Genomic DNA, 235,405 nt, shown 5'->3' with positions numbered 1-235,405 from the left:
CCTTTGTTTTCGGTTTGCAACCGTTTAAATATGTGCTTTTTAAACGCTCATACAAACGTAAACGTATTCAATACTTAGGGATGAGACAAATTAAAATTTCGGCGAGTCCGTGTAATGAGAAACGGTCAAATCCGATTGCCCCGCCAGTGACGTCACAGTTGCAACAAATATGCTCCAGGCCTACCTCCAACTTTAAAATAACACTAAACAACAAATATGCTCCAGGCCTACCTCCAACTTTAAAATAACACTAAACAATTTAATAACACGAAACAACAAATATGCTCCAGGCCTACTTCCAACTTTAAAATAACACTAAACAATTTAATAACACTAAACAACAAATATGCTCCAGGCCTACTTCCAACTTTAAAATAACACTAAACAACAAATATGCTCCAGGCCTACTTCCAACTTTAAAATAACACTAAACAACAAATATGCTCCAGGCCTACCTCCAACTTTAAAATAACACTAAACAATTTAATAACACTAAACAACAAATATTCTCCAGGCCTACTTCCAACTTTAAAATAACACTAAACAATTTAATAACACTAAACAACAAATATGCTCCAGGCCTACCTCCAACTTTAAAATAACACTAAACAATTTAATAACACGAAACAACAAATATGCTCCAGGCCTACCTCAAACTTTTAAATAACACTAAACAACAAATATGCTCCAGGCCTACTTCCAACTTTAAAATAACACTAAACAACAAATATGCTCCAGGCCTACTTCCAACTTTAAAATAACACAAAACAACAAATATGCTCCAGGCCTACCTCCAACTTTAAAATAACACTAAACAATTTAATAACACTAAACAACAAATATGCTCCAGGCCTACTTCCAACTTTAAAATAAACAACAAATATGCTCCAGGCCTACCTCCAACTTTAAAATAACACTAAACAATTTAATAACACGAAACAACAAATATGCTCCAGGCCTACCTCAAACTTTTAAATAACACTAAACAACAAATATGCTCCAGGCCTACTTCCAACTTTAAAATAACACTAAACAACAAATATGCTCCAGGCCTACTTCCAACTTTAAAATAACACTAAACAACAAATATGCTCCAGGCCTACCTCCAACTTTAAAATAACACTAAACAATTTAATAACACTAAACAACAAATATGCTCCAGGCCTACTTCCAACTTTAAAATAACACTAAACAACAAATATGCTCCAGGCCTACCTCAAACTTTTAAATAACACTAAACAACAAATATGCTCCAGGCCTACTTCCAACTTTAAAATAACACTAAACAACAAATATGCTCCAGGCCTACTTCCAACTTTAAAATAACACTAAACAACAAATATGCTCCAGGCCTACCTCCAACTTTAAAATAACACTAAACAATTTAATAACACTAAACAACAAATATGCTCCAGGCCTACTTCCAACTTTAAAATAACACTAAACAACAAATATGCTCCAGGCCTACCTCAAACTTTTAAATAACACCAAACAGTTAAATAAAATTGTGCAATAACATCGACACGCTCGACGACCTCATAGAAATATCTAACTACGTCATACTAAGGGGATTTTCGGAAAGCTTCCAGCCTGAGCGTTAAAGCATTAACCCTAAGTAATACCTAAAATATGAAACATTATTTTCTTTAAAAAAGTGCGGGGATAGATGTTAAATATAAAAAAGTATGATCATAACTTGAATCATATAAATATTATATTTTTGATTTTTTTTGCGAAAATATAACTTTCGCATACATCTATGTAGGTCACTAGCATGTTATCCCCATCGAAAAAAAAATTAATTTCAACTTTTTTTTATAACTGAATATTAATATTCGTCATAGAAACATATTTATAGAATTTTCTCCCGATCCAGCTTCGAATATGTTATAGCCCTACGTAATACCTAAAAAAATGAAACATCATTTTCTTCAAAAAAGTGCGGGGAAGGGTTCAGAATACAAACAAGTATGAGGGTCATAACCCGAATCATACAAGTATTAAATTTTAAAATATTTCGACGAAAATATAACTTACGCATACATCTATGTAGGTCACTCACATGTTATCCCCATCGAAAAAAAAAATAATTTCAACTTTTTTTTATAACTGAATATTAATATTCGTCATAAAAACATATTTGTAGGATTTTCTCCCGATCCAGCTTCGAATATGTTATAGCCCTACGTAATACCTAAAAAATGAAACATCATTTTCTTCAAAAAAGTGCGGGGAAGGGTTCAGAATACAAACAAGTATGAGGGTAATAACCCGAATCATACAAGTATTAATTTTTAAAATATTTCGGCGAAAATATAACTTACGCATACATCTATGTAGGTCACTCACATGTTATCCCCATCGAAAAAAAAAATTAATTTCAACTTTTTTTTATAACTGAATATTAATATTCGTCATAAAAATATATTTATGGAAATTTCTCCCGATCCAGCTTTGAATATGTTATAGCGCTACGGAATACCTAAAAAATGAAACATCATTTTCTTCAAAAAAGTAGGGGGATGGATGTTAAATATTGTGGAGAGTATTAATTACTCGAATTTCGTGTTTATATATTTTATTTGCACGAACGCAAAAATAGTAAATGTTTTTATAACAAAATTATAACAGTAAATATAAGAATATTGATATACCTAGTGAGGCTAAAAGTATCGGCGTTAAATGGTTTTGTATCAATTGCTCTGACTAATTTGTTTACTACCTATGATAACTATGTGTTTTCAGTTATAATCTACAGGAATCCGACGATGATCAACGAACAGACAACGAGGAGATCGCTAAATGTTTGGTCACTATTCCTCACTTTTTACTCTTCTATTAATTCTGCATCGTATTAGTTTGCAGAATAGTGGAAGAGTAAAGTGTTTAGATTACAACTGCACAAAACTCCTCTCTGGTGGACCTTGCCAACAACGTTAAAACTCTATAAATGCCAAAGATGAACACAATCGCAAATTAAATAACGGAGGTGCAAAGATTATCATAAAATGGGCGAAAGCGACCTTGCACCTCTACTTCAGGTGTTTCTATAACAAACAGGTTTATCTTCCTTTCCTTTAGACATTCATTATTGTCTGCGACAAGTCGATCGAGCCTATCAATTAATCTTAGAGGCTTCAAGAACAAACAATCTTTTGTATTAATTGAAACAAATAAATTAAAATTCTTGATATATTTCCAGGTACGTAAGTACGGACAGGATAACCGTAAATAACCCAAAATTCGAGTAATTAATACTTTCCACAATATTTAACATCCATCCCCGCACTTTTTTGAAGAAAACGATATTTCATTTTTTAGGTATTTCGTGGCGCTATAACATATTCAAAGCTGGATCGGAAGAAAATTCCATAAATATATTTTTATGACGAATATTAATATTCAAATTTGAAAAAAAAAAAAAATTAATTATTTTTTCGATGGGGATAACATGCTTGTGACCTACATAGATGTATGCGTAATGTATATTTTCGCGAAAAAAATCGAAAATTTATTATTTATATGATTCAAGTTATGACCATACTTGTTTGTATTCTGAACCCATCCCCGCACTTTTTTGAAGAAAATGATGTTTCATTTTTTAGGTATTACGTAGCGCTATAACATATTCGAAGCTGGATCGGGAGAAAATTCTATAAATATATTTTTATGACAAATATTAATATTCAGTTATAAAAAAAAGTTAAAATTAATTTTTTTTCGATGGGGATAACATGTGAGTGACCTACATAGATGTATGCGTAAGTTATATTTTCGTCGAAATATTTTAAAATTTAATACTTGTATGATTCGGGTTATGACCCTCATACTTGTTTGTATTCTGAACCCTTCCCCGCACTTTTTTGAAGAAGATGATGTTTCATTTTTTAGGTATTACGTAGGGCTATAACATATTCGAAGCTGAATCGGGAGAAAATTCTATAAATATGTTTTTATGACGAATATTAATATTCAGTTATAAAGAAAAGTTGAAATTAATTTTTTTTTCGATGGGGATAACATGCTAGTGACCTACATAGATGTATGCGAAAGTTATATTTTCGCAAAAAAAACAAAAATATAATATTTATATGATTCAAGTTATGATTATACTTTTTTATATTTAACATCCATCCCCGCACTTTTTTAAAGAAAATAATGTTTCATATTTTAGGTATCACTTAGCGCTATAACATATTCGAAGCTGGATCGGGAGAAAATTCTATAAATATGTTTTTATGACGAATATTAATATTCATAATTAATATTTTTTCGAATTTTAAATTTTTCATTTTAGAATCGGTACCGCTGGGGTCTAGTTAGTACAGTGTCCAAATTTTAGGTTAGTGGTACCAGTAGAAAGTATCGAAAATGGCCGCTAGAATATCTGTATTCCAGGATCACCTTGGTAAAATGTATATAGTTTACTATTTTTGCGCCCTCTGCCCGCATGTAGTTAGACCTTCATTGTCTTATGCTTTCTTAATTCTCTGGTATCTTACAAAAATGTTGGTTGCTATGTAACCACTATACAAGCATAGCAGCAGGTTAAAACCATAGCTTATGGTTTTAATCTCTTTGGCTTATGTATATATATAATATATAAGCGTATAGTTAAAACCAGAGTCCGTATATAAACGGACTCTGGTTAAAACCAAAGAGATTAAAACCATGGGAATAACATGCTAGTGACCTACATAGATGTATGCGTAAGTTATATTTTCGCCGAAATATTTTGAAATTTAATACTTGTATGATTCGGGTTATGACCCTCATACTTGTTTGTATTCTGAACCCTTCCCCGCACTTTTTTGAAGAAAATGATGTTTCATTTTTTAGGTATTACGTAGCGCTATAACATTTTCGAAGCTGGATCGGGAGAAAAATTCTATAAATATGTTTTTATGACGAATATTAATATTCAGTTATAAAAAAAAATTGAAATTAATTTTTTTGTTCGATGGGGATAACATGCTAGTGACCTACATAGATGTATGCGTAAGTTATATTTTCGCAAAAAAATCTAAAATATAATATTTATATGAATCAAGTTATGATCATACTTTTTTATATTTAACATCTATCCCCGCACTTTTTTAAAGAAAATAATGTTTCATTTTTTAGGTATTACCAATGTATATATAACTACATTGGTTTTACGTAGCGCTATAACATTTTCGAATCTTGATCGGGAGAAAATTCTATAAATATGTTTTTATGACGAATATTAATATTCATAATTAATATTTTTTCGAATTTTTTCTTTTTTCTTTTAGAATCGGTACCGCTGGGGTGTATTCAGTACAGTGTCCAAATTTTAGGTTAGTGGTGCCGGTGTCGCAAAAAAATCGTTCCCCGAAATATTCGTTCTTATTTTACAAACTGCGCATGCGCATGAAGTGGTGGTCACGTGATTACCATTTTCCACAACATCGATGAAATATTTATTCCGCTTGCAAGATACACTTCATTTCATATGTGCAAAATGTTGTCAGGAATACCTATATTTATATTTTTTCGTTGTTAACGTATTGAGTGTCATGGTATTCTCCCACTGCGGTATAGATGTGAGATTTAGTTGGAGGTATAGGCACAGATTTTACCAGTTGCCTTTCTCATATGTGGTATAAGTCTGTAAGCTTTTTACCGCTTTGGTGTTATTAGACCAACCGAAAATCCAATCCAGGTACAACCAAACCAATAAACAAACTACTGAACCAACCGTTAACAAATTGAAAAGAAAAATGATGACTAATTGACAGTATTTACAGTCATATAAATAAATGCTGCCAAATTTTACTTTGGTAATATAAACGTCACAATGATAATTCCAACTAACGCAACAAAGGTTTTTGTGTTGTCATCAATTTTATTAAAATATTAAGCACATTTTACATGTACAGTCAGTCCCGTAGTTTATATACAATATGTTTCATAAGAGATAAAAGTATAATTGAAATAAAGATGCAAAAAATTCAATATAGCTGTATATGCAACGGCGTATTTAGTTGTTGAAGTGGAACTGTTTTCACGAATGTCGTCATCGAGGGTCAAAGGTCAATGGGAACGATTTTTGCGGGGGAACGATTTTTTCTGACACCGGGAGAAGGTATCGAAAATGGCCGCTAGAATATCTGTATTCTAGGATCACCTTGGTGGTGTTTGCTCGGGATATTAAACAAACGTACTAAATGCATCAAATTTCACCACAGACCAACACTTATATGGGTATACCAAACAAATGTGACTTGTTTTACATTTTTTATATACAATTCGCAACAAATATTTTCAGGGCATTTCCCGCAAATTAAAACTTTTAGTTTCGCCCAACTAACAAGAGAGCTGAACTCTAAAGAATGTGCACGTTTAATTATAAAATGATTCATACCGTAAGTCTATTTATGAATGAATGTAACCTGCTTTATCCTCACGTGGCGGGTAAACGACAGTCGTTACAACACAAGTGTTTTGTTTTATCCACCTCGTGCCAGTTTACGAGTTACCACGAATGTAACTGTTTGCGGGATTGTTTTGCGAGATATCTTTTATTAGTTGTTGAGCATGTTAGTGGTCATATAGATCCTTTTTTTTCATATAGATCCTTTTATAGATCCTTTTTTTAACATCATATGATTAATATTAATTTTTAACATTACCTAATTACTGCGTGATTACGGTTGGTAAAAATTCATGTAAACAAAGGTTTTTAAGCGACGACAACGTCTAACTAGTGTAAGTTTACAATAAACACATGGTACAGGAGTTGTACAAAGCGTATTTACACATATTCTTTACCAATCACTCAATCCTCATACGTCATAAGTTTCATTAGTTATAATACATGTATAAACACATTCTGCCTACTGCTCCACATAGTCACCAATGGCGAATAGAACCCGTTTTGTTGGTTACTTCAGATTTGTTTTTGGTCGAGCCCAGTCGACCGTTGTAATAAAAGGATTAATTAATATAGCAGAATGGGGGAAAATTGGGACACCTTTTTATTTTGTTTTCTCTTTTCATTTGGTAGTAAACAAAGAACATTCAATGAATTATAAAACCGTATCTTCACGACTTTCACAGACCGTTGTTAATTGTTTAAAACACGATCAGGCTATTTGGATATTATGTGTTAAAGGTGTCCCATCTTCCCCGACTCTACTATCTTATGCTAATTAGTTTAAAACGTGCTTATTCATTAGATCTGTGATCTCTTGTTTTAATGTATGTGTATTAATCTATGTATATTAATATAATGCACTTGTTTCATTTTTTTGTAATTGTTCCCTTCAAACAGTTTATTATAAAGTTTGGTAAAATTGCTTTTGGGGTGTTTGTTTTTCCATTCTCCAATATCTAGTTAAAATACGAAGATTCCTACTAAATTTCACTTTTTAATGTTTATATATCATTTTGTTTCGGCAAACATATAATGCAAAAAAAAACTCAATGTGCTAATTATTTATCTATATTGTATTTAAATTCATTTACCAAAGTAAAAATGAGAATAGATTTAGTTCAAAAGCACATAATAGGCAATCACAGTGACGTGTTACTCTCTTATATTTTGCTTACTGCTTCTTTTTTGCCAAGAAATAACAACCTAAAAAATACAAACATTAATAAAGCCTGGATAAAATTGAAAATGTATACGTAACATGTAAATTATATACCTGAACTAGTAGCGTAAGAAGGGAACTCACGAAAATAAAACCGCCACTGATATATAATGCTGTACTTGGCTTGTTTGTGCTGTTTACAGCGAGTCCTGTGGTTTATTATTATGTCAAATGTAAAACATAAATGCATAAGCAAAGGTTATAGTGGAGTGGGGGAAGATGGGACACCTTTAGCACAAAATATAAAAATATCCTGATCGTGTTTTAAACAATTAACAGCGGTCTATGAAAGTCGTGAGGACAAGGTTTTATAATTCTTTGAATGTTTTGTGTTTACTACCAAAATGTACGAGAAAATATAATGAAAAGGTGTCCCATCTTCCCCTATCCTACTATATGATGTTTACAAACACAGTCAACCCCGCTTAATTCGATCACATCTGTACCAAGTCTGACTGGTCCGATTAAGCTGGATTGACTGTATTGTTTTATTAATGAAGCATATGGCACGCGGGTACTGGTTATCTCCAAATCACGTAATTTCTTTCTATAATTTTTAATTCCGTATAAACCTTAAGAAAATGCAGGTTATATGGGTTTTAATACTACACTGATCCAAGCGTGCTGCAAACTTTGGGTTAAACTTACCAACTAAAGGAGGCGAAAGAAGAGTCCCGACCCCATTCAAAATTATACCGATGCCAATCGCTGTTCCATAATTTGCTAAGCCCACAATGTCGGCTAAAATCACGTAGAACAGTCCGCTTAGACCACCCTAAAATACAAGTTTAGAATGCTAAAACATTTAAAACTGTTTTTACAGATTTACCAAAAATACTCCCAAAAGAGCGGCGACTATTGCAAGTCCGGTAAATGAAGTTGTGAAAGTAAAAAGGAAGCTACACATTGCAATTCCCATGAGGTCGAATCCATACGTAATAATGCAATTAACTCTGAAATAGAACAACTCATTAGTTAACAATGCAGTTCTTTATACTGAAATGAAAATAAACGCAGATATCTTGGCATGGCGGGAACACTAATTTTAAACACCTAGTGCTAGAACTGGAATAAAACGATACTGTTTAGATGTCTTGCCCATAAGGACGTAGTTTTTTAATATAAATAAAAGGTATTTAGTAAATGAGCGTGCTTAAATAAGTAATTCATTTAAAGCTTTACATACCCTTTTAAATCGCCAATTAGTCCGAAAATGATTCGTGATGGTATGTCAACAGCAGCAGTAATTGAAAACAAGATTGACGCTTTTATAGGATCAATATTCACCTGTCAATAACAGGCACTTTAAATATAATCGGCAATGCTTAATTTCCAATAACTACCATACAAACCTGTAACTCGGCATACGGTGCAATGTATAACTGGAAAGTAGAATATCCTGTCATCAAAATTATTTGCGACAGAACCAGTACGAGAAAGGGTTTGTTTTTAATCAGCTGTTTAAACGAACTCTCGGTTTTTTTAATGGTAGCTTTTACTTCGACGTCGGAGGAATGGTTTATATTTAAATCAACTGACTCAGTTTCGTGAGCTTTTGAATCGTCTTCGCTCTCAATCTGAGGACATCGCTTGGCCAAACGTAACGATAGTTCGATAGGTCTCATTAGAGCACCGACAATGCACAGATTGAAATATACGCCTCCCATTATTAAATAATATCCATGAATTCCATATTGGTTCACAAGCCATTTGTTCATGGGGCAAATTATGAACGAACCCAATGGTGAACCTAAACATTTTGCGAGAAGCATTGTAAAAGAAAGTCAAGAAACATTTAAATAAAGAGAATCAAATAATATTTTGTACTTAAACAACCTTTTTTTGATGGGGTAACGATAATGATATATAGTATAGGGTGGGGAGAGGTGGGATACCTTTTTGTTTAATTTTCTTGTCCCATTTGGTAGTAAACAAAGAACATTTAAAGATTTATCAAACCATATCGTTACAACTCCCGTATACCGTTGTTAATTGTTAAAAACAAGATCAGGATATTTGGATTTTATTTGCTGAAAGTGTCCCACATCACCCAACCCTACTATAGATAATTAAAATATGTGACTCCTTGAGATAACGATTCATAATTATTAATAAACCTTGACCACTGCCTAAGTTTACCCACCCCTTAAAAAGTCCAAACAAAGACACAATGTTCAAATGTATAAATACCCATGCTTGCAATATGTGTTGCGAGCGATCTCCGTTTTTTGAAATAGTAACCAATGATAACAGGAGTAGGAACATAAGCTAATCCGGATCCGAAACCTGCAAAAGATTTTACTTTCATTTACGCAGCTATAAAACCACTATACAAAACACGGAAGTGGCGTAATAAAAGGAACAGGAGGGCAAAGCTTCAATGGGTAAGCACGTATTAAAATAATTAGCATAATATTAATCAACCCCTCTACTATAACGGACGACTTGGCTTGTTAAAAAATATGTTGAATTGTAAACTTTTACTAGTTAACTTTGCCGTCGCTTAAAAACTTTAAAATTAGTGCTCAACAAGATATATATGACCACTAACGTGCTCAACAACATTGCGACAGTAGTCGTTGCTGTGTTATATGGATTACAAGAAAGCAATAGGTTCAAAAATATGACCGATAAATTCAACACACACAATTCACAGCGTGAGACTGCCATTGTCTCACTGCTGTTACGTTCGGATTATGGGTATATGTGTTGCTGCTGTGGGATTTTACGACGTATTTTTATTAAGCCTTAGTCAAATACTGTTAAACCAATACACTGGCCCATAGTTTTTTAATCGTAGTCAGTACGCAAACACTTTTACGTGTCGTTGTATAACGGTAACGATTGAGCATGTATATATGGCTGTTTTACTATAGGGTATACTTATGGTCTCCACCTGCTAGTGGTGTATAAACATTTTTGACCTACCCAAAATCAAACCAGCAAAAACGTCTAGCATGAGCATTGACACAGAGAACGAAGCAATAACACAAGACGTTCCAGCAACTAAGCCACCAACTATCACTGTATTGCGATGACCTATTCGCGGCATCAACTGCGCTGCGCAGTTACCTGGAAAATATTTTCATAGGGTTTTATTTGTAAGTAAATGCATGTTATGTTTACTTACCACCTATTGCAAGTCCAGCAGATACGATTGCTGAAACCCAACCCACACTCGAGTAATCCGTTTCGAACGTGTTCATGATTGGGACAAGTACTGTGCTTTGGCATCTATAAAATTGAGTGTCAGCAGCTATTTTAGCGATTTGAAAACAGACGGGTAAAGCAGTCTAAAATATTAGTTGATTTTAATTATTAAATGAATTTAATATTAGTAAACGTAAATTACACAAAATAGTGTTGCACGATTTAAAAATCAAGGTTAAAAGTTCTTATTTACTGCTATAGTTTTCAATATTTTACCTACAGTATAAGTTATTGTATAAAGAAAGAACTTTAATTGATTAGTTTACTGTAGTCTCTGGATCGAATGATGTGTATTTACCATGTTATACATATTTGTTCGATAATCACATCTAAAAGCGCCACCCATTGTTTTTATGTTTTAATCGGTGAGGCCTGTCGCGATATCCTGTTTGGATGTACGTAAGGAAATGCCTGTTCACTTCTTATCCCCTTTGTAAACAATTGGAAAGGCGAAATGTGTTTGCGGCATTGTTTTTCTGTGTTGCATGCCACATGTGTGTCAGTGTGTGTGTGTTATATAAAGCTTGCTTTTTATGTACGTCGGCTTTTGTCCTATTTTTCTTTATTTTGTCGCTCAATCGTTGTGTTATCAACAAAAGAGTCTAATAATCTGTTAAGCTGGATGGTAGTCAATCGTTATATACATTAAGCCGCCCCTATTCTGTCGAATAGTACCGTAACAGTTGTTTTCGTCGATCACCCCATGGGTATCCGTAATGGGAAGATTTAATATATATATATCCCAACTTGCCCCATGTCCCAACACACCCCACACTACTGTATTACAGCGGAACTTTAATTATTTTAGTAAGTACCCACCTCGCTGTTCCGAACACCAAACTGTAAACAATTACTCCTGAAAATGCAACCACCCATCCCCAACCACCGTCCAACGACTCGTGTTGATCTTTACGCATTTTGCTTAACTTGCAATAAAGTATTTGCTGATCTGATTAAGCCTCACGATTGACGCCGGCACGAGTAATGTGTGACCACCAAGAAACCGTAAAACAAATATGTCGAAAAAAACAACCTAAGGGGTTTACATTATCTAGTCTCTCTACTTTGATACACTGTACCTGTTTCAAAATATTAAAAGAAACGTATAATAAAATTCGCTGACCAAACTCTCTTAAATCAATCTTGTCAAATTCATTGAATATCCCAGGAACAATTTGTACAAACCGTTCTAATGTATGCTAATGGTACATATGCTGTCAACAATTGGAGCGCCTTAAACTGTCACTTACCATGTATACATCTGCTGTTGCTCTGTAGTCTATAATATGCTGTGAAACAACATCTGTTATACAGCAACAGAGCTTGGTCAATAAGACGAACTCGCTCTCGTATTATTGTCTTGTACTCGTTATTGGCATATAGCGTCTGGGCGAAGAAAAAGGCACCATGTGTATTTATGCCGCAAGAATGCAAGTTAAGCACTTATAATTTTCACCTGTGCCGCCGCCACAGATTTAATGATGAAGTTTATCCAAATTAAATCACAGTATACTCGATATATGTGTTTATAGGACTGTAAGCTGCGTGAGTTCGAGGTGCATGAAACATAACCCCTGTTTCCTGTCGTTGAGACTGTATAGCGACCGACGTGTGAAAGCGGTAGATTTAACTTCAATTCACTCCAAATTTACTGAGGTTTTTAAATTGGATAATATTACACGCTTGCACATCAGTTAACAATGTCCTGGTAAACTATTGTGCTTACGTCTTAATCAGTAAGCTGTGACACAATTTCCTGTTCGTGGTGTGTTAGAAAACGCCTGTCCACATCTTATCGACCCTTTAATCACGTGGACAGGCGAGTTGGGTTTCGCAATATCGCCCTTTTTTCTTGTGTACGTTTTGTTGCCACGTGTGTGTATGTTTGCCACGTGTGTGGATGTTTTTCCTTCCACGGGGTGTACAAATTATATAAGGATACAAATTTCCCTCTCTACATCCCATAGTCACTTCATCGTTGTGTTGTCAATAAAGGAGTCAATAATCTGCTGAGTTGGGTGCTAGTCAATCGTTTGTTTAGACGAGGTACAGACCAACTACGCGTAGAGAATACATTCGTGACCACCCCCTACGGCCTACAAGGCCGTCACACAAGAACAAAATAACCGAACGTCAACGGCAACTCTATAAACTACAGTCATCACATTTTTTTATATTGTTCTTCCGTCATGTAACCATAAACAGCGTTAATTTCACTTCATTTATAAACTTGAATTCCGCGAGAGCCACCTACCGGGTAATTAGTATCCTTATATAATTTAATTTCGGAGACTGCCATCTACCGGATAAAAAATATTTATTTCTGACATGTTTTAGATAATGTTGAATTGGTCTGTCTCGCGGTATCGTGAGTTTTGTATTTAAAAAACGCGTGCTGATTTCTAACTGCTATCATGGCTGAAAGCGTTCAAGCATTTGTTCAAGGCCTCAAAAGTCGGAATGAAGACACACGATTGTCAATAGCTACTGCACTGCAGCATTATATCAACACAGGTCAGTCTTTTTATGCTGATGGACTAGAATTTATATTAAAACACACGCCCACCTAAGCAGAATTGCCAAGCCTCGAACCTTTAACCTCCGGGCGGGAGGCAAGGGCCGGACAGCTGTAATCATTATGCAACGCAATTTTTATGCAATAAGTGAAATGCGAATACCTATAATATTAAATATCTGTGCTTGAAGCACAGTCAACTGCTACACTCTAACCCAACACTGTGTTCTAACCATGACACTAGATAAAATATATTACATTTGCTTAAATTACAGAGGTACAAGAGCTATCCAGCGAACAAAACATTGAATTTATGAGTGAATTAAACTCTAATATATATGAAATGTTGTCCAGCTCTGATATTCATGAAAAAAAAGGAGGTTTACTTGGTATTGGTGAGTACTGACATGTATCTTTTTTATGATTGTAACTTATTTAACTCGCATGGCCTGCTTACGAGTTACCACATAGGTAACTTTGGTTTTGTGTTTGATTAGAAACTTTATAAGCATGTACTATATTACTCATTATAACGTGTTTCAGTATGCTATAACCTCTAACTGTGCTTTAACCTGGGTTTATAACTCTTCTGTAAAAATTAGAGTTGTTGAAATTCGCCAATTAAACCATGTATGGGTGATATTATTAAAACTTACATGATGCAGTGGTAGTTATTATAATATTGGTATTCTATTTAATGAATATATATGTACCTTTTTGTGAGTGGTTTTTCCGTTAAGTTTCTTGTTCAAAATCGCATACTCCAATATTTGCATTAAGCTCTGAAACCATAGGCCATATTATGGGCAAAAGGTTGGTTCCGTAAACAAAATAACATGGCGTCAGGCCTTACATTTTAAAAAATTCCAATTAAATGTGTAAACGGTATTAGTAGGGTTTTTGCTTCAGTTCTAAAAATATTTTAAAGATAAATTGATTTATTGATATTTAATTGCAAAATTGTCCGGGTAGGCTTAAACACCCTGCACCATATAATTAAACTTCACTGAACATAATATTACATTCCAGTTAGTCAGATTGATGTGGATGGAAGTGACGGACAACTTTTGAAGTTCTACAACTTGTTGAGGAACCTACTGCCTTCACCTGATATTGGTATGTAATGTATTACAGACTGTTTAAAAGGACAGAGTCCTTTATTTTGATCAGTTTTTATATTAATGTTCTCAAACAAATCCTAAAAAGAACACATTTTGTAATATTTCACAATGTGTACTGCACAGAATGTTTAATTTTTGAATAAAGTATACAGGTTTCTTGACTGAAACCTCACTTGTATACGGTGCCATTAAATAGTTTTGATTTTTGATTTATATTTATGTATATATATGCTGTTGTTAAAATATTTAAAGCAACTAATTTCCAGAAACCATTAATTTCCAACGAGAAAACACACAAATAATCTTTTCAAAAAAATCATTTTTTTGAATAATTTTGATTTATGCACTGTCGGTAAAAGAGCGCTGTCTCATATTTTATTTAAGCAAAATATAAAGTTGTCGCACGTTAGGGGTGATGGAGATTGCTGCTCAAGTAATGGGAAGAATGGCGGCATCCAGTGGTTATAGAACCGAACATATTGAATTTCAAGTACAAAGATCTGTTGAATGGTTGGGGACTGAAAAAAATGACCCAAAGAGACATGCTGCTGTAAGTATGCTCGTTTTGAAAAAGTAGATGCTGATCAAAACATTTTTAACCTCTTTTTTTACCACTATCGCCTGAAAAGTCTGCAAAAAATGTTATAACATCTCTTGTTGCAATAGGCTAAGTACATTTCATCCCCCACCCCCTTCTCACAAAATAATAAGTTTGTCAGCTCCTGTTTAAAACCGTATGTACTGTTTTGAAGTCCATGCTTTGAAGGAATTTGAGTTATTATCTTGATAGACAATACGTCATAAGAGTTGTAACATAGGTAATATGAGTGTTCTGTTTTATACACCTCTTTTAAAGTTACGATGTAATTTTTCTGTTTATTCTCTTTTATTGGGCACCCCATTACTGAAAAATGGGTTGGAGCAATTACTGTTAAGTGTCTAACCTAGAAATGCACATGCCAACAATGGTAGCATCAGCAACGTTGGGTACCTTTATCTAAAAAGAACGTTAACTGTGTTAAGTCACTTGTTATTGTATTTAACCTAGGTCCTTGTATTGCGAGAAATGGCTGTCAGTTCATCAACTATTTTCTATCAACAAATCCAGTCTTTTTTTGATGGAATTTTCAATGTCATTCATGACTCAAAGGTAATGTAACATGTATGTTGTTTTACCTTTATGTGGTGGGCAAGGACAGTTGTTATACCATTGTACACTGTTGCCCCATTTCACATGTAATTTTGTTTTTGTGTTTTTTGTTTTATTTGTTTATTCCCTGTTTCTATATTATAGCAATCAATACGGGAATGTGCTATTGAAGCTTTACGAGCTGCATTGTCGCTTGTTGTTCAACGAGAGACAAAAGATTCAAAATATAGGCCAGCGTGGTATGAGGTAAGCAGCATGTTTCTAACTAAGAGAAAATTTAAGTTTGTTTTTTGCTGGGGCTGATTCTATTCTATATGGGTGCTGTTTTACAACAAGGCAAGATATGGGGCCATTTACACCAGAATTGGCCCAATATATACTCTTTTTAAAGTGGACCTTTTGAGCCGGGGTACATAACCCAAAACTAGTTGTTCATTTTATTTGATTTTTTGGCCCCAACGATAGTGTAATTGATTAAAAAAAAGTTACATTTGTATATGTTTTTTAATTTATGCTTACATGTTGTGTGAGAAATGTATATGCTCAAATTTTTTTTTAAAGATTGAAAAGCTATTTTTGTTAGTTTCTATAAATGTTTGTTTATACTTTCCACTATCATTCACTATTAGGCTTGTTATGATGAAGCAACTTCAATATGCGATCCAGTTACATTTGAAAAACCATCTATTATTCGTGATGACCGTGTACATTCATCATTACTTATATTAATCGAGCTACTACGTGTGTGTACTACTGACGGTATTTATTACAAATATTTTTATATTTGTTTGAATCAAATTAATCATATTGGGAAGACAATTAGTTTTAAAGGGGCACACGAACAAAAGTTCAAAAAATTTGTTTGGTAAAAATGCTTTATCCATATACAAATTTTCATTTTTCTTTGCTATTTAAGATTTGCTGTTATGATTTTACTGAAAATGTCCCTATGATCTTTTATTTTTTGGCTTTCTTTGAACTGTCACAGTTTTATATAGCTTGGGACTTTTATATCAAATGTTGGTATTAATAGTCCAATATCCCAATATGTTTTTGTGGTTCACCTGGGTTTGAAGAAACTCTTAGTCCTAAAGCTTAACTAGAAGAATTACAAACACGGCACAGGTGGCTTCTAGTATCTGGAACCCTAGTATAAGTTAATTTAGATAATGATTAACAAAATTGTAGCTGTAACTGAAATAAAATTAATTTTACAAATGCTTATGCTTCAAATTATTTGTTGAAAGTAATTTTTTTTTCCACTGTTACTTACTTGTTCTACTTACTTCTGTATTATACAAAAAGGTAGAACATGCACAAGATACTAGCTTTAACACAAATCAAACTAGCATTAGTATTAGAACTATTCCGTTCATTCCCCTTTTCAATGCAGAGTTATTTTTATCTGGAGATTCTGCACCAAATTCAATATATTCACCAAAACATTCAAATTTAAGTTCAAGTTCGGAAAAAGTAAGACAATGTTTTATTTTTCATTTTCTGCCTTTTTTACCGAATCACTTCATTATATGAAATAATGTTTATTAAATTCCAGAGCCGTTTATTCCGAAGCAACAAAAGCACTTCGTTCAAGTTATCAACGTTTTTAATGTCTTCATATCAAGGAAGTTCTGGTGAGAAATTTTAATATTTATGTTAATGAGTTTTAACAAGGTTATTAGGTGTCATACAATCCAGTGTCAAGGCAAACTGGTTAAATACCTGTAGCCAACCTAGAGGTCATTGGTTCAAGACTAGCGCTGCTACCATTATAAGCATATTTAGGCAAGACACTCAAAGGTGTTAAATATGTGGTAATTTGTGAGCACGAATGAGGTGTATGAAACTGTACCATTGCATACAATATTTTTGTGTTGCAGTATATTTATACATTAATTGGCATTTATCCACTTAAGAAAATATATTACCCTTACTGACACTAACACATGAGATGTTTTGTAAACAGTTGAATTCTAGGCACCAGTTTTATGAATAACTCACAATGTCAACAACCTTTTTTCAAACTTCTAATATATAAAATGTATTTTTCAGTCCAACCACCCTCTGCACTGTCGAGCAGCACTTCCGTGTCGGGAATGTTGTTGAAAAGTTCATTGTGCTGTAAACTGCTTTCAGATAAATTTGAACATGTAAGTTAACATATAATTGTTGAATATGATTGAAACTGGGGTGATATTGCTATAATGTAGTTATACACATAATGGTCAAACATAGGAAACATCATTGATTAATTTTCAGTATACTTTGGCTATGCTTGTTTGTATAGAAGTTTGCCAGCAGGGTAAAAGCTATTTTAAGTGTAAAACCAGGGTGCTAAAACATATGATTTTACTTTTTAAAAAGTTACCATGATAAGCTATGTTACAACAGGAAATAAACGCTATGCCTTTAGCTTGAGGGATAACTAATTCCCAAATAATGTTATGATTTATATAATTCAGTCAAGAAATAATGAATAGGCCTATAGGGTAGGGTGGGTAAGATGAAACAGGTTTTCATTCTCTTTTCTGTCTCCCATTTGGTAGTGAACAGATATTTGGAAAATTATATAACTAGGTCTGAGCCCAGCGACTCCAAAAGAACGTTAATAATTATTAAAAACACCATCAGAAAATATGGAATATAGCTCCTAACAGTATTTCATCCTACCCCACAGTACTATATATATATGTATATTCCACTCCACATATTGTTTTTAGATGTGTCAGTTCGTTCTTACATTCCGGTCTTCAAGAAGTGTCTTAGTTCAACATTCTGTTCTCTCTCTTTTACCGCGTCTTGCTTTGTTTGATCCTGAGAAATTCACAAAATCTTCGTTATCAGAAGCTATGACTTTTCTGTTCTCTTGTTTAAAAAAGGTTTGGCAATGTTTCATCGATTCATGTTTTAAACTTATATTTGATGCTTTTTTAAGTTTATATTTAATGCTAATTTAAACTTATACGTAATGCTAGTTTATACTTATATTTAATGTTTATTTAAGCTTAAATTTAATGTCAATTAAAACTTATATTTAATGCTAATTTAAACTTGAATGTATGTAACTTACTTTATCCTCGCGTGACCGGAAAACGACAGTCGTTATCACACGGGTTTAACACCTCGTGCCAGCTTACGAGTTACCATGTATGTTACTTTGTGGGTGATAATTTTTTTGGGAATTTTTTCATTTTTTTTATGTATGGCTGATAATTTGGACAACCCATTAGTGACCACTGGGTTGGAGCAATTGTCGTTAAGTGTCTTGCCCAAGGACACATATGCCCACAATGGTAGCAGCGACGAGCCTTGAACCCTGAACATCTGATGGTAGAGGCAGAATCCCTAATTAGTTTTAGACTAGCTGACTAATTTTGTTATAGGAGCGAGATCGTTCGGCTGCTTTTCTTGCCACAGGCTTAATGTCGGTTGCAGTAAAAGATGCAATTGAACCTTACCTGACTAAGTTGTTTGAATTCATAAAACAATATCTGCCAACAAAAGAACCCGCTACAAAGTAAGTTATTTTAAAGTATGAGCATGACATTTACATTGTCTTTAAAAAAAAACTTTGTAAATAAATAGGGTTATATGCCAGTTCAAGCTTAAACCCATTCTCATGGAGTGTTTTTTCATTGGAACTTAACCATATAGGAGTAGAATAGAAATATACATGCACAACAAATTAATCTAAGAGTACACAGTACCAGGACATATGTTGTGCCAAAAATTTGAAATGGCAGTTGTTCAGGGTAAATGAATCAACTCTCACAGTTACAAAAGTAATGCATTTCTTAGTAACTAAATGTTGAATGTTTTGACTTTGTCAATAACTACATAACAGTAAAAATCTAACGAGTAGAAAACTGTTTCATCAAGCGTTAATATGGGGTGTCATCTATGTATTTTAAATGTCATGATAACTTGTCAAAGCAGGCACCCTCAACCGTGCTTCTATATATATATTAATATTTATTTTCTTTTATCCTGTCAGGCGGCATAGAAACTATGTACCTGAATCCTCAGTGTTTGGCTGCATATCAATGCTAGCCAAGTCTGCTCCAGCAATAACTCTGCATTATATTAGAGATGAATTATTACAATCTATGTTCAATGTTGGGCTAAAGTAAGTACTTTTAAATAACTCATTGTTTTATTGGAAATTGCCTTCAGAAAATATCACATAAACTGAAACAATAATGTTTTCTGAAAATTGTTAGATTGCTGCTCAGAATAAAATATTTTGTTGGAGCATATTTTTTTTCAATATTTTCAACATATATATTTTTTTCTCTTTTAGTTTTACAAAAGTATGTTTTCTTGCAAAATATTTGTTATTAAGTCCTACATGTATGGTCAGGGTTTTTCAATATCTTATACCAATTGTAAAAAAAAACAATAATGTTTCATAAGCAAATTCTAAAAAAACAATAAATCAATATTATCTCATAAAAAATGTAAAAAAACAATTATATTTTATAAAAAGTGTAAAAACAATAATTTCTCATAACAAATGTAACAAAAAGTCAAAAACAGCAAAATAACAAATCTGTTTACAGTGGTGCTGCTATGCAATCTCTGCACGAACTAAGCAGCATAGCAAGTTTATATCAATCCATACAAGAAGGTGTGCTCAATATACTTTCAAGTGTTCTGCTTCCAAATCAACATGCTGCTGGTGATAATACTTCAGGTACTATTCCCATTTTAAATAATGCTTGTATATTTGATGCGTTAACTGTTAAAGTTTAGGCCATGTTTTACATTTGAAGCATTATATTTATAAATAGGGCCAGGCATTACACTTGATGTGTTGTCTGTTAAAGTAGGGCCATGCATTCCTTTTAATGCGTTATCTGCATATCTTGGGGCGTGCTTTACATTTAATGCATTGTATTAATAAATAAGGCGAGCCATCACATTTGATGCGTTATTTGCATAAATAGGATCGAATATCTATAACTAAAAAATACAAGAACAACTCACTAATTTTGATTTCTTCCCAAAACATATTAAAAAAAATATGATTGATACTAATTTATATGTGTATAAAAATAAAATACTGCTTGAAACAAGCTCAATATAGCTGCTGCCAATATATTTATAAACAGAGGCAGACATCTAGGGGATAAAAGGGAACAAAATTGGTCTTTGCTGGTTATAAACTTCCATTTAAATTTATATAAATTGCAAAATTTTTTTATAAATATATATATGGGGGAAGATGGGACACTTTTAGCCCGTAATATCCAAATATTCTGATCGGATTTTAAACAAGTAACAACGGTCTATGGGAGTCCTGGGGATACAGTTTTATAATTCTTTGTTTACCACCAAATGGGACAAAAAATAGAATGAAAATCTGTCCCATCTTTCCCTACGTTACTTTATATCACTATATACAGAAGCAACAGAAATGGCGACCATAATTCTTGCGTTGCGAACTCTGGCATTATTTCCTTTCCCTGGCAACGAAGCAAAACGTTCAAAAATTCTCCCCCAACCATTCATGGACTTCTGTGAAGAATGTTCCACGGCTAAATACTTGTGCCACGAAAATCGTGAAGTGAGGTTACATGCTGTGGCTACAGTGGTTGCACTTATGCGACCTTCTATACCAAGGCCTTGTACATCTAGTCACCAAACAGTGGTAAGTCACACAAGGTTTTGTTTCGGTATGAATTTAATGAGGCTTGCTTTATTGGAAAAAGTCGTTATAACTCGGGTGTTGGTAATAAGTAGCAGCAGCAAATCCACAACCTATGAGTTAAGACACAGGTGTGTATCCCTGCGCTACCGTGCAGATTAGCACAAGGACATGGCTTCGTGGTTAGGCACTTAAATCGTAACCAAAGGATACCGGGTTCAATGCTCGATACTGATAGGTGTATGCGTTCTTGGGCTCTTATACAGCCATTTTTTCCACCCAGTAGACACTAATGAGTTGTAGCACTCTGGGTGTTGGGGTAATGGGCCAACTGTTGCCTAAATCTTAGCTCCAATTGCGTATTCTGTTGGAGCCCCCCCTTGTAGAATAGAAGAAAAATTTTGGTCCATTTTAAAGCTGTGGTAATTTACAAATTCCAATTACCGATCCAGTTTGTTTTGTTGTAAAGTTATTATTCATTTTTTTTGTTGCAAAGCATATTAAAATTATTTTGAAACTCTTTTGAACAATTTAAAATGCACACTGAAATTTCAACTTGTTTTAATTGCAGGGTAAAAAATAATATAAAAACTATTGTTATATTTTTTATAATTTTAAATATTTAATTCTTTCAGATTTACCCTGTGCTGTCACCAAAGTTGTCAAAAATTATTGGAAGCATTTTGAACTTGGCAATTGCTGATTCAGGTATTTTTGTTCAACTATGTTAAATGTTGGTATTATAGTACTGTGGGATAAAATGGATACTATTAGAACAAAATATACCATATTTCCTGATCATGATTGTAATAATCAAAAACGCTCTTCTGGAGTTGTGAGGCTATGGTTATATAATTATTTAAATATTCATTTTTACAATCAAATAGGATTATAAAAATGACAGAAAACATCGAACATATTACCAAACACAGTAAAATTACTAAAACTATCAAAAAAATTTAAAAATATTATTTCAAATGCCCAACAAAATATTCTGTATAATTTATCTTTTTACTTTTAATCATATGTTTTATATACCAGACAAACAAGTTCGAATGCACGTTCTTAATCTGCTGGATGATCGATTTGACTGCTACCTTATCCTGGTATGAATTTGTTAAAGTCTGTTATACATATTGGTTGTATGTCATTAGGACTCCTATTAAATTCAAATTTAACATATCATAATTGTTAAACTATTATCTTTTTAGATTAACTGTTTACTTTTTCACAATAATTAAGTTCTACACCAGCGGTTCCCAAACTAAGGTTCTTCAACGAACTGGGCTCCATTCCTCAGTTTTAGAGGGTCTGCAATTTTTGCTTTTCTTTTATTGGTGTGGTTTTTGCATTTTTTTAATAGCATTCTTTGATTTTTATAGGGTCACGAAATATTAAAATATTTGCAAAAGGTCCACCATGCAAAAAAATTTGAAAACCGCTGTTGTATGCCAACTATTACTACTGTTGCATTACAAGATTTTAAAAAAATTAGGCTGTTTTGAAAAAAAACAATTTTTTTAAAATCAAAATTAAAATGATGACTTTTTAAAAGACACCTGTTCTCTACATTAATCTACAATGCTTCGCTAAAAGTTACCATCTATATATTTCTTTATTTTGCAGTCTGAGAATCTAAACCTGTTATTTGTTGCCCTGCATGATGAAGCATTCGAGGTTCAAGAATTAGCAATTCAAACTATTGGTAGATTATCTGAGTTGAACCCAGCTTATGTGATGCCTATGCTACGAAAAACTCATATACAGGTAATGAAAGTGAATAGTTTTCTTACTTATCAAAAAAACTATATATATTTAATGTCAAATTATGGTTATATTTATTCACAAATCTTAAGGTTCATAATTTTATGTCATAAATGTATATGCCTTTTTTCTGTAGTATTTATTAATACAATCTTTTTTAACAAAAAAACAAAAACACTCTTGTTAACAATTCATTTGCATAATATTTTATTAAACTTTCACGTACCTACCTATAATAGAAACTTAGAGTAGTTTTGGTTTACAACAAATGTACATATATTTTTGGCATCTATAATTTAGCTTGACCAATATTTTTGCCGCAATGTTTATAATCTAAGCTTGACTTATTTTTTCTTGACTTAATTTTCAGCTTGTGGCTGAACTTGAACACAGTGGGATTGGAAGAAATAAATTACAAGCTTCACGTTTAATTGGTCATCTTGCACGAAATGCACCGAATGTAATGAAGGCTTATGTTGTACCAACTATAAAGGTAAACTAAATAGAAAATAGAAACTATAAAGGTAAGGATTAAAAATGGCCATATAGACATGCATGCATAAAATAATGTGTTTTTTTAATTTAAAACGAAAATAGGGATTATGTTTAAATTTTTTTACTGTTTTTTTTTTAAATTTTAAACAAAATACCAAGCTAAGGGATTTATCCTACGATGCTGTTCTAACATGCAGTCATAAAAATAATGTGTTTTTTTTTTTATTTAAAACGAAAAAATTATGTTTGCATATTTTTACTCCTGTGCTGTTTTTAAATTTTAAACCAAGCAAAGTGGTTTACCCTACGATTCTGTTCTGACATGCAGTCATAAAAATAAAGTGTTTTTTTTTAAATTTAAAACGAAACTTAGAAATACATTATGTTTGCATGTTTTTTAAACAAAACCCCAAGCAAAGTTGGTTCCCATACGATTCTGTTCTGTATTGGTTAATTCCATTTGATGTGAAGATAGTATACTTTACGATATACCCCCAATTTCATGTGTGTTACCACTAACAAGCACAAGTATACTACAGACGTTTTTTTATGTTGGCAAAAATTTAAGGTCACATTGTTAAAAGGCAGTTCACCTCATAGTCATTAAACATAAGGAACCTAATGGATAGTTACGTCGAAAATTATGTACTTTGGCTCTGTTTGTATGTATGGACACCCGGCAGCAGATGAAGTTGTTTTAAGTAAAGCTAACATCAAAGAACTATAAACGTCAAACATTATATGAAAATTTTTAACTATTTAAAAAAATTGGTGTTAATTTTTTGTTTTATTTTTTAAAAAAATTCTAAACTTACGTCAACCCTTACCAGACCTTGTTAATGAAACTAAGTGATGAAGAACAAACAGTTGCTGTGTCTGTTGGTATGATGAGAACCATTGGTGACCTTGCTGAGGTTGGAGGAAAGGACGTGAGCGTTGTAACCGACCATCTTTTCCCCATCATATTATCAATGCTGCAGGAAATGTCTTGTTTTACAAAGAGAGAGGTAATTTAAAGTTTAAATTTAATTGTTAGAAGCTATTTTAGTTATGGTAGGGTCTGGGGTGGGGTAAGATGTGACATGTTTTTACTCTAATTTCTCGTCCCCTTTATTGGTAAAAAATATTTAAACAGTTATAAACTGTAGCCTTGTGATCCTAAAATAGCATTTTGAAATGTTTAAAATACGATCAGGAAATGTGGGGTTTAGGTGCTAACAGTATCCCATTTTACCCCACAGTACTATATGTCTTCCCAATTAATGCTGCTTGGACAAATGGTACAGCGTAGGGTGAATGATATTTTGCAATAGTGGACAAATCTATATGGGTGAATGAAGTATTTATGCCAATGGGATAAATGAAATGTATATACTTTATATAAACTGGTAAACTTTATACATACTGGTAATTTTAATGTAAATTCTTTATACATACCATTAGACTTTATACATACTGGTGACACAGACATGCATATTTTTTTTTAAAACAAATTTGTTTATAGTATGATCTATGTTAGTACTATAAAATATCAATTTTTCAGCATGACTTGAAATAAATTTATTGACAGAAAAAGATGAAAAGAAATTATGTTACACACTTTTACCGAGTTTTCAACAGAATAAGAGATTTTGTTTTGTACAGGTTGCCCTCGTGACACTTGGTAAGATAGTGGAAAGCACTGGATATGTGGTGGAACCTTATTTTAAATGTCCCATGTTAATTGATGTCTTACTGGGGTTCCTTAAAACTGAACCAAGCTTGGCATTTCGAAAAGAAGTAAGTGATTCATATATTTATATATATATATATATATATATATATATATGATATAGTTATACGTGTGTATATATATATATATTATATATAGTGAATGAAATGAATGTAACTTACTTCATCATCGCGTGGCTGGAAAACGACAGTAGTTATATAACACAGATTTAACACCAGCTTAAGAGTTACTATGTATGTTACTTTGTGGGTGATTATTTTTTTTTTAATTTTTTAATTTTTTATGTATGGCTGATAATTTGGACAACCCAGTGACCACTGGGTTGGAGCAATTGCCGTTAAGTGTTTTGCCCAAGGACACATACGCCCACAATGGTAGCAGCGTCAAGCCTTGAACCCATTACCTTTGGATTCGAGGCCGGCGCGCTAACCACTATGTATTGGCGCCAGATATATATATATAGTACTGTGGGGTAGGATGTTAGGCACTTAAATCGTAAACGAAAAATAAAGGGTTCATTGCTAAACACTACTGCATAAACTGATGGATGTATATGTTCTTTGTTATGACACTTAAATAAGGACAGTAATGACACTGTATGTGTTTTTTGTTGTAATAATTTTGGTAAAACACTTTATGGCACATAAAATCTTTGTAATACCATTGCTTCAACGTACTTGTCATTAAATAAGTTTTAACACCCTGGCCTAAGTGATAGGGTAATGCATCCGGCCTGAACCTTATGTCCCATGTTGGCCAATGCCCCATGTAGAATAAAATAAAACGTTGTGACCATTTTTAAAAAATGTTGGCAAACTAAATAAAAAAAAACATTTAAAAAATAAAAAGCTAATGAATGTATAAAATTTCGACATGTTTACTTAGCTAAGTGAGTGTTATGTAACAGGTTATGAAAGTACTTTGTTTGATTGGAACATTAGATTGTAAATGCTGTTTTGTGCGTATTTAAAAATAGACTATATATCTGTGTAACTATTTAGCCAAGTTACAAATGTTATATAACAGGTTATGAAAGTGCTTGGTTTAATTGGTACATTAGATCCGTTCAAACACAAAATGAACCAAGGATCAACTGAAGATGTTTCTGTTGGTGCCAACGAACGAAGAGTAAAGAAAGATACCGGTTTGTGATATTTTAACTAATATTTTAGAGAAATTTTAAAATTTGAGATGTTATCGTACTGTAGGGTAAGATGGATATTGTTGTCTCATAAAATCCCAGATTTCCTAAATATACTTTAAACAATTAACTATAACAACACTCCTTTTGGGTCGTGAGGACGTTGTATTCTGTAAACATACCGGACTCAAACCAGTATATAAAACCTGAGTTGCATGAGAATTTTCTACTATTAATGTGCATACTGTATACCAATGTTACACAATAACACATTGTGTCTTTATATGTATGCAGATTTCAATGTAAACGAAATGCTGGTTTCAATTGGAACAACATCAGAAGATTTTTATCCTGCTGTTGCCATAACAACTCTCATGCGTGTATTACGTGATCCATTGTTATCCTCACATCATAAAGATGTCATACAAGTATGGTCTATAATGTTTAATAATGAATAAATCTTGTTTTATCTTCATGGGGTTGGTTACCATGTATGTAACTTTGTGGGTGAATATTTTTTCTGGATTAAAGGCATTATTGGGTTGGAACAATTGCTGTATTTATTGAACTACGTTTTTGTCTGGGCACAGAGCATATCAAAACTGTGTTTTTTTGCCATTTAATAATGGCGTTTTATTGTGTTATTCTTTTCAATGCTTTTTTATTTTGTGTGCACTACTGTACTAAAATATTTAAATTATTACATGTAATACCATTAAAATATTGATTTTAATACACCTGGTTTAAAGACATCTAATATTCACATTCTATAAAATGATAATATTATTTTCCTTGCAGGCTGTCAATCACATGTTTGAATCATTAAACGTGAAGTGTGTACCTTATCTACCAGAGATAATACCAACATATTTGTCAACTATTCAAACTTGTGATCCAAGCATAAGAGAGGTAATACAAAATATTTTGTGTGTTTTTACATATTTTGTTTTTTGTTAGATTTTTTTAGGGTATATCAAGCTTTAATAATATTTACAAAATTTTTATTTAGTTTTTAAAGTTTCTATAAAAGTTTTAGATTTAACTTTACATTCAATATTTTTTTCTTTAAAAAAGATGATAGGAAACTTTTCTCAATTAATATTTCTGAAATTGAATTTATGTTTACAAATTTATATTTATTAGATTAGTTTTAGTATATGATGTTTTCCTGATTGATTATTAAACTTAAAATATTGGGAAAAGTAAAAAATGTTGGATTATGTTTCATACCATCGCAATAAAATAACTTTTGATCTTAAAAAACTTTCAATCTTTTTCCATTAATATATTAAACATATTTTTGTTAAAAAATACAATGCTGTCCAAAAAATAAACATATTTTTTAATAAAAAAAAAACACACAAATTTGTTTAAAAAAGTTGGCTAGCTTTCTAGTTAAGCAACATAAAACTTATATTTTGTTCAGTTTTTGTTCAAGAACTTGGGTCTTATCATCAGCACAGTGAAACAGCATGCTCGAGGATTCATGGATCGGATATTTGTTGTTATTAAGGTTCGTGGATATATTGTTTAATATCGATAAATGAAAATAAATTTTCTTCTGTGGCAAGGCGTCAACAGTTGCTATAACATGTGTGTTTTGTTTTATATACCTCATGCCCGCTTAGGAGTTCCATGTATGTAGCTTAGTGGGAAATTGTTTTGAGAACTTATTCACTTCTATAATGTAATGTGTAATGTAGACACAAAGCAATTTAAGTGACCACTGTGTTTAAGAAATTACTGATAAGTGTCTTGCCCAAGGACATATAGCTTCAGACCCATAACCTCTAGGCTAGAGGCAGGTGTCATTCATACCCATTGTTTGAATATGGTTTAACTATTGTTATTACAATAGGTTCTGCTTCCCTTTATGTAAAGTTTTTATAAAACTATAGATTATTTAACTTTTTGCACAGATTTGTTATAAACGGATATGTTAAGTATAAAGGATTCTATTGTTATGTATGTATATATTTATATTTGTATATGTATGTATTATTTATAGGTATATATATATATATATATATATATATATATCTAATGTACTCCATGTTATTGGGGTCTCACAGCACGCCAGAAAGTTTGAAATTAAGTTCTCAGTGAGCTATTTTAATCAAAAATAATAACTTTTTTTTAAATGTATAAATAAATAGAAGTTTTAAAATATATATATATATATATATAAGCTAATTTTATCAAAATGTATAAAAAATTTGTAAAAATTCTCCTAAAAGATTTCAACTATCAAAAAATATAATTAAAAAAAAGTATGTAAATATAAGTTTTAAAATAAATATGCTATTTTATTTTTATCAAAATTTGAAAAAATTATAAAATTTTTATAAAAGATTTGAATTTTTTTTACAGGAGCACTGGGGGATGGGGAGTGAGATGCAGAGCATCCTCCTCTCTCTTTCGGAGAAAATAGCATCCGCTCTCTCCTCCGAGTTTAAACTTTATCTTCCCCAAATAATTCCTCATGCCCTACGGATATTCCTATATGATGATAGTCCGGGAAAAACTGTTACACTTGACGTAAGAATTTAATTGGTTTCAACATTTTATGAATGAATGTTATTTTTAACAAATCAATGTTATCATTTTGGTCTGCTATTTTGGATATTTTTTTTAATAATTTTTGTTTTCAATGTTAAAATATTGGTGTACTATTTTAATGAATGATTGTCATTAATTTAACAGACAATTTTAATGTTATAATATTGTTGTGCTTTTTTATGAATTAATGACTTTAGTTTAACAGACATTTTTAAAGTTATAATATTGGTGTTTTATTTTTAGGAATGAATGAATGTCATTAATTTAACAGACAAATTCAATGTTATGATATTAGTTTCTATATTTTCAAATGAATGTCATTTATATATTGGATATTTTCAAAGTTATAATATTTTTCTTCTATCTTTATGAATAAATGTCATTTATTGAGCAGACAACTTTAAAGTGCCAATAATCCTGTGTGTTTTTTGTACAGCCCCTAAATAAGTTACTTTGTGGGTGTTTTTTTGATTGAGTTTTTACTTTTTATGCATTCCTAAAGTTTGTACAACCCTTTAGTAACTATTAGTTTTTTTATCGTTTAGTGTCTTTCGTTGTTATTACTAAAATACTACTTTATAATACAAAAGCATTTATCTTAGCTTCTCCATGCTTTACAAGTGTTTGGGGTAAATATAGATGATTACAGTCACCTGTTGCTTCCACCAATGATGCAACTACTACGTGCTACTACTACACCTATTAATATAAAAAGGTAAAAATTTTAAAACATATATGTGTTTAAATTTGATATGTTTAATTTGAAGCAAAAACTTCAAGTAAACTACAAGATTAGGCAATATTTTTTGGCTCCCTAGCCTATTATTGATCATTTGACAGACACTTAAACATATTGATAGCGGAAAATATGAATTTTATAGAATAATATTAAATAACATTTGATAAAAAATATGTGTTCGATAAAAAAATGTCCAGGCCTATAGCTTGACTGGTAAATTTTGCAGAAGTCGAATACAATTTCTTTAAAAAGTATAACCAATTCAAAATCATTGTATTTTCCAGTGCAATCCTTGAAACATTATGTACGTTGTGCGAATGCATTGACTTGTGTGAACATATGTCATTGGTGGTTCATCCACTTGCTAATGTAATTGATACAATTCCTGATCTACAGTCATTAGCTGTCCGTACTTTATGCTCTGCTATCCGACAGTTTGGATCAAGGTAAGTTTCAGGAATATGGTTTGTAGATAGTTTAAAATCTCAAATTATTACATGTGTCAAACGATGTGTGTGGCCATTCTACATGATGTGTGTGGCCACTCTATACGGCAATTTTTTTCTGTGTGTGGCTAGTTTAAAACTGCAAGTTTTTTAAATGTATAGCCATTTCAAAACGGCAATTTTTTCAAGTGTGTAGCCATTTTAAAACCACAAGTTTTCAAGTGTGTGACTAGTTTAAAACTGCTAATTATTTGGTGTTGCAAGGCTAGTTTAAAATCCACACTTATTGTATGTGGAGCTAGTTTCAAATGCAAATGTTTCAACTTTTAAAGTGTATTGACTGTCATCTATTTCTACTTCCCTTCTTTTCATCGCTTTTATTGGTCTTCACTACTGTATTAAAACGTTAAATAAAGTTTATGCCATGTTAACTAAAAGCTGCAATGTTTAAAACTAGAAAAAAATAGGTTTTATATTTTTAAATGCCACGTTTTTATTCCAAACTTTATTTTACAATATTAATGTCTTTGTTCCATGCTGATATAGCTATACCATTTACTGTTTTTTCACATAAAATTATTATTTAAGGTTCTCTGTATTTGTACCAATGGTTGACCAGCTTATGTTGAAACACAAAATCTCAAGTTCACTTTATGAAAGTCTTGTATCTCAAATTACTAAGGTATCAATTTTTTAACTCATTTTGTCTGTTTTTGTCATTGTATTTTCTTTATTGGCAACTTAAATAATTTCAGTTCTATTTGGTAAATTCCTTTTTTTTTTCTTTTTTTTTATGTAGTTAATTTGTATTTTTTTAGTTTTATGTAGTAAATTAAATATGACATTTTTGCACATTCTTATATAAAAAAAATAAATTTAACCTATTTTTTCTATTGGCTGCATTAAAAAACGTTTTTTTAGCTGAAGAGTCAATAATCAAGAGTTCTTATTTTTATTCATAACGCAGGGTATATTGCGGCAAGATACAGATGCATTCTTATGGTCGGGCATTCAAAAAGTTGAAGACACTTCTTTACAATCATCTGATGTATCGCTTACTAAGAAAACTCGCATTCATACAAGTAACTTGCAAAAGGTACAGGAATCGTGTATAGTACTCATATTACAATAGATAGTTTTAATGTAATGCGTTTTTTGTCTTTGTAATGCTTTTTATCAATACACAGTATAGGCCTACATAAAATAATTTTTCACTAAACATACTTCTACCTGCCTTGAACATCTTTATCCCTAAAAACTATGTGTACCTCATGCTAAGAAGATAACATACTTTAGTACATGCTTTGCAATTTCTTCTGTATATTTTTTGTTTATTTTTAAATATTATTTTTATACAATTCGCGATTATTTTAAAATAAAAATTCCGTAAAATAAAATGATATCCTAATATAGGCGTGGACAGTTACACGGCGTGTCTCGAAAGATGATTGGTTGGAGTGGTTGCGTCATTTAAGTGTTGAATTATTAAAAGAATCTCCATCTCTTGCATTAAAAGCTTGCTCTGCGTTCGCCAAAACTTACACTCCATTAGCAAGGTGAGGAATCTATTATTATTATTTATTATAAAAACATCCAAACCATTATACTTATATTTAAATAGCTCCTAATACACAACGCAATTTATAAATAAATAAGGCTACAGCCATTGTTACTTAGGAATATTTCAATACGCTTATTGACGCTTAAACCACTAACAACACTATGGCACAGTGCTTCGCGTGCATGTCGTTAACCCAAGAGTTACTTTTCAAGGCATGTTGCTACCATTGTAGGTGTGTGTGTCTAGGGCTAGAGTTCTAGTCACTTATTGGAAATTGTTCTAACTCATTGATCGCTAGTGGGTTGTATAAGTTGTCAATGTATAGAAAATCTCCCACAATGTTACACAGATGGTAACTCATAAGCGGGCATATGAAACCGAACATCTCTGTTATAATGACTGTTGTTTTTCTAAATCGAGTTATATTTAGCCAGTGCCTATATATTGTTAAAAATTCTACTACATACTGTTGCAGTCATATGCAACTTAAATATTGTATTTTTTCACAATACATGTTAATTGTTTTTATTAATATTGTGGCTGTACTGCCGATACTTGTTCTTGTGGGGTATAATATATCAAAAATACAATTTAAATAAATTTTTATTAACTTTTTTAATAAATTCCACATATCCTTTCTCCAATAAAAATAAATTTTACTTTTTAACCCAGACATTTATTCAATGCATCATTCCTGTCATGTTGGAGTGAACTGGATGAAGGGCAACAGAATGAGTTGATCACTTGCATACAAATGGCACTTGCTGCACCCGACGTACCACCGGAAGTCACTCACACTTTACTTAACCTTGCAGAGTTTATGGAACACACAGATAAGGTATATATTACCTGTTCTTAAACTTTTTTGTATGCATTACCCTTAACAAAGATGCTTATCGGATTTACCCCCAATATGTAATACGGCGCTCATTTATTAAAAAGCGAAAACAACTAATAACATCAGGTATATTTAATGCAACGAATGCGCTTGCTCTTTGGCAACTAGTTGTTCAATGTCTGGTAAAGTACCACAATTTGCACAATTTTTCTGTCACATCAACTGATATGGATTTTGATTGGTAGCTCATTTACCCTCTAAATACGAGGATAAAGTAACCCCAGTTTAAAAAAATGCTGCTCCATACAGTGTTGTAAGTTGTTATTTGCATTTAAAATTATTTGATGCTGCATACTGCTGCTAAAACATAAAAATTACTAAGACTTGGCTTTGTTAATGAAAGTATAGTCTGAGTAACGCAATATATAAAATTAATGGTAAAAAAGGTTATAAAAATAAAAAAAGTCGAAAGTAGAAAATTGGTGAATAAAGTAAAAATGAAATATACCCAAATAAAAATGTTTTTTGGGGGTATTTTGATACATACAGCTAGAGACAGACTGTTAGGTAGCTCTGAAATGAGAATCGTAAACGCAAATAAGGCTAGAAATTGCTGGTATGATTTAATCTGTATATATAATGTATTAATTGTAATGTTGTTTCAGGGCCCACTACCCATGTCTGATGACAATGGTGTAGCTTTACTTGGTGAAACAGCATCAAGATGTAGAGCGTTTGCCAAAGCTTTACATTATAAGGAACTGGAGTTCAGCAAAAATAAATCAAGTGCTGTCATTGGTGATCTGATCAAGTAAATATATTAATATTGTGTTTTTCTTTGTTTTTAATGTTAGGATCAGTGTTTTTTCAACTTTTTATAAACCTGAGCAATTTAACAGACTTTATAGAGTTTATACTATACAATTATCATGTGAAACAACAAAAGAAATTTTATAATGATGCAATAAACCAAGGCTTTTTATTACAGATTTAACATTCACGGATGTAACATTCAAAAATTCTATCTGAATTAGTGGTGCTTTTTAAATTTTCAACATAGGTTTTTTAACAGAATGTACAGTAGGATAGAGTAAAATAGGACATTTTTTTTGTTTGGTAGAAAACATAGAATATCACAATTTATGTAACTGTAGCTTCATGACCCTAAAAGAGTGTTGTTAATTGTTCAAAACATGATCAGAAAATATGGTATTTGGGCTGTAGCAGTATCCCATCCTACGCTACAGTACTCTATTAGTTTAATTAAAGATGGTGTTACCATCTTTATTATCATATCTAACAGCATCAACAGTAAACTTGGTCAACCAGAAGCAGCAGATGGAGCACTTCAATGTTACATCAACACCATACAGAAACCAAACGTAATCAGATTTACCTTAAAAAAATTGTTTTTATCTTTTCTAGTGTTAACATGTGATGCATTTCAGCAAAAGAAAATTAAACAAATTTTATATTAAATACAGTTTTGTGGTAACATTTATCATTAAACTGAACATACACACAGCATGCAATGCAAAAGATAATATTATAAATCAGGACTGTTTAAACGTTTTTGGCCACGACCCATTTTAATTTACTACCCATTATGATTAGTGGTATAATATATACAGTACTTTGTGTTAAATTGGTTTTCTGTCGGCGAACCATGAAATTTTTTAACTTGGTCTGGGAAGATTGGATACAGACTTTGTTAAAACCAATTTTTTTGATAAATAATTCAATTTCTAACTGAACATATATAGTAGGGTGGGATAAGATAATACTTGTTTTTATTCTTTTTTTCCGTCAAATCTGGTAACAAAGAATATTTAAAGAATTATATAACTGTATCATTACAACTCATAAGTGCTTTGTTTATTGTAAAAAATTTTGGGATTTTTGTGCTAAGAATATTCCATCTTATTCTTACCCCACAGTACTATATTTTGATTTATGTGCATTGGGATTTATGTCCTAATGATATCCCATCTTACCCCACTGTACTATAGCTAACACGTAATGCATTTCAGCAACAGCATAATATCAACGTTGAATGGTATGAGAGATTACATAAATGGGTTGAAGCAAAGAACGCCTACCACACCAAGTTACGAGTTCCGTTATCTGAAGTTGATTGTCCCGATGAGAAAATGAGAGAAGAAAGAATGAGCGAACATAAGATTGGATACATGAGGTGTTTGGAAGCATTAGGGGAATGGTAAGTGTGTTTTAATAAGAATATTGCCTATGCTATTGAAACAACAGATTTTGTTATAAAATGTTAAATAACTATCGCTAGCAACTGTTTACTCTGTTTTGTTGCAAAATATTAAAATTTTAGCTTTCTGTAATTAAATGAAATGAAAAGATATTATTTTTCTGTTACAGTTTTTGTACGTTTTCAGAACAATAAAAAATACAGTCAATTTGAATAATTCTTATAGTTAGTTATAATAATCTTGCGATGCAGTCATAGCATTTCCGAAGTAGTCCAGCGTCGTGGCACAGTAGTTTGCGTGCTTTTCTCTAACCCAGAGGTTAAGGTAAAAAGGCGCCTTGCTGCTACAACTGTAGATGTATGTGTTCTTGGGCAAGACACTTAACGACAAATTCAGTGGTCACTAATAGGTTGTATAACTTTTCAGCCAAAAAAAAACAATGAAAAATTTAAATACCTGGTAACTCGTAAGCAGCTCGTATGAAATGTAATACCATGATATACAACTGTAATTTTCCCGGCACAGCAGGATAAAGCATTTTTTCATACATTCATTCAAGTAAAATATTTATTGTACCTACTGTGAGAAAGCCATTCTTTTGTTCAGGGACAACTTGCATAGTTATGCAGAAGAGCAATGGTCCACATGTACGGTTGGTGATGCTAAGAAACGAATGGCTCGCTTGGCTGCAGCTGCTGCATGGGGACTTGGTAAATGGAACAGTATGGATGAATACACATGCATGATACCACGTGAGCATTATGATGGGACCTTGTATCGAGCTGTCATCGCAATACACCAAGGACATTTCCCACAAGCACAAGAGGTATGGGGATTTGTGGAAACTATACTAAAAGTTGTGCCAACAAAAAATAAAAATTTGTATATGAATAGAAGTGCTTAACTGTGATCTAAAGATACCACCAAAGTTTCTAAAAACAAAACAGCTTCTTTTCTATCAGTACACAAGTTTTGATTTTTTGTTGGTATGATACTTAAAGTTAGATCATTTTCAAATACAACTATTTTTAACTAAGTTTTACAACTCTTTCTAGCTTGAATTTATTATAAAAAAATTGGGTGGTTTGCTGGTTTTTGATTGATTAGCTTTACTAAACAGTGAGAAAAAGGTTAATGCCATTCATCTAAACATTAAAAAATATAATCATGGCCCTTTTTGAAACATTATACATGTCAGGTGTAACAATTTTTATATTCAAACTAGTTGTATTAAAGTGCAAACTGAAATGAATTTAAATACTAAAACATTACTTTCCACAGACACCTATAGCATTATAAGACAACTATAGGATTATAGAATGGTAGTAGCATTTGTGCATTCTAATACAAAGCACAAACGTGCATTCTAACAAAATTTAGAATTTGTGATTAGACAAAAATGCCATGCTCGTCCAGCAAAAATGCATGAAATTTTCCATAAGAAAAATTACTCAACTTTGGCTATTTTTTTTTTCTAAACTGACGCAACACTTTTTAGCGCATTTGGTTAATTTTCAACTTTTTTCTGATATTAAACTCATTCTTATATCTTCCTGTTACATGCTGTATCATTTTCTTTTAAAAAATTCATAATTCGTATAAAAATTATGTTTAAAAATGTTTGATAAATTTCTGTGTCAGCATCAGTTATATAAAAAAATGCTTGATTGATAAAGTGCCGCATCAGCATAAGCTTTTTTACATCCAGTGCATCAGTGAAGCACGTGAGATACTCGACAGTGAGTTGACGGCTCTAGCGGGTGAATCTCACAGCAGAGCTTACCCTGCGTTGGTTAACTGTCAACTCCTCGCTGAATTGGAAGAAGTTATACATTACAAGTTGATGCCGGATAGACGTGCCGTGATCAGACAAGCATGGTGGGACAGACTACAGGTAAGGACCTCTTTATTTAACTTGATATTAGCTGGGTATGAATTTATGTTTGCAACTAGCATAGTTGTTTTGTTTTTTTTATATTTTTTCCAACAAAAGCGTAACTGTTTCTACTTTCTACTTTTTTAACAAAAGCACAAGTGTTTCCACTACCTACTTATCCATTGGCAATTAGCAGTTGTTTTTATTTAACTTGAAGTTAGTGGGGTTTTAATTTATGTTTTTAACTAAAGTATTTTCTACTTTTCTACCTGTTGACCATAACCTGAGTGGTTTATACCATAATTTGCATTTGTTTTTGCCCGAGACAGTTAGCAGCAATTGCTCCAACAGAGCAATCACTCCTAGGTTGTCTATAACCATTTATTGTGAAATACAAAGCATGATTTGTTTTGACATCTTTTTTTTAGACAAGACATTTAGCAGTAATTGCTTCAACAAAGCAGTCACTGCTAGATTGTCTGATATCCCTATGTGAGATACAGAGCACAATTTGTTTTAGCATGATTTTTTGGGCAAGAGAGACATATAGCCATTATTGCTTCAACTCCAATGAGAATGTCTAATACCATTTATAGTGAGCTATCTACCCAAGTTCTAGCCCAAGTTGCTCCATGCAAAAACAAACAATAATTTAGATTTGTTTTAACACCTAGGGTTGCCAGAGGAAACTTGAAGATTGGCAGCGAATAATTCAAGTTCGATCTCTGGTTGTTTCACCACAGGAAGACATGAGAACTTTGCTCAAGTTTTCAAGTCTTTGCATGAAAACTGGTAGAGAGGTATGCAGAATGTGTCATTACTGAATATTTTATATATATATGTTATACTTTCCCTACCTGAATGATTCACTACCTGAATACTTCGTATATATATATACCACATTTATTTATAGCTCTGCTGAACCCCTAATTGCTTAAAAGTCATTTTTTTACTTATATTTTGAGTATTGATTAGATTTATATAAAATTATTAAAATTCCCCCAAACAATTTTCAAATAATATTCGCTCTTTTTTTTAGATTGAGTGGATTTTCCTCCATTTCTAGGAACAATTCTAAATCATAACTATTGTTTTTTATAGGTGCTAGCTCACAAGACTCTGGTCAAACTTCTTAACATGGATCCAAGGAAAGAGCCCAACAAGCCATTACCCACAACTTACCCTTATGTATCATTTGCTTATATTAAGCACATTTGGAAACAGAATAAGAAGGAAGAAGCATTAACCAGAATGCATAAGTTTGTTGCTAGCATTCAAAACGTGCCTTCCACATTATCTGATGCTGATCAAAGAAGTGAATTAAACCATCTATTATCAAGGTGATTGTTGTAAGGTTCAGAACAGTGTTTCATGACTGTTTTTTAACAGTGTTTCCCAATCTTTTATTTCAAATGGTGTTTCCTAATCTCGTTTTTACAAACGGTATATACCAGTTTTTTTTGACGAAAATATTTTTTAATTTTTTTGAAACAATGTTTAAAATGACTTTGTTTTTATTTTGCTATATATGGTTTACATTTTCCTATTTATTCAAAAGTATAATAGAGAAAGAGTAAAGTTTCTTCATCAAACCCTCTTTTTTGCCTTTTTTGAAAAGAATATTTTTTGGTGCATTTGAATGGAACTTATCCTCATTACTATTATCAGCAGTATCCTCATTACTATTATCATTTTACTGATCATTTTTATAACATGTTTTTTACATTAATTTACTGAAGGTGTTTCCTGAAATTGGGTGCATGGCATCAGGACATGAAAGGATTGAGCGACCAAAATATTTCTCAAGTCATCAACTTTCATAAACTTTCTACAGAGCATGACCGCAGTTGGTATAAGGTATAAAGCCTATGTAATGTTCTAAAGAAATTGTTTTATCTTGTTAATTAAATTATTTTGGGGAAATTTCAATAATATCGCAGCTTTTTTTCAAATAAGTTATTTTAAATACCTAAGCAATTAAATTTATTTAATGTGTCGCAACTACCTTGACTCAGTATATATATATATTGGTAAACTCTGGCTGATATCCAGCCATGGCAATAAATCAGTAAAGTTATAATTTCCAAGTAAAATAGAATGTGCAACAACATTTCAAGGAAATTTGGTTTGAAAAAATATAATAACAAATACTTGAGTTAGTATAGTAGTATGGCGTTTATTAAACTGAATAATATTACAGGCATGGCACTCATGGGCAGTTGTAAACTTTGAGTGCGTTTTGTTTTATAAAAACAAACTTGACATTGCCACTGAAAGTCAACTACCCCGGGAAATACCAGATTATTTGGAAAAAGGTAAGACTTTTTTATAATATTAATAAATAAATTATATCCAAGTTTATAAAAAATAAAAATTTTGAACGAAATTGACAAATTTTTATAAAAAAATTTGCAAAACAAAAAATTATTAAGAAAATTTTTGCAAGAATGTCTTTTAAAAAGTCACATTATTTTATTTTTTAAAATAATGTGTAAATAATTTTTTTTTTAACCACACATACTCATACACAGGTTTAAGTAAGGACGATAGCAGTGAGGATTCTGACTTGAGTTGTTCTGATCCTGAACTTAATCAACCTATCCAGTTGAAAAATATCGCGGTAATGAATTTTTTGTATTTTCTTATGTGTATGGTTACCCATTTGGTTTTGTGCCATAATTATAAGTAATGTAGTAATGTGGGGTAAGATGGGATATTGTTAGCATTCCCTTTTTACTCAAGAATTAACAACCTTTTTTTAAAGTTGCGGAGCTACGGTTTTATAATTCTGTAAATATTCTTTGTTTATTAACAAATGCGACGAGAAAGTTGAATAAAAACATGTCCACTCTTACCCCACTGTACTATGTTATTAAAAAACGTCTACTCTTACCCCACCCTACTATATTATTAAAAATTCATGAATCATTTTTGGTCCAACCCCCTATTTGTGAAATCTGTTAAATCACCCCATACAGAAATACTTGTAAGTTGCTCTGTTTACCTATTGAAGCTTTATAACAAGGCGGTTCTTAACATTATTAAGTGGGGTACCATAGGTTTCAGACATAATAAATGTTAACTGATATATGCAAACGTAATGTTGTATTTATGGTTAAATAAGTGTATTTTAAATGACACCAACTTTCAACCTGTTTTTTTATATATAAATGGAGCTATGGGCTATAAATAATAGCATAAAGAAAAATGTTCAAAAAACTACAAAATGAAATATTTTAAATTTGTCAAATAAACTTTACAAATATTTTATAGCAACCAGATTTCAGCTCCACAATTCTCACATACGCGATTCCATCAGTTCAAGGATTCTTTCATTCAATCGCTTTATCCCATGGCAACTCTCTGCAAGACACACTCAGGTGGGAAGTTATAAAATAAAAGCAAAAACATGATTTTCTTTTTACCTACCACATTTTTTTGGTAAACTTTTTTGTGGTTAAAAATAAATGTTCTAAACATACCTATATGTCAATTTATAATTTAAAGTATTTAATGTGACACATTGGTTTTATAGAATGGGGTGCAATGTCCCCTTGCCACCCCACTAATTGGTGCCCAACTAAACAAATGTATATGACTGTGGCTCTGTGATAAGTTTTCTTCATATTTATATATAAGTATAATACAAGTTTTTTTTTATCCTAATATGCATATAATATAGTACTGTGGGGTAGAATGGGATACTACGAGGACTTAAAACCGTTTTTCCTGATGGTGTTTTAAACAATTAACAACGCTCTTTTAACTCGCCAAGTTGCGGTTGTTTAACTTTGTAAATATTCTTTGTTTATCACCAAATGGGACAAAAAATGAAAACATGTCCAATCTTACCCCACCATACTACATATAATACATGTTTTTTCAACAGAGTATTAACATTATGGTTTGAATATGGCCACCACCATAAGTTACACGATGTCATCGTGGAAGGAATTAAAACAATCAAGATAGAAAACTGGCTGCAGGTAAATATATGAAACACATCTAAAATATTTGCATGTGTCGTGTAGCAAACTTTTCCCATAAATCCTACTTGCTTTTTTTATAGATTAAACACATGATAATAAGAAAAACTGGACGAATTTCTAGGTCCCGTGGCTTTGTCCCACCATAGGATCTTACCTATATAGAATAGAACGTGGTTTAATATATACCATTCTTTCACAAAGTGTTAGTGTCAAGTTAGTTTAAACATAGAGTAATAATGCAAACTGGTCTAAATCCAAGGTCCCATAGTGTGCTCTTCCGTATGATCTAACCATGCAGAATAGATAGATTGTTAAATGTAGGACATTGAACTGCATTATATTCCTAAAGTGTTATTATCTAACTTAGTTTAAACATAGGTTAATCAGGCAAATCATGCAAAATGGCCTACATTTTAGGTCCCATGGGATACCTAGAGTCTCACCCATACAGAATAGAATATAGTTTATATAGAACATTGTAAACTACATTATATTGCGTTAATTTTACCAAATATTAATTTTAGCATAATTGAAGATACAACTTAATATCTTTAAAAAATATATTTTTCAACTGAACAATATCCCAACAGGTGATCCCACAATTAATTGCAAGAATAGATTCCCCAAAATCTTTAGTTTCAAACATAAACCATCTCCTGTTAACTGATATTGGAAAGCATCATCCACAGGTGTGTTATTGCGTGTTTTTCTGGAAGATATTTTAATTATCATGCATATTCTGGTATTCATACATATATGTGTTTTTCTGAAGCTTTTAGTTCAAATGATTAGATTGATTTTAAGGTGTTTCTGGGCTATGTATTAAAAAAGGTCATTGTCAGACACCACTTCACAGTGGTTTAATTAAACCTACCTATATTTGATTTGGTGGGTTCTGGCTAAATTTCACAGTGATTAAAGTGCACCTGTTTTATACAAGTATTTTTGTGGCTTTTTTATTCCAAAACTTTATGTTCTTCATCTCATGCCAACTTGACAAAAATTGCCACAGTAAACTTGAGGTCTGAAAAGTGGTTTATATTTATACTGTACCATGTTAATAACTAATGAGTAAACAAGGGGTTCTGCTTAACCAGGCATATTGGCTCCATTTTGAGGCAGTTGCATCGTAACCAGAGTACTCTGGTTTCAAAGCTCAGTCTATACTGTCATTATAATTCTGATAGGGGTATGTGTCTTTGGGCAAGACACATGCTACACATTACTCTAACCCAGTGGTCACTAATGGGATGCAAAATCTTTAGTGTTAGGGTAATAGAGTCTCTTTGGCCTAAATCCCAGGTCCCATGACATACCACATTGTAGGACCATAAACACGTAGAAAATAGAATTAAATATAAATTTGTGTCTAACATATTAATACTAATATTACAGGCCTTAATCTACCCACTGGCTGTTGCATCTAAATCAGCCATCCCTATGAGAAACATTGCTGCCAATAAAATATTAAATAAAATGTGTGATCATTCAAATACACTTGTCAAGCAAGCAATATTGGTAAGTAATGATAATACAATATGAAAACTTTATCTTTCTTTTCAATTACAGTAGCAAAAACTAAAAAACATTTAAATGAAAAGACAGGATATAGCGACAAAACAACAGTTGTTAAAACACGCTTACAGTTAAAAACATATTTACATTTAATTGGAAGAAAAAAGTAGTCACTACACCTAGCAGACGAATATGTACTTTTAATATTTTCTAAGCCAACATTATTGTTGTTGTATTGTAAATTTTTAAAAACGTATATTTTTGTCAGAAATTCGTGAAGTTAGACTAAGTAGCTAGGGCATGTATCTTTTTTGGTTTGCAATTGCTTTAAGAACAAAACATGGACTGCATTTAAAGTAAGAAGAGCATATAATCATTTAATAATTTATGTATACAGAAGTATATAAGTGGTTGAATGAATGTAACTTACTTTATCCTCACATAAAAAAAAACGACAGTCGTTGTAACACTGGTGTTCTGATTCATACACCTGGGCCAGCTTACGAGTTACCAAGTATGTTACTTTGTGGGTGATTAATTTTGGCAGATTTTTTTATTTTTTTTTGGTTCGTAGGTCCTTTATTAGCCACATAAAACTGTAAGAAATTCCCGAAAAAGCAAAACACATCAACCCCGCGTACTACGATTTGTGTTCAAAAAACGTAATTCTTTAGGTATCTGAAGAATTGATAAGAGTTGCAATATTATGGCACGAGTTATGGCATGAAGGGTTAGAAGAAGCATCAAGACTTTACTTTGGGGAGCGTGACGTAAGATCAATGCTCGCCACTCTTCAACCACTGCATGCTTTGTTGGAACGAGGGCCACAAACTTTGAAGGAGATCAGTTTCAATCAGGTTTATCAAGTGTTTTTATTTATTTTATATTTTTTGTCGATTTTTTTTTGTTGAAAAATTGTGTTTTTCGGGAAGAGCATAAGGTGTATGTTATTATGTTTCAAGGAAAATCTCTATTATTATTACTCTGCTTTAATGGCAAGGATAAATAAGTGTGAACATTTAGTGTTCTCTCATCAGAATATACAATTTCAATAACAAGATAAACTAAAACAGGATATAGCAATAAAATATTTCAATCTGTAATTTAATGACCTGTTTAATTAATTTTAAAATACATTTAAGTGAATAAATATTTTTAATATAACAAATATTTTCTCAGGCTTATGGTCGTGACCTGCAAGAAGCTCAAGACTGGTGTCGGAAATTTACGCAGTCGAGTAATATTAAAGATCTTAATCAAGCATGGGATCTTTATTATCATGTGTTTAGAAGGATATCTAAACAATTACCACAAGTAAGATTTACCTTATAACTTATGAGAAACTGTTTAAAACTAAATATTAATGCTCATTATTAAATTAATGCTCACCTGCTATGGGTTCAAGGCTCGTCGCTGCTACCATTGTGGGCATATGTGTCCTTGGGCAAGGCAATTGCTCCAACCCAGTGGTCACTGATGGGTTGTCCAAATTATCAGCCATACATAAAAAATAAAAAACTCCCCAAAAAATAATCACCTATATAGTAACAAACATTGTAACTCTTAAGCTGGCATGAGGTGTATAAAACAGAACACCCGTGTTTAACGACGGTCGTTTTTCAGCCACGCGAGGATAAAGTATGTTACATACATTCATTCAGTATTTAATTAAATATATAATTTTGCATTTAGTGCATATTTAATACAACACATAGTCACATATGTCTGTAATGTACCTATGTGTTCATTTTTTAATGTTTCTTGGCTCTAATTAGCTGCCAATTTGGACAATCCACCACAAAGCTCCTACAAGGCACACACCTCCATAATAGTAGCAGGATAAAGCATTGAACTTAGTTTTCTATGTTTACTAGAGAGCCCTGTAGCACCTTATACATATTATGTTATTTTCACTACCAGGTATTATGTAAATATTCTTTCAATGCAAGTGTGATGGTACGTTACATTTGCTAATAAAGTCTTGCCGCATGGCGGATGAAACATCGAAAAAGTATTTTTATTATATCAGATAATTGAGATAAACCATTAAAAGATTATTTTCTTTGTACATGTGGTTAATAAAATACTTTTGAGAAAACGGCAGGCTCCAAAAGCTGGTGAGGTCCATGCGATAGCATCCTGGGTGTTGGGGTAATGATCCTAGGACACATAGCATGCTGCGCCACAGGACCTTACTCACATAGAATAAAATAATAAAATTCAATTCATATTTCTTTATCCAGCTCACCACCATAGAGTTACAATACGTCTCACCCAAGTTAATGGTGTGTAAAGATCTAGAGTTGGCCGTACCTGGAACTTATAATGCATTGAAACCAATTGTGTGTATAAGGTCCATACAACATACATTACAAGTGATTACCTCAAAACAAAGACCAAGAAAACTGTCCATTAAAGGTGAAAATATTAAGTTATTTTTGTATTTTTTTTGTAAACTAAAAACAAAATTGTCCTTTGCTTAGCCAGAGCAAAATGTGATCTTTTTATGTGATCTAGTATACTACATCAGGTAAAATGCTTTTTGTTGGTAAGTTGTAACACAAAATGGAAATTAAAAAAAAGTAAATAAAAAATACTGCAAATTTTAGTGAAACTGTAAAAAGTAAAATGATAACCTGTTTTTAAAGAGAGCAAATTTTTGAAAGAAAAAAGCCTATATAAATATTGTAATGTTTTTATTACAGGTAGTAATGGCAGAGATTACACGTTCCTGTTGAAAGGTCATGAGGACTTAAGACAAGATGAGAGAGTTATGCAGTTGTTTGGGTTGGTGAATACTTTGCTGTCAATGGACCAAGCTTCTAGCAGGAAAAACCTTGGGTATGAAAAAAAAAAAAAAGAAATTAGCAACTAAATTCAGAAATTCGTTTTACACACGGTGCAAGTAAAAACTGCTTGAATTAAAATTTAAAGTGGTCTGTAACTATTATTACAAAAAAGGATGTAGGTTTAAAACGTTTGTACTAGTGTTGTTATACATAAACACAAAACACTTCAGTATATGCTCATTGACCAATGCTAACTGTCGTGCAGGAATTTCGCGTCTCTCAATTGGGAACATATACAGAACCCCCTGCAGCGCTTTTACAAGCTTTTATTATAATAATAAGTTTTACACCAACGCCAATAAATACTAATCTCCCCAAAAAACAACTGCCACGTTTTCTGTCATTGCAACAAAATGACACACGACAGAAAATAATATGTGTCCAAACATCCTCCTACTAGTTGATATTGTATTGGATGTTCAGTACTGCCACCATTGTAGTTTTATATGTCTTTAGGCAAGACACCTAAGAAACATTTCTCCAGCCCAGTGGTCACTCAGGTATTTAAATATATTTTTCATATCACAGAATACAAAGATTTTCGGTTGTTCCATTATCTACTAACTCCGGTTTGATTGGTTGGGTTCCAAACTGTGACACGTTACATGCACTCATTCGTGATTATCGAGATAAAAAGAAAATTCTTCTAAACATCGAACACAGGATCATGCTACGGGTAAGAACAAATATATATTGTGTTTTGTGGCTTCCACTGCGCTGTAAACAAAGGATACCTGGTTTGATTCCTGGTACTGGTACCATTGGCAGCGTGTCATTGGGACGGACATTGCTTTAACTCAGTGGTCACTAATGGGTTGTAGCACCCTGTCCCTGGGTGTCAGGGTAATAGGACAACTCTGGCCTAAATCTCAGGTCTTATGGTATGACACGGTGTAGGAAGTCCCATATAGGAGTTATGTATTTTCAATTTATTTTAATTTAAAAAGTTTACTGTTTGCCACTTGTGTGTGCTGCCAGTGTACTGTGTATCTTATGTGGTTTAGGTATTTTATCCCTCATTTTCGTTGGATTTATTCTTTCTTGTTCATTTACACAGCACACTGTTTCTATGTTTTTTAGCTAAAAGGGGTTTTAAAAATAAAATACAACTATTATAGTGACTATATTATTTACTAAATGGATGAATAAATGAAACTTGTGTAATCCTCACATGTGTACAATACCCAGGCAACAACAGTAGTTACATCAGGGGTGTTTTTTTTCATACACCGCATGTGTAACTTCGTAGGCCTTTATTTTTTAGGATTTTGTTTCATGGCAAATGGCCTATTTGTGGACTAGAACGTTTTGACTACTAGGGCAGTAATCTCACCGCAATTTGTTGAGAATAAGTTTCAAAATCAATTAACTGATTCGGCAGAAAGCCAAGTTAAAAAACGAGATATCTTCAAATATGCTGGAATTGTTCTCATTTAGAAAATCTTATCCAAAGTTTTAAACGGTTTATTTGTCAGAGAAGATTGTCAACCAAGAACGGTTTTGTTAAATTTTTTTTTTGCAGATGGCACCAGATTATGATCATTTATCATTGATGCAAAAAGTAGAGGTGTTTGAACACGCGATAAACAACACTGCTGGTGATGATTTGGCTCGGTTAATCTGGTTAAAAAGTCCAACGTCAGAAGTATGAAAACCTATTTTCTAATTTAATAAGTTTTAAATTTGTGTTTTTTACATTTATTGAAGTATTTTGGTGCAAAATGATAAAACCACTTTATATAGTTTTTTTAATACTTCGTAAAGTACCATACACTTAATACTAAATGATTAGACTGCATAAAATTCTCTGCATTGTAGGAATACAATACTGTGTGGTAAGGTAAATACTATTACCACATAATATTTTATATTTCCTAATCGTGAATATTCCTAATCGTGTTTTAAAACAATCAACCATCTTTTTGATTCGTGATCACGGTGATATGATTCTGTAAATACTTTTTTACTACCAAATGAGACAAAAAAGAGAATGAAAACATGTGCCATCTTACCCCACCCTACTCAACTATAATTATTTCTATTATACAGGCTTGGTTTGATAGAAGAACGAACTATACGCGATCATTAGCTGTAATGTCGATGGTGGGACATGTATTGGGGTTGGGGGACAGACATCCAAGCAACTTAATGCTGGATAGAATAAGTGGAAAAGTTCTTCATATTGATTTTGGTGATTGCTTCGAGGTAGGAGAATTTGTGTAGTTTTGTGCAGTTTTTACTATTTATGGTCTAAAACTTATTTGTTTTGCTATGGTAGACAGGTATGTGTGTTTAAAATATGTTTTTTTTAATAACAAACTTTGTGTAGCTTTATGCAGTAATTACTATTTTTGGTCTAAAAATTTATTTGTTTTGCTTTTAATAGACAGATATGGTTTAAGCTGTTTGCCTGTTTAATATTTTCAGTTTTTTAAAATTTAAAATACTGATGCATTTTATTATATTATGATTATGACTATTATTTTAACTATGTCTCATATACTTACATGTGCTTTACTATTATTTAAAACCAAAATTACTGCCAAATGCAACTGCAGATGTAAACAACCATATTAAACTTCATTTAAACTATATTACCAATAACTATATATTATGTTATAGGTTGCAATGGCTCGTGAAAAGTTTCCCGAAAAAATTCCGTTCCGCTTAACTCGCATGCTGACTAATGCTATGGAGGTAATTATGTTAATGGTGTGTCTGTGTTTCTCACTTTTCTAAGTGGAAGAATATAATAAAAAACATTTTAACAATGTTATATAGGGGTTACACTAAAATTAGTGTAGGCAACAAGCATTTGAATGACAGTAAAATTATGTATTAAATAAATGTGACTTACTTTATCCGCTTGTGGTGAAAAGCGACGGTAGCTACAACAGTAAAGATGGTTTTCTGTTTCATACCTAATGCACCCACAAGGGTAGCAGTGCCAAGTCTTGAACCTGTAACCTCTAGGTTAGAGGCAGGCGTGCTAACCACTGTGCCTGGGCGTTTTTGTGTTGTTGTGGAACTTTTTATGATTAATACAAATACAAAAAATACTTGAGATATTTGTAGACGAAAAAATCTCTTTGTTCTATTCAAATTACAGACTGAAACACCATTTAGGCGAAATATATATCTCCTATATTATACAATTTGATGGACTTGGTTTTTGTCTGTTATGTATATCGTTTCTTAGGATGAAAAAATAATAAATATATAATTGTTTTTTTTGTAGGTGACGGGAATTGAAGGAAATTACAAACATACTTGTCGAATGGTAATGAATGTATTGAGACAACACAAAGAAAGTGTGATGGCCGTCTTGGAAGCTTTTGTTTACGATCCATTACTTAACTGGAGACTTGTTGAGAGTATGTTAACACCTATTTATATTTGGGTTTTAAAAACTAGGGGTCACAAAACGAACTTTCACGGGTTGCTAAGAGCAGTTTAGCACAAAATGCTGCATACATACATTATACTATTATTACCCATAACAGGGTTGGGAAATTTTTTAGACAACTAGGGTACACAAAATGAACTTTAGGGGTTGCCGAGTGTATACCAGTTTAATATATTATACTATTTCTATTACCCTTAATGGTCGCCGGAAATTTTAGGAAATTAAAAGGGGTCGCCAACAAAAAAGTTTGAAAAGCTCTAATCTTTACTTTTTAATTTGTTCTTGAAAAATGTTTATATTTGTAAGAGCGGCATATTCAACAGTGGGTTTGATTCTGCAGCCTGCTACTATTGTTTGCATGTTTATTATATAATTCTGTTAATTTCTTGGTTTACTACCTAATGGGCAAGAAATTAGAATGCAAGCTTATCCCACCCTACTACATGTAATACGAATTAATATATAAAGGTTCTGAACATGGTCGAATAATGGAGAGTGGTTCAATATCCGATGCATTGGGTGTTGGTCATACTGGTATTGCGCAAACACCAGGTAACATTAAAACGTTCTTATTTTTCCCATTTAATTTTAAATATTTAATTTGCATTAATCATATTTTTTAAAGGTGAAACAGGAACTGCCAGACCTGAGGTTCTCAACAAAAAAGCGCTTGTTATTGTTAATAGAGTTCGAGATAAACTGACAGGTATAAAAGTTACTTAAGTTTACTACCTAGTTATATACCGACTTTAGACTGCTATATTTTATGTTCGTTTCATGGCACTGAAATAAGAGCGCCCTAGCCTGGTAGCCTATAGACCAGAGGATACATGTTCAAGGCTTGATAGTGCCACCATTGTGATTGCTCTTAGGCAAGTTACTTAAAGTCAACTGCTCCAACCCAGTGTTTCCTTCTGTACTTACTCAGTATCACAAAGTGAAATACTGGACAGCGTAGAAGAATTCTTGAACGAAAAATTATAAGAGTTTAATAAGAAGAAATTTACTGTATCACATATTATCATTTATTTAAAGCGCTTCGGACTGTATAGTACTGTGGAGGAAGATGGGACACCTTTAGCAATTTATATCCAAATATTCTGATAATGTTTTAAACAATTAACAACGGTCTGTGGGAGTCATGAGAATACGGTTTTATAATTCTTTAAATGTTCTTTGTTTACTACCAAATGAGACCAGAAAATCGCACGAAAAAGTGTCCCATCTCCCCCATCCTACTATATATTTTAAAATTCAATCATGTTTTGCTTTTTTTTGTAAAATATTTATTTAGTTATTTTTCCCCAAAACTTACATATGTAGTAACAGGTAAGCATGCGTGAGTTGTATGTGATATAACAAAGTCATTGCTCTCCTAGTAACATTCATTTACTCCAGACTAAATTTATTGAACACACAGGTTGTGATTTCAGTGCTGTTTCAATAGATGTACCCACACAAGTAGATTTGTTAATTAAACAAGCAACTTCTCATGAAAACTTATGCCAGTGTTATATCGGATGGTAAGTTATTAATATTGGATCTGCCATAAGAGGTTATATTATAACGTTACTATTCAATGTAGGTGTCCTTTCTGGTGAAGTGCGCAACTTGGAACTAATCCTGCCATATCAAGTCAATGAAATCAAAACATGCAGTGGTTGAATTGGGAAATTTAATACAGCAACTGCAATTACATCTATAGTAACATTTTGCCATAAAGTCATGAAAATGAATTTAATTTGGGTGTTTTCATATATTTTGGTGAGAAAGTTCTAAAACTGTCAGTAGTTTAAAATCTCATTCTACATGGGTAAGACGAAAGGTCCTAACACAAGTTAGAAGTTATGTTATATGATGTAAGGTTCAGGCCAAATTGGCCCATTTTTACAAATCATTTATTAAACTGTAATCGTGTTATTTTTAACAGACTTGAATAAATTTTATGTTCGTCTTGAAATTTTCTTATTTAATATCACTGTAGGGTAGCGAAGCAGAAATTTAAGACTGTTCAGATTGCAAATTATTTGGTACTGAATTACTGATAATTCTAAATTCTAAACAATACATATTGGAGAGAAAATTTTTACATCAGTTTTAAATAATTTCTTTTCAAAATACATATATACGCGATTGCAAATTATTTGGTACTGAATTACTGATAATTCTAAATTCTAAACAATACATATTGGAGAGAAAATTTTTACATCAGTTTTAAATAATTTCTTTTCAAAATACATATATACGCTTTTACTGATCACACTTCAAAACTAAAAAATCCAATACAATTTTTGGTCAAAACTGCAAAAATAGATAGCAAAAAAAAGTACTAGCAAAGCAACACATATCACAGTAATGCAATTATCTTTGTTTCAATTTGTAATTAAAACATGTACCAATTACTAGTACAAAACAACACTCATAAGGCCTAAATGAATACAGCGTTACTACAGAAGCGAGCGAGTGGATAATTAAACAAACATCTTATGCATCGGATGTTTTTGTTTTCTTTATCATTTGCGGTACTTTAACTCCAAAATAAGCACATAACTTATTACGGATAGGTCTGAGCTCTTCTACTGTTTGATCCCACTCAACTTCACTTAGGCTTTCCATTACGTCATCAAGGTGCTCAGGTTGATCAAGGATATCATCAAAAGTAAGAATCACTTCATAAAGTTGAGTTGCGGTAGTGCGCCGAACTATAGGGAACTTTTGACACAACATGATCATCAACTGACTCAACACAGATTTGTGTAAAACAGGATCTGAGAACTGAAGTAGCCCACAGTAGACTTGAACCCCCAACATAATTTTCTGAGGGTCTTTGCTTTTGGTTATTTCCGATTTGACCAAAGAGAACAGCTTCCTTTGTATTCCTTCATCATCTAATTTACAATGTTCACCCTTAAACAGAATTTCAAGACCATCTTGGACCAACAACTGGTGCAGTGTTTTCAATAGAGGTACAGACACTCTATCCTGTTTAGAATAGTTTTCGAATACTTTTAACAAGTTGGAGCAAAAATTTAACAACTCTTCAGGGTTTTTACTAATGGTTTCAATGTATGCAAATAAAGCACTCCCACTAGCTTCTGCCAAGGATTGTGTCAGGTCTCCAACTGAAATTACAAAGCCCAATGTGATGTGGTATGCATATTCAGGTAGTTTTAATAGCTTTATTAACCTGCAGAACAAATCAATCATTGTAAATGTTGGGTTTCTTGTATCAAACACCTTGCGTAGTTGTTCTCTGACTGGTATATTAGGAATATTATCATCATATATTACACTGAGTAACGTAGCAGCAGCAATATCACGGACTTTGTGAATTTTTTCACACGCTTGTTGAAGAATGCAGCACATTATTTTCAGCATCAATTTTGAGCACAACAGGTCTTTATCCTCTTTTGCTATGAGTTGTGTTATGACTTGTAATGCCTTTACTCCAGCCAAACGAACAACTGACCCTATGTCACCTCTGTGGTCTCTTGTATAGTCCTCCAATGCAAAAAATATTGCGTCATAGATTGTATTGATGTTGTCTTTACAGATGCCCGCGTCCATGATATTGTTGATTCCAACACTTTGGCAAACTCGAGACAATGCGTTAACAGCTTCTTTACGAGACTCCGCAAAAGAAGTCTCAAATTTATCCGTTATTTGAGAAGCGCGGATTAAATTATGGCAAACTTTCATGAAACATGTTTGAAGTACTGGCTTGGGTAAAGACGCTATTGCTTGAGCATAACCACATCTCTGTCGCTCGGATGTGCTTCTTAGATGGCTGAGATACTGATCAACGGCACCCTCCATGGATTCATTGTTGGTCGACAGGTTTGCAAATGGAGCTGGGATGAGAGTTATTTGGTTGATAGCTGATAAAGCACTGATCGCTGTTGTGCAAATTTCTTCAGTGTTTGTGTAAGTGTGAAGGTTGGATAATGTTTCATGTATAAGTTCCAACCAACCATCATTAGTTAGACGTGGAATTGTAACTGTTGCTGTACACTGTGACAGGCGAGCAATCAAGTGACAAGCGGCCACACGCATTAGCTCACCACCAAAGCCACGAAACAACTTTGCCTCGGATAAACTTTGCACAATTCGGAAACATTTCTTTACCATTGGATTTCTAGATAACAGACCAGTTGAACCAGCTTCTTCTATCTCATGCAGGGAATGAATTACTTCAGCAACGATTAATATGCTACCATGTCTTGTAATCAAGTCCATGCCTGTACAGAGAGGAACCAATTCTGGCAGTACAGTAGCTGCAACGTAGTCTGGTTTTGATTTGGTTAACTTATGCATTGATTGCGCTGCTAACCAACGTATGTTGCTGTCCCAGTGATCACGTTTTTGTTTGGTCAAGTGTTCAATTAGAGCTTTAGTGTATGTTTTATACTGACCAATAAAAGGACCAATTTTGAGATAGGTGTTGTTACGATTGCTAACAGCAAAATAATCAGCCATTGTTAGAATTTTAATACCATGCGGGAAGTACCCTTGCCTGCCAACGTTTTCTTGAAAAGCCGCAGAAGCCGCTCTTCTGCAGTTAACTTCACGATCAAACACAGTGGTCACTAGCAAGGTCTGTGCGATGTCATTGACATGAGCGGATAATTCTTGTGGTTCGTAAGCTCTTGCAAACGACCATGCAAGATAACATGCAGCATCTCGAACATGTGCGCCGACACTGCTTGCCCCTCGTCGCTCATCATAGGTTAAAGAACGAAGTAAAATAGGAACTACATCCTTCAAACGTGTAGGTAGAAGCAAACCCCTTCTACCAAGCTCAGCCAATGCGAGACACCCGCCATGCCATGCCCCATCAGAATTTGAAATTGTAAAATTCTCAAGCACAGACTGTACCACTTCATCTGCCAATTCCTTTGGCAATCTACCAGTGATTCTACCAACACCTTTGGCTGATGACCACCGAACCACTGTGTCTTTATCCTTTAATCCATTCAAAACAACTTCAATCACAGTTTCAACTTCTTCAGGAACATCATATTCATCATCCTCATCTGAAGCATCACATATTGTAACAGTCTCGCTAGGAGTTGAATCATTTTTTTTCAATGTTTCATCCAGAGAACGATTTCCACGTTGATATCGCCAGCTAGCAAGACGAGGCTTAAGCAATGTCATACCTAAACGTTGTGTCAATTTTATCACCAATTTTCTAAGCACAGTATTCTTCACAGAAAGTATTTCTGTTCTTTGTATTTCATCTAATACCTCAGTACAAAAAGGAAGGACGTCGTCTCTCTTTCCTTGCTTAAAAACAAGAGCAAGTGCAAAAAGACATCCCTTTATTTGAGTAACTCCATGCATAGCTTGAGCATCCGAATTTGTAATTTTATCAATGCACCACTCAAAAAATGGCTTCAAATGTGTTTTCATTACATCTGGACGTGTCAAAAATTTGGACAAAAGTAAAGCAGCAGCTTCTTGGCAGTTGTCTGATGATGTAATTAAATACAACTTCCCTATATCCATAATTCTCTGCGTAACAGAAGTTTGGGAGTGTGATGCATCTCCTGTATGCGGCAAATCAAACCTTACCATGTCAAATGGTATAAGACAAATCATTGACAGCCAAAGTAGAAGCATGTACCTGGTTTCCCAAGTATTCAAATCATTATACTTCTGCTCATACAGCAGTTTAAGGATAGGTTCCAAATGTTGTACTTCATGGGGAAAATAACGAACCATAATTTTGTGACCTCTTACTTTTGTCAACAGATACAAATATTTAAACGCACAGTGCTTTTGGTTTAAAGGAACATCTAAAGGTTGAATAAATGCTATCAACTGCTCAAGCAAGCCTAGCAGATGAGGGTCTAACAAATGAGGTTGCTCCAGATACTTGTCAACAATCTCCGTAAATTTTTCATCCGACATTTCATGCTTGGCTTGATCGTTCACGATCAAAGGAATGTTTTTTATAAGTTGTTTTACTTCGTCCACTTCCACAAAGTGATCAAGGGCTGTACCAACCTGGATCCCATGTTCCAGTGTAACATCTTCACTATCATCCATATTTACTGGCAATGCGAATTGATTTTTCTGCTGACAAAAAAAAGTGTCACTTTTAATGTATTTTTAAAGTGAAATTGTAAGTGAAACTTTAAAATATCTGCAATAAGTAATACCTAGTCTGTACAACGTTCTCTTTTTCCTATGATAGCGTAACTGAGTAAGTCTTATCACAGCCGTGCTTAATTTGTTTTTTGTTTACAATTACGCAAGCTTTCTAATCAATCAGCGAGCAAAGGTAACAAATACAAAGTTCTCTTAATGCCCAGTACACAAAACCGAATATTATGAAAAACATTTTCGATCTTTTTGCAGGAACCACAAATCAAAGCTCAACAGAACCAGTTTACATGCATTTAAAGTATTACGATATGATATTTTAACCCAAAAAAATCGTTTCAAAAAAAAGAGCTTTAGATGCAATGCTATAACCGTTTCACTATTAACTACAAACATTCAAACAATAAAACGACTGAGAACCAGGAAGTTGCTTTAAAAACAAACTGGGTATTTGCGTATGTGACCGGTTATGTCAATCGAAAAAAATATTAGTAGTTTAATAAAAGTATTAAAAATTTCAGTTTTGTTAATTTTCACCAACTCCGGTTTTCTACACAAAATATTGGTCCCCTGTTTATTTTGCGCAGTTCAAAGGGCAAAGGTTACAATCATCAGACGGTAGACGATTTATGTTGTAAAATTTGTTTGGAAATCTTATATGCTTTGTTGTTATTGTGGCTGCAAAGATAAGTTAATCGATTAGATAATAGAGTCAGCATTGCAGTAGTAAACTTTTCCTTTAATAACACTTTGCGTAATGGACAACGTTGTAAAGCAAACCGATACTGCAAACGTATAATATAGGCGTAACTAAAATCTAAATATAACTTATTTCCTGAGTTTTATATTTATAATTTGTTGTATGCATTAGGCAAATTTTACTAACGCATCAAGATCATTTTAGCCAGTTTTTATATGGGTTACTTTGAAAGAACTTTGTATTTTTTATTGGCAATTAGAGTTAAATTTGCAAAGTTTTTTGTTTTGTGATTAAAAGATCCATAAACTAACGGTTGATTTATTTTAAAATTCTTCAGTTGATTATAAGTTTTACGCAAATTTAAAAATCCACAACTAAATCAAATATTTGCGCTGTGTTTGAGGAAGTAATTCATCTGCAGTGTGCAAGTTGTACAAAAGGTGAATGTGTGTGTTTGCTTAAGATTAAATATCTCACTGACGCGATGTCTAAGGTTCCATTCTTATATCTTCAACTACTTTAATTATATTTAAAGATTGTATTAAATTATACAAAGATTGATGATTTGTATGGAAAAGGATCCTAAATTTGTGCTTTTGTTGGAATGCCTTCTGTGCTATGATTTATTTAAAAGTTAGAAACACTGAAAAGGCCACCATACTACCACGCAAACAAAGTCTAACTTGTTATGTGTTTTTTTTAAATCAGGTATTTCTATCATACACTTTGTTTCTTTATTTTCATATAAATACATTCAACCTAGATTCATAATTTTATACTTACTTAACATTTGCAGGTTTTCTGTGCATATATCAATGCAACATAGGCGTATTTGGTTAAAAAACTACATTTGAGCTAAAGAGTTTGGACAGAATGGCAGGAGAAGATAGCAAGATATTTAAGCTGTTAAAGTTTGCTCTCACTGACTCTTCTGTGTTTCTTCCGGGTGGAAAATACTCAAGTGAGCTTGCTGAAAACTGCCATGAATTGTTTCAACGGGATTATGTGTGCACGTCAATGGACAATAGTCGTGGTCAACTATGCAGCACATATCCTGTGCAGGTAATTGTACCTGTGAAGGAAAAGATACATGGTTTAAAGGAATACTGTCCCAACAACCAAAATGATTTTGATAACTCGGAACTTGTGGACTTGATACAAAAGGGACGATTTGCTCGAACAAGAGGTAGATTTCCTGCTCCTGTCTTGTTTGTATGCGGAAAGTTTATCTGCAGATCTTCTACACTGGCTCGATCACCAGAGATATATGGTCGTACAGGGTTTAGTGGGTTCCAATACTTTTTGCATGGGGAGGCTGTACCACCAACAGATATGGTGGATAATGGGATTCAAAATGGCAACCATGTTCAAAATGGATTGCAGGATAGTGTAGCAGATTACACTTCAAATGCATCACAAAACGGTAATTCTCCAGTCATGCATTACAGTGCTGGTAAAGAAAAAGTAAAAGGGCGTTATAGTGCTGGCAAGCAAGTATTGAATGGTGGGAGTGCAAACAAAAGTAAACTTACCCAGAGTACCACTGATAATGGTCAACCTAAAGAATGGTTGGTTGATAAAATGAGAAATACTGACATTGACTTACTTCATATGCTAAAAGTTAACGTAATTTGTGATTTTATGGTAGAGAAAAAGAAAGTTAAATACGGATTAAATGTTACTTCATCTGAGAAAGTGGACCGGGAGCAACGCTATTCTGATTTTGATTTAATAAGCATTCCTTACCCAGGGTGTGAGTTTTTTGCTGATTACACCAATAATAACTATATGGGCGAGGGTCTAAAATTCGACTGGACCCAACATTTTGTTGATGCTGAACTCCAACTTCCAGATAATATGAAAAACATAGCAGAGGTTCAATGGGATGATTACATGCATTGGGATCTGGTGAAATTAACTCAAAACTACATCAAACTACTGCTGAACTGTTTAGGTCGTCCAAATTCTTCAGGAATTCTGCTGCATTGTATATCTGGTTGGGATCGTACACCTCTGTTTGTTTCTTTATTAAGGTTATCACTGTGGGCTGATGGGTTGGTTCACCAATCCTTATCGCCAGAAGAAATGGTTTATTTTACACTTGCTTATGACTGGCTGCTCTTCAGCCACCAATTTGCGGACAGAGTTGATAAAAGTGAAGAAATAATGCACTTTTGCTTTGACTTTTTAAAGTATATTCGTTCTCCAAGTTTCTCTCTTTTAACCGATGCTGCTTCTCTGCAACAACTTGGTTTATCCGACAATGAAAGTGGCGAAGAAGTGTTTTTTCTGGAAGAAATGTTGGAACAAACAAACATGGTTTCAAAAGAGGAAGTTACACTGAATGGTCATTCAGGCTTACCATCCAAGACAAGTAAAAATGGTCAAACCACTCAAAACTGTGCAACCAAATTAAAACCAGATACACAGTTTAATGGTACACAAAATGGTAGCATGAATCCTCAAAGCAATCTTATAGGTGAGGTAACCTTAGAAGAAGTGGAAAGTTGCCTTAATTGTATAATTGATGAGATACCAGAACAAACTTCAAAGGTAATCAACACACAATGTGAAAGGGAAAATGATAACTGCAAAGAGAGGATTTTTAACTCAGAAGATTTGGATAAATCGTTAGAAATTCCCAACTCAGACATTAGGTCTGCACCTGTTCTTCCTCTTAAAAGCAGCAATATTACCAGCAATACTTGCCAATCATGCAATGGTTATGTTGAAAGTAATGTCGAAACATCACAAGATAAAGTTTATTTTACTGAACCAACTACGCCACGTTCTGCTTTATCAACAAGCTTTGAAACAGCAAAGAGTAATTTATTTTTAAATAACCCGACTTCGGAAAAAAACCACAAAGGACTTTCTAACTCGTTTTCATTTTTACTTAATGGCTCGAAAGAAAACGCGGTTGTTAAAAGTGACCCAATCACTGTTCCCAATTTATCCAGTTTTGTTAAACGAAATGGGACAAACGAAAGCTTTGGAAACAGTTGCGAAAGCTCAGAGTCTTATCGAACAAACACTGCAGAACCGGGTAGCAGTTGGCAAATGATTGCGTCACCGCCGTTGCTTTCTGATCAAAGAAATGATTCATCTAACTTCATGCTTGATATCTCTCAATCAGTTCAAGTTGATAGGCATGCTTCACGAAAGAGTTCGTTTTCATCTTCAGTATATGGATCAACTGAAAATGTAAATGAGCTTAAAGCGAAACTGGCTTGTCGGGCGGAGAGACTCGACAAAGCACAGAACATAATGATCCCTGCATATTGTGCAGTGGTTCAGCAACAGCGAAGACAACAAGAGCAGCAAAGTGGTGCTTTGTCTGCTATCTTTGGTCACCTTGCTCAGTTGGTTAAACGGACTTGAGTAATATATATACTTTATTGTTATTTTTTTCTGAGCGCAAGTAATATATATATATAAATATTAATCATATTTTTTTATTGACTGGAACTATGCAAAGTGCATATTTCCAGATCTTCTAAATTTTGTTGCTCACCAAAAATGTTTTGGAGAGCCTAAGCTATTTAGCTACAATGATAACAATTGTTATACCTTTTTTTCCAAGTAAAATATTTTTTGTTAGGTGTTACATATTTAATCACACTGTGTGCTGATTCAATTTAAAAATGTTTTAGTTTCTATAATTAGAGGAAAAAAAATTCGTGTGTATTATTACATAGACTATTTCTCGAAATATATCGCTTACATTGTCATAAAATCAAGAATTTTGATCAGCATAAAGATTAAAGAATATAAAATTAATTTTCTCATTTTTTCTTAAGAGCCCTTTACTATGTTTTTTATTATTTTAGTTAAAAACCTTTTTGTTTTAATGTTTTTTTCTGAACAATTTTTTGTGCAAGAAAATTTGAAAATCCCATTTTCACATTATTTCATTTAAAATGTTACCACAATTAGACTATAGGCCAGAAGATGTAACTTAATACCATAGCGTGCTTGGCGCTATTAGATTTCGAATTTCATTGTTGATGGGTCATGTTTATTTCTTGGTCGCCACACTTTTGTCGTTTTAATTACCGTAGCTGCAATACTACTCTTTGTGTCCGTTTACTTATTTGTTCAGTCGTTGCGACATTATATTCTCAATTGTTTATTAAAGCGTGCAATTATTGCATGGGACACGTCGCTGATTCCATTGAAAGAAAGACACCTGTTTATCCTCGCATTTCCGGGTAAGGACGGTCGTAACACAGGTGCTACCACTATATTACATCTCGGCCCCGATTACCAATTGCCACGTATGTCCGAATGGCAATCCAGTTCGGACCACTGGTAGCAATGGCTGTTATGTGTCCTACCCTAAACATACGGTAGAATGGGGGAAGATGGGACACTTTTAACTCTATTTTATCGTCCCATTTGGTAGTAAACAAAGAAAATTTAAATAATAATAAAACTGTATCCTCATGAATCCCATAGACCGTTGTTATTTTTTTAAAACACGATCAGATATTTGGATATTATGTGCTAAAGGTGTCCCATCTTTCCCCACCCTACTATACTACTCACAATAGTGGGAGGATCGAACCAGGTATCCTTTTAATGTGATTTAACTGCTCTAACCGCCAAGCCATAGCCTGGATATGGTTAGACTGCTATAGTTACTCCAATGCCTACCTCATCAAAACATAATTATGAAAACTATTTGTCAATCTATAAAAGCACAGAAGATGCGACACTTTAGCCAATATTTCAGCAAAATTTAAAATGTATAACGGTTTTTAGATGATATCTTGCCCTATTGATATATATATATATATAGTTTTGAACATGTTACCTACATTATATTATTGTATGGAAATTGGCATTGGTTAAACGTAATGGGTATTGTTCGAACTTTAATTGATAAATATTGTATCCTTACGCATATAAGCTTGTATATAATAACATAAAATCAATATTAACTATTGCGATCTGGATATTATGATAAAAAGATGTCCCATTTTCTCCCAACCTACTGCATATTATCTTATTATTATATTAAGTTTAAATCACCCCTGAGGTGTAAATTGTTGAATTAAAAGCAAACCTTTCGAAGCATAGCAATAAAAACCTCCAAAATACAATGTGGGGAAGATGGGACACTTAAGCACATATTGCTAAATATTTCCAAAATCAAAATAGATGACGGTTATTGGGTAATACCACGAATTAGTACTACCATTCCTTTATTAATTGACACCAATTTATTAAAATATAATAAAACATACGAGAAGTTATTTAGCGATCCGCACAAGTGAAATTTTACAAATTTGAAACCACACAGGGTTTTCAACTATAAGATACCGATTTAATAAAAACGAATTTTGGTCATTTGCTCTTGGTGATAATTTATAAGAAGTGGCTTGTGCCAAAAACAGAGTAGTAATACCCAATTTGTAGCAGAAATAAAAACTTTATCAATAGTTATTATCATTTTTTTGTTATTACAAGTTCATATACATTTGTAGGGTACAATATTTATCCATTGAAGTTCGAACATTACCCATAGTCGTTTAAACAATACCAATTGTTATGCAATAATATAATGTATAGGTAACATGTTAAAAACTATAGCAGTAGAGCAAGAAAAAAAAATGTTTAGAGTCTTTAGACCTAATTTTCAAAGCGTACGGTATTATTTCGTGTTATTTACGTATATTCCTATTTATAAATACACTTAATAATCAAAATTGACAATGATTTTAAACTGTCCCATCTTATCCGTGTGTTTTGGAATTTGTAAAATTTCACCTATTGTGCGGATCGCTAAATAACTTTTCGTGTGTTTTATTATATTTTATTAAATTGGTGTCAATTAATAAAGGAATGATGGTACTATATCGTGGTATTACCCAAAAACCGTCATCTATTTTGATTTTGGAAATATTTGGCAACATGTGCTTAAGTGTCCCATCTTCCCCCATTGTACTATACATTCATTCATTTAACATTGTGTTTTGATTATCATTAAAATGGGACTCTGTAAAAAAAATTAAAAAGTCTCGTCTGACCATAGTACACTGAAGTGATACTGTGGTCTGACAAAGTGTCTCATCTTCCCCCATCCTACTGCCCACATTGTAGTTTTGTATGTATTCATTGCCAAACCTTAAAAGACTTGTTTGTAATAAATATTTTCTACCCTATTGGTGATTCTTATATAATAAACTAATAAAATAATAAGATAGTGTGCAGAAAATATATTCGCAAGTCCATAAAAGGCCTTTAGAATATTTTTCCGAAACTGTTTCATATTTTTGGTCTTATATAGGGGGTAAGTTTAAAGCACATTTGAGCATCTATATCCATATACAATTTCGATTGCAATAGCTAGATAGTTTTACAATTTTGGAAACGCAAACTTAAACATTAAGGGTTGACCGAACCTGGCCTAAATCCCTGGGCAGATATGGCGTGCCTTAATGCAGGACTCAAACAGTAAATTTTAAACAATCGTTCAAATTTGGACTTTTAACTGCTTTGTGTTTTGACCCCGTGCTGAATAGACTTGTGGATTGTGTTTGAAACTCGATCTGGTACAGATTCCAAACGAAACAATGAAGATATTCGAAGTCATTGTTCCAGCTTGGGTAATTGGAAGTTCATTAATCACTAAGCGGATTTATTTGAGCTTTGAAAGATTGCACACGATTGTTGCAACTGCAGAAACCGGATACAGAAGTTTCTGCAACAACTGATGACTTGCGGCTATAAATACGATCAACTCGCTTCGATGCTTCACTTGCAAACTCAAAGTAAGTCGACAAGATAAGCAAAGTATAAGCTACGACTTAACTTGTTATTTTACAGATGAACAAGTTACTGCTTCTCGCACTGGTGCTCGGACTTCTCTGTTTGATTAATGAAGGAGAGTCTTGGGGTCGTCGTCGTCGCTGGGTCCGTCGTCGTCGTTGTTGGCGCCGCCGTCGCTCCGGTGACAACGGTAAATAACTACGCATTTAGATTTCATATTTTCACTGTTTTTTTTTTATCGATTTTACACAAGAATCGCTTAACTTATTTTAATTACTTTTTAGGTGTTGACGAGTCAACGGAAGGTAAGTGCATATTTAAAAAAATGCAACTAATAAATTAATTTGATTTATCTAATATATAGTAGGGTGTAGGACGATTGGACACCTTTTTATTATACTTTTTCGTCCTATATTTTGTAGTAAACAAATAACATTAAAAAAAAAAGCTGTTTAGCCTCACGACTCCTATATAGATCCTTGTTAAATGTTTAAAATAGAATTAGGAAAATAGGTGCCGAAGGTGTCCTATCTTACCCCACAGGCAAAACACTTGTAAAGCATAACATTGTAACTGCTGCTTTCGTTTTGTTTAAATATTTTTCGTTTATGTTCTATCATTACATAAATGTTTGAAAATATTGTTTTGCAGTTGAGGATGAAGAGATTGAACCAGAAGGTTAGTTTTCAAAATATATTTCATCTTAAAAATTGTCTTATGAATTATTATTTTGTTTCAGAAAAACTAGATTTCGACAACGAGTAAATGAATATTTGTTTGCCACAGAAACAGGTATAACGCGCTTTGATCTTTTCTATGCAGTAGGATAGGGGAAAATGAGACACTTTTTAACTCTATTTTTTCGTCCCATTTAGTAGTAAACAAAGAACATTCTAAGAAATATTATACTATGTTCTTATGACTCTCATAGACCGTTGTTAATTGTTTAAACACGATCAGGATATCTGGATATTATGTGCTAAAGGTGTCCCATCTTCCCCCACCCTACTATAAATAATGATCTAAAAGGACCAGCCAACTGAAAACATTTAAACCAAATTTAAATCACCTATAATTGTTGATGTTTCGTATTGCTTTATTAACTCATGTCAATCTTTTTAATGCAGAAGATGCATCTTCCTGAATGTGTATATCAAAACATTGATGCTTCAATAAACTGGCAAATGTATAATAATGTCGTGATTGCTTAAACAGACTTATTGGAGCATGTTAAAATATACAAGCTATTAATTGTAGAACAACATATACACCAGCGGTTACCCAAACTGTTGTACGCGTACCACTAGTGCAGGTACGCGAAGATCTCCCAGGTGGTACGCGAGCAACTTATTATATAAGTTCACACAAACGATCGCGAAGCCTTGCTTCAAGTATTCTTTGCAAACGTATCTATACTCTAATTTTGCGCATACGTGAAAATGCATTTTAAGCACCTGCAGGCTAAATAAAGGGACAATCGATATTATGGCGAAAATAATCGCCGTGTGAATTGCTATTATGTCGTAAATAAATGCCAGGACAAACAATCGCTATTATGATGCAATGAATCCATGTGAATCCCGACTATTACGTAACAAACATGCTGCTTCGCTAAGAAAAACATCGTAAATATACAGCAGTGCTACTTTTAGAACATATTTAGGTTGTTTATTACCGCCTGTTGCCCTGTAATGGGCAGGTTACAATGTATAGGTAATAAAGTTTGGGAACCACTGATATACACGATTTCAAAACAAGTATATCTAATACTATAACAGCAAATGTAACTAGCGGCATGGCACAGTTCGTTTGCGCACATATGCCTCTAACTACCCCAGAGGTAATAGGCTCGTCGCCGTTATACCATTGCGGCGTGTGTGTCAATACAGTCGTTATACACACGCTGCAGATTAAAAATCAACTTTAAAAACCTATCAGATAAAAGCGTGGCTGCTAAACCTACGAGGTACAAGTTGAATTCTTGGAGGACCTTGATTCTTGCCGGCGTTGCGTCAAATTACATTACTGACCACGGTGGACCATTATAAGTTGTCAGTCATACATTATAACGGTAGCACATAATATGCCATATTTCCTAATCGTGTTTTCAAAATTAACAACGTATTTAAATACGTTTTTCTCGCATGGCAGCTTTTATATATTTCTGCATGGCCTACTCAATACATTGAGTAGGCCATGATTTATTGAGTAGGCCATGATTTCTGTTAATATTATGTGTTTTCTACAACATAAAACGATAAACGAGCATGAATAAATGTATCTTACCCACCTTATACACTATAAATTTCTGGGGAGAAAATAAGTATAAAAAAAAAAAAATGGAAACACTTTAGTTGATTACCCCGCTTTTCGTTGATTAATCCTCGGGTATAAAACAACAACCTTACACCGCAGGTTCAACAACCTTACACCGCAGGTACACAACGTGGCAGTTTGGATGAAGTTTGTTCTGCACCAGATTGGGATTATATTTCAAGATATAAGTTAAGTATTTCTTTATTATTAAACTATAATAACCAATGATACCAGTAACTATAAATTCTAATATTTATACTACAGTATTACCATTGGTATTACAATATATTTAGCATTATTTATTATACTAACATTATTTATTTAAGGTATTGTGCCTTGCGCATAAACTTAGCGTATTAGTTTCTCATTCGATTTTTATTTCCGAAATTGCGCGAACTTCCGTTACAACGAGTTTTATTTTCCGCAATTGCGCGACCTTTTATTACAATGTTACTACGTCAGTCGCCACGCTACGTCACAGATTTAGCTTTCATTGCGTCATAATTACTATCGTTACGTCAAAAGTGGGTCGTGTCGTCGCCATCTCGTTATCGCTCCGTATTATTACGTCATAGTTACGTCGATCCTTGACAAACACATGCGCGTTAGTGAATTGACGTCACAATGCGGTTTCTTCTGCGCGTGCGCATCGCTGCGTTTTTATCATGGGGCCCCATGTGCGTTCTGCGTCGACGCAAGGCATATTACTTGTACATTATAACTTTATTTGCGCCATGAGCGTGAAGCAAGAAGTTCAAATGATTGGTAAAGTATAATCACAATTGACATTATTACGTACGTAAGCTCCTTTCCAGAAACCTCGATGATGTGACGTCACGAAGTGGTAATGACGCAACAGAATAACCCACTTCGTAAGTTATTGTTATACTACGTCACAACCTGTATTGTTATAAAATGCAGATTAGGAAGACTGATATTTTTAGACTATGGTACGTGACGTCACAAAGGAACAATCTGATCTTCACCCACAAAAGCAAGAACGAAGGTAATTATGACCTAATAATAATACACAAAACTACATTTAACGATTACATTGTTACAGAAAAGTCGGCGATAAAGCTGCAGAAGGAAAGCGCAAGGTAACTCTTTTTATTACCACAATCACTATACAATGTATAATAGGGTGGGGCAAGACGGGGCACCTTGAGCACATAATAAACAAATATCCTGATCGTGTTTTAAACAATTAACAACGGTTTATGGAAGTCGTGACGGTATATGGGTTTATAATTCTTTGAATGTGCTTTGTTTACTACTAAATAGGACGAGTAGATATAGAATGAAAAGGCGTCCTATCTTCTTCTCCCTATAACATAACAACAAAGTGTTTTTAAGTTTGGTACAGATGATTCAGGAACCTTGTACACAAGAATCCGCAAACAATTTAGCACAGTTTAAAATAAACGTAATTTTTAGTCATTGTCGTAACTATTACGCTTAAAAAAGAATTTTGTGACGTAACTATTTTCTTCGTTTTGCAGACGAAGAACAAAGACGAAGACGCCAATAAAGGATAAATGGTTTGGGGCATGAAGTATATTATTTGTGTGTTTTGTTTGTATGTGTGAGCGTGTTAACTGGCGCACTATTACAGTGTTGCCTTCTGATAAGAAGTCCTTTGTCTGCTGGATCTAATGTTGCCAGCATTTTTGTCAGTCACTACTATAGTGCATTTTGCATTTTACTGAAATATATGCAATGAAACTATGGCGAACATCTTGCTGGATCAGAATTTGTTGTTGTACACTCTATTGTGTACTTCGTCTACAAAGTTCGAATCTTTCAACGATTCTGTATTGTTCTAATCGCTTTGTGAGAACGCTGTGTTGGTACACAAATACTCGAGTAATGTCAACACTCATTATAATATGCGCATAAAATAAATAGATACCCTTTTAATACTGTTCCAGTGGGACTATTTTTTGTGTTAAAACGTCATGTAGCGTGATTGGGACGATGGCCACGTCACAATTACGCTACGAAGTCGATACGATGGGTCAGAGCGTTGTCCTGATCCTGCGCGTTCGGTGCGGTTACGTCAGTTTTGATTGAGTTACGTCACGGTCAGGTCGTTGCGTGGACGTCGCCGCCAGTGATGCTACGCTAGATATTTAGGTCACTGTTAATGCGGTTCGTGACAATCTGGCGCAGTTCCGTAACGGTTGATGCGGTGCGTAACATCCGGACGCTATTATATTGTGTGAAGATACGACGAGAGTATCGCGGTACCAACATGGCGGCTTACCTTGTGATTAGGACATGCGGAGCCGTTGTTATGTTCGACTCCTTGCGGTCGGACATACAATATGGTGTACACTGCATTTGATTATCTTTCAGGATTTGAACCATTTTTTGTTTGAAGATATTTCAATAATTATGTTCGCTTTAATTAGTTTTTGTAATCTTCCATTTTTGGTGATGATTGAGCTGCCGTTGTGTTTATTGCATGCTCTGCACTTTTTGTATTTGCACACTGTTGTATTATTTTTGTCTCTTTGTCGTCGTGTACGTGTGTATGTGCCTTCGTTGTATCATTTTTGTCTATGGGGGTTTCTTTAACCTGCGTGGACAGTAACATCCCGCAAGGGTTTCTCACCTAAGTAGAAACCCACTACCATTGGTTGGGGGCTTGTCGTGCCGTAGTGGCTTACCACCAACGCCAGCCACATAAACTATGAAGGTATTGTGCCTTCGTTGTATCATTTTTGTCTATGGGGGTTTCTTTAACCTGCGTGGACAGTAACATCCCGCAAGGGTTTCTCACCTAAGTAGAAACCCACTACCATTGGTTGGGGGCTTGTCGTGCCGTAGTGGCTTACCACCAACGCCAGCCACATAAACTATGAAGGTATTTTAATCCTGTTCTATTTTGCAGAAAGCCGATTTATTTGAACCTGTAGACAAACGCTACCTAATTACTAAGAGTTTCAAATTTGTTTTCTGTAAATTTCTTTTCTTGAAGAGTTCTTGCTCACTTTCAGTATTAGCAAATAAATAACTACATGCAACCTATTTTTAGGTGTTGTTTTTATTTTAAACGAACGGAACGACTTGATTCATTTCGCACGTGGGCAGGTGGAGTATTAACAAATTTTAAAATGCATATGTTAGACTGTTTAATTGACTAAATACAGTCGGACGGTTTGTCGGGATTTTGCTTAGAAGTATATCGCAATCCTGACCTACTACATACATCATATAGGACAATGGGGGAAGATGGGACATTTAGGCACATATTGCCAAATAATTTCAAAATCAAAATAGATGTTCTTGGGTAATATCGCGAATTAGTACTATTATTCCTACAAATTGGGTATTACTACTCTGTTTTTGGCACAAGCCACTTCTCATAAATTATCACCAAGTGCAAATGACTAAATTTCGAATATACAGTAGGGTGGGTGAAGATGGGACACCTTCTAACTTTATTTCCACGTTCCATTAAGTAGTAAACAAAGAACATTCAAAGAATCATAATACTATATCACAACGACTTCCAAAGACCGTTGTTAATTAATTAAAACACAATTAGAATATTTGGATAATTTGTGCTAAAGGTGTCCCATCTTCCCCCACTTCACTATATTTTTATCTTTTTATTAAATCAGTATCTTATAGTTGAATAACCCATGAGGTATAAATTACTAAATTAAAAGCAAATCTTTCAAAGTTTGGCAATGAAAACATACAAAACTACAATGTGGGGGAAGATGGGACTCTAAATTAAAATATATTTACATTAGCAGTATTTTGCAACTTGTAGTTAACCTACCGAGTTTAACAGGCTGTGCTAGTTTCTTTACCATGTAAACTTCATATATACAACGTTAAACCGGTATTTTTTGTTGTTTTTATCTCAAATTAAAGTCATATTGACCCAACTCGACTTATCAAAGTTCTAACTATTTGATCGGCAAACGTATTACGTATAACTATAAAGTCTATTCTGTATGACAGAAAAATGGTTAATGAAATAAAAAATAGCCCTACAGAAAGGATTTTTTATTTTATTACATATTTTTACAGAAAGGGTGTAAAAATGCTCTTTATCAATTCAAACTTACGTTAAAATATTTCTCTTAAATATTTTACTTCTAAGTCAAAATCGTATAAGCCTACGACGCAAATTCATGTTCATGCGTATACCAGATGTGTCATTGTGTCGCAATACCAGAAACGTGGCAGTTGTTTTGGAGGGTTTTGAGTAATATATTTTGGTGGGGTTGTAAAACGTTTTATTGACGTTGGTGTAAAACTTGTTAATATAATAATAGTTTGTGGAAGCACTGCAGGGCGTTCTGTATATGTTCCCCATTGAGAGACGCGAAATTCTTGCACACGACACCAGACACGAACCTAGAATTCATCTTTTCATTGTTTCTGCATCTATATCTGTCGCTTGGCGATGAAACGTCGCGTTTTCGTGACATTTCTTTCCTGCTGTGTCTCCAGCATTGAATGTTTACCGGAAACATCATTCTGAGAAGATTCGCGAAGTTACACAGCGTTAAAACAGCAATAATGTAGAACAGTGTATTAACCAAGATGACAAAACCGTATATCAGATAAATTATTTTGATGTAACAGAATTTAGATTTATCGAAATTATCGGAAGATTATTTTGCCGCGACAGAGTTTAGAAGTTATCAATATTAATTTATCTTTAACAATGATAAAATTTTATCACAGGGATAACTTTACCGCACTTGTTCAAATTTTCTGATCGTGTTTTAAACCATTAACAACGGTCCATGGGAGAATATGGTTTTATAATTCTTTGAATATTTTTTGTTTGCTATCAAATCGGACGAGAAAACAAAATGAAAATGTGTTCCATCTTCTCCCACCTTACTATATATATATAACAGCTTGAATATTCTACCATGAATATCTCGGTTTAAGCTAAAAATAATCCGAATTTTCTTGCGGCCGATTCGACTTTTTATTGCGAAGTTTTTAAGATATATATATTTTTTATATAATGCTACAGAAAAGCTGAACATGCATTGCAATTATTGTGTTGTTGCTTTACTTGCTGTTGGTATAATATCGAGCGTTTGCAATGGAGGACATGCTCCTAACGTCGTAGGTAAGTATCGGCTCCTGAATGATTATCTAGCAATATTGTTAGTAATAAATAAACATTAAAATGATAAGCGTGCAAAATGTACAATTTTCGTGTGACATATATAGTGGGTGGGGAAAGATGGGACATATTTTCGTTTTAAATATTTGGATATTATGTGTAAATGTGTCCCATTCTCCCCATCCTACTATATAATATAGGGTAGATAAGATGGAGCTAATTTGTTTTAAACTCACAAGCTACAAAATTTTGGCAGTTTTTAAAAATGATTCAGCAAGAATTCAAAATGTTCCCTTCAGTATACTAATTTGGTCAAATGCATTTTGCTGCATTCATTTTACTCATTATAAGCGCGCGTCGGTTTTGTTACAATTACAATCGTGTCAACATTACGTGACAGGAAATCACGCAATCTTGAAAGGAAAATTACGAAAAGCACGAACATAAAGAGTCATTAATTCGCGATTGCCGTTGCTTAAACAGAAAATTTATTGTGTAATTTACCAGATACATTTGCTTGCGATCCTACATTGGTTGAACAGATACAAATATCAACCCCATGTGGTGGGATTTCCTCTCCCTCTTACCCACAACCAACCACAGGAATGATGGAAGGTTATAAAAGTTGGCTCGTCAATCCAGGGAATGAAAAACGACAAGTAGTAGGTCCGTTATCATACGTTTGTTGCATAAAACGCACATAACACGTTAAAAGACGAAAAATGCGAAGCCACAGTCATTGTGTACACTGACGTAGGTTAAAATCGACGCACCTAATTCGTTTAATATTTCTAGGTTATCGTTTGACTTTCCACGATTTTAATGTCGGTAGTCTTTCGACCCTTATCATTGGAAACTCAGCCAGAACTAGCGGCAGTGGAATACTTAAGGTCGCCGGGTAATCATGAACGTTCACTTGGATCTATAGCACAATCAATTTCTTGGTCCCGTATCTGGGAGAAAGAACCATTTCGGCCCATTCTCTTATTTCTAGTTGGGCATTGAGCTATAAAGCATCGGGTTTAAGCTACGCTCTTACAGTATGATTTTTTTAAATTGTTTTTTTTTACACACACATGTACGGGACTTTTCTAAAATGTACGTGTGTGTTGTGTAGGTTGTGTAAGTAATGTAGTAAATGGGTTGTTTGGTTTGTGTGGATTGCGTAAGTTCTGCGCCGAACTACGGTTGTGTGCATATTATAATAAGCGTGTTTAAGTAGTCAAATTCGTCTTTTAAAGTTTTACCACCGCAGTGCCTGTTCATTCATGAACATTTTTTTGTTTTATTCAACAACAATAACAGAGCACCTAAACCTACTGCACATAACCAACGAAAAAAACACGCCAAACACCCGGGCAACACCAGAAACAAAAAAACTTTTTTTTTCCACTAGAGACATAATTATCATTCAAGGCAATGGAGCGACGGATGGTGGAATTACCATCGTACAAGGAAGAAACAAACTTTATAAATCAAATGGAGATTCTTTTGATGTCAACTTCTCAAAGATGTTCATAACTTTAAAACAAAGCACATCAAAAACACAACCTGGCGCTTTGTTCTCCATTACTTATTGTGCAGGTTGTTGAATGCCTTATAAAACATTTAACATAACTTTTATTAAGGTACCTTATAAATATATACATGATTATTAATTTAAACTATACCGGATGAGGAGTAATAGCAAAATCTTTGTTGTTAAAACAGAATTTTGAAAAAACATAACATGATCATGCAAAAAACATTTAAGTTGCGGATTTGGGCATGAAGAGCATGTAATAACTCACAAAAAACATATTTTTAAAAACATTATAACCAAATTCCAACAGATTTTGATAAGTGTCATGGACAAGAGAACTATTGTAAAAACAGTGGAACCTGTGTACGCGATGGATTCAACAAATATCAATGCAGCTGCAATGCTGGTTATTCTGGGCGACATTGTGAATCTGGTAAGCAGAACAATGAACAGGAAGTATAAAAGTTTAGGAATATGCAGAAAAACACTGGGTAATGTTTAGTACATGCTGGTTTTAAATAAAAAAAAATTGAGCTAATTACTGTTAAGTGTCTTACTTAATGCAATGATACATGCTTTGGCCAGTTATGAAAGCATAAAATGTGCGTAACCACTTAGGTAACATACTTTCTATTTGCAGATATTGATGAATGTGCTAGTGGGATGCATTCTTGCCCCAAAGACTCAAAATGTAAGAATTCTGACGGAGGATTTTACTGCACTGATAAAACAGGAGCTATTGTACACAGAAGCAGCTTTGGTGAGTCAATGTATTGTTGGTTGACACATAACATACCCTGTGTTGACACTTGCTACGCATGGTAAACAAGTTATTTGTTTATAAACCTTAAATTAAGACCACACATGCAATTACGTTTATCGGACAAATTACCAGGTAAAACAAGCAACAAGAGTGTAGTTGAACTTTGTGGGAGTAATCCAAGTTCTGGATTGCGAAAGTGTGAAGCTTCCCGTTGTGTTAGAAGAGCTCGGGCAGAAGATGCAGGTTGTAATATTCCACCTCCTCTTTCATTACAAACAACAGCAAGTTCGGGATACTCAAGTAAGTGAGGTTAATAGGGGGTGGTCAAATAAACATCCATAGATGTATGACCACTTATATTGAGAATTTACCTACATACTGAACCTTATTTTCAAAAAGATTAATTTCAAACAGGTTATCTTGGAATGCCTCGCATTAATTTTGGTGGTGGAATCAATTATGATGCAGCAACCAGCAACAACAAGAAATGTGCTTTTGAAAATGAGTTTTTTTCTGTTAGCCAGTTGTCAACCAACATGATTGGTGTTGTGCAAGAGGTGAGTAGGTCTGTGGAACTGCTGCAGTTGGCACTGAAATATAACATACGTTTTATGTTTACTTCCTTTTGAATAGAAAAATATATTAATTTAAACTTTATAGCAGATAGTGAACTTACAATGAGTTGCATTCCAATATAAAACAGATAGCAGCTAGAACCCTACCATTAAAAACTCTGTTTTTGTGACTTCTGCAACCACCAACCCCTTTCCACATACACACAGACAAATCAGTACAACCGGTTTCCGTTTGGAAACAGAAATTGGAATCCAGATGGAAGCAATCACTTCACATTTCCAAATTCAACAGTCACATCAACATGTACATCAGAAGGTTGTGCTACAACAGACGACATTATTGGGGCTTTGTTTAAAGGTAGGATTTAAACAAGACCATCTTATTTAATACCACACACAATCATCAAAAAAACTGAAAGCTGTTTTAAACTGTTTTGGGGACTTCTTCTGGCCCTTTAATACATAGTTATCGTTATCAGTATCACGGTGATGAGAAAAACATTGTAATATTCAAGTTTACAACCTTTATTCTCTGATTGACTTATACCTACAGTAGCAATAACACAGCTATCTCTTTGTATATACCATTGGGCTGTGTTTAACTACTAGTTTTGCCACTTTACCTGGCAGGTGAGACTAGTGGAACTCTGATAGATCTTGATGTGGATTGGATGTTTCCAGAAATTTGGGGGTTTACAGTATATATACCAGGCATGCTTAAGGGAAAGTACAAGCCAGCAGCTGCACAACTCCTTTCAACCAGGAACTCAACTGCTGACCCAGAGATTCAAGGTTATGCTATTGGTAACGCTGGGAGGTTTAAAAGGTAAGTTTTGTGGACATGGAAACATTAAAAAAACACAAAAAAATAAAAAAAGTGTAAACAATGTCAAAAGAATAAACATGACCAAATTGAAAGTTAAACCACACACTGCAATACTTTCGTCAACTCAACTGTAGCCATGGCAAGCTCCCATCATAACAATTTAAATGGTCATAGTTAAAACTAAATACACACATATTTCAGTAAAATTACGAACATTCAATGGGAGAGTGATTATTACAAAGCAATGTTCGGTTCGGCTGAAACATTGTCTATACGGTTTGTAATGGATCTCTACAATCAATACTCTCACATGTCACGTATCATTGGAACTATAGGTTAGTATTCTTCTGCTATTGCAACCATGCATAATATATTAATAAAGGGCATACCTTGCCTGGTGCCGTGGCAAAGTGGTTACCGCATCTGTCTGTAACCCACAGGTAATGGGTTCAATGCTCGTCGCTGCTACTATTGTGGCCTTTATGGGCATATGTGTCCTTGAGCAAGACACTTAACGACAATTGCTCCAACCCAGTGGTCACTAATGAGTTATCCAAGTTTTTAGCCATACATAATAAAATGAAAAATCCCTCAAAAAAATAATTACCCACAAAGTAACATACATGGTAACTCATAAGCTGGGGTTTAAACTGGTGTGATAACGACTGTCTTTTTCCCGCCACGCAAGGATAAAGTAAGTTACATTCATTCATTCATTCATTGTGTATTTTCTTCAGTCTTGTTCATTAACAAAAGTAATTCGTAATACAGGTCTAACATCTGATAATGATCCACTGGAAGTGACAGGCGGAAGGTTATTGCTCCCAGAAGATCCCAACTTAGGTCCAACCCCTGTTTATTATGATACAGTTGGGAAGAAAGTATCACTTGATCTGAGTATGAGTTTTGAGGGTGAAGTTGATGGAAACTTCCATATTTCTGACACAGTTTATGTTGGAGTGGTGGATGGTGCATGCACGTGAGTGTCACATAATATTCTTTTCATTCAGACCTCTATATAAGCTTGTTATTGGCGTGCAGTTATTTTACCCAAAAGTCTATCAAATTAAGTTATGTTCCGGTTCTCTCTTTTTGTTACGTCATCGCCTTTTTTCTCTTGCATTCTCTTTGTTCATTACGTGGCAATTTCAGTTTAGTTGATCCTTAAGTGATTTGAATGAACGTTGGTGCTAAACTTCTGTAGTGAACGGAAGTAGTTTATAGCCACAAATTTTCAGGTATATATCTTTTCGCATTAGTTGTTTATTCGCATATTTACGTGTTTATTTACTATTGTTATTTTTTCCTTTTAGTTACCGCAATCCGCAATCCGCAATCCGCAATCCGCAATCCGCAATCCACAAATAATACAATTAAAAGATTTGCGCGTTTGACTGATTGGCTATAACACCAACGAAGAAAAAAAATAAAAAGAGACAGAGTCCAGAAGACCTGCCCATAACAGTAACTGAAAATTTCTCAAGCGACGCCGCCGAAAAAGCGTGGAGAACGTCTGCTGAAGCAAGTGTGGAGAACGCGTCTGCTCCGGGCGGCTTAGGGAAGCGTGGTAATTCCTTTTGGATAGCCTGCACGTCTGAGAGATTCAAGGAATGGAACAGGTTGGTTCCGCAGTTACCGATAGTATGGCCTCTGGTATAAGTGAGAAAATATTTCCTGAGATCCCCGAACTTCACTTTGACGACTCAAACGTGACCGTCAGAAAGAAGAATATCCAAACTTACCAAGTTCCCGAGACATGCAATTTTCAAGAAGTGGAAGAACAATTGAAGGCAAAGATAGAGGGTTTGCAAGAATGTATTGTCATCTCAAATAAAAAGGAAGATGTTCAAAAAGCGGCCAGCGAAGTGTTTGCATTAAAGCGAAAGCTTGACGATATTGTGTTCAACTTGAGCGCTGAGGACCGAGATAGATTCGTAAGCAGAATACGATTCTGCCAAGACGTCACTATGGAAGCCAAGAAGGATGCAAAGGAAACCATCCAGCAGCTGCGCCAATTGGAATGTACTCTAAGCTCGAGGTCAAGTAAACTCTTGAGTAAAGGCACCAGAAAAGGCCCTGAATCTGTACACGCAAGTTTAAAAACGGAACGGTACAAGCACGATGGTGAGGCCGCTGCCTTAAAGGCTAAGCTATCGTACGTAGAAAGGGAGTACGATCTCAAGTTGAAACAATGTGCCTTAGAAAAGGGTTTACACCTAAACAAAATTCAACAAGAAATCGCAGAAAATAGAGCCCGATCTGTATCGTGTTTAGATGCTGAAAAGACCGAAAACCCGTTTGGAATACACGAAGATGATTTCCGAGAACCCATTATTATTGACGAGACCATGCGTCTGGATCTGCATTCGATTCCCCAGCTTAAAGCACCAGAGAAACTGGCTGATGAAGCTAAACCCGCAGGTTCGTCTCCAATAACTCATGTTATTCCTTCCCGAGTGGACAAGAAGAAGAAAGATACGTATGTCGCTCAGTCACTGACGTACCGACTGCCAGATATCAAAGTGGACGTGTTTGATGGAACACCGATTAAATTTCCGTCGTGGGAAACGGCCTTCGACGCATTGGTGGAATCAAGGTCGTCGTGCGTTGCACAAAGATTAAATTTGTTACAACAGCATCTGCGGGGAGAGCCGAGAGAACTGGTAGATGGTTTGTTTCTTTTACAATCCGAAGAAGCTTACTACGAAGCAAGACGCAAGTTAAAAGAACGTTATGGCAACGACAGTCTGATTAGTAAGGCGTTCACCGATCGATTATATGCTTGGCCCCGACTTCAACAGAATGATTCAATGGGTTTGCGCAGATTTTCAGATTTTCTAAATCAGGTGCTGGTGGCAAAGAAGAAAATACACAGTCTTCAAATATTAGACTTTGCTAATGAAAGTGCAAAAATTGTCTCACGATTGCCTCTTTTCGCTACATCGCGTTGGAAAGATGTCGTGTTGGATTGGAAGCGCAACAATAATGGTATGTACCCGCCATTTGAAGCATTAGCATCATTTGTGCATGAGCAAGCAGAAAAAGAAAACATTCCTGAACTACAACAAATTGGCGAGTCCAAGATTAGCCAAAGGAGGTCCGGTAATAGCACATCGCCAAGGTTTAGCGCCTTCAACACAACCGCAAAGCGGGATGGGAGGGACTCTGTCGCACGCGACTCTGCAATGCAGCCGTACTGTTTCTTTTGCAGATTACCACACAGCATACAAGATTGCCAACGTTTTGTTAAAATTTCCCGTCGGGCACGAAGAGATTTCCTCAGGATAAAAGAATTATGCTACTCATGTGGCTCAAGTCAAAGTCATATTGCAAGAAACTGCCGGTATAGACCTGTCTGCAAGATACGTAAAAAGGCGCACATGACCTGTTTACACATTTTCCCCGGACTAGAAGACGCTGGTTGTAAGTGTACGAACGGCGCTCCAAATATTGCTGAATGCAACGATAGCTCGATGATATTGCCGGTGTGGGTAAGAAGCAAACTTAATCCATCACAAGAAGTTTTGTGCTACTGTATTCTAGACCCTCAATCAAATAATTGTTTCATCTCAGACCATTTGAAGAAACAGCTTGGAATTGAAGGCGTGAGCACTACAATCAATTTGTGTACTATGGTGGGCCGAAATCATGTAACTTCTAGTCAAAGGGTGCGCCAGCTAGAGGTGCTCAGTTTTGACCGTAGTGCCATTGTGGATTTACCTTCTACCTATACACGACCTGAGATTCCAGCAAGCAAGCACCAGATTCCTCGTCCAGAATACGCTTTAAGATGGAAACACCTTGAAACGATCGCCAGTCACATTAGCCCTTTCCTAACCGACGTGCCAATAAGTATGTTACTTGGAACGAATGTTCCTAAAGCTATACGGCCACGAGACATAGTCGCAGGTAGCGACGATGAGCCGTACGCGCAGAAGTCCGTGTTGGGTTGGGGAATGGTTGGTCTTGTCGGTGCCAACTATAAACGTCAACCGTCTCGAATATTTACTCATCGCTGTGACGCCATCGAGCGCTTAGCATCGCGAAACTGTTCGTTTGCTCAACAAAGACAGTCCAAAGAAATTATAAACCCGGAAAGTATACGTAACTGGATGGAATTGGACTTCCATGAGCGCCAAGATGGACTTACTATTTCAGCGCAAGACAAAAGATTTATCCATATTTTGCAGAACAACATAGTGCAGCTTGAAGACGGCCATTATCAAATGCCACTCCCTCTCAAAGCGGATTATGTGAATCTTCCAAATAACCGAAGGCTCGCCGAAAACAGACTTCTACAGTTGAAACGACGCTTGCAACGGAGTTGCCAATATAAGAAAGACTACAACCAATTTATGAACAACGTCATTACCCATTTCGCTGAACCAGCTCCAACCACAGGAAAGCAAGGTATGGTCAATTATATACCTCATACGGGGATCTATAACCCACACAAACCCGGAAAGATCAGAGTAGTTTTCGACTGTTCGGCTGAGTACGCAGGCACATGTTTAAACAACCACTTGTTACAAGGTCCCGACTTACTCAACGGACTGATAGGCATTATGTGCAGATTTCGTAAACATGACGTAGCGATCACAACCGACATCGAAGGAATGTTTCACCAATTCAGGGTCGCGGAACCGTATAGAGACCTACTTCGTTTCTTGTGGTGGGAAGACAACGATACGGACAAGCCGATAGTGGAATATCGTATGAAAGTTCATATCTTCGGAGCTGTAAGTTCTCCAGGCTGTGCTAATTTTGGATTGAGAAAGGCGGCCGACGATGGTGAACTAGAATTCGGAAAAGCAGCGGTCAATTTTATACGTAACGATTTTTACGTAGATGATGGTGTTACCTCCGTACCAAATACTGATTCGGCAATGGATTTGGTCGACAAAAGCACGCGCTTGTGCGCACGAGCGGGTTTAAGACTTCACCAATTCTCATCGAATGACCGCCAAGTTCTAATGGAAATAGACGAACAAAACAGAGCGAAATGTCTGCAGGGTATTAAGTTGCAGAGCACGGAACGCTTGCCAAAAAGTCGAGTACTGGGAGTCGTATGGTGCTTAGAAAACGACTCATTTTCATTTCGAATTGATTTTAAAGACACTCCTCTGACACGTAGAGGAATTCTTGCAACGGTGAGCTCGATTTATGATCCGTTGGGTTTTGCGGCGCCGGTGACGCTCGAAGCAAAACGACTATTACAGCAGCTGTGCCGAGACAAGGCCGATTGGGACGATGCTGTGCCCGAGGAAGTAAAGTCGCGATGGGAGAAGTGGCGACATAGTCTACAATGTATACAGGACGTGGAAATAAAGAGATGTTTCAAACCCCCGCAGTTTGGTGTTGTTTGTAAGCAAGAGTTGCATCACTTTTCAGATGCAAGCACGGTGGGATACGGCCAATGCTCTTATCTAAGACAAATCAACAGCGAAGGAAAAGTACACTGCGCCTTTGTTATTGGAAAATCTCGTGTGGCACCACTAAAACAAACGACGATTCCGAGGTTGGAACTGACAGCGGCGGTGGTTTCTGCACGAATGAGCCTGTACTTGCGGAAACAATTGAAGCTCGATACTTGTAAAGAATACTATTGGGTTGACAGCAAGGTGGTTCTTGGGTATTTATCTAATGATGTCAAACGGTTTCACGTATTCGTGGCAAATCGAGTTCAACAACTAAAAGATCTTACCGATCATCGAAGTTGGTTTCACGTGTCATCGGAATCCAATCCCAGTGACTATGCCAGCCGAGGTATGAAGCCTAGAGAATTGAAATGTTCATCAACATGGCTACGCGGGCCAGATTTCCTTTGGTCAGCGGATTTTAAACCTCCCGACAGTAACCACTTCATTCAAGACGAAACAGTACAACAAGAGATCAATAAGGAGATGAAACGGCTTTCTGTTTTTAGTTCAAACATAGTTCAATGCTCTAACCTTGATGTCGACAGACTTAATCATGTGTCAACGTGGTTTAAAGCAAAAAGAGCAGTAGCTAACACTTTACTAATCCTACGAAAGAAAACTGGCAACGACGCTGAATTGACATGTGCACTATTGAAGGAGGCTGAAATGATCATTTTGAGAAGCCTGCAATTGCGCTATTATACCCACGAATACGGCCTTCTTTGGAGAAACAAAGCCCATGACAACGAGAATACCAACAAAAGTATCGACACCACGGCTCGAAGCAGTGCCCTCTACCGACTTGACCCGTTTATGGATTTTAACGACATTATGCGAGTTGGGGGAAGACTTCGATACGCCAGTTGGAGCTACGAACTAAAGCATCCCGTGATAATACCTAAATCATCACATATCACTGAACTCATTATACGACATTGTCATGAGCAAGTATGTCATAATGGAAGGACCAGTACGCAGAATTGCATCCGACAACAAGGATACTGGTTGATCAACGGGTCGTCCAGAGTGCGTCAGTACATTTCTCAATGCGTCACATGCAAACGTCTTCGAGGAGCGCTTCTGACACAAAGGATGGCTGAACTACCGAAGGATAGATTTTTCGAAGCGCCGGTCTTCACCTACTGCGCGGTCGATTATTTTGGACCGTTCTTCATCAAAGAAAGGCGATCACAGCTCAAACGGTACGGTGTTGTCTTTACATGTCTGTCTTCGCGTGCAATTCATCTAGAGACGGCAAACAGCTTGGACACCGACTCGTTTATTAATGCGTTGAGACGATTTCTGGCACGCAGAGGTCCCGTCGTACAATTAAGATCTGATCGCGGAACTAACATGGTTGGGGCGAAGAACGAGCTTCTAGGTAAATCAATCAATATCAATGACGAAGACGTACGAAGATTCTTGCTTCGACAACAGTGCGAATGGGTCCGATTTAAGTTTAATCCTCCTCACGCGAGTCACATGGGGGGTGTTTGGGAGAGGCAAATACGAAGTGTGCGAAGCTCCCTAGAATTATTATTAAAACAATTTGGGGACCAACTAGACGACGAGACGTTCCGCACATTAATGGCCGAGGTAGAGAACATTGTTAATTCACGCCCATTAACGTACAACACTTTAAACGAAGCAGGTGCCGTTGAACCTTTGACTCCCAACCACTTGCTTACTATGAAAATGAAACCGTTGTTGGCACCACCTGGCGACTTTCAACGTCCTGATATGTATGTGCGCCGAAGATGGAGACGAGTACAATATCTCGCAAACGAATTCTGGTCCCGGTGGCGAAAAGAATATTTGCAAGCCATACAACTGCGGTCGAAGTGGCATTCCTGCCACCCTAATGTTGCTGAAGGGGACATTGTGTTGTTGGCGGATTCTGACGTTTCACGAAATAAGTGGAGTATGGCGAGAATACTAGACGTACTGCCAAGTAATGACGGCCTGGTGCGAAAAGTTCGATTGGCTATCGCGGAACAAAACAGAGACGAAAAGGGTCGCCGTACCAGCTCGCCTTCTGTGCTGGAGCGACCGATCCATAAACTAGTATCAATTTATAGACAATTCAATGATGCTCGCAACTTAGATGCTGACATTCAAACGACTGAGCGAGAAGACGAGAATGAAGGAGCCCGATCGCCCGACGAGGAGCCTTTGTGAGACTATATTCTGCATCGAGTACCTTTTATGTTTGTGTATTAATCATGTTTAAGGAAAATTTCGTTTCGAAATTTTGGAGAGCCATGTTATTGGCGTGCAGTTATTTTACCCAAAAGTCTATCAAATTAAGTTATGTTCCGGTTCTCTCTTTTTGTTACGTCATCGCCTTTTTTCTCTTGCATTCTCTTTGTTCATTACGTGGCAATTTCAGTTTAGTTGATCCTTAAGTGATTTGAATGAACGTTGGTGCTAAACTTCTGTAGTGAACGGAAGTAGTTTATAGCCACAAATTTTCAGGTATATATCTTTTCGCATTAGTTGTTTATTCGCATATTTACGTGTTTATTTACTATTGTTATTTTTTCCTTTTAGTTACCGCAATCCGCAATCCGCAATCCGCAATCCACAAATAATACAATTAAAAGATTTGCGCGTTTGACTGATTGGCTATAACACCAACGAAGAAAAAAAATAAAAAGAGACAGAGTCCAGAAGACCTGCCCATAACAAAGCTTAACAAAAAATATATAACCTTTGTCAAAAATAATACAAAGCATTCCTTTAAAGAGTAAGATATTATACACTTACCCATTTTTTAAATTTAAAAATATTTAAAACATTCGTCATGTTTATCAATACAAACAAAGTTAAATTTCTTTTTGTTGGTATGTTTCGCAGAAAATCAGTTGAGGAATGTATTACACCATTAAATAGTAATGGTGCCCTTCCTCTGAATGGGAGGGACTGGTATGAGGTATACGGGGCCATGGTGGATGTTGATGTGACCGAAACAGAGGTAGATGTTTCATCATCAAGAATTGCTTTATATTACGATGATGGAAGCACAAGGTGGTAAAACATTTATTGATAAGTATAGTATTCTTGCAGAAACTTGGTCCACGATCAGTGTTAGAAAGGTTACTATTTAAGTTACTATATAGTAGGGTGGGGGGAGACAGAAAAATTTAACTCGGGAGGATACAGTTTTATTATTCTCTAAATGTTTTTTGTTTACTACCAAATGGGATAAGAAAATTGAATAAAAAGACGTCACATATTACCCCACCCCATTGTATAAAACATCCACTGTCTGTAGTATGAATCGAACAGTTTATCTACGCATGAATTAACCTGCTCATTACACTGTGCAGAACTTTGATTGCGGTTGAGTCCGATAATGGAATTCAGATCGGTTTGGCAAACAACAACTACGAACGTTTGAATGTTGGAGAGACGGCAGATTTTAATCCATTCATCACTCAATTTGGTGAACCAGTGGTTGGGGCTTCCATCGAAGTTGCATTGCTTCCCGAAATGAGTTCAGTAGATTGTAGTAGACCAACTTGCTTCAAGTAAGTTTGCTGCTGATTTAGACAATGCATTAGTGAACAGAAGTGGGGAAGTACTGTGCAGTGTCCTGCCAAAAAATACACATGTCCACAAATCCACAAAAACTGTGAGGCATGCGTTTTGTTCTAAGCTGTGGCCACGCCATGTTCGGCGCCGTGGCAAAGTGGTTAGAGCGCCTTCTTGTAACCCAGAGGTAATGGGTTCAAGGCTCGTCGCTGCTACCATTGTGTGTGTATGTGTTCTTGGGCAAGACACCTAACGGCAATTGCTCCAACCCAGTGGTCACTAATAGCTTGTCCAAATTATCAGCCATAAAAAAAGGGAAAAAACACTACATCTAGGTAGAATAGTACAAATAAAACATCTAACATTATCATTACAGTGAACTGTCAGTACCTGCTGATGTGATAACAATAAGCCCCCCAGGACCAACAGATGCAAGTGGGGTAACAAGTATAAAAGTAGATGTTGTAAAAAATCCAAACAATCCACGAGGTTGTGGTTTGGATGGACAACTTTACTTCATGCGTTTGTTTTATAGGTAAGTTCATTAATATCTTACGTGTTTTATATATAGTAGGGTGGGGGAAGATGGGACACCTTTAGCACTTAATATCTGAATATTCTGATGGTGTTTTAAACAATTAACAACGGTCTATGGAAATCGTGAGAATGCGATTTGATAATTCCTTGAATGTTCTTAGTTTACTACCAAATGGGACAAGAAAAAAAAGAACGAAAATGTGTCCCATCTTCCCACACCCTATTATATAAAAAGTTGTGCCTTGTAAACAGTGACACAGTCTACAAAGAAAGTGTTAAAATGGGCTGTTAACTTTTAACCAATAACAATAAATGTTTTCAATACTTTTCGCAAGATTTTAATGTTTAACTTATTAGAACATCTACAATCAGAATTTATGTTTCAGTAAATAAGGTCAGCTTCAATGTTGTTTATTTCTAAATATGTTTGCTAAAATATTTTCAAAGTTTAGCCAAACTATTAAAAAATATACTAAATTAATACAAATGACCTTGCACAACCCTGGTACACATCACTAACTTTCCAAAATAACATTTTTCACGGAACTCTTCAACACACCAGGTACGCGGATCCCTCTGACCCAAACAACATGACGAAAGCTACATGTTATTTTTATCCATCAGCAACAGAAAGTGATCCCAAGAAAAAGGAATGTGATGATGATGGAAGCAAGATAGTTAATATGGTTACTTTGCAACCGATTGCTAGAGTTTATGATGAAATTGCTCAAAAAGATAAACCAACTTGGTTTGATGTAAAAGGTATGTTTCGCAATTTGTATTATAAAGTGGAATATGAGTATATTTTACCATGTAATTTTGGACAAAACATTAACAGTAACTGATTGCTCCAACCCATTTGTCACTAATTGTTCAAACTTCTGAAGTTGGCCTGTTGCTGTAGGAAAAATAAGCGACATTTGTTCGTGCATTTATAAAAAAATGTCACTTGCTTTATGCTTGTGGCTGTAAAATAAGTCATTATCACACAAGTGTTTTGTTTCATACACCTGGTGCCAGCGTAGAAGTTACCACAATATGTAACTTTGTAGGTGATTATTTTTTATTTACTTTGATTGTATGTCTGACAATTGAGAAAATCCATTAGTGACCACTGGGTTGAAGCAATTGCCGGTAAGTGTCTTGCCCAAGAACACATACATCCACAATGATAGCAGCTATGAGCCTTAAAACCATTACCTCTGGAAAGCCATGCATGCTAACCAACTCCGTCACAGCACTGGGCATTTAACATAATATATTTAATGTTTCACTAATAATAATAATACATTTATTTTCAGATATTTTTGTTCAGTATTACAACCTGTTTCCTGTTATGTGGAAGAATGGAATAATAGACATGCATTCCTATCAAGACATCAAGAAAAATAAAGCAATGTTGGAGTTATCCATGTTTGAACTGGATGTCTCAGATCCAAGGTGAACCCAAGTTAAATATTGAAAAATATACTAGTAATACTACCATGGCAGTATAATTTAAATTACTTTTTAGTAAGTATGCACCATAGGTCTATTGCACATTAGTATTAGAGAATTAAACTTGAGACACTTTTACTAATAGGCTACACAATAATTTATAACAAAATCTAAACAAGTGTTGTGTAAACATGTATAATGTAAGTTTTGAAACATCTGAGTGCTGTAAACAGTCTTTTATAATGTAGAATGCTGTATATTGTATAACTTCAAACCTATAAGTAACTTGATACTCTTGTGTGGTAGTAGTATAGAAATCCTATTTTATTGGTTAGATTTATGCCCGTCACTCGGGATTTATCAAAAAGTAAAAGGGACTTGATTAAGAAATGGATGGACAATGATATGCCGTTCAGTTACCCAGACGATCCTTCAGGTAAGGCTATATAATTTTGTTTGAAAGAAAAAGTTTAAAAAATTGAATCACCTACACAGCTACATATTCTAAAATAACAGAACACCAGTGTTATAACAACTGTTGCTGCTCCATCACATGACTGTAAACAAGTTACATTTTAAATAGAAGTTTAAATATGAACAATTCATCATACCCAATAAAGAGTTGCTGTTAACAGCTACAACAAATAAGAGTCATCAGACCCAACCACTGAGCCTTAAAGGGTGAAAACAGGATGTTTGGTATTTAATATTGCTCACTAATGGGTTGTCCAAATTATCAGCCATATTTAAAGAAAAAGAAAAAATCCCCCCTAAAATAATAATCATCCAAACAGTAACACACATGGTAACTCACAAGCTGACTCAAGGTGTGTGAACACCTGTGTTATAACGACTGTTGTTTATCGGCCAGGCGAGGATAAAGTAAGTTACATTCATTCCTTCAATAAAATACACAATATCCGGCATGCGAATTCGCCTGCGAAGTCATATGCAAACCCATTACCGATTTCCACATGCGGCAGCGAAATCCGAACAAAACAGACAAAACGGACGAATTTCGGATACTGTGTACAGTCACCTTTAAAACTGTATTTATGCAGCCAAATATCAATGAAACTCGTTGTGGCTTTAAAATGAGTTTGGTTTTAATGTTTGGGTTCAGCAATGTTTATTTTTTACAGGGGACTTGCTGTTTTCATGTGATGCTGATACTATCCCAGCAAAAGTTGCCGAACTTCAGAAGTTAGGAGAAGCAGCCATGATTGTTGAATTATCAACCATTCCACCCTACGTTACTTCATGGCTAAGTTTACAAACTGAGTTCGGTAGAAACGTGGAAGTTGCGGACATTGTAAAATCAGTGTTTGTGGAAGAGATGCTTCATATGTCGCTTGCAGCAAATTTAATTAACTCAGTAAGGCAATAAATTACATATGCTGTGTAGTACCTACTAATTCATAGTTTTAACTGCTTGTAATGTTTATTAGAAGTAAAATTAAGTTTTTGTGTCAAATCCTCTTGGTAGTTTTTGCGTAAATTATGATAGAAACTTGGACATTAAAGTAAATGGCTTACTCTGCTGTACATTACAGGTCCCCTGGCATGCTACTCTGCAGGGTCTCGTTTATTTATAAAGATTAATTTCATAAAAGTTAGTTTGGTAGTATTTAAGAATATTAGCTCTTTTTCATAAAGTACGGCCTTGTATACTTTTTAATGTTAATTTGGGAACATTTATTCTCGTTTATCAGGTTGGGGGAACTGTGAACTTAACAAGCATGACATTATTACCACAATACCCCACTCCACTTGGATCTGGGAATTTCTTTGATTTGATGCCAGGAGTTTATGTTTCAATTGAACCCATGTCTCCAGGGCTGGCGCGTGATTTGTTTGCAAAGATTGAAACACCGGCGACTGAAGAAGAACAAAAGGTGAGAGTTTTTAAGTTTTACAGTAAATAATATAACTTTTTATATTAATATTTTTGAACATTATGCTTATATTAGTATCTTCTATTTCGGTAGCGAAGATTAAAAAATATTTTTAACCAAAAGACAGGATAAATAGTTTTATACTTAATACCATACATATACAGATTTAAACACTGCTGCTTGGTACAGTGACTTGAGCTCTTTTAACACCAAACAGTATTGGACATTACACCTTCACCTGTGTATAATAAATTCTAAACTTTACTCAACATTTGGTATTATTTCTTGCAGATGTTTCATGAATTGGCTGAATTGTGGTTGATTTTACAGCTACAGAGAGGAGGCGCAAGTTCTCCCACCTCAAAAAATATGCAGCTTTTGTTAAAAGATTATCAGAAGGTTAAATACAAGAGAAAATCTGCTCTAAAAAGTGCAATGAACAAAGAATTAACCCCAAATCAAACATGGACTGCAATTTACGATTTTGCCGTGAAAAATTTGAAAATACTGTCAAGTAAACCAACAAACACAATTGGAGCACTCTACCTAAGAGCTGCCCTGTTTACTGCTATGGTAGAATCATGTACGCAGATGAACGCCCTTAATAATCCAGGGTCGGATGATTCACCAACAATATTTACTGGAGATGTGGCAAAACAGGTGGACATGGATCAATGGCACAACCCTGAAGATCAACCAACACAAAGTACTAATGTAGACCAATCAAAGGATATCCCTATAAGTACATTGTACCAACCTTTGTTTCCAATCATAAATCTCCAAAAAGCAGTTGAGGCTGTCATAGAAATTGTTTACCAGGGTGAGGGGGGAAGTCAGTGTACTCCTTTTGTTGGTGAGCAAACAGAAGACAATCCTTTCCCTGACAAATCTCATTATTATCGCTTTCTCGAGATTGCAAATCAGAGGGAGATTGTTAAGATGACAGTCCCTGGAGGTTGGAATGCTGGGTTGGTTTGCATGAACCTCACTGGACTTGATTGCCATGAAGAACTTGAGCCTGGGGAGAATTTTTGTTTCGGAGGTGTTGATATTCCATTCCGGGAAGATGGAGTGTGGCCGTTAGTGAGGAACCCACAAAACGGAATGTACAAAGAGAATACCAACGCATGGAAAGTTAACATGGATTTCAATAAGGCTTACACAACTTTGCTTCAGTGTTTAGAGAAGGGGTTTGGTGGACAACCAGATTTGATTAAAGGATGTTACAGTTATATGTATGATCTCACCATTATAGGAAAGAAGTTGGTTAGCATTCCAATAGGAACACAAGGAGATACCAACTTTATTGAAGCACCATGCAAGGATTGTCATGCATCACCAACATGGACTTTCATGAGAGAAATCACATATCGGGCAGGATTTGCACTCATGGGGCAAATGGGGTAATCCAAAAAATGATTTAAAAGTATGCAGAAATTGATATATATTCAAGTACACAATATCCTTTTATCTCAATTTTTGAATATTTCTTAGTTGTTAACAAAATACCCGCTTTTAATAATTACAGCAAATTAATTTCATTCATATTAGTATATATATATATTAGTATATTATATATAAAAATAAGATGAACACTTTAGATCATAAGTATCTAGGTTCATGAATAGATTTACAATGAAAGTTCAAATATTTTATCCATGTAGAATGTATAGGCTACCTATTATTAGCTAAGAAAATGTATAAAACAGTATATGCAGTAAAATAAAATTTGTTTACGCTTTGTGTCGATGGGTGTTTGTTTACGCTTTGTGTGTATAGGGTGCTCAAAGGTAAACAAAGAATATTTACAAAATCATCGCATCCTCGCGACTATAAAGAACTGATTAAATGTTTAAAACACAATCAGGAAATTATTAATTTATGTGCCAGCGGTATCTCATCGTACCCCGCAGCACTATATCTACAGTTCATAAATAAACTTAATATCGGTGTCAGCCAACTTCTCTTTGACCAATGCATCCATTTTCTCTGATTGTGCGACAGTGAAGTAATTCTTCCAATCTCCAACCTTGCCTGAAATTGTAAAATTATGTCGCTGGTTATACTATATAATCCATACAACAATGTTGTACGAACGTCTTGATACACAGACTTAAAGTAGGCTACACTGTTGCCATTACCAAAGTTAAATACTTAATAACTCAATAGGTAGATATTTTGAGATTTACCCATGTTTTGCAGTTTCTTTTGTTCAGCATTTGTCTAGGTATATAAAGCTTTTACAGAAATGTCAAACTTACGGAATATTCATCCAGAAAACAAACCTTTTCGAAATAAATCCGCCAACTTTTCGGAGGCATTGCTCTTTTCTTTCAACGATTCGAAAGAAGTTTCTTTTGCAATGTTCAAAACGTCCTGATTGGAAACAGCAACCCCAAGAAAGTCAGCTATCCTCTTGATTTCCCTTTTTTGATACTATTTGCATAATTTTATAGTTAATACCGCGCTTGCATAGATTTTGTATTTATATTTTTTTCGGGGTAGGATGGAACACCGTTAGCACATAAAGCACTTATTTCCTGGTCGTGTTTTTAGCAATTAACAACGCTGTTTTAGAGACCCGGAGATACAGTTATATAATTCTGTAAATACGATTCGTTTTTCTACTAAATGGGTCGAGAAACCCATCTTACCCCACCCAACTAAATTTCATTGATTACGATAGCGAAGACAAATCCGTCCAACTAATTAATTTATACCCAAATACAACTATCTGATTAAATAAAACCTGTATCAGATCTTCATAAAACACAAACAGAACGTTCGAGTCGTTTCTATGTGGGTACCATGACAACAAATGCTCCATGTACCATTCTCCTTTCTTGTTGCCCAGAAGTTGCTTACCTGTGTAAAACAAACTATTTGTTAGCAAATACAAATAACGAACATAATAACGTAAGAAGGGTATTTGATAAAACCTCAGAAAAAGCAACGGTTATAAGCGTTGGCGAGTATCGGCCAGCGCATGGTTAGGGTGGGGTAAGATGGGCAAACTTTCATTCTATTTTAACGTCCTATTTGGTAGTAATTCCGAATTACAAAACCGTAGCTCTGCCCAACTCTTAAAGGGCGTTGTTGGTTGTTCAAAACAAGATGAGGCAAGATGGGATTTAGGTGTTAAGATATCCCATCTTACCCCACAGTACAATATCGACTGGCAGACAATTGATATTTGGTAAAATGTAAAAAACCGTCAGCCAATCTATAGGAAGGTTTACTTTATTGTGTTGTCGCAGGTCATGGTGTGATTAAACCAACTTTATTGAATGAATTAAGCAAACGGTTTGCCCGTGTCCGTGATAAAGATTTCAAAACCATTATTCGTTCAATTATATTTCTGTGGGGTAAGATGGGAAAATTTTGGAATTTATATTCCAAATTTACCATTCGTGTTTTAACAGTTAACAACGCCATTAAAAAATCATGAGAATACACTTGTTCTGTAAATTTCTATTTTTAGTACCAACCGGAACGAGAAAATGGAATAAAAATTGTCCCATCTTCCCCCACCCCATCATATCCCAGGAAAACAACCGGGTCTACATTTTTAGGACCAAAGGGTCTTGAAAAAAGTTCCTTTATTTTTTAAATTTATAACACATGTAAATAGAATCGAATACTAGAGTTGTTTTAAAGGTGGCTGTACACAGTATCCGGCATGCGAATTCGCATGCGAAGTCGTATGCAAACCAGTGTCTAATTCCGCATGCGGCAGCGAAATCCGGACAAAACAGACAAAACGGACGAATTCCGGATACTATGTACGGTCACCTTAAGTGTATTTTTATCATTCCGGGCGGAATCTTTTTCGGGACAGCCCCGATATATTTTGATGTTTAACCCTTCGCGCAGTTTACCTGCAAAACACAAGTCAAAAAAATGGTTCCAATCCTTCGGATACATTTCAAAATACTTTGTTGCATTTGGGTTCATTGGAAATTTGAGAGTCATATGATACCAGGATACCATTTGGTCTTTTGGGTTACGTATTGTGCAGATTATCTGAAATAAATGAGTAAATCTTAGTTTAAAAAACCTTCTACAGGCTATCACCTAACATACCTTGGCTCCGGCAGATTTGATCTTTTCTAAGTTAAGGAGAGGTGTAGGTACATGGGTTGCCAGCACTCGTTTCTTCCACGGTAGTTTCTCCAGTAGTTCAAATTTTACAGCTAAATAAAAGATTGGAGAAATTTAAACTGTTTCTATACGGTCGCGAAGATCGAAAAGACGTGTAGAAAATGTAAAACGACATAAAACACGATATAGATAAAACAGAACAAATGGTACAGTAGGGGGGAAGATGGTACACCTTTTTATTCTATTTTCTCGTCCTTAATTATGGTAGTAAACAAAGATTTTTTTAAAGAATTTTAAAATCGCACCTTACGACTGCCATATAGACTGTTGTTCGTTGTTTAAAATACGATCAGAATATTGGGATATTATGCGTTAAAGGCGTCCTATCTTCCCCAACAGTACTATATAATTATAAATACTAACTTACGGAGGCCTGTTTCAAGGTAAATAGTTGGCATCGCCATGTTTTTTGTCATTGCCATCAGCTTTTCGTCATGTCTAAAGTAGAGTTGACGTACGATATAACTTGCCCATGTTGTACCTAGAACGCTCATCGGTTAATAAACAATTAACACCCGTCTATGGGAAAATAGAATGAAAAGGTGTCCCATTTCCCCCATCCCAATATACCCCACTTTTGCCGAAACAACCGGGTCGACATGTTTAGGACCAGAGGGTCTTAAATAAAGTTAATTAAGATATCAAGTAATCAAAATTATTAGGACGCCGTTCCGAAAGTTTGTTAAATTTATTAAGTTAAGCAGTAATGCACTACGTGACTTGCTGAAATTCATCCTTATTTATATGGTTTATATAATTTGTCAATGTTCTGCTCGTGCTATTCATTCTACCGCTCGTATATTTACCAGTTTTTTGAAATGACGCAACGATGACGTCATCCTTCCACGGAGTCCAGTTTTCAAACACCCACTTAACCGTGTTCATATTAAAGCCAATTCCGTACATTTTGTAGCCTTTCCATTCAGTTAACTTTGGTTGCATAAAACCATCATTCACAAAATAATCGACCACAGGCTGTACATCAGGCGGGTCCGTGGCATATTGGGCGATGTCTTCAAAAGCCTCCCGAAAAAATAAGTTTAGATTCCTTTCCAGCGTTTCTTTTTCGTTATCTGTCATACTAACTGCTGTGAACGATCTCTACTGTACTTTGTAAAGATCTATATATTAACAGGACAATATGAAAAGGTTAAACTTGATAATAGAATTTCTGAGGCAAACATTGAAAAAACGTTTACATTTTACAATGTTCGCTGTTTACTCGAACATTTATCTCATGGCTACGCTGCAAAGTGTATTTATGGTCTATATAGTGTGACGACTCAATGTTTATTTATCAGTACTTACATGGCCTATGGTATTTAGCGCATTGAACTTTGTGTTTAGTAAATTCCTATTGATATTTCTTAACGTTTGTACTGGTTATGTAATAGCCGTTCACTTTCGCAGTCTTACTTACTAAGTCTTACAATTCGTGACTAACCTTGTATTAAAATACACTTGACACACACGGTGACAAACTTTAATTGCTGCAGTTTATTTCCACATAGCAACCTTATCGTTAAGACGAACTGCGCATTTCATGGTTAGTTTATTTCCACATAGCAACCTTATCGTTAAGACGAACTGCGCATTTCATGGTTAGATTTCGTAGAACAGCTTTACTTATTATTGTTTTCATTGAGCATATTGTTTGCATTGAAGTACAATAAGTTGCTATGAGGTCTATGTTTCATTCTCTGTAAAAATGCATACCAACGGAAATTTGTGTATAAGTAGAGATGCTCAAAATTTGAAGTAAGCACCAATGAAGAAGGGCAAATTTGGTTAAAGTAAGCTGAAATTTCTTGGGTACAACGTCGACCAAACAGTAACTAAACCATTGCCGGCCTTTAAAGTAATCCGCAATTTCGCGCCGCCGACAATCATCAAGGCGCGCCAAGAATTCAACTTCCACCCTGTATAGGTTTAGCAGCCACGCTTTATCTGATACTTTTATTCCAGTCGTTTTTACCTTCAGCGTGTGTATAACGATTGTCGTATTGACACACGTCGCAATGGTAGCAACGACGAGCCTATAACCTCTGGGTTGGAGGCATATGCGCGATAACCAACTGTGTGATGACGTCAGTTACATTTTCTGTTGATATATGGTTAGTGTACTATTAGGTATAGTATAGGGTGGAGTAAGATGGGACACATTTAGCACTTATGATCCGAACATCCTGATCGTGTTTTAAACAATTAACTGGATCCAAGGGAGTCGTGAGGATACGACGTTTTAATTCCTTTAATGTTCTTTGTTTACTACCAAAAGGGACAAGAAAATAGAATGAAAAGGTGTCCCATCTCCCCCCACCCTACTATATATACTTGTTTTAAAATCGTGTGTTTTGTTATACCATTTGGGTAGTTTTTATATTTTAACATGCTCCAATAAGTCTGCCTAATCAATCACGACATTAATATATGTTTGCCAGTTTATTGAAGTATCAATGTTTTGATATACACATTAAGGGAGATGCATCTTCTGCATGAAAAAGATTGACAATAGTTAATAAAGCAATACGAAACATCAACAATTAGGTGGGCGTTATACCTGTTTCTGTGGCAAACAAATATTCATTTACTCGTTGTCGAAATCTAGTTTCTCTGAAACAAATTAATAATTCATATAAGACAAATTTTTAGGATGAAATATATTTTGAAAACTAACCTTCTGGTTCAATCTCTTCATCCTCAACTGCAAAACAAAACTTTCAAACATTTATGTAATGATAGAACATAGACGAAAAATAGTTAAACAAAACGAAGCAGCAGTTATAAAGTTATGCATTTACTGTTAGCACATCGTTTTGTGGGGTAACATGGGACACCTTCGACACCTAAAATATTCTGATCCTGTTTTAAACTTTTAACAACGGTCCAAGAGAGTCGTGGGGCTACGACTTTATAATTATTTGATTGTTCTTTGTTTACTACAAAATGGGACAGGAAAGTGGAAAATAAAAAGTGTCCTATTTTCCTTCACCCTACTATGTATAAGATAATTCATATTAACTTTATTTGTTGCATGCTTTAAACGATTTTTTCAGCACTTACCTTTCGTTAACTCGTCAACACCTAAAAAATAATTAAAATAAGTTAAACGATCCTTGTGTAAAAATCGATACAAAACACTAATAAATATCAAATATAAATGCGTAGTTATATACCGTTGTCACCAGAGCGACGGCGGCGCCAACAACGAAGACGACGACGACGGACTACGCGACGACGACGGACCACGCGACGACGACGACGAACCCAAAAGATCGACTCTCCTTCATCAATCAAACAGAGAAGTCCGAGCACCAGTGCGAAAAGCAGTAACTTGTTCATCTGTAAAATAACAAGTTAAGTCGTAGCTTATACTTTGCTTATCTTGTCGACTTACTTTGAGTTTGCAAGTGAAGCATCGAAGCGAGTTGATCGTATTTATAGCCAAGTCATCAGTTGTTGCAGAAACTTCTGTATCCGGTTTCTGCAGTTGCAACAATCGTGTGGAATCTTTCAAAGTTTAAATAAATTCGCTTAGTGATTAATGAACTTCCAATTACCCAAGCTGTAACAATGACTTCGAATATCTTTGTTGTTTGGTTTGGAATCTGTACCAGATCGATGTTTAAACACAACCCACAAGTTTTACTTAGCATGTGGTCATAACACAATGCAGTTCAACTTCCAAATTGAAACGGATTGTTCAAACCGACAGACCAACTAGTGCAAAAGCCTGCCACACCACAATTACGTTAAAGAGAATTATTCCATGGTGGGTAAGTGAAAACTTTTGGACATGCAGGGACACTTTGTAGTTTGTTAGTTTGAAATTGGGAATACAATAGGCACAAAAACATTGATTCGATATAGAAACTAGCACAGCCAAATCAATTTGTTGAATTAGGAAACCCAGAAAATGTAGAAGAATAATTTAAAAAATTTTTAACCTGGTGTACCACAATCCCCCACACTGTAGTTTTGTAGTTGTTTATTGCTAACTTTAAAAGAATTGTTTGTATAATGTACAGAAAATATATTTGAAAGTTCGTGAAAGGCCTTTAGAATTTTTTTTAAGAAGCTGTTTCGTATTTTTTTGGCTTGGGTGGCAACTTTAAAGCACATTTGAATATATCTATCCATATACAAATTTTATTTGCAATTGCTGAATATATTTAGAATTTTAGAAGCGCAAACCCAAATATTAAGGTTTGGCCGAACCTGGCCTAAATCCCTGAGCGGATACGGCGTGCCTTAATGCAGGACCCATATAGTAAAGCAATTATGTTTTACACATTAGTCTGAATGACGACAGTAATAGCATACTATACATCGTACAATCTCATGCAATTTTGTGTAAAAAATGGTCCAGCTGAAATAGTAACAATATAAATCTCTTTAACGCATTTTTCGGTTTGTTTTTCGCTTTGAACATTCAGTCCAATTTGGACTTTTAACTGCATTGTGTTATGACCCCGTGCTGAATAGACTTGTGGATTGTGTTTGAAACTCGATCTGATACAGATTACAAGCCAAACAATGAAGATATTCGAAACAATTGTTCCAGCTTGGGTAATTGGAAGTTCATTAATCACTAAGCGGACTTATTTAAACTTTGAAAGATTGCACACGATTGTTGCAACTGCAGAAACCGGATACAGAAGTTTCTGCAACAACTGATGACTTGGCTATAAATACGATCAACTCGCTTCGATGCTTCACTTGCAAACTCAAAGTAAGTCGACAAGATAAGCAAAGTATAAGCTACGACTTAACTTGTTATTTTACAGATGAACAAGTTACTGCTTTTCGCACTGGTGCTCGGACTTCTCTGTTTGATTGATGAAGGAGAGTCTTTGGGTCGTCGTCGTCGTCGTCGCTGGGTCCGTCGTCGTCGTTGTTGGCGCCGCCGCCGCTCCGGTGACAACGGTATATAACTACGCATTTATATTTTATGATATTTATTGCTGATTTGTATTGAACCTTTACGCAGGGATCGCTTAACTAATTTTAATTATTCTTAGGTGTTGACGAGTCAACGGAAGGTAAGTGCTGATAAATTCTTTTAAAATATGCAACCAATACAATTAATATGATTTATCTAATATATTACAAAAGTAAATACTTAACATTACAGCTGTTGCTCACTTTTTTTCTAATTATTTTTCGTCTATTTTCTATTATTACATAAATGTACCAAAATATTGTTTTGCAGTTGAGGATGAAGAGATTGAACCAGAAGGTTAGTTTTCAAAATATATTTCATCCTAAAAATTTGTCTTATATGAAATAATAATTTGTTTCAGAGAAACTAGATTTCGACAACGAGTAAATGAATATTTGTTTTCCACAGAAACAGGTATGCGCTTTGATTTTGTTATAAATAATGATCATAATGTTCCATTCAACTGAAAACCAAAGTGGAATCACCTCACTGTTAATGTTTCGTATTTCTTTATCAACTTATGTCAACCTCTTTTATGTAGAAGACAGCGAAAGCGTGTACCAAAACATTGATACTTCAATAAACTGGCAAATGTATAATAACGTCGCGATTGTTTAAGCAGACTTGTAGGAGCATGCAAAAATATACAAATAGTGTAACAAAATTTCCGATTTCAAAACAAATATATCGAATACTATACCAACTATATTAGCAGCAGGTATAACTGGCGTTATGGCACATAGTTGGTTAGCACGCATTTTCCTCTAACCCAGAGTAAATATAGGCTCGTCGCTGCTACAATTGCGGCGTGTGTGTTATTACGACAATCGTTATACACACGCTGCAGTTATAAACGACTTGAATAAAAGTATCAGACAAAAGCGTGGCTGCTAACCCTACGAGGTAGAAGTTGAATTCTTCGCGGGCCTTGATGCTTGTCGGCGGCGCGAAATTGCGGATTACTCTTTGGCCGGCAATGGTTTAATTTCTTGTTGATCGACATTGTGCCCAAGGAATTTCAGTTTACTCAAACCAAACTTGCACTTATTCATTGTCGCACATCACTCGCAAGGCCCTCACTTTAGCATCTCTACTTATAAGGAAAAGGAAATATATCTTTAGAAATGCATCTATAAAGAAGTTTAGCGGGAGATTTAAAAATGAATGACCTTCACCCCTTAATTAAAAGTTTCGGTCGGCGATTTTTTGATTTATAATGGAATTGCGATTGCGGACAAGAAAATGACAGATCATTATCAATATTTAATGCATAGACAGTATCTTACCATAAACAAACTTTTACCAGAATATAATATTTCATACAACAAATGCAAACTGACCATACATAAACCAGCGAAAAATAAATTGTGGAAGAGTCGCTTTGTATTATATTGGTAAATTTAGACTTTTGTTTTGCTTTGCTGTTATAAAAAACGTATGAATAATGTGATGATGTTCATAGAATGTTATACCAAGTTAAACCTATATACAACAAACATTAATTTACAACAAATTGTGCAAACCGAAAAAGCGACAGTTGTAGTAAAAAAGATATATTTAAAGCAGTGCTGAAAAACATATAACATCTACAAAAATTCGGCGCCGAAGTTTAATAAATGGAATTGTGCACATGTAAAAATGCTGATGGGACGTGTGTTTAACATTTCCTTTACGTGTAAAAGTGGCTGTATGTATAACACACATCCTGTTGACTTCAGATTAACGATTGAACTTGTAACCGAGCCTCGCTTCATATACACAGTAATGCCTCACGAGGCACAGATGTGTTCATATGTTAACAGTGAAACGCCTATGTTTCTATTAACAGGTGATACAGATTTTGGTAAACTACTTAATTACTGTCCCCAAAATGAGTTATAAGCTGATATTGGTTTATCTAAGTATTGTGCTAACAGTCGTACATTGCTACACGAAGATGGAGTACTGTAGTATTGAATGTGCTGGGAACGAACAAGTGACAAGCCATGCGACGACCCATGGTAACCTTACTACTCTAGGACGTCCTGGTAAACGAGGACCACCTGGAATCAAAGGACCGATTGGACCAGCTGGTGAACCTGGACCACCCGGGCCAAAAGGAGATCCAGGTACACCATGTAACTGTACTCTGCCGAGCGTTGAAGCTGAAAATAGTTTGCTGGTGAGAATGGCTGTATTCGAGCATATTAGGACGAAGGCACGTGTCCACTACGATGTTGGTCTTGATACGAACGTGGTTTACGATGCTGCAAGCAACAAGATATCAAAGATATTTGATCAGGGACTCCAGCAAGCTCATATGATACAGACTAGCACGGCCCACCGACCAACTGTTGAATCCCTAAGCAGACAGAATGGGAAAAGGTATATTTCGTTTGACGGAAGAAATCAGCGGATGGCTGCTAATATAAACTTGGACGACCAGCATAACATCAACATCTTCATTGTGTACAAAATCACCGCTTACGATGCTGATACGCAATGGGGAAGAAACGGTCTGTTTGGAAACGACAACGGCGGCTTTGACAAGTTCATTTGTTTCTTTCCGAACGGAGATATGATGGTCCCGGGGTCAATTGGGAACTATTACAGAATCAGTACATACCCCACTAGGGCAAATGCTGGCGCAGTTGGCGTTTGGAACGTACTGAGTGTACAATGGAAAGTGGGAGGTCCTCCGAACTCCAGCAGTGTGTGGTGTAACGGGCAATTACTTCTACGTTTCCAAGCCGAGGTTTCACCTGGCTCACCGAATTTAGGTTTAGGTGGTATTAATCCCAATAATGGGAAACACCCCTTTAAAGGTTCGATCGGAGAATTTTTGGTTTACAAAGGAATTGCGATGACGAACAAGAACATAATGGATCATCATCAATACTTTATGAATCAATGGGCGATCGACGGAACATCACCTTAGCAACTTAGCAATGAACATTCTTTGACCAGAGTGTACATTAGCTCACAACTAATGCAACACAACCATATATAAACCATACAGTTTAGTGTAAATATTGCTAAAACTACTCACGAAAATAAAATGTTAAAAGAGAACGCTGTATTTTTAACAGATTTAATCCTACACCAAATAAAACGGGTTGCTTTTAATGAAAACGTTTATTCTTCTTAAATGCGGTAATAAAAACGTCGGAAGATTGTGATGATGTTCATAGTATGTTAGGCCAAGTTAAACCTTCAACAAATATTAACTGACAAGAGATATTGCAAAAAAAACTCTTGTTCAGTAGTGGCGATGGGTTTAAGAATGCGATGCGAAACATAATATATAAACATTCAAACAATTATAAAACCGTATTCTACTAGACCGTTGTTAATTGTTTAAAACACGATCAGGATATTTGAATATTATAATATGTGCTAAAGGAGACCCGTCTACCTCCATCCTATTGTATATATAAGAAAAATAGGCCTCAGAACAAAAATACCATTTTAAAATTATTTAATATATAAAGTTTACTTGATTAAGAAACTAGCATAATTTCGGTAGGTTAAATAGGTTGCGGAATACTATTAACATAAAATCTTTTAATGTTTTGTCCTGTCTTACCCCACTTTATAGTTTTGTAGGTTTTATCGCCACACTTTGAAGCGCTTTTAATTCATTAATTTATACATCAGGGCTATTTTAGATAATATTATACCGATATAATAACAAGATAACATTTAAAAGATATATTTGAAATTCAGTCACGGGTACTTGAAGATATTTTATGCGAAGTGGCTTGTGCAAAATATAGAATAGGTTTTCCATGCGTTTAATATTATTTTGTGTTATTTACGTGCATTCCTAATAAACAAATTATATTTTATTTAAAATTAACAAGGTTTTTGAACTGCCCCCCCTTACCCCGTCTGTTTGCAATGTTCTAAAATACTCCCGGTATGGGAATCACAAATACCTCCTGTGTGTATTAAGACTTTTCATTAAAGTGTCGTAAACTCATGGCATCACCAAAGAAACGTCATATATTTTGATCTTTGAAATATGGGACAATATCTGCTTAAAAGTTCCTATATGTACTTTCCCTACTTCACTATATTATTTAAAGAAAGTGGTATACGCGAAGCCTGTGTATTTATTTTTTAAATGGACAAAATTTGTATATGCCTAGAGATGGTCAAATGTGATCCAAAGTTATCCGTTTGTGTTAAACGAGCAATATTATCTTGGCAATACTTGTTTATATTGCAAAACTATATCTATGCTATAATACTACTGTTGCACCCGTAATATGAATTACAATAAAAATATATTTATCAGTGTTTGAGATAACGCCTCCCTCAAAAAAATAGTTTGTGTACGGTCCGCCGTTTCCCATTGTATGAAATAGGCAACGCCACGCCCAACCAAGAAACACCCGTGACGTCACCGGTGCAATTAAAGTGAAGTAAACTCGAAAATGGTACGGTTTTAAATAGTTAAACGTTTATAAAAAATGCTTCGTACAGTTTTAACTTCTAATCTTTTCAGGCAGAAGACGTATCTCATTCTCACTAAGAGCGTTTTTCAAAACACCGCTTCAATAAATTGACAAACATAAATAACGTCGTGCTTGGTTGTTTTAGCAGATTTATTAAAAAAGAAAACTAAAGTAAAATTTTTAAACAGTGTGCAGATAGTTCCTATTAAATTGAATATACAGTTCCTTTTTTTACATTCAAAACCGTACCGTTTTCGAGTTTACTTCACTTATATTTGCATAAGCTTTGGTACAACTGTCTTTGTGTAGTATAGTAGGGTAGGGGAAGATGGGATACCTTTTCGTTCAATTTTCTCATCCCATTTGGTAGTAAACAAAGAACAATCAAAGAATTTTTACGGCTTCCATATAGTCTGCTAATTGTTTAAAACAAGATCAGGATAGTTAGATATTTATGCTGAAGGTGTATACAATCTTCTCTCAACCAAATATATAGTAGAGTAGGAAAAGGAGGGACTTTTAAGCATATATTGTCCCATATTTCATAGATCAAAATAAAATATATGACGAATTTTTGGTGGTGCAATGAATTTGCATTCTCCTTTAACGACACGTTAATGAAAAATATTAATACACAAAAAAAGGTATTTAGTGATTGGCATACCGGAAGTGTTTTAGAACATTGCGAACAGGCGGGGTAAGAGGGAAGAGTTCAAAATCCTTGTTAATTTTGATTAAAATGAAATTTATAATAGGAATGCACGTAAATAACACAAAAAATATTAAACGCTCGGAAAACCTGTTCTATATTTCGCTCAAACCACTTCTCATAAATAATCTCAAAATACCCGTGTAAACCTTAGGAGTTTCTAAGTTTCTCGATAAAACTTATAAAACTACAAAGTGGGGCAAAACAGGACAAAAAATTAAAAGATTTTATTTATATTCTGCAACCTTTTTAAATTACCGATTATGCTGGTTTCTTTGCCACGTTAACTGTATATATTATATAATTTTAAACGTTTTTTTTTGTTCATAATGTCTAGTTTTCTTATGTATAGTAGGGTAGGGGAAGACGGGACACCTTTAGCACATAATATCCAAATATCCTGTTCGTGTTTTAAACAGTTAGCAACCGCCTAGCCGTGAGAATATATTTATAACTCATTAAATGTTTATTTTGTTTTTCGCATCGCATTCTTAAACCCATCGGCACTAGTGAACAAGAGTTTTTTTGCAATATCCGTTGTCAATTAATATTTGTTGAAGGTTTACCTTGACCTAACATGTTATGAACATCATCACAATTTCCCCGACGTTTATAACCGCATATAAGAATGAAAGTTGCATATAAGAATTCTTTAAAGGTCACCCGTTCTAGTTAGTGTGGGATTAAACTTGTTAAAAAAAAACACAGCGTTCTCTTTTAACAGTTTATTTTCGTGAGTAATTTTAGCAGAATTTACACTAAACTGGTTTATATATAATTAGCGTGAATTAGTTGTGAAACATTGTACATTCTGTTCAAAAGATGTCCATTGCTAAGGTGCTGTTCCGTCGATCGCCCATTCATGCATGAAGTATTGATGATGGTCTCTTATATTCTTGTCTGTCATCGCAATTCCTTTGTAAACCAAAAATTCGCCGATCGAACCTTGAAGGGGGTGGCCTCCCACACGATTAATACCACCTAAACCTAAACTCGGTGAGCCAGGGGAAACCTCGGCTTGGAAACGTAGATGTAATTGCCCGTTACACCACACACTGCTGGAGTTCGGAGGACCTCCCACTTTCCATTGTACACTCAGTACGTTCCAAACTCCAACTGCGCCAGCATTTGCCCTAGTGGGGTATGTACTGATTCTGACAAATTGCCCAACTGACCCCGAGACCATCATATCTCCGTTAGGAAAGAAACAAATGAACTTGTCGAAGTCGCCGTTGTCGTTTCCAAACAGACCGTTTCTCAACCATTGCGCATTAGTATTGTAAGAGGTGATTTTGTACACAATGAAGATGTTGATGTTATGCTGGTCGTCCAAGTTTATATTAGCAGCCATCCGCTGATTTCTTCCGTCAAACGAAATATACCTTTTCCCATTCTGTCTGCTTAGGGATTCAACAGTTGGTCGGTGAGCCGTGCTAGTCTGTATCATATGAGCTTGCTGGAGTCCCTGATCAAATATCTTTGATATCTTGTTGCTTGCAGCATCGTAAACCACGTTCGTATCAAGACCAACATCGTAGTGGACACGTGCCTTCGTCCTAATATGCTCGAATACAGCCATTCTCACCAGCAAACTATTTTCAGCTTCAACGCTCGACAGAGTACAGTTACATGGTGTACCTGGATCTCCTTTTGGTCCGGGTGGTCCAGGTTCACCAGCTGGTCCAATTGGTCCTTTGATTCCAGGTGGTCCTCGTTTACCAGGACGTCCTAGAGTAGTAAGGTTACCACGGGTCGTCGCATGGCTTGTCACTTGTTCGTTCCCAGCACATTCAATACTACAGTACTCCATCTTCGTGTAGCAATGTACGACTGTTAGCAAAACACTTAGAAAAACCAATACCAGCTTATAAGTCATTTTGGGGAGAGTAATTTATTAGTTTACCAAAATCTATCTCCTGCTAAGAGTGGTTTGAACGCCTTCTATCGGGTATACAAAGGCAGAATCAGTCACAACAACCTCATCTATCACTCCGAAGCAAAGACGTAACATATGCAGCTACTTTTACAAGTAAAGGAAATGCATTGCACGTAAACACATGGTTTATTTCGTTTCAGTTTAAAGGATGGAGTCGCCATGGTAATGGACATGTCAGTATTGTATAGTAGGGTGGGGGGAGATAGGACACATTTTCATTCTATTTTTTGGTCCCATTTAGAAGTACACAAAAAAACGTTTAAATAATTGTAAAACCCTATTTTCTCGACTCCCATGAACCGTTGTTAATTGTTTAAACCTATGAACATCATATTATACAGTATTCATATATCGTATAGGGTGAGGGGAGATTGGTCACCTTTTCATTCTGTTTTCTCGTCCCATTTGGTAAGAAACAAATAACTTTCAAGGAATCATAAAACCGTATGCTCACGTTCCCTATTCCCCCGTAAGTTGTTTAAAAGACAGGATATTTAGATATTAAGCGCAAAGGTATCCCATCTTCCCCCCTCCTACGATACGTACATTTTTTACCCGCATAGAGAAACAAAAGTCTTTTCTAAAAGCAAATAAGTTTAGTATGGGAATAAATCTTTCAATAGTATATTTTGGGAACAGTAGTGTACCAAAAATTGCATAACTTAAACGCTTTTCATCGGTTACTCTGATAATGATTAGTGCGAATAAAAAATCAGACGCGACCACAACAACCTCATTGATCACTCTGAAGCAAACAAGACATAACATGCAGCTACATTCACACGTAAAGGAAATGCATTGCACGTAAACACATGATTTATTTCGTTTCAGAAAGTTTGAGCGATGCAGTCGCCATGGTAGTAAACATGACATGTTCACATGTCTATTTATTTACATGTTTACATGTCTATTTAACTTTACCTGGAATTTCAATGATTGATACATAAACGTTTATTATTGTTTTCACCAACTATCTCTCCTATAACTGCCTTTTTTTATTTGCAGTATATATCTCTAAATTTACGGTGGGTTAACTCTGAGTTAAATTACTTGAACATTCGTATTTTAAGCGGGCCAAAAATGACCTGGAAATTAGGTGATAAAGGTTTCATAATAACTATTGCGTAACCGCAGGAAATCCCGCATGTTCTATAGGTAGCAACATACACGTGCACTGTACCTCATATATACATGGAAAGACAATGAGCAATATAGACTGCCTGCGGTTGTTTTCAGCTTCCTGTGGTTGCTTTCAGTTGCCCAACTTGCCACAGTGTCGGAGTCAAATACCCCCCGGCCAGATATATATTCTTGTTGCACAGCTAATTTCTTTCTAAAGTTTTAGTAGAATAAACATACAAGTTAACATACGGTTTGTTAAAGTCCAAAGCGAAGTTATGTCAGATATACTAAAACCGAAGCGTTGAATCGAGGTCTAGAAAAGTTTTTCCGGGAGGCATTTGAAGACATTACGCAATATGTTACAAACCCGCCTAATATACAACCTTTGGTCAATCATTTTACCGGTGGTCATATAAAATCAAGGTTAAGCGAATGGAAAAGTCATAAAATGCATGGGTTCGGCTTCGGGCTTCGATACAGGTGCGATCACAGAATGAAACTTATAGCAGCGAATGAAATATTACTTTACAGCAACTTACTATACTTTAATAGTTTAATGCAAACGGGACCACCATTAAAAACACAAAAAAAGAAATCTAACCAGGAAATGCGCAATTCGTCTTAACGATAAGGTTGCTACGTGGAAAAAAATGCAGCAATTAAAGTTTGTCACCGTGCGTGTCAAATGTATTTTAATACAAAGGTTAGTCACGAATTGTAAGACTTACGAAAGTGAGACCAGCTATGACTGAGTACAAACGTTTAAGGAATCCCAATAAGAATATATTAAACATAAACAATTAGGGATGCACATTACAGAATAATTAGGTATTCTAGGATATCCTAGAATACTTTATTTCGAATCTAGAATTCCGAATCTAGAATTTCGAATCTTCTTGTATTTATAGGAAAAAATAATTTTACCCACATAAGTCAGTTTATTGACTCTTTCATAGCAGCCTTGTTGGATCATGAGCTGTAAAATTATCAAAAATTGTACTATTGGGTAGTTTTTGCGTCATAAAACGTATAGCAGGCTATGAAAAGACGTTGTAAAACGTTTACTCTCGAAAGTCCCACAAACACAAAAATATTTTTTTTTTAATTATTAAATTTCAAAAATTGTTAACATAGTGTATAAGATGACGTGTAATGACGTCATTAAACAGAATACCGAATCCCTTAATTAGATTCGAATACAAAAGGATTCGAATCTCATAGATTCGAAATTCTGTAATGTGCATCCCTATAAACAATGCGCTTAGTAGTGATAAATAAACAAAATATATGCTTTGCGGCGTAGTCATAAGATAAATGTTCTAGTAAGTAAAGAACATTGTAAATGTTATTGTCATCTCTGTCACCGAAATTTATTTACATGTACAAGGTATTGGTAAAGAACTTTAAGATTAAATATTTCTTGTTTTGAACTGTTAGTATAGATTTTTTCAAAGGTGCAGTTTTAAAATTCTTTGAATATTCTTTGTCCACTACCATAAAGAACGAGAAATAGAATAAAAAGGTGTACCATCTTCCCCCCCTACTGTACTATTTTTTCTGTTTTATCTATACCGTGTTTTATGTCGTTTCACATTTACTACACGTCTTTTCCATCTTCGCGACCGTACAGAAACAGTATAAATTTCTTCCATTCTTTTACTTAGCTGTAAAATTTGAACTACTGAGAAACTACCGTGGAAGAAACGAGTGCTGGTAACCCATGTTCCTACACCTCTCCTTAACTTAGAAAAGATCAAATCTGCCGGGTCCAAGGTATGTTAGGTACCGGCGCCGTGGCAAAGTGGTTAGCGCGCCTGCCTGTAACCGAGAGGTAATGGGTTCAAGGCTCGTCGCTGCGCTACCTTTGTGGGTGTATGTGTCGTTGGGCAAGACACTTAACGGCAATTGCTCCAACCCAGTGGGCTCCAACCCAGTGGGGGTTGTCCAAATTATCAGCCATTCATAAAAAAATGCCCCCCGAAAAATAATCACCCACTAAGTAACATATACATGGTAACTCGTAAGCTGACACGAGGTGTTAAACCCGTGTTATAACGACTGTCGTTTTCCGGCCACGCGAGGATGAAGTAAGTTACATACAGGTGATACCGAAGGTTGTTTTTAAACTAAGATTTACTCATTTATTTCAGATAATCTGCACAATACGTAACCCAAAAGACCAAATGGTATCCTGGTATCATATGACTCTCAAATTTCTAGTGAACCCAAAAGCAACAGAGCATTATGAAATGTATCCGAAGGATTGGAACCAGTTTTTCGACTCGTGTTTTGCAGGTAAACTGCGCGAAGCGTTAAATATAAAAATATATCGGAGCTGTTCCAAAAAGATTTCACCCGGAATAATTGGAATATACTTTGAAAAATTCTGGTGTTCGATTTGTACATGCCATTTACATGTGATTTAGATACAGTAAGTTAGGTTGAGATTCGACATGTTATCACTCTATTTTCTTGTTCCATATATTGTAGTAAACAAAGAAGTTTACAGAATTATACAACCGTGTTTTACTACTCTTAAAGGGCGTTGTTAATAACACGAATAGGAAATATGGTGTATAGGTGCTAATAATGGTATCCCATCTTACCCTACAGAACTATTTAATTAAACGAGCTAATAGTTTTGAAAGCTTTTTCACGGTCGCAAGCAAACCGTTGGCTTAACTATTTAATTAAAGTTGGTCTAATCACACTATGGCCTACGACAACACGGTAAAGTAAACCTCCTCTATAGTTTGGCCGACGGTTTGTAACAGTTTAGCAGGTATCAATTCTCAGTCAGTCGATATTACTGTGGGGTAAGATGTGATAACTAAACACCTGAATCCTATGTTTCCTTATCCTGTTTTGAACACCTTACAACGCCCTTTTAGAGTTGGACAGGGCTACGGTTTTATAATATTAAAAATATTCTTTGTTTTTTACCAAATTGTACTAAAAAGAATGAAAACCTGTCCGATCTTACTTCACCTTACTATACGTTGGCCGATATTCGACAACGCTTGTAAAAATTGCTTTTTCTGAGTTTTATCAAATGCCCTTCTTATGTTATTATATTCGTTATTTGCTATTGCTAACAAATAGTTTGTTTTACACAGGTAAGCAACTTCTGGGCAACAAGGAAGGAGAATGGTACATGGAGCATTTGTTGTCATGGTACCCACATAGAAACGACTCAAACGTTCTGTTTGTGTTTTATGAAGATCTGATACAGGTTTTATTTAATCAGATAGTTGTATTTGGGTATAAATTAATTAGTGATAAACGGATTGTCTTCGCTATCCCATTCAAAGAGATATAGTAGGGTGAGGTAGGATTGGACATGTTTTTTTCTGGTCCCATTTGGTAGTATAAATAAAAATTCTTTACAAAATTATAAAACTGTATCTCAGCGACTTTAAAATAGCGTTGTTAATTGCTAAAAACACGATTAGAAACTATGGGTTTTGGGTGCTAACGGTGTCCCATCTTACCCCACAGAAATATAAAAACAAAACCTATGCAAGCGCTGTATTAACTGCATAATTATGCGAATAGTATCAAGAAAAGGAAATCAAGAGGATAGCTGACTTTCTTGGGGTTGCTGTGTCCGATCAAGACGTTTCGAACATTGCAAAAGAAACTTCTTTCGAATCGTTGAAAGAAAAGAGCAATGCCTCCGAAAAGTTGATGAATTTCTTTCGAAAAGGTTTGTTTTCTGGATAATTATTCCCCAAGTTTTACATTTTCTGTGGTGGCGCTATGTATATAGATAATATTTAACACAAGAAACTGTAAAATATTACTTGTTTTTATAAATATGACTTGTTCTTAGACTTATAAAGCTATCAAATATGTAACTTTGCTGGTAATGGTATAGCAGCAGTGTACTTTAAGTTTGTGTATCAAGACGAGCGGTCGTATAAGGTACATTGTTGTAAGCAGTCGCGCTTAGTAACCTGCGACATAATTTTACAATTTCAGGCAAACTTGGAGATTGGAAGAATTACTTCACTGTCGCACAATCAGAGAAAATGGATGCATTGGTCAAAGAGAAGTTGTCTGACACCGATATTAAGTTTATTTATGAACTGTAGATATAGTGCTGCGGGGTACGATGAGATACCGTTGGCACTTAAATCCCATATTTCCTGATCGTGTTTTGAACGATTATTGAGATAATTTTGTAAATATTATTTTATTTCTTGTTTAACAATGAGAAGAGAGAAATAGAAATGAAAATATGTTCCATTTTATCCTACTCTACTTTATATACCCCGTAATTGTGCCACATACTAATAATTCTCTTACATATTAAAACATTAAAAACGTTTACTCTGTTGTACACAATAAAATTTAACCGTGTCAAACCATTTTTTTGCATTTTTTTCGGTTAGTTTGTCGCTTTGAACAATCAGTCCAATTTGGACTTTTAACTGCATTGTGTTATGACCCCGTGCTGAATAGACTTGTGGATTGTGTTTGAAACTCGATCTGGTACAGATTCCAAACCAAACAATAAAGATATTCGAAGCCATTGTTACAGCTTGGGTAATTGGAAGTTCATTAATCACTAAGCGGATTTATTTAAACTTTGAAAGATTCCACACGATTGTTGCAACTGCAGAAACCGGATACAGAAGTTTCTGCAACAACTGATGACTTGGCTATAAATACGATCAACTCGCTTCGATGCTTCACTTGCAAACTGAAAGTAAGTCGACAAGATAAGCAAAGTATAAGCTACGACTTAACTTGTTATTTTACAGATGAACAAGTTACTGCTTCTCGCACTGGTGCTCGGACTTCTCTGTTTGATTGATGAAGGAGAGTCTTGGGGTCGTCGTCGTCGTCGTCGCTGGGTCCGTCGTCGTCGTTGCTGGCGCCGCCGTCGCTCCGGTGACAACGGTAAATAACTACGCATTTAGATTACATATTTTTCACTGTTTTTTTTATCGATTTTACACAAGAATCGCTTAACTTATTTTAATTACTTTTTAGGTGTTGACGAGTCAACGGAAGGTAAGTGCTGACAAATTCTTTTAAAATGTGCAACCAATGAAGTTATTTATCTTATATATAGTAAGGTGGAGAATTTTCAATCTTCTTGTCCCATTTAAATTTGTTACGTGCTAAATGTGTCCTATCTTACCCCACATAACTATATATGCCAACAGTAAATGCATAACATTATAACTGCTGCTTCGTTTTGTTTAATTATTTTTCGTTTATGTTCTATCATTACATAAATGTTTGAAAATATTGTTTTGCAGTTGAGGATGAAGAGATTGAACCAGAAGGTTAGTTTTCAAAATATGTTTCATCCTAAAAATTTGTCTTATATGAATTATTATTTTGTTTCAGAGAAACTAGATTTCGACAACGAGTAAATGAATATTTGTTTGCCACAGAAACAGGTATAACGCCTTGATTTTGTTATAAATATTGATTTAAAAGGACCAGCCAACTGAAAACAAATTTTAATCACCAATTATTGTTGATGTTTCGTATTGCTTTATTAACTTATGTCAAACTTCTTCATGCAGAAGACGCATCTTAATACTGAGAGCTTATATCGAAACATTGATGCTTCAATAAACTGGCAAATATATAATAATGTCGTGATTGCTTAAGCAGACTTATTGGAGCATGTTAAAATATACAAGCTATTACAAATAATATAGTAGGGTGGGGGAAGATGGGACACTTAGTCACATATTGCCGAATATTTTCAAAATCAAATTAAATGACGGCTTTTGGGTAATACCACGAAAAGGTACTATCTTTCCTTTATTATTTGACAACAATTCAAAAAATTATATTAAAACACGCAATGAGTTATTTAACGATTCGCACAACAGGGGTATTTTATAAGTCGAAAAAGGGTAAGACGAGACAGTTTAAAATCAGTGTTAATTTAGATTAGTAAGAGAATTTATTATTACCATTTCACGTAAATAATACGAAATAATGCTACACACTATAAAACTCAAGTTTAAACATTCTTTTTCTTGCCCTACTGCTATAGTTTTAACATGTTACATATAGTAGTGTGGGAGAAGATGGGACACTTAAACACATGTTGTCCATTATTCCCAAAATCAAAATATATGAAAAATCAACAAGTGTAATTTTATAAATTAGAAAACACATAGGGTAAGACGGGACAGTTTAAAATCATTGTTAATTTTGACAAATAAATATTTTTCTGATTTATTATCATTAAATGGGGCTTCCTAAAAAGAAAAATAAAAAGCCTCGTCTGACAAAGTGTCCCATCTTCCTCCACTGTACTATATATAACAAAACAACTGATTTCAAAGCAAATATATCTTAGTGTATAACCAAAGCTAATATATGGTGTAACCGGCGCGAATATGCCTCTAACTGAAAGAAATAGCTTATCATGTTGAATTAGTCCGACATTAAGTTTATTTATGAACTGTAGTGTGTATACGTATCTGAAATCACCAGTTATTGCTGAGAAAATACGTGCAAACTACCGTGATCATGAGTCGTCTAGTTACTGGTTAAAGTATTGCCAAAACTATTTTTAGAAATAAAAACGCGGGGAAATAGCTTTATTAAGAATTTATGACTTTTAATTGCTTTAACCACACAGGTTCGCAACGACTAATATTACTTGCGATTTAAAAGACAAAGTTTTAATTGTACAGATAAATGGCATTTTAAACAGAGAATGGCTTTTTATTTTTTAATATGAGGTACTCAACAGGTAGTGAAAGAACACAGTTTTTATCAAGAAAATTTTACACTCTTTTATTCTGAGGCTACTTGCCGAACAAAAAATGTTAGAGGTTATAAAGAACGCCATGGAGACATGCGTATCTAACAAATTCAACATAGTAAGTATATAAACGTATCTATTGCGACAATCATTTCCAGCTTGTTTATCTGTGAATCTAAAAGGGTTATCAAAATCAAACACACTACCCTAAATACGCGATACTTTTTCGCCACGTCTCTATTCTGCCTGGTGTCGCCCTTCTGTTTGTTCATTACAATTATATATACGACTATAGCGCAGTCTGTATTGGTATACTGCAGTGTTTTGTGAGCTGTTAGTTTCTTCCACTTTCGTCAAGTTTTGGAGGTAATATTAACATAATGGACACCCAACGGGAAGAAAAGATTGCCGCGGCAAAACGAAAAGTACATAAATTGTTTTTTTGTTGTTGTTGCATACTGTCACTATGAGCGGTCGTATAATTTACATTTGTATTTTAGACGTTGGTGGTTATAGGGGTTGATGGTTATGGGGTTAGTGGTTATAGGGGTTACTGGTTAAGTGGTTAGTAGTACTTAGGGGTTATTGGTTATATAGGGGTTAGTAGTTAAGAGTTAGTGGTTAGCAAACAAGGTGGGGGAGGATTCTTCACTGTTATTTTTCATTGTATAAGTAGAGCATGAATCGTTATTGCTATAGTTTCTGTTTTAAATTTAAGTTTTTATGCATGTTTTGCACTGTACATATAAAAACAATTGTCACGTGTTGTAGCACACTAATACATGTATTTTTACAGCTCAGGCAGTTTAAACAAAAGAAACATAAAGCCAAAAAGGCAGCAGTACCATCAACAGATGAAAACCAACCAAATACTGCTTTGCCTTCTCTTGTAAGTCTTCAACGAATGCTAATACATTATGGTGTTTATACACATATGTTAAACATAAAACTGAAAGCATTAAATAGCATGTTACTTGTTACTAACTTTGTGAAAGGGTGTATAATATATGATAATATAATTTTTTTAGCCAAATGTTATAGGTACTTATTATGGCAAGGCAAAGTTATGTCATGAAACTAAATATAGATATACTTATTTAAAGGTTTAACTTGTTTGTTGGACTTTTGTTTTATTTTTGTACTTCGGTCAAAAGCAGGTAAGCTGTTTAATATTTAAAATGTATTTTTAGGTTTCTGATGATGCGTCTTCAGTTGCAAGTGAAGATATAGTTACACCGGTGTCCTACCAACAGGATATTACAACACATAATGAAAAACCTTTGGATACAAGCCGCATATCTGATTGTACAGATACTAAAAACTCAAGTCAAACAAAGTATACTGACAATGAAAATGTTGTAATACATGGGGAACATTTATCATTGCAAGAAGAAGTAAATGCCCTGAACAGTATCCAGCAAAATAACTCTAATAATAGTATTGGTGATACCAATTCTGACATTTATACAAATGGAGACTCACAGCAAACTGTAGAAGAGAATGTTACTACCGTGGTAAGGTTTAACTAAATATTTTGTATATTTTTCCAAGTCATGGTATGTTTTGTTTATGTTGTTTAAATCTGCCTAAAAAGTCAGTGGTATGTAAATGGCAAGGAAGAGCAGAAAGGTCATCTCATTTGTCAATTGCCATTAATAGCTTTATAACAGCCATACTAGTAATCCGTATTGTGAGGGTCTATGACGTTTTTTAAACAGTGTATTTTCCTAAAGGTTAGATTACTGGGAGTTTTCTGTAGACTTCTAAATACTGCGTTGTCTATGTGGTTCAACTTTAAATTACTTTATTTTACCTACAGGTAAATGAAAGTCCCTATGAAGAAAAACAGCCACTTTCACCCAGTGTTAACACCTCCATTTACAATGGAAACCCAGAAAGTAACAGGTGGTGTATTACTAAGAGTATTCATTATTAACTTCACCAGTTTTGTGGCACAAGACAATTGAATAGTCATTAGTCAAATTTAGTGGTCATTAATGGCCTTTTTGAATTATCACCCATACAAAACAATGGTTAAAAAAATTATTTGAAATAGGTTTTTTATATTACCGATTATTAGTTGTTACTATATCTTATATTAACTGTTGTTATTATAACTGCCTTGTGGTGAATTGGTGATAAACATGGGAAATTTGTTTATTTATTTATACAGTTGGAAGTTTCACAGTCTGTTAATATTGCACAGTTCAATTGACAATTATATCCAATATCCAACCTAATTTAATTAATGTATTTATAGAAGTGACTTGGCAACTACTGAAAGCTTGATTCAAATATCAAACAAACTAAACGAACTTGCTGCTGAAGCACAATCTGTATCAAGTAATGATGTGAAAAAAGATGACTCCATAGTTTCAGTCCTTACTGTACGTACCAAGTTATATTTTAACTTTTTAAATAATAGGGTCCAATTTGTTATTATTTCTGTAACATACTTAGTGTTCAAATTAGCATAAGTAAATGTATTGTATCATTTTTTATGTTACGATAGCAATTTATCTTTCTATGATTTGGAATGCAAGTTTAATGTTATGATTGGTTAGTTTAACTGTGTTTTATTACATCTTGTGTAGCAATTTAGACAAGAATTACAAAACAAGTCACAACAAAATGAATGTAAAACTCACTTTTTAATTAGTAAAATGCGATCTGCTAATTTGAACCTTGTACCTTACTAGTTCTGGGGAAAGGGATTAGGGTTTTTCATGCTGCATAATCTGCTTATCCAATATGCTAATATCATAAGAGTCTGAGTAACATAGTTTGAAAATCTGCCATACAAATGAAATAACGTTCTGTCCAGGAGAACTGTAGATAGATTTTGTTTAGATATTCGCTTTTGTGAGGATGAAACCTCTTACTGCCAGTTCAATTACAACTAGTAGTATTTTGTGATAAAAAATCTTAACATTGTATCAATCTTTATTTTTTACCAACCCTGCTTTTATTCAAGTAACAAAATGTATTTTTTAATGTAAAATAATAATAATAATGTACAATATTTTGTATAGGCCTATATATATACTATGTACATATATGTGTGTGTCTTTTTGCATCAGAATCGAAACCAGGAGTTGTCCAAACAAATATGTGAGCTTACCCAACATAAGCAACAACTGCTTTTACAAGTTAATCAACTGAATCATCAGATGCATGAAATGCAAGTCAAACTGGAAAAGGTAAATTACAAAATGTGTTTCAAGGATTATCAATAGTTTAAAATTTTGGATGTGTTTTTTTTTTAGGAAGAACACCAGCTTCATGCACGTAGTGTAAAAGAGGAGAGTTCCCTACGCCAGCAAATACAGGTACATTAATAATAATATCCGTGGCATAGTGGTTAGCACGCCTGCCTTTAACCCAGAGGTAATCGGTCTAAGGCTCGACGCTGCTACCATTGTGGGCGAATGTGTCTTTGGGCAAGACAGTTAACGGCAATTTCTTCAACCCAGTGGTCGCTAATGGGTTGTCCAAGTTATCAGCCATACGTAAATAATAGAAAAAATGAAAAAAAATAATCACCCACAAAGTAACAGACATAGTCACTTGTAAGCTGGCACGAGGTGTTAAACCCTTGTTATAACGACTGTCGTTTTCCAGCCACGCGAGGATAAAGTAAGTTACATTCATTTATTCAACTATATTTTATTTTATTAAGTAACAAAGGTCAACATGTTTTGTAGTTTTCTGAAAATTCTATACAGTTAGGTAGTGAAGTTCTATGGTGATGGAACATTAGATTTAGGTCTGAATTCACCCACTGCCACTACAATCCCTATTTCTGTTGTTTTATCTTCTGCTGCATTTTTCCCTACCGTAGGGTTACCAAATTATTTTATTTTGCTAATGACTGACAGCGTGGATGACCCATTAGTGACCACTTGGTTAAAGCATTGAATGTTAAGTCTATTGTTTAGAGATATAAATGCAAGCAAAGGGAGCAGCATTGAGTCTGTCTTGATCCATGTACCTTTTTCTTAGGTTCAAATGCAAACGATCGGGATTCTTGTAGCAGAGAAGCAGGAGCTGCAGCATCAGGTACATGAAGCTCAACAGTCATCCGCACATCATAGGAACTCTCATCAGAGACTTAGTGAACAACTCCAAGAATCAAAAAGGAAACTACAATCTAATGATCTTGAAATGAGAACAAAAGATGGCGCCATCAGTCTTCTCCAGACGGTGTGTTAATAGTTAATACCATTGTGTTAGTTGTTTCTTGAATTTTTTTTAATTTCTTGGTTTGCATGTCCGATTTTTTTTTTTTTTTTTAATTTTTTACTTTTTATTTATTTGCACGTTTTTTCAAAGTTTTTTTTAACATAATGTCAATGGATAGCACAAAACTGGTTTACTGCTGTTGAAAGATTGTTAAAGTTTATAAAGCAGGCTACAAAATTTAACAAAACCTGACACTAAATTAAATATCAATAAACCAAACAGTAAACACCTGATTCTCAAAACTTATGGTAAAAACACATGAATGGTAAACTTTCATAAATATTTCATAAAAAATATCTATGTAGAATACAAATTATAATGTAGAATGGTAGGCTTACTTGTTCATGTTTAATTACATTTTCCTTATTCTGTTAATGTTATGCAGACTAAAGCTGACATAGAGAAGGAAAGAGAAGAGCTTCAAATATCTGTCAATAAAATAAACAAAATAAAAGAGGAACACAAGATGCATGCGAGTGAACTCACACAGAAGCTTGCAGTCAAGGTATGTCCACTTTTTCACTGAAATTTTGTTATGATTTTGACTATAGGCTATAGCACAAAATAATGTAGTTTTTAGAAGTTGCTGTTAAACAAACATATTCGTTTTGAATAAGCTGAATCCCATACTATCTTACAAAATAAGAAGTAGAAAGTTAGAAACAACATGAATGCATGTATCAAACAAGGGAGCAGAGCTTTAATGATAGGACATGTGGCTCAGAGGTACTATCTCCACTTTTCTTCAAACACCACAGCCATTCTCAAAAAGCACTGCAGGATCGTTTACTGATACAACAAAGTTTTTAACTTTTTTAAGCAACCAATGGTTTAATAAACATGTCAGCACATTGGTTATGCTTTTCATATATTTTGTGTTTATCACATTGTCAGGGTAATAATTTGTTAAGCTAACAGTAAACAATAATTAAGTGCGCAACATAGCCTTCCTTAGCATAAAAAAGTAAATATTCCCAGTCAGTCTTTTATTCATATCACGTTTAATGCATTAAACAACTATTCTGGCAATCATTGGCGCATCAATTGCTGCTTTGTTGCAACAATCCAACTGTTATTTAACCTATGGTATGTCCCAAATACCAACATGTGAATTGGTACTATGTCGTAACAGACTTAGTAGCCCTTTTAAAATTATGCATTGGTCTAATTAACTAATGTTCTTGCCTATATATTGTTTTATCCCATTCTACAGGAAAGTGAATGCCATGAATTGAACAACGAACTCTCAGATTTAAATGAAAAACTTTCCATGGCAGAAGTTCTTTTACAGCAGGTTTGTACAAATTCTTGTTATCATTAAAAAGTTTTTTATTTTCGTTATTTTTCCCTAGCTCTCCAGTCCCTCTAGTGATCAACAGACACAGCAACAGCTAACCGAAATGCAGGAAGAAAGAGATTCACTCGCACAAAAGTTAACTGAGGTAAAGATGTTATCTTATTAAGCATGATGTCTCTTATGTGATCTGGTGCCCTGCCGGGGTTCAATTAAATATTATTATTGTTTGTATGTGCTTATTAAACCAACATAAAAGGGTCATTAAAGTTTTATTTTGTATTTGAATATAGTAGGGTGGAATATGATGGGCCATCATTCTATTTTCCTTTTAGTCTGAGAGTAAAGAAATAATGTTTACAGAATTGTATAGTTGTAGATGTAGTCTTGCGACTCTTAATGGGGGTTGTAATTTGTTTAAAACATGTTGAGGAAATATGGAATACATCTTACCCCACGGTACTATATGTAGCAAGGGGACATTTGTTTGCGAATTACCGAGCATGATGGTTTTATTTTACATTGTGTAAATTTGCTTGTATTTAGCAGTGCTTAACATATAAGATATAACTATTGTATTGCCTAGTACCTAACTTACAACGCCTGTCCAAAAGGAAAATACAAAAAATAAGTTAGAATAACTATTTGTAATAAATTATATATTTATAACTTTAAAAAAAATGTCCCCCAAAAATTATACAGTCTGCCATATAAAAAAGCCCAATGACCATTTAAGAATAGAAATTGGAACTAAAAGTCAATAAATGTTGATTCTGTTTTGGTGAAAACTAAAAACACATGCTCTGGAAATAAATTCGGAACTCCATCTGGGTCATTACACCACATTGTTTTTATTACATTTTTTTCACAGTATCAGCAATCATTTGAACATCTAACAAGGGAAAGGGAGCAATTATCAAGGCAGTATGAAGAGGTGAACAAACAGAAACATAAACAAGTGGATCAACTTACTGATGAGGTGAATTAAACTTTTATAAATAATATAAAACACAACATGGCTGATTCTCACAGACAATACATGGTGATGGCCTATTTTTGCTTATTTTCTTTATCTCCTTTTTTACGTTAAATCGTTTAGTTTTTTATTTATTTATTTTTTTATCTTGTTTTACGATTTGCACCTGGTTAAAAATTTGGACAGCCTATTAGTGACCACCGGGTTAAAGCAATGCATATTAAGTCTATTGTCTAGATACATAAATGCCAGAATGGAAGCAGCATTGAGTCTTGATCCCTGTACCTTTAGGTTACAAGGGAAAGGGCTCAATATACTGTTCTATAGTGTTAAATTTAACCTATGTGTGTTGCCCTATATTTGCGTATCAGTAACTTTTTTTGCATGTTAGTAAATAAACTTAAACTTTCTTTAGATATTATCATACTGGGCTGTGGTGTATTATATCTTTATGTGGTTTTAATTTAGCATGTCAAAATATATTTAAGTTTAAATTAATCCAGATTGATTTGCTTCGTAACGAAAAAGAGGAAATGTTGAATGAACAAGAAAAGTTAAAATTGGTCATCAAAGATTTAAAAGAAGCAAACCAAGAACTTGGTTATGAACAAGATTTTGTTGAGGTGCTGATTTAGTTATCTTGATTTTTTGGTTTTAATTTTTTTATATGAATCTGTGATTTTACTAGGTGGTGTTTATTTTGTGGTATTACCATTGGATTTTTGCTGATTGGAATTTAGAATTCTTTTTAACTTGCTATTTTAAGAAAAATTGAATATACTGTTCTATTGTTATTGCTTTTTAACCTCCTTGCACCTAAGAGTGTGTGGGTTACTATTTCATTTGGTTGAGTGTGCTACTAAAACTGTAGGTTTACAAAGCCTTTTGTCCGTTAAAATTTTAAATGTCGTTGCTAAAATTTCTATTAAGTTATGTATATTTCAAGTTATTTGCTCAATATTTGACCTCACAAAAAATTTTCAGAAGCACAGCACCATTTTAATCACTCAAGCATAACATTAAACATAAAGATTGAAGAAAACATTATCAATAAAACAATTTACTTAAAGGAGTTCACATAGAGGTCATGACTCATGATAAACATAAAAATCTTATTGAAGTAAATAATAAATATCTTATAAAATACAATATTATCAATTACAACTGATATCTTATTATGCCTATTATTTGTGTTTAACTTTTCCGAATTACTTCACATAGAAGAGTGAGTTAGCTGGAGAGATGACATCAAAGATTCAACTTCTGGAAGATAATATTGATCAAATTAATAAAGAAAATGAAGATCTTAACTCGAAACTTAATGCACAGTTTAGAAACAATGAACAACTAGCAAGGTAAGGGGATGGTGTTGTGTGTTGTGTGGATTTGAACCTGAAAGTTTAAATTTAAAACGCATAGGCTACTTATTTATGGGGCATTAGCGAAGTAGCAGAGTGTTTAAAAGTTTGGTAGTCAGACATACAATAGAATTTTGCACAACCAAATACCAATGAAATTGTTGCATACATCCAAAATATCTCTTTAAAATTAGGGTGTCCATTTATTCTATAAGACTGTATAGGCTAAATTGAATTGGCACCCATGCACTGCTATTGTCACTGCATTATTATATATATTTATATTGATTTGTATTTGCAAAAAATTACAGAGTGTGCTTTTTTTCGCTATTCTATGCTAGATAGGAAAATTACGATTATGTGAAATTAAAACTTTTAAATTAGGGTTCAGTTTTAAATCTCTAAAACAACTGCAGTATTTATAAATCTTTGTAACTTTAGATTGAATGAGGAGTTAGAACAACGAGTGAATGAGCTCACGCAAGATTCAAATGATACGAAAACATCCAATGAAGAACATGAGAGATTGTTGGAGCAAGCGCACAGTGATAAAATGACAATATCCAGGGCGTTGACGCAAAATAAGAATCTAAAACATCAGTTGGAAGAAATGCATGAAACATTTGTAAAACTTGTAAGTTTATGTGAAATACTTAGGTATGGCTATTTCTGAGAGCATAACTTTCAAATATCATTAACAAGACAATTGATTTTTTTGGAATCTGGGTTTAAAATGTCCTGCAAACTAACTTAAAATATTTATCAAGCTTCCAGAGTAGCCTTTTATTGGGTTTGTGCTGGCTTACAAATTACTATGTGTATAACCTTGTGTTTTATTAAATGTATGGCTGATAATTTAGATGGCCAATAAGTAACCACTCGGTTATAGCAATTGCGTTAAGTGTTATTCCCAAGAACACATATGCCTACAGTGGTAGTAGCGATGAGCCTTGAGCCTATAACCTGTTTATCGATATTCTAATTTCTCTCTATAGACCAATGATAAAATGGAGCTAGCCAGTCGACTTTCAACATATGAGTATAAAGAAAAGGAAATGAATGAAGAAATAGGAAAATATAAACCTTATGTTGGAGTGCTTGAACAGAAGGTTTGTTAAACTTTTTAAAATGCTAAAATAGTTTGTAATCTCCCATTGTATGTATAGCTACCAGTCAAAAAATAATTTTAAGATGATTGATTTTTTTTTTACATAACGTTATGTGGATCCCACTGAAACCAATGTTAAGTTTGGCATATGGTGAAAGTTCATGGCGTTAAATTTTTTATTTCAGAGGATCATTTTTGGATAGTAAAGTTCTCACTGTTTGCTATAGCAACTTTTTAGCGTATGTATTCCACTTTTTTTATTACAACTAAATGCTCAACAAATTTTAGATTTTGCAGTTAGGTTTCTTTAACAAGTTAATACCAGTTTAAAGCTAACATTTTAAAGTAACGTATTTTACTATTTTTCTCAAGTTATCCGCAATACAAGCTGAACATGCCCAGTTACAAAACTTATTTCAACAAACGCAACAACAGCTACAATTAAAGCAACAAAGTACAACTGATGTCAATTTAAGTTTGAGAGAGGAAGTTTTAACTTGTAATGAAACCATCACTTTGTTAAGGTAAAATATTTTGTATTTATTGTATTTATTGACTTTTATTTATTGTTTGTGCTACAGAATTGTACAGAATCAAGGTAGTCAATTTTTTTACCCTTAGACATGGTAGTTTTTTTAGCAAGAATGAAGGACTCTTTAAATAGAAAATACAATTTTCTGTTTTATTTTGCCAGGCCATAATAGAAGGCTTTAAGAGAAAAAATTAAGGAGATTTTATTTTGTGAATTGTGCACAAATGCTCTTTTCACAATATTACCTATTAATATTAGCCCCCATTGTATGGGTCCTTACGCAGACTATATTCTGTCTTTCATTTAAAATATTTCTTAATCCTCGCTACCGTAATCGAGGAGAAAAAATTATTTTTAGTTTTTATTTATGAAAATGATTTCATGTTAAAATAGTATAGACTTTAAGTACGTTATGTTTACATTATATACTTGATAGAGAGCAAAATGATGAGTTGAAATCTAAAGTTGTTGATCTGCAACAACAAAATGATAACGCAGCACTGGAAACATCATTAAGCAATAAAACGAATGAGCAAGTAAGGGTTTTGTAAGCTATGATTGTGAAATGCACTTTTGCCCATCCGTTTTGCACCTTTTTTTAATAATTTTCTAATTTTAATAAAACCTGATTGTATGTATATTATAAATGTTTTTTTTTTGTAAAAGTAACTTTTTTTTAAATTTTAAACTAGGCTTTTGCAACCTTTACATTGTAATAATATCTTATCATGGATTTTCAAACTTCAAAAATTGGACAAAATGGTTTAAATAAAATATCGGGTAGAATTATTATGAAAAGTTCTTTTGTGTATAGTTTCTGTTATATCTATGTTTTTCAGGATATTCCACAGGGTGGTGTAATGAGCTTGCCACAAGTATTAGCGGAGCGTGACTTTTTGGCCAATCAAATCGAAGAACATAAGTCGGAACATTTGAAACTCGTGAACAAACTTGAACAGCTTAAAGAAGAGAAGTCGTCAACTACAAGTGCTACAAGTGTCAATCCGAAGTATGAGGAGTTGGCACGGAACATGTCACTACTTCAGGTTAATATATATAATATTCCTATTTATTTTTTTTACCATGAGCTTTTCAAAAACAAATTTGTTTTTTAAATTTTTCAAGATCATTTTTAGAAAGATTTATTTTTAAAAAGTTTTATTATTTGTTAAGGATTTTTAAAAATATATTTAGATCTTGAGTACTAATTATTGCTATTTTTAGTTGTTTTTAAGTTTTAACCAAGCATGAGCTTTTAAAGAATGTTTCTTTTGATTTTTTTAAGATTACCTTTGTGAAGGTTGTTTTTAGAAAGATCGTTATTATTTGTATTTTTTAAGTATTGTTTTAATACATTTAGGCCCTGAGTACAAATTATTGCTTTTTGTGTTTGTTTTAAAGTTTTTTTTACCAAGCCTTCAAAAAAGTTTGTTATTATCTGTAAGAATATTTTTTACCTAAATACTAGTTATTGCTATTTTTGTTTAGGATCGATTTGCTTCTGTTATGAAAGGAAAGGTTGAAGCTGAGAGTAGAGTGGAGGATCTCGAACATATTAATCTTCAACTACAGAATGAATGTGACACTATTGGTTAGTTTATTTAAATATTTAAAAATTTTAAGTTTAAAAAAAAATAGGATAAGGAGAAGATGGGACACCTATTCAAACCATTTTCTCGTCGCATTTAGTAGTAAATAAATAAAATTCATATCTTATAAAACCGTAACCTTAGAACTTTCATAGAAAGTTGTTAATTGTTTAAAACCAATCAGGATATTATGTGCTAAAGGTGTTCCATATTACTCAACAGAATCATATATATATATATATATCAATATATGTGGGAAATATTTTAATTCATGTAATTTCTATGTCAGGTGAATACATCACTTTGTATCACAACCAGCGTCAAATATTAAAACAACGTCACAACGAAAAAGATGAATATGTTTCATCTATGGCACATGAACGAGAGGCCATGCAGGTACAACAAATATTCTTCTTTCTTTCCTTTTGGCTGTGAAAAAATTATGCTTTGTGTATTATATTTTCTATTTCATATTTACTAAAAGAGAACTCAGGTAAAAAGAATGAAATACAGTTGCTTATTTTTAAAGTAATTTAATAAAATCAAAAAAAAATGTAATCTTGCTTAAACAACACTTTTTTGTTTGGTTTTCTTAAGAAAAATTAGTCTTTATTTTAACATTTCGTGCGGAAAAAGTTAAAGAAATGTTTTCCCCGGAAAAATTAGTCATTATTTTTTGTTTTCTGCAGAAAAAGTTGGAGAAATTACAGTCATTGGTTCTTTCTTTATTAAATGCTCGAGGAAGTTTGAAAACAAACTTAACTTCCACACCTAATCGTGGTAATATACACAACTCATCTGATGCTGATGTTACTACATTAGATGGTCAGTTTGCTTGTTCAATATTTTAAGTCAAACCAAATGCCTTTGATGCAAAGTTTTATAGTATTGTTGGTATGTTACTTATATTGGCATCTAATTAACAAAAATGGATTGTTAATTTGTTATAATTATTAAAAAATGTCTTGGTCAATTAAAATGTCTTGGTCAATTTACTTTTTCAAGACAAGACAGCAATAGTAAGAATTTTTGGTAAAAACAAATTCTATGACTGTGTTGTAATTGCAGTAAACAAATATTTTACCAGGTGTACTTGTACTTAACTTGAACAAGAGGCATAACCAGTTTTATCTCCAAGTTAAAGCTATGCACATTGTAATGGTTTTGAACCAGTTCATTTATCTTCAAGTTATACACACCGTAGTGGTTTTGAACAATTTGTTTAATCTCCAGGTTAAAACTATCCCACTTTTTGTGGTTTTAAACCAGTAATTCTTTTTCTAGGTTAAAGCTATTCACATTGTAATGGTTTTAACCAGTTCTTTTATCTCCAGGTTCTCCATATAAACCAACTCTTGTTGACTGGCCAGATATGCTGGAAGATGAAGAAATGAAACAACAACATATCTCAAGACCTGATATATTACCAGAAGATGCTTCATTACCACCAATACACCACGCACCAACTAACAACCAGCACAATGTACCAGGAAAGTTAGAACGTTTAGAAACGGGTACTACAGACAATGAAACCACAACGGCTAACCAGATAGTTGATTTAATTGAACAAATGCAAAATCCTTCATTTATGAATTCTGATAAAGCACCACGTGGATTTTGCCTTCGTTATATGGGTCGTTATACTGCTGTTTAGTATCTTATTCTGCACAAATAGTATAGCTACTATGTGTATAAATGTAAAAAATATAAAAAATTTATATGGTATGCAGTTTTACTACAGCTTTTTGTCATTTCACTTTATTTTCTTGCGGTGCCAATTAGGCTGAAATGAAAACTAAATCACAGATGGTATGAGGAATTTCAAATGTTATCACTACTGTGCAATAACATTACTGTGCTTTACAATGTGATATCAAATGAATTAGTTGTTTAGGTTATCATTCAAAACGGCATATTGTTGCTATTTATTCTCATGCATTTTTAGGTGTTCTTAGTATGCAAATATACCATCAAAAATTGTAGAATTCTGTGCTATATTTCTTTAGCAGACACATTTTTACTTGGCAAGCAATGATAATTATGCATAAAAAGGCAACGAACAATTAAAATGAGGTAAGCATAATAAGTATTAAAACATTGCACCTAAAATATATAAATTAAAAATTACATCTTATATGCTGAATTCCATATTGGTTAAGGTGACTTTAATTGTTCTAATTCAATTTTTTCTTCTTTTAATTGTGGGGTTTCTTTTCTATTTTCTTTCATGACAAGTAGTTGTGTTGCGAGAAACAACAAAGAGCCTGAAAAGACAAAGATTAAAACGTAGTTGTCTAATTGATTTACATGCACATTTGTTTGTTCTGTACATAGTAGGGTGGGGGAGATGGGACACCTTTTCAATCTATTTTCTCATCCCATTTGGTAGTAAACGTAGAATTTCAAAGAATTATTAAACCGTAACCTCATGACTCTCATAGACTGTTGTTAGTTGTTTCAAACACGACCAGGAAATTTGGGTATTATGTGCCTAAGATGTCCCATCTTTTCTTTTCCCATCCTACTATATCTGTATTAAGTGTAAAACTTTTGCTTAAACCCTGAACATATTACCTTTGCAATATTATGTAGTATGTAATGCCAACTGATAGAAACATTAACAAATTATGTTATGAAATGGCCAAACCTGGCCTAAATCCCAGGTCCTTGACAAGGACCTCACCCTTAAAGAATAAAAAAGAACAAATTGTTCCGAAACTTTATTTGTCTATGTAATATTTGAATATCAACTATATACATTTCTTACTTAACAAATATCCTCCTGGGTACATGATGTAGAGAGCAAATCTAAGTCCACCAGAATTGATATGTTTCAGCTTGGTGACTATGACAGGTAGATTTCCACCTACGTTTCCCAAAACAAATCCATACATACCAACAGCTGTAGAACGGATTTTAACAGGTACCAATTCAACTATAACTGTCACAGCAACACCATACCACATCTCAGCTGCAAAAAAAAATGAAGTTTATAAATCCAAATTTTCAGACTATTAAAAAAACTTTTTAGGTCTGAACTAATTTTTTTTGCGATCATAATAGTAAAATAATGAACATGATTAAATAAAACATGGTATGCTTACAGTTACAATTCCTGCAAGTTATTTTAAATAAAAATAAGATAGAAAAATCACAACAAAATAGCTTACCAAATATATATGCAGATAGTAATGCAATAAAACAATAAGGTGGTTCAAGGTAGAGCACCATAGCAGCAAGTGGTGCAGCAATTCCTTGGCTGACAACCAGCACCCATAACCTTGTACTGATGCCTGAGTATTTACAATAAATGGAAATATAGATACATTGTTTAGAATGTTTAATAGAAATGCATAGTTTAAACAATAGTGTACTACGTTTTTTAGGGCAAAAATTGAAACTTCAAAAGTTTTAGTACAAATACATTGCAAATACAAAAAAATTCACTAACACTCTTGTTTTTTTGACAAAACAAACAGAAAATATATATATATAATTACTAGAAGCTTACCATAACGTGACACAACAAGATCAGAAATGAGACCCCCAGATGCAATACCAATACTTCCCCCTACTATAGAACATAAGGTCATCCATATACCAACATTTGTGTTGGGAAAGTAATGATTGAAATATAACTGGGTGTTGTAAGCCCAACAGAAACTTGCTGCAAATTAAAGAAATACAGAGTTAGTTTTTTAGTTGTTTATAAACAATAGAATAACACTGGCTCCAACCCAGTAGTTACTAATGAATTGTTCATATTATCAGCCATACATAAAAAAATTAGAAAATATTCACCCACAAAGTAACATACATGGTTACTCATAAGTTGGCACGAAGTGTATGAAAAGGAACACCCGTGTTGCAACGACTGTCGTTTTCAGGCCACACGAGAATAAAGCAAGTTAATTCATATGTTTATACATTCATAACTTATTCCTGTTGAATTTAGCAATATTACCTGTATGTCTGACTGCTGCAGCAAGAAGCAACATAAGTATTGTAGGTTGGGAAATGAATAACTTTAAAGTTTTCCACAATTTTGATAAAATACCAACATCTAAAGAAGTGAGAAAAAAAATAAGATAATGAAACTGATATTCAGAATTTAATTATTACTTGTGTTGATTTTATTATTCTTTTCTATGAAAACTTCAGTTGAATCTTTTTTTTCCTTCATTTCACTTTTATCATTAATTGCCTTCTCTTTTCCAATTACTTTTCGATTTGGTTCTCGAATGGTTATGAAAACAATAACCATCATTATGAATCCTGGTATTGCTGTCAGATAATATGACCATCTCCAACCCTATGTATGCAAGTTTATGTTACATTATATATATTGACCGCCTGACCGGCGCCGTGGCGTAGTGGTTAGGGCATCTGCCTGTAGCGCAGAGGTAATGGGTTCAAGGCTCGTCGCTGCTACCATTGTGGGCGTATGTGTCCTTGGACAAGACACTTAACAGCAATTGCTTCAACCCAGTGGTCACTAATGGGTTGTCCAAATTAACAGCAATATATAAAAAAATAAAAAAAATCCCAAAAAAATAATTACCCACATACATGGTAACTCGTAAGCTGGCACAAGGTGTTAAACCCGTGTTATAACGACTGTTGGTTTTCGGCAACGCGAGGATAAAGTAAGTTACATTCATTCATTCGTATATATATATATATCCAGACAATTTAAAAAATAAATTGTTGTAATATTTTGCTGATGATTCCCTTCTCTTTGTTGTTGTAATAATATGATGTTCTCCATCATTTTCACAAAGATAAATAAAAATTTGTGGTATATAAAGAAAATAAGTCGAGTGTAAAACCAGGAAAGAGACAAAATCCTAAGTTTTCCAGTAGCAAGCCATTAAACCTTGCCCTACAGAATAGAAAGCCACTGTAATATATACATGTGCATAGTTTTAAATGTTTGAATTTGACCTCACCCTTGCAACATAGCAATTGTAATATATACATATTTTTTTAATGTTTTAACCTTTGTGAATTTTTGATATATAGCCCTTAACAGTTTACATACATACCTTTCCCATTATATTAGCTTCTGTGACATAGTTTCCAACTGCAAACGCTGAACCATAACCAAGATATATTCCCCAGTTAAACACACTCATTGCAAGAGCTCTGCTGCTTTTACTGAACTTATCAGCAATGATACTTGCTGATAATGGAGCACATCCAGCTTCCCTGTAGAATTAGGAAAAGAGAGAAGAATTTGTAAAATACCAATCAAATCAATTTTAAATTGGAGTTGTTCTGCCTAAGTGCTTACCCTGCTGCAAATCCAAGTCGAAAAATGATAAGTTGCCAATATGTTGTGCTGAAACCACTGAGTAATGCCATTGTTGAATATACAAGTATACACCCAGTTAACAATCTTACTCTGCAATACATTTAATACTTTAGTTACAATCATTTTATGTAGTACGTTATTCATACCAACTACCTGTTGTATTTATCACCCAACACCCCAATCATAATACCCATGACGGTAAAAATAGCAATAAATGAAGGACCAGCTAATATTTGGTATTCAATCCCAGATCCTGTATAATCCCATCTGCAGTATGTCTGGTTCTCATAGTAAACTTTTTCACACCTGTAAATGGAAAATACGCATATAAACAGAACTACTTACAAAACATTACTTCAAACATGTGGTACTCAATGGCTAATTGCGACAAAATTGGGGGGCCATAAAGTATACACTATGTTTTGAATATCTTGTTAATAAGTAGGCCATATACCAACTGGAGTTGACAAATGCTTTAGTTTAAAACCTTCAAAAGACCAGGTATGAAGAGGCAGTCAATAAAATATATTTATACTTACAAATCAAAATTTTGTTGACTACATTTGTTTTGTTTAGCAACGTTTTGCTCAATTATTGAAATATTTGTCACACAGCCCTTTTCTCCAAATTGCAGTTCTTGTGAGATAGGTTTTGAAATAATCCCAATAATAAAATGCCCAAGTTCTCCGACACCGTAACATCCCATAAGAATCAATGCATAATACCATGTGGACATTCGCTCACCACAGCAAATGCAGCCCATGTTTACTGAGTTTGTGATAAAGATAAAGCAATACTAGATTACTAGAATATATGCTGCTGGCATAAGGTCTAAATATTCCCTCTCACTGATTGCTGTAGAAGTATTTATTTATTTACCCACGTGTCACGTGTATTGTTTACTTCGCCTTTTTTCATTTATGGCTTTATGCTGACAGCTGTGTTATTGCTTTTTTCTTTAACATCTCCCTTTTTCGTTTTATACTCTCTCCATTCTCCATTTTTGTTCCATGCAATACAAGTACAAGCTGTTGAGCTGTAAGGCGCCAATATAATAAGCGTCTACAAACTACTCTACCACAAAATTTAAAAATTACAATATAATCAAGGTTCCAGACTGTATTATAGGTTAAGGGTTAAGGAAGACATGGTATAAAAAGAGCTTTTAAATTTACAAAATTATCAATTTTATAAAATTTAGGATCGTGATCCCAAAGGAGATCAAAAATGGTCGTGATATTCGTAGAAAAAAAAAACTTAGTTGCGTACTCACGTTGCTATTGTACCACTAAAATCCTGGCAGAATTCTGCTGAAGCACTAAACCGTCATTTTGACAAAAATCAAATTTTTACAAAAACAGTGTTGCCGAAAAAATAACAATAAAAACGCAGGGTAGAAAATACCGGAAATGTGTTAATGTTTAACTTTAGATGATCCCGCTAAGAAATCTGTAACTTTTAAATGCAAAACGACAACGGATTCTAGTAGAGTGAATGTATCTCTCTGATTTAAAAAAATAAAATCGCGCCCCCATTGTAACGATTTTTTTAAATCGAGTCAACATTATTACCGAAAACCGCGAATTTTAACCCAAAAAGTGGTCATGTTCAAACCGTCCTGCTAGGAATTCTGTAACTTTTAAATGCAAAAGGACAACGGATCTTGGTAAAGTGAATGTATCTCTTTGATTTAAAAAAATAAAATCGCGCCCCCATCGTAACGATTTTTTTTTAAATCGAGTCAACATTATTACCGAAAACCGCAAATTTTACCCCAAAAAGTGCTCATATTCAAATCGTCCTGCTAGGAAATCTGTAACTTTTAAATGCAAAACGACAACGGATCTTGGTAAAGTGAATGTATCTCTTTGATTTAAAAAAATAAAATCGCGCCCCCATCGTAACGATTTTTTTTAAATCGAGTCAACATTATTACCGAAAACCGCGAATTTTAACCCAAAAAGTGCTCATATTCAAATCGTCCTGCTAGGAAATCTGTAACTTTTAAATGCAAAAGGACAACGGATCTTGGTAAAGTGAATGTATCTTTTTGATTTAAAAAAATAAAATCGCGCCCCCATCGTAACGATTTTTTTTAAATCGAGTCAACATTATTACCGAAAACCGCGAATTTTACCCCAAAAAGTGCTCATATTCAAATCGTCCTGCTAGGAAATCTGTAACTTTTAAATGCAAAACGACAACGGATCTTGGTAAAGTGAATGTATCTCTTTGATTTAAAAAAATAAAATCGCGCCCCCATCGTAACGATTTTTTTAAATCGAGTCAACATTATTACCGAAAACCGCAAATTTTACCCCAAAAAGTGCTCATATTCAAATCGTCCTGCTAGGAAATCTGTAACTTTTAAATGCAAAACGACAACGGATCTTGGTAAAGTGAATGTATCTCTTTGATTTAAAAAAATAAAATCGCGCCCCCATCGTAACGATTTTTTTTAAATCGAGTCAACATTATTACCGAAAACCGCAAATTTTACTCCAAAAAGTGCTCATATTCAAATCGTCCTGCTAGGAAATCTGTAACTTTTAAATGCAAAACGACAACGGATCTTGGTAAAGTGAATGTATCTCTTTGATTTAAAAAAATAAAATCGCGCCCCCATCGTAACGATTTTTTTTAAACCGAGTCAACATTATTACCGAAAACCGCGAATTTTAACCCAAAAAGTGCTCATGTTCAAACCGTCCTGCTAGGAAATCTGTAACTTTTAAATGCAAAAGCAAAATTCGCGGTTTTCGGTAATAATGTTGACTCGATTTAAAAAAAATCGTTACGATGGGGGCGCGATTTTATTTTTTTAAATCAAAGAGATACATTCACTTTACCAAGATCCGTTGTCGTTTTGCATTTAAAAGTTACAGATTTCCTAGCAGGACGATTTGAATATGAGCACTTTTTGGAGTAAAATTTGCGGTTTTCGGTAATAATGTTGACTCGATTTAAAAAAAATCGTTACGATGGGGGCGCGATTTTATTTTTTTAAATTAAAGAGATACATTCACTTTACCAAGATCCGTTGTCGTTTTGCATTTAAAAGTTACAGATTTCCTAGCAGGACGATTTGAATATGAGCACTTTTTGGGGTAAAATTTGCGGTTTTCGGTAATAATGTTGACTCGATTTAAAAAAAATCGTTACGATGGGGGCGCGATTTTATTTTTTTAAATCAAAGAGATACATTCACTTTACCAAGATCCGTTGTCGTTTTGCATTTAAAAGTTACAGATTTCCTAGCAGGACGATTTGAATATGAGCACTTTTTGGGGTAAAATTCGCGGTTTTCGGTAATAATGTTGACTCGATTTAAAAAAAATCGTTACGATGGGGGCGCGATTTTATTTTTTTAAATCAAAAAGATACATTCACTTTACCAAGATCCGTTGTCCTTTTGCATTTAAAAGTTACAGATTTCCTAGCAGGACGGTTTGAACATGAGCCATTTTTGGGTTAAAATTCGCGGTTTTCGGTAATAATGTTGACTCGATTTAAAAAAAATCGTTAAGATGGGGGCGCGATTTTATTTTTTTAAATCAAAAAGATACATTCACTTTACCAAGATCCGTTGTCGTTTTGCATTTAAAAGTTACAGATTTCCTAGCAGGACGATTTGAATATGAGCACTTTTTGGGGTAAAATTCGCGGTTTTCGGTAATAATGTTGACTCGATTTAAAAAAAATCGTTACAAGGGGGCGCGATTTTATTTTTTTAAATCAAAGAGATACATTCACTTTACCAAGATCCGTTGTCGTTTTGCATTTAAAAGTTACAGATTTCCTAGCAGGATGATTTGAGTATGAGCACTTTTTGGGGTAAAATTTGCGGTTTTCGGTAATAATGTTGACTCGATTTAAAAAAATTGCTTTCACCCTTTTTACTTTACAAGAATTCGTTAAATTTTTGCAAATAAAATGACGGGACATCTTTTAAAATTATAAAAATAAGTTCTTATTTATACCCTGCTCTAAATATTTTATTGACTTTGCCGGCAACACTGCGCTTTCAACGTCACTTTTCTGTTAGCGTAATTCTAGCAGAATTCTGGCAGGATTTTAGTGGTGCTATTGTTGTGGCTGATGCCTGCTGTTGTACATCTGTTGCGGTATATATAATTTTAAAATACTCTATACGCTTTCGTACACAGATATTTGCTTCTAAAGGTTTGGTATTGCACAGGTAGAACGTTTGTATAAGTAAATCAGTAATGGCTGAAAAACAGTCTCCAAAACAGCAAGGATGTTGCAAATCCAAGTCGTGTCATATCGCTCTTGGTTTGATCGCAGTTTTGTTAATTGCCGGTGGGGCAGTTTTATTTGGAATGGATATCGCTGATAAATTCATAAACATGGAAATGAACAAACAACTTGTACTAAGTTTGGACTCGCCAGCATATTCGCAATGGATGAACCCAAAACCACCAATTTACATGGAATATTGGCTGTTTAACATAACAAACCCAGAAGAAGTTTCTAACGGAGGAAAACCTGATGTTACAGAGATTGGACCATTCAGGTACAGGTTATTCCAGCCTAGAATCGATGTTGCATTTTACACCAACGATACTGTTGCATACAAATACAATCATACACTTGTGTTTGTATCAGAAGGTTCCTATAACCATCCATCTAAAATTAATATCACCCAGGTGAACATTCCTTTGTTTACCATCAAAGAATTAATTAAAACTCTCCCGTCCTGGGGAAAGACAATTATATCAAATCTTGTGACTTTGCTTAAAGACAGTGATGTTTTTGTAACACACTCAGCACAAGAACTGCTTTTTGGTTACCCTGATCCAGTATTGGAAATGGCAAGCCAATTTCTAAAGGTTTTTGGAGTAAGTCTACCAGGAGAGTTTGGTGCTTTTTATGGATTTAATAACTCAGACGATGGTATTTATCTTGCTAACACTGGGAGGAGTGATCTCTCGCTTGCAAACGACCTGCAGCGTTGGAATGGAATGGAATCTTTGAACTACTGGTCAACAAAAGAGGCAAATATGCTGAATGGTACAGATGGTGTATTTATGCCACCAAAAGTCACAGACGATGACCGCCTATATATTTATACCACAGATGTGTGTAGGTCTATGTACCTTGTATTTGAAAAAGATACTGAGGTTAGGTCGATAGCTACAAAGCGATTTCACCTGCCAGCAGAAGTATTTGCAAATGTGACGACTAATCCTGACAATGCTGGATTCTGTGTTCCAGCCGGCAACTGTCTTGATGCAGGAGTTCTCAGCCTTGCTCCTTGCAAACAAGGTGCTCCAGTTATTATTTCTTCCCCTCATTTTTATCTCGGTGCTGAGAAGTACATAAACGGTGTCAATGGTCTGCATCCAAACAAAAATGAACATGAAACAATTCTTGATATTGAACCAATGTCTGGTGCAGTGTTTAGCGCAATGAAACGTCTGCAGTTAAATGTAGATATGAAAAATTCTACAGTATTTCCGAAAATGGCTAACCTCCCCAAAGTAATTCTTCCTACTTTATGGTTAAATGAAAGTGTAGTGTTAGATAGAGTAACAGCGAATCAATTTAAATCTGAGGTCCTTGGGCTTATTAAAGCTGTCCATGCCGTTCCCTGCATTTTACTAGCAATTGGAGGTTTTCTATTTGTCCTGGCACTCGCCCTCCTGGCCCATCGGTATCATAAAGAGAAGACGCAATTAAACATACAAGAAGATAGCATTAGATCATTACTTACGGAGAATGACAGTTTTACCGATGTGCCCAAGCCACATTTGATGGCAATGGAAAAGTAGCTTAATGCTTTCTCTTTGCAACAAATGATATGGGGTGACATGAATCACTGTTAAATTACTTATATAGCTATATTTCATTTTTGATTTTTTTCTCACAATATATATAAACAGTAGACATGCAGTTGTAGTTTTGGAAGAAAATGTATTCATCTTTTAAGTCTGTTATCTATATAACAGACAAACTGGTGTAAATGAACTTTGTACAAAATAAAGTCATGTTTCATAGGCGGATCTAGGATTATTCTGACGGGGGTGTTCGCAAGAAAATGTTTAACTAATAGTTGCAAAGCGCCGTATTAATATGTGCGTAAATCAACCCGTAAGTTTTAATTCACCACTTGCATTTGCCCGCGGTAGCAACATTAATCTAATCGACGCGTAATAAAGTCATTATTTACGCAGGATTTACTCAGACAAGCAGAATGTTTGTTACGTCATAGTAGGGATTCACACGTTGATTATTTACGTCATAATACCGACTTTCGTATTCAAATTTTGCCGCACAGGAACTTTTAACTAACTATAACCAAACGTTCGTTGTTTCACGTTCATATTAATTGCCGCAATATTTTGTTACATCACTTATAGTTACAACACCGGTTAGGCAGACTTAAAACATAATACGGTGCGCATATCTCTGGAAAGTCTGTTACTATTTTTTGCTAACGCGAGTTTGGTTTACTCTCTCTATTACTGCATGAGAATTCAGTTAAACAAACAATATTACTGCGGTACTGCTAAACAGACAATGTTTTATCCCTGCATTGCATTCTAAACGATTTAGGCCGTAAAATCAACTTAAATCTGTTCCAGAAGCATTGCTTCTTTATATTTACGATGTTTTCCTCAGCCAAGCAGTGTATTTGTTACGAAATAGTAAGGATTCACACGTGTATTCATTGCATCATAATAACGATTGTTTGACCTGGCAATTGATTACGACATAATAGCAATTCACACACGTTCATTATTTAGCTTGCATTCTCACACGTTCATTATTTAGCTTGCAGGTGCTTAAAACATGTTGAATGTATGCTTTTTCACGTTTGTCATTAAGTAAAGGATTGTCTCGTTTACGACGAATACTTTCTACGAACGTAAACGCAACAAGCATGTGAATTAAATGTGTGTTTAGATAAAGCTTGGTGGCCACTGGCCAGACCGATTTCGCCACTATAGATTCAAGCTTTTATTTTGGTTATAACAGCAGGTAATCGCAGATTTACCGTTCCTGTAGTGGTAATCCTTTAGCTGGTGGCCACTGGCCACCTAAAATTTTGGTTTCAAAATGTTCCTTAGGTCTCACTGATACCTGCTGTCTATTTTTTTTGAAAAAACTCGTGCTTTCGTGTCGAAAATTAACATTGAAAATGCGCGAAATCGAGCTGCGTTACCGTATTTTCCACACGAGCCGTCATGAATTAAACAAAGGTTAGATTATTACATCATAGAATGCGTATTGTTACGTTTAATTTCTATACGTTACAGATAACGTAATTTGTTGGGGGTTAGTGGTTGGGAGTTGGGGGTTAGGGCATGGGGTTAAGGTTTTCACTAGCATAAAACAGTGCGAAAAACAAGGCTATAACGTCCCGTAACGTGCGTAATATAACACTGTTGTGACGTAACATACCGCGATTGTGACGTAATAAATCGTTAACCTTACGCAAGTCAGACGAATTACGGTGACGAGGCATGTTTTCGCGCATTTTCAAAGTTAATTTTCGACACGAACGCCCGACTTTTCGCAAAAAAAATTAGAGAGCAGGTATGAGTGAGGCCTATAGAACATTTTGAAACCAAAATTTCAGGTGGCCACCAGCTAAAAGATTACCTCCTGTAGTTTGGCTCGCCAGACGAGTGATCTTTTCGTTAGCATGTAGATATGCATACGATAATAATATAATATAGATAACGATTGCAACAAGTTGCGCAATCGGTAACAGAGATTTAAGCAGTATTGTAGTTGATTTTGAGTCACGGAATTTTGATTTTAATTAACTACAAACGATCGTTACTTTGACGCGCGCCGTTTTTCGTTTAGAGCTACGTAACGAAAATATGTATAAAATATCTGAGGGGGGTGTTCAAACACCAAACACCCCCCTCTAGATCCGCCACTGTCATGTTTATTAAGTAAGATACGTTTAGCCTTAAACGTAAAATAGTTGTTTATATCATATTTCTTTAAGTTCAATTTGTATATTCTGTGAAACCACAAATGCTTCCTATTCTGTGTTTTTCTTATTGTATGTAATTTGTGAAAAAATGTGCTATAATAATTATAATATACAGTACTACTATATACTACTTTATAGCCCATGCAGTTAAATGTGGATATAAAATTGGATATACTTAATTGTGTTGTTGGCCGAATGGCAGCACTGTGCTAATGGGTATAAATAGAGTGCTTATTATTTATTAAAATCTATAAAAAAAATAACCAAATGTTCAAGAAAATTTAAAAGCTGAAATAAGACTATTTCAGTAACGATTTATTTATTTTTTGAAATATCTACTTCGTTTTTGTAGTTTTTTTGCAATTGTTCTAGTTTAACCACTTGATTATTGTGTATAGTTGCAATCTTTATCTGCATATTAAATCTTATGCTTGCATTCATCATATTATTATAAAGCATTTCTGTTTCTTTAATTTATTGAAGGTTTAAGGTGGCTATACTATAGTAAAAGATTGTTACACACATTTAACATGGAGCAAAGATTTGCACTTGGAATGACCCCTGACAACACTAAAGTCATGAGAATAATGGGAGAATTTCATGACTTTATGTCAGCGGCAAAAGAAAATTCAATGCAGCAATCATCAGTATGTAATTTCATAAATGTTTCAGGGCTTTGTATTTATTTATTCAGCCATTTTTGGTAGGCTATTATATATATATATATATTTATATATATATAATGTCTTTAAAACATAATTAAATGGTAAGTAACAAAGCACAAAGTAAATTTTATGAACCTATAAAAAAACTAAGCAGTAAGGTTCTGTTTAGATGTAAAAAGGTAATCCCCAAAAATGAGTGATATACTAACACTGCTTTAGCCCCCCGAAATAATATTCCTTTAGCCCCAAAATACTTTTTCACAACAATCGGTGTGGTTAAACAGTGGTTAACTTTATTTTGTACTTTATTTACTCTTAGTTGGTTTAGTCCCAAAAATAATTTTAGATTAGTCCAACAGTGGGACAGAAATACTTTCTGGTGCCTGTAACTAATTTAACTTATTTTTCAGCACATCAGTGCAATTCCATTTAGCTTGCCAAGTGATGATGATCATAAACAATCTACTGCTTTGCAAGTTTCTAATGTTCTCTCTAAGGTAATTTGCATTTTTTTAAAGGTTTTATACACTTCTATATTTTACATATAAATATATGTATATTTACAAAGTTAAATCCCGCAAAAAAAACTCCCCTTTTTTATCTGTTTTTTTTAATTTATGGTTTAACCATATTACTAAAATAAGTTGGCATTAACGCATTATTACATAATGTGTATGTAGTGTGTTATTTGCACAATGTTGAATAAAACAAATTTTCTGTTCACTTTCAATGTAAACATGACAGCCCATATGTAAGGTAATGCAAAACCCTTTCATATTCATACGTTTTGTATTGTGTGGTAAATAATAACTCAAAACAATATTTTTAGGTGAAACTCAAACAACTGGAATCAAATCATTCATCTTCGGAGAAGTTGCTCATCCAGAGAACTGTGAGTTTGGAATCGAAGATAAAAGAACTTGAGATGGAAAAACAGATACTACATGAGAGGTTGGTGTTTCAGTTTCACATTGTGGCCTGATGGATTCGGGTCTTTAATAATCCAAAGTTCAATCTTTTTCTTTTTGGCGACCCTGGAGAATATGTGTTTGTTTTGATGTTTGTGCAAACTCATGCGTGTATTATTTGTGCAATGTACATATGTATTGTTTGCATTGCCATCATGTGGTAGGGTGGGAAAATGCAAACTTAAGATTAACATTTTAACAAGAACTGTAAAATTTGGTATTCGTATATATATAGATTATGTTGTATAATATATATACATACTCATTGTGTACTCATTGTGTACAGTGAGCCATAATTGGGAAGGTCCTATTTTACATGGACAAGCTTTTATGCCAAGGCATGCAAGAGGATTGCTTAGAATAGCCAATGTTAATCAAATTTCCCAGTCTCAGACTACCAACATGTTTTTTTTTTTTTGTTTTTCTGTGTCCATTTACTTTTTACTTTTAATTTTACAGGTGTAGCAAATATCAAGTACAAGTGACTAATTTTACAGGTGTAGCAAATATCAAGTACAAGTGACCGACCTAACTCAACAATCCATTGATTTGAGCGATAAAGTGAAAGATCTTGAGCAAACCAAACATGAGGAGATTTTAAAATGGGAGGAAAGTGCAATGGAGATACAGAGATTAAAACAACAGAATGAACAAAGTAAAAATATTTTATCTTTACAGAATACAGATTGTCCCAAAATGTATACTGTTTTAAAATGACTATAACAGCAACATTTATTGTTTATTTTTTTAATGGATTTTTTATGTGGGGTATGTTAAACACAAGGTTTGCACCACAAAACTGTCAATGTTTTTTCGGACGCATTGTTTATGTACTTGTTTTATCAGGCTGCATTTAGATATAAATTTGGGTTTACCTTTGTTTAGTAAAAGGTTCTTACCAAATTTAAACGTTGCACTTGTAAGTGAACAATGGCATTGTTTTCCTTTATTATTACAGATATAAACTGCATAAGCAAACCTTTAAATTAAAGTAAAAAGTTGGCGAATTTGGGCCACAAGTTTAAAAGTGCTTGGCATGTGCATTTGCCTCTACTATGTATATACTATATATACACTATATAAGATAAGTATGACTACCAGGTGTCAAATTAAAATGCAATGATAATTTTTCATGCTGTACACCTATTATGTATATTTTCACAGAATTTGCAATGCAAACACAAATGCTAAACGAAAGAATCAATGATTTAATGAGTCAGAAACTGACAATGGAGAAGGAGGAACAACTTTTTGAAATCAATCAGGCAGAGCTTTGTAGCCAAGTTGAACAATACAAGTCGCAGTAAGTTACATGACTATTTTCCAAAAAAATTTTTTTGTGTTTAAATTTGTTTTTATTTTATGTTGAATTTATGATTGGATTTTTTTTCACAAATATTATTTATTTAGAGCACAAGCTGCATATCAACTGCAAGCGAAATATGATGAAAAAACTAACCAAGTGTTGCAAGCCGAACACACGATACATGAACTAAAAATGAGACTCGAAAATGTACAAGAGGCTGAAAATATGGCACATGTGAGTTAATTTTTTTTATATTTTTCAGTTATTTAACAAGTGGAGTAGCTGACTAGCTGTATAGTATCAATTTTACATTCTGATGTGTTTTTTAAGTAATATTTAACCATATTCTGTAAGAGTTCTATTTATATTTTTGAAAGTATTCTTTAACCATATCCTGCAATAGTTCAATTTATATGTATATAATATATAGAGCCCGACCGATATTGCTTTTTTTGAACCGATACCGATATTTTGTAAATTTCAGTTGCCGATAACCGATATTTTAGTGCACCTAAAAAACTTGACTGAATAAAACGGAAAAATCTGATATAGCTAATAAAAATCAACTAACAGACTTAATTATTATTATTAATTAGTTATTAGTGAACTTGTAATTACTTAATTGGTTAGTTTGTAATTTTTTCAAATAAATTTTACCTCCCTTCCATTAAACAAACATTATATTTATCAGCTAATGCAGTTTATTTGTGTATCACGTTGACGCGTAAAGACGCGTAAGTGACCTAAAGTAACCTCGACGTTACACGCGCCTGATAAACATGACATGCGGTGGGTGCGTGATCAGACGCTTTGACCTAGTTTAATACGTTAGATTTTTACGAACGAGTTGAATTAGGTATACGAGTGAGTTTACGTTTATGAACAAGGTATCGCTCTGCATTAATTCTTACGTACGCACGTTGCTGGCCGTCTGGTTACTTAGCGCCGATAATATCGGCCGTTTTTTGCCCTTGCCGATAATCCGTAAATCACCAAAAATGCGGCCGATATATCGGCTAACCGATAATCGGTCGTGCTCTAATAATATACACATGGTTTGTTTCTCTTTTTTCAACTGTACATGATTTAAAGTTGAACTGAATTGTTGTTTAATAAACAATATTGAATCTGACAGTACAGGATAATGACCCATTTAATGGAGTCAGCTGTTATTATTGTCATACAGATACTAATGCAAGTTCAGCATTTTGTGAATTTTTGCAATCTTGTAATTAAGTACTTGAAAGCTAAATTGCTGATATGAATTATCTTGAGCACTTAGTAAAGCTGTTATATATTTATTTTCTTGACTATAGTTTTACAATATTTTAATTTTTTTTGGGAAAAAAAGGGTTTATTGAGCATAGACAAAACATTTAATACACTTTGCTTTGAAACTTTAAATATTATATGCAATCACAAAACCCTAAACTGCAGTTTGTTATTACCCTGTTAGACAAATAGGAAGTTATGTTTTTAATTTATACAAGCATCACGAGCCATAGTTAATGATTATATAAATATATCTTTTTTAACAGATTCTTAAACAAGACATGAATCGACTGCGACAGTTGGAAATTGATGTTTCTCATTTAAGCAGAGAAAATTCAAATCTTAAGTATATTTTTTTATTGATATATTAACTACATTTTTTTATGTGTTTTTATTTCCTTTTCACAGCAATTGGTGTAGTGGTTAAATTTATCTTGTACTTTATTTACTCTTGTATATATAACCCCAACATATTATAAAAATGTTTATTTCCATGAGTTATAACTTTTTCACAAAACTTGGTGCAGTGGTTAAGTATTTCTTGTAATTTATTTACTCCTTGATTTCTGCTTCACCTTTGTACAATATTTTAAAGGTCATTTTTTTAAATTCTTTGTAACAGCAAATAAGTGTCTTTTTGTTTAGGTTAAACCAAGAAAATTGTGCTTTATTAAAAGAGCAGCTAATCGCTGCAAATACAAAACTACAAAGGTTGGAGGAAAAATGCAACGAAATTCCAAAAATTGTGGCAGAAAATGAGGCTTTAAAAGCAAAACTTAATAAAACACAGAATGCTAAATCTGCCAATGTTGATGATAATGTATCACCCCTGCAGGTTTGTTAATTTTTTGTAACTTTAAAAAATTATCTTGTGTTTAGAAAAAATAAAATAAAAAAAATTAAAAAATGTGATAATTATAATAAGTGCAAACTGTTACGCTGTGTGTTATTTTTGTAAGAAAAATAATGTTAGTATTTTAACTATGGCACAATGTTGTGGTTTATATGTTTACAGATGCTCTCCCTATATAATGATTAGTTTTCATATTTCTATCTTTCATTCGCCCGACGCGTAGCACAGTTGATTAGCACGCCTGCCTCAAACCCAGAGGTAATGGGTTCAAGGCTTTTCGCTGCACCCATTGTGGGCGTATGTGTCCTTGGGCAAGACCCTTAACAACAATTGCTTCAACCCAGTGGTCACTAATGGGTTGTCCAAATTATCAGCCATACATAAAAAATAATCACCCACAAAGTAACATAATTGGTAAATCGTAAGCTGGCACGAGGTGTATGAAACAGAACACCCGTGTTTACCGACTGTCATTTTTTGAGCAGGTGAAGATAAAGTTACATTCATTTATCACATGTTGTTCAAATCCGTTTTTTCCATTTTGTGATTTTACAGAATCATTCTTCCTTCAATGCTAAACTAGAAAAAGAAATTGAAACTTTGAAGGAACAATTAGCTACTAGTAAAAGCAGGTCATTGGAAGATCGAAAGAATGCAGCAGAATATGAAATAAAGGTAAAAATGAATAATTTAAATGTTAAATTACCGAATTTTTGGTCCATTTATGAAGCTACGTAACATGGGCGTATGCAGGTATGCTACTCGTAGACACCTTAATAGGGCTGCGTCACTTTTCATGCCTGGTATTATTAATATGGTTAAAATAGTAACAAAGGAACTGGTAATAAAGCGTGGCAGCATAGGCATATAGCTTTAAGAATATTTTTGTTTTTCAAAAAAGCATTTATGGTGCTACTATATGCATTAACTGTCGTGCACATCATAGGTATAAGACGGCAAAAATTACCTGTTACAATATTTTTTTTCAATAAAAATATAAACACACAACATGTTTTACAGTTTACAGAACAGACAGAAGCGATATCTTCTTTAAAAGCTCAATTAATCCGACTTAAAAAGCGAGCGTCCTTGTTTGCTTATGAGCGTGACTCAATACGATCATTACTACAAGTATGAACTATAAAATTTTATTTTACTATTTTTAAAGCATAATATGTATATATAGTATGTGGGGGAAGATGGGTCACGTTTGGAACACAATATCCAAACATCGTATTTTAAACAATTACAATGGGGCCGTGAAGATGCGGTTTTATAATTCTTTGAAAAATAAAAAAGAATGAACAGGTGTTCAATCTTTCCCCACCCTACTATATCCTATGTTTTCCCCATAGTTTGTCATAACGAGTGTTTTTTACATTTATTCCTGTTTTTTTTAATAAATAGAAAATATACTTTGTGTAATAATATTGAGAATTTTATTCTATATGAGTAAGGTCCTTTTCCTGAGACCAGGATTTAGGTCAGAGTTGGCCATGACCCCAACATCCAAAGTGCTTTTGTGTTTAGTTCAATGCAATAGTGTGACTCAGTCCTGGAAAATTAATCTTGAAAAATGAAATGAAATTGTTATTTTTACCAGACTTATGACGCTGAACTAACTATGACATCACACACGACACAATTAAACAAACGGTTGGATAATATGACTTCCGTCAACAAGAAACTGCACGATAGGATTGTTGAATTAGAATTAGAATCTCAGGTACATTTGTCACTTGTTGAGAAATAATCAATTAGAAATTACTTTTTTTACTTGTAAAATTATGTAACTCATTTATCTGTTCATAATTCCTATACAGCATTGCTAAAAAAATGTTGTAGTATCTTACAATTTAGTTTTTTACATACAAATCTAATTAAAGTTCTTAAGGTATAGCGGGAGTAAACCTTATCCAAAAGTATGTAACTTTTATTATACCCGACTTTCAGTATATATATTTAATATTCATATTATCATTAACTTAGGTTTAAAACTTAAATATTTTGTGGGTTCTAAAAAAAACATTCTAAGAAAGGATAAAACTATTCATTATCATAAGTGCTAAAAACAGCAGATTTTCTGATCAGTCTATTGATTTTCTAATGCAGTGCAGAAGACTCTGCATTAATTGCAAAATATTTTTATAAATATTAATTATGAAATATAATTAAAGAGACACGTAGAAGACACCTTGCGTCACAAACTGCAAGTTAAGCAAATGCAGTTGGGAGGATCTTTAAGTTCGGGTCAAAAACAAGAAGAAATGTCAATTTCATCAGTTTTAGAAGAAAAATCAAATGAAGTACTTGCTTTAAAAGAAAAGGTTTGTTGTGGTATTGTTAATTTTTTAGCTTTGTTTCAAAAATCTCTGTTTGTTTTATTCTTGTGAAGTTGTTAGAAAAGTTACAGAAAATGAAAAGTTTTAACAATAGTTGAAAATTATTTGTTTTTCTATTTTGTCTACAGATTACTTCATTTGAGACTGAACGAACAAATTTAATGGAGAAGATTGCAAACTTAGAAGCCTGGATAGAACAAAGAAACTTAAATGGGGATTACAACCCAGACAAAACTAAGGTATGTTTGTGTCTGTTTACTTAGTAAGTGCCATGTCATTTAAAACTTTTTACTCTGGATCAAATTAAAGCAATTTGTTATAAACATTTTGTTTTTGTATTAATCTTGGGATATCAATATTTTTACTATAAAACAAACTCACTAAATCAGTCCATGAAATTCACCATGGCATTAGGCAATTGCCACAGCTTTAATCTCTATTTTTTCCACAGAAATACGTTATAGACTACTTCCGTATTCATTTGTTTAAAAACATACCTTTATGATATTGCACTCCTCAAAAATGCTGTAAATTGCTGTCACAAATTGTGTTTTGCTTTTGTTGTTGTTGGCCACAAGCCATTACCTCACAGCAAGTGTGACGTAACATCGTTCTTTATTACATGTTCATTGTGTCGCATTACCAGAAACGTGGCAGTTGTTTTTGGGGGGATTAGATTTTTTTGGTGGGATTGTAAAACATATAACTGGCGTTGGTGTAAAACTTATTATTATAATAAAAGCTTGTAAAAGCACTGCAGGGCGTTCTGTAAATGTTTCCAATTAAGAGACGCAAAATTCTTGCACTCGGCAATTGCCATGGTAGGTTGAGCTTCAATACTATTGCAGCAGTGATCTGAGGTGAATTTTATAGACTACTAAATAGTAAATATAAAATTTGAATTTCCAAGGTTCTACATTTCACAATGAACCCCGCTGACCTTGCCCACCAACAATCGAAACGTGACATCACAGAGTTAAAGGAACAAAATGCAAAGTTACAACTCAAGCTTCGGCAACTTGAGGAAGGACATGAAGTTTCAATGTCTGAAAGTAATTTTATGATGACTCATATCAGTTTCACTTTTTGAATAAACTCATTTTTTATTCTTCGAGGCGGGAAAACTTAAGAAGTAATTACATGAATACATGCATGCCCTTCTTCATACATCTGCGCATTTGTTCGCCATTCATTGCATTTACCACATGTACTGATTTATAGTTTAACACACACTATACAATAACAATGTTTTTACCCAACAGTTGAATTTTCTAAAGAAGCCAAAACCAAGTTAAATGCAGCTGAACTTAAGAACCAAAGACTAAAAGAAGTTTTCAGTAAAAAAATTCAAGAATTTCGACAAGTAACAAATTTTATTACTTATATATATATTATTTTCTTTACCCACAAAACATACTTTTGGATTTTATGGCAATTTTGTTTCAGCCATAACATATAACACTGTGTATAACATTTTGCTTCGTGGATCTTCTATATATAGTTTACTAATTTATTGACATATGTTTAAAATATTTCTAGGTGTGTTATTCACTGATGGGCTTTCAAGTTGTATGTTCTTCAGATGGTAAATTTAAACTTCTTTCCATGTATGCTGATTCTGAAACTGATTGTCTAGAATTTGAAGTGAGTTTTTTTTTTACAGAATTTTTTTCAACTATATTTTTTAACTAGCCCGAGTGTTGTTTTTGTGTTTTGTAGTAACATGTATTATTGACCTTGACTGATTTAAATAATTATATTGGTGCTGTCAGCATTATTTGCTTACTTTTATTTCGGAACTATGGCTTTTTTGTTAAAGATTACATTAATTTTTTTCTTTAAATAACCACAATATTCAAATAATGTACTTTATTATGCAGGTAAAAAGCAGTGGTGAAATCGAACTACTGGAAACTGAATACACAAAAACTCTGACTGACTTAATTTCTCTACACCTACACCATCAAAACAGCATACCCATGTTTCTCAGTGCACTTACTGTTAATTTATTTGGCCAACAAACTATGATGGCGGACTAAAATAAAATACACACTAATTTTTTTTATATTTTCAGAATTTCGTATCGTTTACTTCATCAGTTTATCTATAGTTGCACAAAAGAATGGCTCTAATTAAACCTTAATTAGACAAAAGCAAATAACGTTAAGACTTAACATCCGTGTTAAGACTTAACATCCAGCCATGTAAACACAAAGCAGGACGATCCTTTCGGTTTCCAAACGCTTTTGTATACAGGATACCAACATTGATAGGTATCTTAATTTCTTTGCTTATACCACGCTTAGATGTGCAGGTATACGGTGGCCTATCTTGCTTTAAATCCATGACAGAGTTTTAAAATCAAATTTGATAAATTTAGATTAAGTTTATTACTAGTATCTACTTTCTTATTTACAATCGGTTACGCTGTTGCTAAAAATAGTGCAAAATGTAAAAACAGTTGCTTGAGATTAGTTTTTTACCGGGTTAATGTGTATGTGCACTCAGGCGTATCGGAAAACGGTATATAAAGAAAACTTGACAAATAGAATGGCAAAACATTACAAGGAAGCATAGCTTTAGTGAATGAGCACGTGTTATGAATGAATGTAATGAACGTGTTATGAATGTAACTTACGTTATCCTCGCGTGGTAGAAAAACGACAGTGGTTATAACACGGATGTTCATACACCCCACACCAGCTTACGAGTTACCAAGTATGTTACTTTGTAGGGAATTATATTTTTGTGGATTCTTTTATTTTTTACGTTTCTGATACTTTGGACAACCCGTTACTAACCACTGGGTTAGAGCAATTGCTGTTAAGTGTTCCAAAGACACCTACGCACATAATGGTAGCAACGACGGGCCTTGAATCAATTATCTCTGGGTTCGAGGCAAGCGCGCTAACCAACTATGCTATGGCGCCGGACGTGCAATTATAATTAGCACACCTTTAATTTTACTACTACGGGGACTAAGCTGGATTAATATAATTAAAATAGAAGTAACCAACAAAGTGGTTTTCGGTCACGTAGTCGTTATAAGGCAATCTGTGTTTTCTAAACAACATTATAAGGTGCGGATTCCAGTATAGGCTTTGCTTTATTTGCAGGAAACATCCCTGCTTTTCCAGTCCCAACGTTCTTGCCTCCAATTAAAATGCCCCGTGTAAGAAGTGGAACACTTTCAATTTTGTCGCCAACTTCAAATGTCATTTCACATATACCCTCATAGTCTTTTTGTTTTTCCCAATCCATATCACCTGGCAACTCACAGGGTTCCGGTGGATGGTGAGCAAGCACAGCCTCATATACTAACGGCCACATACCATTAGCATAGAATGAAAAATCAAGGTTAGCGGTCCCAAATGTTGCGTCTTTACCAGAGGTCTGACGTAATTCGTGAACAAGCCGACCAACCTGTAACAAACACTGACTAAATGATTAATGTTTAGCTATACTTATTTTTTGGACTGAAACATAACTACGAATTGATGAATTATCGTTCACTTTTAACCCTAACAATCTCACAATCTCCCCTAATCAAAGCGCAATAAAGTGAATTGATTGGTCAAAGAAGGGGGATGGCTGTGTACCACTAGGTGGCCTAAATTAGTTATTCGCTGTCTGTACAGTATGTGACCAAACCGCATAAACATTAATAAAATATAATAACAACGGCCGTCTTACGTTTGATGAGAAGGTTACAGCAATATAATCACATTCTCTTAATAGGAAGACGTCCATAAAAAAGTTTGTGGTGCCATCATTTGAAATCTTTGCTTCATTTGTGGGCAAATGAAGAAAGATGTAATCTGGGTACCTAGGTTTTTAAAAACATCATAATACTAGTGTTTATTCATAAACACTCGAGTTATAATTAACAACTGCTGTTGCCTCTTCTGTACGTGAGGTTTAATAAGTTACATTCATTCGTTCATTCAAATGCTGTAGGGTTAGCAGTGATTCTATATAGATGAGGTCCTACGCGCACCAGGCAACTATTATATTAATTCACGGTAGACCTATCACCTTAATATGTATAACTATAGGCCTCTAACTCACTTTGATTTTGCTTCAGTAAAAACGCTTGGTTCGTCAGATGCAACAAACACCCTTCGTTTTACATTGTCATGTTCCATATCATATCTGTCGTACCAACTAGAGACATAGTCCATGTAAGTGTCAACAGACTGGTAAGGAGCTTCTCGTATTTTATCAGTTCTTCTCACTTGAATTCTGTAGAATATTTACCAACATAATATAACGACAATGTACGGATAAGTGCATTATAGGATTTCCACGTTCATACGAATAATGTAAAAACTTGTAATTTTGTTGGGTTTAGCAGCCACGCCTTTTATTTCCTATTTTGTACTTTTTATAACGTTTATAAGATTTTCGTTTGTTGTTGTTCCCTTCTCTTCGTAAGAATCTTATATGGTGGGGCGTGGTAAGATACGGGGACATGTTTTCTCATCTTACCATTCTCTTTTCTCGTCCTAATTAAGCTCAGACAAAGAATATATACTGACATTTATAACCGTGAATGAATGTAACTTACTTTATCCTCGCGTGGCCGGAAAACGCCAGTCGTTATAACACGGGTTTAACACCTCGTGCCAGCTTACGAGTTACCATATGTTACTTGTAGGTGATTATTTTTTTGGATTTTTTTCATTTTTTTTAGGTGTGGCTGATAATTTTGCGACCCATTAGTGACCACTGGGTTGGAGCAATTGCCGTTAAGTGTCTTGCCCAAGGACACATACGCCCACAATGGTAGCAGCATCAAGGTGCTAACGATACATCCCTGTATTATAGAAGAAGGACAAACTAATCAATGGAAATATTTGCCCACCCGACCACAGGATGTTGAAAACCAATCTCCGTCTTTGTTTTCTCGATTTCTTTCAACAACCAATCATTTGGTCGCACTAAATAACTCATCACGTGACCCATCCACCAAAGATCAGGTTCCGCATGAACGAGCTTAATATCTTCTAGCAGGTGGCTGGGCACAGTGTATGGAGCGAATCTTGTAAACTTAACTGGTTTATTTCCCTTGGTATATTTTACTACTGGTGTGGACGTCGGTGTAGGATCTGGCATATTGGAACCTATAAAAATATTTATCTCAGTTTAAACACAAAACATGAACGCTATATTTGTTTTTATTCACGTCACCCTGTCTATATACCATATGTCGTTCCGCGTTATTTTAAAACCGACGACAATCCTTAAATCAGAGTCAAGTCCTATATATAGACCCAAATTCCAATTTACTTCGGTTATGTAGCTTGTCTTTTAATTATCGACTTTAAACTGACAGGATGTGTCTGTAGACCGTATAAGAAAATCTTCATTTGTTAACAACAACTCACTTCGCCATTCTGGTGCATTTTTTGCAGCATTGATGTCAGACATGCTCTGACACGGGCTTGGATTTTGAATCACTTTGCTCAGGCCTGGATAGTTGGAAAGGTCCCACAACATTGTTCGTCCTGTTCCTATGGCAGCGAAGAAACATATGGAGTAATGATGTAATGTACATCCATTGCCACATCTCTCTTTCAAGTCACAAAATAACTTCTTTGCCGTCGTACAATTTGGGGGATTCTGCAACAAAAATAAAATGTTTAGATTGTGTTTTGTGCATTTTTTCGTTAACATTATAACACATTGTGTTATATTAATGTTTTATTCCAACAGACTGTTTATTACCTGTGACAGTCACGTAATTTATTCAATACGGTTTCTGCTTAGCAAATATTTTTCCTACAATTTTAAAAGCAATACAAAATAAAATATATTTTATGTTGTTTAAGCACCTATTGGCGTATATAGGGAGAAACTAACATCCATAGCTCTCTTGATAATATCAAATGGAACTAAAATAATGTTAGAGACAAAGGCCTTGAACACTAAAGGAATTTCTTTTTTTTAAAAACCGCAAAACTGAGACGAAGTGCAGAACACATTTTTTTGGCGCCTCTTGTATAGGCATATAACCAACGTAAATGAGCATATATATATATCTAAAGTAAATAGTACCAACTGCTACCGCACTGTTTACCGGCACTCGTTTAAGTTATAATATTATTTCTATTTCATCATGCTTTATGTTCAAATTATCCGATTACTAGCCAAACTATAATACAGCGGTAATATAAGGTTTGCGAACTTTGAGAATAAATAAAAAATAAAAAATACAAGCGTACTAACCTGCGTAGCCTGGATTGTAGATACCGCTATTTCATCCAAATGTTTTAATTTGCGCACATTCTTTTGTGATGTGTTTGAATAAATATGTTCAATATGACTAGCCATCGTACTGTAAATAAAAAGTGATGTCAAATAGCGTGCGTGACGTCACAATATGCCTCCGGGGCTTCTATTGCTTATTGAACTTAGGTAAATTCAAATAGACCTAACTTTATCTCACTGCATTCTAAGTTAAAACGCAGAGTAACTATTAAATCTTTTTTCTTTTTTTCCCTTTAATGCGCGCCGGGTCATCCAATATATATAAATATTAGCGTAGGGGGTAAGATGAGGTTCATTCGGTAGAAAACAAAGTATATAAACAGAATTATTTAACCGTAGCCTCGAAATTTTTTGCCCTGCATTTAAATGTGTGGTAGATCATGTGCATGCAACAAGCTATATATTTAACACATTTCTTCTTTTTCATTTATCATATCTTGCTAACCTGCATATAGCAACCGTGAAAATGTTTAAACCTGCAGTATATGGTGGCCCATCGTTATCACATAAAATTTCCACCTTTTTATGTTTATTTTTTTATTTCAAATTAAATTTCATTTCTATTTTCATTTTAAATTTCATTTTAAACTTCATTTCAAATTCCATTTTAATTTTTATTTAAAAAAAATAATTTTTTATTTTAAATTTCATTTTAAATTCCATTTTAATTTTCATTTTTAAATTAAAAAAGGGATTTTGAAAATTAAATGGATTTTGATTTTCACTATCGCGAGCACGTCACTTTTCGGACGCACAAGGCGTTTGGGGTGATGGGCCAATTCTGGCATTTACAGTCACCAATGACGACTGAAAACCGTTATGCTGGTTGCTTCTGGTATGTTTTTGATCGAGCTTAGTCGACGTTTGTATAGTAAAAATGTATAATTAATATAATGCTAACTAGTTTAATACGTCCTCAATCATTAGAGCTTTGCTCTCTTGTAATTGATAGTGCTAGGCCGTCGTCCATTAAAACAGCATGATATTGATAGCGCTGGGCTACGTGGAGAAAATTAAAATCCATTTCATTTTCAAAATCGATTTTTATTTTTTTTTTAATTTCAATAAAAAAAAATAAATAAAAAAGTGGGAATTTTATGTGATAACGATGGGCAACCATATTGTAGTATTCTGTAGGTATAACATTCTTAATAAATTAGTAAATCGAAGCCTAGAAGATTATATGTGTATATAGGTTAATTTGTAAATATGTAGTAGGGTGGGGAAGATAAAACACCTTTAGCACATAATATCCAAATATACTCATCGTATTTTAAACATTTAACAACGGTCTATGCTGGAAGTCGTGGGGATATAGTTTCGTTAAATACTCTTTGTTTACTACTAAATGGGATGAGAAAATAGAGTTAAAAGGCATCCCATCCTCCCCCACCCTACTCTATATCAAGAATTTATAATCACTTACTCTTGCAAAGAGTTTGCAATACGTCGAAAGAAATCGAGGTCTTTGGGTTTAGGATTAATGAGTTTTGCTGCGTGGTAAGACATCAGTTGTTTAAACAACATGGCGTCTTTCATGAGTCCTAATAGCGTTGGGGCATCATCTGTATTATAGTTCATTTATTTTAAGTAAATCATTAATAAATGAATGAATAAAATTTATTTGTATCTTCGGTGAATAAGACCGAACACTGTTCGCAATCGATGTATGATATTGCATTTTACCTTCAAATGATTAAAAGTTAATTATTAAAAAAAAACTGCCTAGTTGTTTTTGTGCACATAAGCACTGCAGGTGCGGTAATTCTGCGTTATGGTTTTGCACACACTGATGTGTTCATTGCTGTATATTATTTAAGATAATTTTCGTTTGCCAGCGCATTGAAGGCGTATTAAAATAAAAAGCAGCAGTCAACGTTAATCTAAAACTTTATAAGTAAACTCATGAGTGGTAAACTTAATCTTATGAACTATAATTCATAAAATAAGTGACAGGCAACACTTTTGTATTGTTTGCAATTTCCAAATCCTCAAACAGTTGCCTATGTATACACTGTAAAATGCTACTGATGAAACTACATCATGTACAATGGTATTTTGCTTACCAGATTCTTGTTGCTTCCTCCAAAGTTCCAACCTCGTATTAATAATTGAATCCCTTTTCCTATTTATTTCCCTATACAGCAGCTTTGTCTCATTAGATTCCCAAGCACTGTATAACATAAATTTAAACCAGTATATTATGTCTAAAATTTATGATCAGGAATTTTTATTCACAATTCAGTAAAATTTAACAATGCCTTCGAAATATAACTACCTTGTAAATGTAATACCATTTATCTCTAAGCTAAGGCATTGTTAGCATGTCTGACCGGCTAAACTTGTTAATTTAGGTAACTAAACTTATAAGGCTGGGCAACGGAATGAGTAAGACCCATGCCATACATGCCAAATAGGCTAAGTATAAGCATTGGTTAAATTATATAGCAAATTTGATTTGCCGACTTACTTAAATAAAGCGCTTATTATGTTATATTTGCATAATAACATATATCTATATTGTGTTTTATACAAATACGCAAGTACTTACGTGTATAATCTTGAAGTGTAAAACAAAATCAAAACGCAAGTCAATGTGATAAACAATAATGCAAACATACACCTGCTAGATTTGTTGTTCATTTTGTTGTTCAAAGTTATCAACATTTATCAGATACAAAGTTCGCATCTACATTAAAATGTATATTTGAGTTTTATCTATAACAACAATGTACTTTCTAATATATAACTATAGTATAGTCATTTCAATCAATAGGTCTACCAATATATAAGGATGCCATGGCATTTCATCTTTTTGACTTCCGAATTGAACACACAACGATGAAGTGACTAGCCAATATACAACTGTAACAATCCAAGTTATCGTTGTTGAGCTCTATGGGTGATTGCCCACGCCTATTTAGTTACAGCGTCTCCTCCTTATACATAAAACGCAAGACTTGTATCTGGAATTTGTCTAACGTAATTGAACGTATAACGTAATCAGACATACCAACGCCTACAGAAGTATAGATGGTAGAAATGTACCATGAATACCAGTAATAAATCACCCTAATCAAGACGAAGAATAAACTTCGCATTTAGCATTGTTTACTTTATGGTCCTTGTTAAGTCCTACTATTACTATTTTACTGGCTGTCTAGCGCCACCGTCTGACTGACTTATATATTGCCGTTCTCCTGTCTTTGCTATACGAACGGCGTCTCTCCAGTCTGCGGGTTCAGTACAGGTTCTTGCATAGTTCTGTTAGCCATTTTAATGTAACTATTGTAATATAAGGACGACTCGGCTAATATTATAGAAGGTTAGACAATGACTTATATCTGACTATATCGTTATTGTTGATTCGTATACGACGGTATATATATAAGGTTGCAGCAGTGGGCATGGGCATGGCTAGTTATTCAATATACCTTATTTAAATAGAACAATTTCACCAGTGATAAAATAACAGTTCTACTCTGTATAGCAATGAACAAACGTCTACCATAACTACAGTATATGCGGTAGTGACTGTGTGCATCCGGTGTCGTGATATATATTCGTCCGATTGATATATTTGTACCGAGCGCTATTGCGCATGCATCGAGACGCTACTGCGCATGCGGAGTGTAGCTCGGGGCAAATACAATACGACTCGATCTCTAATAAATACGTACCGACTAAAAAAAGTTCCGGGGAAAAATATTACAAAACTTACACAGACATCTGTACTGTTGGCATCGCTATGATGCATTTTTAGGTGTTAGCGCTATAACATATTCAAAGCTGAATCGGTAAAAAATCATAAATAATTTTATGTTTTTTTTTAAGACGGATAGTAATATTCATAATTATTATTTTCATGAATTATTAAAATATTATTTTAGAATCGGTACCGCTGCGGGGGGTCTAGTTAGTACAGTGCCCAAATGTCATGGTGGTAGCACGCGTAGAAGGCATCAAAAGTTGCCGCTATAATTTTTGTATTCTAGAATCACCTTTGTTCACCAGTACCGTATATATTAAGTAAAACGTGCTTATTGAACTAGCATAAACTTTTTCTAGACTACAAATAACATACCAACTTAGTTCTGATGACTTTAAATCAAAAACTAAAGTTTTAACGTGTAAACATCTTGAGCTGTTGCGCATGCACAGTAGCGTCTCGGCGCATGGCAGCATTAACCCTTGCTGCAGAAATTTATGTCTTCGGTACAACGAACTGAAAGCGGCTTTACCATCAACTGTCGCCACAGCCCGAAATCCTTATCACTGCAAACCTCAACTGCAGAACAATTAGACTGCTTAATGAAATCTACCAAAAGAAAACAACTGTATGAACGATACGTCGCGGTAAAATACAAATTCCTGACTAATAAACAACACGTCTAGGCCGCTAGCCTGGAGCAGCGGAACGTACCTGAATGGAAATTACAGTACATGTACCTTTTTCGTTGCGCACTAGAAAACAAATTACGGGATATGGCGCTATGCAATATAATATCAATATAATAGCCCTCGTTTATACCAACCAACTTGTATACCAACCAACGTATGAACAAACATGCCCGTCTGAACACATCATAATATGCAACACATGTTCGCCTTTAACTATGTGTCAATTTTTTTGAACCTTAGAATCCTTAACTTAACTTTGTCACCCGTCTGAACGCACATGCAATTTATCTAAAGTTACAAAATTATTTGGTTTACTGTGCACTGCCGGAAAAATGAATGTATTTGCAAACTGTATTCTAATTTGTGCACGATTCTTGATTTGCCGTTCCAACTTTTTCATTTTTATTCCCGCCAAATATTAATCTCTTTCTTTGATATATAAACGAAGTTAAAACCACCGAACTTTATATTACCATAACTAAAAACAAACAATTTGTTCATGCTGCGAAATGGTCCTTCTGTTAAACCGCATATTTGCGCAACTATGGTTATTTCTATTCCCTTGCAATAAAACATTGAATGAATGTAGCCTAACTTACTTTACCCTCGCGTGGTCGGAAAACGAACAGTGGTTAAGAACGGGTGTTCTGTTTTATACACCTGGTGCCAGCTTACGCGTTGGGTGAATTGTTTCATTTTTTAGAACGGAAGTGATGGTCATATAGATCGTTATTCGTCGAACAGTTTTTTCCTCGTTTTAACTCTTAATTCCAGCATTTATTGAGCACGGTAGTGGTCATATAGATCCTTTTCCGTCGAACAGTTGTTCTTGTTGTTGTTGTTGTTGTTGTTGTTGTTGTTGTTTTTTACGCAACTTTTTTCCGCCTTTATCTTAACTCTTAATTTCAACATTTATTCTTTAATCTCTTGATTAAAATTAAATCATAAAATACATTTATACTTTTTAGACTCAATTTTCAAATTTAAAACCGCACGATTAGCGCAAAAGAGTTTACAACTAATGAGTGGAAACTTCCACTTATTATGTAATTGTGTTTCGTCCCCGTCACGCTTGAATTTATTGCAATAATACCCGCTTGATGTTGTAAGCGAGCACATAACCACATGCCACGTTTTAGTTTTCGATATAACAGAAAATTATGCACGCCTAACGATGTCCACAAAAGCAGATTTTTGTCTATGCATTGAAATTACATGGCACTACAAGGAGGGGTAGGAACATAATTTCCGCTAGGAGCCGATGACAAATTCGTTTTTTATTCTGTGGGGGCAGTTAGTTTTACGGTTTATACACACATAAGATTTAAACCCCTAACCCCAGACCCCTAACCCCTACGACGATGGGAAAACCTCCAACCCCCTAGCCGACGATGGTAAACAGAACGAAAGAGCGTGTATAACCTACCTCCGACGCCGTGGCATATAGTGGTTAGCGCGCCTGCCTGTAACCCAGAGGTTACCTGTAACCCAAGGCTCGACGTTGCTACCACTGTGGGCGTATGTGTCCTTGGGCAAGACACTTAACGGCAATTGCTTCAACCCAGTGGTCACTAATGAGTCGTCCAAATTATCAGCCATACATAAAAATAATGAAAAAATTTCCCCTAAAAAAATTACCCACGAAGTAACATACATGGTAACTCGTAAGCTGGCACGAGATGTTAAACCCGTGTGATAACGACAGTCGTTTTCCGGCCACGTGAGGATAAAGTAAGTTATTTATTCATTCATTCATTAATATGGAAGCAGTAGGCAGAATGTATTTATACATGTATTATAACTAATGAAACTTATGATGTGTGAGGATTGAGTGATTGGTAAAGAATATGTGTATAAATACCCTTTGTACAACTCCTGTACCATGTGTTGACTTGTAAGCTAACACTATAGTTAACATTGTCGTCTCTTAAAAACGTTTGTTTTCATGAATTTGGATAAACCGTAATCATGCAAAAATAAGGTAATGTTAGAAGTTAATATTACTCATATGAGGTTTAATTAAAAGTAGTGTTTCATTTACGATAACTGATAATAAGGTATAAGAGTAGTGCTTTAGATGCGTCCCCACTTAAATGATAATAGTTTGATTCAGTCATGAATCGTTTTGTTGATTTCTTATCTCACCAACACGTGCCGTCGTGCCCTCCCAAACTGCCAGACAGTGTTACCGCTATGTTACAGTGCATGAGGAAAGTAATCGTTAAACAATCGCTAGTAATGCGGTTTTAAATTTGAAAATTTATTCAAAAAATTCTAAATAGATATTAGGATTTGTTTTAAATCAAGAGATTAAAGAAAAATGCTAGAATTAAGAATTGAGATAAGTGCGAAAAAAAGTCGCGCAAAAACCAACAACAACAAGAACAACTGTTCGACGAACAAGAAATCAAAGATTTAATGCGTGAACACGTTTAATACTAATTAGCATAGTATTAATTAATCCTTTTACTACAAAATTTAATCCCCACTTAAATGGTAATAGTTGGTTCAGTCGTGAATCGTTGTGTGGATTTCTTATCTCATCAACACGTGCCGTCGTACCCTCCCAAATTTCCAGACAGTGTTTCCGCTATGTTAAGTACATGAGAAAGGTAATCGTTAATTAATCGCTAATCATGAGCTTTCAAATCTGAAAATTTAGTTCAAAAATTATAAATATATATTATGATTTGTTTTAAATCAAGAGATTAAAGAAAAATGCTAGAATTAAGAATTGAGATAAGTACTGAAAAAAGTCGCGCAAAAACAACGATCTATTTGACGACTAACGTGTTCAAAAAGAATTTATATGACCACTACCGTGCTTAAGTATTGAAGATGAGGTAGTAAGCAGAGGTAGTGTTGGTTTTAATCTCTTTGATTAGCGTGTGTGCACCGAAGCGTAGACGAGTGCCTTTTTCCTATCGTTGTCTCCATATAAAATCTGCGTCTCTCATACCTCTTGGATTTTTTAGTTTACTGGTCGCAATAAATCTTTACGGAGACGCTGTCGTGATACATTCGTTCCAATTGATATATTTTTACCGTGCGCTATTGCCCATGCGCCGAAATGCTCGCTAAAACAGTAAAACCGATGAAATTTTGTAAAACTTGTATATTTCGTACAGTTTGAAATTTTGAAAAACTTGTATATTTCGTACAGTTTGGTTTGTCGCATTAAACTAATTTTAGTTTTGTGAAAAAAAACTAACATATAAACATGAGGAGAATAGGCAGGGATCAATATGACTTTTATTTGGGATAAAAACAACAAACAGAATTTAAACATAGATTAAATATAACTGTACCTTTTTTGCTAGTCACAGTATCAATGTGCAACAATTGTGCAATATGTTTCTTTGTTTAATTCCAATATTATTTTCTCTGTGTTATTTGTAGAATTATGGTTACGGGAACCCAAAATTTGTCCCACTTCAAGCTATGCTTTTATGCACCACCAAGATTGGAAAAGTTCTCTAATCCTTTAGAAAATATTGGGTTTTCCAAAGTATTTAAACATAATACACAAAGATGAGTGTTAATCTCTGCAAAGTGCGGACTTTCTTATCTGGTGCCCACTGCCCATGATAATACTTTATCTGTATGTAATGTAAATATATATTATTTCTTCCGCAGACCAGTTTTAAGTAAGTTATTTTATAAGCTGTAAAATGTTTGGTGGAATACAAATACACATGGACTATTCTGGTCAAAAGTACGCAGAATGTACATTCCAAAGAATTATTGTAGTTTTTGCTGTCATTGGATTCTTCATTGGTTATGCATTGCAAAAACTCTCATATTCCATGTATATTTTGGGATTTGGCTGTTTGGTTGCTGCTCTAGTTACTTTACCTCCTTGGCCAATGTACAGAAGAGATGGCATTGTTTGGCAAACACCAGAAGCCACAGAAGTTGATACATCCCAAGCTTCTGGTTCAAAAACAAATAAACAAAAGAAACATTAAGTCTGGGTTTTAAGGGTGATTTAACCAGTGGTGATTTCTGTTATGTTAAAGGTGACCTAAAGCAATATATTATAAACAGTTTGTTGCATACCGGTTTCATTTTCTTTTATGAAGTTTTTTTAGAATGTATAGGCATGTCTATGCCATTCAATCATATCTCTGTACTATTTCTTCTTAATTGGTTTGTACAATTGTAAATTGACCAAAGTTACTCAATTTAAGCAAAAATGCAGTGCTTGGTAATCCTTCATATTATATATAAGCATAATAAAATAATTGCCGTGCACTATATTTGTGAAATTGTGTATAATTTAACAGTTTCAGTTTATCCATTTATATTCATTCACATCATAGAATAGATACACATTTTAAACTCTAGTTAAAGATAGACCCCCTGTTTTCAATTATAATGCCACGAAAGAAGGTAACAGGAAAAAGGAAGCACAATGTTGAAATTATACCAGATAAGGAGGTGTCAGTGAAGAAATCTAAGGATAATGAAGAAGATGCAAGTACATCGGTGAAGGAGGAAATTAAAGAAAAGGTTGTTGTCTTCACTGGTTCTATTCCATTAGATGAAGAATGTACTTTGGATCCAAAGCAATATCATGTTTACACTGAGCAAGATTTGGTTTTCAATGCAATGTTAAACCAAACCAATATTGGTTCTAATAATAATAAGTACTATGTCATTCAACTTTTGAAAAACAACAAAACTTCAGAATTTTTTATATGGCTAAGATGGGGAAGGGTTGGTAAGGTTGCAGGAAAAACTTTGGAAGCTGTGGGCCTTGAGCAAGGTAAAGCAACCTTTCAAAAAAAGTTTCGGGAAAAAACTGGAAATTATTTTCATGCGTTTAACTTACCTTTTGTCAAGAAAAAGGGCAAATATGATTTACTGGAAATGGATTACGGTGAAGATAAAAAAACAGACACAAATAAAAAGGATACCAAGAATAAAGTGAAAGCTGAATCTGTACTTCATAAGAGTTTACAAGATGTTATGACTCTCATCTTTGATATTACAGAGTGGGAGGAATCAGTTAAAGAAATGAAATTTGACATTAAGAAGTCACCTTTAGGTAAACTTACAAAGAAACAAATCACAGCCGGCTATGAAGCATTGAAAGCTGTAGAAACCTGTATATCTCACGATAAAGTCGACAAACAGGAATTAATTGAAGCTTGCAGTCAGTTCTACACCAGAATCCCACACGATTTTGGCATGAAGGCGCCACCCTTGATTGAAACGACAGATCAACTTAAAGAAAAGCTTGAACTCCTAGAAGCACTTAATGAAATTCAAGTTGCAATCAGTATTGTTGAAGATGAGAATGACGAAAACGACACAAATCCAATTGATCTTAACTACAAATCATTAAATTGTGATTTAACACCACTGGATAGATCAGATGATCAGTTTAAGATTGTTAAAAAGTATGTATCCAACACTCATGGAAGCACTCATACTTCTTACACACTTTCTGTTGAAGACGTGTTTACTGTAAATCGTGAAGTTGATTCTGCTCGATTTAAAAGTGAGATCGGGAATCGGACTTTATTATGGCATGGATCAAGGTTAACAAACTGGTGCGGCATATTGAAGCAAGGACTGCGTATTGCACCCCCTGAGGCACCAGTTACTGGTTATATGTTTGGAAAAGGTGTTTACTTTGCTGATATGGTTTCGAAATCTGCTAATTACTGTTGGACTAGTCAGCGCCAACCAATTGGCTTTCTTCTGCTGTGTGAAGTGGCACTGGGTGATTGCAATGAGCTTACTTCAGGTGATTATCATGCGGATAAATTACCAAAAGGAAAACATAGCACCAAGGGTATCGGAGGAACAGAACCCAACCCAAAGCAAGCTGTTACTTTAGCAGATGGGACAACAGTACCACTGGGAAAGCCAAAGACCTGTACCACCAAACCAGGTTATCTTTGGTATAATGAATTTATTGTCTATGATGTTGCCCAAATCAAACCTCGAATCAAGTTAAAATTCAACTACAAAACTGGATTTTAAAAGTTAAACGATCACAGTAACACTATCTTTAAGTTTCATTGATTATACTAATAGCCACTAAGTTGGCACTAACTATATATTTTTAGCTTTTCAGGGTTATTTTATGACTTAATATTTGTACAGTGGTGTTGTTAATTTGTTAAACAAACCATTCATGGCACTCATTCATTTAATTATAAAAACAGTTTTATTAACATCATGAGAATATAGTTTCTATTTTAACCTGTAAATTATAAGTAGATTTTAGGCATTACTAGTGTATAAATGAAATATAATATATATTTATATATATTTTATAGCACTATCACTGATAAGTATTTTTATTTACTACCATTAAGTTTCATTGATTGTACTAACTAGTAACTATCCAATATTGTTATTTCTTTACACTTTAATTTTTTTTACAAATTAATATTAATAGCTGCGTAAAAAAATATTCATTAAATTTAAGAAACTGTTTAACCATGTCATGCCAATGCCCAATAATGTTTCTGTTTTTATTTATTTTGTAAATTGTATAAATAAATGGTAGATTTGTTATACTTATACATCACATATGTAAAAAGATCCTGTATATATATAAGAATACAGAATCTTTTTTCTAAAGTTATTTTACATTTGTTTAATTTATTTTATAAATTGTAGATATCACATATATATATTTATACAGACTATTCTGTTTTTCAAAGTTGTTATTTTACATTAGTGATTTTGATCATGTACTTAAATAGAAAAAAACAGTTCCACTTTACCAATGCATGTTTGTATTATTTCATCTGCCATTGCTTTTAAGTTTGTACATTCAAATTATAATATTAATAACTTTGAAGTTGGTGCATGTGCATGAAAGTGAATATTTTAGCATATAAAAGACAGTTGTATTTTAAGGTATTCCAACTTTTTCAGGAACTTTTGTTTGTACTAACGAGTAATGACATTAAACCAAAAATTAAAAATTGCTGAATGTTGATTTAACAGGTTAAAATACAACACCAGAGAAAAGGCCAGTTCCGTTTTTGAAGCATAATTTTGTTATTTGAAACAAACAAGGAACATCAGTATTAAATTTGGCAACAGTTTAAAACAATTGTCATTACAACCCCCATCACACCATTGCATCGATTAAAGAATCCCGCATTCTGTTTTTTATAGCTGAGGAGTGTTGCTCCCCAAGGTTAAACACACTTTCAATAACAGAAATCTCTGTACTTGTTGTGTCTAGTCCACAGAAAGCGCACCAATCGTTCACCACCATTCCCCCTCCAATCACCTCGCTTCCTCTATTTACTGTCCCAGCCACTAGAGGGACTTGTATGAGTGAGGAAAGCTCATCCTGATCCTCAATTGTAGTTTTCGGGTGAACCAGTCCACCTTTATTGCTAAAGCAGCAGTAACTTCCCACCAAAACTTGATCAGTTACTGTTTGTCTGAAAACTTCTACTTTTAACACATCAGCCAAAATCTCTTCAGTTTCTCGGTCAAGATCAGGGTGAACAAGTGCAACGTAATCATTACAGGCAATCACATTTCCTAAAGCCGACAGTCGCTCTTCTACTCTTTGTATCTTTACTTCATCTGGGAGACAGTTACGAATGTGTTGCAGTTCTTGGTCTGTTGTAGAATTCGGTACCATTAAACCATTGCGGTTTCCAACACACATTCTTCCAATTATGCGACAGCCACCAATTGATGCATGGACAACTGGAATTACATCAGCAAGCTCCGATTCAAAAACACTGTAGAAATTTTCGGAACCGCCAATTGCAACAAGACAGTAACGATTTGTCAGTTTGGAAAACACCCCCACTTCATTATTGTTTTCGAATTGCGCACGAACAGCCATTTTCTTGCTAATTCAGCAATTTAATCAACACTATGGCTATTAAAGGTCGCTTTTTTATAGTTTAACTCAGTTTTAGGCAATCTAAAAAAGGTATCAATATCGTTAATTAGTGATTGTCGGGTAAGCACATTAGCATCTGTCTGATAAGTGTACGTTACAAATAAGTTTTATAAAATAATAGACACAAACTTTTGTTCCAAATCTTTAAAGCATCCTAATAATCGTAAGTATATATATAAACTTTAATCTACTGGCATAACACAGTAATAAGCCGCTTTTCATGTGTTTATAAATGTTCATATCGCACCTTTACCTTGCAGAAAAATACACACGGCACACATTGCACAACTACCATGCAAACGCGGGTCGTAAATTTCTATATCCTATGACACGTGGGCCCATAGAGTATTTGTTTTTACGTTTAAATTAATTCACGCGCATTTCGAACAACAATACGAAACAACTCCTTAGTTGATAACGTTTTTTAAAAGCACTCCGCCGCCGCAACTCTCACGAGTTTAAGACTAAAATTTATTCCTAATTGGCCTGCAATTTGATCGTGTGTCCTTCCGATGCAATATTGTAGGAGCAAAAACCAACAATTTGAAAAGAAGTGGATAATTTCGGTAAACATTTAAGAATATATAAGTACAAATGAAATCCAGGAATTAAAATTTAATCAATAATTATTAAATAATGGTTTTGTTCCTATTTATAGAACATCGGGACTCGGGAGTCTATTCATGTGTGACGCATGTTTACTCGTGTGTGACAGCAATGCAATAAAAACAAATGGAACACGAAAGTACGGTACGGTACCCTAATCAAATTTTATTTGTAAAACGAAGTTCTAGTTTGTAGTTTACAGAGTTTTTGGGGTACGAACTTAAAACAGAAGATACATCGCAGTTATATAGGTATTTTAAAATATTTGGATGGGAAATATTCCTCACTGGCACCAGCCATCAAATATTTATATAAAATATTAACCAAACCTATTTATTAGTTATTACCGTATGTCATTAACGCATTATCGTTCATATATATGGGTTGTGCTATGTGTAGCATTGCACATAGTCATAGGCCAATAGCTAGACCAGACGTATGTAAGTCAGAATGACATGTCATCTGCCAGAACTGTTCTTTTAATGCAATTGGTTTATTTTATTGACTATAAGTTATATAGGATCTGTAGCTGTAGGTGCTTATATAGCATCATACATAACTATACATTATATATAAAGCACCATCGTCCATTCCTAAGTAATTTAGTCTGACGGTGCTTGTACACCATTATCATTCAACTTTATTGCATATAATAGTGACCATCCATATTTTTTTTGGATGTTCTTATATTTATCTGTACATACTCACATCAGTAAATTAGTATTACCCTAAACTTAGAACAATAAAAACTACATCATAAAATAACACAAAACAATGTTATAGGATCTCAGACTTCAATTTAGAAACAAAGAAGTGAAAAGATGGGTCACTGCTGCTCCTGCAGCCATAATGATGGAGAGGGTGATGTGTCTGAAGGAGAGCCTTATGGTGAGACAAACTTACAATATACTTAAACTGGATTACAATGAATACGGTCCAACAGCATAGTAGTTAGCGGACCTGACTGTAATCAATAGGTATTGGGTTCAAGGCTCGTCTCTGCTACCATTGTGTTAGTGGAGTGCGTATGTGTCCTTGGGCAATACACCCAATGTCAATATTCCAACCCAGTGGTCACCAATCAATTGTCTTAATTGTGAGCAATACATGGTGACACTTAAAAGCTGACAAGAAATTTACGAAACATAACACTGTGTTTAATGACTGTCATTTACCAGTCAGGCAAGAATAAAGCATGTTATATTCAATGTATGTTATTAGGAAATTACTGAAAGATGAGGGCCACATAATTTATAAAGTGCTACCTACAACTTAGATATTTGTTGTGTAGACATTTAAATTTTATGATGATGCACAGAATTGAAAAAAAATTAAGTTAAACAATATTTTGTCAAAATGTATGTTTGAGATTTTAACTTACCATTAGGCAATGAATTTAAGCCAACAATAGTAGTGCTATCATTAAAATGTAATCAAGTTTATCAGCCTTCTGCTAATGTCATATTATTAGACATTTTCATATTGTTCCCCTTGCATAAGAAATTACCTAAATATGTTACACTATCTTAAAGAAAAAGAGTCAATAGGTTGCCAAGTGTATATTATATGTAAATTATATATATATATTATATATTATATATATATATGTCAAATAATAACATCAGTCAATTTTAAACAAGAAAAAACGCCTATATGTCTCTGTCTGCTATGTTTTTCAGTTAAACTAATTTTTTTTTTCATTTTGTCCATGAATTATTATTGTCATAAAATAGAAATTAAACCTCAATACTAGTATTTGATTTATTAATTTTCGTTTAAAGGGGCCTTAAAAGTTAAGATATGTATTTGACTTTTAAATTCTTTGTGGCAATTCACATATGAATTGAGTCTTCACCTTTTTAATAGGCTGCATAGTTTAATATGTATATAGTATAGGGTAGGCTATATGCTATGTTTAAAATTAAAATATTACCTAGGTTGTACATATTATATTTTGGTGTGACTTTTTGGACAAAGGTTTAAAGAAAAGCACTCTCATGTAATTGGTTCATTTCGTTATACTTGTTATGACAACATGAAAATTCTCTTTTATTGTCCCCCCCCTCCTTTGTATGACCAAGTCTGTTCAAACATCATGTTCTGGGAACTCGTTATGTACTTCTTCCAATAAGTCCATAAATCCCCATTGTATTTAACACCAGAATACATGAATTGTTTACTCAGTTTTGCCTTTACTAAATGCAGAATTTTGTTTTGGGAATCCAAAAGATAGTTGGCTCTATACAAGATTTACCATACAAATACTACACATTTTCATTTTTTTATCTTTATTAATTTATTATAGGCCACATTATAATTTTTTTAAAAACGGTCTAAATATATGGGACGTTGTCTATTTAGACATGTTTTCTTAAAATCTGTTGTGATTTTGTGTGTGCCTGTGTCCACATTTCTAGCTACTCAAGCTGTTGGTTAAGGTCCTACCTTATAATCACTTGGAATTACGTAGGAACCACTTACTCTGCGTCATGTGAGCTGTTAAGTTTCCAATGACGTCAGTTTTTGTTCGTAACCGTTATCACAACATTAGTAGTAGTTGTGCGTACGTATTAGTACTAATCAAGCAAACATGGTAAATCATACACACCATAAATATGTAATGAGAACAATGATCATAATAATAAATGACTAATTAGTAATTACTCTTACTCATATATATAGAATATAGTAGGGTGGGGGAAGGTGGGACGCCGTTAGCACATAATATCTAAATATCTGGATCATGTTTTAAACAATTAACAACGGTCCATGGGAGTCCTGAGGTTAGGGTTTTATAATTCTTTGAATGTTCTTTGTTTACTACACCCCCCGTCCCCCCCTACTATATATACTACACCCACTCTACGATTATACTACTAGAAAGTTTCCATTTCTTTCGAATTTGTTTTAGTAAAAATAACCCATCTTTTTTAATGAAATTTTAAATTGGTTAAGTAAAGTAATCAGTGGTATCGGTACCCTACTTTTGTCAATTTGTTAATGGTGCTTAACTACAGTATCAAGTAATTTTCTCATTGTTTGAAACCATGGATGGTAATCAAGTGTCACTCACTCCATAAACTGTAACATTGAATATGTTTTTAACTGATATGTTGATTTCTAAATGAATTTTGCAAAATTCACGTTAAACCTCAATATTAGTAGTCTATATGATTTATTAATTTTCGTGTTAAGTGTGTCATTAACTGTTACATTATATATATTTTTAACTGATATGTTAGTTTCTAAATGTATTCTGCAAAATTCTCATTGTTTTCTAAACTACCTTGTATTTTTTGCTACGCTTTTTCAAAGAAAAACAGAGGTAAATGAAAATACATGGTGGGATACAGATACAATATAAACATATATTTTTGTTCTTCTTTATATAAACTCTTTTACCCAATCACACCCAACATGTTCAACAATAACAAGTTACGCTTGTGCATTTGTAAAGCTTAAGTGGTTCAGGTAAAAGTAAGTGCTTTGTCACACCTTAGTTGATATAATTGCTACTTCTGAACATGACTTGTTAAGTTTATAACAGAAGCTGACAATTTGTCTCATACCACTTTATTTTAAATTGTGAATTATTTGGTGTATAATTCAAATATAGACAGGAAAATGTTATATTTTATGAGTAGGCTAATAATGATTTTCTATTCCGCTGGTTTTGTTCATGGCGTCACATAATAAAAGAATATAGCTGTTTAGACCTTGCCCATTGTACTGTATCTTTTGTTATGTTTTTGTTTAGGTCACATGCTGTTTTGAGAAGCTTTCTTTTGTTTTAATTTTAAATCGGATCATTGTCATTTATTCTTTTGTAGCTATTGAGAATTACTCAGTGTCAGGTTGCGTGGGGAAACAATAGATAAATATAATGAAAAACAATGTTTATATGTTACCATGTAACATTACACAGCTATTGAATTCTACTGCTGTCTTGAAGATAGGATGTTAATACACTATAGCCTATATATTATTTCATGTACAGTTACCAGCAATAAAGCTCAGTTAAACAAAGCATTAGAATTTTGTTAATTTTATGTTGATATTTTAACGCTATATTTTAGCAGTTCTTACCAAATAGTTAACTTGTAAATTATAGAATGGGAAATTGCTGTGGTACAGATGGTGCAGGTAGGTTTCATGTTGTTTATCAAAACAGCATCTGCTTTCATAATCTCATTACACTTTTACATGCATGTTGTTGTAATATGTATGTACTACATTGGTGAGTCATGCAAACATAACATTCATGTTGCTTAAGTGGGAACAGGCATTGCCAGTCATGATGTATTAACCTATGTCTTCTGAAGTAAAAATCCTTTTAATGTTGCTTTATTTTCAACATATTGCATGCAAATGTTTATATTCAAAATCTTTGAAGCGGCATATACCAACAAAAAATGAAAAATTTTGGTAATTTTAGATTACATTCAAGCACTTGTATCTTTGGGCAAATTTTAATTTTTCGTTGGTATATCCCTTTAATATCAAGAACATGTTGCGTATGGTTTTAATGTCAAGATAATAATGCACCCGCAATTTTGCATTATTGGGGTTATATAAATTTAAAAATTGCCTATCAACGTTTTAAACATTTTGTTTACATTTACCAGGAAAGGAAAAGACGTTCGATCCAAATTTCAAGGGACCAATAAAGAAAAGATCATGCACTGACATTCTTTGCTGTTTACTCTTTTTTGTTTTCATTATCGGATACATTGTCATCGGCCTTTTTGGTAATCTATTTTACATAACTTGACCAGGCCTACTTAATTGTATAGTTACTTTGAAAGTTTTGATCATTGAAAATAGCGATTTTATGTGTTAAGAAAATCATAGTGGAATATATGCTCTGGGAAATAGGTTAACATGATAGGCAGATTGTAAATAAAGTAAATAACAACAACAGAAAAATAAGGGATTGGCTAGAATAATAATTTTGAAACATGTATATTGATCTGCCAGTGTTACAAGTTCGTCTGCTAAAAAATGTTCATTTTAAAATCTGCTAAAAAAATGGTCATTTCAAAATTCTATTACTTAAAAAATGTTCATTTTTTTAATTTTACCAAACTGATATAAAAATTAAAAGGCAAAACAACTTCTTATTTATTCATTTTATATTCTTTAGATAAAAAAATGGGGCATAACAAATTTCAAAAAACAAAACAGCTTCTGAACAAAAAACTATACACAGATTATGATTTTTCGTTTGTATGTTTCCTTAATTTTGCACAATTTATGTTGAAAAGTTAATACATATCAACAGTGTTGCATAAGAAATAGTATATAATTAATAGTGTTGTAATATGTTGCAGCTTGGTTGAATGGTGACCCTGTTATTCTACTTTTTCCAACTGACAACCAGGGTAGAATATGTGGCTTGAATTATGGAGATCTTGATTTAAGGTTTGATTGTAATGCTATGTATCTTGTATATGCACCATTTTTTAGATTGTTATATTACCAAGCCATTTAAAAATGCAATAAATAATAAAATCATGACCAATTAAAAATTATACTAAATAATAGCATCTCAACCATTTAAAAATTAATAAATAATTTAAGTAATACAGTTGTAACCATTTATAAATTTTAATAAATTGTTTTAAATTTGTATTTCTTGGCAGGGGTAAAAGCAACCTGTTCTATTTTGATATCACTAAATGTGCGAGTGCTGCAACTTTAATCAACTTTCAATGTCAAACAACACAGGTATATTTATTAAGTTCATAAAGTTAAATAAATCTGGTGAGGGTTGGAATGGTTAAACTACCCAATTTATAATTTAAAAAATAAAATCGTTAGGGTTTAGAGTACCATAGAAACCAATGTCACACATTTTTTTACTTCTTTTCAAACTAAATTTATGTATATTTTGGTCACTTGTAAAATAAAAAAAAAACAACAATTTTCAAATGAAAAATTGCAAATATTACCTTTTTCCTTACTGTTCAGATATGTGTATCATCGTGCCCTGACACTTACTGGACATATCTACCTGACGTGGCAAAGTTGGAATTAGCTATCAATACAGCATCTGCTGGTGCCACCAGGGAACAAATAGCAACAGCAGCTAACACAACTTATTTCTTGGATTGGAATAAATACATTTGCACTTATGGCTTCAATGCAAGGGATGCTTATGTAAATGATGGAATGGTAAGTCATAGGTGAACTCTTAATGGTCCTGTGCCATGACATAATGATTGGCGTGCCTGTATCTAACCCAGAAGTTACCGGTTTAAGGCTCGTCGCTGCTACCATTTTGGGTGTATCGTGTATGTGTTCTTGTGTAAAATGCTTCCTGTTAATTGCTCCAACTAAGTGATCAATTGGTTATCTAAATATAGAGATAAAATATTCTATAGAGATAAAAAAATCAACCACAAAGTGACATGTGTGGTAACTCATAAGCCAGCATGCGATGTCCGAACAGAAGTCAGAACACCCGTCTATTACAGTAGTAGTTACAAAATATGGTTGCGTAAAAATGCAGTGTAGAAAATTCTAGTGTTAGCCTGTCTACTTTACCAATCACAGCTTCAGCACCATTGTAACATTCTACTTACAACATTTAAAGGATATCCAAGCTATTATGAACTCGGGGAAATGCGCTCCATATTACTTACCATTCTCCCCTGTTGTTGGTCGCTGTATACCAAGGGTTGCTACGGATCTTGTCAGTTTTGCAGCTGAAAGTCTTGATTCAGTTGGTAATTCATTCAATGCAACACTTGTGGTAAGAGTTAACAAATTAGTGTGTTTGGAATTGATAAACTTACACACAAAATTATAAAACTTAAATATAAATTGAAAACAATGGCCTTTATTTTACAAACTTGTACAGTTTTGTTTTTGAAATATGCTGGTAAGGTAACATCCCAACAATACAATGAAAATGTCTGTTTTGTGTCTGCTTTGTGATAACTTAATATAATAATTATGAATTGATATTGGTAACTTTATTTATCGCTTCGATTATGATATCAAGATTAAAAAATATTTGAAAAGAAAAAAAACGGATATAACAACAAAAATAGCAATTGTTAAAACATGCTACAGAAAAAAGCATGGTTGCTACACCTATAACTACAAGTTTAGACCTTATGTATTTAATCACATATTGGTTAAAGGTTTAAATGAAATTGTATTCTGTGACCACTTTATAGTAGGGTGGGGGAAAGCGGAACACGCTTAACACATATTATCAAAATATCCTGATCATGTTTTAAACAATTACTTAAGATCTATGGGAGTTAGGAGGATACAATACAGTTTTATAATTCTACCAAATGGGACAAGAAAATAAAATGAAAAGGTGTCCCATCTTCCCCCACCCCACTATACTACAAAAGTGTACTGTGTAACCTTGAGTATATACATATAACCATTTCCTTAAAACTTGTTGATTAAGTTTTTTATTTGTTATTTTAGGATTCCAACAACCAAACTATAACCGGACAAAGTTTGCTTGATGGTACTGCACCTATTAAACTTTATCTTGAAGCGCGTGCTATTGCAGAAAAAATCTTTGCTGACTTGACGGTTTCGTGGTACTGGCTTTTGGGGTAATATATTAACTAATTTAAAGTATTGAGCTGAGTTATTGGTAACGAATGGGTCAACTGTGGCCTAAATCCCGGGCTCTCTGTTGTGTTTGGCTGTACGACCTTATTCATACAAAATACATAGGCTATAGTTTATAGGGATTCCTTACAAAGAAAATGAATTAAAAGAGTAAATTATAAAAAAACGAATACTTAAAAAAATTTATTAGCATTTCGTAGTATAATTTAATTTGTCACCTTTACTAAAACGAAGGCCAAAGACTGCATGTACATCAATACACAGTACGAAAATAGCCAATAAGTGAGTAATGTTAAATATAAGTTACATTCAATTATTCATTTTACAGAATGTTGGGTATTACTGCAATTGTTGCTTTTCTTTGGATTGTTATAATGAGATGGGTTGCTGGTGTAATGGTATGGGTGACGTTGCTTGGTATTATCGGTGTTCTATCTTTTGGTGTCTGGTATTGCTATGACGAATGGAACGTAAGTATTGATTCTTTTTTGAACTTTAATGTTTCATACCTAACTTTTGTAGTATTTTATCCATTTAATTGAAAATCTGCTAGTTGTAATGTTTTTTTTCTGTAATATTATATCTATTTATTTGATGAGCATTTTTTTACAGAAAAAGTATTTAATGTCGTTTTAACTTAAAAAAAATTAATATTAAGAGAAAGCAATACAATATGTTTATGACGCGTTATATTTTAATTCATGCCAACAGAAATTGAAAACAGTTGCTGGTTCTGACACTTCTATCATATCTGTTGGTTTCACAACTAATCTCTCTACATACCTTGCTTTACAAGATACATGGCTTGCATTCCGTGAGTTTTTCTTTTTTTTTATTTATTTAGGAATTGAGATGGTGACCATTCTCTTTTATTGTCCTATTTAATAAACAAATAAAATCCTGGTTAATTGTTAAAAACAAGATAAGTCAATATGTGACAATAGTGATAATATGTCCTAAAATTAAAAGTTTTTTTACCATAAAGTACAACATTAAAAAGTTAACAAATATTACGGATTAGTGTAATTGAAAAATATTGTATTATAAATGAAAACTCTTACAGATGGGCGGGTTTTAATAAATCACTTGACTTGACAATGTGTTTAACTCTTATGCATTGTGCCATTACATTAAATATCCCTGTCTTTGTATTATAAATATCTAGACATTTTTATTAGATTTTTACACTGACATCGATTTAACTCATTGACCTTTCTTGTAATACATTTCAGTCATCATACTTGCAATTGTTGATGCAATTCTAATACTTGTGATAATTTTCCTGAGAAAAAGAATCCAAATTGCAATTCAAATTATCAGGCAATCAAGCAAGTATGTACTGCCCAAGTTTTATAATATATATACAGTGGCACAGCCAGGGGGTTTTGGGGGTCGTGACCCCCCTCCCTGTTTTAAACCAAAAAAAAAATTTGATGATCTGTATATATTTGTTAATTTGTCTGGAGTTGTATGTGAGTTGAAAAATCATTGCAGAAAAGCTCGCAATAGCGAAATTTATTGGTTCTGCATTCTAAAGCAAATGTGGCAGAACAAACCCAGTAGCAAAATCGAATATTTAATGCAATTAATTGAAAATATGTAATAATATAATCTGTAAAAAAATTGAAATTCTTTTTTCTGTAAAAAAATTGTAATTCTTTTTTCTGTAAAATTTTATTTATTTAACTAATAAAAAGTACTATGTCAATATATGTTCTCCTGACCCTTTTAATTTTTTTATTACAGAGCAATAGGTTGGATGATCAGTACTCTCTTCTACCCTCTAGTGACCTTTATCCTCGTTCTTATCGTGATATCGTTCTGGGCGGCAACGGCTCTCTTCCTTGCTTCATCAGGAAGTCCCGTTTACCAAGTCATCGACTCTAGAAATCTCACAAATTCAACAACTGGTCAAGCCTGTAACATCAATGTGAGTATGGGATAAATTTATTTTGGTTCCCTTAGCCACTTACAAAGTCTATTACAGTATAATAGGCTGTGGGAAGGCGGGACACTTTTAGCACATAATATTCAAATATCCTGTTTCTGTTTTAAACAATTAACAACAGTCTACGGGAGTCGTAAGAATACAGTTTAATTCTGTTTTTTTGTTAACTACCAAATGCGACACGAAAATACAATAAAAAGGTGTCCCATCTTTCCCCACCCTACTATAAATAATATTTAAACTACATTTTCTACATTATAGGAATGGTCGAATTCAACTCATCAATATTATTTAAATGATGCAGTGTCATGTGTGTTTGTTAAATATGGCGGGACATCCATGTAAGTAATTTCAGACTTGTTGTTAACTTTCTTATAGGATTGTAAAACAATATTTTTTTCATTTGACTAAGATGTGTTAGTTTCATCTTCGTTTTTATATATATGTATGAAATTTTTTTTAACATTTTATTATTTCTGTTATTATGTGGGTTGAATTCTGTAGTATTTTAAAATCCTAATCCAATCTTTAACACAAATATAATAAGAACAAGTTTTATTGTCTCTTTAATTATAGTTGCGTCATTTAAAAACTGTATAAAACGAAAAGACAGGATAAAGCAACTAAACAACAGTTGTTAAAATAACACGCTTACAGTTAAAAACATATTTACATTTAATTGAAAGAAATAAGCGTGGTCGCTACACCCAGCAGACAAACAAAGAACCATTTATGTTTAATTATTTCCAAGTTAAACTTCCAAACAAAGAATTTATGTGCTATTTCAGTAAAGAAAAATTGATTTTTTCCGCTTTTAAAACGTAATATTTATAATTATTTCAGCTTCCACAACAACGTGATTTGGTTGCAAGTAGTTGCAGTGTTTGGTATGCTTTGGATTGTAAACTGGGTACTTGCATTGGGACAATGCACTTTAGCAGGTAACAGGTCACAAATTATGCTTCCTATGCGTTAAATGTTGTTGTAATATATTGAGTTTCTGAATCTTTCTATCATCTTAAACATAACATGTTGGTATTTTGTAAGTTGTATGCAAAATCAAATAAGTCAAAATGACCTATTAAATATTATTATTTTTTTCTTTTTGCAAATTAAGCAAAAATACTTTTACGAAGTTGTACACAGTTTCTATACTTTATTTTGTTCTCATATGATCAATGGTATAAAACACACAGGGGCGTTTGCATCTTATTACTGGGCATGGAAGAAACCACAGGATATTCCCCTCCTACCATTGTATTCAAGTTTTGGAAGAGCACTAAGGTTTTTTAACTCTATTACAATAAATGTTTTGAAACTATGAAAATCTAGGCAAGCATGTAGTTTTTTTATGTTTTTTTTTATATTTTTTGAGTAAAATTTGGAATGGCATTGTTAAAATACAGTTATACACATAGTTGTCAAACATAAGGAACCTCATTGATTAATTTAGCTCTGCTTGTTTATTTAGACACCTGTATGGTGAAAGCTGTTATAGATTTAAAATTTGGTTCCTAAAACATAATATGTCACATTGTCACTTCTGTTTTTCAATGCCCTTTTTGTAGTTACAGGGGTTCTGTTATATAATTCTGTTAATATTCTTTGTTTACTACCAAATTAATGATAAAGCAGAATAATGACATAAACTTTCTTGCCCTAACCTACTTTACATATTTTAAACAGATACCATACTGGTTCACTGGCATTTGGTTCGCTGATAATTGCCATCGTACAAATTATTCGTATTCTGCTTGAATATGCTGATAATAAACTAAAGGCAGCTGAAAACAAAGTGGCAAAGTTTGTGCTCAAGTGTCTCAAATGTTGTTTTTGGTGTTTGGAAAAGTTTCTCAAGTTTTTGAACAGAAATGCTTACATCATGGTAAGTAGAGCATAAGTTTACATATTGTTAAATTTAAATACGACTTAAAATTAAAACTAAATTTCTAAAGTTGATATTTATTTCATTATGTTTTAAAAGTTGGACCAGGAAATTGGTAGAAAGAATTTTTTTAATAAAGTTTATTTAAAAACAAATAACAAAAACATTTTATTTTTATTGTTTAATGCGGTGGAATTTATTTTTCATTTTGCAAAAAAAATGTAAATCCATAATTTAAATAAACAATGTAATATACCTATGCTTGTAGTTGCAAGATTTATTTAGGGCTTGTCATCTTTGATTGTTAACTATCGCTTAGTTGCAACACTGGCTTCCTGTTTACAGCCACACACACATTGTAGAAACTATAATTATATTGTGACCAGTTGGTTGAAAATAGATTAAAGGATTCAAAACTTAAGCGTTTTGTGTGTTAAATATCTTTTTTATTCAAAATGTAGTAGGATGGGGGGAGATGGGACACCTTTAGCACATAATATCCAAATACCCTATATGGTTTTATAGGATGCGGTTTTATAATTCTTAGAATGTACTTTGAATACTACCAAATTGAACAAGAAATAGAATAAACAGGTGTCCCATCTTTCCCCACTCTACTATATGTTATATTTTAATTAGGACTTCGACATTCATATGATTCATTTTATTTTATATCTGTGAGGTTCTACAGCGAGACTTGCCAGGGGAACCAAAGTTTTAGTCCGATTCCGCCAAAATTATTCTAAACTAAAAACAGCACCAAAACCATGTTTTCCCTTTAGAACTTGTTGTGTGTTTAGTTTTGTGAAAATAGACTAATTTTTATACAAATTTATTTACGCCTTTATTCTTAGATTGCTGTGTATGGAAAACACTTTTGTTGGTCGGCTAAAGAAGCGTTTAAACTGCTTATGCGAAATATTATTCGAGTAGCTGTCCTTGATAAAGTTACTGACTTCATTCTGTTTATTGGTAAGCTGTGATAATTGTTATATAATTTAGCAAAATATTTGCCTACAAAGTTATATAGTAACTGGTAAGTGGGTACGAGGTGTATAAAACAAAGCAGAGTTATTACGACTGTTGTTGCCAAACACATGGCTGAAATAAGTATTATTATTTATTCATTTATATTTTGTTTGTACACTATTTAATGAATTTCCCTAAGTTTGATGACTAGAAGTGTAACTGCATATTAACAAAAAAATATAAAAGTTCTTAAACAAAACTTTAAAAAATGTGATGCCTATTTGACGCCTAATATATAAAATAAATATAATATATATCAAATAAAATGTCTAATATGTAAAAATGCGACGCTATGTTAAATATACATTTGTTCTTTCAGGTAAATTGATAGTTACCGTAGGCATGGGAGCTCTTGCTTGGGCATTCTTCACTGATAAGTTCATCTCACTTCAAATCTTTGCACCATCGCTCAATTATTACTGGATGCCAATTATTGTAAGTGGAAAAATATAAACTAATTCGTTTTTATTCCATGCTTGGTTATGTGGGCTTTAAACTATTTTTGAAAATGTCCCAAAATACAAAAAAAACTGACTGTAATTGTAAGTCTAGCAAATTAAATGGAATGTGTAAGCCAGGAAAAAAACTCTTATGATTATCTTGATTGTTCTAACTATGTGTTATCTTTAGATTATCTCAATCGCCGCTTATTTTGTGGCATCTGGATTCTTCAACACATTTGCGATGGCCGTTGATACGATTTTCCTCTGTTTCTGTAAGTACTATTGGTGCATATGTTAAACTCTTTTAAACAATTTAAATAGTGCAGCGCCATGGGACAAAGAACATGTAACCAATTTAACCCATACGTTACATGTTCAAGGCTTAGGGCTGCTATGACTGTTGGCTTTTGTGACCTTTGGCAAGACACTAAAGGGCTGTTCTGCAGCATAGGCTCCAAGCTTTTTAAAATACAGCGGAGGCAGGGATAGAATTTGATTCCATTGTTTACTAATTATGCAATGCAGAAATAACTAGGGGAGGTGTAACTCCCCTGCCACCCCAGATTTGGTGCCTATGGTCCATAGTGGGTTCTCTGAATTTTCAAACTTATACTGTTAGATTGCTTGCTTTATACCATATGTATGTTTAGTGGAAGATCTCGAGCGTAACGATGGTACTGAAGAAAAGCCATACTACATGAGTAAAGGTTTGATGAAAGTACTTGGAAAGAAAAATAAAAAAAAGAAGAAGACAAAAGATGAATAACTTGCCCACAACTATTGATGTTGTGTTTAATATCTTCATTGCATTTTTCTTCACACAATTTTTTTTCATTTTTCCTCCACATGACAGAACACCAACTTTATTGCAATTTTGTATGTACAGCTTTTTATGACAGGATTGCACTAAACTTTGTTTTGTATAGAAATCATTATTAGCACCCCATGTATTGCATTTCATTACAATTACTGCATAGTCACTTGTTATAAGCAATAGATATGCACACCAGCTTTATTACCTTAATTTTTCATTTCTATAACTGTGGTTTTCTCGCTTCTCAATGTTGCTTAAGCACTTACCATAATGACATTGTGAATTTGAATTTTCTGGAAACGTTTAAATCACAAACTACACAAACTATTCTCTTTTAATGTTTACATCATACCAAGACCAAAAATCAAGACTTCTTCATTTTATGATCCAATCTTTTCCATGATTCCTCACACATTGCGTTTGATATCACATGACAATGCAAAAATGTGTAAATCATCTCTATTAGAATAGATGTAGCTATTGTAGACCTATTAACATGTGTTTGTACAGTTTCAATGAAATTAGGTTCAGTAATTATTGTTTTTCTCTAAATTTTCAATCAAAGTGAAACTTCTCATTTACTAACTAATAATTTTTAAGGTGGAACATTATTTTTCTTGATTTTATAATGACATTCCTTCATTTTATGTTTGATAAGTCTGTGGTGCACCATAAAACAGAATCAATTGCATTTTTATGATGATTTCATAGTAAAAACTGAAGTCAGATTTGTAATTGTGGACTTTCCTGTCAGTTAGATTGTACCAATGTATATAACTAAGTAGTTATATACATTGATTGTAAACTCAGTGCCTTGTGTGGTAAATAAAATTTTTATGTACTTATTGATGTAGAACTCGTTACTAAATAAATAAATTAGTATTTCCACTGATCGTGGGTCTTTATTTACTGTTTATTGTAGTAGTTCAGGGAATATTGATAGCATCGGATGCATTTTTTTACATTTAACATGATTATATAAATACTGATACAATATTATAGTAGGTTTGACAATGGCTTTAAAAGTATCTGACTATATCTTTATTGTTGATTCGTATTCGACGGTATATATAGCCATATAGGTTGCAGCAGTGGGCATGACCAACGTCGGGCGTGACTCCTATTCTACAGGCCTTTTTTAAATAGGATAATTACAACAGTGATGAAATAACAGTTCTAACTTTGTTTAGCAATGACAACTCACACGATACGAAGAGTCTGCCAAATAGGTCGATTTGTGTGAACGAGAACGAAGTATAAATAATATTAGGTCATATGGATTCTATGATGGATATTTGGAAATATGAGACAAGAAATGTCTCCATTATCATTACTTTTAAACCACAACTACCCAAAATCGTGAAGTACTCTTTTTTAAGCCACGTGACCAACAAGTCCGTCCCCATTTCGCTTTGTCTCCATTGTAAAAGGTAGGCGCACAGTGGGAATAGGAAGATTTGGCTGTTTTATATTAAACTACACCAACTCTTCGAGTTAATGCCCGTTTAGTTGTTTGTAGGTTAATGCTTAAATATATATATTTCGAAATATATATATATGTGTGTATATATTTGAAAAGGGTTTTCCCTGTAACTCTAAATTGAGTCAAAAAAAACGAGGAAAACCTACATAAAACGCCCTGGATTCCATTGACTACACTAGTAAATGGGATCGCCTTTCGGTCACGTGACTGTTGAAAGAGATTGCATCAGCTCTCTCCTAAGGATCTATGGCAAAAAAGGATCTACAGGGGCAATTGAGTGCTAAGCTAACCGTTTGCCAAATACCGTATGTAGTGTGTAAAGTAAACATCAGTCGGTTGCATCACAGTGGTAGCATAGACAACTATGGTGGTAGTGAGTGAGTCAGGAAGTATTGTATGAAAGTAACAGTAATCTAAAGTTTGGCAAAGAGTTTTAAAGTTGAATTTACTCACCCCATGGGCTACTTTTATGCTGTTGTTCATTTTCCTTATGTATCTTTTAATTTATTATTTTATGAACTCTGAACATTTGAACTCCTTTTTACAGCCTACTATAGACTAAATCAATCATAATTTGACACTGTGGATCTGAATAAACATGGGTAACAGAAAAAGCAAGCTAAAACCTGAAGTTTTAGAGAAATTAACCAAACAGACTAAATGTAAGTTTTGAATTCAATTATTAAACTTATTAAAATGTTACAGTGTGCTTGAGACCTTCTAAAAATATTGCTTGGAAATATGCCACATTGGGCACTAATGAAGAATCCTTCGGTACACTACAGATTAGTCTAGTGGAAAGTGTTAGAGGTTGGTAGTTAGGGGTTGTAACTTATAGGAGGGGTTAGAATTATTGGTTAGTGGTTAGCAGATACATAGGGGGAGGATTCTTCATTAGCTACCCGTATTTCTGCTTATCTGTGTATTGCTGCTGCCATTTGTCTTGATTGTTTCCATTCATCAATGTTATTTAATACAACTAACTTTTTAAATGTTATTCAGTCACAGAAGCTGAACTACATCAGTGGCATAAAGGTTTCCTGCATGATTGTCCAACTGGCAAACTGTCATATGAAGAATTTCAAGGAATTTATCGTCAATTCTTTCCGCAGGTTATTTAATAACCCATACTATTAGCTGGAGTATATACTCCACATTTATGTCCAATGCCGTGGCACAGTGGTTAGGGAGCCTGCCTCTAACACACAGGTTATGGGTTCAAGGCTCAGCAGTACGCTTCACGTTAATTCCTCCAACCCAGTGGTCACAAATGGATTGTCTAAATTGTCAGCCATTTAAAAATAAACAGTTCTCAAAAACTGCCTTCTTGGTAACTCTTCTGTAAAATTTGAGTAACAATTATTCCAAAAAACTATTTTTCTGTCTTGGTAAATACTAAAATGCAAACAGTTATTACATACCTGTATGTGTTTACATACCTGTACGGCTGTACTAAAGTAAAATACCCAAAATTGTTGCAGGGAAATTCAGCAAAGTTCGCGAAATTGGTGTTTACAACGTTTGATGATAATAAAGATGGTACAGTGGAATTTGAGGAGTTTATTATTGCGCTGAGTGTTACATCTCGTGGAACCCTGGATGAGAAACTTCACTGTATGTTATTAGAATTTATTTGGTGTTTTTTTGGACAATTTTTTAGGGAAACGTTTTTTTTTAACAAATTTGAGGTAACATAACTGAAATACAATAACATTCATAGTCAACAAACGTACAAAACCTCATTGACTAAAGTTGCAAATGCAAAATACATTGACTGTACCACTTATATAAACACTCGCATTTAGATTTAAAACTGGGGTGCTAAAACATATTATGTCAATCCAGAAACTCCTAACATTTTGCTCATGTGACCATGTGCAGTGTTGTATGCTATTGCCATAGTTTCTAGCAGCACATCTAACATACAATGTAGCAAGCAAAAAATATTAAAGGCTTCATAATTAAATTAACCTTTTATTCAAGCGGTATTTCTTTCAATTTTCAATTTAGTTACCTTTATTAATCAATTAAATCACTCTAATGTGCTTAAATGACAACTTATTTCTATAAGACTAAGATCGAAGTACTAATTAAGTCACAGAAAATGAACCCCCAACCATAGCATAATAACATGTTTGATTGATTGTAAACAAGAATGTCTGTGTACCAGTATGTATTTTAGATATTGGCAAACAAACTTTCCAAAGTAAAGTACTATATTTCATATAAGTACTACATGTTGTAACTTGCTTAGCAACTGTTACGAATGGAGCCACCATGTTCAGTGTAAAACAGACACAGATATTAAATAGTGATCCACTATTATGGAGAATTACAAATTCTTTTTAACACTAAAACATAATAATTTTTCATTCTTATTCATTCTGTTTTGTGTTACAAAAACAAAACGGATAGGCATGAGGTTAATTTTTTTTAGTGCAATAGATATAGTAGCCAACAGCAGGCATTCTGTTGATTGTTTAAGCGGTACCTGTAACTCGTTTATGAGATCAGGCTGACACAATTTGTTTTAGCAATCTCTAGTTTTAAGGAAAAACAGTTCTATGTCTCATACAAAAAACCGAAGCAACAGTCTGTTGCATTCATCACATTACCTTATCAATAAGTTTCCCTATGTTTGATAACTATTGGTGTAATTTAACTTTAACAATATCATTTCATTACCTATTCTAAAAATAGATTTCATTACCTATTCTAAAAATAGTAGTTCTATGTAGCCAACCAGTTCAATAGTTCATTACTCCACTAAATATCAGACCTATCATCACCTAACTGTAATAAAGTTAGGAAGAAAATATTTTCAGGGGCGTTCCAGTTATATGATCTTGACAATGATGGATTTATTACCAAAGATGAAATGTTAAATATTGTTGAAGCTATTTTCGCAATGGTGGTAAGTAGGTCTACAACTAATTCACTTACGCTTGGCTTGTATAGAATAAATAAATTTCTCATTCAAATTCTCGGATTAAGCAATTATTTCCATTAGCCTGTTTAAATATTCATAAATACACAGGGAGATGCTGTGAATTTACCCGCAGAAGAAAACACGCCCCAAAAGCGAGTGGAAAAAATATTTAAAGTGATGGACAAGGTAAAGTTATTTATATTGACTATCTTTGGCAGAACTGTTCTTTTGCTAACGATTGCCAGCGTTATTAAACAACGCCTTTTGTATGCGGTGTATTGTATGAAGACAAACAAAACATAAATTGTATAAGATAACAAACACTGGTGTGACAACAATGGTAAAATGGAAAATATTAAGTGAAGTCTGAATTGTATTTGTGAATATTGGTAAAACAGAATAGTAAATAATAAGACAAATTGAATTTTTTTTCATACTCGACCTTTTACAGACTATTTTAAGAAGCAAAAAAAGTATAGTTATTTTAAAATATGGTATTGTTGAATATTTTAGTTTCCTTTTATGGCTTATCATTACAACATTAAAATGGTTATATATGTATTTAAAGTAAATAAAATTATAAATCTTTCTTATTTTGCTTTATTTTTTGCAGAATAAAGATGGGAAATTAACAAAAGATGAATTTTTAGTTGGTGCAAAAAGTGATCCTTCTATCGTACAAGCTCTTTCTATCTACGATGGTTTGGTTTAAAATACATATAGCGTGTTATAATCTGGCAATGTATTGGTAAAGATAAAAGTAAAGGGTTCTATAATTCTTTATGTGATTATGCGTTTTATCTTTTATTTCACATTTCAGTACTTTTTATTGGATTTTTACAAAACGGTAATATTGATATGTCTGTACTTTCTATATGATGTTGTTTTTCATATATTATACACTTTACACTTGATGTCATTTATCATATATACAAACACACCTTTTACAAAAGCCAAAGAGTGCAGTACTGTGGGGTAAGATGGGATGCCGCCAACACCTGAATCCAATGTTTCCTGATTCTATTTTAAACAATTACCAACGCTCTTTAAGAGTCGTGGGTCAACGGTTATACAACTCTTAAAATATTATTTGTTTGCTACCAAATGTGACAAAGGAATAAAAATATGTTCCATCTTACCCCACCCTACTATTCTAACCTTTACCGTCTACTCCACCAAAGCCATGTACACGAAATTAATCAGTAGCGTTATGCGCCTCATGTTGGAACATATATCTGGCTTAAGCCAACACGCTTGGGTAAAACGGCATAAATTATTCATCGGCTAACGATCGTATGCCAACCACGGACAAGCACGAAAATAAGCCCATTCCTATTCGCAACTTAATGTAGTAATTATAGATTTTCTTGAACCTTAGAATCTAATAGAACCCCTCACGGCGTTTACCGATAAAACGAGCTGTATCCGTGTGTAGCTGAGTTTACAATAAGGGTCGATATATATTTTTTAATACAATATCCTATTATGTCTCAAATACCCCCTCTGTTTGATGTTGTCATTGTGACTACTTGTGTTCTATTTTTATATTTCGAGATATTGAAAATTTACAACAAGCTTTTATGAAATTATTAATAATTTAACAATATTGACCTTGTCACGCCAAAACTACGTCACATTCCATACTTTTACGCAGCTATTATATCTTGGCTCTAGGCCCGGTTAATAATTAAACCAGTATACGGTTTGCCATATATTATCATGGTGGTGTCGCTTGTATAACCAGCGGCAGCGTTTATAATCATGCGCAAAACATCAACGGCTTTTGTTCATTTTATATCGCACGCATTTTATTAACACCATTATCGCTATCAAGTGTTAACAATACTGCGCACTATTTCTTGCACTAGCGAAGATTTTTTCTGTCACCGGAGCTAAATAATGTACGTACTTGGGAAGCTGAACCGTTCAATTATGTTTCAGTGCTAATTTTGTGGTCGTTTTACTGTTGTGGAGTATAATTGTCTTATATTATTAATTTCTGTTTTCTGCGAATCGTGTTTGTTTAATTTTGTAATAAAATAAATTAACGATACAGTAACGATGTGTTAATCGATTTTCGTCTTTAACAATGTTGAAGGATGTCCAACTTCTTATGTATAATAACCCCCCTTGGGAAGTATCGATATAGATTGAGTTTTGTATTTTTTTTTAATAATCAACATTGCTGTAGGTACAATAATATTGTTCATCATGTACAGCAATAACATTTTTGTAAACAATACACGCAATTCTTACATTTCCTTTCGGGAGCAAACACGCATTAACAAATTATTTCCGACGGTGTATCCGTTCGTTTGCCGGTTCTATATAGCTCGTGTGCATACAGGCTGCTTATTATCTATATTGTGTATTGTATTGCTACCTAAGTTGTCTTTCTAATTGTGTAACCGCGATGGGAAATCAAGAAAGTACTCAAAGTCTGTCAGAACATGAAATTGCTCGATTAAGTGCGGAAACAAATTGTGAGTATTTTGCTAAGAAACTTTATGGAATACAATACTTAGTGAGTATGGTACGGTGGGGTAGAATGGGACATTTCTCGTCCCATTTGATATGGTATTCCATCTTACCCCATGGTACTTTTTATTCACATAAAAGTATATTAAGTGTTTGGGGGTTTAGGTGTATTTCAATAATACTTACACGTCCATTAAGTTTTACTTCAGAATTAAGCATATAATACTTATGTTTATAGTCACTCCTGCCGAAGTAGCACAGTGGTACAAAGGGTTTAAAAGGGATTGCCCCAGCGGAAAGTTTACAATGGCGCGCTTCCAAGCGATTGCCGAAGGTTTCTTTCCGGCCGGAGATGCCGAAAATTTTACAAAGTTTATTTTTAATGGAATGGATTTAGATGAGGATGCGTCTCTTAATTTTGAAAGTTTTATTAAAGTAACTAGCCTTCTGGCGCGAGGAACGAAGGAAGAAAAACTCAAATGTACGTAACTTTACTAGTCAATCACAATAAAGTTGTTACGTGGTTTTGTTTTTATCTCTAGGGGCTTTTCATGTACGTGATATCGACCATACGGGATTCATAACGAAGGAAAAAATGCAATTAGTCGAAGATTCCGTTTTCTCCATGATCGTATGTATATTGACTTACAATCAATACATTTATAAAGTCGCACTTCGTATTGCTGCATAACTTTTTTTGTTTTGTTTTAAGGCTAATCACGTACCACTACCCGATGATGAAAACACTGCTGAAAAACGAACTGAAAAATTATATAACTTGATAGAAAAGGTATCGTTTGTAACCACGAATATTTACAGAATTATATACCTGTAGCTCAGCGGCTCTAAACGAGGGTTGTTCTTTGTAAAAAAAAAGCATTATCAGAAAATATGGATTATAAGGGCTAACGGCATCCCATTTTACCACACAGTACTACATTCACATTTTATGGAAAATTCTTGTGTTTAGGATCAAGATGGCAAAGTGACAGTTGATCAATTTAAAGTTGGTCTAAATCAAGATCGGGACATCGTTAACGCGCTTTCACTTCATGACACCGTTCAATAATGGCATTGTATTTTAACCGTCCATTTCGAATAGGCTTACATGCATGCTGTGTGAAAATATTTGGATGTAACTGTATAAACTAGAAATTGAGAATTTATTCGGTTTGATTAATTGGAATTTGCTTTATCTCCGCGTGCTCGGGAAAACGACAGTCGTTTTAATTAGGTCCATTGCAAGCAAAGTATGTTGCAAGTCGACGCTTAAAGTGACGTCACATTACCAAACCACAATACTCCGTTAATCAATGTCAACACTGCGGATACGACTTATCTCATGGCAGACTATTCTTATGAAAACGAATCGTTTCCAGCATTTTATTGCATGGCGTGGCGCTGCTGTCACGTGATTTTATCTGGTATATAATTCGCTTTTTCACGAACACAATTAGGAGAACGAGAACTAATAACGCCACTATCGGCACTGAGACCTCAAGGTCAGTCTAGGTTCATGGCGGACTCGGCCGTCGAGTAAGCTTTTGCCCAATCGTGTAGCCTACTTGTAAACCAGAAAAAGGAATAAAACATAGCAAGATATTATAAACTGTTTGGTCTTTGGGTATAAAAGCAATTACACTGTAAATTGCAATATAGCCCTAGGTGTGGAATTTACTGAGTGTAGGGGTGATTCCATCGATGATGGCATATCCCACCATAAGATGTAAAAAAAAACAATCTTTCCGATGGAAAACCCCATGGTAATCAGCCATGGTACTTTCTATCTTAAATGTTTTTCAAGTTTGCACGAGGTCATTTCCATCACGTGGTGGAATAAACAACCGTTTTGTACGTACAATAGGCACATACTAAAATGGAGGATCATGCAAGAAAGGAAGGAAAGTGCGTGTTTCTTTAAGGCCGACACACTGAAAATTCTTAAAGGAATAGGGCTTCATAATAGGCTGTGGGTGTGCTTCTAGTAAGCACAGTTTACGAATGTCTCGATCTATCACTGCAGTCGCAGTTCATACACGCACTCGTCGTAACATCCCTTCACGATCAGGATAGCATAGCACGACTATCCCTTTCGGCCATTGTCCACGTTTGAGATTCTCGTCCCTAATGAGGACGACTTCATCGACAGCAAAGTTCTCGGTTCGCTGCAACCATTTTTGTCTAGGTTGTAGCAGCGGCAGGTAATCCTTGAGCCGACGATCCCAGAATTGATCCGCGAGCAATTAAGTAAGCCGCCATGACTTTTGATAGCCGTCCGCCTTCACGAACTCATCTAGAGGAAAGGTGCCACTCACTGAACCTGTAAGCAGCATAGCCTACTTGGGGTTAATGGCTAGGGTCATCGCTCACAGGCGTGGGTGATCGGTCATTTAATATACGCTCAACTTCGGTCATTAAGGTAAGCAAACCGAAGTCGCTCAGCATTCCGTCCCCGACAAGAGAGCCTAATATGATCTTACGAACGAACCGTATCATACGCTCCCACACACCACCTTGGTGACTTGCAGCAGGGGGGTTGAAGTGCCATTCCACTTCTGGTTGCATTGCCTGGTGAATCTGATTCTTGTTCCACCGCAAGCTAGAGGTGCCATCCTCCGTTCCCCAACCATTGCGTTCCAAAAACGACACTTTCTGCAGTCCCGTAAAACTGTTCGAACTAAGGCTTGGTCCCTCAGTATCCAAAATTTTTCCTGTGTCGCTAAGAGAACATGCAGGGTCCCACTATGACCATGCTTCTAATAGTACATTGCAGGCCAAAGCCAAGCAACAGGGGTCTACAGACCCGTGCGGATTCTACACAAATAAAACAAGTGACATAGCATTAATACTTTCACAATTTCTATTGGGTTATTAAATATGTATCGGTATGTGGCGCTGCGAACCAGAAAAAAAAACTAACAGAGGGCAGGCGATTGCAGTAGCCTGTTGTCTGTGAACGGTACAGACATACAGTATTGAGTATACTGTGTTTTGGATTTTCCAGTCGCTCTTATGTAAGACAATGAAGGTCATTCTTTCCAGACTATCACAAAATTAACTGACATCCGTGCAAGTCACTGCGTCCTGTGTATTTTTGCTGGTGGCCTGGTATTAAGTCGTTTTATTTTGTAGTATATGCGGCTCTTCAGCACCGACAATTTTTTTATATTTGATTTCTACAGCGGGCAGTTTTGTTTTTTTATTTTGTAAAAACTGCAGATGGTTAAAGGTATTCCAGTACCTTGTTGAATCGAACAAGACCTAAAGATGTTGAGAGCTGGTTTTCAAAAATTGCACACAGTTGCTTTGAACCGTTCTGTTCAAGGTGTCACTTCAAAAACTGGCAAGTTTGATTAATATAAAATATATTGGCAGTGAACAATCCTGTTCCTACGTTATCTAGTAGCCCCATTCAACACTTTTTATCAGCTTAATCTGTAATGTACTGAAGGATTCGGCACTAGTGAAGAATCCTCCAATACATAGCAGAATAGGCTGGTGGAAGGTGTTAGAGGTTGGTGGTTATAGGGGTTGATGGTTAGGGGGTTGGTGATTATGGGGGTTAAAAGTTAGGGGTTAGTGCTTTTAGGGGTTAGTGGTTAGCAAATAAGGGGGGGAGGAGGATTCTTCACTAGCACCGAGGATTCTTTACTTGTGCCGAATATATATGTAATAAATTCAATAAAATGAAATTCCCCCTTACATTTTAATTTTATCATACAGTTATTGCCACAAGTACAAGGACACAGAGCACAGATAATCGTATTGAAGTATTTGTTAACGACCAATCTGTGTGGGTGGAACCAGGTAAATATTTGGCTATTTTGTAGGAGTTTATTTTGTAAGTATCTATGTAACATAAACTGCAATTCAAGTAAGAACAGTTTATTTGACTAGGCTATATTGAATGAATGTAATTTGCTTTATCTTAAAATGGCCGGTAAACTCCAGTCGTTATAACTTATAACACGAGTGTTCATACATCTTATGCCAGCTTGCTAGCTACCATGTATGTTACTTTGTGACCACTGGGTTGGAGCAATTGTCGTTAAGTGTCTTGCCCACACGCCATAAAACCCATTGCCATTACCCCTTGAACCCATTGCCATTACCCCTGGGTTAGAGGGAGTTGCACTAACCACTTCGCCACGGCATCATTAATAATGCCTGTGGTAAAATATACAATTTCTATACAGGTAGTACAGTGTTGCAAGCTTGTGAAATAGCTGGGATTCAAATTCCAAGGTTTTGTTATCATGATCGTCTGTCAGTCGCTGGAAACTGCAGAATGTGTCTGGTGGAGATTGAAAAATCACCTAAGGTTGAATGCTTTGCTTTTACTTAGCATAATTTACATTTTTGTTTGGTCATTGGCATTGAGTAATCTGGTGACCAGTAAAACTTGGTTTAAAAAAAGTCCCTCACTAATTTTCACTGTATAATTTTCCCCAAACTCGTGTTTGTGTGGAAAATTAAATTTAGGCGCCATTTTGAGACCAAAATTTTTATACAACAGTTATGTATATTATAGTTTCTGGAAAAATGCATGGCAGTTAAGAAATTAAAGTCATTTTATTACATATTTGGTTCATTGTTTAACTTAAATTATTCGTGGTACACAAGACAAATTTTAAACTATTGTGTGTAAAACCAAAAGTTTGTAAACATAATCATTGCGTTAATTAAACCAGCCTCAAGCCTCATGTGCAATGCCGGTAATGAAAGGAATGAGAATTAAGCCAGACTCTGATGTTTCCAAGAAAGCAAGGGAAGGGGTGATGGAGTTTTTGCTTGCTAACCATCCACTTGATTGCCCAATATGTGATCAAGGTGGTGAATGCGACTTGCAGGTATCTCTTATACAATAATATAATTTATGCTTATATCACCAACACCCTTACATAGCGCATCTAGAACTGTTTACGAAACTAAAGGGCATAGAAATAAAATAGAGATTAAATGAAAGCGAACTATTTTATGTAAAGCTCTGTTTCTCAAAAACTGTTATGCCCCATTTTTGTTTATTTAAATAAATGTTTTATTGTCTTAAATTAAGTTTTATACCTGGTGACCAGTTTTAATGAATAGTTACTAAGTTGCTTTAAAGGATTAATTAAATAATTAATAAATAAGTAAACTACTAAACTTTACATTAACTGTTTTAGGATCAATCAATGATGTTTGGTTCAGATAGAAGCCGATTCCTCGAGTCGAAAAGAGCAGTTGAGGATAAAAACATCGGACCTCTGATTAAAACAATTATGACCAGGTGTATTCAATGCACAAGATGTGTTAGGTTCGTTAAGATTCTTGAGAAAAACAAAAAAAATTTAAAAAACTTAAAAGTTTACTTATGGTACATTTCATGCATTCTGTTGTATATTAATTTTAAGTTAGATTTGAATGCGAATTGCAAAGTAATCAAATGAAACCCTGTAGGGTGTAGACTATTTCATAGGCGAATCTGTTTTTAGAGCTTTATTTTAAACTTGACTGTACTATGCTTTTTGTATTGAAACGTAAGCTAACAGCAGGGTAAAAGCTATATATTTCAAACTTGGTACTAAAACATCTTGTGTCACTCCTGTTCAAAACTGGAACCTCTAACATTATGCTTATGACATATCTTGCTGGTAATGGTTTAGCTCTAATTTTTAGCCTGACAAATACCTTTAAAATAAATTGCATTACCCAGAGTTCCTGACAGTTTTACATATTTTACCCTGCATTACCCTAACACTATTTACATTATTATAAAATATTTGTGCAATGCTATATTTACACAACCACATGGTAAATTGAAAACTAAAACTATGCTAATTAATAATATGACCTCAATCATTAGGGCTGTGCTCTCTTACATAACAGAAGGTCACAATATTGGGGGCAGTTTCCTATGCATGCACAATGGGACCTACATTTTTGGTTACAATCTGACTTGCAAGCAAAATAGTGCGCAAGCAAAATAGTTTTGCAAGCCAAAAACAGTTTTGCAAGTTAGCAAACAAAATAGTTCACACCCTTACCTTAAAATTTACCTAAACTTTGCAGACAAAGTAGTTTTTCACGCCCTAAACATTTGCAACAGATTTGCTGATGAGATAGCTGGTGTTTCCGACCTAGGTACGACAGGTCGTGGCAACGATATGCAGATTGGAACTTATGTTGAAAAGATGTTTACCTCCGAACTTTCTGGAAATGTAATTGACATCTGCCCAGTTGGTGCCCTCACTGCTAAACCATCAGCATTCACTGCAAGACCATGGGAGACCAGGTCTGTTATAGTTATTGTATTATTGCTTCGTACGTTTGTTACTACGCGTGTTTTTTTTTTGAAGTAGTTATAGTAGGGTGGAGAAAGGTAGGATACGTTTAGCACATAATATTTAAGTATCCTGATTGTGTTTTAGACAATTAATACCGGTCTGTTGGTGTCGTGAGGATACAGTTGATAGTACTTTGAATGTTCCTTTTTTATGTTTACTACCAAATGCCCCACCCTACCCTACTATATATTAATACTTGTGTTTTTTATGGAGGTTTTTAATAGTTATGTTTTTTTGCTTTATGTGTCACATTTTTTTGAAAATACAAATAAGACTTTTTTTGGTGAGTAATCTGTACATTTTATTTATCCACATATAACAATAGTTTGGTTAATGCTTAGGTACGCTAATTATTAAAAAAAAAATGCTTTTTCTCTTTTACACTTTGATTGATGTACCTATATATAATGAAAAACAAGTAACCTTCTAAAACAAGGAAGCAGCCTTTGCGGGTGCCTTTTTTATTGAATAAATTTTAAATAAAAAATTAAACCTGGGGTGTCTTGACCCCAAAAACCTCTTCATGGAATTTCAAAATGATACTTTTTTGCAGAAAAACAATTTTTTAGTTAACATTTTTTTTGCAGAAAAACAGAGTCCGTTGATGTCCTTGATGCTGTTGGAAGTAACATTGTTGTTTCAACACGAACTGGAGATGTGCTGAGAATTCTACCAAGACTTAATGAAGAAATTAACGAGGAATGGATATCTGATAAGACAAGGTAACAACAGAGACAAATGAATAAATGAAACTTATTTACCTTTGCGTGGCGGTGAAACGACAGTTGCTATAAAACGGGCGTACCGTTTCATACACCTTGTGTCTGGTTACGAGTTACCACACGTGTAAGTTGTGGCTTGTGGGTGTTTATTATTATTATTTTTTTTATTATTGTTTGGATGAGAATTTTAGACAACCCATATGTGACCACTGGGGTGAAACAATTTCTGTTAAGTGTCTTGCTACACCAACAATGGTAGCAGCAGCAAGCCTTGAACCTGTATTGTGCCTTTAAGTTTAAGATTATGAACAGTAAACACTAAATACTAAACACCTGAATAACTAATTGCAATGGCAGTCGCTTATACTTCTCATTTCATGCTTGTAAAAGTTTCTGTTAAATATATTGCCTAGCTTTGTATGTATATATATTATATGAGCTTTAGTTCTGTATTTAAATTAATAAGTTAACCAACTTAACCAAATAATATGCTTGTATGTGTATGTATTCTTAAATTTATTTATTATGAGATATTGGACACTTTATTTCTGTATTTAAGTTAATAAGTTAACTTAACCAACCTAACCCAGTATTTAACTGAATTACCTATGAATTTCTTTAGATTTGCGTATGATGGTTTAAAACGACAGCGATTAACGCAGCCCATGATAAGAGATGGTGAAGGCAAACTAAGCACGTGTTTGTGGGTGGATGCTTTGCCTCTTGTTGCAGAAAAGGTTTGAAAGAAAATGATTAGTTAGTTTGATATAACGGTTCTTTGATTTGTTTAACTTACTGTATATAGCTGTACAGCAAAATGAGTAGCGCAAAAATTAGTCTTTTTTTTTTCAAAAAAATAGAATCATTTTCCACAAAGATTGAATAAAATGCTTTATATTTTTTATGAATTAAATAAACTGCTTTATATTTTTGATAAATAAATAAAATGCTTCATGTTTTAGAAAAAAAAGCTTTATATTTTAGAAAAAAAAGAATAAAAAAACATATTTTTGATAAATTAAATTTAATGCTTTTTCATTTTGATAAGTTAAATAAAAAGTTTATATTTTTAATATCATGCTTTACGGAATGGATTTGGTAAAAAATTTACTCATAATTTGTATTACTAAAAAAAAATAGATATTTATATATGTATAAAAAAAAATAAAAGCAAACAACATTTATATAAAGTTAACTTAAATCTTTCCATGTTCTACAGCTGATGTCGACATCTCCTGAAAAAATCTCAGCTTTGGTTGGAGGTTTTGCTGACGCTGAAACGCTTGTGTGCCTCAAAGATCTGCTTAATAGAGTGGATAGTGAAGGACTATGTACAGAGGAATTGTTTGTAGCAGATGGATCTGGGTAAGACAAACATTTCTGACTTTCTGTATAGGTTTTACATTTTTTTAAACATATAGTAGGATAGGGTAAGACATGACACCTTTTGCGCATAATATTCAAATATCCTGATCGTGTTTTAAACATTTAGCAACGGCCTGTGGGGAGTCGTGAGGATACGGTTTTATAATTTTTTAAATGTTCTTTGAATCTTACCTTATGGGACGAGAAATTAGAATGAAAAAGTGTCCTATCTTTCTCCACCCTACTATTATCACAGTACAGCAGTAAAGATTTGTAAATTAGTCGGGCGTTTAAACTGACGCTCTTTCTCACACCTTTTATCTATAGCATGTTTTAACAATTGTTATTTTTCTAGTTCATTCCCTTCTTTTCCTTCTTTAAATAATAAGAACAGTTTCAAAGAGTTAAATAAAAATATATTTTTTGCTCTGGTAATATCAACGCTATGTGCCAAACTTTTAAAATTTTATGCAGAACATTAGTTTATTTTCAAATTTCAAAGAGAAATACTAAATCAGCTTATATTGTTTAGTTACGAAGTAAAATACTTTAGGTTTACCACCACTTTACATTATCCACAGCTATGGTTAGCATGTCTGCCTTTAACCCAGGGGTGACGAGTTCAAGGCTTTTCCCTGCTACCATTGTGAGCGTATGTGTCCTTGGGCAAGACACCTAAGCCAGCACAAGGTGTATGAAACAGAACACCCGTGTTTAACGAATGTTGTTTTCAATGTAAAAATTAAGCAAGTTACAAATACAATCATTTATTCGTTCGTACAATAATTTTTTAAAATTTAGCACATGAAACAGAACACTTATGTTATAATGACTGACATTTGCAACACAAAGATAAAGCAAGTTACAATCATTGCACACTCAATTTCTCTATTTAGCTCATGAAACAGAACATCAGTGTTATAACCACTGTCATTTTTCCCCAATGCATAAAGCATGTTACATTCATTCATTTATTTATACAATTTCTCCATGCAGCACGGACCTTCGATCAAACTATTTACTGAACACAAGAATCTCTGGTGTAGAAGAAGCTGATCTTATTCTCTTGATTGGAACAAACCCGAGATATGAAGCTCCCATGTTCAACGCTCGTATTCGAAAAGCGTAAGCGGTTAAATACTAAGTGTATTAGTAACTAACTGATTAAGTACATAGTTTTTCTACATAGATGTATTCAGGGCGCCTTGGCACATAGGTTAGTGCACTTGCCTCTAACCCAGAGGTTATGGGTTTAGGCTTTACCCTGCTACTATTGTGGGCGTATGTGTTTAGACAACACACTAAACAGCAATTGCTCCATCCCAGTGGTCACTAATGGGCTGTCTAAATTGTTAGCACACACAAAAAAAACAGACATAAAGTTACATAGATGGTAACTCCTCTAACTCGTAAGCACCAGATGTATAAAACAGATAATATTGGCTGTTAATCTCTGGCCATATGAGGATAAAGCAAGTTACATATAGATTTGAATTGTATAGGCACACACAAAAGTACTTATGTTTAATTCGTGTAAAACCACCAAATTTACTTAGTTTTACATACTGTAAAAAATGACACAATTTGAATAATGTACTTTTTTCAAAATAAAAAAATAATTGAACACTGTGATTTACATTCCCTGTCTTAATTTAACCTTTCCTGCTATTAAAATTTCAGATGGATCCACAATGAAGTAAGCGTTGCTGTTGTTGGAAGTAAAGTCGATCTCACTTATTCGTATGAACATCTTGGAGACTCTACTCAAACATTAAAACAATTATCTGACGGCACTCATCCATTTTCAGCTGTAAGTTTTAGTTTAATGTTGTTTTCCGTTTTTTTATTGTGGCTATAAAATTATATTAAAAAATCTGGTCCCCTTTAACTTGCAACTCTTACTAAATTTGATGGATTTTTTGTCTTTTTAGATTGGGTTAATATTAATAAATATTCATTTTTATGTAGTTTTTATGTCTGTAATTATAAAAGGGAATATAACTCTGGTCAAACAATTTTTGTAACACTCTTTTTAACTAAAACTCTCTTAAATAAATTATGTTGAAATTGAAAAACCTGGAAAAAAAAACAGAATTTAATTTTCCGAACCTTAAAATCAAAGAAAAATCTTGTCAAACGAATTCTGGAACACAAAAAATTTTTTTTGCTCTATAAAATTTTGAAAATGTCACGCAATTTTAATTTTAGAAACTGAAAGCGGCAAAAAATCCCATTGTAGTTGTTGGTAGTGAAGTGTTTAGCAGACAGGATGGGGGTGGTGTTCACGCTGCTGTATCAACCATTGCACAAAAAGCAAGAATCTCATCAGCAGCAAACAGGGGTGGGACAGATGATTGGAAAGTATTGAATGTTTTGCAAAAGGTAAGTTAATGGGAATTTGGCATCTGTAATGTATTTTGTCTGTCAGGGCAAACTTTTGTTTATATTATGACAGAAGAAACATAAATGGCATCTTCAGCCCAAATGGCATCGTCAGTTTCTTATTCAAATAGATTCTATTTCGCCATTTAGGCGAAATATATTTCTCTATTAATAACTAGTGGTTGGACTTGATTTTTGTTGGTTACGTTTTCGTAGCACCAGATCATTACTGTATTTCACTATACAAGAATCGTTTTCATATTTTGGCAGAAGAAACGAAATTTACTGTTTTTATACAAGAGTAGTACAGTACACTTTGCCTGGTAGCAAAAATAACAGAAATATGTATCCAGGTTGCTAGTCAAGTGGCTGCATTAGATCTCGGGTACAAAGCAGGTGCGGATCATATCCGGAGCAATCCTCCATCTCTCCTCTTCCTCCTAGGAGCAGATGGAGGAGTGGTGGATCGCCAAAATCTTCCAAAGGATTGTTTTGTTGTCTATATTGGTAATAATACAACGTAACAAATATTCTAAAACTTTTTTTTGTCCATGGTGGTAAAATTACACAAAACAGTTGTAACAATTATTTTATAACAGATGCTCTGTTTTGTTGTCTATATTGGTAAAATTACTAAAAAAATGTATATTTTTAATAAATATTCCGAAATTCTGTTTTTGTTAACCTTGGAACAATTGAAGTAAGTAGTTGTACACATATTCTTATGCTCTATTTTGTTGTTGAAATTGGTAAAGTTAAAACATACATTTATAACAAATATACACATACTTTCTTTTTGTCAACATTGAAAATTTAAAGCCTATAGTTACCTAGTGGTAACAGATATTCTTATATTTTGTTTTTTGTCTATATTTGTAAAATTTAAAGTATATAGTTGTTACCAATGTTATAATACTTTGTTTTGTTGCCTAAATTGTTGAAACATTCATTTGTAACAAATATTCCAATACATTGTTTGTCTATATCAGTAAAATTAAATTATATATTTTTGAATTACATGTTTTTCTCTCTATATTGATACAATTAAAGCATACATTTGTAACAAATATACCCATACTAAAATTCTTGGTATTTGTTAATTTCAGCCTAAATTACTGAAAATTTCATTTGTCCGATCAGGAACACACGGTGATGTTTCTGCCCCGTTTGCCGACGTCATTCTACCATCAGCGGCTTACACGGAAAAATCAGCCACATATGTGAACACAGAGGGCAGAGCTCAACAATCTCAGGCTGCAGTTTCTCCACCAGGGAGCGCTAGAGAGGACTGGAAGATAATACGTGCTTTATCGGAAGTAAAATTTTTGTTTTTATATTTGGTTTGATTAATTAAGTTTTAAGCACAAGATTTTTACAAAACCTGTGTTTTTTTGTTTTTTTTAATAAAAATCAATTTTACCTAAACAGTATAAAATTCTATTGATAAAGCAGAAATATCTAAACTAACCATCAGCACCTGATGGTATCTTCAACCTTTTAATAGTTTAAAACTGTTTTCTGTAACCTAAAATAGTTTGCTATACCCTAATACTGTTTCCTATGCCTTAAAAAATCTGCCAAATTTTGTTTATTACGGTTGCCAGAGTTAAGTTCATGTTAAGTTCCGTTGGTGTTATACATTTTACAGTACGACGAGTAAAAATTTATTAACAAAACTAGCATGTGTTTCAATAATTATGAAATCAAAACAAAAAGCTATTGTTTTGATAAAACAGAAATACCTAAAATAATCAATACATATAACACTTCATAACTGCAAGCTTTTCTTACCATTAAAAGTGGGGCAAAAAGTTCCAAAAACCGTTCAAAATTGTTCCAAATTTACATTAATTTAAACAAATTGTTCCAAAATTTTATTTTTTCCCCCCTTAAATTTTCCAGGTTGCCGGGGTTACTTTGCCGTATGACGACCTTGATTCAATGAGGTCGCGTATGGGTGAGATCGCCCCGAATTTAACCCGCTATAATTCAGTTGAAGGTGCTAATTATTTCAAACAGGCTCATGAACTCGCTAAGGTATGCATGGTTTGTATTAGCTTGTAATATAACAATAATTTTTATTTGTCTTGTCGATTACAGTAGCGAAGATCAAAAAAAAGATAGAGCGCAAAAGTTGTTAAATACACTTACGTTTAAAAACATATTACATTTAATTGGAAGAAAAAACGCGTGGTTGCTACATCCAGCAGACAAACTTTTATGTTTAGTTATTTTCAAGTTAAAGTTGTAGGAGAAACAAATATGCCTTGTGGTAGCTTGTCTATAATAATAAAAAAACATTTTCCTGCAGCTTGCAAAGCCAAAACTGTTGGACGCACCACTTTCATCATCTCAACTTGTGCTTGCTGACTTTTATATGACAGGTATCTGCTTTTTATATTATCAAGTAAAATTTTGAATATGCAATATTCATTTTATAATGGAGTTTCTGGAAACATTTATTATACCAAATTCAATTTTTTTTAAATTTTTCTTTACCAGAAACTAAAAAGGATTTTTTCCAGTTTTTTTTTAGAAACTGTTTTGTTTCAAAAAGCCTTGATGATACCTTTAGATCACATTTGAGCATCTCTATATACAAATTTTCATTGGTAACATTGGTATGCCCCTGTAACAGTGTTTGGTTTTATTGTATTTTAGATTCGATTACAAGAGCATCAAAAACAATGGCAAAATGTGTGAAAGCTGCATCAGAAGGACTGTCACCAGATCTATAAATTGAATAATATGTAAAATTGTGGCCATTCAAAAGTTTGTATTTATTTTTTTGTCCTTGAACAGAGTACCATTGGTTATTTGTGGTGTGTCCTTGAAAAAGTTCTGAAAATAAATATTTATATCTGAATCTGGGTATTGTCTTGCTGTTTGGTCTTCTCCACGACTGATAGTAGGGTGGGGGGAGATGGGACACCTTTAGCACATGATATGCGAGTATTCGAGCGCTGTTAAACAATTAACAACCGTTAATGGAAGCCGTAAAACGGTTTTATAATTCTTTGGACGTTCTTTGCATACTACCAAATGGGACGAAAAAAATAGATTGAAAAGGTGTCCTATCTTCCCCCACCCTACTTTATATAACGTTTAAAAACAAAGGCCGTTTGTCGGTGCCTGTTGTTTATTGTTTAAAACACGATCAGTATATTTGCATATCATCTGCTAAAGGTGTCCTGTTTTCCCCAACCCTACTATATAACGTGTTAAAAATATAATGCTAAAACAAACTGTTCCAATTTGTAGTTATAGTTTTATTCGACCGTTACGCATTAATAAAATGAACAAATAAAACATGTAAAATGTTGAATACTACAACAAAATCATTTAAAAATGCTTCACTTTTACTGCGTAAATTTATGTAATAAAAAGTACCTGAATTGCATACACTATACTACGATGGTATTAAAAATAAATTTGCCAAAATGATATTTTTCAAATACCCTTAAAAACATTTTATAATTTTAGGTTTTATAACTATGCAGTAATCTGTGTAACAAGTAAACAGTGCAGAATTCGGTTACATATATAACGTAATACTACATCAGATTAGTACGATTACAGTCCATTTAATTGCTTTTCTTGGTGAACTGACGTATGAAGATATATAATAAAAACATTAGGCGTAATAACATAAAGCGTATGAAATATATCATGACGGGAATGAGTGTTTATCTAATTTTAAAGAAAACATACCTCTCGTTTTTAACCCTATGAACTCGTGTGTGTATCACGGTAATGTTAATACACATAACACTGTAAGTAAACAACGAGATGTAAATTTAAACGATCTTACAACAGCTGTTGTCATTGTTACTTGAAAAGTGTGATGGGTTTAGCACTGCAATAACAGCATCATCAAATACTTGGCTGAGACACTCCTGAGTTAGAGCAGAACACTCTAAATATTTAACTGCTTTAATATCTTTCGCCATTTTCGCCCCCTCTTCTGGTCTGTTGAGTTAAATTGTTGTTTTAAATAGATATATTTGTATGTATATAGTACTATAGTAGGTTTGGGGAAAATGAGACACTTTTTCGTTTGATTTTCTAGTCCCATTTGGTAGTAAACAAAGAACATTCAAATAATTATAAATCCGTATCCTCACGACTCCCATATACCCCGTTGTTAATTGTTTAAAACGCGCTCAGAATATTTAGACGTTATATGCTAAAGGTGTCCCGTCTTCCCCCACCCTGCTATAGCATACCATTGACCCGCAATTTCCTTACCCGTTACGAACAGTTACAATAAGAAAGCTCACTCACGTTATTGGTTTTAGATTTTTCGAGGAAAGCTGTTGTAGAATTTCGGTGTCTTCTCTCAAGTCAAGCTTCGTCCCCACTAGCAGGATGGGCACGTTAGGACAATGTTCTCGTAACTCGGGCAACCATTTGTGCTGGAGATTTTCAAAGGAGGTTGGAGAAATTATCGAGAAGCAGAGAACAAAGACATCGGTGTCTGGATATGAAAGCGGTCTCAACCTGTATTATGAAAAGTGTTCAGTTATTGATACTATAACGTGTATACTAGGAAGGGGTAAGATGGGACATGTTTTCATTACTTTTTCTTTAAACTTGGTAGTAAACAAACATTATTTACAAAATTATATAATTAAAAAAACTGTAACCCTGTGACTTTAAAAGAGCGTTGTTAATTATTTAAAGCACGGTCAGAAAATATGGGAATTATGTGCTAACGGTATCCCATCTTACACCATAGCACGAAATAGTTTATCTGTGAACAAATATAAAATTGAACTAAGGGTTTGTATTCGTCGTAATCATTTACATATATAAACACTCAATGTAAACATAGAATTTGCATATTTAAAATCTGTGACCGCGTTTATATAGAAATCAAAACCATAATCGAAAATCTACAATTTTTTTTTAAATTATCTCGTTAAAAAAACAAATATTGTGTATTTGTGTATTTAAGGCAAACGTATAGAACGGTTAGTTAAGATACCGTTGGCACCTTAAACTCTTATATTTCCTGGTCGTGTTTTAAACAATTAACAACGTTTTTTAAAGTCACGGTACTCCAGTTATATAGTAGGGTGGGGGGAGATGGGACACCCTTTCCTTATATTTTCTCGTCCCACTCGGTTGAAACAAAAAATAATCAAAACATTGTAAAATCCTATCCTCACAACTCCCAAAGACCGCTGTTAATTGTTTAAAACTCGATCAGGATATTTGAATACTATGTGCTAAAAGTGTCCCATCTTTACCCAACCTACTATGTAACCCTGTAACTATTCTTTGTTTACTATAAAAAACAACGGCAAAGGGAACTTATTCAATCATGTCCCATCTTACCCCACCACAATATGTATTTACCTGTCAAAATCCTCTTGACCAGCGGTATCCCAAAGACTTAAGCAAATTTGCTGATTGTTGACCGTGATATTTGCCATGTAGTTTTCAAACACAGTCGGAACATACTCCCTTGGAAAGGCATTCGCCGTGTAGCTGATAAGTAGACACGTTTTTCCCACGGCACCATCGCCCACCACGACCAATTTTATAGACTAAATAAAAACAACATAGGTACGTTACTAACTTATTTTCAGAAAATTATATATATATATTTATATATATATATATATATAATATATATATATATAGTACCGTGGTGTGAGATGTGGTACCGTTACCACTTAAAAGCCCATTTTTCTTATTAGTTTTTTACAATTAACAACGGTATTTTCGAGTCGCGAGACTACCGTTATTCTGTATATATTCTTTGTTTTTTACTAAATGGTACGAGAAAATCGAGTGTACACTTCATAGCCTACAAACTATGCGTTTTAGATTTAACATTCAAAACACACAATCGCATAATAATTGTGGGGTAATGGGCCCACTATAACTTAAGAATTCAAAGTCGCTTGGCGTTCATTTCTATGGGATCTCACCCATATAGAAAAGATTGGTGTTTAAACACAAAAGGAACCAGGACTCGTTAATATCCTAATAAATAATTGATCAAATTTATATCCTGCAAACTTATTTTAGCGTGTTTTACTTAGTAGTAATGCACAAAAGCCTAAAAGTGTGGTAATTTAAAAATTTAAAAGCCGCGTTAAAAGTGACGTCATTTTATATTCCAAACTTCACGAAATTCCTTTTTCGCGATTCACAAACAGGGTATATCATCAAAAGAACTCATGTATGGATAAGTGTGATAATTTTCTTTGGTATGTTATGTTGCAACACCATTAAGTCACCACAAGACTAAATAAAGCACGGTTAGCTCCTACGTTTGTATGGCGTGGGTTATTGTTAATAGGATACGTTTGACGCAACTTGGTTTTATTCAGGAAATGGCGAACAGTTATAACAACATCCCGACAAACAATATTTCTTTACAACAATACAGTCGTATTTATCACTGTATTGTCTTTCTCCAATACAATCTATTCAGCTCTTTATGCAGACAAAAATAGAATGCCTGGCTTTGGGGACAACACTTTACTATACGGCGTTACGCTTTGTTTAGTTCTAGTCACGTCACAGTTTAATTGACGTCAAGCTGTTACAGCTGATCAACGAAAACGGTCCCACAACAAAGAAACAGATTTCTTAAATCAAATATAATCATTTTTTACGAGGTTACTCATAGCTTTACCAAGTTCTATTGCGTAATGCCTATCTTAATACAAACAATGAATGAAACAACATTCTTGAATCACCCACTGAGGTGACGCGCACAATACAATGATTCAACTCTTCACCCACTTTTCAAAAGCACTTATTGGCATATACGAGCTTTTGATGTAAACGGTTTTCAATATCCTGACTGTATATATACAAACCGAGTCGCGGACACTCGTTATATTTATGCCACGCAAGGCGTTGGTGCCTGACTAACGAAGTAGAACATTGTTGTATGTACAAGCAGAAATACTGTACTGGATATTTACCTGCATTTCATGAACTCAAAAAGCAAAGTTTCAAATATTGTTCGGATCTTTTTGCAATATAAACCTATGAAAACAATGCAATTCACTGCAACCAACCTTACGCCGCTCTGCAATACAGCATTCATTTACTTATTCTAATTATACACAATACGTTACTCATAACAGCCGACTAACTAGAGTCAGGCCTGTCTTATAAATTTGTTACCGAATATTTTAGTTTGTAGTAACTTCGCTATACTGCTTGACTGTTTAGTTTACTGTGTTCGGATGACAATGCTGATACTGTGACTAAATCGAGTGTCTCTGTACTTATTTCTACTGCACGTTCTACACGGAAATAAAACTCTTGTTCTTACGTCACCGGAGGCAACTAACCACCCGGCTATGAGACCACAGCACGAGACTCGACTGGCGTTATATGTTCGCACCCACGCAGTTGAGAGAAACGCCGTGATATCTAACCAATCATCTGCGCTCAGCGCGATGGACGGTACATAAATTGCTATGAACCTGTTGTTCTGTTTACGCCATATACTCTTGGGATTTTCAGAAACGGTAAGAGCTCTTTAGCGGGTTAACTCTGACATTATGCGGCGTTTAACCAAATTACTGCTACAAATTCGTAGAGATAAATCAGCCATAAATAAGTCCAATTAATCGATCTTTATTCGAATACTTCTAACGTTTGATTATCGAGCTGTAAAACGCACCTCTTCGTTTTAAAGACCAGCCGTGCTAAACTAATTACTCTGCGCTCACAGACGTGCCCAGCAGCGGCGAATGTTTCCTGGGCGCAGAAAAGTTGGTTTATAATTTACCGAAGTCCACTTTTCACGTTTCAAATGCGTGACAAAAAAATCACAGACCAGTTTCCTGAAACTGCGAGCAAAACAATTCAAATCTCGAACCAGTTGCTGCGATGCGCAGTTGGCAGTTTTATCGCGGCGATTGATGCGTGTCGAAAATCCTAGAACCTTTACATGTTAAACACCTCTTTATTTTTTATGCGACAACTATGCTATACCATCTTACTTAGTACATGTAATTCTGACCTCTCTGTAGCAAAACCGTGATCTGATGTATGTAGTGTGCATTGCGTCACCGAAACCAAATGCTTCCTTCTTTCTATTTTAGATTGTACAATGTCTAAACACCGTAATACATACAATACAATGGTATTTGCTACAGCATTGTTGCATTGTTTCTTTATTAAGCGCGCAACAATAAAACGGGAATTGCCATGCTTGAAGTATAACCTCTATTCTCGTTGTACATACGGCAAAGCGTGGTCTGGTTTCACTCCAACAAAAATTGACCTCGGTTTTTGGAAGATAAGCTTCGGGTTTCGTTTGATCATTATTTTAACCCAGAAAGAAATATAAACTTCTCATGTGAAAAATTGCAGTATGTCCACCAATACCAATTACGCCCAGACAGCGGCTACTAACTGCGTTTACTCAGTTAAACACAAAATATAATGGGTAGGGGAAGATGGGACACCTTCAGCGCATAATATTGAATTGTCCTATTCATGTTTTAAACAATTGCCAACGGTTTATGAGATTCGTGAGAATACGTTTTTATAATTCTTTGTTTTTTTGTTTGTTTACTAAGTGGGACGAAAAAATGGAATGAAAAGGTGTTCCATCTTCCCCCTCCTTACTATAAAATAATATAGTAGGGTGAGGCAAGTTGGGACACGGGGTAGGATGGGATAGTTTTTAAAAATCTCCAACCGAAATTTAAGCGGCAGTGCTAGTTTCTTTTTAGCTACGTACACTTCATATGAATCCAACTTCTCAGCCGCACTATAAATTAACATATAATGTTTCGATTTGCAATACTAATATGTCAACTTCATACTTTATTTTTTGCTTGCAGAAGACAGAAACACTGTTATCGTCGCCCAAGTCATATTCTTATTTCCAACGTTTGTTATATATAGTAGGGTGGAAGATGGGACACCTGTTTATTCTATTTTTTTAACTAATTTGATGGTAAACAAAAAACACTGAAACAATTATAAAATCATATCCTCACAACTCCCATAGACCGTTGTTAATAGTTTAAAACGCGGTCAGGTTATTTGGATATTATGTACTAAAGGTTTCCCATCTTCCCCAACCCCACTATACTACATTTTTTTGTCAGGATACGTCATCTTTTTTTAAATAAACATGTTTGGAAGAATTTTTATACAGGTATCAAAATAGCCCACATCCACATCACATGTTATTAATAATATGGCAGCTTGGTGAAAAATAATCCAGTTTTGTATTCTGTTTTAGAAACAAAGTATATTTCTGGAATTATATACCTGTAATCTTACGACTTAACATAAATACGTTAAAAAACGATTGAAAAAAAAGAACGATATTTATTTCACTTTCGACGATATTTATTTCACCTAACAGTACAATACATGATTTCTGAAATTTTCTAAAATAGCTGACACAATAAAGAATTTTTGCTACAGTGTTCTAAATAATTGCATATTGTATTCAATAAATTAATTAAGCAATCCTTATTTTTTCAGTTTTATATAGGAGCCTCCTTAGGCTCAATAAGTAGCTGATTTATAGAAACATGATCAGGTTGTGAAACAACATAAGCAACAGCACGACCAATGTCATCGGGATCGAGTATTTTGCACTTACTACTTCCATCATATTGTTTTTGAGCCTAAAAAACATTAAAGTATTGGGGTAGCAAGAGACAAAATAAATTTATTTATTCATTCTTCTATACATTTACGCAAACATTTCCGGCACATGACATAGTGGTTAGCGCCCATGCCCCTAACTCTAACCCATTGGTTACTGGTTCAAGGTTTATCGCTGCTACCATTGTGGATGATTATGTTCAAGAAATTTAACGCCAATTTCTTTAACCAAGTTGACAAAATGGTTGTCTAAAGACTCTAAATGGGTGAGGAAAAGGTGTCAGTTACAAAGGGTGACCGCTCAACCCAAAGCAACATTTTTGTTGATCATACCACATTACCACATAAACTTGTTAGAGTTAGACAGATGAATGGACCCAAGTTATCAGACAAGAGAAAAAAGATTCAGTGGAAATAAGATTCATTATATTTATTAAATTCTTAAAATGAAAAAATTTTAGGGCCGACCCATACCTCTAAGTCAGTTGTATGAGACAAGATATTAGTTTTCACATCTCCTGGTTGAATGCACGTCACTTTTATTCCATGTTCCACCATTTCATGCCTCAGTGCTTGTGAAACACCCTCCACGAAAAATTTTGTGCCAGAATACACAGCTAAACCAGGAAAACCCTAAGATATATCAATTTATATTAAAACAGTAAGCGTACAAAGTGGTAAATGTTTTTAATAACAAATGATAATTGAATTAGTAAACATAAGTTTGTTTTTTTTATGTTGGTTTTACTTTTTGTGTTCTAAAATACCTTAGAAAAGTGAATGCAGGCACAATTGTTACAGCTATTTAAGAATCTTATTATACAGTTATCAAAATATGACAAAATCCAACAGCTAAGTAAAATCAGCAGACCAGAGGCTAACGAATTACCATGTATGTAACTTTGTGGGTCTTTTTTTCTGATTTCATGAATTTATAAAGCTTTGACTTAAAGTCATACATATATATTATTATAATGTTAATATGCTACCTGTAGTCCAGCATCAGAACTTGTATTGACAATATGGCCACGTTTGCGTTTGATCATACCGGGTATAACAGCCCCAATGCCATTTGTAACACCTTTACAATTAACGTCAATAGTTTTATCCCAATCATCCATCATAACATTGCTCATTTTTGAATACATCATTACCCCAGCATTGTTTACCATAATATCAACGGGTCCTAAGTTTTTCTCAGCAAAAGAAATAAGCTGCATAACCTGTAATGATAAAAGTGCATGTTATGGTTCAAATTTTGGTTAAGTCTTAGTTTTGAGATAAATACAGGTCAAAACACTGTTAGTCCAGTGATGTGGCACAGTGGTTAGCTCAGTAGTACTTCATGGGTTGACTTAGTTTTCAGCCATTGTTAAACAAATACTACATATATGGTAACTCCTAACTAGTATGAAAGTAACTTACTTTATCCTCGCATGGACGAAAAAACGACAGTCATTAAAACACGGGTGTTAATACACCTCGTGCCAGCTTACAAGCTACCATGAATGTAGCTTTGTTTACCTGTTCTCGGTTAAAGGCAGGTGCGCTAATCACTTTGCTATGGTGCCGGTAAGTGGGACATAAGTTTTAAATCAGAAACAGAAGGTGTTATTACGACTGTTGCTGCCCGCATACAAAAATAAACAAATGAAATTTGTTTAACAATTCATATGTTTCCACCAGACCTGTTCTCTCACTGTGACATCACATTGGAAAAAAGCAGCTGTTCCGTTGTTCTTTTCTATCTCAGACTTCAGTTCTTCTAATTTACCAACATTTCTTGCAGCAATACACACCTATATACAAGTGGCATAACATAAATTTTATTAAGTCTTTAAAGTGCCCCTGAAGACATTTTTTGGGAAGTTTTGTCTAAAAGTGTATGTAAATTTATCAATGTCAAGTTTATCAAAACCGGTTGCATATTTTTGACTTTAAAAAAATAATTTTGTTTGTATATTTATATTTATAATGTAAATGTTCATAATTAAAATATTTATCCAGTATTTGTTGTTTTATGATAACAGAATGTCAGAATCTTAAGGCCAATTTTTGTAAGTAGAAGAATAAACTTAGAATAAATCAATGCAAGTTTAATAAAAAATGTATATGGTCCTGTGGGGTAAGATAGGACACCTTTAGCACATAATATCCAAATACCCTGATCGTGGTTTAAACAAATAAACAACTGTCCATGGGAGTCCTGGGGGTGCGGTTTTAATGTTCTTTGTTTACCACCAAATAGGACGAGAAAATGGAATGAAACGATGTCCCATCTACCCCCACCCTACTATATATACATAATTTAATAAGGTTACTTTTGCTCCTGCATTTGACAGGTGAATCGCAATCGATCTTCCAATACCACTTGATGCACCAGTTACAACAGCAACTTTCCCACTCAATGGTTGATTCGCTGTTGCTAAACAAGGAACATTAATTATTTGAATTAGAAGGTTGGTTTATAGATATCACTTACCAAATTTACCTGACATTATTTATTTTAAAGAGATATGTTTCTGTTATTAATTATTATTCGTGTCAGCACGCATTTAGGCTTTGCTTGATAAGCAAAATTTGTACAACATTACCATAAACTTTTTTTCTTCTTCTCTCATTTTTATTTTGCGTTGTTAAGTTCTAATAAACAGCTATTTTGCAAGAGTAAAAGAGAATATGACATAATAAAAAAATGGCACACGATTTTGTATTAAAATGACTATTCTAAACTCTTTGTCTAGGGAGATTCCCAAAGCAGAATGTTTTTTTTAAATTACCTAATATTAAACAGGCATACTAACGAAAAATCAAAACTTGTATATGGTACTGTAGGAAAAGATGGGACACACAGGTATCGCAGTTTTAACAAAACGAAACAGTCTTTGAAAAAAATCGCGTCTAATAATACTCAATACTCACATGGCCGGCAAGGAGATAGCAAAACATTTCTTTTCGTTAAATTTGAAAGGTAAAATCGAAGAAGGCCTTTATTAAGACTCGGATAATTATCTTTAATCGCTGCTTTGAAGTTCGTGACGTCGAATGTTGTATTGTAAGAAAATAGAGAGGTGTCCCTGCAGTAATAAAAAGTTGATACTCGGATAAATGGATGACTGCTAGGCAACAGTACAGTCGTTCTAATACAAGTATTCTGTTTTATAAACCTCGCGCACGCTTACCAGTTATATGTAACTTTGTGGGCGGTCGTTTTTTTTAAACCGATGTATATGTTTATTTATGAACAACCTTTAACGGACCACTGGGTTGAAGCAACTGCCTTTAGGTGTCCTCCAAAGACACACACTCCCACAATAGTAGCAGCAACGAGCTTTGAACCCGAACCTTAACACTAGAGCAGAGCACGCTTGTTTTTAATATTTTTTGCACAGAATAAACCTTGTTGAAGTGACGCTTTCGAGCATTTTTCTGACATCCCTATGTCCAGGGACTGTACTCGTATCCCGAATTAGTTCCACTTTACTGCACCACTTTTCCATTGATACCAACTTTAAATTGTAACCATACTCCGTATTCAGCCAGTGAAAAAATGATCTGAAATTTTTCAAAGTTCAATTGACAAAAAACTTCAAAAATTAAAGTCTTATACCTGCCGGTAATGTTTTCTGGTTGCACAATGTGGAATATTTTATTCACTGACGCTTGTATATCCTGTGAAAGCTGAACTATCGCAGAGCTGACGAAATCTACAGGAGTCATTTCAATTTGCCAGTCTACATCCGGCCAAGCAGAAATCTGCAACGAAGCTCGCAACACCAGTAATATAAAGTCGGTCGGGTTCCAACCAGCGTTCTTTCGGTCTCCCGATATATTTCCTGTACATAAAGTTTTACGTAAGAATAAAAAACTGTAATGTAAATATATTTAGTAAAATGGGGAAAGATTGGAGACTTTTTATTCTATTTTCTTAGCATCCTGTTTGGTAGTAAACGAAGAAAATTCAATGAATGATTAAACCGTATCTTCACGACTCATGTACACCGTTTTTATTTGTTTAAAACACGATACTTGGATATTACTAGCCAAAATTTTCCCGTCTTTCCCCATCCTACTATATATTTTAAATCGTAAACGTGTTATTGACGACTGTCATTTGATCGCTATATTGTGTTTTTTTGTTCTAACTACTTCTTCGCTACACCGTACTCCAAGGGATAAATTACAATTATAGAGTGGGGTAAGATAGGATACTTTTTTGTTTTAAATTTTAGTCACGATTAAAAAAAATATAGGATTTAGGTGCTACGGTTTTCCCAACTTACCCCACTCAATAGTTAAAAATTTTATTGATAATGATATTTCCTTCAAACCTATTCGGTAAATTGTAATCGGCAATCCTTGGTCTTTCGCCTTTAACAACAGTTTCTCAGCAACCCATTTAGTTTGAGCGTAGCCTCCCGTCAATAGCTGTCCATCTTCTTCCGTTGTTGGCTCTTCCTTGCACATAACCTAAAACATAAACCGTTACAAAAACGTACAACAAGTTTAAACCGGTGTCGTCACACAGTGACCAGCAAGCCTGTGTACCTAGGGGTACGGGTTCAAGGCCTGTAGGTGCTAGCATTTTGGGCGTATATGTCCTTGAGCAAGACACTTAATAGCAATTACTCCAACCCAGTGTTCAATAATTGGTTCTCTGAATCGTCGGTTATACATTAAAAGTCCGAAAATAGTTATTCACAAAGTTACATACGTGGTAAACTGTAAAAAGCAGACATGAGGTGTATGAAACAGATCTACTTTATATTATATAACAACTGTCGTTGTCCTGCCGCCACGCGAGGACAAAACAAAATGTATTTATTTATTCACTTATTTCGTATTTATTTTAAACTAACCTGGTTATTTGGGAACACCGCGTTCGTACTGATGTAATGTAGAGGTTTGATCTTTCCTCCTTGTGAGAACAGCAGCACATTCCTGGTTCCAGTCACATTAGTTCCTTTCAAAGCTTCATATGGATATAAAAGGTTGACATACGCAGCCGTGTGGATGACGTAATCTATCTGAAAAGTTTACACTATGTAAAAAAATTACTCACTCAAACGGTATTATATAGAACTGTGGGGTAAGATGGGTTAATGTTAGAACCTAAATCCTGGATTTCCTAGTCTTGTTTTGAACAATTACGAACGCTGTTTTAAGAGTAACGGGAAAGATAATGAGCACATGTCCCATTTTACCCCGTCTCTATTATACTAGGTTTTTACCTCGTATGTTAAAAATGCATAATCTTCTTCGGACAATCCTAGATGAACCAGAGCGACATCTCCAAACAGAACGCTCACTCGTTTATTAAATGCCTGCGCAACAAACACATTGTTAACATTAAAAGTTCAATATTATAACATGTTATATTTTATACCTTTAACAAGTCGCGATCCTGACTGTTTTGTTTTGAAAATGTTTCATAAAACTCAAGGTTTTCGATAAGTCGTTCCTCTCCGGTTTTATCCGGTAAGCGACGGACAAGACAGTAAATTTTAACCTGTAATGTAAGAATCTGTTGAGTCATAATGTTTTATTCCACACAACAAAGTAGGGCGGGGAAAGATATAACACCTTTAGCACATAATATCCGAATATTGTGTTTTAAACAATTAACAACGGTCTATGAGAGTCTCAAGGATACGGTTTTATGACTTTTTAAAGGTTTTTTTGTTTACTCCCAAATAGTTAAAAAATATCTCCCATTCTTTTATATATCAAAACTAGTAGCAGCTGAGGGTATGGTGTTTCAAAAACGTAACCAACAAAATAGACTTTAATATAATTTGAGACTGACGGTGCCCTTAGGTGAAATATATATATTTCATTATACAATTGGTTGGACCTGATTTTTGCAGGTTCCATTTTCGTGGCGTTAGAAACTCAGTATTATAACTCTTTACATAAGAACCGTGCAACTCTATGAGCACCAGATCAGGGTCAGCTTTGCGAATTTCTGACAGTCATTAAATAGCAGGTAAATAATACCTTGGTATGAAGCAACAGTTCTTTCAACAAGAAAGCTCCCAAGAAACCCGTAGCACCAGTTAACAACACTCTTCCTCGGCGAAACTGATTTCCAAATCTTAAAGATCTCCAAAAAGCTCGCAATTGGATATCAAGGTTCACCTGCCCAGTAGATAGACTTTGGACTTCAGAAAGAAGATCTATTTCACCACTTTTGACTCTGTAATAACAAAAAAATTGTAAATGACTGTAAGGTACATTGTAATGAACTGTTATTTTGCTGTTTATGCCCCTTTTGCTGTTTATGCCCTTTCATTAAAAAACATAATCTTATGCTATCGGTTTTGCGGAGATAAAAAAAGTATGCTAATTATGTGAAAAACGTAAATAATGAACTTGAAAAAATGGAAATAAATGTGTATGGTTTTCTTACTCTTCTGGTTCATTGCAGTCCAAGAACTTTGCAAGTTCAACAATGGTAGGATGGGCGAATAGATGTCTCATCGTTATCTCTTTCTGAGCAAACCTTTCTCGAATTTTCCCAAGCAAGCGAGCAGCGAGCAAAGAATGTCTGTAAAAAATAGGCTACTTTTATTTTCCAAAGCAATTTTTCGTATAGTACTATGAGGTAAGAAAGTATAGCGTTAGAACCTAAAACCCATATTCCCTGTTCATGCATTCAACAATAAACCACGTTTTCTCAGAGTTGCTTTAGATTTTTAATATACATGAAGCAATTTTAATGCACTGCAGTTACCCTCCAAGGTCGAAGAAGCTTTCCTGTACATCAATAACTTCCATTTGAAGAATTTCGCACCAAGTTTCCTCCAAAAACTTTTCGGTTTCTGTGACCGGCTCTGTATGATCTTCCGCCAAGAAACTCACTGATGGTCGCCTAGAGTTGACATCAGGAAGAGCTTTCTTATCCAGTTTACCGGACGCGGCCAGAACTGGGATGCTATGGAGAATGCAATGTTCACGCGAATAGAAAAATGAATGAATGTAAAGTTAGGGCTATATTTAGTATGGCCATCAATAAAACAACAATATATACCTTTGAAGAAATATGTAATACGATGGTATCATGTAGAAAGGCAGTTTGGTTTTGAGAGAATTCCGAATTTCTTTTTTGGTCACTTCACCTTCTGGTACTATATATGCAACCAGCTGCTTGTCTTGGCCCTCTTCGCCAATCGTCATCACCACACATGCGTTCACTTGTTCAAGGCCCATAAGAGCCACTTCTACAGCCTGAATCAATGTTGATATACCAGGGTTAGGAAAGATGGGACATTATTTTCAATCTTTTTTCTCGGTTCATTCGGTAAACAGTAAGTATTTACAGAACTTTACCCCGGTGAATATAAAAGAGCGTCGTTAATTGTTCAAAACACAAGAAATTAAAGGATTTAGGTAAATTTCGTCCCACAGTGTACTATAAGTTTTTACTTAAGCGCTTGGATTTTTGGTTTCGACAAGTATTTTTTTCAGAAGCTGTTCCGTTTTTTGAAACTTTTGTAGTAGCTTTAGATTACATTTAAGAGTTTTAATCTGTCTAGAAATTTTCATTTTCCGTTGGTATATGTCGCTTTAATAAACTAGAAAATATTTGCACTGCATTACTTGTACCTTGACTTCGATGCTGTAACCCCGAATCTTCACCATCGTGTCGCATCTTCCACAAATCTCAAGGTTTCTGTCCGATCGTATTAATCCCCAATCGCCAGTTCTATGAATAATGAATGAATGTAACTTACTTTATCTTCGATGAATGGTCGGAAAACGACAGTCGTTATAACACGGATTTTCTGTTTCATACACTTCATGGCAGTTTTTGAGTTAACACGTATGTATAACTTCGTAAGTGTTTTTTTTTTTTTTTTCTTTCCGTATGGCATTAAGCTTAGACAACCTATTAGTAACCACTGGGTTGGAGCAATTACCCTTAAGTGTATTGTCCAAGCACATACGCCCACACCGGTAGCAGCGACAAGCCTTGAACCCATACTCTCTATGATTAGAGACAGAGCGCCAACCAAACTGCAACGGCGTTGGACAATTAGCACGAAAATTAAATTATTTAAAACAGCCCAATATATACGTTAAGGCGATAACTACTGAATATACCTGTACAGAATATCCCCAACTGCCGTACTAACATTTTTCGGTCGTTTAATAAATCGAAGCTTGTTCATTTCTGGCCTGTTCAGATATCCCCTTGCTAATGTCGGACCTCCGACAAAAATCTGGGAAACATCAGTTATAATTCAACTGTATATAGTAGGGTGCGGTAAGATGGGACATTTTATCACTCTCTTTTCTTGTCGTATTAGTAGTAAACAAAGGATTTTTTTGTAACACGGATGTTCTGTTGCATACACTCCATTGTCGTGTATAGGTATTGTACCACGTATATGTAACTGACAGTTCAGACAACCAATTAGCGACCATTGAATTGGAGCAATTGCCGTTAAGTGTCTTGAACAGAAAAACATACGCCCACAACGGTAGCAGCGATAAAACTTGAACCCATAACCTCTAGGTTAGAGGCAAGGCTCACTATTGTGCCATGGCGCAAAAAAAGGCCAGTGAAATTGATAACATAATGCCCACCTCTCCCTGCATCCCAATAGGCTGAGGGTTTCCCTCATCATCCAAGATGACAACATGGATGCCAGGACATACTGATCCAACCGGAGCAAATTTTCTCTTCTTTGTTTCTTCCATTTCATCTTCCATTTTGATAAAACGATTCAAATCCGATGTCGCAACGTCATGGCATTCTGAAAAATAAATAAACGTGGGGTAACATGGGACTTTAGCACCGAAATCCCATATTTCCTGTTTGTTGATTCTTGAACAATTAATAAAAGTGGCTTAGCTGTACGCTTATAAATTTCTGTTGGCCCCATCTTATCCCACATATAAATATACCTAATGCGAGGGTTTTGTTTAATACACATCGTATTAATTTACGAGTTATACCACGTATGTTACTTAATGATAGATTATGTTTAGGTATAATTGCATACGCCGATAATTGTTGGTATATTAAACTTTTTGAATCATCAATATACTAAATGGTTTAGAGGCGAGGCTCTATATCACTACTATAGGCTACACAACAGCTGCAAAAATGCCCAACAAAAGTTTGTACAAGATTTTGAAGTTACCAGATATACTGTATAGGTTGTAGAACCGAATCCATGGCAAAATGGAAGTACATCGATCAAGCAATGATGACGTCACTACTTCTCCGCAAAACCAAATAACTCTGTAACAAAATAACTGTAATAAATTTCACAAATCCGGCGCTGATCAGGTACCCATAGAGTTAAACGATTTTTGTGTATAGGAAATGCGGTAAGGATCTGATGCTCCAAAAACGTAACAGATAGAAAAACAAGTGCAATCAAATATATAATGAATTTTCGCCTAAATGGCATCGTCAGTCTTATTTTCAAACAGAAAAAAACATAAAAATATATGAGTTTCACTGGTAATGTGTTTGAACAGATCTAAAGGTTGAACCATTTATCTGGTGCTATGCCCATTGTACATTTTACATGAAGTAATGATATAAGTATAAATTTTATTTTGTTTCATGTACGTAAGTGTACATAGGCTTTGATTTACCCATATCCGTGTTTTAACAACTGTTGTTTTACCGTTACTATACCCATCTTTTTGGTTTTGTAAACTTTCCCGACCTTCGTTATCGTGACCAAAGTTTCAAAATAATTTATATTTATTCAAAATTAAAAAATGTAATTACTTTTTCCGCAATGGCGGATTATTTCACAACTCACTTGAGCGTAGAAAAGTCGCTGATGTTTAGATTCTGCGCATCGAGCACAGTCTCGAGTAAAGACGGAGTAAATAAGATTCTGGTGATTGAATGTTTCTTTAAAAACCCACTGAGTAATAGAGGGTCGTATATAGCTGTATCTGGTATAACGTACAGTGGTACTCCCTGAAAATAAACGGTAACATATAGTAGGGTGGGGAAAGACGGAACCCTTGTTAGCACATAATGTCCAGACATCCCGATCGTGTTTAAACAATTAACAACGGTCTATGGTAGCCGTGATGATACGGTTTTATAATATTTTGAATGTGCTTTATTTACTACCAAATGGGACGAGAAAATAGAATGAAAAGGTTTTCCATCCTCCTCCACTCTACTACCTAAGAGTAATTTTAGAATTTTTTTTGCGCCTACCTTTAATAATGGTCTTAGCATTTCCCAAACAAAGAAAACATTGCATGCCACTCTGTCGCCGGTTTCAAATGGGCAGATAAGGTGGCGCCAGGTGTAAGAGTAAACTGCACCTCTGTGTGGGCACATAATGCCTGCGTACATACAAACACATTTATGTCGTTAAAAGGCAAGGTTCAGTAAATCACATAGTAAAGTGAGGCAAAATGGGACTTCGTTTACCCCCCTTTCTTATCATATTTGGTAGTATAAAAATAATGTTTATAGAGTACAGTGGGGAAAGATGGAATACCTTTTCATTCTATTTTATCGTCCCATTTGGTAGTAAACAAGAAAAATTCAACAAATTATAAAACCATTTTCCCACGACTTCCATAGACCGTTGTAAATTGTTTAAAACACGATCAGGTTATTTGGATATTATGTGCTAAGTGTTCCGTCTTACCCCGCCCTACTATATAAAAATTCTGCGATTCCATGAGAGCGATGGTAATTGATCAAAACACGATCAGGAAATATGAGATCTAAGTGCTAACGGCATCCTATTTTACCCCACAGTACTAGAAGTCTTTTTTTCGTACCTTTGGGTTTTCCTGTTGTGCCAGAAGAATAAACAACGTAAGCCAGATCGTCGAGTTGAACTTTCGGTCTTGTTAAATCGGCACCACCCGTCACCGCATCCCTATTTTCTTTATCCAATTTCTCCTTCCAGTTTTCATTTAAAACAAGCACCGTTTGTTTTTTATCTGTAATATACATATTTGTCTGAAATTTGTACTGAACAAAATATAGCACGAAAAAATGTTGTTTGCATTTTCACCTAAAACTCGTTTCTGCATTTGCGGGTTTGTGATAATACAAACAGGTTTCGCGTCACTGAATATATCCTCTAACAAAACATCAGGGTAGGACAAATCAAGAGGCATATACGCTCCACCTGTAAAAAATAAAACGTAAATTTTAAATTCCCAACCAAGCCAAATAGCCGTGTATATAACCTGCTTTCAAAATGGCTATATATGAGATTACATAACCGACACAACGCTCCATAAAGATGCCGACACTTGAATCGCGAACAACACCCCGGATTTGGAGAGCGTCCGCAAGTACATTGCTTGCTTCGTCTAATTCCTGAAACGTAAGTGTGACGTCATCCCCAACAACTGCGACTGAATCAGGGGTCGCCCTGGCTTGCCGTTGAAATATTTCATGAAGACAACCCAATGACTCGTACCTAAAAACACATAGGTTTATACTTTTGGAAGAAAAGTGGGTTTAGTACTGAGGGGTACGATGGGATACCGTTATCACTTAAATCCTGTATTTCCTAATTAGGTTTAAAAAATAAACAAAGTTCTTTTAGAGTCGTGCCGGGACTACGGTTTTTATATTTCTGAAAATATTCTATGTTTACTACTAAGTATGCCGAGTAAGGGAAATAAAAACATCTCATCTTATCTTAACATAATATACATGGTGCATACACCCATTTTCTCACTAAATAGTTCTTTTCATTAAACGTTTACTAAAGTAAGGTGGAGGAAAATGGGACACCTGTTCATTCTACTTTCTCGCCCAATTTAGTGTAAACAAGAACATTCAAAGATTTATAAAACCGTTTTCTCTACCTTGCGCCGTTGTTAATTGTTTAAAACACGATCAGGATACTTGTATATTATATGTTATAGGTGTCCCCTCTTACCCCACAGGACTATATATTATTTTACAGCAATATCCGTGCTTACTTTTCTAATTCCTTTTCCCAATCCATTTTGAGATAGCGGTACAGTTGTTTTTACTTGTAATTCTATCGGTTAAAGTAACCTATAGAGAAAAACGTTGTTTAGGTTTTATAACTGACATGTACGGTCTAAAACGGAAGTCCGGCGAAAATGAATACAAACGGTATTTGCGTCAAATACGAAACAAAAACTGAAACACTGCAAAATATCACACCTGCTTCCAAATTGTCATTAGCCGTTATAGTCCGTTTGCCTGAATGTTATTTCCCGTTTTTACCTGACGTTATGAAGTTATATATGTATACCAGAACGAGTTTCATCTGCAAATCTACTGTTTACTCTCAAATGTGACTGTTTGTTTGGACTTTGTATTCAGTCCAAAGACCAGAAGCATGATGTCACAACTGAAACACTTACTGAAAATTAGGACAACTCTCTACCAGATAAGCTATTTTTGAACAAGCTTCTTTGAGCAGCAATTGTGAAAACCACGTTGTACAACGTGTCGTTTAAAAACGTGATCAAATTTTCACGGTTGCTGGTTTTAACTTTCAGAATGACGCAAGCTTTAGCAATCGTTTGCGAAGTTGTTTATTTAATGCAAAACAGCTGTGAATCAATCTATAGGAACAAAGTTTGCATTATTAAAAGAGAACTCAACAAAAATCGCCCAAATAAAAAAAGGGTTGAAGATTATCATAAAAACCATTTGATAAACTTAACAATTTGTTTTTATAATGCTCTTATATTTTTGGCAAATAAAACATAAATTATGTTTCCAAATTTCACACTCGATTTATTTAGAACATCTTGGCCTACTAATATTCTCGAAGGGTATAGGTCAAAGATCGCCATCACCACTTAGACGCCTACCCTTCGCACACAAAATTTGGTTTACTTGTTTGCGCAATTTAAATCACGCTGACATGAAGTTAAACAAAGACTTTTTCCACCATTGATTACTGATTAACAAGGACTGTATGTTACATGTATTAATCCTTGGTGTGTCTCGTTTACATAGGGTGGTTTAGCTATAATATGAATACGTTAGCATGTTAACAACTGCTGTTTTGTCGCTATATCTTATCTTTCCGTTTAAAATATTTCTAAATCCTCGCTACCGTAATCATGAGACAGTTAAAGTTATTATATTGTTCGTTGCAGAATAGTTTATGCATTACAATAGGGCAACGATTTTTGAATAAAAATGGTCATGTTTTTTACCGTTGTGTTTTTGTTTAGAAGTTTATATATAGAGTATAGCAATTTTGTATTAGCATAATGGCTTCACCTCTTTTCGGAAAATGGAAACTGGAAAAAAGTGACAATTTCGACAATTATATGAAAGCAGTCGGTATACTGATTTTTAACACATGTATATTTTAAGAAATAAATTCACCGAGATAAGATATTCTAATTTAAATATTGTTCGGGTTCAGTCTACACGTATATACGCAATACAGTAAACTTAATGGCGAAAAAAACGTATATGACGGGTACAATATATACTATAGTATGGTGGGGTAAGATGGGACATTTTTTGTTGTCGCAATTGGTAGTAAAATATAATATTAGCAAATTTATTACTGTCGTCTCTAAACTCTAAAAGAGAATGAAAAAAGAGCGATGAAAAACTTTAAATCACAATCAGAAAGAGCTCTCTTTGAAGAGCGATGAAAACTTTAAATCACAATCAGAAAAACTATGAGATTAAAAGGTGCTAACGTAACCCATCTTGCCCCCCATCAGTAATCTATCTGTTAAAATGTAAACTGCAATACATAGTAAGTACAGCATAATAGATGCTTTTATGCTGCTTGTTTAATAAAATTAACCTTAAACTTCATCTTCAGGTGTTAATATTGCACTAAGAAAAATGGGCGCCGTCGTTTCTTCAACAAGCGAGATATCCGACGTAGGTGGAAACAAATTAAGAATCAACACCCAAAGTACTTTCAAATCAGCAGATGTTACTTTTCCTCTCGGTGAAGAATTTGAGGAACATACCATGGATGGTAGGGTTACAAAGGTAAAGTAAAATGCACAGATTGCTTCGATTGCATTGCCAGAGGGAGGTTTCATGGGCAAGAATAAATAGATATGGTTGCGCCAAGAACATTGACTTTGTTCGTTACTGATCTTACAGTACAAAAACCTAATACTTAACTTTGCCATGTGGCGGCACATATCCACTCACAGTTGTCTACGAATAATCCTGTGACTTAAAAGCATAATGTAGAGTAAATACTTTGGGGTAATAGGCCAATCTCTAAATCTTAGGACCCATGCCGTGCTACCCACGTAGAGTAAAACAGAGAGACGAACACCTAGTTATAAGAGCAATAATTCATGATGTTAAAGTCTATCAGCATAGTACTGTGGACCAGGCATATGACTGTCGAGTAAGAAGGGATACCGGCAGCACATAAATTCTATGGTAGTGTGGGGGAAGATGATGGGACACCTTTTTATTCTATTTTCTTGTCGCATTGGCAAGAAAATTCGAAGAAATATAAAACCGTATTCTCATGACCCCCATGGACCGTTGTTATTTGTTTAAAACACGATCAGGATATTTAAATACTATGTGCTAAAGGTGTCCCATCTCCCCCCACCCTACTATATATTTCCTGAATGCGTCTATTTTTAGCAACGTTTATGTTTTTTTAGCAACAATTAGGAATGTTTTTATAGAGACGCGGTGCTACGGGTTTAAATTATTTTTAAACATTTTTCGTTTTACCATAAATTTTGTGTATAACGCAATAATATAATCCCTAAATGTGATGTTAATATTTTTTTCGTTTAAGACAACCATCGTATGGGAAGGCAACGATAAACTACATCAGGTACAGAAATGGAACGACGGGAAGAGAATTTGTACTTTGGATTGGATATACGTTGACGGTGGAATGGATTTGGTAAGTATGTCAAGGCCATTGTCGGCGTGTGTCTTTGGACAATTAACGGTAGTTACTCCAACCCAGTAGTCACTGATGGGTTGTCTAAATTATCAGCTAAACAGAAAAACCAATCACTCTCAACTTGCATACGTGTATTAAAGCGTAAGCTAGCACGAGGTGTGTGCAACAGAACACCCGTGTTATAAGGACTGTCGTTTTCCGCCACGTGAAGATAAAGTAAGTTACATTTATTGATTTGTTTAACCGCTTGGTGATGCTGTTTGCATCATTGTTGTTGAATATACACTGCACTTGCTTACCCTTGCTACTTGTGTATATACGTAGTAGTTAACTTCCTGTACTTTTACAGAGACTGGAATGTGACGGAGTTGTGTGCGTACGCCATCATTCAAAATGCTGAATTAATAAAGCTGTTTAAACAATCCACTGTGTTTGTTTTAAATGTCTATTCTGTGTTCTACAGTTTGTAAATGCATGAACATATCAGTACAACGGTGACATCACATCAAACTTAAATGCAATGTTTTGTTAAAAAAAACGTGTAAATGGTCATTTCGGCTTAATTATAGTTAAACGCGTTTTTCATGTTTGCGTTTATAAGCTCTAGGCGGCGTGCTATATATAAGAATTGTATAGTCGGTTTATTGCGCAGTATATACTGTGATTTTTCGTCGGTCCATATACCACCTTAATGAATGGACTACAAGTCTTTGTTTTCCCTGTACTCTTACGTTGCATGGAGAGACTCGATTATACGTTATGTGGCGGAAACGCGGGCCGTTGGTTGTTTCATTCTGCTGTGAATCATACAGGCCTGTCATCGGTGTGCATTTTACATGCATTTTACTGGAATAGCAACGCGGAAATAAAGGTAACGTTCGATATAGTAATATACTCTTGTTTTAGAAAAGTGGAATATTGGTATTTAGACATACGTAAGTGCTACATCGTCACGAGAAACCAGAATGACTATAACTTTGCTGCATGATATCAATTGGTTATTCCTTTAGGACTTAAATACTTTTATAAGTTGCGTAGTAACAAGGAAGTAGTAGCAACCAAAGTTGCAACGAATTGATTGAGTAATTAACGCAATCATTTCAGGCGGCTGATGGTGTAAAAGGTTTGGATGCGTTGTAGATTCAAGTTTTTTCAAGGAATATTACACGTAAAAAAGAAGATCTAGATTTTGGGTAAAAATGCAGGTAAGGCTGTATAGTTTTAAAAATTCTTTATAGTACAGTGGGCTAAGATAAGATACTGTTAGCAGGTAAACCTCGTATTTCCTTGTGGTGTTTTCAACCATTAACAACCATGTTCCACGGCTATGGTTATGTAATTCCGTGAATTTTACCAAATGGGACAGGAAGAGAGAATAAAATATAATATAGTAGGGCGGGGGAAGACGGGACACCTTTAGCACTTAATATCTAAATATTCTGATCGTTTTTTAAACAATTAACAATGGTCTATAGGGGTCGTGAAAGTGCGGTTTATAATTCTTTTGGAAGTTCTTTGTTTACTACCAAAATGGGCCGAGAAAATGAAACGAAAAGGTGTCCCATCTTTCCCTACCCTACAATACATCTTACCCCACGGTACTATACTTTAAATGTAACCGAGATTGTCTCATTGTAGCCAGTCAAAATAGTCGTCGTTGGAGACGGAGCTGTCGGAAAAACATGTATGTGCATTACTTATGCAAACGGGGTATTTCCTAGTGACTATGTGCCCACCATATTCGACAACTATGCAGCAACAAGCACGTTTGAGGGAATTTCCTATAACTTAGCACTCTGGGACACGGCAGGACAAGAAGAATATGACAGGTGTGTTTAGGGAATTAAAAAAGCAGTCGCAGTTTCCTATAACTTGTTAAACAGTTGCAGTTTTTATGATTAAAAAAATAAATTAACTTTTTTTATTTTTCCGTGGCGGGGCAAGGAAAAATATTTATATCACGCGTGTTCTGTTTTATACACCTCGTATACCAGCTTACGAGTTACCGTAATAATGAATATTGGGCAAACGAGTTATTGTGATATTCGTACAATATGCGTTTACGAGTATTACAACGTATGTAACTTTGTGGGTGATTGTTTTTTACTATCTTAAACAAAATTGTGTCTTGTATGGTTGACGATTTGGACAATCCATCAGTAAATAAACGATTTTGGTTCTCTCGTTTCAGGTTGAGGCCGTTGAGTTACCCACGCACCAATGTTTTCCTGTTATGTTTCTCAGTCGTTTCCCCAGCTTCGTTTTTCAGCATTTCTTCAAAGTGGCATCCTGAAGTCAGTCACCATTCACCCAAAACTCCTTGTATTTTAATCGGAACAAAGCAGGATCTCAGAGATGACGAAGAAACCGTAAAAAAGCTGAAGAATACTGATTCAGCCCCGATTCGGTCAGTGATTTGGATTTTTTTTAAATGAGATTTATTTTTTGCATTTGACGGTAGTTTTAGGTAGTTGAAAAGTTTTAAATAAAATTCAATTTTGCGATTCCCCTATACTAGTTATAGTACTGTGGGGTAAAATGGGGATATTGTTAGTACACACATCCAGTAATTTATAATCGTGTTTTAACTCTTTTATTGTTGCGGGGCTCATTTTACTGTTACTAAGTGATACAAGAGGAAAGAACAAAAACTCATCTTGTCCCACTAAAGGTCTCATCTTAGCCCATCATGTTTCATCTTACACCACTGTATGTACCATCTTACCTCACAGTATGTTTCATCTTACCCCACTATATGTTCCATCTTACCCTAAATCATATGTTCCATCTTACCCCATCATAAGTCCCATCTTACCCTATATCATATGTTCCATTTTACCCCATCATAAGTCCCATATTACCCTATATCATATGTTCCATCTTACCCCATCATAAGTCCCATCTTACCCCACCCCACTATACATACATTAGATATGAACAAGGAGAAGCGCTAGCAAAGCAACTGGGAGCAGTCAAATACGTGGAGTGCTCTGCACTGAAGAAAGTAGGGGTAGACTCTGTATTCCAAGACGCTATTAGTGCAGTGTTAAACCCTGCTAAACCACCTAAACCAACGAAGAGGTGCGTGTTACTGTAAAGTGGAAATAAATATTTAACGCGGACATTATAAAGCTTAATAATATGTTTTTCTTAATGTTACTTTACTTTTCACAAATTTCCTAGTTCTAATACTTTTGTTCTTTATTATTCACGCTTTCTTTTGCTGTTTTTTTTCATTCGCACAAAATTTTACCAAAGACGTTTTTAACTACTGCTGTTCAATTAACCACAATCTTTTTATGTTTTATCTGAAAATTATATTCAAAGAAATAAAACAAAAAGTAGTTTTGTATACGTCACAGTTGTTAAGTTACACAAGCATAACATTAGACTGAAACTATGATTCATTTTGTTAAATTGTATACTTTACGATGCGAAGTCACGTCCTATGAGTACGCTACAATAAGTGACTCGAACAAAATGTTTAGTAATCAAACCCTAATTTGCATGAACCTATACAACTAATACCAGTGGTCTATAAAAACTGCATCACTGGCGTACGACCACAGCAATTTATAAAGTCCTATTCCACGTAGGATTGTATAGCATGCCTGATAGCTCGGGCATAGTACAAATATAATTTAGTCCACCAAAATTAAAATAATTTTGACTGTTTTAACCTAATGAGACAATTTAGGTAAATAAAACATAAAACCAGAAATGTGTTGTTTTAAAAAGATATTTTTGTTTGGAGTTTGGGAATTGTGTTAAATCATGGCTTTGACAGTTGTCATGTACGTAAGACTTTACAGAAACATTCTGCTGATTTTAAAATGAAGCCGCTTCCGAGAGAAAATTTTGAATCTTTATATTGTATATGCTCAGCTAAGTTCTTAAAAGGTCGCATATAAGTAAACGGAAACAGTGTTTGAAAACATATTAAAATTTACATGTGAGTATGTGAAACTACTACCACCCACAAACCACGCATTTTAAGTAACAACAAATCTGTACAGTTACTGTTTCTTCCCACACGCGTAAACAACTGAAACGATCAGTTGCTACTTGATGTAAGTAAGTCCTGAACAAACTTGCAGCTACATAGTTCAACAGCGATCAACGTGAAACCAAGCAGTTATGTAGTAGGGCGGGGAAAGATGGGACACCAGAACTTGATTTCCAAATATCCGGATCGTGTTTTAAGCAATTAACAACGGTGTATGAGAGTCGTGTGAATACGGTTTTATAATTCTTTAAATGTTTTTTTTTACTTCCAAATGGGACAAGAAATTAGAAGAAAGAGATGTCCCATCTGCCCCCATCCTGCTATATAAGTATACCAACAAACACATACATATAAAACAAATAGTAATATATAAGAACCTTATTAGAGACAAACTAAATGCACACACAAACTTAACTGCAGTACAACTGGCAAGTAACTCAACGGAACTGTAACGTCGTAATAGAACAAAATTGAGAGACGTAGGAACGCAGATTAGAGTACGGTGAGCACTATTTTATTGCATATTTGAATACAGTACAGTACAGTATACAGTACAAAACAGGAATAATGTACACAATAAAATTAATTTAGATACAGTGTGTAACGTTTAGTCAGCAGCAGATTTAATATCTTCCCCTTTTAAAGCTTCAACCTCTTCTATAACTTCCATGATCTGAAATATAAACGATTGATTTGTTTTTTATTTTAAAGGGAGAACAATGTTTGGTCACTAATAGGTTGTATATAGACAGGCATATATACCATACACACATTATCATGTAAAATTTTGTAAATGAATACAAGAACTACCAAAAAGTGGTGTATTAACAACGTTTTTGGAGTCGTGAGGTTTCGGTTTTATATTTCTGAAAAAATTCTTTGTTTACTAGCAAATGGTACGAAAAAAGGGAATAAATATGTATAGTAGGGTGGGGGAAGAGGAGACACTTTTAGCACAAATATATCTTAAAACAATGTTATCTTAAATCTTAAAACAATGTTAAACAATTAACAACGGTCTATGGGAGTTGTGAGGATATTGTTTTAAAATTCTTTGAATGTCTCTTGTTTACTACCAAAGGGGACCGGAAAATATAGAATGAAAAAGTGTCTCATCTTCCCCCACCCTACCCTATGTTGTGTAATACGTATCTTACCCAAACATAAAACACAGCTGCCCCCTCGCTCACTTCGTAAATATGTTGAAAATCATAATTTCCCAGCAGTTCTTTCACTCGAGCGGTGACGTCACAGCTGACGTCATCAGCTCGAAATGTTTCAATCAATCTCTTCAAACAGTTTCTTCCACCGAGACTCATTAGACGTTGTATTGACAACCATGTCTGTAAAATCGACAATGTGAATATCTGACGTACATTTTACCTAGTGATCACTACGAACTTTAATTTCATCTTCTTTTCTGACTTGCAAGAGAAGATACACACACATCATGACGTCACGAACAGCTTTTGGGGGCTTGGAGTAACTTCTTAACTCGGAAATGACGCTTTGTTTCATATTTTTCACGGACTCGCGCATTCGCTCTGCGAATGAAACATTATTTTAATACAAAATGTCTTACTACTTTCGACAAAGTACTGAACATTTTTTTACACTAAATGCGAATTTTTAACACAAAATAGTATAATAGTACTGTGGGGTAAGATAGGACACCTTTACCACATAATATCCAAACATCCTGATCAATACTCGAACGTACACCAACAAAAAATATATTACTGTGGGGTAAGATGGGATACTGTTAGCACCAAAATCATGAATTTTCTAATCGAGTTTTGAACAATTAAGAATGCTCGTTAAGCGTCGCTGGGCTACGGTTATATAACTCCGTAAATATTCTTTGGTTACTACCAAATCTTACCACGACCTATAACACAAAGACTAATTTACTGCACAAAGTAATGAACACAATTTTTTTCATAAAATACTAGTTAAACAAAACACAACCACCTAAGTTGATTTCCTGCTTCATCCGTTCTCGCGCTTCATATATTTCTTCTCGTAGTGCTACGTCATAGCCATCAAAAATCGCCCACTCAATCGCACGCTCCAGTTTCTCTATGTCTCGGTTCGTAATTGCATTTATCAAGTCTACAAAAAGTACATAACATTTTTTATCAAACAAGATTTTCTTTTCGTTGTAGTTACATAGTAGGGTGGGAAAAGACGGGACACCTTTTGCACATTATATCCAAATATCCTGATCGTGTTTTAAACAATTAACAACGTTCTATGGAAATCGTGAGGATACGATTTTGTAATTCTTTGAATGATCTTTGTTTACTACCAAATGGGATGAGAAATTAAAAGGAAACGGTGTCCCATCTTTTCCCACCCTATACTACAGGTAGTTAAAACTCTTGGATTAAATTGTATTATTTAATTTTGCTGTAGAAGTTTGTCTATATTACCATTATACTAGTTATAGTACACTACTAAGAAATATGAAATTTTGGTGCGAACAGTATCCCATTTTAATCCAAGTATTATATGTATTAAGTATAGGAAATGTAACAGTTTAACATTCATAAAGTATTTTTCTAATATTACAGTATTTTCTTAATGTGATACCATTCTTTCTTTTTTCTTTGTTGTTTTCGCTCTGATTTGTCAAAATAGCTTCGGTTGGGTTTATTTCATGTGTGTTACTTTTGCCCTCCAAGTCCACACTGCAGTAAATAAAACACGTTCTTTTTCTGTTTTATACATAGGCGTGTTTTAACAACTGTTGTTTTACCGTTACTACTACTACCCGTCTTTTCCCTTATGTAACTCTTCCGATCTCGTTATCGTGACCGAAAAAATACAAAATAAATTTCATTTATCAATACACTTACGGAGATGCACCTATCTCTAGTAAGATGTCATGAACTTCATCATAAAACTGACGCATTCTTGAGTGATGCATCACGGGTACTAATATTTATTCAGCCATACTACATTACCGTTGTATCTCTTATTGTACCAAACAGCCTTAACAGCACATAGTACTGCGGGGTAAGATGGGATACCGTTAGCACCTATATTTTATACTTCCTAATCGTGTTGACAACGTTTTTAGATTCGTGACAATACGGGTATTTAATTCTCTAAAAATTGTTAACTACCAAGTGGGACGAGAAAATAGAATGAAAACATGTCCCATTTTACCCCACCTTACTATATTACATTTTCCACTACGGTTATAAGCGCTTTGTTAGTGCACTAAAACTTTCCAACTGCTCAAGTGTGCTCGAACTTTCTAGAGTGCTTTTTATACGTCGTTTTTTACGATTACAGAAGCGATTTCCCAAACGAAGTTTAGTGTCGTATATAGGCCTTGAAAGTTTCACCAGCTAAGTTACCTTTTAATTTCACTTTCTTCTAATTCCTTCTTCGCTGCGGCTTCAGCAATTCTCTCATTTTCAACAAAACTTAAAGTTTCCAAATCGCTTTCAGATATCTCATCTTCACCTCGAACACTTAGCGATTCCTTTTCGCAAACAGAGAAAATTTGGGATACTTTCATCGGCTGTGGCGACACTTTTTCCTCCCACGCATTAATGGCGTTAACTTTAACCTCATCAACTTGAACTTCTTGTACTTCTGGTTTGTTTTGACAACATTTCAAAATAGTTGACCTACAAAAAAGTTTTAATTGTAACGTTTACAAATTTAGATTATCGTTATGAAACAAAAGTTTAAAATGGCGGTTTAAAATGATCTCGAACCCTATCTGTGGAACTCGAAACCTATCACTTTATTCTACTTACACATCTTTTTACAAGTCTTTTTAAACACACGTCTTTTTAAATACACGTCTTTTTAAACACACGTCTTTTTTAAATACACGTCTTTTAACCTAACACTAACCATGAATGAGCGGAGAGTCCGAACTAAGCAAAAGTAATTATATGTTTTAGGCGTGCACGCGACAAGTAATTATTATTATTTGTGTTCTTGCCTGCCAAAAGCGCGCACGGTTTAACACAGTAAAACTATAACACAGAATGTAAAGTTTCAAATACCTAACTTATTCTAAACGAATACAGCATATACTAATGTTAGGAAAACAGAATATTGTTAGCACTTAAATCCCATATTTCCCGATCGTGTTTTTAACAACTAAGAACGTTCGTATAAAGACGTGGAGCTACGGTTATATATTTGTTTAAATGTTGTTTATTTATTACCAAACGGGACAAGAAAATAGAATAAATGCATGACTCATCTTATACCCCTACTGTTGTAGTGCAAAAACGTATCCAAACACACAAGATAATGCAAAAAAATATGAACCTGTGCAATAAGATGAGAATCAACGTCTTCACTAAAAACAAGAGAATCAAACTGATAGATAGCACTGCAATCACGACTCCATCCATCCTTTCAATTTACTTGCCCTTTCAATTCATACTCGCAGTCGCTATATCACTGTCCATTGATCGTACGTACAATATTCATATGATACTGCATATAGGGAAGATGGAGATTTCCCAATTTTGACTGAGCGTTATTTTAATCAAGCTTTTTCCGGGTAGTCTGTCGAAACAAAATTACCCCCATAGGTCAAGCGAGTTCATGCACAGCGGGCGCGGCGCGCAACGTATTGTGACGTCACACATACGTCATTATAACTGACAATTGCAATGTTTGCAAAACTTAAAACGAAGCGGGTTTCTGTAATACTGCATTTATTTGATTCATAGGCAGCAATTTTGAAATATTTTTTTGTATTTTATAGAAATACAGAAGAATTTTTCACAGTATGTTGTTAAGAAAGAAAGCGCAAAAATAACGTGATTGTGAAAAAGCATCAGACAATAATATCTTCGTTACAGGCACTTCCAAAAGAAGAAATAAACGTAACAATTGTGAAAAGGTGAAATATCCCAACTCTGGCCTAAATCTTCCTTCACATGCCGTGTGAAGCTGTAGGACTTCACTTCACCTATACGTATAGAGCCGCGATGAACCTGACCTGGGAGTAGGACACTGAAACGTTGGTTCGCAAAAAAAATGACAGGAGACCTATATTGGAATTATAAGCGAAATTAAAGAATGAAAAGACAGAATACAGGAAACTATTTTTGATGGTGTTTTATTCTGAAAGTAATCGGTCGATGTCGCTGATAATTTGTTGAGTTTCTTTCATGTTGGGGTTGTTTTCGCAAGGTAATGTCGACGCTCGGGAAGTCATGGATAGGTAATGGGGTTTGGGGGCAACAATATTAGACGAGGTCTTACTGTCCGTGTCGCAATGTGTAAAAACAGTTGATGGACAAGACGAGTTGCCGGATAAATGGGAACTCGCGGGGCCGGTAGACGGCGCTGGAGATGCTGAGAGTGAATTCGGTCGAACGCCGATTGGCTTCTGGTATTCGTCTGTCCAAAGACCGTACTGTCTGCTTAGAACCCCGCTGTGGTAAACCTCGGGCTCACTGGACTGTGATAGCAAGCGTGACTCTGATGCAAGACGAGATAGACAGATGGAACGGCGCACGTTTTGCCGCATAACCTCCGGTTCATATTCATAGCCGATGGTCGACTCGAGCACAGGAGTGGTTTCCTCTATGGTTTCAAGAACTCGGTTGTATTCGCGTTGGAAGTCGATGTCACTATTCGCTTGGGTGAACGTGGGTTGAGTGTAACATGAGCTTCGTGAAACTTCGTTATCTGCACTTGCGTAATATTGACCTAAAAAAGTTTTAAAAAAATATCAATCTGAACGACAGCAAATATAAAACGCACTTTTGTATTCTATACAGACAAAACACTTGAATTATAGTAGATTAGTGTAAGATGTTCTATGGATTAACTCTCTTTTATAATCTCATTTGGAAATAAAAAAGGTAATCTACAAAGCTATATACAACCATATTGCTAGAACCCTAAAATAGGATTGTTACCTTTTAAAATACAAGATTAAGATATAAAAAAATGATGTGCAAATATTATCCATTTAACTCTATATTTCTTAATGCTGTACAATTTACCTTTAGTTGGCGAAGGCATCCAGCATGCATCACTGTGCCCGTATTTGTTGCAATCATCGGTACACCGAGAGCCCATACCACTAGACACCACTGCTTTCATGTTTTTGCTTTGAGAATCGGGGTTGACGTAAGAATAAGATGGAAGATAATCTGAAAATATTTTCTTATTAGAAATTAGAGCAATAGTCATTTTAAAATTTGCGGATATAAATATATCGCGAAATTTTATCCATAGTTTGATTGCTCTAACCCAGTGGTCACAAATGGGTTGTCCGAATTATCACCCATACAAAACAAAACAATCACTTACAAAATTACATAAATACATGGTAACTCATAAGCGAGCACGAGATGTATAGTAGGATGGGGGAAGATGGGACACTTTTAGCACGTAAAATCTAAATATCCTGATAGTGTTTTATACAATTAACAACGGTACATGAAAGTCGTGAAGATACGGTTTCATAATTCTTTGAATATTCTTTGTTTGCTACCAAATGGGACGAGAAAATAGAATGGAAAGGTGTCCCATCTTCCCCTAACCTACTATATATGAAACAGAACACCCGTGTTATATTGACTGTCATATTCCTCCACGCGAGAACAAAACAAGTTTATATTTTATGTGGGTGATGTCCTTTTCGGACCTTGATTTAGGTCAGATTTTTGAACAATTCCTAATATAGGTAAGTTACATTCATTCAAATGTTAGTAAAGGTTACAGTATTCTTTTTAAATTGACTATAGATTCAAATGCAGCTTACCAATATCATTTACAACATCGTAACTTCCAGTATCCGGGTCGCTGTCACCACGCCCACTGTCTCCATCCGTATGTGATGTTATGTGTGGTAGAAGGCCATGCAGTCTTGGCTGTGCAATCTGAAATAAACATATATATTTAATGAATGATTGAATCTACTTGTTTTTCCTCGAGTGGAGGGGGAACTACAGTCATTATAACACGGGTGTTCTTTTTCATACACCTCGTGTTCGCTTCTAAGTTACAATGTATGTAACTTTTTGGGTGATTGTGTTTCTGCACGAATGACAATTTAGACAACCTATTAGTGTCGGCTTAAAGCAATTATAGTTAAGTGTAACATTTCGTGTTTTTGTACAACTCATACCGGCTACGAGTTGCCACATATCTAATTTTTCACATCTTACCCCACCCTACTACAATACAAATCATTAAGTGAGTGTGTTTTTACCTTTCCTTCAGTTGAAAACGTTGTGAGCAAAGACGGTGGTCTGATCATTGATGACGTCACATTGTACGTTGCAGGGTCTTGTCGTGACGTCATTAACATCGGACCCGAAGACACGTGAAGAGGAAAATTTAAACTGATATCTGATGGCCTCCTGTTATTAAAACACATACGAGTTGATATAATATGGTAGGTTGGGGTAAGATGGGACATGTTTCATTCTCTTCTTTACAGAGTTATATAACCGTAGACTCTAAAAGAGCGTTGTTAGTTGTAAAAAACACGATCAGGAAATACGGGGTATAGGTGCTAACGGTATCCAACCCTACAGTACTATAAGTATAAATGTAAATTTAAGTATATAGGTAATTGCGTATCGGTATAATTATTTACCTGGCCACTTTCGCTTGCTTATTATTGTTTTCAGTTGATTGACTTGATAGTCGTTCGTTCTCTGTAATTTGTGATGAACCTTCATGGCTGACTACAGACTTGGACCAAGTATTGGTATTGCTGTTGTTCACTGTTTGTGCTTTGTCAGTATTCCCGTCTTCCCAGCCATTCTCGCTTTCCGCATCCCGGCAGTTGTATGTTCGGATTTTCTAAAAAAAACATGAAACTTTAGAAATGAATAAAGGACTGACGATGCCATTCAGGAGATTTTTTTGGGGTGAAACTTTCATTTTGAATAAGGGACTGACGATGCCGTTAAGGCGAAATAGATCTCTTTTAGAAGGAATTAACAACGTTGTTTTAGTATCGTTGATCTACGCTTATAAGTTCTGTAAATATGATTTGTTTACTACCAAATGCGGGGACGGGAAAAAAGAATGCTAATGGTAATCCTACCTCACCAAACAATACATATAGAAAAAAACAAAACAAGCATCTTACCTTATTGTCCTTTTTGCATTTGATGACCACTGCTGTGATAACAATGAGTAAAATAAGAGTAGCGGATGCAAGCGAAATCACGATGATCAGAAAGTTGGTTGAAATCGCGAGCCCGGGAACAGACGGAGCATCTTCTTTCTCGTGGTACATTTGAGATGGCAACAGCAAGGTGTCGGACACCACTATTATGAGACTGGTGTTCATTTCAAGAGGAGGTGCTCCATTGTCGCTTGCCTGAGTATTGAATGTAATTTTAGATGCTTAATAAACTTGTGAATTTTTATCTAAACTTTGATGTAACTGTATAGTAGATTGGGGTAAGATGGTTCGTGTTTTTATTCTATTTTCTATTTTTTCCCTATTTAATGGTGAACAAAGAATATTTAGAGAACTTTGTTATTATATCACCACGAATTTCTAAAATAGCGTTGTTAATTGTTAAAAATACGCTCAGACGCTTAGGTGCCAACGGTATCCCATCTTACCCCACATTATTATAAAATTCGTTGAAACCATATAAACGCAATACTTTCATTTCTCACCTTCACAATAATTCTGTGCGTGCCCACAACGTCGTTGAGATCAGTTGTGCTCATGTTGAGCCTCAAGTCTCCGGTTTTTGTATCAAGGATAAAGTAAGTGTATGGCAAGTTACCGTCGACCTCTTGCAAGTTTGTACATCCATCCACGGAAACCATTGAAAGCTCAACTTTTGAGAACTTCTCACTGTCGTAGTCAATCGCCTGGATAAAGTTCGAACGTTACAATTTGCAAGTTCAAAAGTAATTAGAACAATGTGTAGTAGGCTGGGGTGAGATGGGACATGTTTTTAATTTTATTTTATGGTCTCATATAATAGTAAATAAAGAATGTTCACAGAATTATATAACGGTAGACCCGGAACACTAAAAGATCGTTGTTGAATAGGAAATATGAGATTTTATCACTATACACGCAAGAATAAAACAGTTATATTTATTTATTCATGTTTCTAATTTTTGGTCTCCTATCTTGCCCCACGGTAGCCTATGTTGTCCCAGTTTGCCCCACATTACTATAATAGCAAGAATTCTCACCTGTATTCGGGCAATTACATCGTCACGAAGTATTGTTGCGTGTGCAGTAGAATTTTCAACAGCAGGGTATATGAACAATGGTCGGTTATCGTTTACGTCCGAAACTGTGACTTTTAAGGTGCAAAAAGATTCCCTGTATGGATTGCCACCGTCTCGTGCAATAACTCTTACCTGGATAAAAAAATTGTAAGAATAGGAAAAAAAATATTAAGATATGCTAAGTGCAACCATATAAAATATAGTTGGATGGGGTAAGATGGGACAAGTTTTTATTCGCTTTTTTCGTCCCGTTTGGTAGTAAACAAAGAATATTAAAAGAAATATTAGCTGAAGCTCAGCAGCACCGCTGGAAGTGCGCTGTCAATTGTTTATAAACGATCAGGAAATATGGGAATTATGTACTAAAGGTATTCCGTCTTACCCTACAGTACTATATCGGAAAATCAAATTAAACGCCGGAATATAAAATATTTAATCATTTAAAACACTGTGTTGTTTGCAAAATGATTTTACCTCCCATTCGCTTTGACCTTCTCGATCCAGTGGACGAACCAACGTAACTTCTCCTGTCGTTGCATCCACCGAGAACGTATTATCGCTACTTTCTATTAAATAAGTAACCTTCCCGTTCAGTGAAATTTCCAGCTGTTTATTCTAGAACAAACAAAAAAATCAGAACTATAAATACCTGTACGAAAAAATATTTTTTAAATCAAAAAGAATAATTTTAATATAAAAATCAAGGCTTTTTGTCTTCTCAAATAACAAAAAACAAAACATTTTGGTAAAACATTTTTTTAATATGGAAGATTATTATCCAAAAAATAAAATTTAAGTATATGTACCAGACACAAAACATTCAAGCAGTATAAACAACATTAAGTTATTCTTACCTCATTTTTTATCCACACGGGTGCAAACATGCTATCCATATCAGTTGCAGATACAGTAATGACAGATGTTCCAATTCCATCGGCTTCTGACAATGTAACTTCATACACTGACTTCTTAAATACAGGAGTGTGATCGTTTTCGTCCAGTATAATGACAGTAATATTGTTGCGTGAACACCTTGAACGAAATCATATTATAATTATTATAATATATATCATAATACTATTTTAATATTGTAAAAACATATTGTAAATACGTTTTTTAAACAATTACCAACGGTCAAAAAGGGAGTCGCAAGAACACGGTTTCATAATTATTTAAATGTTTTTTGTTTACCACCAAATAGGACAAGAAAATAGAATGAAAAGTTGTCCCATCTTCCCCACTCTACTCTTTATATAATTTATTTTTACCTTATTTTATCCCCTGCGTCGCATGCAATCACAGCAACTTTGTAAATGCTCTGAACTTCCCGGTCTAACTCAAGACCCGTCCCGATCAAACCATCAGCTGCTAGTTCAAAATGTCCGGAAGATACAAAGTCCCCGTTGATTAAGGTCTTGATGGAAATTTCCACTTCGCTGTTTTTTCCATGGTCGGCATCAGTAGCACTAACGTAGGCCACGTATGTTCCGACAGGAGACGCTTCAGATATATATGCTGGAGAAAATAACATCGTTATATTTCGTACTTCGTGTAAGCAGTTTAGGGTTTTATACTATATTTCCATATTTCCCGATCGTGTTTTCACAATTAACAACACTGTTTTGGTGTCGCGGGGTTTTATAATTCTGTAAATTTATATATCTGTTTACTACCAAATAGGACGAGAATAGAGAATAAAAACTTGTCCCACCTTACCCCACCCTACTATTTATGTCACATGATACAACAACTATCCGAAATTAACCTTTAAAAACTACGTTACATAAGGGCAATAAATATTTCTACCGCATAAAATTATTTTAGTTGCATAACACATTAAATTGAATTGGTTTGTTATCTAAGTCGATATTATTTCCACAATTGTTGGCCTTAAATATGCAGCTCGATAAAAACGAACCTGTTTGGCCGTCAGCATCTACAATAAAGTTCATATTTATAACTGGAGCATTATCATTGTCATCATCAACACGAAGAACCAACCACATGCGAGTCGTGCGCTGATTGGTCGCTGGGGAATCACGTGCTTCTATCAGAATTCTCATGCTGAAGAGAAGAAACAGTTTTATCGTTGTTTTTTTAGACCACTCTTTTTTACTGTTGACAGTTTTTTTAATTTTAACATTATTAGACCATCGTTTTTATTTTAATGTTTATTTTAATGTTGTTTTATTTTTAACATTTTTATACCTATGTTTTTATTTTAATATTTTCCATTTTTAAATTTTAACATTTTAGACTTTTATTTTAATGTTGACTTTTCTAGACTTACCCATCGTGAACTTCCCGATCAAGATTTCTGACCAAAGTAACTTCTCCAGAATTTTCATCTACAGTAACCAACTGATGGGAGACAGATTGTGGTTCGTCCCCAAGAAAGTATCTTACTCGGCCGTTTTCGCCAGAATCCCTATCAGTCGCATGAACAGTTTGAATAATTCCAGGCTCTTGGTTCTCCAGCAACTCGATCACCAACTCAGAGCTTGTGGAAAACACAGGGCTGTGGTCGTTCGAATCAGTCACCATAATTCTGACAGTAACTTGATTGGATAATGCGGGTTTTCCGTGGTCAGTTGCGTGAAGGGTCAAATGGTAAACCGACTTTGTCTCATAATCTGTAAAAGTATTTTAACATAAGATTTGTTTAAAGGGTTTATCAACGTGGTATATCATTTAGAAAAGGTCTAAGACTGTGGGGTAAAATAGAATACGTGTTTTTAAAAATTATCAACACCGTTTTAAAGTTGTGAGGACATAACTTTTTATTTCTGTAAATGATCTCAGTTTACTAGCAAATAGGATAATAAAAAAGAATAAAAAACATGTCTAATCTTACCCGACCCTATACTATATAATATAGACTAAACCTAAATCCAAGGTACCCTGGCAGGCCTCGCCGTATGACATCACCAATATAGAACAGAATAGAAAACCGCTTATTTTACTTACCTAATTCAGCGTTAAGAAGCAATTGTAAATGAGGTCGGCCCGCCTCATCAACCCCTTGTTGGACCTTAAATGGCTTACTTGGCGAAATAGAATACGAAATACGAGAGTTGTTACCTGTATGCAATACTCGTTATAATAATTGAATGAATAAATGAATGTAACTTTCTTTATCATATGCGTGGCGAGAAAGCGACAGTCGTTATAATGTGTTAATAAATAAACGAATGAATTAATAACGAATAAATAGCTGAATGAATAAATGAATGTAACGTATTTACTTGCGCGTCGGGACATCGACAGTCGTTATAACACGTGTGTTTTGTTTCACACACCTCGTACCCTCTTACGAGTTACCCTGTTGTAACTGCTGTATGATAGTCCCAGTTTAAATACATGCACATTTAAACACAAGTTAATCCAATGTTACCTGAATCAAGGTCACGAGCTTGGAATGCATCTAGATTGACAGGTTCTCCCAATGCTGTACTTTCGCTCACATTTAGTACAATTGGTTTGTGTGGGAATTTGGGCAAATTATCATTGATGTCGTTTATAACAATGTCAAGATTCAGAAGAGAGAAAACTCTTTGTGGAAGCATGACGGCCTGTAAAGGTTCAAATGTTTACTTGTTACAACTTGTATCGCTCCCGCACTTTGTACATGAATCTTTAATCACTCGTGTTCAGATTAACCCTGGCATAAGCTCATAAACTTGAACGCACAGTTTGACCAGATCATTAGACTTGATACGGCATCTATTATTTATACCAAGAACATTTTCATAGCCATTAAACGGCGTTACACACAACGGCCTTTTTATATCGAGAAACAGTCGTGTATTGGACATCAAATATTTATGAATCGTCCTACCTGAACTTTTATAATACATTCCTTCGCTTGGCCGCATTCCACTTCCCTGTCCACGACTCTACGCAGGGTCATAAGTCCATTAGAAGCACCAAGTGCAACTGCATGAGGGCGTTGCTGCAGCGAAGTGGGCAAATTAAATGACGACGATGAAAATATTTTCTGATTAAGCAGTTTGAAGTGACGATCGAGTCTGTCTTTCCAAAGCAAGCCAAATATTTCGGACATGTCTGCAACAACTTCCCCTGCAAACAATACAAGTTAAATGAATTCATGCGACTTATGCACAGAGTCGTTATAACACGGGTGTTCTGTTTCATACACCTCGTGCCCGCTTACTAGTTACCACGCATGTGGAACTTTGCAGGTGACACTTTTAATAAGCAGCATCGAGCTTCGAACTCATAAACTGTGGGCTAGATATTTTAGGTTCATAATCCATATCAAGGCTAAACATTTCACTTACCTGGTGCATTTCCTTCGTTAACATACACCCGCAAAGATACTGTGTTAGAAGCATTAGTATTTTGGAATTTGAATATAGAAAGTAGCGTCACCGCAAAAGTTATTACAATTATATTCATTTTGCTACTTCTGTGATAAAGAAATGGAAGAATAGTAAGTGAATTCTTAATATAGTACATTTACAAAAACGGTCGTATAGTAGAGAGTGGGGTAACATGGGACACATTTTCCTCCTTTTTCCGCCCAGTTGTTAGTAAACAAAGAACATTCAAAGAATTATGAAACCGTTTCCTTATTACTCCCATAGATCGTTGTTGATTGTTTAAAACACGATCGAGATTTTTGAATATCATATGCTGAAGGTATCCCAACTTCCCCAGCCTACTATGGTATAGCATTCTGTTAAACAATCTCACTTTTAGCGTAATGATCCTGTGAGAATTCGGCCCCAAAGTTGTTACACCACACACAGTAACCCTGCCTTCCCATGCAAACCAGTCAGTCATTTGACCCTGTGACACTGACCAAAATCTGAGTCGCGCAATTCGCGGCCGCATCAATTTTCGCACGGGCCAAGGCGTCCTTGCGTGTCCAAAGCCAATTAAATCGCACTGTTTTTTTTCTGCGCATTTTAACTTGATGAATTTCTTGCGTGTTTGTCGCTGGCTGCTGCCCTCTTACAAAAATAGACGCATGGTTGCCCGATAAAGACAGCGCACTTTAATTGCAGAAGATTAGTCGCTGCGACCAATTCAACTGAAGAAGCAAGCGGCGCCAGTCTCCCTTTATATTCCCCTACACCCAATGCATGTAATTCGTGCCAGACAGTTCGACGTGGTACTCGACACAAAATTCGACCCAAATCCTTAAATACGATTAGAATATAATACACAATGCATCCGTGACAGGGAAACAGGTTTGTGTGTGTGATTTAAACAAAGAAATTTCAAGTTTGCTGCTAAAATCCTAACTGCCAACATTCACGTATCAATTTCTGATTACAAGCTGCTAAGAGAGATAAGTTCGCAGGGGTATCTGATCCGAAGGTAAGTAAGTTGTGACGTAAGCACAGCTTGAGCGATC

At 34.3% G+C, this 235,405-nt stretch overlaps 28 protein-coding genes, 4 long non-coding RNA genes and 1 pseudogene across 50 annotated transcripts; 21 read left to right on the top strand and 12 right to left on the bottom strand.

Annotated features, from left to right (window-relative positions):
* Positions 1 to 7,454: 7,454 nt before the first annotated feature.
* LOC149730852 (monocarboxylate transporter 2-like) lies at positions 7,455 to 12,102 on the bottom strand. 2 transcript variants are annotated; one of them, XM_089884786.1, is made up of 10 exons: positions 12,080 to 12,102; positions 10,750 to 10,853; positions 10,548 to 10,691; positions 9,810 to 9,905; positions 8,972 to 9,369; positions 8,806 to 8,906; positions 8,449 to 8,572; positions 8,268 to 8,394; positions 7,674 to 7,768; positions 7,455 to 7,603 (listed from the first exon to the last, which is right to left on the bottom strand). In XM_089884786.1, exons 2-10 carry the CDS (start codon positions 10,823 to 10,825, stop codon positions 7,553 to 7,555), a joined length of 1,212 nt encoding a protein of 403 aa, XP_089740912.1. In that variant the 5' UTR covers positions 10,826 to 10,853; positions 12,080 to 12,102; the 3' UTR covers positions 7,455 to 7,552. The 2 variants fall into 2 exon arrangements, with proteins under 2 accessions (XP_089740912.1, XP_089740911.1); XM_089884785.1 differs by lacking the exon at positions 12,080 to 12,102 and adding an exon at positions 11,649 to 11,967.
* A 1,055-nt stretch (positions 12,103 to 13,157) lies between these two features.
* LOC149730851 (serine/threonine-protein kinase mTOR-like) lies at positions 13,158 to 50,351 on the top strand. Of its 3 annotated transcripts, XM_089884769.1 has the most exons (59): positions 13,158 to 13,343; positions 13,620 to 13,739; positions 14,374 to 14,460; positions 14,876 to 15,015; positions 15,514 to 15,615; positions 15,760 to 15,861; positions 16,245 to 16,374; positions 17,009 to 17,088; positions 17,171 to 17,249; positions 17,668 to 17,765; positions 18,336 to 18,494; positions 18,999 to 19,132; positions 19,610 to 19,741; positions 20,175 to 20,308; positions 21,021 to 21,265; positions 21,898 to 21,970; positions 22,304 to 22,368; positions 22,889 to 23,029; positions 23,397 to 23,519; positions 24,352 to 24,528; positions 25,166 to 25,300; positions 26,280 to 26,397; positions 26,689 to 26,822; positions 27,193 to 27,303; positions 27,821 to 27,907; positions 28,765 to 28,932; positions 29,556 to 29,668; positions 29,977 to 30,138; positions 30,727 to 30,820; positions 31,106 to 31,234; positions 31,552 to 31,694; positions 32,372 to 32,537; positions 33,203 to 33,348; positions 33,841 to 33,919; positions 34,568 to 34,755; positions 35,363 to 35,582; positions 36,465 to 36,650; positions 37,307 to 37,432; positions 37,734 to 37,972; positions 38,372 to 38,489; positions 38,833 to 38,947; positions 39,164 to 39,252; positions 39,906 to 40,012; positions 40,522 to 40,618; positions 41,212 to 41,310; positions 42,017 to 42,139; positions 42,811 to 42,993; positions 43,316 to 43,450; positions 44,380 to 44,554; positions 44,842 to 44,977; positions 45,514 to 45,661; positions 46,508 to 46,630; positions 47,035 to 47,190; positions 47,608 to 47,682; positions 48,224 to 48,359; positions 48,860 to 48,943; positions 49,017 to 49,097; positions 49,812 to 49,914; positions 49,977 to 50,351. In XM_089884769.1, exons 1-59 carry the CDS (start codon positions 13,244 to 13,246, stop codon positions 49,990 to 49,992), a joined length of 7,464 nt encoding a protein of 2,487 aa, XP_089740895.1. In that variant the 5' UTR covers positions 13,158 to 13,243; the 3' UTR covers positions 49,993 to 50,351. The 3 variants fall into 3 exon arrangements, with proteins under 3 accessions (XP_089740895.1, XP_089740897.1, XP_089740896.1); XM_089884771.1 differs by lacking the exon at positions 49,977 to 50,351 and having other exon boundaries at positions 13,229 to 13,343; positions 49,812 to 49,918; XM_089884770.1 differs by lacking the exon at positions 13,158 to 13,343 and having other exon boundaries at positions 14,378 to 14,460.
* LOC149730850 (tubulin-specific chaperone D-like) lies at positions 50,053 to 54,693 on the bottom strand. 2 transcript variants are annotated; one of them, XM_089884774.1, is made up of 2 exons: positions 54,556 to 54,693; positions 50,053 to 54,469 (listed from the first exon to the last, which is right to left on the bottom strand). In XM_089884774.1, the coding sequence occupies exon 2, from the start codon at positions 54,440 to 54,442 to the stop codon at positions 50,876 to 50,878; it is 3,567 nt and encodes a 1,188-aa protein (XP_089740900.1). In that variant the 5' UTR covers positions 54,443 to 54,469; positions 54,556 to 54,693; the 3' UTR covers positions 50,053 to 50,875. The 2 variants fall into 2 exon arrangements, with proteins under 2 accessions (XP_089740900.1, XP_089740901.1); XM_089884775.1 differs by having other exon boundaries at positions 50,053 to 54,472; positions 54,556 to 54,667.
* An 800-nt stretch (positions 54,694 to 55,493) lies between these two features.
* LOC149730849 (uncharacterized) lies at positions 55,494 to 59,357 on the top strand. The gene is made up of 2 exons (XM_089884778.1): positions 55,494 to 55,639; positions 55,996 to 59,357. Exon 2 carries the CDS (start codon positions 56,073 to 56,075, stop codon positions 58,578 to 58,580), a length of 2,508 nt encoding a protein of 835 aa, XP_089740904.1. The 5' UTR covers positions 55,494 to 55,639; positions 55,996 to 56,072; the 3' UTR covers positions 58,581 to 59,357.
* A 2,157-nt stretch (positions 59,358 to 61,514) lies between these two features.
* Positions 61,515 to 63,160, top strand: LOC149730848 (uncharacterized). 2 transcript variants are annotated; one of them, XR_016385697.1, is made up of 6 exons: positions 61,547 to 61,975; positions 62,031 to 62,163; positions 62,258 to 62,278; positions 62,625 to 62,651; positions 62,713 to 62,765; positions 63,101 to 63,160. It is a non-coding gene; the product is annotated as an uncharacterized LOC149730848 (long non-coding RNA). The 2 variants fall into 2 exon arrangements; XR_016385698.1 differs by lacking the exon at positions 62,258 to 62,278 and having other exon boundaries at positions 61,515 to 61,975.
* Positions 63,161 to 64,066: 906 nt separating this feature from the next.
* LOC149730847 (uncharacterized) lies at positions 64,067 to 67,542 on the top strand. 2 transcript variants are annotated; one of them, XR_016385700.1, is made up of 4 exons: positions 64,067 to 65,161; positions 65,234 to 65,295; positions 65,353 to 65,389; positions 65,792 to 67,542. It is a non-coding gene; the product is annotated as an uncharacterized LOC149730847 (long non-coding RNA). The 2 variants fall into 2 exon arrangements; XR_016385699.1 differs by having other exon boundaries at positions 64,067 to 65,295.
* A 1,702-nt stretch (positions 67,543 to 69,244) lies between these two features.
* LOC149730845 (uncharacterized) lies at positions 69,245 to 87,648 on the top strand. Of its 3 annotated transcripts, XM_089885555.1 has the most exons (21): positions 69,245 to 69,399; positions 69,904 to 70,062; positions 70,192 to 70,294; positions 70,793 to 70,980; positions 71,229 to 71,351; positions 71,559 to 71,678; positions 71,814 to 71,981; positions 72,096 to 72,238; positions 72,464 to 72,614; positions 72,887 to 73,082; positions 73,284 to 73,417; positions 73,854 to 74,061; positions 81,359 to 81,529; positions 81,832 to 82,032; positions 82,413 to 82,571; positions 83,136 to 83,335; positions 83,875 to 84,013; positions 84,346 to 84,446; positions 85,153 to 85,385; positions 85,723 to 85,905; positions 86,197 to 87,648. In XM_089885555.1, the coding sequence occupies exons 1-21, from the start codon at positions 69,312 to 69,314 to the stop codon at positions 87,310 to 87,312; spliced, it is 4,284 nt and encodes a 1,427-aa protein (XP_089741681.1). In that variant the 5' UTR covers positions 69,245 to 69,311; the 3' UTR covers positions 87,313 to 87,648. The 3 variants fall into 3 exon arrangements, with proteins under 3 accessions (XP_089741681.1, XP_089741683.1, XP_089741682.1); XM_089885557.1 differs by lacking the exons at positions 69,245 to 69,399; positions 69,904 to 70,062; positions 70,192 to 70,294 and adding an exon at positions 70,295 to 70,436; XM_089885556.1 differs by lacking the exons at positions 69,245 to 69,399; positions 69,904 to 70,062; positions 70,192 to 70,294 and adding an exon at positions 70,326 to 70,494.
* Positions 74,075 to 81,323, top strand: LOC149730846 (uncharacterized). 3 transcript variants are annotated; one of them, XM_089885554.1, is made up of 2 exons: positions 74,075 to 78,730; positions 79,697 to 81,323. In XM_089885554.1, the coding sequence occupies exons 1-2, from the start codon at positions 74,693 to 74,695 to the stop codon at positions 80,678 to 80,680; spliced, it is 5,022 nt and encodes a 1,673-aa protein (XP_089741680.1). In that variant the 5' UTR covers positions 74,075 to 74,692; the 3' UTR covers positions 80,681 to 81,323. The 3 variants fall into 3 exon arrangements, 2 of the variants coding, with proteins under 2 accessions (XP_089741680.1, XP_089741679.1); XR_016385743.1 differs by having other exon boundaries at positions 74,078 to 80,977; positions 81,053 to 81,319; XM_089885553.1 differs by having other exon boundaries at positions 74,078 to 74,320; positions 74,396 to 81,319.
* On the bottom strand, positions 87,627 to 91,219 carry LOC149730844 (cytosolic sulfotransferase 3-like). Its single transcript, XM_089885558.1, has 7 exons — positions 90,873 to 91,219; positions 90,434 to 90,547; positions 89,989 to 90,098; positions 89,784 to 89,928; positions 88,655 to 88,770; positions 88,191 to 88,341; positions 87,627 to 87,939 (listed from the first exon to the last, which is right to left on the bottom strand). The coding sequence occupies exons 1-7, from the start codon at positions 91,144 to 91,146 to the stop codon at positions 87,827 to 87,829; spliced, it is 1,023 nt and encodes a 340-aa protein (XP_089741684.1). The 5' UTR covers positions 91,147 to 91,219; the 3' UTR covers positions 87,627 to 87,826.
* A 1,271-nt stretch (positions 91,220 to 92,490) lies between these two features.
* Positions 92,491 to 93,535, bottom strand: LOC149730843 (uncharacterized). Its single transcript, XR_016385696.1, has 5 exons — positions 93,243 to 93,535; positions 93,130 to 93,150; positions 92,744 to 92,770; positions 92,627 to 92,679; positions 92,491 to 92,557 (listed from the first exon to the last, which is right to left on the bottom strand). It is a non-coding gene; the product is annotated as an uncharacterized LOC149730843 (long non-coding RNA).
* A 1,067-nt stretch (positions 93,536 to 94,602) lies between these two features.
* On the top strand, positions 94,603 to 95,606 carry LOC149730842 (uncharacterized). Its single transcript, XM_089885524.1, has 7 exons — positions 94,603 to 94,635; positions 94,712 to 94,798; positions 94,854 to 94,992; positions 95,088 to 95,108; positions 95,279 to 95,305; positions 95,370 to 95,422; positions 95,550 to 95,606. The coding sequence occupies exons 1-6, from the start codon at positions 94,603 to 94,605 to the stop codon at positions 95,393 to 95,395; spliced, it is 333 nt and encodes a 110-aa protein (XP_089741650.1). The 3' UTR covers positions 95,396 to 95,422; positions 95,550 to 95,606.
* A 1,163-nt stretch (positions 95,607 to 96,769) lies between these two features.
* LOC149730841 (uncharacterized) lies at positions 96,770 to 98,059 on the top strand. The gene has a single exon (XM_089884767.1). It carries the CDS (start codon positions 96,879 to 96,881, stop codon positions 97,923 to 97,925), a length of 1,047 nt encoding a protein of 348 aa, XP_089740893.1. The 5' UTR covers positions 96,770 to 96,878; the 3' UTR covers positions 97,926 to 98,059.
* Positions 98,060 to 100,866: 2,807 nt separating this feature from the next.
* Positions 100,867 to 103,391, bottom strand: LOC149730840 (uncharacterized). Its single transcript, XM_089884128.1, has one exon. The coding sequence runs from the start codon at positions 102,030 to 102,032 to the stop codon at positions 100,989 to 100,991; it is 1,044 nt and encodes a 347-aa protein (XP_089740254.1). The 5' UTR covers positions 102,033 to 103,391; the 3' UTR covers positions 100,867 to 100,988.
* Positions 103,392 to 103,420: 29 nt separating this feature from the next.
* On the top strand, positions 103,421 to 107,584 carry LOC149730839 (sulfotransferase 1C2-like). 3 transcript variants are annotated; one of them, XM_089884131.1, is made up of 7 exons: positions 103,421 to 103,694; positions 103,767 to 103,917; positions 104,879 to 104,987; positions 105,365 to 105,509; positions 106,331 to 106,446; positions 106,770 to 106,920; positions 107,196 to 107,584. In XM_089884131.1, exons 4-7 carry the CDS (start codon positions 105,398 to 105,400, stop codon positions 107,306 to 107,308), a joined length of 492 nt encoding a protein of 163 aa, XP_089740257.1. In that variant the 5' UTR covers positions 103,421 to 103,694; positions 103,767 to 103,917; positions 104,879 to 104,987; positions 105,365 to 105,397; the 3' UTR covers positions 107,309 to 107,584. The 3 variants fall into 3 exon arrangements, with proteins under 3 accessions (XP_089740257.1, XP_089740255.1, XP_089740256.1); XM_089884129.1 differs by having other exon boundaries at positions 103,421 to 103,917; XM_089884130.1 differs by lacking the exons at positions 103,421 to 103,694; positions 103,767 to 103,917 and having other exon boundaries at positions 103,972 to 104,987.
* Positions 107,309 to 108,823, top strand: LOC149730838 (uncharacterized). The gene is made up of 7 exons (XR_016385644.1): positions 107,309 to 107,323; positions 107,813 to 107,925; positions 107,981 to 108,119; positions 108,213 to 108,233; positions 108,485 to 108,511; positions 108,576 to 108,628; positions 108,758 to 108,823. It is a non-coding gene; the product is annotated as an uncharacterized LOC149730838 (long non-coding RNA).
* Positions 108,824 to 110,222: 1,399 nt separating this feature from the next.
* Positions 110,223 to 123,043, top strand: LOC149730837 (golgin subfamily A member 2-like). 2 transcript variants are annotated; one of them, XM_089885564.1, is made up of 23 exons: positions 110,223 to 110,384; positions 110,756 to 110,848; positions 111,150 to 111,473; positions 111,779 to 111,864; positions 112,223 to 112,346; positions 113,040 to 113,159; positions 113,226 to 113,288; positions 113,962 to 114,162; positions 114,587 to 114,706; positions 115,415 to 115,495; positions 115,554 to 115,643; positions 116,367 to 116,474; positions 116,975 to 117,094; positions 117,693 to 117,826; positions 118,271 to 118,463; positions 118,825 to 118,938; positions 119,310 to 119,461; positions 119,906 to 120,005; positions 120,309 to 120,515; positions 120,958 to 121,060; positions 121,348 to 121,454; positions 121,748 to 121,883; positions 122,393 to 123,043. In XM_089885564.1, the coding sequence occupies exons 1-23, from the start codon at positions 110,340 to 110,342 to the stop codon at positions 122,710 to 122,712; spliced, it is 3,141 nt and encodes a 1,046-aa protein (XP_089741690.1). In that variant the 5' UTR covers positions 110,223 to 110,339; the 3' UTR covers positions 122,713 to 123,043. The 2 variants fall into 2 exon arrangements, with proteins under 2 accessions (XP_089741690.1, XP_089741689.1); XM_089885563.1 differs by having other exon boundaries at positions 112,220 to 112,346.
* On the bottom strand, positions 122,801 to 127,284 carry LOC149730836 (uncharacterized). 3 transcript variants are annotated; one of them, XM_089885565.1, is made up of 10 exons: positions 126,912 to 127,284; positions 126,526 to 126,678; positions 126,352 to 126,462; positions 126,104 to 126,266; positions 125,181 to 125,370; positions 125,023 to 125,121; positions 124,570 to 124,725; positions 124,229 to 124,351; positions 123,826 to 124,029; positions 122,801 to 123,322 (listed from the first exon to the last, which is right to left on the bottom strand). In XM_089885565.1, exons 1-10 carry the CDS (start codon positions 127,133 to 127,135, stop codon positions 123,213 to 123,215), a joined length of 1,533 nt encoding a protein of 510 aa, XP_089741691.1. In that variant the 5' UTR covers positions 127,136 to 127,284; the 3' UTR covers positions 122,801 to 123,212. The 3 variants fall into 3 exon arrangements, with proteins under 3 accessions (XP_089741691.1, XP_089741693.1, XP_089741692.1); XM_089885566.1 differs by lacking the exon at positions 122,801 to 123,322 and adding an exon at positions 123,402 to 123,588; XM_089885567.1 differs by lacking the exon at positions 125,023 to 125,121.
* A 3,184-nt stretch (positions 127,285 to 130,468) lies between these two features.
* LOC149730835 (lysosome membrane protein 2-like) lies at positions 130,469 to 132,389 on the top strand. The gene has a single exon (XM_089885551.1). The coding sequence runs from the start codon at positions 130,599 to 130,601 to the stop codon at positions 132,162 to 132,164; it is 1,566 nt and encodes a 521-aa protein (XP_089741677.1). The 5' UTR covers positions 130,469 to 130,598; the 3' UTR covers positions 132,165 to 132,389.
* A 2,416-nt stretch (positions 132,390 to 134,805) lies between these two features.
* LOC149730834 (mitotic spindle assembly checkpoint protein MAD1-like) lies at positions 134,806 to 143,815 on the top strand. The gene is made up of 17 exons (XM_089885548.1): positions 134,806 to 134,991; positions 135,420 to 135,506; positions 135,839 to 135,960; positions 136,475 to 136,632; positions 137,142 to 137,280; positions 137,388 to 137,517; positions 138,822 to 138,901; positions 139,201 to 139,390; positions 139,964 to 140,083; positions 140,429 to 140,539; positions 141,012 to 141,134; positions 141,586 to 141,735; positions 141,879 to 141,989; positions 142,661 to 142,802; positions 143,013 to 143,113; positions 143,290 to 143,394; positions 143,631 to 143,815. Exons 1-17 carry the CDS (start codon positions 134,875 to 134,877, stop codon positions 143,787 to 143,789), a joined length of 2,145 nt encoding a protein of 714 aa, XP_089741674.1. The 5' UTR covers positions 134,806 to 134,874; the 3' UTR covers positions 143,790 to 143,815.
* Positions 143,816 to 144,116: 301 nt separating this feature from the next.
* Positions 144,117 to 150,788, bottom strand: LOC149730833 (alpha-(1,6)-fucosyltransferase-like). The gene is made up of 9 exons (XM_089885549.1): positions 150,572 to 150,788; positions 150,087 to 150,193; positions 149,447 to 149,585; positions 147,979 to 148,087; positions 147,138 to 147,372; positions 146,615 to 146,873; positions 145,819 to 145,992; positions 145,444 to 145,576; positions 144,117 to 145,173 (listed from the first exon to the last, which is right to left on the bottom strand). Exons 1-9 carry the CDS (start codon positions 150,685 to 150,687, stop codon positions 144,814 to 144,816), a joined length of 1,632 nt encoding a protein of 543 aa, XP_089741675.1. The 5' UTR covers positions 150,688 to 150,788; the 3' UTR covers positions 144,117 to 144,813.
* Positions 150,789 to 156,030: 5,242 nt separating this feature from the next.
* Positions 156,031 to 156,680, top strand: LOC149730832 (signal peptidase complex subunit 1-like). The gene has a single exon (XM_089884106.1). It carries the CDS (start codon positions 156,093 to 156,095, stop codon positions 156,387 to 156,389), a length of 297 nt encoding a protein of 98 aa, XP_089740232.1. The 5' UTR covers positions 156,031 to 156,092; the 3' UTR covers positions 156,390 to 156,680.
* Positions 156,681 to 156,780: 100 nt separating this feature from the next.
* On the top strand, positions 156,781 to 159,371 carry LOC149730831 (poly [ADP-ribose] polymerase 2 pseudogene; annotated as a pseudogene).
* LOC149730830 (eukaryotic translation initiation factor 6) lies at positions 159,163 to 160,258 on the bottom strand. Its single transcript, XM_089884087.1, has one exon. The coding sequence runs from the start codon at positions 160,256 to 160,258 to the stop codon at positions 159,521 to 159,523; it is 738 nt and encodes a 245-aa protein (XP_089740213.1). The 3' UTR covers positions 159,163 to 159,520.
* Positions 160,259 to 160,976: 718 nt separating this feature from the next.
* On the top strand, positions 160,977 to 175,537 carry LOC149730829 (choline transporter-like protein 5). Of its 3 annotated transcripts, none has more exons than XM_089883996.1 (20): positions 160,977 to 161,068; positions 161,708 to 161,812; positions 165,550 to 165,672; positions 166,255 to 166,345; positions 166,567 to 166,651; positions 166,895 to 167,098; positions 167,520 to 167,678; positions 168,374 to 168,507; positions 168,855 to 168,996; positions 169,238 to 169,340; positions 169,759 to 169,858; positions 170,273 to 170,456; positions 170,736 to 170,815; positions 171,318 to 171,415; positions 171,671 to 171,758; positions 172,161 to 172,359; positions 173,214 to 173,331; positions 173,708 to 173,823; positions 174,019 to 174,103; positions 174,482 to 175,537. In XM_089883996.1, the coding sequence occupies exons 2-20, from the start codon at positions 161,746 to 161,748 to the stop codon at positions 174,595 to 174,597; spliced, it is 2,292 nt and encodes a 763-aa protein (XP_089740122.1). In that variant the 5' UTR covers positions 160,977 to 161,068; positions 161,708 to 161,745; the 3' UTR covers positions 174,598 to 175,537. The 3 variants fall into 3 exon arrangements, with proteins under 3 accessions (XP_089740122.1, XP_089740121.1, XP_089740123.1); XM_089883995.1 differs by having other exon boundaries at positions 161,031 to 161,175; XM_089883997.1 differs by lacking the exon at positions 160,977 to 161,068 and adding an exon at positions 165,036 to 165,067.
* A 1,106-nt stretch (positions 175,538 to 176,643) lies between these two features.
* LOC149730828 (neuronal calcium sensor 1-like) lies at positions 176,644 to 181,116 on the top strand. The gene is made up of 6 exons (XM_089884096.1): positions 176,644 to 176,790; positions 177,131 to 177,240; positions 177,610 to 177,742; positions 178,954 to 179,042; positions 179,166 to 179,243; positions 179,671 to 181,116. The coding sequence occupies exons 1-6, from the start codon at positions 176,727 to 176,729 to the stop codon at positions 179,767 to 179,769; spliced, it is 573 nt and encodes a 190-aa protein (XP_089740222.1). The 5' UTR covers positions 176,644 to 176,726; the 3' UTR covers positions 179,770 to 181,116.
* A 220-nt stretch (positions 181,117 to 181,336) lies between these two features.
* LOC149730827 (neuronal calcium sensor 1-like) lies at positions 181,337 to 182,701 on the top strand. The gene is made up of 5 exons (XM_089884093.1): positions 181,337 to 181,540; positions 181,774 to 182,016; positions 182,078 to 182,166; positions 182,248 to 182,325; positions 182,506 to 182,701. The coding sequence occupies exons 1-5, from the start codon at positions 181,471 to 181,473 to the stop codon at positions 182,602 to 182,604; spliced, it is 579 nt and encodes a 192-aa protein (XP_089740219.1). The 5' UTR covers positions 181,337 to 181,470; the 3' UTR covers positions 182,605 to 182,701.
* A 1,863-nt stretch (positions 182,702 to 184,564) lies between these two features.
* LOC149730826 (NADH-ubiquinone oxidoreductase 75 kDa subunit, mitochondrial-like) lies at positions 184,565 to 195,196 on the top strand. Its single transcript, XM_089883998.1, has 17 exons — positions 184,565 to 184,878; positions 185,259 to 185,342; positions 185,732 to 185,856; positions 186,227 to 186,385; positions 186,701 to 186,831; positions 187,624 to 187,809; positions 188,449 to 188,583; positions 189,206 to 189,320; positions 189,803 to 189,948; positions 190,945 to 191,073; positions 191,629 to 191,758; positions 192,157 to 192,330; positions 192,684 to 192,837; positions 193,471 to 193,646; positions 194,233 to 194,367; positions 194,642 to 194,714; positions 194,992 to 195,196. The coding sequence occupies exons 1-17, from the start codon at positions 184,803 to 184,805 to the stop codon at positions 195,066 to 195,068; spliced, it is 2,205 nt and encodes a 734-aa protein (XP_089740124.1). The 5' UTR covers positions 184,565 to 184,802; the 3' UTR covers positions 195,069 to 195,196.
* Positions 195,197 to 195,578: 382 nt separating this feature from the next.
* On the bottom strand, positions 195,579 to 199,597 carry LOC149730825 (ras-related C3 botulinum toxin substrate 1-like). Its single transcript, XM_089884092.1, has 4 exons — positions 199,278 to 199,597; positions 197,692 to 197,882; positions 196,615 to 196,830; positions 195,579 to 196,299 (listed from the first exon to the last, which is right to left on the bottom strand). The coding sequence occupies exons 1-4, from the start codon at positions 199,281 to 199,283 to the stop codon at positions 196,128 to 196,130; spliced, it is 585 nt and encodes a 194-aa protein (XP_089740218.1). The 5' UTR covers positions 199,284 to 199,597; the 3' UTR covers positions 195,579 to 196,127.
* Positions 199,598 to 201,634: 2,037 nt separating this feature from the next.
* LOC149730824 (uncharacterized) lies at positions 201,635 to 214,280 on the bottom strand. 2 transcript variants are annotated; one of them, XM_089883960.1, is made up of 27 exons: positions 214,091 to 214,277; positions 213,880 to 213,958; positions 213,133 to 213,368; positions 212,955 to 213,071; positions 212,716 to 212,880; positions 212,138 to 212,268; positions 211,725 to 211,888; positions 211,089 to 211,189; positions 210,529 to 210,698; positions 210,043 to 210,161; positions 209,545 to 209,644; positions 208,970 to 209,166; positions 208,673 to 208,873; positions 208,349 to 208,486; positions 207,937 to 208,135; positions 207,326 to 207,448; positions 207,171 to 207,263; positions 206,799 to 206,966; positions 206,271 to 206,409; positions 205,550 to 205,775; positions 205,339 to 205,494; positions 204,862 to 205,016; positions 204,261 to 204,364; positions 203,628 to 203,738; positions 202,929 to 203,162; positions 202,414 to 202,572; positions 201,635 to 201,959 (listed from the first exon to the last, which is right to left on the bottom strand). In XM_089883960.1, the coding sequence occupies exons 2-27, from the start codon at positions 213,903 to 213,905 to the stop codon at positions 201,816 to 201,818; spliced, it is 3,876 nt and encodes a 1,291-aa protein (XP_089740086.1). In that variant the 5' UTR covers positions 213,906 to 213,958; positions 214,091 to 214,277; the 3' UTR covers positions 201,635 to 201,815. The 2 variants fall into 2 exon arrangements, with proteins under 2 accessions (XP_089740086.1, XP_089740087.1); XM_089883961.1 differs by lacking the exon at positions 201,635 to 201,959 and adding an exon at positions 201,986 to 202,197 and having other exon boundaries at positions 214,091 to 214,280.
* An 817-nt stretch (positions 214,281 to 215,097) lies between these two features.
* On the top strand, positions 215,098 to 217,222 carry LOC149730823 (myelin P2 protein-like). Its single transcript, XM_089884104.1, has 4 exons — positions 215,098 to 215,230; positions 215,730 to 215,905; positions 216,687 to 216,797; positions 217,150 to 217,222. The coding sequence occupies exons 1-4, from the start codon at positions 215,158 to 215,160 to the stop codon at positions 217,198 to 217,200; spliced, it is 411 nt and encodes a 136-aa protein (XP_089740230.1). The 5' UTR covers positions 215,098 to 215,157; the 3' UTR covers positions 217,201 to 217,222.
* A 148-nt stretch (positions 217,223 to 217,370) lies between these two features.
* On the top strand, positions 217,371 to 220,152 carry LOC149730822 (ras-related C3 botulinum toxin substrate 1-like). Its single transcript, XM_089884094.1, has 5 exons — positions 217,371 to 217,671; positions 217,905 to 218,005; positions 218,439 to 218,629; positions 218,992 to 219,207; positions 219,732 to 220,152. Exons 2-5 carry the CDS (start codon positions 218,000 to 218,002, stop codon positions 219,895 to 219,897), a joined length of 579 nt encoding a protein of 192 aa, XP_089740220.1. The 5' UTR covers positions 217,371 to 217,671; positions 217,905 to 217,999; the 3' UTR covers positions 219,898 to 220,152.
* Positions 220,153 to 221,298: 1,146 nt separating this feature from the next.
* Positions 221,299 to 225,333, bottom strand: LOC149730821 (uncharacterized). The gene is made up of 7 exons (XM_089884074.1): positions 225,106 to 225,333; positions 224,172 to 224,447; positions 223,399 to 223,496; positions 222,778 to 222,918; positions 222,208 to 222,350; positions 221,964 to 222,149; positions 221,299 to 221,479 (listed from the first exon to the last, which is right to left on the bottom strand). Exons 1-7 carry the CDS (start codon positions 225,189 to 225,191, stop codon positions 221,414 to 221,416), a joined length of 996 nt encoding a protein of 331 aa, XP_089740200.1. The 5' UTR covers positions 225,192 to 225,333; the 3' UTR covers positions 221,299 to 221,413.
* Positions 225,334 to 225,542: 209 nt separating this feature from the next.
* LOC149730820 (protocadherin-18-like) lies at positions 225,543 to 234,480 on the bottom strand. The gene is made up of 17 exons (XM_089883966.1): positions 234,324 to 234,480; positions 233,861 to 234,102; positions 233,417 to 233,594; positions 232,990 to 233,103; positions 232,313 to 232,655; positions 231,941 to 232,086; positions 231,291 to 231,537; positions 230,877 to 231,054; positions 230,497 to 230,637; positions 229,984 to 230,154; positions 229,450 to 229,650; positions 228,908 to 229,141; positions 228,407 to 228,615; positions 228,017 to 228,167; positions 227,567 to 227,684; positions 226,803 to 226,952; positions 225,543 to 226,503 (listed from the first exon to the last, which is right to left on the bottom strand). The coding sequence occupies exons 1-17, from the start codon at positions 234,439 to 234,441 to the stop codon at positions 225,908 to 225,910; spliced, it is 3,537 nt and encodes a 1,178-aa protein (XP_089740092.1). The 5' UTR covers positions 234,442 to 234,480; the 3' UTR covers positions 225,543 to 225,907.
* Between the last annotated feature and the right edge of the window lie 925 nt (positions 234,481 to 235,405).

Source organism: Ciona robusta, chromosome 9 (genome assembly GCF_009617815.1).
Source record: "Ciona robusta chromosome 9, ASM961781v2".
In the NCBI taxonomy this organism is placed as follows: Eukaryota; Metazoa; Chordata; class Ascidiacea; order Phlebobranchia; family Cionidae; genus Ciona; species Ciona robusta.
This window is presented reverse-complemented; position numbering and strand designations above follow the sequence as displayed.

What these genes read in the sequence shown, in the direction of transcription:
- LOC149730852 (XM_089884785.1), bottom strand. Translation starts at nt 11,746, where the DNA reads ATGCGTAAAGATCAACACGAGTCGTTGGACGGTGGTTGGGGATGGGTG. An exon ending in TGCTGGACTTGCAATAGGTG is followed by an intron (nt 10,692 to 10,749) that starts GTAAGTAAACAT and finishes AATATTTTCCAG; the next exon opens with GTAACTGCGCAGCGCAGTTG. An exon ending in CTCTTTTGGGAGTATTTTTG is followed by an intron (nt 8,395 to 8,448) that starts GTAAATCTGTAA and finishes CTTGTATTTTAG; the next exon opens with GGTGGTCTAAGCGGACTGTT.
- LOC149730851 (XM_089884769.1), top strand. Translation starts at nt 13,244, where the DNA reads ATGGCTGAAAGCGTTCAAGCATTTGTTCAAGGCCTCAAAAGTCGGAAT. An exon ending in TGTTCTCTTGTTTAAAAAAG is followed by an intron (nt 18,495 to 18,998) that starts GTTTGGCAATGT and finishes ATTTTGTTATAG; the next exon opens with GAGCGAGATCGTTCGGCTGC. An exon ending in CATCTAGTCACCAAACAGTG is followed by an intron (nt 21,266 to 21,897) that starts GTAAGTCACACA and finishes TAATTCTTTCAG; the next exon opens with ATTTACCCTGTGCTGTCACC.
- LOC149730850 (XM_089884774.1), bottom strand. Translation starts at nt 54,442, where the DNA reads ATGGATGATAGTGAAGATGTTACACTGGAACATGGGATCCAGGTTGGT.
- LOC149730849 (XM_089884778.1), top strand. Translation starts at nt 56,073, where the DNA reads ATGGCAGGAGAAGATAGCAAGATATTTAAGCTGTTAAAGTTTGCTCTC.
- LOC149730845 (XM_089885555.1), top strand. Translation starts at nt 69,312, where the DNA reads ATGCATTGCAATTATTGTGTTGTTGCTTTACTTGCTGTTGGTATAATA. An exon ending in TGAAAAACGACAAGTAGTAG is followed by an intron (nt 70,063 to 70,191) that starts GTCCGTTATCAT and finishes TAATATTTCTAG; the next exon opens with GTTATCGTTTGACTTTCCAC. An exon ending in ACGTATCATTGGAACTATAG is followed by an intron (nt 73,418 to 73,853) that starts GTTAGTATTCTT and finishes TTCGTAATACAG; the next exon opens with GTCTAACATCTGATAATGAT.
- LOC149730846 (XM_089885553.1), top strand. Translation starts at nt 74,693, where the DNA reads ATGGAACAGGTTGGTTCCGCAGTTACCGATAGTATGGCCTCTGGTATA.
- LOC149730844 (XM_089885558.1), bottom strand. Translation starts at nt 91,146, where the DNA reads ATGACAGATAACGAAAAAGAAACGCTGGAAAGGAATCTAAACTTATTT. An exon ending in TTTTGACTTGTGTTTTGCAG is followed by an intron (nt 88,771 to 89,783) that starts GTAAACTGCGCG and finishes TGTTTTACACAG; the next exon opens with GTAAGCAACTTCTGGGCAAC. An exon ending in TTTATGAAGATCTGATACAG is followed by an intron (nt 88,342 to 88,654) that starts GTTTTATTTAAT and finishes TTATGCAAATAG; the next exon opens with TATCAAAAAAGGGAAATCAA.
- LOC149730842 (XM_089885524.1), top strand. Translation starts at nt 94,603, where the DNA reads ATGAAGATATTCGAAACAATTGTTCCAGCTTGG. An exon ending in TGTTGACGAGTCAACGGAAG is followed by an intron (nt 95,109 to 95,278) that starts GTAAGTGCTGAT and finishes ATTGTTTTGCAG; the next exon opens with TTGAGGATGAAGAGATTGAA. An exon ending in TGAAGAGATTGAACCAGAAG is followed by an intron (nt 95,306 to 95,369) that starts GTTAGTTTTCAA and finishes AATTTGTTTCAG; the next exon opens with AGAAACTAGATTTCGACAAC.
- LOC149730841 (XM_089884767.1), top strand. Translation starts at nt 96,879, where the DNA reads ATGAGTTATAAGCTGATATTGGTTTATCTAAGTATTGTGCTAACAGTC.
- LOC149730840 (XM_089884128.1), bottom strand. Translation starts at nt 102,032, where the DNA reads ATGACTTATAAGCTGGTATTGGTTTTTCTAAGTGTTTTGCTAACAGTC.
- LOC149730839 (XM_089884131.1), top strand. Translation starts at nt 105,398, where the DNA reads ATGGTATCCTGGTATCATATGACTCTCAAATTTCTAGTGAACCCAAAA. An exon ending in TTTCGACTCGTGTTTTGCAG is followed by an intron (nt 105,510 to 106,330) that starts GTAAACTGCGCG and finishes TGTTTTACACAG; the next exon opens with GTAAGCAACTTCTGGGCAAC. An exon ending in GATGAATTTCTTTCGAAAAG is followed by an intron (nt 106,921 to 107,195) that starts GTTTGTTTTCTG and finishes TTACAATTTCAG; the next exon opens with GCAAACTTGGAGATTGGAAG.
- LOC149730837 (XM_089885563.1), top strand. Translation starts at nt 110,340, where the DNA reads ATGGACACCCAACGGGAAGAAAAGATTGCCGCGGCAAAACGAAAA. An exon ending in AAGAGAATGTTACTACCGTG is followed by an intron (nt 111,474 to 111,778) that starts GTAAGGTTTAAC and finishes TTTTACCTACAG; the next exon opens with GTAAATGAAAGTCCCTATGA. An exon ending in CCATCAGTCTTCTCCAGACG is followed by an intron (nt 114,163 to 114,586) that starts GTGTGTTAATAG and finishes AATGTTATGCAG; the next exon opens with ACTAAAGCTGACATAGAGAA.
- LOC149730836 (XM_089885565.1), bottom strand. Translation starts at nt 127,135, where the DNA reads ATGGGCTGCATTTGCTGTGGTGAGCGAATGTCCACATGGTATTATGCA. An exon ending in TCTTGTTGTGTCACGTTATG is followed by an intron (nt 124,352 to 124,569) that starts GTAAGCTTCTAG and finishes GTAAATACTCAG; the next exon opens with GCATCAGTACAAGGTTATGG. An exon ending in CCCAGGAGGATATTTGTTAA is followed by an intron (nt 123,323 to 123,825) that starts GTAAGAAATGTA and finishes TTGTCTTTTCAG; the next exon opens with GCTCTTTGTTGTTTCTCGCA.
- LOC149730835 (XM_089885551.1), top strand. Translation starts at nt 130,599, where the DNA reads ATGGCTGAAAAACAGTCTCCAAAACAGCAAGGATGTTGCAAATCCAAG.
- LOC149730834 (XM_089885548.1), top strand. Translation starts at nt 134,875, where the DNA reads ATGGAGCAAAGATTTGCACTTGGAATGACCCCTGACAACACTAAAGTC. An exon ending in ATAATGTATCACCCCTGCAG is followed by an intron (nt 139,391 to 139,963) that starts GTTTGTTAATTT and finishes GTGATTTTACAG; the next exon opens with AATCATTCTTCCTTCAATGC. An exon ending in AAATTCAAGAATTTCGACAA is followed by an intron (nt 143,114 to 143,289) that starts GTAACAAATTTT and finishes AAATATTTCTAG; the next exon opens with GTGTGTTATTCACTGATGGG.
- LOC149730833 (XM_089885549.1), bottom strand. Translation starts at nt 150,687, where the DNA reads ATGTTGATAACTTTGAACAACAAAATGAACAACAAATCTAGCAGGTGT. An exon ending in ATTGCAAACTCTTTGCAAGA is followed by an intron (nt 148,088 to 149,446) that starts GTAAGTGATTAT and finishes TTTTATTTACAG; the next exon opens with TACGATGGCTAGTCATATTG. An exon ending in TTTACTGAAGCAAAATCAAA is followed by an intron (nt 145,577 to 145,818) that starts GTGAGTTAGAGG and finishes TTAAAAACCTAG; the next exon opens with GTACCCAGATTACATCTTTC.
- LOC149730832 (XM_089884106.1), top strand. Translation starts at nt 156,093, where the DNA reads ATGTTTGGTGGAATACAAATACACATGGACTATTCTGGTCAAAAGTAC.
- LOC149730830 (XM_089884087.1), bottom strand. Translation starts at nt 160,258, where the DNA reads ATGGCTGTTCGTGCGCAATTCGAAAACAATAATGAAGTGGGGGTGTTT.
- LOC149730829 (XM_089883996.1), top strand. Translation starts at nt 161,746, where the DNA reads ATGGGTCACTGCTGCTCCTGCAGCCATAATGATGGAGAGGGTGATGTG. An exon ending in TATGGAGATCTTGATTTAAG is followed by an intron (nt 166,346 to 166,566) that starts GTTTGATTGTAA and finishes ATTTCTTGGCAG; the next exon opens with GGGTAAAAGCAACCTGTTCT. An exon ending in GGGACAATGCACTTTAGCAG is followed by an intron (nt 171,416 to 171,670) that starts GTAACAGGTCAC and finishes TAAAACACACAG; the next exon opens with GGGCGTTTGCATCTTATTAC.
- LOC149730828 (XM_089884096.1), top strand. Translation starts at nt 176,727, where the DNA reads ATGGGTAACAGAAAAAGCAAGCTAAAACCTGAAGTTTTAGAGAAATTA. An exon ending in ATCGTCAATTCTTTCCGCAG is followed by an intron (nt 177,241 to 177,609) that starts GTTATTTAATAA and finishes AAATTGTTGCAG; the next exon opens with GGAAATTCAGCAAAGTTCGC. An exon ending in CCTGGATGAGAAACTTCACT is followed by an intron (nt 177,743 to 178,953) that starts GTATGTTATTAG and finishes AAATATTTTCAG; the next exon opens with GGGCGTTCCAGTTATATGAT.
- LOC149730827 (XM_089884093.1), top strand. Translation starts at nt 181,471, where the DNA reads ATGGGAAATCAAGAAAGTACTCAAAGTCTGTCAGAACATGAAATTGCT. An exon ending in ATTAAGTGCGGAAACAAATT is followed by an intron (nt 181,541 to 181,773) that starts GTGAGTATTTTG and finishes TTATGTTTATAG; the next exon opens with TCACTCCTGCCGAAGTAGCA. An exon ending in ATTCCGTTTTCTCCATGATC is followed by an intron (nt 182,167 to 182,247) that starts GTATGTATATTG and finishes TTTTGTTTTAAG; the next exon opens with GCTAATCACGTACCACTACC.
- LOC149730826 (XM_089883998.1), top strand. Translation starts at nt 184,803, where the DNA reads ATGTTGAGAGCTGGTTTTCAAAAATTGCACACAGTTGCTTTGAACCGT. An exon ending in AACGCTCGTATTCGAAAAGC is followed by an intron (nt 191,074 to 191,628) that starts GTAAGCGGTTAA and finishes TTAAAATTTCAG; the next exon opens with ATGGATCCACAATGAAGTAA. An exon ending in AGGCTCATGAACTCGCTAAG is followed by an intron (nt 194,368 to 194,641) that starts GTATGCATGGTT and finishes ATTTTCCTGCAG; the next exon opens with CTTGCAAAGCCAAAACTGTT.
- LOC149730825 (XM_089884092.1), bottom strand. An exon ending in GGTCAAGAGGATTTTGACAG is followed by an intron (nt 196,831 to 197,691) that starts GTAAATACATAT and finishes TTCATAATACAG; the next exon opens with GTTGAGACCGCTTTCATATC. An exon ending in AAAAATCTAAAACCAATAAC is followed by an intron (nt 196,300 to 196,614) that starts GTGAGTGAGCTT and finishes TTAACTCAACAG; the next exon opens with ACCAGAAGAGGGGGCGAAAA.
- LOC149730824 (XM_089883960.1), bottom strand. Translation starts at nt 213,905, where the DNA reads ATGGATTGGGAAAAGGAATTAGAAAA. An exon ending in ATGCATTTTTAACATACGAG is followed by an intron (nt 206,967 to 207,170) that starts GTAAAAACCTAG and finishes TAAACTTTTCAG; the next exon opens with ATAGATTACGTCATCCACAC. An exon ending in GAAAGCGTCACTTCAACAAG is followed by an intron (nt 205,017 to 205,338) that starts GTTTATTCTGTG and finishes TTATTACTGCAG; the next exon opens with GGACACCTCTCTATTTTCTT.
- LOC149730823 (XM_089884104.1), top strand. Translation starts at nt 215,158, where the DNA reads ATGGCTTCACCTCTTTTCGGAAAATGGAAACTGGAAAAAAGTGACAAT. An exon ending in CAATTATATGAAAGCAGTCG is followed by an intron (nt 215,231 to 215,729) that starts GTATACTGATTT and finishes CTTCATCTTCAG; the next exon opens with GTGTTAATATTGCACTAAGA. An exon ending in TGGATGGTAGGGTTACAAAG is followed by an intron (nt 215,906 to 216,686) that starts GTAAAGTAAAAT and finishes TTTTCGTTTAAG; the next exon opens with ACAACCATCGTATGGGAAGG.
- LOC149730822 (XM_089884094.1), top strand. An exon ending in GGACAAGAAGAATATGACAG is followed by an intron (nt 218,630 to 218,991) that starts GTGTGTTTAGGG and finishes CTCTCGTTTCAG; the next exon opens with GTTGAGGCCGTTGAGTTACC. An exon ending in ACTGATTCAGCCCCGATTCG is followed by an intron (nt 219,208 to 219,731) that starts GTCAGTGATTTG and finishes TACATACATTAG; the next exon opens with ATATGAACAAGGAGAAGCGC.
- LOC149730821 (XM_089884074.1), bottom strand. Translation starts at nt 225,191, where the DNA reads ATGGATGGAGTCGTGATTGCAGTGCTATCTATCAGTTTGATTCTCTTG. An exon ending in GAAGAAAGTGAAATTAAAAG is followed by an intron (nt 223,497 to 224,171) that starts GTAACTTAGCTG and finishes TATTTACTGCAG; the next exon opens with TGTGGACTTGGAGGGCAAAA. An exon ending in GAAAAGAAGATGAAATTAAA is followed by an intron (nt 222,150 to 222,207) that starts GTTCGTAGTGAT and finishes TCGATTTTACAG; the next exon opens with ACATGGTTGTCAATACAACG.
- LOC149730820 (XM_089883966.1), bottom strand. Translation starts at nt 234,441, where the DNA reads ATGAATATAATTGTAATAACTTTTGCGGTGACGCTACTTTCTATATTC. An exon ending in GCTTCTTAACGCTGAATTAG is followed by an intron (nt 232,656 to 232,989) that starts GTAAGTAAAATA and finishes ATACTTTTACAG; the next exon opens with ATTATGAGACAAAGTCGGTT. An exon ending in CCGTGTGGATAAAAAATGAG is followed by an intron (nt 230,638 to 230,876) that starts GTAAGAATAACT and finishes TGTTTGTTCTAG; the next exon opens with AATAAACAGCTGGAAATTTC.